General features: G+C 44.8%; 2 protein-coding genes across 2 annotated transcripts in view; one reads left to right on the top strand and one right to left on the bottom strand.

The window, feature by feature from the left end:
* The window catches only part of GCSH (glycine cleavage system protein H), a 62805-nt gene extending 45724 nt beyond the window's left edge, over nucleotides 1–17081 (top strand). Inside the window, exons 4-5 of the mRNA XM_069216924.1 lie at nucleotides 10869–11000; nucleotides 16311–17081. Coding sequence (XP_069073025.1) covers nucleotides 10869–11000; nucleotides 16311–16408 — 230 coding nt within the window. The 3' untranslated portion in view covers nucleotides 16409–17081. The remainder of the gene's footprint in view (nucleotides 1–10868; nucleotides 11001–16310) is intronic.
* A 28332-nt stretch (nucleotides 17082–45413) lies between these two features.
* LOC138267742 (deoxyribodipyrimidine photo-lyase-like) lies at nucleotides 45414–194704 on the bottom strand. Its single transcript, XM_069216923.1, has 8 exons — nucleotides 194373–194704; nucleotides 159185–160121; nucleotides 118796–118968; nucleotides 105228–105312; nucleotides 98518–98750; nucleotides 84383–84577; nucleotides 74720–74945; nucleotides 45414–46669 (listed from the first exon to the last, which is right to left on the bottom strand). Exons 1-8 carry the CDS (start codon nucleotides 194592–194594, stop codon nucleotides 46131–46133), a joined length of 2610 nt encoding a protein of 869 aa, XP_069073024.1. The 5' UTR covers nucleotides 194595–194704; the 3' UTR covers nucleotides 45414–46130.
* Nucleotides 194705–288358: the final 93654 nt, after the last annotated feature.

Below are 288358 nucleotides of genomic sequence, written 5' to 3'. Positions count from 1 at the left end.
AAAATTTAATACTTGTAATTCTTACAGCTATCTCTGGTTAGGAAACATGTTTGTCTAAAGCCATATCTCTTCAAATAGAAAGGTGCAACAGCACAATTGCAAGCAACTTAATTTTTTTTTTTTTTTTGTGTGCAATTCCTCCGTCTTTATTTACAGCAGCCTTATAGTTATCCTTAAACCTACCACGTTGTTTTCAGTCTTTATTTCAGACTTTATTCAATGAATACATTTTCAGTCAATTTTATTTCATTCAGAAATCTTTTTCAGCAGCTGTTTTCCCCCATATTGTTCTCAGTGTGACGTCAAGGGGGTTCAAACACTCACATCAAGTAAGTCCGATATTGGGACATTTGGGACTTAGTTCATTTAACAAGCCCATTCAGTTGCAGAATACCTTCAGCAGGGTACCCTCTATCTTCTTCATCCCCTTGGTGCCTATTGATCTTCTCCTGTGTCACTTAAATTGCTTGATTCTGTTTCCCCAGCAGTTGTTGGTGGTATGCATTCAGCTGACACTTGATTTCAACTTCTTGCTACCATAGCTCCTTGGCCTTACAACTTTATGAGGAACGCTTCTTGAGTAATACTTGTCCCTTCACCTGGATCTTCAGCTTCTTTAAATTGTCTCTAAACGGACAATTTAGATTACGCTCTACTACATCTTCTTCACAGGAATCTGAACTAGTGTACCTGTCTGCGGTTCTTAACCCCTCTCTCTTGCTCCTGCTGTTGGGCCTCCTGTGGGACTTCTCCTTGCTGTTGTACAACCTGCAGTGGTACTTCCATCAGTGTTCTTCGTTCAGGCTCAAGGAACACTTTTTTTCATATGGATTCCCTGTTCTCTGGATGTGCAGAACATACAATCTGGCACATTTAATAGCAGTGTTGGTGACTAAGATCACCTGGTAGGACCCCTTCCACCTTTGCTCCAGACAGGACTGTCCCACTTTTTCTTGACCAATACCCAGTTGCCGGGGGCAAAGTCATGACATTGAAGCTGTCACTGCAAATCAGAGTCAAGCGCAACCTGTCAAGAAACAGAACACACCACATCAGGCAATACTTTGCAGTAATCGTGTATCATGTCATCTTTGATGTTCACAAGTGCATTTGCAGGTAAAGCAGGTAATCTCTTTGCATGCCTCATGAGAATTTCACGTTGCAATTACCCAGTTCTTCTGTCGGCTACTTTGGATGCTCGACGCCAAAGGCAAAACAGCAGGACTTTCCATTGAAGTGGATGCTGTTATAGTATTGTTAAGCTGTTGAACGATTCCAGAGGCATCTTGACGGTAAGTACAGTGTAATCTCTGCTTACTTATAATGCTGCACACAACATCCTAAGGACCTCATTATTTAAAATGAGTCCCTCAATCTGACTTCAGAGAAACAGGAAATCGGAACCTCAGTATGAGTTCTCGCAACAGCAGTTTAGCTATAGTGAAACTGTCATTTCTAGTGCTGGGTAAGCTTCTACCCATCAAGAGAAAATGCACACTATAATCAGGGCGTTTCTCAGCTGTTAAACCTGGCATCCTTAGTGTGGTTTCCCTAACTTTTTGCCCTTGAACCCCCTGTTTTACTGACTACTTTTTATTTATTTTTTTGCTGACATTTAGGGTTCTGGGAACTTTTGCCACTGCTGACCAGCACTCACGTGCAGGTGCCCTGTCCTCTAAATATGGTAACATTGGCTTCTCCATAATTAGCATATTTAATTTACTTGTATGACACTAGTTAAATGCACTATATGTGCCCAGGGCCTGTAGCCTTTCAAACGTGTCTCTGGCCTGCCACTACAGAGCCTGTGTGTGCAGTTTCAAACTGCCATTTCAGCCTGGCAAGTGTACCCACTTGCCAGGCTCAAACCTTCTATTTTATTACATTTGTAACCCTTAAGGTAGGCCTTAGTTTGCCCCAAGGGCAGGGAAAAGTGTATTTGAAAAGTTGGACATGTACTTATAAGTTTATCATGTCCAGGTAGTGAAAAACTCTTAAGTTTGCTTTTCACTACTGCAAGGCCTCCTATCTCCCCCATAGGATAACATTGGGGTTACCTTAAAACATCTTTTAAGTGGAAGTTCCTATTGTGAAAAGATAGAAATATGGAGTTTGGTGTCTTTGGGCTCACAATTTAAAATCACAACTTATGGTGAAGCTGGATTTTAAATTGTAAGTCTGAAAATACCACTTTTAGAAAGTTGGCATTTTCTTACTTTAACCAAACTGTTCCTCTGCCTATCTCTAAATACACATCTTGGGTAGAAGGCAGCTACGCTTTGTGCATTCCCTCTAGAAAGTCTCACACAAAGGGAGCTTGAGTGTGTTGTTTGCATACTGATGGCCCATCACCAGGCTGATGGGTCTTTCTTGGCTAGATGGAAGGGAGGAGCGGACACACCTGAAAAAGGCTGTGACTCCCCTCACACAAAGGGCTGCATAACCCCCGGAGAAGAGTGTCTGGAGCCAGGGAAGAAGAGGCAGGGACATTATCTTCCAAGGCCTGTTTGAAGTCTCCCCCATTTCAAGGGCACATTTGGGTATAAGTACTGTCCCCCAAACGAATTGTACTGGAACCTAAGACATTCTGCCAGGAAGAACAGCTATGCTGGTAGGACTGACTTCCACTGTTCAACTGCATTGCTGTGTTGACCTACTGCTTGCTGTGTCGTATGAGGGACTGCCGCTTTGCTTTGCTGTGTTGGCCTGCTGCTTCTTGCCTGCAGTGAGGAGGACTGGGCTTGTTGTCTACATTGTTGAACCCAGGATTCTTCAAAGGATTGTTGGTTTGCTCCCTGGTCTCCTGCAGTCTCAGGAACATCAAGAGACTGTCTGCAACTCTCCTGGTGCTGCTGGACCTTGAAATCTATGAGTCCTACCGTTGCCTGAGAGGTAACACCCTTATCTCCCCCCCCCCCTCTTCAGTCCTGTGCCTCAGAAGTTGGTTCTGCAGCTGATTTCTGCAAAACGAGACATCATGCCCTTGCTGCTTTGCTCCATCAAAGGTACGGTTTCTGCAGGCCCTGCGTGGGTTCTGTAGCTGTCCTACCCTCTATTGCGGTCGGCTTCGATTTTGGATTTCACTGGTCCCAAGTGACCAAGTAACCTTTTGACCACCACTGACTTCTAAGCACTGTTTTCATATCTAACTTACGCTTGTTGGATTTATGGTATTTTGGTCATGTTTTACTCCAATAAGTATTCCCTATTTTGTGGTGTTGTCATTGTGTTACTGTGTGTCACACAAATAATTTACACTTTGCCTCTTACATTAAGCCTGTCCGCTCTGTGCTAAGCTACCAGAGGAGGAGCACAGGTTAATTTAGGTTGTGTATCTGACTTACCCGGACTAGGATTGTGGTCCCTACTTAGACAGGGTGCATACCTCTGCCAGCTTGTGGCCAATTTCTAATATCAGCCCATATCAAACAGGCATTGCGATAAAAATCTATCTGCATCCTGTTGAAGGGAACACACGATTTTCATACATGACTGTCAGTGGGGTTCTTTTCCCTTCATACATCTGTTGGCATGGTACACAGTGGTGGCATAATTCTTTTGCAAGTGTCCTAAATCTAGGGTTACACCAATTGTGTTTGAGCAGCCTCACCATTGCATCCCTCCCTAAATGTGTTGGCCCATGAAAATGTTGTCATGGGAAACAGCAATCTGTTTGGCAGCACTGACCGTCCATGAGCTTAAAACTAAATATTAGCTGTGTTTTTCCTACATTCTGTTCTGATCCATCCCTATAGTTGATATTATGAAACCTCTCCCTGCAACATACTTAATACTTCTGTGTGACAGAAATTGACAACGTTGAAAAAGCAGTGCCATCATCAGATTCATTGGTGTAGGTCCCATTAAATGTGCAGGCCACAAGTGCATAATACCGTGCTAGTTAGTCAGCGAATCAGTTTCCATTTGTGACCTACCCATTGTCACTTCAGTGAGCTGCACATTTAACAACTGCAACTTCTGTGGGTAACTGCAGTGCATCCAATAAAATTCTCACATGCTCTCTATTTCCATTAGGGGTGCCAGGCAAGGTCATGCAACACCTCTGTGACCATAACTGTCCAAAATCATGGGCCACACCAGAGCCATACTGATTATATAAAAGTATAGTCACTCTCAATTGGGCTGAAAGCCTGCAAGCTCTTGAAAAGGGCAACTAGTTCTGCACCTTCTGCGGAGGTAACACTTCAAAGTCATGAAGCTTCTAAATTTCTGGAGCTGTACAGACAGCGTAAGATGCTCTCAGGATACCTTCATTGGTCCTCAGACATGAGCCATCTACAAAAAATAGATTATCGGGCTTAAGCAAAGGTTTGTCTTTTATGTCTGTCCTTGGCTTGGTGCATAGATCCGTGACATCTAGACAATCGTGCTCCATTTCATTGTCTTCAAGATCAATTTTAGGCAACAGCAAAAGAGTGGAAGGGTTCAGTGTTTGGCACCTCTTCAGTAAGATATTATCCACAGGTAAGATCTGTTGTTCATTCTTAATTTACCTACTACTGCTCATGTATTGGGTTTTGGTTCTGGTAAGCAGGATTTCCACGGAATGGGGCATAATAACAGTTAAAGGATGTCCCATCACTGTTTCTGCATCTCTCAGTGCAGTCATCAACCGCCGATACTGCTTTAACGCAGCTAGGCAGTCCTGCCTGGGTCTAGGATAATTGAAAAATGAGCCACAGGTTTTCATGCATCTGAGTAAACACGGATAGAGCACAGCCCTCTCTTTCCCTGCAAAACAAAGTGAGCATCTTACTGTAATCTGGCATTCCTAGTGCTGGTGCACAACACTTTCTTTCAGTTCTACGAAAGCTTTCAAACATTCCTTGTCCCATTGAAGCGGATCAGACACATCTTTGTGTGTCAGCCTCATTAGAGGCTAAGCCATTAGTTAAAATTTCAGTATCCACGGTCTACAGAAGCCAGCCATTCCTAGAAACATTCTGACTTCCCTCTGAGATCTAGGCAGACTCATCTGCAGTATAGTTTCCACTCTCTCCTAGGACACCTTTCCTGCTCCTTTCTCAGTGATATGCCTCAAGTATTGGACTTCTCTCTGGGAGGCCTGCAGTTTGTTTAGGGACACTTTGTCTGTTCTCTGCAAGGTGATCCAAGGCCATGGTATCCTGTATACATGCTTCTCAAGTACTTGATGGCCACAAGTAGGTCATCAATAAAATGCACAAGAACTGAATCACATGGCACCTTGAATCACAAGGCATCTTTAAAGATTCAAGATTTTTATTTAGAATGTGGTTGAAAATGGGTCTCCCTCAGGATTCCCTTTCTCGGCATGTCCTCAGTTATTGGTGTTATTCCTTCTGCTGTCTCTAGGGTCAAATTTTATGGTAGTGTTCTTAGGAAAATCACATTTGCTTTTACTTCAATGCAGACTGGTTCTACACCTTTGATTAGTCCAATGTCCTTCCCTCTCAAGTCCCATACTTCTGGGTTTACAGTGTCTTTTAAATCAGTGGGGATCTCATTCAGGGATCTCACTGAGTAGATCTCCACAGCTTCTTGTTGGGCCATTTTAAACTTTACATCCTTATCATGTGTTCGAAATTTAACACTGTCTAGTGTACAGTAGGTTGTACAATTTAACTTGCACAACAAATCTCTTCCCAACAGGTTTACAGGACTAAAATCACCAGTGTTTTTCTTCAAATTAGCCTTTTTTTTACTGGGACATCTTCTGAAACTGGGTTTGTGATATGTTTATTTGGAACTCCTACAACTTGGATATTCATTCCAGAGAGGGGTAGATTCGGCACTTTCTCTCCTCTAACAGTGGAACGGGTAGCACCAGTATCAATCAGAAATTATATGGGGTGACCCTGACCTTTTACTTCACTTTCAATGAAATAACCCCTCTGGTCTATCTCTAATAATGCCCCAAGCATGCAGTCCACCTCCCTTCTCAGGCACCATCATTATGAATTTTCTGAGCTAAAGCTTTTGCTGTTTAACATAGGAAACTGTTGAAATGGGTTTGGGTTTGGGTTCTGGTTCTGATTCTGGAATGGCTTTGTGTTTGCTCTGGCTATTTGGTTTATGTTAAATCTGGGGTCACCCATAGTTTGTGAAACCATCGGGCTTCTGCAATATTGGGACCAGTCTCTGTACTGATGCTTGCATTTGCTGAACAAGTATATTCTGCATTTGATTATTTCCACCACGTATTCCATCTGGATTATGTCTACACTCCCTCTTACAATGCCTGATCTTGTTACACAAATGACAAGGATTAGTTTTCTTCAATGTTGCAACATCTACACCAGAATTAGGATCAATCCGAACTCCTTGACCTCTACCCTGTGAACCTCTCATTCCTCCCTGAATACCTTAGACTCCAGCTTGAAAACCAACACCTTACCATCCACCAGTTTTCCCTGCAAGCATCTGATTCGAAATATCTTTCTGCTCTACCATCGTCTGAGCCAAAATTAACTTCTCTTTAAGTCTCCTCTGCTTCATTTCTTGATCATAGCTACAATATTTTGCATACTCCAGATCTCATCCAGCGGCTTAGTCTGGCAGCAAATTACACTTTTGTATATGATTGATTTCTGGTCTCAACCCAATAAAAAAAACTGTTTCTAAGAATCACATACATCTCACTGTGATCAAGATGTGACTGTCCGTGATGCTGAAAAGCTTCCAATAATATCTTAGTATTCATGCACTGACTCTTTTGGCTCCTGCTGAGTTTCCTATCTTTATGTAATCCAGATCATTAGACAACCCTTGCCTTTCAGGTGAGTAATCTGTTCATACATTTCCATTACCACAGGAGATGGTGCATTGTGGATCTCTTACTGGTACGGTACTAAGTCACTCTACAGCAATTTTACATTCAGCCCACAAATCATGTGGCACCAAATGTCAAACAATGTGTTCAAGTCCTTCCGCAGCACTTCAGAAATGTTAACAACTCTCATGACTTGGGTATACCACTGCATAGGATTCACTCTCATTTTTGTAAAATTGTTCGTAAATGCTGCAAGATCTCCCCAAGTCCGTGGTACATGGACATAACCTCCACCTGGCATCTCTGTCATTGGGTAAGCCGAAGCCTCTCCATCTGGGGAACTTGCGTAGGCTTACCATTTACTTCAGCTGCTGTCTCCTGCTTCTTTTTTCTTTTCATGTTTCTTGGCCCATTTACTCTGTAACTTTTCAAAATCACTCAATTTGTGCATGCAATTCATTGGTCTGCAATTGCATTCTTGAAGAACACATTGTCTCAATGGCGTTATCATCCATCTGTATCCCAAAACCGCTCTGTAATGTAAAACTCTTTGAGAGATCATCATCATATTTGTGCGCCAAGTCATTGAATGTGTCATGTGTATTAGCAGCAAGCATTGTAATCTCTCTACGAAAATCAGTTCTTTTCCTGTATTGGTTCACGTGCTCAAGATCTAAATATCCATTAATTATTTTGTCCAATTCTACTTTTAATCTAGGGACATTTAATGGTTCCAGCCTTTTGTATTTTCTGCAGCTTCATCAAACCATTGGCAAACAATCCCATCATCAAACAAATTTGTTCCTCCCTGGGCTAAACTTGTCTTAAGGACAATCCTTCTCACTTCTCTCAAATGACTGACCAGATTGCAGTGGTGTCCGAGCAACAATCCGTGAATTTTGCAGAGACATAGTAAACCCTGTCATAGTTGCTCCTCCAGTAGCTCCTTGTACTACAGCATTTGCTGGATATTAATTGGAGCAGTTGCTGTGTGAATTTTTAATGGCTGTGCTGTTACTACTCTAGTAGCAGCTGCTGGTACAGTGACACCCAGAGGAATCACTGTGTTGGACATTTTCAAATCAAGAAGGCACGGCATTAGTGAATGCATGTTGTATACACAAGCTGTGTCATAATGGGCTGTCCTTTAGTAATGGTCTTTCAGTTTGTACCGCATTCGGGTCAACGGGAGTAGTAGCCACTGTAACATTATACCCTCAGTAACGGGGGCCACGTAAGGTGGTGGACACACAGCTAGTAATTCCTCCAAATTGTCATCTCCCAAATCACATTCAGAGTCTGATTTCTTTTCATCCTTGTCTCCTTGAACTCTTGACATTTCCTGTTTCTCAGTGGTAACAACTGGGTATAATGTAGCTCCCTCAACTACACCTTTACTCCATCTCTGTTGAGATTCATCCTGTTGAGCATTTGCAACCTTCTGCCAAGCATTTAATGCTTCATATTGTGTAGATGTAGGGTGGCTTCATTTCATAAAGCTTTTCTGGTAACATGCCAGTAGTTTGTAATTGAAATGTACCATATCTTTAAAAGCTCAAAGGCCCTCCTTTTCTGTGATCTTGCACCATTGACAAAGCCACAAACGTGTCATCCTACATTCCTTGCCATATAATGTGCTGGTGTACCCTCAGGGGTTGCCGCTTCACCTTTTCGTACCATAATTGTCACATCACCTTTCACTAAATCTTTAAGACTTTTAATACACTTTATGGTTTAAAATGAATCAACAATATTTCAAACAATTCATTTCTAATCACAAAAGTTTTGATTCTGTTCCATAAATGTCAGTTTCTTAGTAAGTCCTTCTAATCACACCTGCGGCTCTGTTTAGACCATGCAATGACTGCAGGACTTTTCCCACTAACTGACCAATCTCATTGTGGCACAAATGATGCAACAACTCTCTCCTTGTAGCAGTTCACCCTCCTTTGCAATTTCATCTTACACACAATTCTATAACTGTGAGCGAAAACAAAATAATAATCTTTTTATGTTCTTCTAAAGAAAACAAATAAGAAATTAAACAATCGGAATATTTAGGTTTTTATACCCTCTGACTTTTCTCAATCAAAAGAATTTTCACACACGTGAATGAAATCTCAACCAGCGGAAAATCACCTGAATCAGTGCAGCTTCACTTTTGTGCATTAGGTTCCCCTAACATCGATCAATATTAGTACAATCACAACAAATCGCCACAATCCCTGTCTCAATTGTACAGTCGACGGTAGCTCAAGACCTGCACCACAAAACTTTAGCAGACAAAAAATGCATAAAACTCATATTTATCCTCTGATCTTGAACTACTTGTTAGTCCGATAACCTTTAACTTCTTAGCAAATAAGCACATAAGCATCACCAGTTCATTCAACGCACATATACCAATATTTTATACAAAAGCTCAAACCCCAAAACAGTTGTGAACCATAACCCTAGTAATACTCAAGCTTACAACTCTGCAACTACTTCTTTCTCACAACGAAACATGTCCTCTGATTACCAGCCTTGCTAGTGCGCTGGGATATCTGTTCAAACTCATCACAGCAACATCCCAGCCACTAGGCCGAAATATCTTAGATGTTGGATAAGATTAACCAGGAGCTGCACATCAATTAAAATATCACTCTGCCACTAGGGAGAGTTGATGTGAGTTTAAAAGCTTTATTACTTTTTTAGTAGCTAATCTTTATTGCGTCACCATTAATTTCATCAACGTAAGTCATCTTGATCAATTATAAGCAACCAATAATCCATAATTATTGAATGAATCACTTTCCTCTAAGGAAGAAAAGAAATCCCTCTTCTAAGAATGAGGATGTTTTAAAGGGGGCAAAACAACAAGGTGTCAGTCAGAATCCAAATCAAGAGATCCAAGCATAAAGCTTCAATGTCAAATATAAGACTAAATCAAAGCAGAACTTCCCATAAAAAGAGGTTCAAGAAAGTCAGTGGATTCTCCGCCTGAGTTGCATAGACTGGGGCAGGGGAAGTGGCAAAGAGTGTCTGTCTTACTCTAGGAACACGCTCTGCTATAAACTGCATAATCTAAGCTTTCCCAATATGATGCTGCTTCAGTCAGCCAATCGGCTTTCAATGTCTTCATGGGAACAAGAACATTCCTTCGCTTCCTCACTTTGACAGAATACCACAGATGACAACATTGAGTGACCGCAGCAACTTCTTTATCACTAAATGTCCTTATTTTTCACTTTGTGTGATTCAACCTTTTTGTTCAAGAAAACACATTTTACCCATGGAAACACTCATGTCTAACCTAAATCAATTACTCTTATTCATTTATCAGCAGTGCCCATTGATTTAATAGAAAAACACATTGTTATCAATAGTGTTGACATTTACGGTTGATTCTCACCATTCATTTGCTTAAAAAGATTGCATTTTAAAATGTGAGCTTCTACGTTTCCTCACTGAAATATAATTATCTTTATTAATTCTACAGTGTTTCGTGTTTAAATAAAAACATTTGCAGGGTTAAACATCAGCAATTTATTTGGTTAATTCATTTTATGAAACAGGCCAATAAATAAGTCAGATAATAGAACATTTCACATTCCTGGACTAGGTCAGTTTGACCGAAAATGCTGCTTCAGGTGTTCAAGCCTAATACATGTAACTATGGCTGTCCAGTATATTTTTTCTTCTTCTTGCCAATGTAAAAGCATTTGTTTTTTGAGGACTACATGTTAAATCTTCATGTTACTAATGTTAAATGTATTATTTTCTAAATTTATGAAAACGTCCTCCAAAATATATACACTGGATGATGACTGGATTTTAGCCTTTATGATTAAGTACAGATGTGTTAGTGGTAATATTTATTGCATAGAACTCTGCAAAAGTTCAAGACTGCAGGACCACGCATTCAGCAAAAAATGAACAAGCGCTCCTGTGATACCTCATTTAATTACATTTAACGTAGTTTATTTCCAGACTCGATATGCTTACTGGATGTTGTGGTTTCCACCCTCTTCACCTCAAATCCCATACCATTTCTGTTTATTATTTTGTAGCAGGTGAATTTTACACACATCTTTGTGTTTTACTTCCCATTTAGATGAGTTTGGTGCATTGGAAAGTGTGAAGGCTGCTAGTGAGCTCTACTCGCCCCTTACAGGTGAAGTTACGGAAATAAACAAAGCCTTAGAAGAAACTCCAGGTCTAGTCAACTCATCCTGCTATGAAGATGGTAAAATACTTCTGTTTTCTTCAGTGTAACAAAAATGAATATTCAGATTGTGGCTGCACTGAAATAAATTGTTGCTAAATTTGGTGCATGAATTCACTTGAGAAATCCTTTGATAAACAAAAAGTTAACTTACCTTAATGGGCAATCATTTTTTTATAGTTATTTTTTTATTTATCTTTTTATTATCATAACTTGAGGTACTTAGCACATTTCAGCTGGACATAATTTGCTAAACAAAAAAAGTTGAGATCTAAAGGTGCAGAATATCAAGGCTCTCTATTCGTGGTTTCACCTAATGCATAATCCTTCTACTACTTTACAGTTTCTTTCTTCCCTGTCTCACCTCTGTCGGTTCCTTTTATGCCTTCTGGTTCTCTGTCACTGTTTTCCTATCATCTCTTCCACCTCCTTTCTTCATTATATGGTTTCTGTTTTCTGTTGCTTTGAATCATTCTGATGATGAATAATAGGTCATGGCGGACAAAAATGAGCACTTGTGCTGACCACTGGCACAAATTAAGAATTGCACCTAATCATTGTAAAAGTATGTAGCAGTTGTATTGCAGATCACTGCATTCCACTTGAACTCTTTTTGGTTCTTTTAGGGTGCACTTCATAGGTTTGCTAACTTATGCAAGAGAATTCCAGCTGCAACCCATGTATGAGAGTCCCAAGCATATTCTGAAATTAATAATTCAAAGGTTAGTTTAGAAGCAGAATTTGTGAAAAAATACAACCTAAAGATTTTATTAATTACAAAAGGCCTTCCCTTTTCTTCTTCCTTACTTTAACAAGCTGACATACTTTTGACATATGGTCCACATCAGTCAATCTCCGTATAAAACTGTTAAGGTCTATACTTCTTTAAGTATATCAGCGACATCAACCTCTGTGTTTATGTGAAATGACAGAACAGTATCCTATTACTTTCTTAGATTTTTGGGGCAGCAGTGTTTTATTTTGCTGCCATTCAGAATCTAGGCCCTGCCTAGCTTCAAGGTAATCTTGTCACCTGGGGCATCTTCGGCAACATGTCAACACATTTCCATTTCCTCTTTTAAAAGTCACATAATTTGGCATGTTAAACCATTTGCATAGACCAGAGGAAGTCGAGAATAGCTGAGTATTTACGGAGGTGTGGGAGTCAAGGATTCATCCTTTTTCCATGGCATCACCATTCGCCCTAGCTCCTAGGGTTTTATCTTAAAATGCTGTCTAACATTTTCCACTTATTTGAGCTAGCTTTTATCAGTCTCTTATCTCGGTTGTAACTGATATATCTGGTGTTGGGAAAGGAGCAGTTGTAGAATGAGTAATAAAATTCCAATAAATCCATCTAGGAACAGTCGAGGAGGAATGTTGGTACCTTAGTTATTGCTTTGTTTCCAAAAAATAGTAGGACTCATTTTTAGTCAGCCAACCATACCTGAGGATTCAGAAACTTCTAGGGACAAGATTTGCCCCAGTTGACTACCCAAATAGTTTGATAGCTGGTAGGTGCTAGATGTTCTAAACGTTCAAGTGCCCCAAAAATAATAAGCCTAAATATCTCACTGTAGTGAAGTCACTGATATATTTATGAAATCTGGGATCTCAAGTCAGAGGTTATGGGAGGTCGGGTCACTTGTGGCCAATTAGGACACAGATGAGTTAACAAAAAAAAAAATTCAGTTAAGGACCAAATTGTGTTTACTCTGCTCAGATGGAGTAGATGGACCAGTTCCCACATGGAGTTGTTAAAAGTAAAAAAAAAAAAAAAAAAAAAAAAGGGGTTGGGGTGGTCGGTAACACTCTAAACTTAAGGGCCTGTATTTTGGAAGCTGAGGTTGAATTTTTCTGGTGGGGCTGGTTCTCCCTGAATCTTGTGATTTCACCAGATCCTATTTAGAAGTATGGGCTTGAAAGGTGCGTCCAGTTGTTCTGAAATCAGGACATCCTCCTAAAGCCAATGGAAGACTGCCTGATGACCCTACTGGAATTGTGAAGGGAACAATAAGGTTACTCTAAAGGTATGCGATGGGTCATAGAATCTGCAGGATCTGCAGAAATGTTGTGTTCCATGGCCCAAATGTAACAAACAAGCAGGGGGATGGAAAGACTGCTTCAACAGGTCTCCACCACTGGTGATTGCTGAAGGCCACCTTCCAGTTTGTTTTTCACCCACTATACTGTTCTAGCCAGACAAGCTACATGCAAACCAATCTTGGTCCTGCTCCAGTAGGAATTGTCTAGCCTGCATTAGCAGGCCAGGCCTGCTTAAGACAGCAACCTAAGCAATCCCAGACCGGTCTCAGCCTACTTAGGCCTCTGCAGTGAGGTATAATTTGAGTCCTGTGACAGTGAGCATTGGACCACACCTGGGTACACCCACTACACATAGGACATCTACTGCAACAAACAAGGTAATGGAAGGAATGCTTACATTAATTTAAACAATTAGTGATTGCTTGGAGCCCCATTCCAGTCTATAGGGATCCTTAGTGGAATCTTTGGGCAGCCCTAAAATCACACAAAGTTTATTCCTTTATGGGCAAACTTTATGTATAGTAACAGTTCCCTTTAATTTCTATTTCTTCTTAGTAAGGTCAGAATGAAGGAGGTTTGGGTAACAATGTAACTGCTTGTTTTAAACACATTCCAGGTATATTATGTTATTCCATGGTTTAAGATGGAAAATTAAGAATATCTTCTTTTCAAATTAAGGTGTTGAAATTTCAGTACACTTCTGCAGACTTTAATAATCCATTTTACAGGAAGCGTTGTTACATTCCTATTTCCTTTTCCTGCCTACTGCCAACACAGACCTTGTTAAAGTATTTGGTGTTTTGATAAACCTAAATCTGTTGTACAGCTCTCGACAGTGTAAACTGTTCTTTCTTGTTTTTTGTTGTTGTTTTTTTTCTGATCTCAATTAATGGCACCCCCTTTCCTTCTCTCAAAATGGTCTGTCATTCTTTGTCCACTCACTTAATGACTAAATTTCCCCCTAATTTTTCTGTATGACCGACATTTTGTGGAGTCTCAATTTACAACACAGAATTTTTCAGATATGCATGTTTTTCAGTATTCTTAGTAACTGACTTTACTTTGTGCAGGTCGCTAACAATGAGAGGGTTCAAATATTTTCATACTTTAAGCATTAAATTTGGGACTGCTCCACACCAGTTACATATATGGGTTTGCAGAGTGGTCACAGAGCTGATGGACTGGCTTGTTAAATCAGCACTTCAAAATGATAAATAATTCAATCCTACTGATCGGGATTTTGCATTGTAGTCATCCCATTAACAAGTGACAGCAGTAGACTTTGTTTTGAACATTTATTTCTTGAAAGGCTTCAGGGTCTGCAGAAGTATTTGCAACCTCTTACTAGTCATTTAAAACTCTTTCTATACAAAATATCTTGTGTCCCCTGTGGCATCTACACAATATAGGCAAGCCCCTCACTACTTGGATTTCCTGCTGGAAAAAGTTTTTGCTTCAAAAATTGAAGACAGTAGGTAGAAAATTTGATAGGGTCTAACAACATAATTTTTGTTTTTTTGTTCATTTCACATACAAAGAAAGAGTACAGGTTTTCTTTTATAGAAAATCCCCTTGTGCTCAGTTTGACTACACCATGTCCTAGACCAGAGAGTGTTGGAGGGTCCATTATATACAGAGTTACAGCTTTTTAAACTGTGTATAGTAGTTTTGAAAATAGGACAGTTCATACTGTTCACCATTGGTTGGCCATAGCTCTTCTGATCCTGCTCAGTGCTCATTTTGTTTGGCTCCCATATGTATTAATGAATTAATTTATTACTAACTAGCAGCAAGATCTGTTAGTCATGTTTAGTGTAGAAAAAGGACAGGTAAACCTGGGATATAAACAAACCTTGTAAACCAGTAGTGGTCTGAGGATTTTCTTACGATATTTGATAGTTCTAACATTTGTGTACAGGGGTGTGAAATGTAATACAATAAAATATCTGCTTGTCCATGGTACAACTTGCTTCAGACTAGTCCTGTAAAAAATAAAAATCCACTTGCCCCTTTAGTGCTGCGCAGTGCGGAGCCAAATTATGGCAGCAATCTCACTATATGAGAGCTCTAATAATAGCCTCTCTTATAATGCCACGGCTCTTTACTATAGTAGGTTTTGAATACTAGCAACTCCCTTATTTACCACAGATCTACATAATGGGGCTGCGGTAGTGATCTAAAATGGTTTCAAGGTTAGAATGCCTTTGAGGTGTGCAAACCTACTAGCATGTTTTTGTTTTCACCAGCTGTTCTCTAATCTTTTTCCAAACTGAGAACGATTGAAAATTTACTCCTGACAAAGACAGAAGTAACACTTCCAGGGTTGGGAATAAAGTGGTTGGAGGGAAAGTGAACTTGTAAACGATCAACAGATTTTCACATGAGCAAATCTACACATGCAAAATAAAGTTTTACAAAACTCATGTCAAAACAAGGCACACTATGACTAAACCAAAAAGTTGACCACCAGTGTCAGACCAGTACGTTTGCCAGTGCTTGCTTGTTTTCATGTTTCCCATGATTTTGTTGAAATGGGTTACTGTAATTTTTCATTATGAATTTGTTTTGAAAATATTGCCATGCATTAATGCATTTTACTGAATGCTTTGAAGAAAAGGTATCTAAAATTTTACATTAATTTAGCTGAAAATGTTATTTGATAGCAGATAACCTTCAGTATTGCATTGCTTTCAAGCTTCTGCATAAATTTGCATCTAATCGAAAAGCATTCTAGGAGCATTGTACATAGCCACAAATCGTTAAACTTTGGAAACGTGTGTACACATTTTGTTTTTATAGTGAAACTCTCAGTAGTGCAGTCCGAGTTTTCAACATTTCCTTACAGCACTCATCCTAATAGAGGCTGTGCATTAATGAACCTAAACACATGTTAGAGCAGCATTAACATATGGACACAACTATTACCTTAACTGCCACAGTGCCCTTCCCCGATCCATTATGTGGTATTGTAAGCTGGCTGCAGGAGGTCGGGTCTACTTGTCCCCAGGATAAACTTGTCCTTGATCCCAAACAATATGTCCTGGGTGTCAGGCTATAGGAATCCCACACCCCTGTTTTAACATGCAACCACTATTTTTATGTATATTGTATAATGCTAAGTGAAAAGCATGCACTTTATCTACTTTTATCAGTCCATTCATTTGACATGTGGTGAAATGCCTTGTGGCAAAAAATGTCATATTTGCTATAAAGGAATTGCTACTTTTAGAACTTGTTTGCACCCATACTGCCATTTTTATTTAACAGTGCTACTCTTCATTGTAGGTTGGTTAATAAAGATGACTGTGGAGCACCCTTCTGAACTTGACGACCTGCTGAGCGAAGACTCGTATGAGAAATATATAAAGTCCATTGACGACTGATCAAAATCTTGGACATTTTAAACTGAAACCTTTAAAGCACTTAGCCTTGTGTAGTTTGTCACAAAATAATGTGCAGAAGGTCTGAAAGCTGCATATCCCCAAGTGTGATTTGAAGACAAATGAAAATACATCTGTAATTTTTTGGGTAAAAGGACCAAACCTCTTTGCGAAGAGCCTTGATTATGCTTGAGAGGCTGACACTGCACACCTTTTTGATAGTGTGGATTTTTAGACTACTGTGTCTAATTATGGCATGTTTTCAACTCTTAATGTGAAATAGCATGGTTATTAATATTTTGTTCTTAAAAGTAACACTAAAATACAATTTCCTTAATTTTTGTAGACCAGTGGTGACTGGTGACTGTTTTTCCTTTGAGGATACTGTAGAGTACTCCACAAAGGTACATGGAAAGGACTGTTTGTACGCTGGAATAATTCTACGGATGAAAAGGTTAGACCTCCCCATTACCATTTACCTTGTTCGTTGTGTTTAGTTTGCACAGCATCATTATTTTGGTTTGAACTGCGTCAGCTGCTGCTATTCATGAAAGTTGTTAAATGATAACAGAAAAGTAAACAGAATTGAATTTAAAAAAAGGCTGACGCTTTGTCTTGTAGTGCTTTTCAGTGTGTAATCATTAAAGCAATACAACCTACTCCTCCCAAAACAGAATTTGACTCTCTATTTTTTAGATGCCAAGGTAATTGAGCAGTGTGTGATGCCCAGAGGCAGAAATATTTAAAATAGTACTGTAGAGGTGAAGGTCACTGGCTTTGTATCTTGTTTTGTCCTAATCCTCAGTGTACCTTCTGGCACAACTGGAATGTTTCTTTATTTAGGAGACCTGTCTCAAGTGCTCTACACTCAGTTTATGCAGATAACCAGCATAGTACTAGTCTATTCTGGCTGATGGGGTGCACCTAGAGTGGGACTCCTTTTAAAATGGTTGACTTCCAGGCCATGACACAAATAACAGTGCCAGCTACTTGTACTGGTCGGATGCAGATATTTTTATTGTAAACCCATTGAGGAGACTGCCTACTGACGCTTTTTCATCCACATGGTTTGTCATGAACGGGCTCTTTGGTTGTATGTTGTGTGCATGAAAGTTTGATTTATGTTCTGTACATGAAAGAGCTTGCCTACCTGAAAGTTGCCCCAACATCTCGCTCCTCATGAGTTTTGGTTTCCCTTGGTGGTATAGAGATTCTAAGGCTGTCTGATTCTCTGGCATGTCCCCTTTCACTGCTCCTCACATCCACTCTTCCTGCAGATTCAGTGTTAAGACAAGCGCATCCGTCTGAGATCTGATGTATATCCAGTGAATGAAGCAGTAAGGATCTTTTCTTGCTAACTGGGCCTGAACTTGGCTACTTCTTTTAGGCCAGTTGGTGGCCTGACTAAAAGAGCATCTGAACAGTGAAGAGGCCAAACCAGGGCAGCATTACAAACTGAGATTGATAACTTCACTGTGGTTCATTGCTTTGCAGTTGTAGCACACAGTAAAAAAAAAATCACAGTAAAAAAAAAAAAGTAGATTCCTCATTTCTCCCTGTCCAAGATCTTTTACGTGAGCAAGACTAAGCCTGCATTGATTGGAAGTTTTTGTCTGATGCTCAGCCAGACCAAAGATCCCTTAAGGACAGTGTGAGCTCACTTTCTTCAGCCTGCTGCTACCTTTAAGAGCATGCCATCTGCAAGCCCTAGATCTCCACACTGCTGGGTATGGTTCTCTTAAATGACACAGATATATATGGGAGCCATGTGAGCAATCACCTTGTATTGTATGCCCTGCCTGCAAGTATTGCAGTGTCTGTGAATTATGTGTTGGCATGCCGATGTCTGAGGGCTATAAGCGCATCATTGTCATGACCTCCCCACCTCAGATGCTGACGCTCCTACACCCCCAACATTTCTGAAGTATCCAAGAAACTCTAGAAGAGTCCTCCTGAGACTGATTAATATGTGATATTATTTCCTGTTTGTATGAGGAAACAAATAAAAGACAAGGCATTAGGCGGGTAAGTGTTATTATGCTATTATTCTTATGCATAATACTGCTGGAAAAGGTGGTTTGGCACAGCAAAGAGAGCGGAGCCTGTGACCATATGAGCAGTGTAACGTTGTATTATCAGAAGATAAGCTAGACATGTGGTAGTGCTTGTAGATGTCATTCATATAATCAGTATGTGAGGACTTGCCAATGATTGGTACTGCCAAACACTAGTCTGTGGAGCCTCTACCCCAAGTATACCATAATCCAATGACACCCAGACAACCCATAGGTATAAAGATCAAACGCTGCAAACAGAAGACATAGCCCTCCAAACCCTGTTGAAAATGAGAGAGATGTATCCGTAGGAGCTGTGAATAGCTTATATTGAAATGAGTTGGGATTGAGGAGCAGCACTCAACATGGAGACAATGGAAACTAGACGGATGTCCGCCAGTAAATGAGGGCAGTACACGTGCTGTGGACACTGATAGAGCAGAAGATAGCTGAATAGCTGGGGACAGAGCAGTGACTCGTCCCTGCATTGTGTTCCCTGAGTACATACACTTGGCAATACATTAACAAGTAAAATACCACAAATTACATACCAGACAATCGATTAAACAATTAAAATAATCACACTTTAACGTAAAAAAGTACTGAATAAAATAACTTTAATATTGCTCTACCTGGTTTCCCTAAAACGTAACATGCAACTAAATTTTTAGATAAACTATGAAAGTAAAATATGAATTAAAAATGACAACACACAAATAATCAATTTGCATAAGTATCACCAAATGAACATTTAATAAAAAAAAAAATTAAAATAAAATACATTGTAATGTCAATAACTTCCCACCCCATTCCTCTACAAACGAACAGCCCACTAGTAAATTAGAAATTAAATACAATCAAAATAAGAAATTATACTTTAAAAATTAAGCTATTACATTAATATCGAAAATTAATGACTACTATATATAATAATAATTTGTTTTTTTCCTCCTTCGTTTTAAAGAAAAAACAAGTACATGTAGTGGGTGCCAACAGAATTGCTCAGTATACAATGTCAATTAGGGTTCGAAGGCAGGTACAATCACTTAATACATCAGGTAAAAGCAGTCACTTGGTAAAGAAAAACACCTAAATCTACAGTGATAGCGTCAGGCCAATGGTGTAAACCTGATCATTAAACAACTTACCGTTTTAAGGTGCTGCATTTCATACTTGATTACCAGAAAAATATAGTGGGCCTTCAGGTCAAGGGAACATAAACAGTAACTGACTCCACACGTGACACAACCCTGCCCCCAGGAAGCACATCCCTATGCCATGTGAAAGCAATTGGCTTCAGCATCCCTGCAACGTGGACAGGTGGCCCGTCTGGTAGGGTCTATTTTCTATTTTATTGAGACCTTGTGGGGGGGTAACATATGATGCAAATAGTGAAACTGCAAAAGTGTGGGGTACGAGCTTGGTGTCATGTCAGACCTAAGGGCTTTATAAAGAAAGAGTAATTCATGGTCGTCCTTTTCCCCAACCGAGGAGGCCCTCAACCACAGAAGCTAAGGATGTCACAGGGAAATCTACCCAGAGCTCCCTCGCCACACTTTCCAATTTTGCATAGTGTAAGAAATGGTGCAGGCCTATCCCAAAATCATCTTGCACCTCCAGGAATGTAATGAATGTATCCCCCCGTATAAAAAACACCTGCCTCCATACACCCCCGACCCCCTCCCACCACTGCGTCAGACATGATTGAGTCAATATTCAGAAAAAGCCTTAAATCCCATACATTCAATGCCCTACTGAAGGGGGCTCTCTTATGATTGTGGACCACTTTTTCCCCATATACTGGCCGTGTGGGTAACCAGGTATGGAACTGGGGACTCCAACCTGCCCCCCTGCATTAACAGTTGGGGCAACGCGTCTCCTCAGAACCCATTCCCCAGCAGCCTCTTTTCCCAGTTGTCCAATAGGGCAAGCCACTTGGCTGCATGTTGCAGGTGTGCCGCATAGTAATAGAATTGTATGTCCGGGGCAGCTAATCCCCTGTCTTCCATATCCTTCTTCAGGATTACAAGCGCCACACAGCTGCATCTGTCTGCCTATAGAAGAGAAACCAATAGGCTATCCAATTTGTTGAAGAACCAATCCTCTAAAGACAACTGGGAGTTTTGCCCAAGGTGGAGGAAGTGAGGGGAGAAGAACCATTTTTGCCACTGCCACCCTGCCCATCACTGAGAGCTGGAGCTCATTGCAGAATTTAACAGAGCCCTCTAACGCCCTATCTACATTCTGTTGCCTGTGCGGTGCCTCAGTATGTGTGACTGACATATTGGAAGCCTTCTAATTCCCAACAAAGACCCACATCTGGTAGCTGTGTTCCCAGTTTCCACTGGGAGTAGCAGTGACTTAAGCTTACTGATCTTGAGGCCAGAGATCGTGCCAAAATCCCCTAAAGACTGCATCAGGATGGGGACTGACACCCCGGGTGTATGTAGATAGATTAACGCATCATCGGCATATAGTGAGACATGGTTTGTATCGTCCACCTTAATATCCCCCAGGGTGCCAGCTCAATTTGCAGCAACAATGGAAGAGGCTCATTTGCTAAGGCAAACAAGATGGGTGAAAGAGCACACCCCTGTCTAGTATCTGGTCCCACAGACAAAGTGTCTGAAAGTTCCCCCTCCCACCCTGATGCGCACAGAGGGAACCATGTATAGAAGGTGTATCCATGTGCAGAAATTGGGTCCAAACCCCATGCCCCACAGCACTGCCATTAAAAAGGCCAATTCCACAGTGTTGAATGCCTTCACGATCTAGGGAGAACAAGGCCTTCTCAACTCCCCCCTCTAGTGGAACATGTAGCACATGTGTTAGTCTGCAGAGGTTCTGTGCAGTGCTATGTGACGGCATAAAACCACACCGGTCTTCAAGGACTAGTTCCCGAATCACCTCAGCCAACCTCGTTGCCAATATTTTACATAGTAGTTTAAGATCGGTGTTGAGCATAGTAAGAGGCCTGTATGCAGCTGGTCCTACCCCCCCCCCCCCCCCCCCCCCCCACATACACACACACACACACACTACCACGTCTCTCATGGTCTGTGGAAGTAGGGCCTTCCGCTTTGCCTCCCAGTAACCCTCCAGCAGTTTGTCACTTAGGACGGGAGCAAAGTCATGATAGAACGGCTCAGCACCTTGGATTTGTTAAGTGCCTTTATGGCTGCATTCACTTCCTCCAAGGAGATGTCCTCCTCTAGTTTCTGGGCATCCTCCTGTCGTAAGCCAGGAAGCCTCACCAGGCCCAGGAATTCCTCCAGCCTGCCCTTGGTGTCCCATGGTCCTGCTCCATAAACTGACTTAGTGATCCTGTAACACTAACAAGATTTTGCGCTGCTGGGACAGTAATTGACCTTGTGTATTACACATGGTCAAGATTTGGGGGGTGTTATCTCCCTCTCCCACTGAAGAAGCCTCGCTAGCAGATTGCCTGATTTATCCCCCTCCCTATGCAATATTTGGCAATACGATTTAAGGCCAGTCTTGTCTAGGGAAGTGACTCCCAACCTTTTGACTTCTGTGGACCCCCACTTTCATTACTGGAACCTGGTGACCCACCCCACTGAACCCTTCTCCCCCAACCCATCCCCCCCCCCCCGAGTCATTATTGAAAGCAGGGGACCTCATATGTTATTATTTGTAAGCAGTCGCGGACCCCAGGGGTCCCAAAGTGAATGGATTTCTCTGAGCTGCTATGATCGCCCCATTCACCTCTGCTGTAGGGGGCTCCTGCCTTTGGAGATCAGCCAATTGGTCCTAATTTCTTTCAGCTCTTCCATGAGTCGCTTGCATGTTCCACAGATATTACCTATGCACTCTCCCCTTACTACTGCTTTTAAAGCCTCACATTCCATTGCTTTAGTATTTAAAGTTCCCCAATTTGTTGTCATATAGTTCTCTATTGTAGTTCCTAAGTCTGCCTTACAGGCCACATCTGAAAGTCAGATGGCAAACGCCATGTCCGCATTTTGCTTATCCTCTCGTTCTAAGCCAATGTCAGCAAAACAGGAGCATGCTCTCAGAGGAACCTTGCCATGTGCAGCACTGCTTCTATCTGTACATGATCGAATCCCACCAGGAAGCGATCCAGTCGACTATAAGTATTATGGGTCCAAGAGCAACATGTGTTTATTTCTGGCAATCTGGATGTAACGGATACCACCCATCCAGTAGCCCCAGAGTCTCCATTGCCCTCTGTAATCTGCCTATCATCAAGGGCTTGATGCCATCCCTGGGTGGATGACTATCCCTCTCCCCATCCAACACACAGTTGAAGTCCCCAGCCCAGATTATGAGGGTACCCACACTGTATAACAACATGTCCTGTAACCCTTCAAAGTATCCATGGTCATTGTTGTTTGTGGCATACAAATTCAAGAGCCTAATCTTGTTCCCATTCAAGGCGCCCAGAAGCAGGACACACCTTCCCTCCACATCTGCCTCACTATAATGAATCTAAATGGAACCCCTGGCACCACCCAAATGGACACACCTCTAGCGTAACAGGAGTATGAGGTAGAAAAAAATGCGCAAATGCGTCTCTTGTAGGCAAGCAGTTTGGATCTTATGTTAGAGAAAGGAATGAACGCTTAACGTTTTGTTTACCCACGGAACCCTCCAACATTCAATGTAAATATATTGAATTTGTCAACCTTGGCTACAATAATGTCCTGCTCTAAATGCCACTCCCATTACTGCCTCCCCTGCGGACTCGGTCAAAGGTCGCCAGCCCGCAACAATTTTTCGCTGTTTTGGCCCACAAACTACAACAATAACTAACAAAGCTCCTTTAACTTCAAACCTATGAACAATCCCTCCCTCCCCTGAAATACAGCATAACATTATTTCACACAGCAAATCCAATAACTTCTCGCTGTCAGGACTCTCAGCCTACCCACCCCAGTTCGACCCATTCACAGCATATTTCTCCATCAGGGAATACAATCAAAGTAGGATAATGGTAACAGGGCCCTCCACTCCAATATCTCAAAGTATATATCCACAACATGACGCTCTAGTCACTACTGCCTGACATCCATGTGACTGCAGCATAACGAGTCAGACTACCTGTGGAAGAAAAGAAAACACTCAAGAGGGTTATATAACTAAGGACATCATGGCAAGCCATCACCAGCCCCGGATTCCTCCAGGATCACAGTCTCTTCATGCATCAGCGAAGTGGCATCCAAACTGCATTGCTGGCTAGGTGTGGCAAAGGCCATGGTTTCATCTGCCTTTATTGCCACTCTACCAGGATCAGTCCTCGCAGGGGACTGCCGGCTGTCTTTCCTTCAGCCAGTACCTACCAACTCAGCCAGTTTGCGTGATACACTTCTCCATGTAGGATTGTGCTCTTAAGTACTTTGTCCCAGACCTCCAGCCACGGCCACAAACTTGGGTGTATCAAAGAAACACAATGCGTCTCTCGAAAGTACCTTCAGGCCAGGTACAACAGCATAAAACAGGCCCATGGAGCGGAGCTTGGTTTTAACCTTTAAGAAAGTCTCCTGAGCACCTTGAACTTTGTTTGTATAATCAGAGTAAATGGAGATCTTCCGATTCCCAAACCTAACAGTGTCTGTGCCTCTGGCCGCTCTAAGCCTGCGAGCTTTATTGAATATCATTCTTTATTATGATATAAAGAAGGGTATTCATTTTCGTAAGCCAAGGGAGATTTTTTTATTTATTTAAAATGCATTTGTCTGCACTGAATAGTCATCACATCCTGGTGCTTAAAAAAACAACCCCAATGCATTTCATGAATTGCCTTTTTTGGGATGGGAGGAGGAGGGTCATTAATGCCAAATTATATACACCATTTCTGGTGATATTTTCAATTTTTCTTAAACAGGGGCTGGTTGGCAATTCGTTGCAGTGGGTAGGATAACTCGAACATTGTCCAAAATTACTTCTGAGTCTGGAAGTCCGTATTTGAGTGTGATTTTTAAATCCCTTTTTCTGCTAGGCCTTTCCTATGCCTGAAACCTGTGATACAATTCTCAGAAAGCAGCATTTATAGTAACCCAGGCTATAAAAGTAGCAACCCTTTCTCAATTATTCCAGTTTATCCCCACAGATATTTCACCATTATTCACAAAGCCACCTGTACTGGTGAATCTACACTGAAAGCGCAAATAGCTTAATTTCTATGTGTAAACTATTGACAGAAGGATACGTTCCAGTCGTGAAACCATTTACCCCTGCGTCACCTTGTGACAGCAATATGACACAGGAGTAAAATCCCTTCATAAGGTGAAGAGTGGAGGGTTGAATGTGTGGTACACATTAAAAGTTTGCCTACGCCCACAAACACACCAGTTTGTGGCCAGTCACATGGACCCCTCTGAACCATTCCAGCTCTGGAAAGGGTCATTCATTTGCTTCTACAAAAGAAAGTTATTTCCTGGATGATAAAGAGAATCAAACACTCCCACACTTTGTAACACTGTAAGGGAAGGTATTTGTCCACAGGGGGGAAAAAACTTTCACAGAAGAAAAAATAAAAAAATGCACTTGCTTCTCCCAATGTCAGAATTGTAGTACACCTACATTCTGCTTTGGAGGAACTACGAATTTGGGAAGAAAACACAACTTCCCTTTCATTACTGCTGGAAAGCTGTGACCCGTGCAGTCTTCCAGTTTTACTTTGGAAATGTGTAGTGACTGTGCAAAGGTAGGAAATCTACACCTGTTCGTATGAGTCCATCTAGATGTGAAGACTCAACTATTTATGTGAATTAAGCCGTTTAGGTAAATCTTAACTTAAGATCAGAGTTATTCATTTACTGAACATTAGGAAGCTGCCTACTTACACAACACATTGTGCAGTCTGTCTGCTCCCTAAAGCTAAAACTGTGCAGATAAACAGCATTGTTATCAATACTTTTACACTTCATAGAACGGGAATCATGTTTGCACGAGTGGATGAGTTCTTTAGCTATTTCACTTTCCTGCTCCTGATTACAGAGCTTTGCTCCCTACACTTGCTTTGGTGTGCCTCTGCAGCATTTAGAATTGACCCTTTTATTTTGATTAGTTGAGTGTATCCTTCCACTTCTGAGGCAAGAGGACTATTTTGTCCTTTTTCTAATCTGATTTAACACTCTGTGACAAGTAAATACATGTACTGACCTTTTCCATCTCGATCGCTGGCGCACACATGCTCCTTCCCTCACTACTTTCTCTTCTCATCTTCCAGCCATCTTTTTCCACTTCTTTCCTAAACTAAGAGTGCTGCACCACATTTTTTTGCACGCCCCCCCACCCCCCCCATTGCCTTTTGAAAAGTCATATGCTTTATAAATTATGCTGGCACTGGCAAAGCTAATAGCAGCATCCATCATGAAAGTGCACTTTTTATACCTCCACGATGTCGCCATCTTGCACGACAAAACTTGTGCTGATGCAACGTCACCTTGGAAGGGTTTAAAAAAAACAAAAACAAAAAAAAGTTCCTAAATACATGAATGTTCTTTTCTATATTTTAAACATAGCTGACATCAAGTATCTACACGCGACTTGACAGCCACCTTGGAAGTATAAAAAATGTTCTAACAACACTTTCAACCTTCCCAGAAGGCTGCCTCGTTTCATAAAAGTGCAACCTGATAGCCTTTGTGGAAGCATGGAATATGCAATTCCACGAGGGAATTGGCGGCACAATTCTAAAAACAGTGACAATGCTAGCAGCGGTGACCTGACTGCTTTGTCAATGCTTGTTTTAACATGCTGATATTTTCCTTCAATATTATCTTGTACAGCACAAAACACTGAATAATTTACCTGTCCAAACTATACATTGTATAAAAAATCATTTAAAACTTTTTGGCGGTGTAACTCTTTAGGACCTATACACAATGCCCTTTGTGGAACAATGAACAAATGTACTCTTGTAGATTTTGTTTACAGTTCAGATAGATTTCAAACACATTACAAAATCACCAGGTGTAATTCAGGAAATTTAAGACAGTGGTTCTTAACCTTTTCCCTTCTGTGGACTTCCACTTAATTATTACTGGGATCTAGGGACCCCTACTGAATGATTATTGGACTATGGGGATCTCCCCCCCCCCCCCGAGGCACTGCTGAAAGCCAGGTACCCCATTCTAAGCGATTTTTGACTAATTAAACTGCACCTAATAAATCTATATGGAAAATGTCACTTACCCAGTGTACATCTGTTCGTGGCATGTTCCGCTGCAGATTCACATGCTGTGCACTGTTCCTACCATCTAGTGTTGGGCTTGGAGTGTTACAAGTTGTTTTTCTTCGAAGAAGTCTTTTCGCGTCACGGGACCGAGTGCCTCCTCCCTTTCTGCTCCATTGCGCATGGGCATCGACTCCATCTTAGATTGTTTTCCCACATAGGGTGAGGTAGGAGTGGTAGAATGAGAATAGTAAATATGTCCATGCAATGGAATAGATATGTATGTACATAGTTTGTGCTAAAGGAATGTTTAATAACATATATACAATTTCCAATTGCAACTTAAACGGCTACAGGCTCCCGGGGAGGTGGGAGGGCGCATGTGAATCTACAGCGGAACATGCCACGAACAGATGTACACTGGGTAAGTGACATTTTCCGTTCAATGGCATGTGTAGCTGCAGAAACACTTGCTGGGCATAGACTACAAAGCAGTAATCCTCCCAAAAGCGGTGGTCAGCCTGTAGGAGTTGAAGTTGTTTGAAATAATGTTCTTAGTACAGCCTGTTCTACTGTGGCTTGTTGTGTTGCTAACACATCTACACAGTAGTGTTTGGTAAACGTATGAGGTGTAGACCAAGTGACTGCCTTAGAAATCTCTGTCATTGGTATGTTACCTAGAAAGGCCATTGTTGCTCCTCTGTTCTTAGTGAAGTATGCCTTTGGTGTAATGAGTAGCTCTCTTTTAGCTTTTAGGTAACCAGTTTGTATAGATTTGACTATCCATCTGGCTATGCCGTTTGGATATAGGGTTACTAGTACGGGGTTTTTGGAAAGCGACAAACAATTGCTTCGTTTTACGAAATGGTTTTGTTCTGTCTATATAATACATTAGTGCTCTTTTTATGTCTAATGTATGCAGTGCTTTTTCTACTACTGAGTCTGGCTGTGGGAAGAAGTCTGGAAGCTCCACAGTTTTGTTTAAATGAAATGGTGAAATTACTTTTGGCAGAAATTTTAGATTTGTGCGGAGAACCACTTTGTTTGTGTACTTGTATAAAGGGTTCTTCGATAGTGAACGCCTGTATTTCGCTAACTCTTCGTAGTGAAGTGATGGCTATTAGAAATGCTACCTTCCAACAAGTTAAGAATTGGATTTGGCAAGAATGCATGGGTTCAAAAGGTGGACCCAGGAGTCGTGTAAGTACAATATTAAGATTCCACGAGGGCACCGGTGGGGTTCTTGGAGGTATGATCCTTTTTAGTCCTTCCATAAAGGCTTTAATAACTGGTATTCTAAAAAGGGATTTTGTGTGTTTAATCTGCAAGTAAGCAGAGATTGCATTGAGATGAATTTTGATGGAAGAAAAAGCGAGATTTGCTTTTGTAGGTGTAGTAAATAACTCACAATGTCTTGTATGGAGGCATCTAACGGTGTGATTTGGTTTGCTTGACAGTAGAAGACAAACCTTTTCCATTTATTAGCATAACAATGCCTTGTGGTAGGTTTTCTTGCCTGTTTAATGACTTCCATACACTCATTTGGAAGATTTAGATAACCAAACTCTAAGACTTCAGGAGCCAGATTGCTAGGTTGAGCGTTGCTGGATTGGGGTGTCTGATCTGTTGTTTGTGTTGTGTTAACAGATCTGGTCTGTTTGGGAGTTTGATGTGAGGTACTAATGAAAGGTCCAACAGTGTGGTGTACCACGGCAGGCGTGCCCACGTTGGTGCAATGAGTATTAGTTTGAGTTTGTTTTGACTTAGTTTGTTGACTAGGAAAGGAATGAGTGGGAGAGGGGGAAAAGCGTAAGCAAATATCCCTGACCAATTGATCCATAGAGCATTGCCCTTGGACTGAGGGTGTGGGTACCTGGATGCGAAGTTTTGGCATTTTGCGTTTTGTTTTGTTGCAGATCTATGTCTGGTGTCCCCCAGTGGTAAAAGTATTCTTGTAGAGTCTGGGGATTCATTTCCCACTCATGAGTTTGCTGGTGATCTTGACTGAGATTGTCGGCTAATTGATTGTGAATGCCTGGAATATATTGCGCTATTAGGCAAATGTTATTGTGAATTGCCCAATGCCAAATCTTTTGTGCTAGGAGGCATAGTTGTGATGAGTGTGTTCCCCCCTGTTTGTTTAGGTAGTACATTGTTGTCATATTGTCTGTTTTGACAAGAATGTGTTTGTGAACTAGAAGAGGTTGAAAAGCTTTTAGTGCTAGGAAGACCGCTAACAGTTCTAAGTGATTTATGTGTGCTTGTCTTTGTTGACTGCCCAATTGCCCTTGTATATTGTGATTGTTGAGGTGTGCTCCCCACCCAATCATTGACGCATCTGTTGTGAGAATGGCATGAGGCACAGGGTCTTGAAAAGGCCGCCCTTTGTTTAAATTTACAGGGTTCCACCATTGAAGCGAATTGTGTGTTTGGCGGTCTATCAACACTAGATCTTGGAGTTGACCCTGTGCCTGCGTCCATTGTTTTGCAAGGCACTGCTGTAAGGGCCACATGTGTAGCCGCGCGTTTGGGACAACTGCGATGCATGCCATCATGCCTAGGAGTTTCATGACAAATCTGACTGTGTAGTGCTGATTTGGTGGTATGTTTGATACCATGGTTTGGAATGATTGAACTCTTTGTGGGCTTGGAGTGGCAATTGCTCTTTTTGTGTTGAGTGTTGCTCTAAAGTATTGTTGTAGTTGGGATGGTTGTGAGTGAGATTTTTGGTAATTTATGGAGAACCCTAGTTTGAGTAGCGTATCTATTACGTACTGTGTGTGATTTTGACACCGATGTTGAGTATTGGCTTTTATTAGCCAATCGTCGAGATATGGGAATACGTGCATGTGATGTCTCCTTATATGAGCTGCTACTACAGCAAGACATTCAGTAAATACTCTGGGTGCTTTTGTTATCCCGAAGGGCAGTGACTTAAATTGGTAATGTTTGCCCTGTATGACAAACCTGAGGTATTTTCTGTGAGATGGATGGATGGATGGGTATATGGAAATGCACATCTTTTAGATCAAGTGTTGACATGTATTCTCCATGTTTTAGTAAGGGGACTACATCTTGTAGTGTGACCATGTGGAAGTGTTCTGATTTGATGAACAGGTTTAGAGTTCTGAGATCTAAAATTGGTCTTAGTGTGTTGTCCTTTTTGGGAATAAGGAAATATAGGGAATAAACCCCTGTTCCTTTTTGTTGGTGAGGTACTAGTTCTATGGCTTGTTTTGTTAATAGTGCTTGCACCTCTATTTGTAACATGTCTAGATGTTGCGCCAACAGTTTGTGCGCTCTTGGGGGAATATCTGGAGGGAAATGTGTGAATTCTATACAGTAGCCATGTTGGATAATTGATAGGACCCATGTGTCCGTGGTTGTCTGACCAATGTTTGTGGTAAAATGTTAGTCTTCCTCCCACTGGTGATGTGTGTTGGGGAAGGGTGACAGTCAAGTCACTGTTTGTTATTAGTGACCTGCTTGGTGGGCTGAAACTTTCCCCTGGATCTTGGGAATTGTCCCCTGAAGGAGCCGCTAAACCCCCCCTCTCTGATATTGGGATTGGTAGGTGGGTATTGCTTGAGAGGTGAATGCCTCTGAAGGCTGTTGTCTGAACCCTCCCCTAAATTGTGGTTTCCTGAATGTCCCTCTATATTGGGAGGAGTAGAGTGCGCCCATGGCTTTGGCCGTGTCAGTGTCTTTCTTCATCTTTTCGATGGCTGTGTCAACTTGCGGCCCAAACAGTTGTTGCTGGTTAAATGGCATGTTCAGTACTGCCTGCTGTATCTCAGGTTTGAAACCTGAGGACCTTAGCCAAGCGTGCCGTCTAATTGTGACTGCCGTGTTCACAGTTCTTGCGGCAGTATCAGCGGAATCCAATGCTGATCCAATTTGATTGTTGGATATCGCTTGCCCTTCCTCTACCACCTGTTGAGCCCGTTTTTTATACTTCTTGGGGAGCTGCTGGATGATATCACTCATCTCATCCCAGTGAGCCTGGTCATAACGTGCGAGTAGGGCTTGTGAATTTGCGATACGCCATTGGTTGGCAGCCTGTGACGCCACTCTCTTTCCCGCAGCGTCAAATTTGCGACTCTCTTTATCCGGAGGTGGTGCATCTCCTGATGATTGTGAGTTGGCTCTTTTCCTTGCAGCACCAACCACTACAGGGTCCGGTGGGAGCTGTTGCGTGATGAACACTGGGTCCGACGGGGGTGGTTTGTACTTTTTCTCCACCCGCGGTGTGATGGCTCTTCCTCTTACCAGCTCTTGAAAAACTTGCTGAGCATGTTTAAGCATGCCTGGTAGCATAGGCAGGCTCTGGTATGAGGCATGCGTGGAGGCCAGGGTATTAAAGAGGAAGTCATCCTCCAATGGCTCTGAATACATACTAACATTATGGAAAGCAGCAGCCCTGGTCAAGACTTGGGTGTACGAGGTGCTATCCTACGGTGGAGACTGTTTTGAGGGGTAGCACTCAGGGCTATTGTCCGAGACAGGGGGATCGTAGAGGTTCCAGGGGTCTACATCATCTTGCGACTGCACAGTATGTGTAGGTGACTGTGCAGTGGGTGTGCCAATTGGTGACCCTGTCCTTTGTGGCGAATGCAGGGAAGAAAGTTCTGGCGAAAAATGGCGAGTTGGTGATTTTTCCCTAGCCACTTTAGCTCTTGGCTGATCAGACTCTGATTGTGGTTGGAAAGCCAGCTTTCTCTTGAATTTAAGAGGAGGGGCAGTTTGGATCTTTCCAGTATCCTTATGGATCTGTATCCGTGCCTGCGTTTGGTCAAACTCTTCAATTTGAAGCTCCTCTTCAAATCTGTCTCTCTCCTTTAGCTGTTTAGAAAGCCCATGTTCCTCTGTGTAAGAGGTCTTTTTCTGCACCGAAGCCGGTTTTCTCGGCACCGAAATTCCCATGGTGATGGATGGTCTCGGCTTCGAAAGGCTGTTTCGAGGCGTAGTCGATTCGACAAGGCGATGTTGAGATTTTTTGACGTGGTGTTCTCGGCTCGAGTCGGAAGACTTCGGCACGATTGTGGCCTTTTTCGGTGCCGGTGTTGCTTGGTCACCGCTTTGTTGCTTATGGGTAGAGCCATGGCCTTCAGGCAGTGGCGTCCCCAAGGCCTTATGTGTCTTCGGTTGACTGTGGGGTTGGGTCGGGGCAGGCGTAATCACTTTTTGGCCTGCTGTAGGCGGTCGGTCTCCGTCTGAGTCATCCGAGTCCAATCCCTGGATGGAGATAGCCATCTCCTACTCTTCGACGTCGAGGTGTTCCGAAGATTTCAACGCCATCTGCATCCGCCTCGCCCTCCGATCCCTCAAGGTCTTTTTTGATCGAAAGGACTTGCAGGCCTCGTAAGTATCTTCTCTGTGCTCCGGTGACACACCGATTACAGACCCGATGCTGGTCTGTATATGGATACTTAGCGTGGCACTTCAGACAGAAACGGAAAGGGGTCTGGTCCATTAGGCTTCGACGTCTGTGCTCGGGCCGACCAGGCCTCTGCTGGGCGCAGAAGCCCTGAAGGGCCACCGAAACGGTTGTCTCGTCGGTGTAAGATGTTTCCCGATCGCAAATAATACCGACGCTTTTAGAGGATTTTTATTCTTTTCCCGATTTGAATCACGGAGCGTAGAGGAACACGTCCGAACCCGATGGCGGAAAGAAAACAATTTAAGATGGAGTTGATGCCCATGCGTAATGGAGCCGAAAGGGAGGAGTCACTCGGTCCCGTGACTCGAAAAGACTTCTTCAAAGAAAAACAACTTGTAACACTCTGAGCCCAACACTAGATGGCAGGAACAGTGCACAGCATGTGTATCTGCAGCTACACATGCCATCGAACATACACATATGTACAAATGTTTTTAACTTAAACGACTACAGGCTCCCGGGGAGGTGGGAGGGTGCATGTGAATCTGCAGCGGAACATGCCATGAACAGATGTACACTGGGTAAGTGACATTTTCCAAACGGTGGCATGTGTAGCTGCAGATACACATGCTGTGCATAGACTACAAAGCAGTTTGTCCTCCCATAAAAATAGCGGTGGTCAGCCTGTAGGAATTGAAGTTGTTAGAAATAATGTTCTGAGTACAGCATGGCCTACTGTGGCTTGTTGTCTTGATAAAACATCTACACAGTAGTGTTTAGTGAATGTATGTGGTATTGACTAAGTAGCTGCTTTACATATTTCAGCCATTGGTATATTAACTAAAAAAAGCCATTGTAGCACCTTTTTTCCTTGTAGAATGTGCTTTAGGAGTAAGTAAGTTGTCTTTTGACTTTAATGTAGCATGTTTGGATGCATCTTACAATCCATCTTGCAAACCCTTGTTTTGATATGGGGTTATCTGTATGAGGTTTCTGGAAGGCCACAAACAGTTGTTTTCTGAATGGTTTTGTTCTGTCTATATAGTACATTAAAGCTCTTTTAATGTCTAATGTATGTAGAGCTCTTTCTGCCACAGAATCTGGCTGTGGGAAGAAGACTGGTAGTTCCACTGTTTGATTTATGTGAAAAGTCGATACGACCTTTGGAAGAAATTTGGGGTTTGTTCTTAGTACAACTTTATGCTTGTGTACCTGGAAGAACGGTTCTTCAATAGTGATGGCTTGAATTTCACTTAATCTTCTTAAAGACGTAATTGCTACTAGGAAGGCAACCTTCCATGTTAAAAATTGCATGACAGGAGTGCATGGGTTCAAATGGTGGGCCCATAAGTCGTGTAAGCACTATGGGACATATTTATACTCCGTTTGCGCCGAATTTGCGTCGTTTTTTTCGACGCAAATTCGACGCAAAACTAACTCCATATTTATACTTTGGCGTTAGACGCGTCTAGCTCCAAAGTTCATGGAGTTAGCGTCATTTTTTTCCGTGAACACCTTCCTTGCGTTAATGATATGCAAGGTAGGCGTTCCCGTCTTAAAAAATGACTCCGATGCTATTGCGTCGGATTTATACTCCCGGGCAAAAATGACGCCCGGGAGTGGGCAGGACTAAAAAACCCGCATTTGCGCCGGATTTTAGCGCCTGGGTCAGGGCAGGTGTTAAGGGACCTGTGGGCTCAGAATGAGCCCAGAGGTGCCCTCCCAAGCCCCCAGGGACACCCCCTGCCACCCTTGCCCACCCCAGGAGGACACCCAAGGCTGGAGGGACCCATCCCAGGGAAGAAAAGGTAAGTTGTGGTAAGTTTAAAAAAAAAAAAGTTTTGTGGCATAGGGGAGCCTGATTTGTGCCCCCCTACATGCCACTATGCCCAATGACCATGCCCAGGGGACAGAAGTCCCCTGGGCATGGCCATTGGGCAAGGGGGCATGACTCCTGTCTTTGCTAAGACAGGAGTCATGTTAATGGCGTCTGGGCGCCAAAAAAAAATGGCGCAAATCGGGTTAAGACGATTTTTTTGCCTCAGCCTGACTTGCCCCATTTTGGGACGCCCAAACGCCATTTTTCCCTAAGCCGGCGCTGCCTGGTGTACGTGGGTTTTTTTCACGCACACCAGGCAGCGCCGGTCGACTAACGCCGGCTAACGTCATTCAATAAATACGGCGCCCCCATGGCACTTCAGAATGGCGTTAGCCGGCGCTAATTTTTTTGGCGCAAAACTGCGTTAACGCAGTTTTGCGTCAAAAAGTATAAATATGGCCCTATGTTTAAATTCAAAGAGGGGACTGGAGGTGTTCTAGGTGGAATGATGCATTTTAAACCTTCCTTGAAAGCTTTAATAACAGGAACTCTAAATAAGGAGCTGTGCTGTATATTTTCTAATTATGCTGAAATGGCAGTAAGATGAATTTTAATGGAAGAGAATGCTAAATTTGATTTTTGTAAATGGCACATTATCTTGTATTGATGCTGTAAGAGGGTCAATATGTTTAGATTGACAGCAATATACAAATCTTTTCCATTTGTTTGCATAGCACTGTCTAGTAGTGGGTTTTCTTGCTTGCTTAATAACCTCCATACATTCTGATGGGAGTTGTAAATATCCAAACTCCATGACCTCTGGAGCCAAATTTCTAAATTGAGTGTTTTGGGATTCGGGTACCTGATTTGGCCTTTGTTTTGTGTCAACAGATCTGGTCGGTCTAGGAGTTAGACCTGTCAGTAGTACCACACTTCAAACAGTGTTGTGTACCACAGTTGACAGGCTCATGTTAGTGCTATGAGTATCATGTTGAGTGAGGTTTGATGCAACTTGTTGACTAGAAACGGAATGAGTGGGAGAGGGGGAAAAGCGTAAGCAAATATCCCTGACCAGTTGATCCATAGGGCATTGCCCTTGGATAGGGGATGTGGGTGTCTGGATGCGAAGTTTTGGCATTTTGCGTTTTCGCTTGTGGCGAACAGATCTATGTTTGGTGTTCCCCATTGTTGAAAGTATTTTTGAAGTACTTGATGGTGAATCTCCCATTCGTGTGTTTGTTGATAATTTCTGCTGAGGATATCGGCCAATTGGTTGTGTATCCCTGGAATGTATTGTGCTAACAGGTGAATTTTGTTGTGGATTGCCCATTTCAAAATGTTTTGGGCTATAAGGCAGGGTTGGGACGAATGTGTCCCTCCTTGTTTGTTTAGGTAATACATGGTTGTTATGTTGCCTGTTTTGAAAAGGACATTCTTCTGCGTGAGAAGAGGCTGAAAAGCTTTGAGTGCTAGGAAGACAGCTAACAACTCTAAGTGATTTATGTGTAGCTGTTTGTGTTTGGCATCCCATTGTCCTTGAATGTTGTGATTGGTTGGGGAGCTCACCTAAACAATCATTGATGCGTCTGTTGTAATTATGGTCTGAGGCACAGGGTCTTGAAAGGGCAGCCCTTTGCTTAGATTTGTGGAATTCCACCACTGAAGGGACATGCATGTTTGGCGGTCTATCAACAATAGATCTTGAAGTTGACTGTGTGCCTCTGACCATTGTTGTGCAAGGCACTGTTGTAAGGGCCGCATGTTTAGTTTTGCGTGTGGAACAATTGAAATACATGGTGCCATCATTCCTAAAATCTTCATGACAGTGTATCGTTGATTTGTCTGAATTTGTGAGACTATATTTTGGAATGCTTGTATTCTTTGCATATTTGGACATGCTAGTGTCTTTTGAGTATTTAGTATTGCACCCAAATACTGTTGTTTTTGTGCCTGTTGTAGATGTGACTTTTGGTAATTTATTGAGAACCCTAGTGTGTGCAATGTCTGTATTGCGTAATGCGTATGGTTTTGGCACAGCGTATGACTGTTTGATTTTATTAGCCAATCGTCTAGATATGAAAAGATATGTATATGTTGTCTTCTTAGGTAGGCTGCGACTACCGCTAGGCACTTTGTGAATACCCTTAGAGCTGTTGTTATTCCAAAGGGAAACACTTTAAACTGATAGTGCTTTCCTTGAATGACAAACCTGAGATATTTTCTGTGCGCAGGAGGGATGGGTATATGAAAATACGCATCTCTGAGGTCTAATGTTGCCATGAAATTGTGTTTTTGGAGTAGTGGGATAACATCTTGTAGAGTTACCATGTGAAAATGTTCCAACAGGATGTAAAGATTGAGGGTCCTGAGATTTAATATTGGTCTGAGAGTGCTATCTTTTTTGGGAATCAGGAAATATAGTGAGTAAACTCCTGTCCCTATTTGAGATTGTGGTACCAATTCTATTGCTTGTTTGAGTAGTAGAGATTGGACGTCTTCCTGTAACAGACTGATGTGTTCTGTGGATAGTTTGTGTGATCTTGGTGGAATGTTTGGAGGAGTGTGTATTAATTCTAGGCAATAGCCATTGCGGATAATTGATAGTACCCAATTGTCTGTGGTAATGTTTTGCCAATTTGTGTGGAACTGTTGTATTCTTTCCCCCCCATAGGAGAGGAGTGGAAGGGGATGAGACAAGTCACTGCTTAGGGTGCTGTGGAGGTTGCTTAGTGGTCTGAAATTTGGCCTATGCCATAAAAAAGCTGCAGATAGTCCAGAATGCAGCTGCCAGGCTTCTCATCAATCTTCCCAGACATTTATCCGCTAAGCCTGCTCTTGCAACACTTCACTGGCTCCCCATTAAACAGCGCACCCATTTCAAAGCCTTATGTATTGTTCACAGAGCCCTTCATAATAAGGGTCCGATGTTCTTTAGAAAGCGGCTATATCTTTATGCCCCCTCGCGAAGTCTGAGGTCCTCTTTCTCCCGACATGTGACCATCTTGCGGTCTAAGAGAGCCTGGGGAGCCAATTCCTTTTCCACCAAGGCCGCTCGTCTCTGGAACGATCTCCCCTCTGAACTTTGTTTTGAACCTTCAGAGCAGCTTTTTAGAAAGAAACTCAAAACCATTCTTTTTTGTAGATAACTCTCTGAATTCCTCCTGTTGCCAGCACTGGTCATGTCTGGTTAGCGCTGGGATGCCTTAGGGTAACTACGCGCTCTATAAACCCTCTAAACTAAACTGCTTAGGGTGCTGTGGAGGTTGCTTAGTGGTCTGAAATTTCCCTCTATTTCTGGGGTACTGCCCTCTATACGTGCCCCTAAAACCACCTCATTGGTATTGTGGTTGGTTGGTTGGTTTTGCTTGAGATGTGAATGCGTCTGTGGTCTAAATCCACCTCGAAGCTGAGGTTTCCGAAAGGATCCCCTGTATGGTGCCGAGTATAGTGCACCCATTGCCTTTGCCGTGTCTGAATCTTTGCGTAATTTTTCTATGGCTGTCTCAACCTCTGGGCCAAAAAGTTGTTTTTTATTGCATGACATATTTAACACAGCCTGCTGTATTTTGGGTTTAAAACCAGAAGACCTGAGCCATGCATGCCTACGTACTGTCACTGCAGTATTTACACTTCTAGCAGCAGCATCTGCTGCATCTAGGGCAGATCGAATTTGATTATTTGTAATGGCTTGCCCTTCTTCCACTACTTGTTGTGCCCTCTTCTGGTGTTCTTTGGGGGAGATGCTGGATTATGTCTTGCATCTCGTCCCAATGGGCCCTGTCATATCGAGCTAACAGTGCTTGTGAATTAGCTATCCTCCACTGATTCGCTGCCTGGGATGCAACTCTTTTCCCTGCAGCATAACATTTTCTGCTCTCTGTCAGGTGGGGGAGCATCTCCTGATGACTGGGAGTTTGCTCTTTTTCTGGCAGCACTAACTACTACTGAATCTGGAGGTACTTGGGCCCATATTTATACTTTTTTAGCGCCGCATTTACGTCGTTTGACGCAAAAGCGGCGCTAACTTACAAAATACAATTGTATTTTGTATGTTTGTGCTGATTTTGCATCAAAAACCGATGCAAATGCGGTGCTAAAAAAGTATAAGTATGGGCCTTGATGTGTTATGTAATCAGGATCAGAGGGTGGAGGTTTATACTTTTTCTCTATCCTTATTATACATGCCTTAACCGGTTCACTGAATATTTGATCGGCATGTTTTAACATGCCTGGGAAGGCATTGGTATTTTGAGTGTGTTGAGGATAGGGTATTAAACAAAAAATCCTCTTCGGTTCGGTATGCATGGTGACCCCCGTGATATGCTGCAGCCCTAGCTAGAAGCTGATTGTACACAGTGCTATCCTCAGGTGGTGAAGGTTTAGAGGGATAGCTGTCTGGGTCATTGCTAGGAATGGGATCTGGATCTACAATGTGCTGTTGGGAGTTGAAAGAGTGAGTGGGTGACTGCACTGGTGTAGGATTAGTAGGAGAGGTAGGCAGGTGAGGAGGAGGAGGAGGAGGAGAAGAAGATTGAGGAGGTGGTGGTTTCTCCTGCTTTGGCACTTTTGCTGAAGGCTGCATAGTGTCCAGTTCTTCCTGAAAGGCCAGCTTTCTCTTTGGTTTTAGAGGATGTGCTGTTAGGATCCTGCCAGTTTCTTTATGGATGTGAATCCTGGCTTGCCTTTCGTCCATAACTTCAAGTATTGGTTGTACTTGATACTACTCCTCAGAGGTTTTGTGGGTTTCTTTCAGTCTCTTTGAAAGTCCATGCTCCTGTATATGCTGGCCTTTTTGGCTCGGAAGCAGGCTTTTTCTGGATCGAAAAAGATGAGGCGGTTGATGCTCTCGGCTCCGAAAGTGATTTTCAAATTTTTGACTCTGAAAAATGGTGTTTGCTGGATTCGGACACGGAGCCTTTTGTTGCCTCTGATGTTTTGGGAGGAGTGGCCTTTTTTTGGTGCTGAACTGGTAGTTTGGTCACCAGTACTTTTTTCTGGCTGAGCCATGGCCTTCTGGCAGGTGCGTACCAAGGCCTTATGTTTTTGCTTTTGTGAGGGTACAGGGGCAGGCGTACTCACGTGTTGTCCTGCAGTGACCGGTCTGTTCGGAGTCAGAACCTCGAACGGAGACCACTGTTTGCGTGATTTCTTCTTCCTCCTCCTCCATGGCAAGATGTTCGGTGCTTCTTGATGCCAGTCTTTGTGCCCTCCTGTGTCGAAGAGTCTTTTTAGAACAGAAGGATCGACAGGCTTCACAATTTTCTTCCCTATGATCTGGGGTAAGGCAAAGATTACAGACGAGATGTTGGTCTGTATAAGGATATTTCGCGTGGCACTGAGGACAGAACCGGAATGGAGTCCGATCCATGAGGCTTCCACGCGGTCGGCCTTACCAGGCCCAAGTTGGGGCGCACGTGTGCGCCCCGAAGGGCGAGTAGAGTTGACTGCTCTGACGGTACTGATGTGTCGATGGAAGATGTAAACCCGATCGATACAATACTGACGAAAAGAAAATGTTTTCAAAGTTTTTCGAATCAATATCTCGGAGCGAGAGGAAACATGTCCAAACCCGACGGCGGAAAGAAAACAATCTAACAATCGAGTCGATGCCCATGCGCAATGGAACCGAAGAGGAGGAGTCACTCAAACAGTTCTTCGAAGAAAAACAACTTGTAATACTCCAAGCCCAATACTAGATGGCAGAAGTAATGCACAGCATGTGTATCTGCAGCTACACATGCCACCGAACACACACACACACACACGTGTAGATACACATGCTTTGCATAAGACCACCATCTAGTGTTGGGCTCGGAGTGTTACAAGTTGTTTTTCTTTGAAGAAGGTTTTCGAGTCACGAGATTGAGAGACCCCTCTCATCGATAGTGTGCATGGGCATCGAGTCCTTTCTTAGAATGTTTTCTTTCCGCTGTTGGGTTCGGATGTCTTTCCTCTTGCTCCGGTGGCTCTCAGTTCAGTATTTCTGAACTTTTTTCTACCTGTCTGTATTGTTTTGATCGCATTCTCGCCCTTTTGGGGCCTACTTCAATGTTGGGCTGATGGAACAAACCCAATTTTGATTCTATCCTCTGTGTCATGCTAAATTCCCATACACTGATCAACATTCTGTGTGAAATCCCTTTTTATCTCCAGATCATCTGGAAGAAACCTGTGACGCCTGCAGATCATTTCGATCTAAAAAATATTCTCTGGGACCATAGAGCTAGTCATCTCGAAATGACATTGAAGTTTACAGAAGACACACCTGATATCTTCGGTGAAGAACGCGCACAGGAAGAGGTTTGACAAGGGGCAACATTTTCCATCCAAGACTCCGACTCAAATCAGCCCTCGGATAATGATAGCCACTACATACCTCCAGCGCAGTACATGAGTACAACTGCCCCATCGCACTTCACAATAAAAAAAATGAGTCCAGCACGGTCCTCCACTGCCTATGGGCAAGTTCGGGTGACCAATCTTTGGGTTTGGCACTGAGATGGAAGACTAAAGTGCATTCGGCATCGATCAAACAGACTCCGACAACAGTCTCGGAATCGAGCCGAAAATCAGAAAGGACATCATCAGAGCCAAACAAATCCACACCACCTTCAGAGCTGATTTTTTTCAGTTCGAGCAAAAAAACAAAACAACACAAACACCTCCCCCTCCCCCTCCCCACCCTACCCTCTTTTGGAGTCAAAAGACACTGGTAGCAAGCAAACTACTTCTACCCATGAATCCTTGGACATAACATATTTACAGCTAAACAGCAAAAAAAAAAAAAACACATTCAAAAGGACACAAGAAGAATAACTGCTTCCCCTCCAATGTCCTGTAAGAGGAAATTGGCTTTTAAAGACACTTTAAAGGATGTACCGCCATCAAAAAAGGTCTCCAACGATAACCAGCATGAAGAGGCTACAAAACACAAACAGCCTTCACCACCACATTCTCCTGTTCTTCCTTCTACGCCACCTCCACCACCAACATATTTAGCACAGTTATCACCACACAGGGATGACTTTAGTGATGACCAACAGGACAAAGATCCATGGGGATACATATGACCCTGATCCCATTCTGCCAAATGATCCAGACTTGTATCCTGCTAGACCTTTATCACCAGTAGACACTACTGCATAAAATCAAGTAGTGGTCAGAGCTGCTGCCTATCATAATGTGCAGATGCATACAGATTAGATAGAACAAGATTTCCTTTTTGACACACTAGCTTCTACACATAAACAACAACAATGTCTTCCAGTAATGTTCAGACATGCTTCTGATATTTTCCAGGAACCTGTAAAGGCCAGAATTATCACTCCCGGAGTAGATAAAAAAAAAAATATATAAACCTGCACCCTCAGACCCAGTGTTTATGAAAAATCTCAATTAGCACCTGACTCAATAGTAATTGGTGCAGCAAGAAAAAGGGCAAACAGTCAGTCCACAGGAGTTGCCCCTCCTCCAGACAGGGAGAGCAATAGACGCAGCAAGTTAAAGAGTAGCTTCACAATAGCCAAATCACAAGCTCTTATGGCTAGGTATAATAGGGCCCACTGGGATGAAATGGAAGAACTACTGCAATACCTCCCTCCATAACACCAAAAGAGGGGACAACAGGTAGTAACTGAAGGGCAAAACATACCTAATAACACCATAAGATCAGCTATGGATGCAGCTGATACAGCAGTTATATCAATAAACACCAGTGTGCTTATTAGAAGACATACCTGGTTAGGATGTCCAGGTTTCAAACCTGAACTACACCAGGTGGTGTTAAATATGCCCTTTGACAAACAACATCTATTTGGCCCCGAATATTTGGAATAGAACTTAAAAAAGATTCTGAAACAGCCAAAGCTGTGGGTGTGTTATATACCACACCCAGGAGAGGTACTTTTTGTAGACCACAGTTTAGAGCGGGTTTCAAGCCATCAGCTTCAGAAACCGCAACTTCCCAACAAAAGCAATCCTCACAATTCTACACTAATGGATCGTTTAGAGGATCCAACAATAGATGATGAGGTAAACCATCCACTTCCAGAGGTTCCTTTCAATCAAATAAATGGTGACTTTCTTACCTTTCCCCACAGAGCACACATTTCCTGTGGGAGGAAGACTGGGAAATTCTATCCACAGTGGCACAACATAACTACAGATCATGGGTTCTCTCAATTATCCAACATGGTTACTGTCTAGAACTCATTTCCACACCACCAAACATTCCTCTTCGTTCACACAAACTTACTCAGGAGCATCTCACTCTATTAAAACAAGAGGTACAATCACTAATGCTCAAAGAAACCATGGAAACAGTAGCTATTTTACAAGGATCAGGAGTATACTCACTATACTTCCTCATATCAAAGAAAGATGGTACTCTTAGATCAATTTTAGATCTCAGACCCCTAAATCTATATATACTTACAGAACACTTCCATATGGTCACTTTACAGGACATCACTCCCCTATTATAAAAACAGGATTACATTACAGCATTAGACCTCAAGGATGCTTATTTACACATTCCCATACACCCAGCATGGGTCACAGCTCAGATTAATTGTAGCAGGAAAGCACTACCAGTTCAAGGTGCTACCATCTGGGGTAACCACTGCACCAAGGGGTTCACCAAATGCTTGGCGTTGGTTGCAGAATTCCTCAGGATACAACACACACGTCTTCCCATATCTCGATGACTGGCTTATAAAAGCCAGTATACTTCAAATTTGTCAACAACATACTCAATACACGATAAACATCCTACACAATCTAAGATTTACCGTCAATTACCAAAAATCTCACCTGCAACCATCACAGATACAACTGTATTTAGGGGCCATTCTAAACACTCAATCAGCATTGGCATACCCACACCCAGTCAGGATTCAAACATTTCACAATCGGATATTACAACTACAATACAACCACACTTACACAGTAAAGTTGGTGATGAAACTATTGGGGATGATGGCTTCATGCATAGCAGTAGTATCCAATGTCAGACACCACATGAGACCATTACAGCAATGTCTCTCTCAACAATGGTCTCAGGCACACTGTCAAATTCAGGATCTAGTGTTGTTGGACTGCCAAACTTACCACTCTCTGCAATGGAAGAATTCCACCAACCTGTCTAAAGGGCAGCCCTTTCATGACCTGGTGCCTCAGACCATAATCACAACAGATGCATCAATGATTGGTTGGGGAGCTCATCTCAACAACCTCACAATACAGTGGGAATAGGACTCACTCCAACAGACTTATTACATAAACCACTTAGAATTACTAGCAGTATTTCTAGCACTCAAAGTTTTTCAGACACAAATCACACACAAAATAGTATTACTAACGTGACCACAAAGTATTATCTTCAAAAACGGGGCGGAGGGGAATTCATCATAATTGTCCCTTCTAGGACATTCACAATCACATTCAGTTACTGGCAGAATATACTCCCAGGGATACACAATCAACTAGCGGACCTCTTTAGCAGGACGCAACAATAAGTACATAAATGGGAGATTCACCCACAGATGATTCAACAATACTTTCAAATGTGGGGGAACACCAGACAGTCCTTTTCACCACAAAAGAAAACACAAAACACCAAAGCTTTGCATCCCGGTACCCACACCCTTCAATCCAAGGGCAATGTCCTATGGATGCATTGGTCAGGGATATTTGCTTACACTTTTCCACCTCTCCTGCTAATTCCATTTCTGATCAAAAACCTCACTCACCATGATACTCATAGCTCCCAAGTGGGCACTTCAACATTGGTACCCAACACTATTGGACCTGTCTGTAGGACCACATCACAAACAAACAAACAAACAGACCAGTCCTTATGACTCAAAGGAGAGGTCAAACCAGACATCCAAATCCCAGCAAACTCAACCTGGAAATTTAGCTCCTGAACTCATAGAATTTGGATACTTACAACTTCCATCAGAATGTATGGATATTCTAAAGGAAGAAAGTAAACCCACAACTAGACAAGGTTATGCAGCTAAATAGAAGCAGTTTGTCTACTATTGTCAACCTAAAAACATTGACCCACTTAAAGCATCCGTACAGGATATTGTTTACGATTTGCTACATTTACAAAAAGCAAACCTTGCATATTCCTCTATTAGAATCCATTTAACAGCAATAGCTGCTTACCTCCAAAACAGACAACACACTTCCCTGTTTAGGATTCGTATTATAAAGGCTTTTATGGAGGGTCTTAAAATAATGATTCCACCTAGATCACCAGCAGTTCCTGTATGGTATCTTAACACTGTACTCATAACACTCATGGGACCTCCATTTGAACCCATGCTTTCTTGTCCTCCTCAGTTTTTATCATGGGGGGTTGCATTTGTTAGTAGCAATAACTTCTTTAAGAAGAGTTCGTGAAATCCAAGCATTCACTCTAGAAGAACCTTTCTTTCAAATTCACAAAAACAAAATAGTTCCTAGGACAAATCCAAAATTTTTACCAAAAGTGGTTTGACCTTTTCATATTAATCAGTCAGTGGAATTGCCAGTCTTTTTTCCACAACTTGATTGAGTTGCTGAAAAAGCTCTTCACACCCTTGATGTTAAAAGAGCTCTCATGTACTATATAGACAGAACAAAAGATTTGAGAAAATCCAGTCAACTCTTTGTGGCTTTTCAACAGCTTCACAAAGGTAATCCTATTTCAAAAACTGGAATAGAATGATGGATAGTCAAATGTACACAAACTTGCTATCTTAAAGCCAAAATACAGCTACCAGTAACTCCAAAAGCTCATTCCACTAGGAAAAAGGGGCTTCAATGGCATTCTTAGGCAATATACCAATGGCAGACATATATAAAGCAGCCACATGGTCTGCACCACACACATTTACTAAACACTACTCTGTGGATGTATTATCTTGCCAAAAAGCAAATGTTGGACAAGCAGTGCTTAGAACACTATTTCAAACTACTCCAACTCCTACAGGCTAGCCACAGCTTATTAAAGGGAGGGGACTGCTGTACAGTGTATGCAAAGCATGTGTATCTACAGCTACACATGCCATTGAACGGAAAACGTTAGTTACCCAGTAGACATCTGCTCGTGGCATGTAGTGCTGTAGATTCACATTCGCCTTCCCTCCTCCCCTGAAGCATGTGGCCTTTGTAGTATTATATATTGTATATACATAGCATTGAAATCTCATTTAATATATATGTACATATACACTTGTACACTCTACTTCATCCCCTTGTGGGAAAACAATCTAACAAAGGACTCTATGCCCATGTGCACTATAACTGGGAGGAGGAGTTACTCGATCTCTTGACTCAAACTTTCTTCAAAGAAAAACAACTTGTAACACTCGAAGCCCAACTCTAGATGGCGGACTCAAACAAAGCATGTGAATCTACAGCACTAAAAGTTTTATTTTAACGCTAAGGTTGGACCTTCTCTAAACTCAACTGATGGTCACCCATTGTTCATACTACATTCACTTTGATGCACTTGCAATGCTCCCACAAATCAAGCTAAGGTTGCCAACTTAATTTTTAGTCTTCAGTTTCAAATTACTTCACAGTTACAGAATTATTTTTTTAAATGTACATCTGCTTCTTTATTTATATACACTTTATTAATCTGTTAATACTATTTAATTTTTCTAAGCATGTGCAGACCCCCTAAATAGGCTGTGCAGGCCACCAGGGGTTCCTGGACCAGAGGTTAAGATATAGGACATTCTTAGATTTCCTTGTCTTTTCACATGTGCAAAATGTATGCATGTAAAAGTTCTGCCAGGTGGAAAATTGCACATGTAAATTAAAAGTAAATATGAGCATTTTTCATTCACATGGAAAATGTTTCCTGGTGTGATACGCCTTTCCCGTACAACTAGGAAGGGACTTGCTCCAATCTCTCACAGGAGTACAGTAGTGTGCATTTTTACAGTGTAAAACTATGTGCAACCTGTGAGTACACACCCACAGATTAACTGTAATTTACAAGACAACCCTCAATATAACTTCTATATTATCTCCTCCAACTCTGCACATCCTAGTTCATTTATGACCTTAAAATTCTATCAATCCATGTTCTCTCAATCAAGATTAATTTTACTTTCATAAAATCAATTTTTCCAAACTTTAAAATCTATTTAGATGCACAAAAATAGTTTGTGAGGTAGACCTTAGGTTTGTATTAATATGGCTGTATGCTTACTTGGTTTTACAAAAGTAACAGTTTACAATTCACATGCTGCGCAGGTTACGTTTTCTGCAACATTTTACATAAAGTCAGGTGGCTCACTAGATGTAGTTCAATTGGCAAGGTGAAAGAAAGCAGGGGGCACTACTGTGAATGGATCCTGTCTTGGAGTTCTCCTGCTCTTGTTTTGAGGCTCCTTGGGTTGTGGAAGGTCCTCCATGAGTCTGCTAGTTCTTTGTTGCCGCTCATGTCTTAAAGCGCCCTCATTGATTGTGCTGGCAGTGAAGTGCCTTTCATTCATGTATGCTATAGTTTCATCTCGTTTGCGGCTGACATATCCTTTTAAAACTGTATTGTAAGGATTGTCTTTAGAATCTGAGTCTAGAGTTTTATACTTAAATTCCTTTCGTGTGATTACTGGTAACAAGAAGTTTCCTTTACGGTTCCTGGTGACATCACTTTCTTCATCACTGTTCCCCAAAGTGATGGCAAGGAGCTGGTCTGGAACTTGAACCATGTCACAGCCTGATGAAGCGTCCACAAATTCAGGGTACTTCTTCCGAACCTCAACCACATCTCTCAAGGACTGATCCCGCCTTTCTTCCAAATCAGTGATTATCCTTTCAGGATAGTTCTGCCCTAAATTCACACCTTGAAATAAAAAGAGAAATATTTTAATTAGCAAGAAAATGCTTACAGATGTACAAGGGAGAAGTTTGCAGATAGCTGACCAAATGTACGCTTCATGGGAATTGCTTGTCCTGTACCACCTTCTCAAAATAGGTTGTATGCAATCTTCAACATTTATGATATTAGTGAGAACAGTGAAATAAAACTGATAAAACACATATGCACAGCTGGATTAATGTAAACCATGGCATTTGCTAAGTAAACTATTCAGATTTACAGGAACTAAGGTTAAGAAGTGCTGTTTAACCCCTTAGCTGCTGCCCCCCGTGCTGCGACCTTTTTGGCTATTTGGGGAAGTTCACATTTAGGCCCCCATAAGCTTTTGTCCACATAGGCTATCCACTCTACATTTGCATCCTTCCCCTCCAAGATCATGGGGTTTTTAAAGGTACCCAGAGTTTGTGGGTTCCCCTGGAGGAGACCGAGAAATTAGCCAAAATTTAATTGGGGGGCGGATGGGAGATGGGAAAAAGTGCTGCAGAAGAAAGCAACTGTTTTTTTTTTCACTGCAAATGGGATCTACGAAGGGTTTGCGGTGATAAAATCATCATCTTCCAGGAGCAAACAGACCTGAATCAGAAAACCAAATTTTTCAACACAATTTTGGCATTTTACTGGGACAAACCCAATTTTTACTATTTTTTTGTGCTTTCACCTTCCTTCCAATTAGTGACAAACGGGTATGAAACCAGTGGTGGATCCCAGACAGCTAAACATTTCTGAAAAGTAGACAAAGTTTTGAATTCAGCAAGGAGTCATTTGTGCAGATCCTTCAAGATTTTCCTACAGAAAGTGTCAGTTGAAAAATAAAAAATAAATATTGACATTGAGTTGAAAAAAACCAACCCTGTCTGACTAAGTTTTCTTCTGTAAAAATAGATTTTTGAAAGCAATATACTGTTATGTTTTCCTCCTTGGCTGCAGAGATATATAGGTCTTGTAGGTTTATCAAGAACCCAAGCTACTTAGAGCCAATAAATGAGCTGCACCTTGCAATGGGTTTTCATTGTATACCGGGTATACAGCAGTTCATTTGGTAAAATATAAAGAGTGAAGAATAGGTATCAAGAAAACCTATGTATTTCCGAAATGGGCACAAAATAAGGAGATTAGAAACAGTGGTTATTGGCATTTCTCAAAATTACTTCCTTCTAACACACTGGCTTACATTTGGAAGACAAAATGTAGAGAAAGACAATTGGCAATAACACTTGTTCTTCTATTCTGTGTTCCACCAGGTCTCCCGATTAAAACTGGTACCTCACTTGTGTGGGTAGGCCTAGTGCCCGCGACAGGAATTGCCCAAAAGCGCAACGTGGACACCACATATTATTCCATTGAAAATTGATGTGTTTTTTGCAAAGTGCCTAGCTGTGGATTTTGGGCTGTAGCTCAGCTAGCACCTAGGGAAACCTACTAAACCTATGTATTTATGGGAAGTTGACACCTAGTGGAATCTATAATGGGATGACTTGTGGGGTTCTCACCAGGTTCTGTCACCCAAATTCCTTTGCAAACCTCAAAATGTGGTTAAAAAGACACATTTGATGCACATCTGGGTGATGGAAAGTTCTGGAATCTGGGGAGAGCCACAAACTTCATTCCACCCAGCAATCACCTAAGTCTCCCGATAAAAATGGTACCTCACTTGTGTGAGTAGGCCTAGTGCCCATGACAGGAATGGATCACACAACAAACACTGTTAGCCATTACATGAGGGCAACTGTTGACACTGGGGTGATCCATTCCTGACACAAGTACTAGGTACAGGCACTCAAGTGGGGTAGCATTTTGATCAGGACAGGTGGGGAAACACTGGGTGGTAGGAATTCTGTGGATACCGGCATTTTCCTGTAGTTTGTGTGACAGAAATGCAAGAAAAATAGTTTTTATTCAATATTTCACCTTTGCAGGGTATTCTGGGTAAGAAAACTATGGGGAATCCACACAAGCCCACACCTCCGTGGACTCCCCCGGGTGTCTAGTTTCCAGAAATGTCTGTGTTTGGTAGGATTCCCTACATGTGGCCCAGGGCCAAAACGGTAGACGCCTGCCTTACAAAACCAGGCTGTTTTGTGATCGATAATTTTGATTTCTCCACAATACGATTTAGGTGGTGGAATTTGGGGCTGAACTAAAGTGGGGATCTCCCAAGAAACCACCTGCTCTCTGGGTTGGGCTAACCCACAATTGTCCTGCTGTACAGACTGTGCTTACAAAGGGACAGCACAATGGTCCTCATCACCTCCCAAAGAGTCTCTGGAAGAGGAGTTGTCGGATGGGATTCCTCTGACTGAAAAATCACTCAGAGACTGCTCCATTGTCCTGTCCCTCAGATGCTAGTCCAGTATCTGCTCTCTCAGTCTCTGATCCTACGTCAGAATTATCCTCCATAACCCGAGTTAGGGCTTGAGCAGCAGTCATTCAATGAGACTCCATCTCTGCTACTGGCTAAACTGTCCCTCTGGAAACCCTAGCAATGTAGACAGTAAACTGTCCCTCTAAAACACTAGGCTACGTAGACAGTCACATAATTGCTGGTGTGTGTGTGATGTGTGCAACAGTAAAGGTCAGTGACCTTACTGTCGCTTTTTACCCTCAATCAGAACGTTCTCTCAAGACACTCCAAAAAACAAAAAAGACACACTATTACTTCACCTTATAACATACCCATCGTTACAGTCTTTAGAGCCTTTGACGCTCAGTCTGACTTTCATTATTGGTGCTCCCATGACAACCTCCTCAGATTCCCTCACTACCACCCAGCAAAAGTGCCCTTCAACTCTCCATAGCCCCTTTCGCACATACATTTCATTTGTATTATAGCGCAGGTAATGGCTGGCTTTACTAATCCACTCAGCTATTCACATAAAATACAGATTTGATCTTTGCAGCAGGCATATAAATCTTTTGCACTACTTTATGAGGGCTACCAGTGGTTGAAATGCTTTTAATGCTAGAAAAACCGCTAGCAGTTGCACATGATTTATGTGAAGTTGTTTTTGTTGATTGTCCCATTGACCCTGTATGCTGTGCTTGTTGAGGTGTGTTCCCCACCCCATCATGGAAGCATCTGTTGTGATAACAGCTTGATGCATTGGGTCTTGGAATGGCCGTCCTTTGTTTAAATTTATTGGGTTCCACCATTGAAACGAGGAGTGTGTTTGGCGGTCTATCAACACTAGATCTTGAAGTTGACACTGTGCTTGTGTCCATTGTTTTGCTAGGCACTATTGTAAGGGCCGCATGTGTAATCTTGCATTTGGGACAATGGCTGTGCATGAAGACATCATGCCTAGAAGTTTCATTACAAACCTTACTGGGTAGTGTTGGTTTGGCTGTATGCTTGATGTTACATTTTGGAACGCTTGGTCCCTTTGTGGACTTGGAGTGGCAATTGCCCTTTGTGTGTTGAGTGTTGCTCCCAAATATTGTTGTATTTGGGATGGTTGCAGATGTGATATCTGGTAATTGATAGAGAACCCCAGCTTGTGTAGAGTTTCTATGACGTATTGCGTGTGAAGAAGACACTGTTGTTGAGTGTTGGTTTTTATTAGCCAGTCGTCTAAATATGGAAATACGTGCATGTGCTGTCTCCTTATGTGAGCGGCTACTACTGCTAGGCATTTTGTGAATACCCTTAGTGCTGTTGTTATTCCGAAAGGTAACACTTTGAATTGATAGTGTACGCCGTGCATTACAAACCTTAAGTATTTTCTGTGAGAAGGATGGATGGGTATGTGGAAATACGCATCCTTGAGATCTAATTTTGTCATGTATTCTTCCTTTTTTAGTAAGGGAACCACGTCTTGAAGTATTACCATGTGGAAGTGGTCTGATTTGATGAAGAGATTCAGTGTTCTGAGATCTAAGATAGGTCTTAACGTTTTGTCCTTTTTTGGAATTAGGAAATATAGTGAGAATACACCTGTTCCTTTCTGATGTTTGGGTACGAGCTCTATTGCTTGTTTTTGTAGTAGTGCTTGGACCTCTATTTGTAATAGGTCTAAGTGTTGTTGGGACAGATTGTGCGTTCTTGGTGGCACATCTGGCGGGAATGTTGTGAATTCTATGCAATAACCATGTTGGATAATTGATAGGACCCATGCGTCTGTGGTAATACGTGTCCAGTCCTGATAATATGTGGTTAACCTCCCCCCCACCGGTGACAAGTGTTGGGGTTTTGTGACATTGAAGTCACTGTTTGGTCTGGCTTGGTTTGGTTGCTTGGAACTTTCCCCTTCCTCTTGGGAATTGTCCTCTATAGGAACCACAAAACCCTCCCCTTTGGTATTGTGCCTGATAGGTGGGTCTGGTTTGAGAGGTGGAAGGCTCTGATGTTTGTTGCCGAAAACCCCCCCTAAATTGTGGTTTCCTAAAGGTGCCTCTGACTTGTGGGGAATAGAGTGCGCCCATGGCTTTGGCCGTGCCCGTGTCTTTTTTAACTTCTCAATTGCAGTGTCAACTTCTCGCCCAAACAACTGTTTGATTAAATGGCATGTTCAACACCGCTTGTTGAATCTCTGGCTTGAATCCAGAACTTCTTAACCATGCATGCCTGCGAATGGTTACTTCTGTGTTGACTGTTCGTGCTGCTGTGTCTCCCAAGTCTAGTGCGGACCTTATCTGGTTGTTAGATATGGCCTGACCTTCTTCCACAACCTGTTGGGCACGTTTCTGGTGTTACTTGGGCAAGTGCTGTATGATGTGTTGCATCTCGTCCCAGTGTGCCCTATCGTAGCGAGTAAGTAGGGCTTGCGAATTTGCAATCCGCCATTGATTGGCTGCTTGTGCTGCCACTCGTTTGCCCGCTGCGTCAAACTTTCTGCTTTCTTTGTCAGGCGGTGGAGCGTCTCCTGACGATTGAGAGTTTGATCTCTCTCTTGCCGCTCCTACCACCACTGAGTCCGGTGTAAGTTGTTGTGTTATGAACACCGGATCTGTTGGGGGAGGTTTGTATTTCTTCTCAACTCTCGGCATGATAGCCCTTCCCTTTACAGGCTCCTGGAAGACCTGTTTCGCGTGCTTGAGCATGCCCGGGAGCATTGGCAGATTCTGATAGGAAGTGTGGGTGGATGCCAAGGTGTTAAACAGGAAATCATCCTCCACTGGCTCTGTGTGCATTGCTACGTTGTGGAACGTAGCTGCTCAGGATAGTACCTGCATATATGCAGTACTGTCTTCTGGAGGTGATGGCTTTGTTGGATAACAATCCGGACTGTTATCCGATACTGGTGCATCATTTAAGTCCCATGCATCAGCATCATCCTGTGTCATCCCAGTATGTGTGAGTGACTGCATTGTAGGTGTTCCCACTGGTGACAGTTGTGGTGAGTGCGGTGGGGACGGTTGTGGTGATACCCTTGGTGGTGGGGATTTGTCTCTAACCACCTTTGCCTTAGGTTGCATTTCTGTCTCCTGAAATGCAGGTTTCCTTTTAGATTTGATTGAAGGTAAAGTTTTTATTTTTCAAGTCTCTTTCTGGATATGTAACCTCCTTTGTGTATGGTCCGGTTCTTCCATACTTAATTCCTGCTCAGATCTATGACTTTCCTTCATTTGGCTGGAAAGTCCTTGCTCTTCTGTATAAGAGCTTCTTTTCGGCTCTGAAGCTGCTTTTTTCGATACAGATATAGTCTTTTTCGGTTCCGAAGATATTTTCCTCACTTTGGGTGAATCGAACTCTCGGTGTCGAGATCGTTCGGTGCCGGAATCTCGACCGGAGTCGGAAGTCTTCAGCAATTCTCTGCCCTTTTTCGGTGCCGATGTTTGGTCACCTTCTTTTCGGTGGGTTAAGCCATGGCCTGCTGGCGGTGGTGTCCCCATGGCCTTAAATGTCTTTTTGTGAGTTTTAGACGGGGCAGGTTTACTCACTGTTCGCTGCACTGTCGAGGGTCGTTCACTTTCAGATTCATCCGAGTCCATACCCTGGATGGAGATGCTTTCCTCCTCTCCGACGTCGAGTTGCTCTTTCGGTGTCGACGCCATTTGCAGTCTTCCTGCGCGTCGATCTCGCAAGGTCTTTTTTTGATCGAAACGCTTGACAAGCCTCGCAAGTATCCTCCCTGTGTTTAGGTGATAAACACAGATTACAGACCCGGTGCTGGTCTGAATAAGGCTACTTCGAATGACACTTAGGACAGAAGCGGAATGGGGTCCGGGCCATAAGCCTGGGACGGCGGGTGTGGTCGGGCCGACCAGGCCTCGGTGAAGAACGGGAGCCCCGAAGGGCCGCCGGAGCGCTCTTGATGTCGGTGCCGATACACTAAACTAACCCGGTACCGAACGAAAACAATACCGTCAAATTTTTGATAATTTAGCTAACTTTCCCGATTCGAAATACGGAGCAAAGAGGAACGCGTCCGAACCCGATAGCGGAAAGAAAACATTCTAAGATGGAGTCGACGCCCATGCGCAATGGAGCCGAAAGGGAGGAGTCACTCGGTCTCGTGACTCGAAAAGACTTCTTCGAAGAAAAACAACTTGTAACACTCCGAGCCCAACACTAGATGGCAGGATAATGCACAGCATGTGTATCTGCAGCTACACATGCCACTGAACATATCTATATATATATATATATATATATATATATATATATATATGGAAAATGTCTCTTACCCAGTGTGCATCTGTTCGTGGCATGCAGTGCTGCAGATTCACATGCTACACATAGCTCTTCCGAAATCTAGGCCCTCATTACAACATTGGCGGTGCGGCTGCCAATGCAGCTGCACTCCCGCCGTGCCCATTCCGACATCCCCGCTGGACTCTGTTTTCGCCCGCCGGCCCAGCGGGGATGCCGGCGGTGTTGCGGCTGTGCGACGGGTGCAGCTGCACCCGTCGCGCTTTTCACTGTCTGCACAGCAGTGTGGGCCTGTGCCAGGGGGCCCATGCCAGAGGCATGGGCAGTGCAGGGGCCACCAGGGGTCCTGCGACTCCCCTTCCCGCCAGCCTTTGCCATGGAAAGGCTAGCAGGAAGGGGACTCTTAATCCGCCGGTCCCGGCGTTGGTCGTAATCCCCGAGTTTGTACCACCAGCCTGTTGGCGGTACAACCTCCAAAACAGCACTGGCGGTCTTTGACCGCCAGGGTTGTAATGAGGCCCCTAGTGTTGGGCTCGAAGTGTTACAAGTTGTTTTTCTTCAAAGAAGTCTTTTCTGAGTCACGGGATAAAGTGGTGACTCCTCTCGGTTCCATTGCGCATGGGAATTGACTCCATTGTTAGATTGTTTTCCCGCAGAGGGTGAAGGAAGGAGTGGTAAAGTATAGAAATACAAAGAGATGTAAATGTATATACATATGTACAAGTATTAAAAACTTAAACGACTACAGGCTTCCGGGGAGGAGGGAGGGTGCATGTGAATCTGCAGCACTACGTGCCACGAACAGATGTACACTGGATAAGTGACATTTTCCGTTTGATGGCATGTGTAGCTGCAGATACACATGCCATGCATAGACTACAAAGCAGTTAGTCCTCCCAAAAAGTGGTGGCTAGCCTGTAGGAGTTGAAGTTATTTGAAATAATGTCTTTAAGACACCCTAGCCTACAGTGGCTTGTTGCTATGAGAAAACATCAACACAGTAGTGTTTTGTAAATGTATGGGGAGTTGACCATGTAGCTGCTTTACATATATCAACCATTGGTATGTTTCCTAAAAATGCCATTGACGCACCTTTCTTTCTTGTAGAATGTGCTTTAGGAGTGATCAAAAGTTGTCTTTTTGCTTTGATATAACATGTTTGTATGCATCTAACAATCCATCTTGCTAAACCATGTTTTGATATAGGATTGCCTGTATGTGGTTCTTGGAAAGCAACAAAAAGTTGCTTTGCTCTCCTAAAATGTTTAATTCTGTCTATATAGTACATATGAGCTCTTTTGAGATCTAGGGTATGAAGAGCTCTTTCTGCCACAGAGTCTGGCTGTGGAAAGAAGACTGGCAATTCCACTGTTTGGTTGATGTGAAATGGAGATACTGCTTTTGGTAGAAATTTTGGATTTGTTCGAAGTACAACTTTATGTTTGTGCACTTGGAAAAAAGGTTCTTCAAGAGTGAATTATTGTATTTCACTAACTCTTCTTAAAGAAGTAATAGCTACAATGAAGGCGACCTTCCATGTTAAAAATTGAATTTGACAAGAGTGCAAGGGTTCAAAAGGTGGTCCCATGAGTCTGGTAAGTGCAATATTTAAATTCCACAATGGAACAGGTGGTGTTCTAGGTGGAATAATGCATTTTAATCCCTCCATGAAGGCTTTAATAACAGAACTCTAAATGGAGAAGTATGTTGAATAGTTTGTAAGTATGCAGATATTGCAATAAGGTGTATTTTGATGGATGAGAAAGCCAAATTTGATTTCTGCAAATGAAGTAAATAGCATTCAATATCTTGTATAAATGCTGTAAGTGGGTCTGAGTTTTAGACTGACAGTAATAGACACATCTTTTCCACTTGTTTGCGTAGCATCGTCTAGTAGTAGGTTTACGTGCTTGTTTAATTACTTCCATACATTCTGGTGGAAGGTTTAGGTAACAAAATTCTATGACTTCAGGAGCCAAATCGCTAGATTGAGAGGATTGGGGTTTGGGTGCCTGATTTGACCTTTGTTTTGTGTTAATAAATCTGTTCTGTTTAGGAGTTTGGAATGAGGGGCTACAGACAGATCTAGTAGTGTTGTGTGCCAATGCTGAAGTGCCCAAGTTGGTGCTATGAGTATCATCGTGAGTGATGTTTGACATAGTTTGCTGACTAGGAAGGGAAGGAGTGGGAGAGGGGGAAAAGCGTAAGCAAATATCCCAGACCAATTGATCCATAGAGCATTGCCCTTGGATAGGGGATGTGGGTGTCTGGATGCGAAGGTTTGGCATTTTGCGTTTTCGCTTGTTGTGCATAGATCTATGTCTGGTGTTTCCCACTTTTGAAAGTACTTTTGAAGTACTTGGGAGTGAATCTCCCATTTGTGTGTTTGTTGGTGATTTTGGATGAGGAGATATGCCAACTGATTGTCTATCCCTGGAATATGTTGTGCTAGTAAATACATTTGATTGTGAATTGCCCATTTCCAAATTGTTTGGGCTTGAAGGGACAGCTGACATGAATGTGTCCCTCCCTGTTTGTTGAGATAATACAGTCATGTTGTCTGTTTTTATGAGAACATTCTTCTGTTTGAGAAGAGGTTGAAACGCTTTTAGGGCAAGAAACACATGGTTTATGTGTAGCTGTTTATGTTTGACATCCCATTGCCCTTGAATGGTCTGATTGTTTAGGTGAGCTCCCCAACCGATCATTGATGCCTCTGTTGTAATTATGGTCTGAGGCACATGTTCTTGAAACGACCGCCCCTTTATTAGATTGATGCAATTCCACCATTAAAGGAACATATATGTTTGGCGGACCATCAACACTAGATCTTGAAGTTGACCGTGTGCTTGTGACCATTGTTGTGCGAGGCTTGCATATGGGACTATTGCTATGCAAGATGCTATCATTCCTCGACTCTTCATGATGAATCTCACAGTGTATTGTTGATTTGGTTGTATGAGTGGTGTTAGATTTTGAAAAGCTTGAATCCTTTGTTGATTTGGATAAGCTAGGGCAAGTTGAGTATTTAGTATAGGTTCGGTTGTACTTGTGCTGGTTGAAGGTGTGACTTTTGGTAATTTAGAGAGAAACCCAGGATGTGCAGTGTTTCTATCACATAACGAGTGTGTTTTTGGCATTGTGTAAGACTGCTTGATTTTATTAGCCGATCGTCTAGATATGGAAAGACATGTATGTGTTGACTTAAGTAAGCCGCTACTACTGCTAGACATTTTGTGAACACTCTTGGAGGTGTTGTTATGCCAAATGGCAACACCTTGAACTGGTAGTGTTTTCCTGCTCTGACAAGCCTGAGGTATTTTCTGTGAGCTGGATGGATGGGTATGTGGAAATACGCATCTTTGAGATCTAGAGCAGTCATGTAATCTTGTTTTTGCAGTAGTGGAATAACATCTTGCAGAGTTACCATGTGCAAATGCTCTGACAGGATGTATAGATTGAGAGGCCTGAGGTCTAATATGGGCCTGAGGGTTCCGTTTGTTTTGGGAATCAGGAAGTATAGTGAGGATACTCCTGTTCCTTGTTGAGATTGTGGAACTAGTTCTATTGCTTGTTTTAATAGTAGAGATTGTACCTCTTGTTGTAACAGAACTGTATGTTCGGGGGACAATTTGTGAGATCGTGGTGGGATGTTTGGAGGGGTGGAGATTAATTATAGGCAATAGCCATTGCAGATAATTGATAATACCCAATTGTCTGTGGTGATATTTTGCCAGTGCGCATGAATTTGCTGTAGTCTTCCCCCCACAGGAGATGTGTGGAGTGGAAAGAAGTCACTGTTTAGGTTGTGTTGTTTGTTTAGAGGTTTGGAATTTATCTCTATTTCTGAAGTACTGATCTCTATAAGATCCTCTAAACCCACCTCGTTGATACTGGGTTTGTTGTCCTGGCTTTGTTTGGGAGGTGGAAGCCTCTGAGGATTGTGGCTTAAAATCTCCTCGAAACTGTGGTCTGCAAAAGGAACCTCTATATGGGGTGGTGTACAAAGCGCCCATCGCTTTCGCAGTATCTGAGTCCTTCCTCAGCTTTTCAATAGTAGTGTCTACCTATGGGCCAAAGAGTTTTTTTTTTTTTTTTTTTTAATCAAAAGGCATATTAAGTACTGCCTGTTGAATTTCCGGTTTAAACCCAGAGGAGCGCAGCCATGCATGTCTTCTGATTGTGATGGCAGTCTTTACACTTTTTTGCAGCTGTATCAGCAGCATCAAGGGCAGATCTTATCCGATTATTACTGATCGCTTGTCCCTCTTCTACTACCTGCTGTGCCCTTTTCTGGTGCTCCTTTGGGAGATGATGTATAATATCTTGCATTTCATCCCAATGGGCCCTATCATACCTGGCTAGAAGTGCCTGAGAATTTGAATTCTCCACTGATTTGCTGCTTGTGTAGCAAACTCTTTTCCCTGCTTCGTCAAATTTTCTACTTTCTTTATCAGGAGGCGGTGCGTCTCCTGAAGACTGGCTATTTGCCCTCTTTCTTGCTGCACTGAATACCACTGAGTCTGGAGGGATCAGGTGAGTGATGTAATCTGGGTCAGAAGGTGCAGGCTTATACTTCTTATCAAATCTAGGGGTGATAATCCTAGCTTTTACAGGCTCGTTAAAAATTTGGTCTGCATGTTTAACCATTACTGGTAACATTGGGAGACACTGGTACCTGGAATGTGAAGAAGACAGTGTATTAAATAAAAAAATCTTCTTCTAATGGCTCAGAGTGCATGGTTACTCCATGATAAGCTGCTACCCTGGATATTACTTGTGTGTATGCAGTGCTGTCTTCTGGAGGAGAAGGTTTTGATGGGTAAATGTCTTGATCATTGTCCGGGATGGGATCAGGGTCATAGAGATCCCATGGGTCTGCCGTACCTCCCTGTGAATATAAAGAATGTGTTGGAGAAGGCAGTGGTGGTGGGCTATTCTGAGGTGAGAAAGAGAGCTGTGGAGATTGAGGAGAAGTATGGAGAGGTAGTGGCTTCTCCTTTTATTTTTGCACCTTCACTGGTGGCTGTACAGAGTCTAGTTCCTCTTGGAAAGCCAATTTTCTATTGGTTTTTAAAGGAGGTGCAGTGATGATTCTTCCTGTCTCCTTATGAATATGGATTCTGGACTGTCGCTCATCCATAACCTGTAAAATTTGTTCAGTCTCAGGCTCTTCCTTAGAAGTCTTATGAGATTCCATGATTGGTCTTGTAATCTGTCTTAATTTTGTCGAAAGTCCTTTTTCCTCTGTATATGAAGTATGTAGTTTTTTCAGTCCCGAAAATGTAGTCAAAAGTCTCGGCTCCGGAGCCGATTGTTGAATTTTCGATTCCGAGGAATGTACTCTTTTACTGGAGTCTGAAACGGTGCCTTTAACAGATTTGCTCTACTCCAAAGTGGACGGAGGAGTGGCCTTTTTTGGCGCCGACCCCGAAGGACGGTCGCCAACAATCTTGTTTCGGGCCGAACCATGGCCTTCCGGCATTGGTGAACCCTGGGCCTTCAAATGTTTTTTGTGCAGGGGTGTAGGGGCAGACGTACTCACATGCTGGCCAGCTGTGATGGGTCTGTTGTCTTCCGATTCTTGCTTGGAGTCTGTCTCCGATGAAGACTGCTGTCTGCGCCTGCTCTTCTTCCATGACGTTGAGATGTTCGGTGCTTTTCAATGCCATTTCGAGTCTTCGGGCTCTGCGATCTCGGAGGGTCATCTTTGATCGAAAAGCTCGATAGGCCTCACACAATCTTCCTCCCGATGGTCTGGAGAAAGGCACAAGGTACAAACCAAGTGTTGGTCTGTGTAGGGGTACTTCGCGTGGCACCAAGGGCAGAATCTGAATGGGGTCCGATCCATGAGGCTTCCCACGCGGTAGGCCCGGACAGGCCTGAGTCATGCGCACGTGCCCCGAAGGGCAAAAAATGAAGATTCTGACAGTACTACCAGTTTGATGCTAGATGGGAACGCGATCAAAACAATACCGACCAATTAGAAGGCCTAAAACAAATCATACCTCCAAGAACTCCACCAGTACCCTTGTGGAATCTTAATATTGTACTTACAAGACTCATGGGTCCACCATTTGAACCCATGCACTCTTGTCAGATCCAATTCTTAACTTGGAAAGTAGCATTTCTAGTGGCAATCACTTCATTACAAAGAGTTAGTGAAATACAGGCTTTCACTATTGAGGAACCCTTTATACAAGTACACAAACGTAAAGTTGTACAACGCACAAATCCAAAATTTCTACCAAAAGTCACCTCACTGTTTCCTTTAAACCAAACAGTGGAACTACCAGTCTTCTTCCCACAGCCAGATTCAGTGGCAGAAAGAGCACTCCATACATTAGATATAAAAAGAGCTCTACTGTATTACATCGACAGAACAAAAGCATTTCGTAAAACTAAACAGTTGTTCGTCGCATTCCAAAAACCCCATACTGGTAACCCTATATCCAAACAAGGCATAGCAGATGGATAGTGAAATGTATACAAACTTGTTACCTGAAAGCTAAAAGACAACTACTCATTACACCAAAGGCACACTCCACTAGAAAGAAAGGAGCAACAATGGCCTTTCTGGGAAACATACCAATGACAGAGATTTGTAAGGCAGCCACTTGGTCCACACCTCATACTTTTACCAAACATTACTGTGTAGATGTGTGAGCAACACAACAAGCCACAGTAGGACAGGCTGTACTAAGAACATTATTTCAGACAACTTCAACTCCTACAGTTTTATGCACAGCCAGGAAACCATTTCGTTTGAAAGGGGAGAATCTCCCTTTTCAAACAAGGCCTTCCTGAACGCTGGGGAGGGCCCCTCTGGCCCATTTTCCCCACCGGTGCAGAAAGCGGCCTTAGCTGCTGCTTCCTGCTCCAGTGAAGAAAACAATTTGTGATGTCAGCGTGCATCGCAGCATGCTTCTGTCACGGGGGGGGGGGCAGGAGGGAGGAGACACAGAAGCTCTTCCAGTCTCCCAAGGGAGTTTTGAATAAAAAAATAAAAAAACCCTCCCTGGGGTCAGCCACTGGTTGTGACCCACACCGACGCACGCACCTATGGGGTTAATACAGTTTGTAGATCCAAACAAAACTATTACATGCATTATGGATAAACTTAGATGAAAAGTTATGGAAATGACAGGCACACTAGCAAATTATAAACACACTGCAGCATGAGGGCTCTGTTCATAACCATACTCTCACTTAGCAGGGCCATTTTACAACTAGAAAATTGAACCTCAGAAGTAAAAAGAGAACAGTTCACCTTCCAGCAAGTGAGGAGAGGTATGCAACACAACAGCCACGCCAACTTCTCCATACCCAGACACCCCTTTTTTTAATCTGGCCCTGATGGGCCCATGTGTTCTCTAGTGACATCACTGATGTCGTTGGTAAAACTAAAAGATACAATGGGTGGATGTTCAGGACTGCCAGAATCTTAAAATTCAACTGCGCATCAGGGAGAGTGCAAGTTTTCATCCTCGTCTAGGGGTGCCAGGTCCAGCCACACCCAGAAATAGGCCTGGCTGCTGGATCTTACTTTGGGTTCATCTACATCCACTGACATCATAAGGGTCCTTAGTCATTAAAATTGGTGCACAAGACAGGCCTAAGGATTGTCATCGCCTCCTCATTTAGTCTACTGCTAGAAGAGAGAGGAAGGGTATTGACCATCTAACATGCGCCCACAAATCCAAACATGTACATGATGCTGACCGCCTACATAGGTCCTGTTCCCCAACATCTATCATCACTATATCCTGTTGTAAGGAACTGGGTGATTATTGAAGGGGGTTAGGTAACCACCTCCTGTAATAATCACATTCCTTGTTAGAGGAACTAAAGTCACTAAATTAACCTAAGCTTAATCTCATGGTAGCTATGTCAGAGATCAGACAGGCTTAACTTCGAGACAACATATAAAGTATTTTTCTGCAGTGCTAAAACAATAATAAAGATGAAATGCAAAACAATAAAAAAACTGAAAGTTAATTAGAAAAATAGAAGGGTATTTAATCAACAAAATTATATCAAATGATAAAAATCCAACATGAGGAACAGGAGATATGATTTTTTTAAAAAGTTTTAAGTAAGAATGGCGACAAAAAATACAAAGTGCCAATGATAGTCAATAGTCATGATAGAAGAGGTTTGTCCTAGACAAAGATTTTACCTTTTGACTTTAGTCCTTCAAGTCCCAATCCACCACAAGAGTTTACTTCTGAAGCACCCTAGATACTCGTGGAGACACTTGGAGACTCAGAGGGTGGTAGGAGAGGCCAAAAGAATAGCCCAGTCCAGGGCTAGTTGAGGAGCTTTGCAGAAATATGCCTCCTGTAGCTTGTTGATCCTGTAACCTGAACAGGTCAGCTGTTTGACCCTTGGACTCCACCTTTTTTTGTCCTGGGTACAAGAGAGAGAGCAGTTCTGCTCTTATAGGGATATTTTCAGGTTGCAGATAGCAGGTTCAGCCCTCTTCTGATCTTCCACTGGGGGTGCCTGGAGATTCCACTTTTATGCCTGGCAAGAGTTAATGGCTGAGAATGACCCCTGTGGACATCCTGACCAGTGGGGTAAAGGTTCCCCAGGCTAACCCTATCCACTTTAGGCACACTAAAAGTGGACTCTCATTGTGGGTTGGGTGTGGATGTTTTGAGACTGTACTATGGTAATGCTATTGTTGCCCGCAAATCTAACACTAAAATCCAGTTTGATAGCACCTGGGAGTTTACCAGGAGGCTTGTTATCAGATTTGTGTTTTGCCCAAGCATCTTTTTTGCTTTCAAAGGGAGAGCAATATTAGTGCTCAGCTCTACTGTAATTAGAGTAAAGAAATACTCATAAATGTCAGATGGTAGCATGCACTTAAAGACAGCTCAACAAGAATTATTTTGCTTTGCAAACCTAGGTTATTTGTAATGTCTTGTCAAGAAAAAGGATCTAAATGCTGCCAGCACATAATGTATACAGCTAGGTTATGACTTTGCACAAATTTTTTTATTTAAAAATGGCATAGCCTTACTTTTCTGTATTTAAAAGTTTTTTCATTCTTTGTTTCTTGTTGACACAACACTGAGTCTATGCTTTTATGGCCTCTACATAGGAGTGCAATGTACTTTATATCACAAAAATATGATTTAATGTAAATTAGTTTGTTGCTGACATTGTTGTATACCACCAAGTCACAAATATGACTGTGACTTGGTGAAGCTGCTCATTTGTTTGAAAATGTCAGTGGAGCATGCAAAAATGAAATAAATATTGGTTACGCAGTAGCCAAAATACATGGGAAGCAGGAATTGGCCAATTGTACAAGGCTGCAGTCAGTGCCCAGCACGGTTTGCCTGCCCCTTGGCTGCTGGGCCATAGGGTCTGACCACAGGTCAGGCCCATGGCCAAAACTCACCAATCACAGCCAAAAGCTCAGTGCAGCAGTGTGTGGCAGCCTGCAGTGTGTTTGGTGTAACACCTGGCCCACCGGCCAACCCCTGTGATGAGATGGGTGCAGGATCAAATTAAAAAGCAAGTGCATACCTCGGAAGTTAAGCGTTACGCTATGTGTTGATAATCAATACTGGAAGGGGATGAAAAGTGTGCTGCTTCACAACTCCTACAGCTGATTAGAAAAGAAACAAAGCATTGCTCACATAGTGAGACTCCAGTGTACCAGTGAGCAACGGCAATCTAACATAAAAAATGTAAGAATCCACAAAATGTAAAAGGGCTGATCCAAAAAGTAATGCACAACCCACAGACCAATTGTTTTCAAGGGATCTCACCTACGCAAGTCATTGGCTAAGGAGAGCTGACCATAAGGTCCGTCCTGTATGCTTTTGTTTGTTGTATGTTATGTGTGCTGAGTTCTTTGCAGACAAGTGAAGCTGTCTAGCCAGATCCAAAACGATGTGTGGAGAAGGACATTTTCTACTGATCAATAGCTGGAACTGATGGTCAGATCTTTGTGGATCGTTGGTGGTGTGCTCCTTGGAGTGGTGAGTCTCTAGCTACTTTGTGAATTGAAAGAATGGAGATGTGTACCCGATTTGTAAAGGGAATTATTTTGGATCCTCAGGTGTTTAGAAAGGAAAGGCTTTATTGCATGTTTTGTTTTGACTACAGCAATACCTTGGCTCCTTTTGATGCAGTAACGTATACCGGTGCATGGATTCTTGCTCCTCTGCATCACCTATAAAGCAGTTTTGAATAAGAAACAGGCTTGCAGGGCAGCCAGTGGTGGTTCGCCATGGAGGGAGTAATACGTTTTTATTTTTCAGCCTTTTGATAAGTAGGGCAGCGTCATGTTGAGCAGCCTTCAGTGTGGAGGCAAGGATGCTGGTGAGAGGGTTATTTCCCCCCATAGAGGTGGGAGAAGAACCTGGATGGTCATTTTGAATTCTGTAATTGAGAAGAAGGATTTTACTTTCCACAACAGTGAATGATGCTACCAGTCTTCAGAATATTTTAGTATTGTGTGTTGTGAAGTAGTGCCTATCGTAAATGAGGCACACAAGTAATTGGCGAGCCAAGATGTGAATCCATTCAACTTCATGTCCAATATCCATTCATGAATCTGAGCTTGTTGCTTGCTGTTTGCAAAAAAAAAAAAGATCTAGGTTTTGGTTGAATTAGTTTTAGGTGGCACTGGGCATCTGGTTCTGTGGGAGGGAAAGTCATGTCTTTAGACATTTGATACACCTGACAAAACGGAATTTTAGATTACTGTAGTGAAGGATCTCAATTCATTTACAAGCGAGTTAGATTCCAAGAAGCACCATACAGGGGCTGGAAATTAATGCTGAAAAGGATACTTGGAGCAACAGCATGTAACTAGACATCTTAGACACCTTCAAGTACCATCTAGAAGATCTTATGTTCACTGGAGAAGTGTGAAGTAAACCAAAGAAGGCGTGTCATAATTCTTAGATGTTTATTATAGATTCATCTTCAATGGTGTTAAAGTTGCACTAGAGGTTTAGCACTATAGACAGTCAAATCACCAATCTCTGAGATGAGAGGCTAGGCTGGTACTCATTCAGAAGCTGATTTCTGTTGACATGATCAGACATGCTAGATAGACACAGAACTTTTGCAATTATCTTTCTAAGAAACAAGTGCCTAAGGGGTCTGTAATTTATAATGTTGTCAGAATCAACTTTTTTTTCCAACTCTATGTAATAAGCTGGGGCCTCAGCAGGGCTTGATTTTGTTTCCAGTCTAACTGTAAGTTAGACATTATCTTGCTTACTTGTCCTATTGTGGCAACCACCTCCAGGATTAATGTTTTGGCTTCACTTTCCATTTTGTGTCCTTAGGCACATACCTAAAAGATCCAATTGTTTGGGCAAGCCTGGTTAAGAAGACCTAGCCTAATAAAAGAAGGAGAACTCTGAAGAACCAGACTTGTGAGGAAGTGATGAGTTTTGAATACTAAGGTACAGAGCCCAAGGATAGGAAGCAAGGTTATAGTGTGACTACAACTGCACATGTGCTGACCACTGACTCAGAGCTGGTCTATCAGTGCACTAAATGTGAAAATAAAATCTAATGATTTAGCATATTGAGATGAAAATAGCCATATTGACCTTTTAGTGAATACTACATTAAAGTCAGCCTGCTGCTGCCGAACATAAATTTCCTCAATGGTGCATTTTGCATATGTTTTTAACCCACCCCCCGTCAGGCACTTAGACATTACAGAAGGGGCACAAATGTTTGTGCTGGTGCTTCTGTAATAGGGAATGTGTAGGTGCATGTTTTGTTCCTGTGAATTCTCAAGCGGGTGTTTTATCACCTGTATGAGCCTGTGACCATATGAAAGGAATGATGTTGCACCTATGCTGTATTACAGATGCGGGAACAGATGCAAACATGCTGTCAGGAGGTACACTGCTTTTCTGCTGTATATGACGTTGTGCATAGTCTATACAACACCATGCCCCCGTGCTTGGGAGTGGACAAATGGGTCACAGAGACTCTCCAGAGGCACCCCCCAGCAGGTGGGAGCAGTCACACACTGCATCAGCTGGTCTGAAGGCCTCCAGAGTTCAATCCACTTTTATTTTTAGTTACTGGAAGACCTGTGGTTTCAAAGTCCTTAAGCTCTCATGGATCCACCTGCAATGTTTCCAGCGATAAGATCACTTTCTTCAAGGAATTTTTCGGCTTTTGACTCGGAGTATTTCTCCTGTAAAACAACTAAATTAAAGGAGGCAGTTTTAACATGGTTGTTGATGTAAGGGCCTAGTTGTGATTGGGTCTTTTTTTTTTACTATTTCCAGTTTTAAGAGTCAGATTGCATCAGGGCTTGGACATGTTCAGACCACTGTACAGGCATTAGCATATATTGTCTCTTGCGTAGGTTTTATATGAAATGTTTGATGCCCTCTTTCAGAGTGTCTGCCCTGTTTGCTCCCTTTTACCATGCTCTTCTGATGCAATTTGTTATTCAGGATCTGCTAGTTCTAGGATGCATAATTTCTTCTAAAGGCATGACTAGTGTGTTTCATTTAAAAATTACGTTTATTACAGAGCTCCTGCCTGTTTCCATGCAGACACACCTTGCACCTAGGTTTCTCCTTGCACATTAGTTTAACAAATCATAGGTCTTTAAGCATAACTGTCCATGGTCCAAGTTTTCTTGATAGCAAGCAAACACTTGCTTCTCAGAGAACCCAATGATTCTAGGTCTGTTGTTGCTGCTCCATGTATGATATAGAGGTTTCTGCTACTATATAACGTCTTAACGTTTTGTTGCTCAGATAAATAGAGCCCTGGGTTTATATCATTTATCAGTGATGGAAATCTGATCTGAGAGTCTTTAACACCCTGCACACAGTCAGCCTCACCCGTCGAGTCTAAGATTAGAAGTTCATTGCCTTACTTCATTGTCAAACTGAATGGTGTCAGGTCTTTAGAGGCTAGGCCTAACAAGATTTGCTGTATTTTGCTCGAATTGGGCTGGTTAATGCTTGAAGCTTACTCAACATTTTAGGGATTTGAGGACTCCCATATCCATTTCTAGATTAAGAGATTTCTTTCTGACATCGGAATTTAGACGTATTAAGAGGGCGAGCGCATTATTGGTGATAGTTGGTTAATGTGATTTTTCCGGTACATCTGACTTCTTTGATATCCATCCACTACAACTAGGGATTTACTTTTCTTTTTTTCATAACTATGAGGTTTTCAACCGTTTTTCTTTTTTTAGCTGCAGAACATGGTGACCTAGAGAATTCGCAATTTTCTTCAATTTACACACAAGACACTCTTGTGGAGGTAGGTGCATTCTTTTGATTTCAAACTTCATCAGCTTTTCTTTCCTTGGACAATGTGAGGATTAATGCTCACAATCAGATTATTCCTTCCCCCTTTTTAATGTGATTTCCCGTTTGGCTTTTTTTTGGCAGCAATAGGAATTTTGGTGTCACATTCAATAGCAACATTTGTGCCAGTTTGGGTCATGATGGCTTGTGAATGGTTTGATAGTACTGTGGCCACTGTTTTCTCACAATAATTGCCTTCACTGACTACAAGCGGGCCAGGGAGTCCTCCACCAGATTAACAGCATTGGCATTCTCCTTCTCCAGCAACACACTGGGATCAAATTCAATGCTTTCCTTATGCTTCCCCTATATATTTGCAGATGAGGTAAAAACCTGATCTTTGGGCAATTCCACGACTGGCAGACAGGACTTATGCTTGTCCAGCTTCTCTTTCAGCATTTTGTATTGCCCTTATTGTTAATTGTGAAGCCTGGAGCTGGAGTTGGCCTTGCAGCTTAGATCAGCGAAGTGCCCTCTCTTTGGTGCCGACACCACTCGACCCAACAACTCGTGGGGTTGTGTTGAATATCTCCTTCACTGGCAGCTGGGCATAGACTGCCAGAGGAACTCAGCACTGTGAGTGCCAGGACCTTCAACCGACATCCAACACACCGTAGTCTCCTGACAGGGGTCCTAATCCTGCAACGCTGAGCCATGACAAGCCTTCTGCTCCATTGTGGCAGCGCTAGCCCAGCTGTCCCATCAGAGGTGAACCAGTTATTTAGCCGGGCTATCTGTACAGAGAGGGACCCCAGGCCTGCCAGACTGCAGCAACGGGTGGACCTCGCATTTAAAGAGCGCAGCACAGGTGAGGATTGCACCTCTTTGTATCTGGCACCCTCAGGAGTCTTGGAAGTGAAGACACTGCAAGGGAGCATTCCCCCCATCCTGAGTGTGATCTACTCGATCTCCTGACCAGCCCCTCCAGGGCCTGTACTGTCTCACTGTCAGTTGGCCTACTGCCCATAAGGGGAATGGACTGCTCCAGACCCACTTGCCATTACCACAGCCTTTGACTGGCAAACAAATTTGCAGCTTCTCATTATTTCCCTGAATTGGAGTAGTTGAAGACACTCACCTGGGGTCATAAACATTTATAGAGTTATCTTATTTGCCTAACACGCCTCCAGTGCTATGCTGCCATGCCACTCTGCAGTACCATCTCACCGTGCGACCCATCACGTTGACCCTGCACGCTCACTGGGACCCCTGGTACGCAGCGGGGAGGACAGTAAAACCGCGAACCACCCCCTGTTGCTCAGTCTTCCTGGTTGTGAACTATGGGGTGCACCTGTCTTGCACACCATCTTCCAGGCCCTGCAGCACTCCACACTGACTTTCTCTACCATGATCTCTCCTATAACAGCAACCTCACCGCTTTGACAACTAGTTGCTACTAATTCTCTCTCTGTGAGATCTTGACCACTGGCAATATCACCCTGCTACTCTCTGTTGGTGACGTGTGTTCCACACCACCTAACGGTTAAATTACTTCTCTGCTACATCCACTGCAGTGGCATCAGTGTTGGCTTTGACACTAGCCCCCTCGACCCCAGATTTTCTACCACCCTCTAAACGTACCTGGCACTATTGTCCCATCAAAGAAGTACACAATTATTTGCTTTTGGCCCTGACCTTTTCGGACAGTACTCAGTGCAAGGGACAGGTCTGCTTACTGCACTGGTTCTCCCCCACTCTTTTATTGAGGACTTTGGTCTTAGCATAATGATGGGGAAATTTAAGGCTGTTAAACTACCATCTACTAACACTGGGGAGACAATGACCGTGCCAACGCCCGCCGATAAGCCTTGACAGCCTGCGTCATCTTGAAAGCACATTACAGGCTCACTTGCGAAAGACGTGGAAGAGCATTCTCAACAGAACATCATCTGCTTGTTGGGCTATCCTGAGTGCTCTGAGGGCCCCAGCATGGAATTGTTTCTTGAAGAATGGCTCACAAAAACGATAAGATACAGAAGTGGTTTTTTTTTTCTCCTATGGAGCGTGCACAACGGACCCCGGGTAGACCTCCTTCACCTGCTGCCCCATCGTGGTCCATCTCCTTAACTACCGGGATCAGGACCTATTACTACAGCGGTATCACACTAAGGGCCCATGGCACTATGGAAATTCAGTGATAACAGCATACCTGATTTCAACGTGGAGGTGCAGCGCCGCCAGGCTTCCTACCACAAGGTCAGGCTAAAACTACACAAACTCAATATTAAGTACTCATTCCTGTTTCCGGCGAAACTCAAGAGTGGTTAATGGTGAAAAAGCACCAATATTCTTATCCCCGGAGGAAGTACAGACATGGCTACACACCAAGGGTCTTGCACAAGATTCTTTTAGAACCCTGGTGGTTGGTGACTGGTTGGAGACCGGATCTAGGCTATGCAAATGTAGATACCTCAGGGCGAAACCAACCAGAGATCAGGTGGCGGAGGAACAGGCTTGGGCAGTGTCTGAGGCATCGCTCCACAACACAAACTCCTTTGCTGCACTTTGAGCTAAGCACCCATCGAAGTCGGACACAGGTGGCTTGGCATCATCATCCACTGGAATACCCCTCGATCAGCAGATAATCTATAGGACTCCTCCTGCAACACCTGAGAGACATGTACTGGTGAGACTCAATCATTATATCCAATGTCTGCATAGGGTAAGCTGTAGTGTATGTAAGAAATGGATGGGGCACTTTGACATGAGCCTACCTTACAGATATTGCTAACAGTGACTTTTCCATGCACCTAACAGTGACTCTTATAATAAATACGTTATTTTTTGGGGTTTTGGTTTAAGTTACTGGACATTTGGCTGGAGGCTTATGAGCCATCTGACCTGGGGGGCTTATGTCTGTTGCTTATTGTTTATTCCATGAAGCCAGTGCTTATATCCAATGATCTGCAGTGGAGAAGAGGGCCATCGGGGGGAGAGCTTGCTGTTATACTGGAATGTATGCAGGATGGGTATGCCTTGTATCCCATGCCCCATCATGGGGATTTGTAATGGTGCTAACTGGATTTGGCCTTGCATGCGGTTATGATACCTCCACAATATCTGGTGGTGACATGGAATGTCTGAGGTATGGTGACTCCCAAACAAACGTTACCAGATCCACGTATGTCTTAAGTGCAGGTGTGTTCAATGGCATGTGTAGCTGTAGATACACATGCTGTGCATAAGTCCGCCATCTAGTGTTGGGCTCAGAGTATTACAAGTTGTTTTTCTTCGAAGAAGCTTTTCGAGTCACGAGATAGAGTGACTCCTCCTCCTCGGTGATAGTGCGCATGGGCATCGAGTCCTTTGTTAGATTGTTTTCTTTCCCCCGCCGGGTTCGGGCGCTTTTCCTCTCGATCCATTGAATCTCGGTTCGGTAATTCAGAACTTATTCTACCTTTTCTATAATAAAGTCAGTATTGTTTACGATCGTGTTTCCATTTATACTAGATCTGATTTAGACCGTTGGTGGCAAATTTCTCGCTCTTACAAGGGCAACACCCTTCAAGGGCCTACTTCAATGTAAGACTGATGGAACAAACTCAGTTTAAATTCTGTCCTCGGTGTCGCGATAAATTTCCATACACCGATCAACATTCCGTGTGTAATCTCGGTCTATCTCCAGACCATCAAGAAGAGAATTGTGACACCTGTAGATCTTTTCAATCTAAAAAGACTCTTCGGGACTGTAGAGCTCGTCGTCCCGAAATGTCGTCAAAATCCACAGAAGACACACCGGATATCTTCGATGAAGAACATAGTCAAGAAGGAGTTCGACAAAGGGAAGTCTTTTCCATCCAAGACTCAGTCTCTGATGACGACAGCCACTACATGCCTCAGTCGCAGTACGCAAGTACAACTGCCCCATCACACCACACACAAATGACTAAAAAAACACCAGCACTAGTCGTTGATCCTCCACTGCCTTCAGGCCATGGTCAGACTCGAAAAGAAAGTCCGGATGACCAACCTTCAGGTTCAGCACCAAGATTTAAGACTAAAGTGCATTTGGCATCAACCAAACAGACTCCTACACCAGTCTCAGTTGAGCCAAAAGTCCGAAAGCACATCTTTTGAACCGAAAAAATCAACATCTTCGGAGCTGATACTTTCGGTTTGATCAAACTTTCAGAGTTGAAAGCCATGGATAGTAAAGAAACTACTTCTACCCAGGAGTCCATGGACATATAACCTATTTTAGAGGTGATAGATGCTAAATGGATAAAGATACACATTCAAAAGGACACAGGAAGAATAATTGCCTCCCCTCCAATGTCCTTTAAAAGGAAATTGACTTTTAAAGACACTTCAAAAGATGTACCTCCATCAAGGAAGGTCTTCAAAGATAAACAGAAAGAGGCTACAAAGCATTAACAGCCTTCATCACCACATTCTCCTGTTATTCCTTCCACACCACCACCATCAACCACATTTAACACACAATTATCACCACATAGGGATGATCTTAGTGATGACCAACATGATACAGATCCATCAGATACATATGACTCTGATCCCATTTTACCAAATGGCCCACATCTATATCCCGCCAGACCCTCACCACCATAAGACACTACTGCATGCAGTCAAGTAGTGGCTAGAGTTGCAGCCTATCATAATGTACAAATGCATACAGATCAGGTAGAGCAAGATTTCCTTTTTGACACACTAGTGTCAACACAAACAATATGTAGGAAGCTGGCTCTGTATATACTATATCAAAATGAGATATAGGCCCTCATTACAACCATGGCGGGGTTCTGTCGGAAGCACCGCCAACAGGCTGGCGGTGCTTTCCATGGAATTAACGGTGGAAGCGCTGCGGTCACAACTTTGGTCCAGGTGGTTGTAATCCCCAAGGGCAGCGCTGCCCAGGGGATTACGAGTCCCCCTCCCACCAGCCTTTTCATGGCGGTAGGAACCGCCATGAAAAGGCTGGCGGAAAGGGGTGTCGCGGGGCCCCCTGCCACGGCCCCAGGGAGCTTTTCACTGTCTGCTATGGTTTCCGCCCGCCGGCCCAGCGGGGATCTCCAAATGGCCTCCGCGGGAGTGTGGCTGCATTGGCGCCCGCCCGGCGGATTCAACTTGGCGGGTGGCGGTTGCCGCCCGGCAGTGTTGAAATGAGGGCCGTAGTGTGCACAGAGTACAGGGGTACCCCAGAGGCAATAACAGATAATACTAATGCTCTATTTGTGGTAGTGTGGTCGAGCAGTTTGGCTTATCAGAGGGTAGTGTTAAGCATTTGTTGTACACACAGAAGCAATAGAAGGAACACACACTCAATGACTTAACTCCAGACCAATAGGATTTTTGATAGAAAAATATGGTTTGCAGGTAAGTACATCAGTTGAGAGGTACTTTACATAGGTATATTCAGGACTCTGAGTCAAATCGACAGTACATACAGTTTTCTTTAAAATGCAAACAGCTATTTTAAAAGTAGAGAGTTAAATTTTCAACAGTTCCTGGGGGAGGAAAATAAAGTACAGTTTCTGAGCTAAGTATCAAACTTACAGTCTTGGTCTCCAGGGCATAGGTAGCCCACCGTTGGGGCTTCAAGCTAACCGCAAACACCCAGCACCAGCAACACGGGGCTGGTTAAGTGCAGAGGTCAAACAGGAGCCAAAATAACATGGACGCCTATGGAGATGGGGGTACTCCGGTTCCGGTCTGCTTGCAAGTAAGTACCAGTGTTGTCGGTGGGCAGACCAGGGGTGTTTAGAGGAGCACTGGATGGGCCCCAAGTAGGCACCAATACTACACCCTCAGCAGCACGGGGCGGCAGGGTGCAAACAGGGTGTCGGGTGTCCAATGAAACGCTATGAGGGGACCCCGGGGGGGTCCCATAGGCACTGCAGGAAGGGCACATGGGGGCTTCTCGGGCAAGCCACCAACTGGATAGGGAGGAGGGCCACCTGCTGGTCGTTGCTGCACCGGTGGTCAATTTCTCTCGAGTCAAGGGGCTACAGGTGCGGTACTTCTCTAGGCGTCGGATATCTTTGTTGCGGTCAGGGGGGTCCTCGGGACTCCCTCTACAGGCGTCACTGTGGGGGTCTGGAGGGGTCAACCCAGGGTGGGCTCTTGTTCCCAATCGCCTGGGGACCCTTTCTTGCTGGGTGGACCACCTGGACGGGTGTCGGGTGCACAGGGGTCAGGACTCACGAATCCGGAGTGAGGTGGGAGTCCTTGGTTGAAAGTTTCTTTTGAACAGAGCCGCTGTCCTCAGGAGTTCTTGGTCTTTTGGGGTGCAGGGCAGTCCTCTGGAGTAGTCTGAGGTCGCTAGGCCCGCTGGATGCATCACTGTTCTTCTTGCAGGTTCTTTGGAGCAGGAGACAGGCCGGTAGGGCTGTGGCCAAAACAGTTGTCTTCTTCCTTCTCTGCTGGGGTTTCAGCTTAGCAGTCCTTCTTCTTGTAGGTCGACTGGAATCTGATGACTAGGGTTCAGGGAAGCCCTTAAATAGTAAATTTAGGGGAGAGGGGCACAAACCTAACCCTACTGGTCCCTGTCCTCCAAACCAAGATGGGGGGCGGGCAACTCCACTGTAAGCGGAGGCTTGAGCCTTTGAGGCTCACCCCCAAGTGTTACAGTTCTTACATGGGGAGGTGTGAAGCACCTCCACCCAGGACAGGCTTTGTTTCTATCCACAGAGGGCACAAAGGCACTCACACCATGTGGTCAGAAACTCATTTGAAAGTGGCAGGCTGGCACAGACTGGTCAGTCCTACACTAGCAGTTGGGCTAACATACCCGGGGCATCACTAAGATGCCCTCTGTGTGCATTTTTCAATAAACCCCACAGTGGCATCAGTGTAGGTTTATTGTGCTGAGAAGTTTGATACCAAACGTTCCAATATTCAGTATAGCCATACTGGTACTGTGGAGTTCGTAATGACAAACGCCCAGTCCATATACTGAGTATGGTTACCCTGCACTTACAATGTCTAAGAATTGACTTAGACACTGTAGGAGCATATTGCTCATGCAGCTATGCCCTCACCTGTGGTATAATGCACCCTGCCTTAGGGCTGTAAGGCCTGCTAGAGGGGTGACTTACCTATGCCATAGGCAGTGGTTTAGGGACAGGGCACCCTGAGAGGGGTGCCATGTCGACTTTGTCTTTTTCTCCCCACCAGCACACACAAGCTGCCAGGCGGTGTGCATGGGCTGAGTGAGGGGTCCCTTAGGGTGGCATAATACATGTTGCTGCCCTTAGAGCCCTCCCCTAACCACAGGGCCCTGGTACACTGGGTACCTTTACAAGGGACTTAACTGTGTGCCAGGGCTGTGCTAATTGTGGAAACAAAGGTACAGTTTTGGGGGAAAGAACACTGATGCTGGGGCCTGGTTAGCAGGGTCCCAGTATACTTCCTATCAAAGCTGGCATCAATACTAGGCAAAAAGTGTGTGTTGGGGGGGGGGGGGGGGGTAACCATGCTAACAATGGCTTTTTCCTACACAATATGAATGTCTTCCCATGCTTCCAGGAATGCTCAGAAATACTTCTGATATCTTTCAAGAGTCTGTTAAAGCTACTTGCGAGGCAGGTAGGTTATATCTGAATCTGTAATACAGTTTTCAATTAATCTGGCAGGTCAACTGCTAGACGTTTAATGAAGCTCTTGGTCTTCCAATGTGTAGCTGATTTGCAGAAATCTCAGTCATGGAAATCTAATCCTACTCTACAGAAAAATATCCTGACTACCTTAATGGGAGAGAGGGACATCAAACGTGTGGTGTTAGTTTGCAGAGAAGTATGGAAGTCGTACATAATGCTAAACTTCAAAAGTAGTTATGAACTGGATACTAGATTTGGTTTTGTGATGATCTGTTTGTCAGTCTGAAAAGTTCAAATCTCCCTGGCTATGTGTGCAACCAATCAGTTTTATGAATCACGTATTCTACCCTTCTCATTTATTAAAATGAGGTAGTAATCAGAGGAAACACTATGCTCTCTTGACAGCTTTTGGAATATTATTATCTGTAATGGATAAAATATACAACTCTGATTATTCATTTTGAATGTTCTAAAAAAAAATGGTTATTGACATATGCCAATTCTAAATGTTTATAACACCTCTACATTTAGACATTCCCACCTGCTCTACGAAGCAGTGATGGAGGGCATTTCCATGGCTGGTGAACATATTCATCTGGCAGTCCATTCAGCTCTGGACACCACTTCCGTACATAGGTGCCATAGGGGTCACAGGTCAATGCAGCATCAACAGGATGCATTACAAAATTCCAGTGATCAAGTCCAGACATTCCACCGTTTTGCCACATCATAGCATTGATAGCCACATCAGCATCCACTAGAGTATCCTGAAATAAATAAACAAAGATAGAATTACATTTCAGTCCGCAAAATTGTATAGCAGTGCCAATTACTATTGCACTGGTCCACAAAAAATCATGTTTTTTAACGCCCTTGCCTTTCACTGTAAAACTGTCACATGATTAGTATTCATGCAGTATTTTGCGATCACATTTTATACCAGGTTTAATGTGCGGCATGCTCTTAAACAAGAAATCCATTTAAAAGTGTTTATCCAAAAAGACAACATATTGCTATTGCAGTATCTGATTAGAAAGCACAATCTGTGTGGATTAGGATCCAATACATACAAATGACTTTAACACCTATGGTGCCTTGGACGAGGTGATCTCGTCCATGTACTGTTTTCCCGGGTGCCTTGGACGAGATCACCTCGTCCTGCAACCGGGAACTGGGGGGAGCACTAGCACTCCCCCCCCATGAGCCCCCCACCCACACCCCCCGGTTGTGGATGGAAGGGGAAGTTCTTCCACCCCGATCCCCCCCCTCGGCAATCCGATGACATCAGCGCGCACTGCGTGCGACGTCATCAAATATTGCCGAGGGACGCGCTGGAAGCCATTTGCTTCCAGTGCGTCCAGGAGAAAGGATCGAAAAGGTGAGCCCTTTCTTCTTTGGGGGTGGGGGGAAAACAGACACGGGGGAAAGGAAAGGGTTTTTTCTTTCCCCTGGTGCCTGTTTACTGTGGAATCCTGCTCCAGGATCGCGGACGGGGCCCGCGATCCTGGAGCAGGAATCCCCACTAGGCACCAGGGATTACCTTTTGTTGGTAGTTTTGGGGTCGCTCCTATTGGGGGGCATTTTTCGCACCCCCCCCCCCCCCCCGGGGGGCAGATCGGTTGATTTTTCGGCCGATCTGCCCCCATCGGAGGGTCGGAAAACCACTAGACACCAGGGATGTTTTTTTTTTTCCTGCATATTGTTTTGGAGCGACCCCTTGGGCAAGGGTCGCTCCCATCGGGGGCTAATTTTTCTTCTTATTTCTCACCCCCCGGGGGCAGATGGTCCAATTTTTTGGCCGATCTGTCCCGGGGGTGGTGGGGGGCGAAAACCACTAGACACCTGGGATTGTGAGGTGTGTTGTGTGTGTTTGGGGGCACCCCTTGGGCAAGGGTCGCCCCCCCCCCCCCCCAAAGGGGGGAAATTTCGTATTGGCTATCTCTGCCCCCCTATTTTTGTAGGCCCATCTGCCCCCAAGGAGGGCAGAAACCACCAATACAGCAGGGATTTTTTTTTTTTTGGTTCCCCTTTTTTTGTTTAGTGCTGCTTTAGTTTAGTTTGTTTGCCCCCTTTGGAAAGGGTCACCCCCTAAAGTGGTCAAAGAGCTGTTGGCCATTTCTGCCTTCCTTGGGGCAGATCAGCCAATTTTTTTATGCCCATCTGCCCCCAAGGGGGGCAGAATCCACTTAGGCACCAGGGATCCTGTGTGTGTGTGTGTTTTGTTTGGGGGGGGGGGGCGGCAGCACCTTTGGCAAGGATTTCCCCCCAAAGGGGGCACGTTAGTGATGGCCATTTCTGCCCACCGTGAAGGCAGATCAACCTATTTTTTTTTTAGGCCCATCTGCCTCCTAGTGGGGCAGAAGCCACTTAGGCACCAGGGACAATTTCTAAGTTCTTGGTGGTGGGGTGTTTGTCAAATGGCGAAGTATTTGTATTTGTGATTATAACAGTTTATTTCTTCTTTTTGTTCTAGTTCAAAGCTTTTGCTTCCTTTGCTGTGGATCCTTGCGGTTTTGGCAGTATTTGTCCTGCGGTTTGCATAGTTGCATGTTTTAGGTAAGTGAAAGCAATTTACTCCAAAGGAGTATTGTTGACATGCATGAATTACATGTTTGTAGGTGGTGTACTAAATGCAGTATTGTGTGTGAAATTGTCCTTAGATTTTAGCACAATTTTATTTGTGTTGTCATATGTCTAATTTGCTTTTTTCTTTTTAGTCGGATATCATTGGTGATTGCTGTGTCTGGGCAGAGTAGTTGCTGGTGAGTAGCTTTTTCAGGCAAGTGAGTGGTATAGTTTTTTAGTACATAACTCTTTGTGATAAAGCTACACTTTGTTTATTACTTATTTTAGTGCTAGTTGTTGTTGGCAATCCATTTGTTGTTAGTGAGGATCATGGCTAGCCGCAGAGTGACCGGCTCAGCAGGTTGTTGGCATGCTCTTTGAGTTGTCTTCAGACCATGATTACGAGACTGACTCTGCATCTGAGGCAGAGGAGGAAGTGAGAGATTCTGGCAGTGAGTTTTCTGTCCGAGAGTATTCTTCTGATGAGTAAGCTACTCTCAGTGCAGATGAAGGGCCTGTTGTAGAGAAGGACATTGATGTGCCAAGAGTGCAGCAGCCTGGGGCTGAAGGGTTTCCCATTAGAAGACCGGACACCTGGATTGGCCCAGACATGGAGCAGCCACAGTTACCTGCATTTACTGGTCTCCCAGGGTGTAGTCTCAATACGGAAAACATTTTGCCTGTCCATTTCTTTCACTTGTTTATGGACGATATATTTTTGGAAGCGATTGTGGAGCAGACTAATTTGTATGCAGAGCAATATTTGCGGGACAACGCTACCAGACTTAAGCCTCAGTCTAGAGCTACTCAGTGGGTTCCCACATATCTGGAAATGTGAGGAAAAGGTGTTTTTTTAGCCAAATTTTGAGGTTTGCAAAGGATTCTGGGAAACAGAACCTGGTGATAGCCCCACAAGTCACCCCAGGCTTACAGAGTAACACAGCTCTTGATTGTTGTGCTCAAAGATGCATGAAGTCTTGGAATACAAACGGACAGTGTCTGAGAAACAGTAAGATTTTCCACTTTGCTGCTTCTTGAACTTCAGTGCCTTTAGATGTTTTCACAAGCCAAAGTTAATTGAATCTCATTGACCTTTTCAGGTCTTGCCTACCAAACAATACAAGGTCTGTTGTGTTCTTACCAAGAACTTACAAGGTTTTCATCCCACCCATTGCTTAGCATTGATTGGCTTTATTGCTTTACTGTCACTCATTTGCCTGTTTCTTTTTCATAGTTTTTTTTCTAATCTAAGCGCTGCCATCTCAGGTTCGATCCTACCCTGGATTATAGCCTCTTTAACATCCCTTTGGTTTGCATACTTATTTTTCCACTGCTCATTTTTAGAGAACAAAATTTTCCTTTTAATGAAGAATTCTATGAGTGCACGTTTTCCAGCAGTACCCCTCCTGTGTCCCCCCCAACAAAATCACCACCCCCATGCTGTGCATTTTTTTTTTTACACGTGTGCTGTTCTAGCACGTGTACTTCTCCCCCAATGCTCCATGTTGCTAGCTCCTTTGTATAAATCTTCCCCCACAATGATCACACCTTAATTAGCTTTTCCCTCCACCCCCTGTAGAGCATCGCCAAAAAGCAGTGGAAAGCCAATAGGTAGAATCTTGAGCATGGGCTTTGCCAATGCTCATTTCTTTAGGGACTTATAATGGTACAAGCCCATGCATGCTGCAGGAAGATTGCTCAATCGCATACGCCTGGCATTCATCTGCAATTTCTTCTTTTGGAATATGATCTTGTGCCACTGGCTAATTTGTCAGTTTTCAGATGAAGGAAAAGGCAACTTTTTCCCTTCACATCTTATGGGGCTTTTCAAAGCAAATTTTGCCTAGGTGAGTGGGTTGCTGCATGTGTTTATTCATTTGGTGTTGATGCTGGTCAATAAGTTAATATGTTCTCAAATTCATCAGAGGATTTATGGAGAGACAAAATGCCCCAGGCACGCATTGGAAATGCATGCTGTTTGTTATCGGCCATATCTGCAAATCTAGCTGGCACTTCCTCTCCAAGTGCATAGAACAGCCCATTTCATCATTAGAGGGTAGGGCACTGTAAGTGTACTTTACATTTTCACATTGTTTAAGTGACGCTGTAGAAGCATCAGTGAGTGGCCTGGCTCTTTATTCCCCATTCCTTTAAGATAGGCACAGACACATCAAAGACATTAGCGGGTTTGAGACTAGCCAACTGAAATATATGTGTTCCACCTTTTATAAATCTGTGTTCCAAGGCTGGACCTTGCCTCCCACTGTTAATGTGTCACTTACCCCCTATTTGTTTTCTTACTTTAGTGTATTCAGTGGTTCTCATGCACGCATGGATTGTTTCCCAAATTGGGAAGCAAGCTGTAGAAAGGAGAGTGACTCTATATAAAGTGTTTTCCTAAACATGTGTTGGCAGTATACCTTTGTTCAAGCACTGCCCTACATCCACAGGCAGTAAATGTGCTGCCCTTGGATGGATTGTCATTCAGGACAAGCTTACTCTGCATCGAAACGCAAATGATTTTGTAATTGCAGGCCACCTCTTGAAAGTGAAGTGATGTTCTTTGTGGCGACGATAAATAACTATAATACTTAGATATAATAAGTTTCATAGAGACAGAAAACACCATTCGACAGAGAGCACTGGCATTTTCCTTGAAACACTGAAGTTTTGCCACATTTTTCCTTGGTGGAATTACCAGATGGACCTTGTTGGCCTGGAGTGGGGCAGAAATGCTATTTTGGATTCATGAAAACCACAAATCACTGCCATTTTTGGAAAATGTAGATAAGCATTTCAGTAGCTCTCCCCCACAACCTCCGTACTGGCCGGGAAAGGGAAGTTATGGGTTAGTTTCACACCACCTTGTACATCAATCATTACAGTCGATGGGACGGTGGTGACTCAATTGATTCATGGTTAAGGTCCCAAATTAGTGATAGAAAGGGGTCTGTTGCTTGCATGTTGTTGCAATTTGTCTTCATTCCTGGGCACTTTGATTACAGACCTTTTCATAAGATGTATTTTATGAGGTCAAAGTTAACTTAAACTGAAAATGTTACTTACTCAGGAGACATCTGTTTGTGGCATATAGTGCTGTAGATTCACATGCTTTGCATAAGTCCGCCATCTAGTGTTGGGCTTGGAGTGTTACAAGTTTTTTTTTTTTTCTAAGAATCTTTTCGAGTCACAAGATCAAGTGACTCCTCCTCTGGATGATAGTGTGCATGGGCATCCAGCCATCTGTTAGATTGTTTTCCCGCAGGCGGGTGAGGTAAAGCGTGTATATATAAATAGATGGTAAATAAAAATGGATGTCCATTAAGTGCACATACATATGTACAATATTTTTTACACTTTCCGTTCAATGGCATGTGTGGCTACAGATACACATGCTTTGCATAGACTGTAAAGCAGTCCTCTACAATTAAGCGGCGGCTAGCCTGTAGGAATTGAAGTAGCTTGAAAAAGTGTCCTGAGGACTTCTTGGTCAACATTTGTCTGTTGGCGAATTACAACATCTACACACTATTGAAGAGCTCATTTAACATCTAGTGTGTGCAGAGCTCTCACAGCGACTTAGTCTGGCTATGGGAAATGTACAGATAGTTCAACTGATTGCTTATTGTGAAATTGTGAAACCACTTTAGATAAACATTTAGGGTTTGTCCTAGGGACTACTCTATCTTTATGTATTTAGAAAAAACATTGCTCTTGTTTGTGATGGGGAACCACAGACAGATTCAGTAGTGTTGTGTACCAAGGATGACGTGCCCATGTGGGAGCTACAAGGATCATGGTGAGTGATGTTTGTCTCCGTTTACGAACCAGAAATGGAATGAGAGGGAGAGGCAGAAAAGCTTAAGCGAATATCCCTGACCTATTCACCATAGAGCATTGCCCTTGGACTGAGGGTGTGGGTATCTGGATGCCACGTTTTGCCATTCTAAGTTTTCTGCAGTGGCGAAGAGATCTATTTCTGGTGTTCCCCATAGGCGAAAGTATTGGTGAAGTATTTGTGGGTGAATTTCCTATTCGTGGACTTGTTGCTGCATCCTGCATAATAGGTCTGCAAACTGATTGTCCATTCCTGGAAGATATTCTGCCAGTAATTTAATGTGATTGTGAATCACCCACTTCCAAATTGTCTGAGCTAGAAGGGACAATTGAGATGAGTGTGTCCCCTCTGTTTCTCCCGTTGATACATAGTTGTCATGTTGTCTGTACGGACTAGAACCACTTTGTGACAGATTTGTGTCAGAAATGCTTTGCATGCTAGGAAGACTGCTAGCAACTCCAAGAAGTTGATGTGATATGTTCGTATAATGGGATCCCATTTTCCTTGTGTTGTAAAGTTGTCGAGGTGAGCTCCCCAGCCCATCTGTGATGCATCTGTCGTGAGAGTGATCTGAGGCACATGGTCTTGAAAGGTCCACCCTTTTGAAAGGTTAGGGGGAATCAACCATTGCAGAGAGCAGCGAGTCTGGCAGTCCTACAACACTAGATCCTGAAGATGACCCAGTGACTGAGACCACTGACACTGCTGTAGTGGCTGCATGTGTAGTCTTGCATGAGGAATGATGGCAATGCATGAGGCCATCATCCCTAATAGTTGCATCACTAGTTTCACTGTGTAAGTATGATTCTCATGTAATTGAGCCAGGAGATTTTGAAAAGCCTCAACTCTTGCTGGGTGTGGATATTCCAATCCTGAGTGAGTATTGAGCATTGCTCCCCGATATGGCTATATCTGTGAGGGTAGAAGATGGGATTTGGGGGAGTTTATTGTACATTCTTTAAGTGTGTACAAGATTTACTGTGTACGGAGTATGCTCCAGACATTTTTGGATGGTATTGGCTTTTATGGGAAAAGTATGGGAAAACGTGAATGTGTTACTCTCTGAGAAGTGCAGCTACTACAGCTAAGCATTTTGTGTCTAGTCAAATCAGTTGTTACCCCGAATGACAGAATTTTGAATTGATAATAATTTCCCACAATGACAATTCAAGAGATATTTGCAATGTGCTGGATGTATAGGAATGCGGAAATAAGCATCTTTGAGATCTAATGCGGTCATGTAATCTCCTTGCTGTAATAGGGGAATAACATCTTGCAGATTGACCACATGAAAATGCTCTGAAAGTATGTATAGGTTGTGAGGCCTGAGATCGAGAATTGGTCTTAAGGAACCGTCTTTCTTTGGTATAAGAAAGTATAGTGAATATACCCCTTGTTGAAATAGGGGAACTGGTTCTATAGCCCCTTTGAGAAGAAGGGCATGTACCTCTTCTTTTAAGAGAATGAGATGGTTGTGTGAGAGCTTGTGAACAGGAGAAGGAATATTTGGTACAGTGGAAATGAGTTCTAGACAATAACCATGTTGAATGATTGATGTAACCCATTGATCTGTGGTGATATTGAACCATTGGGGATAACAATTTGCAAATCTTCCCCCCTATGGAGATGTTTGTGCTGTGGGAATTTGTAAGAAGTCATTGTTCTGTATTGAAGAGAGAGCCTCTAGAGGTGGACACTTTACCTCTCCCTCTGTTATTTGAGTCTGTATAAGATCCTCTGAAATAACCCCTGTTGTAAAAGTGTGTTCCTCGTTTATTTTGTGAGGTAGAAGGCTCAGTGGATGATGTTTTGAAATCACCCCTAAATTGTGGCCTACGAATATTACCCCTAATTGGTGTAGTTAGTAAGGCCCCCATAGCTTTAGCTGTTTCAGAGTCTTTCTTCAGCTTATTAATTGTGATACCAAACTCTGGCCCAAATAAACGCTCCTTATCAAAAGGCATGTTGAGGGATGCTTGTTGTATTTCTGGCTTGAAGCCTGAGCACCGCAACTAAGCATGTCTTCTTATAAGAACACTAGTGTTCGCGCCACATGCTGCTGTATCTGCTGCATCAATGGCACATCTGATTGAGTTATTTCAAATGGCATGCCCTTCTGCGACTATCTCATGCCCCCTTTTTTGGTGTTCTTGTGGAAGATACTGGAGTAGTTCTTCCACCTCGTCCCAGTGGGATCTGTCATACCTTGCCAGGAGTGCCTGGGAATTTGCATTTCTCCAGTGATTTGCAGCTTGAGCAGCTACACTTATGCCTGCTCTATCCAGTTTTTTTACTCTCTTTATTTGGAGGAGGAACATCCCCTGTAGACTGGCTACTAGCACACTTTCATGACGCACTTACCACTATAGAATCTGGTGGTAGTTGTGTTCTTATAAACGTTGGATTTGAGGGTGCAGCTTTATATTTTTGATCTACCCTAATGATCTTTGCCCTAACAGGTTATCTGAATATGTCTGTGGCATGTCTAAGCATACCTGGGAGCAGGGGTAGAAACTGACTCTCTTTATGAGTGTTGGTTAAAGTATCAAAGAGGAAATCGATTGGATCAGTATGCATGAAAATGTTCAGAGCTCAACTAGTAAGGACATGTGGAAAAGAGCTCCTCAAAATATGACAAGACACATAGTATAGGCAGAACCAAAGTCCTGGACTACAGTGTTCACTAACACATTTTTTTTTTTGATTCCCCTGTGGAGGGAAATTGGGCTAAATAAACCACAGATATTCTGCTTTGTGGGCCAACCTAAGATGGATGGATTTCACAGTTTGTGCATTCAGGTTCATTCTCTAAGGCAAAATGAGGACCTAGTAAATACACGCGAACAGTCTCAACTGAGCATGAAATTGGCACATTGTGTGTTTTGCAATGGACCTCATTTCGCAAAGAACCCCACAAATGGTAAAACTGGTTAGTTATCAGAGTGTGTGCCTTTTTTCATCTGCAATTGGGAGAAGCAATATCACCCTTGTAATTTGTTCCAGCAGGCTGTAAAATTAAACAAGTACATAATTTGTTTGGCTGTAATCTGAAGCCCTAAGCTAGACGCCAGAGCTCTTCGACAGTGAATATAGTCATTATGCTAAGCAATTACTTCACTGACCAGAAACAACAAAGGATAAGTAAACACAATTGTCAAGCATGTTACTTCTAAACTAAATGATTGCTTCTCCTGAGACAAGCAGTTTGCTCTTCTCAGCCATCAAACAAGCACAGTGAGTGGGACTTGTGAGAACATACAACATGATAGTCTACGTTATGTACTAGTTGGTCATTGCGAAGTTTGAAAAAATCATGAGTGGCACAACTAAACTAGATGACGAACACAATATGAATAAGTGTACAAAGCAAAAGTTATGCTATCCACTAGATCTCAATAAAGCCATGTTTCTGTGATGGTGGGTGGGTAACATTTTCAGGTTCCCCTTAGAGCAGAGGTCTTCAAACTAGGGGGCCTTAAGTGATCGGGGGGGGGCGCCATACTGTGGCCAAAAGCAGCATTATACAGCTAACAGGCCTTTGTTTTAAGCAGAAGCATGTTATTGCATTTTTAAAAAGGTAACATTACTTAACAGCAATGTTTATAAAATTCTAGACATATTTAAACATTGCCATCTCTGTAAAGTAATTGTGAAAAATTCTGAGGGGGGGGGCAATTAATTTTATTTTCAACTGGGGGGCGGCGGCATTAAAAGGTTTGGAGACCACTGCCTTAGAGCAATATTACTCTTCATAAAGATATAACTGGATGTACTGAAGGGTAAAATCTAACACATCCATACCTGGAACCAATGATAGCCTTCTACCCAATGTATATGTAGATAGGCTACAAGAAATGATGCAACAACATGCCTCATGTAGTTGTTCATCCAGCCCGTAAGCCATAATTCTCTCATGGCAGAATCCACAAGAGGATATCCGGTGCATCCCTTTTGCCAGGCCAGGAGGTGCTCACTATCCCAGCTCCAGCGTTGATTCTAAAGACAAAAAAATACAATTCAAAATGTTTCTTCAGCACAGTTTGATTTGTTGCTTTTTTCTTTTTTTTATAAATGCAGAAATGTTTATAAAGCATTGTAGTTCACTTAGTGGAATGACAATGAAAGTTATTTTTGAAGGTTTTACAAGATCTTAATAGTACAATTTGTTAGTGTAACATGTGCAAAGCCTTATAGCTCATGACCAACAGCTTTACAAGAATTATCTAACTGAAATTTTTGACCACCTTGGCGGAAAAACATACACCTTAAAACTACTTTTCTTAAGACAGGGCACCACTACTTTGAGCCTCTTCCTAAGAGGGACACTGAAAAACCTTATTTATTTTAAAACCTTTCTTTTAATGTAATGCAAGTAAAGAAAACAAATGAACACAAACCTTAGAGATGCAATCAGACATTTTGAGCTGTTGTTATCAAACTTAACATGCACCCAAGTAATATCACTAGCACTCGTATGTTATTATTTGTAGAGTGTGCATCTCATTGGGGAGGGTATCCAGATACTAGAATAGAACAAAGGGAATGTGCCAGCCAAGAATGAGGTCTAGGTATAGAGCTATATCTTCAGTTTCTTGCAGAGCTCAATCCTGAGGCGGAGGCTCCGGTGTGCAGGGGGAGGTTGGCCCAGGCTTTCGGGTGAGCCATGAGGAAGCATAACCACAGGCTCTGGCTCTGCAGATGCGGTCGATGTGTTAGCATTCCGGTTCGCCTGCAGAGTGAACGTTTCTGGTTGGGGTGTGAAAATGTATGCAGCTATTGAGGTAGGAGGAACCTAGTTTGTGAAGATCTTTCTGTGTCTGTGTGAAACAGGCTTGAAGAGTATGCATTTATGGATGGGATGCTAGTGGAGGTCTCTGAGGTGCAAGGTGATGTGTGTGCAGGGTGGGACTCAGAGTGAGTCTCGCTGCTGTCCTTTGTATGGTCTGAAATCTTATGTTTAGTTGGACGGTGATGCCATTATAGAGAACATTACTGTAGTCCAGTTTGCTGGTGATGAGAGCCTGGGCGACAGTTCTGCATGTGTAGATCAGGAGCCACATGAAGACTATTTTTTTAAAAGGTCCTGAGGCTGTAGACACAGGAGTAGGCGACTGTGTTGACATGGATGGTCATCAAGATCTGGTGGTCAACTACTATTCTAGGTTTGTGACTTGGATGGCCAATGTGGGTGTTGGCCTGAGCTCTTCTGGCCACCAAGTGGAGTTCCATAGTGAGGTGTCCTTGTCAAAGAGTGGTATTGTCAGTGATGAGTTTTACACATCTGATCTTCGTCTAACTGGAGACTTCATACATGCAAAAAGTGAAGTGGATGTGATTCCATGGGTTCAGATGACGTTGGCGTCAGGAGTCATGTAGGCATTGAACAGCATGGGGCTGAGACATGATGTGATTGTTGTAGGAAGCTGGCTCTGTATATACTATATCAAAATGAGATATAGCGTGCAGAGTCCAGGGGTTCCCCAGAGGCTTGACAGAGGCAATAAGAGATTATGCTAATGCTCTATTTGTGGTAGTGGGGTCAGGCAGTTAGGCTTATCAGAGGGTAGAGTTAAGCATTTGTTGTACACACACAAGCAATAAGTGAAACACACTCAATGACTTAAGTCCAGGCCAATAGGTTTTTATATAGAAAAATATATCTTGTTAATTTATTTCTAGAAGCACACAATTCAATTTGCAGGTAAGTACATAAAATGTAAGATACTTTGCATAGTAATACTTAGAACTTTGAATGGTATCAATAATGTATACAGTTTTCCTGAAAATGGGAAAAGGCTATTTTAAAAGTAGACAGTGCAATTTTCAACAGTTCCTGGGGGAGGTAAGTAAAGTACAGTTTTTGAGGTAAGAAACAAACTTACAGGCTTAGTCTCCGAGGCATAGGTAGCCCACCGTTGGGGGTTCAAGATAACCCCAAGCACCCAGCACCAGCAACACGGGGCCGGTTAGATGCAGAGGTCAAACAGGAGCTGAAATATTGTGGGAGCCTATGGAGAAAGGGGTACTCCGGTTCCGGTCTGCTTGCAGGTAAGTACCCGTGTTGTTGGAGGGCAGACCAGGAGGGAGCTTTTCTTTTGCAGGGTCTTGGAAGCTGGAGATGGACGGGTAGGGCTGGGGCCGAGTCAGTTGTTGTCTCCTTTTCTTCTCTGCAGGTTTTCAGCTCAGCAGTCCTTTTTTTGAGGTCATCAGGAATCTGACTAGCGTCGTTCAGAGGCCCTTAAATACAAGATTTAGGGGTGCTTTAGGGGTCCCCTTTGGGGAGAGGACACAATCCTATCCATACTGGTCCTAATCCTCCAAAGCAAGATGGAGGATATCTCAAGGAGGGGGCCTCTTCGGCTGTGGACACCTTAGGGTTGGTCCTGGTTGAGGTTTTTCCTAATTATCTCTCTGGGTTTGCCGCTAAAAGTGGGGGCTTGTCTGGGGAGCAGGCATCTCCACTAGTTAGTGTGCCCTGGGGCACTGTAACACGAGGCCTAAGCCTTTGAGGCTCACCGCCAGGTGTTGCAGTTCCTGCAGGGGGGAGGTGTGAGGCACCTCGCCCAGGACAGGCTTTGTTTCGGACCACAGAGTGCACAAAGGTACTCACCACATGTGGTCAGAAACTCGTCTGGAAGTGGCAGGCTGGCACAGACTGGTCAGTCTTACACTAGCAGTTGGGCTAACATACAGGGGGCAGCTCTAAGATGCCCTCTGTGTGCATTTTTCAATAAATCCCACACTGGCATCAGTGTGGGTTTATTGTGCTGAGAAGTTTGATACCAAACTTCCCAGTATTCAGTGAAGCCATTGTGGTGCTGTGGAGTTCATAATGACAACTCCCAGACCATATACTCAATATGGCTACCCTGCACTTACAATGTATAAGAATTGACTAGACACTGTAGGTGCACATTGCTCATGCAGCTATACCATCACCTGTAGTATAGTGCACGCTGCCTTACGGCTGTAAGGCCTGCTAGAGGGGTGGCTTACCTATGCCACAGGCAGTGATTTGTAGGCGTGGCACCCTGAGGGCAGTGCCATGTCGACTGTCTTTTCTCCACACCAGCACACACAATTGCAAGGCAGTGTGCTTGTACTGAGTGAGTGGTCGCTTAGGGTGGCATAATACATGCTGCAGCCCAAAGGAATCTTATCTGGCCACAGGGCCCTTGGTACCATGGGTACTTTTTTACAAGGGACTTAACTGTGTGCCAGGGCTGTGCCAATTGTGGGAACAAAGGTACCAATTTAGGGAAAGAACATTGGTGCTGGGGCCTGGATAGCAGGGTCCCATCACACTTTTAATCAAAGTTGGCATTAAACTAGGCAAAAAGTGAGGGGGTAACCATGCCAACAGTGGCACCTTCCTACAATTGTTGTTTAGCTAATCAGCTAGTTTGTTGAAAGATTTTCTCCAGGGCCTTTGCAAAGTGGGGCAGTAGGGAGACCCGTTTGCAGTTTGCCAGAGTCTTTGGATCTACTGAGGGTTTCTTCAGAAGGGGGAAGTATTGTGGTATGCTTCCAGAAGTCCAGGAAATTGGCAGTGTTGATGGAGTTTTGGGGTTAGAGTTCTTCAGATGGGATCCAGTCCTTTGGTGAAGATTTAGTGTAGACAGGAGTCCGATGGTGCTACTGACTAGATGGAGCATTTGTCTTTGGTCTTTGCAGTTTCCACTATGATGAAGGTTGGCCAGGTCTTCATGGCAGGGTTCTGGGGGCTCATTCCATGGGCAGGAGGGTGGCGAGGGTGGATGGATGTGGCTAAGGGTCGAAGTTTGTATAGATGTTAATGATCGTTTTGCTAAAATAGTGGGAGGGCTGGGTGCAGATGCCCTACAAATGGAGCTGGCGGCTGGTGAGGTGAAATCTTTCACGATGGAGAAGATTTATTTGGCATAATTTGTGCTGTCTTTGATGTGTTTGGTCAATGCTGATAGCTTGGTGGATCTTATTTCCAGATGGTTGAACCTGAGAGCTGATCTGTCGGTAGTTTAGCTGGTTGCATTCTGGGTCGGTCTCCGTCTGTGTCTGAGTTGCTTGCAGTGGCGTTGGGTGAGCCTTAGTTCTTCTGTGTACCAAATTGCTTGTAACCTGGGCCTCATGGTGGTGATCGTGAGCCGGGGTGGGGCATAAGTGCAGAAGGTGATTGAAGCTGGTGATCAATCATGTAGAGGTCCTTGTGGTGTTCTGTTTGGTGGGCTTGAAGCTCTGTGGTCCACATTTCTTTCAGGATCAATCATCTACAAACACTACAGCATTAAAGAGTTACCTAGCAGATCCACCAGCAGACTATAGTTATCTCCATCATACCCGGGGTGAAGTGGTCTAGAAAGCAGAATCAATTGGGTATTACCAGAGGCCACGGTCATGTTCACAGCTTATAACATGCAGTCTCTAAACAGACCCCAAATGTGTCTAGGCGGAGCCTTTAGTGGCTGAAGAGATGCATAAACCTCAGCCTTTTTACAAAATAAAATATCTTTGAGCCAGTCGCAAAGTTTGGTAGGAGAGCCCTTTAACCATGCTCTCATCAATCTGTATCTAGCTAGCACAAGAAGTAACACCACCAATGTCCTGGAGGAACGATTGACATCAGTGCCATAGTCCAACAGTAATGGAAGCAGTGTATAAGTCAACTTGATGGCACCTATGTCACTGATCACTTGTGTAACCTCAAACCACAATTCATGTATTAGTGGGCAGTGCAGCTCTAAACACATAAAATCAACTGGGCCTGTGTAACATGTAGCCCAGACAGAGGTTTGTGTACGGTCTATCTGGTGCAGAAGATTGGGTATATTGTACAATCTATTCAGAAAGTGAAGTGTTAAAGCCTGCGTCTTTTATTAATGGATACTTGTCCTGTTTGTTGACAGCAACATCTCTACACATTAGCAGAAAGCATCATCCCCAAGTCAACCTTTCATAATTTTTTAGTTGTGCGTTCAGCTGGGGGGGAATGCATCTCCAAATATTTTGTACAGTCCTGAGACCCAGCCCCTCAATAGTCCAGGATAGCTACATTTGTGTCAGTGGGGAAAAATCCACAGTTTTTTAGGGGTAACTTTCCAAACATGACATCACCGCTTGGCACAACCCGTAGTAAGCAACTAGGTATAAGGCGTTAATTTCACCATGTTCACAAAACTACTCTGTAGGAAGGTGGCATTCTTCTAGCATGGCTACCCCCATTTGGGGCCTGTTTGTCAGTGTGTTTTTACTGTCTCACTGGCATTCTGCTAGTCAGGTCCCCAGTGCTCATAGTTTGTGGCCTATATGTCAGTATATGTTGCTGTGCTGTCATTATGCTTTACTGTGTCACTGGAGTTCTGCTTATCAGAACTCCAGTGCTCATGCTGTCTCTGGGTACCAAATTTGTCACTATAGTCTAGTGACTCCACATTCCAATCCAGATTGGCACACTGGACCCCCCTTATAAGTCCCTAGTATATGGTACCAATTTCCCAGACTTCGTGAGTGCGGGGACACCATTATAAGTGTGCACTACATATATGTCAATACATATATGTAGCTTCACAATAGTAACCCCATTGGCCATGTGAGGTGTTAAAAATTGTGAAATTGAACCCCCAATCCAAATCTGGTATTGGGGGGCCAATTCCATGCACCCTGGGGGCTCCACCATGGACCCGCAGTACTGCCGAACCAGCTCTGTTAGGTTTCCACTGGAGCCCCAGCTGCTGCCACTCACAGACCGGTTTCTGCCTTCGTTGGGATTGAGCAGCTCAATCCCAGGAAGGCAGAATAATGCATTTCCTTTAGGAGAGGGATGTTACACCCTCTCCTATTGGAAATAGGTGTTACCGGCATGAGGGGGGTAGCCTCCCAGAGCCTCTGGAAATGCTCTGAAGGACACAAACAGTATCCTCCTTGCATAATCCACTCTACACCAGTTCAGGGACCCCCAGTCCCTGTTCAGGAGCGAAACTGGACAAAGGAAAGGGGAGTGACCACTCCCCTGTCCATCACCACCCTAGGGGTGGTGCCCAGAGCTCCTCCAGATTGTCCCTGGCGTTAGCCATCTTGGATTCCAAGGTGTAGGGACCCTCTGGGAGCATTTGAGTGGCCAGTGCCAGCAGGTGACGTCAGAGACCCCTCCTGATGGTTGCATACCTGGGTAGGTAGCCAATCTCCCTCTCAGGGCCATTTAGGGTCTCTCCTCTGGGTGCTTCCTCAGATTCGGTTTGCAAGACTCCACCAGGACTCCTCTGCATGATCTGCTTCAGCTTCTGACCGTCCGGTCAACCACAGACTGCTCCAGGAACCGCTGTAACTGCTAATGTGACCTACAACTTCAGCTCCAGCCATCAACTGCAACAGTTTCCACAGGTTGTGCACGTTCTGAGGACTGCCTGTCTTCATTTTCCACCAGAAGAACGGAATGAATCTCCCGTGGAGTGACAGAGCTACTTCCCTGCGTCAGCAGGCACCTCTCTGCAATGACGACCGGTACTCTGGGACTCCTCTCCTGTCAACGAGCATGATCCCTGGAACACAGGTGGTAGACCGAAGTGATCCTGACTGTCCAAAGGTCCAGCTGTCCAAATTTGGTGGAGGTAAGGGCTTGCCTCCCCGTGCCACACAGTACCCCTGTGCATCGCGTCCTCTGCAGCTTCTTGGGCTTCTGTGCATTTCTTCCAAGAATTCTTCGTCCACAGTGTAGCCCAGGTCCCCAGCACTCTATCCTGCGACCCTCAGCTCCCTGAGTTGTTCTCCAGCGGTGTATGATCCCTTTGTGTAGTGCTGGGACAACCACACTTTGCAACTCCTTTATCCCCGTGATCTGGGACTCCCGTGGGTGCTGCCTGGTCTTCTGAGAGCTCTCTAAAGTGCTGAGATCCCCCACTGTCTCCTTAGTCCAAGTTGAGACCCCCAGGTCCCTCCTGGGACCGGGCAGCACCTTTTAAAAGCAAAACGCATTCTTACGTGAACCAAGGCCTGTTGGCGGAATTCAGCGACGAAAACAACCTGCATCCAACAACTCAACGTGGAACATCTCTTGCACCAAGCAGGAACCCGCAGCTATCTTTTTTGGTGCATTTCTGTACTTTTCTTCTAACCAGAGAACCCACTTTTGCACCTTCATCCAGGTTGGCAGGGGCTCCTGTTCTTCCTGGACTCTTAATCGACTTCTGGACTTGATCTCCTCTCTCCACAGGTCTTTAGGTCCAGGAATCCATTGTAGGTTTCTTGCAGTCTTGCTTGGTCTTTGCAAAATCCTTTATTACGACTTCTAGTGTGTCCTGAGTGTCGAAGTCGTAATGAGGGCCGTAGTCTTCTCTGGGCAGGGTGCATCTTGGAAGAGTACAACTCTGCATAGTATGGTATAAAACTCTATGGAAAGCCCTCATTGACTATTATAAGTTCCCCCAAGTTTGACTTTAGCAGCTAAATCACTGTTCTTAATTGGATTCTTCTCAGCAACCAGGAAGGAGTTCTACTAGGTCTCTCATGCTTCCTATAAGTACACGTATGCATGTTTGCCAAGCTAAGCAACCTTGCAAGTATGCTATTTCCTTAAATTGACCAAGCAGGTTATTCAACTCAACTATTGCAGCCACTTCATAAGTTGCCTCAAATCGGAGTTTTACCAAAGCAAGGCCTTTTTCTATTGTGTCTAACTGGGCTCAGTTAGACTTAAGGACCCCAGCCTGCTTTGAGATCGATATGCCCCTTACATAACTTAAAGGTTTCTGATATGGTAAAAAATGAGGAATTAAGCCAATATTTGTGTCCGAAAATTTGTCAATAGCTACTGCAATTTCGCTTTAAATACAGAGTGTCAAAGTTGTTGATGGGACACACTAGGGTCTATGACATTGCAAGAAGTCAGGTGAGGTTATTGTCGGTCAGGAGTACTGGGGAGTGAGCAGAAAATGTTCAGGGAAAGTACTGAAATGACTGCACCCACGGAAGAGCCTCAGTATGCAGTAGCCAGAAATCTACCGGGGTGCGCGTGTCACATATCAAGGAGTAAAAAGAATACACTCTGCTTTTGTCTCTAGTTTCCTGTCAAACACCGGTCAGGCGGTCAGTTAAGGAGCTGATGAAGAATCTGCACTTCATCACGGTTACTGACCCTACATGGGTTGGTGCAATCAAGGAAGGGATTAAGCTCCAAATTAAAATCACCAGCCTATATTACATTACAATTGTTACGAGAACGTTAATGGTATGCAATATTTTTAAAATACTCTGGGAGTCCGTGTAAGAGGCACATGAGGCAAAGAGCATAAGAGGGCGGACCTGTAGTTTCCCCGATACATAGACTAATCTTCCCCTGGGGCCCAAATTGACAAACTTTTTACGCACGCTTTTGGGAACTAGTATTGACAATCTACATATGCAAGAGCTGTAGGAGGAAAAGTATTAAGCAAACCCTTAGTGGTATGCGAATGTATCTACCCGGAATCATCAAGGTCTCCTATGACAATCTGCATCAATATCATAAGCTCATATGTCAATACAGAACTGGATGCATGTTTGTACCAATGTGTCTCTCATTGCAGTGGGGCAGAAAATGTCCAGCCTCAGGAAGAAAAGATAACAGATACAGAACACACTAAGTAACAGATAAGCTATTCAGTTTTTTATTTTGCACTTTTGCATACTGTCACTATTTTGAAGAGAAAGCTTAGGAAACGAGCAAGGATATCAATATAACAACGGTGAAGGCATAGTAAATAAAACTGAAAAAGAACATTTAAGAATATCATTTTTAAGGGACAAGTGAAGCAGGGACCAGTTTGATCTCATAGGTCCCGGAGCGTATGAATCACTCCACATCACTGACTTAGATACTACCACTTCAAAGGCAGTATATGAGTCATTAGGTTGTCGTACTGAGTTACATTATTTTATATTATGTATCTTGAACTGAGATTTTGGGGAATTTGATAGCATCTTTAGAGCAGGTGAAAAAGAAAGTGCGGCTATCAAATTGAAAACACAACTTGGAGGGATGTAGCAAATCATAAGGAATGCCACTGAACTGGACCAATTTCTTGACCTTGGTAAAAGTCTATCTGGCCTCCTGCACCGCCAGGGTAAAATCTGGATTAAAGGAGGACTCTAACCCATCATACGCCAGATGTCCCTTTTCTCTCAAGAGGCACAAGCTCAAAAGCTGTGCTTTAACAGAGCAGAATTTTGTCTCTGGATCGAGCTTGGGGCCCAATGATCTGTGACCTCTCCCAATTACAAAAGACTGAGAGAAACTTTGTTTGACCAGCATATCCCCCAGCAGTTGTGGTGACCATCTTAGATGTTGATCGGCCACGCCCCATAATTTTTGCTAAAAAATATAGACATGTTAGTACTTCTAAATAATCATCACCAACCCTCACTTCAATCTTGAGGTTTTTAGATGTAGGTTTAAAATGTATTTATGAGAAATAAGCAGAGTATGACTGTAGACAATATAACTGCATAACAGCTAGGAGAGGGTTGGGAAACACTAATAATTACTGCTTTGTACTACCTTTTGTAGTACAGCTACCTAAAAAAATGCATTAAAGCAGTCAGGCGAGAGTCCCTTTTGAAAAAATATTTTTGTGGAATGACTTTCCTATACATGCACTAGTCCTGGAGCTAGGATTCACACAACAGACTGTGAATGTTGTATTCATCACACAAAGCTAGGATACAGGCAGATCCTAACAGACTGTTAAAGCTGGAAAATATTTGCATGCTTGCTTCTGCTGTCAACAGAGCTCTGCCTATAACACAATGAAGTCTCATCGCAGGACTTTGCACTACAGAACATAGCTGCATACTAGCTCTTACTACCCAAATTTTGAAGTGGGTGCATCAGAAGGGAGGTGGTGATATTTTAACAGAATTTTAAAGGTCTACTTTACATGACCTCCCAGCAAACTAACTAGTCATTCTCAAATGACCTGTACCAAAATTAATGACATTGTTTTTTACTGAGTTTGTTGCACTGCAATTGCTTCTATGATATTTTGTCCGGTCTCAGCCATTCTTTTAGTGTGCAGTTTCCAGAAATACAACTTTGAAACACCTCTAAGTCTGATGACAGAATTAAAGACATCTAAGAATGACTCTGTGGCCTGGTTTATCGTGGTTTTCGCTAACATGATTGTGAAACACTTGACGCAAGCTTGAATCCAAAAGAAAGCGGTGGGAAAAAAAACAAAGTGAAGCCCGACAGTCAAAGGTTAGAAAAGACATCCATTATGCTCTTAATAAAAAACTACCCCAAGTTCAACACAAATAAACGAACATCAAATGGGAAAATATTAAGACCAGACTGAAGCATTACATCTTCAAAATAAAGCCCTATCTAGTAGAACCAGCACACTTGTTGGGACTTTGTAGATTAAACCTTTACATCTAACTCTTTTGATTCTCATCACTCAATATGCACAGAATATCCATTTTTAGCTAACCCTTTTTTATCTCTATGCTTTATCTTTTCATATTAGCATCTTACATCTAACATGTTTGTATGTTTTTGCAAACATTCTCTTGCCCAGTCCATTTTCTAAAGATATTCCACGGGCATCAATCCTTCTAATTTACGACATCTAATCTAAAATGTATTATTTTCATCTACAACTTCTTGGTTTTAGATTCCCTCCGAAAAAATATCATGTCCTTGACCACCTTTTAAATTCCAGTTATGCACTTCTTGCCTCTTGTTTTTCAGACACTAGATTCTGAATGCGTGATGACCAGAGCTGTTAGGCCAACAAAGGACACTGTGAGAATGGTAAACGCTCGTCAGGTTTTAATATGCAATTTTTAAATATTTTGTTCTAGTACAGTAAACCAATACTCCAATGTTAAAGTCTAAACTCTAGTACCCCATATACCTAAGGGCCTGTACTCTGGGCACCTTATTCCGTCTGCCTCTGTGCCCTGGATTTATGTATTGCTTGCTGAATTTCCTTGTGTACCAGAACTAGGAGTGCATTTAACATTGGTATGCCACATTTTTTGTGAGTAACAGAAGTATTTGTTTCTCCCTGTTGCTCCCAGGCCCAAATGAGACATTTTACACTCATCATTTGTGGGTTCCATACCCATCTTCTTTGTCTCCGATTTTGCTTAGTTGCACTAGTAAATACATTACTTCAGTCCATGCTGCTGGTGCCCAAATCCTGTGGATTCCATCTATTGATAACATTACAACAGTTTCAATGTTTTGCAACAAATGCTGCATCTTTACAATGTTTCACATCCCATGACTGGGCCACAGATGACCCAGGTGACAGTCTTGATTACATTTCATACATATTCCGTCCATCACAATACACTTCCTATAGCAGTTTCATCCTTGCTTTGTGTCTGTATCACATGTTTCCTTTCTCTTCCTTTGCTTCTTTTTGCCTTATTTTGTTCTCAGTAGAAGCGTAATGAAGAAAATAAGTGTTGGTAACCACTACCTACAACCACCAGCACAAATTAAGCAATGGTGATTGTTGGGATGGGAATGTCCCCGAGTGGTACCCGATTGTGTACCCCTGCCCTAAGTGCATGACTGAAAGTGTATCTGCTATCCTGACTTAGGGGGTCATTATGACCCTGGCGGTCAGCGGTAATATGGAGGAAAGTACTGCCAACAGTCTGGCGATACTGTCCTCCATATAATGCCAATGTACCACACCGACTGCCACAGCGCTAACAGCCATCGGGCTGGAGACAACAATCTCCAGCCTGGCGGCCGTCACTTACCCGCCTGCGGGATTATGACCCCGCCTACTTCCATGGTTTTCGTGGCGGCCATGGCGGTAGGCACTATCAGTGACAGGGAAGCCTGTCACTGACAGGGGTCCCCGCACCCCCTTCCCCCTCAATAGGTTCCCCTCCCAGACCCCCTTCCTCTCCAGACCCCCCCTTCATACACGCCCCTCCCGTCACACAAGCACACACACACCCATTCCCACATTCATCCACGCATGCATGCATCCATTCACACACACATCCACACACACTTACATACATACATACATTCATTCACACTACTCAACATATACGCACTCACACCCCCAAACATGCACCCACATACAGCACACAACACACACCCACATACACGCACAGACGTACACACACACCCCCACAACACCCCCCCACCGCCCCTCCCGTGTCAGAGCACTCACTTACCTGTGTCCAGGGGATCCTCCGGCAGGAGACAGGATGGGGTGCTGCTGACAGCAGCAGCGTCCACCAGCAGAACACCGCCAGGCCATATTAATTCTCATAATACGGTTGGCAGCAGTCTACTGGTGTGGTGCTGCTGCTGGCAGCAGCGCCGCCTTTCCGCCATCCGCCAGCATGGCCACAGCGGGATTTCCACCATCCTTCTGGTGGATATCCAGCTGAGGTCATAATTTGGCGGGCAGATGGTAGACCGGCAAAAGACAGTCGCCGCGGCGGAAGACGTTTTTTACTACCAGGGTCATAATGACCCCCTTAGTTTGGCCCGGACTTCACACTAATTTAGCAAGCGTGCAATTGCCTAGACAAGTCCATGATAGTGCAAGGTCAAAGATATAATAGTTGACCAGACTTTTTTTTTATCCTTATAAATGGGAGTGTGGCCTGCTGATTACTCTTCTGTAAAGTTCCACTGTTATGTCAAGCCCAAAATATTGTGCTCCCATCCTCGTGTTTATTGAGCACATGAGTATACAATATGTGTCTAGTAGATTGGTTTTAGTAGGATTCTAAATGTGTAAGGGTCAGAATAGTGAAAGCACTAGGATTCATTTTGGATGTCTGTAGTTTGGCATGGCTAAAGACTAAAAGGTGAGGACCACTTCCCCAGACAGTAGAAGCCTATTGCTTGCATTCCTGTGGGTAGAGGATGGAGATTCAAGCAGTGAAGTGAGGAGGATGGAGACAGAGCTAGCTTTAGACATTACTTGATGGCTCTGTTAGCAACGGTCTACTGATTTCTTCCAAAGTCTGTGTTTGGAAAGTGGCCTGAGAAGGATTCTTCCAAGAAGTACCTCAAACCAGTTCTGAAGTTTGAGATAGTGAATCTAGCCTAATTCATGCCTCTGCCAAAGATTACTGGGCAGCTAGAATAAACATGGACACCCAAGTGGGAGAGATCACAGTGAGAAGAGAGGTGTAAAACCCAAAGAGGAATCACAACAAGGGGTATTAACCAGTATTTGTAAATTAGGGTGTGTAGTATTTAAAACTGCTGTGCTATTAATGTACTTTCTTTTTCAAAATGACAAGCACTAGGCTGGCCACCAGATTGTTTCGTCTGTTGGCTGACTGGAGAGTTGTGAGTTCTGAGCCTTGCACACCACCTCCCTCAGACGTCTGTGGTTGCTCATCCTTACTACTCTGACAGTCAAGTGTAGAAAGGTTTGAACTTAGCCCTCAATTCTTCATTGCCCTCACTGCAAAGCAATATTAGGGCACAGCCCAGGATAACAATGGCAAACAACCTAAACCCATACAGTTGGGTCCAGTAGTCTGAGTCTGCCGTGTGGTCACCTGAACCAGTTCTGACAATGATGCTCAAGTCACTTCCTTCTATTGGACCTAGCTAAAAAACTGTTTAGTACTAGAATTAGAATTACTTTTCACACAAGAGAAATGAGGACTACACCAAGACATTTAAGTATGGAATGAAGGCTGGTCAGATTTAACAGTTTTCTTGGAACACTAATAATCCATAACTCTGCAATCTTGCAGGATTGAGAGAAAATTATATATTAAAATAAGAGGTGTATAAAAATAGTAGTAGTCCCCATTAACAATGTATACAATACCTGTTTTACAAAAGGTATTTTCTGGACCTCGTCTCTAATATATTGCAACATTCTTTCCAACTGTACATGCTTTTACAAGTTCAACTCTGCCACTTATATGTCGGGAGCTACAAATATTTCAATCATGTGAAAAGCAAAATCACTGTGATTTACCCGATATGCAGGTCTGACAGGTTCCACATTCATGTCTGGAAACAGAACAAGTAGCCAATAGGCCAGGTCTCGCCATGCAAGTTTTCTTAGAAATTTCGGTACACTTTTCTTAGTAAAGTGTGCTTCATGTAACACAGTCCTGGGACTGATTTGACCAAAGTGAAGGTAAGGAGAGATATGACTGGTGCTAGGCTTGTCTGCACGACCAGATTCCTTCTCGTATGACTTAATTCCTTGAGAAAAAAAAAATATATTAAATGTATTGGTTAGAAATTTAAGACTGAGGTTTTACCTTATAAAGAATACATGATTTATGCTAAACACAATTAGCTGAACATCATTCTGATAAAATATATCGGAGGTACACAAAATGAAGCCACAAAATTCAGAAATAATATTAGAGGATTGATAGAGCTACTTTGCACCAGTATGTGCATATCTAGCATCATTCTTATCTATACACCCATATTGACGTGAACTAAAACTGCAGAATTTGTCAAGGAGGACAGTTTTAAAGCCTTGCGTGCCACTTTTCACCAGTTGGCTAACTAAACTATTCTCATTGTACACTTGACACTCCTGGGCCAGTGAGGGTGAGTAGTCATTTCTAACAAGAGATGTTGGAACTAAGACATTATCTGACACTAGTAATTCCACTCAATAACCAGTCTGGGCAGTGATTTTGAAAAAGGACCGGAAGATCAATATTTTAATTCTGAAAACATCCTGGGGTTGATTGTGCACACATTCAGATCTGACCTGGTAATTTGGGCTGGACTGTTCCTATTGGAGCAGAAGAAAGACTATAAAGACTAACGTACATATGGTTGCTCCTTGCTGAAGAGGTACAGTGTGCAAAGAATGATAAAACAGGAACACAGGTTGAGCTATTACTATTGCTAAGACATTTGCAAGCATTCCACTCATCAGTTTTTGTCGTTGTGCCAAACTCTGTTGGCACCATTTCTCCAAGCCCATATAAAATACCAGTTAGTATGCCAGCTGATATCCAAGTCCAGATCCATGGCTAAGGTCCAAAGTAAGTACCCTATAGGGATCACACTTAAAAGGACCAGATATCAACATTAGTCCGTCATTGTCAAGATGTTACAAGGGAAGTAGTGAGGAATGCGCAGTCTAGAATGCTCAGCTGTCCCTTACAACTTTCAAGATAAAACTGCATAGATATCAAGTGAAGTGGTATACTTTAGTTTGCTTCAATTGTAATCCCCGTTTTACTTTTAATTTTTAAAAAGATGTTATAGCGTAAGGGAGGAGATGATTCACATTTCATAGGGCAAGTCAGCCCAACTTTGAACATCTGTAGTGAGAGGAAAGCTGAGCTGGAATACACCAAAAAACCTAAGGAAGATGAAGCCATAAAGTAAGACCGAGTCCTTTCCCTGTTGGAATGAAGATGGGCAGAGAATGTCAAACAATTTTAGAAACTAAGATTTTCCGATAATAAAGAGGTGATTATGAGGTGACATCTAACTCTACCCAAAAAAATATTTCAGTCTGTTTCTGTAACTGGAATCCGAAAATGCTTTCAAACTTTAATGTTAGGAAGAGTAATCTCAAAGCATCTCTCTTATGGATGGGTTGGTGAAACTCAAAGAACAGAGGTGCTCCATAGTTAATCCATGTTCACCTTTGTCTCAGTTTGACTTCATGTTGATGACATTGCACTAACATCAGGCAGCACTCAAGATCTGTCTGACAGTGACACAACATCTGTATACATGGTAGATGGTATCCTTGCTAATCCCTGAAAGTAAAAATCAAACAGACCAGCAGCAAGGAATTCTCATGATCCAAGAGGGCAACACCACTGATGAGTTTAAAATTATACGAGACAACCCATGCCAGCTTTGGCTTTTTTCTTGCTGAATGGCGTATTTCATGTTGTGTATGAACATACTGTCAGCACAAAGTTTCATCCCCATTCATCATCATGGTTGTTTTCCCCTAAGTAAAGAGTAGCTGCTTACCAGGAGCCTCTAGGGCAGCAGGTTCACGAGAAATTCCAATTTTAAGGGCTTCATACCAGGCACCTAACACTAAATCAGGGGATAGGCTTTTTTATCCAGCTCCAGTAGCTCATTTTTATTTTCCTTATGTTAGATACAATCTGTCTTCACCTTGCACGTTACCGGTGCACTGTACTATGGATTACAGCTGTATTTCCTAGTTTCAGCTCGATATTAGTATTCATAATCAGTAGATCTTCAAACCAGTTACTAGCTATCTCAGTTTTAGCTGAAGGATTGTGATCCAACAAGTTACAATGTTGTGACAGCAATATTTTAAAAATTGGGGGCAACGCATGTTTGTGAGCACTGCCTGTGTTCCACCAATATTGTTGTAACTGCATTGTGTTGAGCTTTATTTTTCGGGATTGCTCTGGTGTTTGCGATCTTTTAGTGATTGCAAAAGTATAGAAGGTGTTTCTAGCCACAGTATAGGTTTATCACTGTTCTAATGTGCATTGTGTGGTTTTCATTTAATATGTGCTTCTTATTTGTACTGTAAAATATTAGCATGCGGATAGATTGAATCATAAATGCAAGGGGGAGGCACAATGATCACGGTTAGCTATATCACATTCCAATTCTATTCTAACTTCTCCAAAACCATGAAAGATACAGCCAATAAAAGTAATGTAGAAATGAATTAGATACTCTGATCCAATGTGCAGATGAGCTCTACTACAGACTATGATTTGTCCGTAAAAGAACTATCCCCTACATATTCTTTGTGGCATGCTTCATCAGAGAGTCCTTCACCTGCTCTGTATGGGCTCAACCTATAAGAGGGTTCTTGAGGGTATACGGCTAAGGGATCTTGTGAAGAAACTGTGGTTAAAATTACCAAGACTATGTCTCAAAATGTGCAACTCTCTTCACGTCAAGCTGCATTTAGTGCCATGCGTTATGCTTTTTAGGAAAGCTGTTTATTTGGATCTCAATCACAGCAAGGTAGCCAAAGATACCACCTAAACAGTGCACACTGACAAATGTAGTGTGGTCTTTAGGTGCACTAGAAGTATTCATAGTCACTGTCAAGGATGCAAAATGTGTGGAAGCGTGGCATGTTGATGGGAAGGTGCAATGTGCTACACCATGTCTGGCTGTACAGTTGAACACATTTATGGTCGGTAAATCAAGGGGAGGGCAGTCTTCTGCACGGATGGAAAGGTACATGCATTTACTCAGACAATTTCAGCAAATGCCCCTTCATGAGACACTGGGGAGAGGGGAGGATGGGTGATGTAAGAGCAAATTGCAGTGGAGTAAAGTAAGACTCTGGAAGGGAGATAGGTATTCTGAAGGACATGAGATTGGAGCCAAACATAAAATATTTCAATGTACTGGACAGAAAATGGTAAAATACTTAAATTAAACTGCCACTGAACAATTATAATCTCACATGGAAATCTCACCAAACAGCCAATCAGCAAACACATAAAACAGTCTTCCTAGCAGAGTGGGTAACCTGATCTGAGTTAAAAAAAAAAAAAAAAAAACTGTTCAATAAGCTTAAAGTTGATAGAAGAAGCCACTGTGGGTTACCTGGAAGCCACCAGCCTCGCAGGTTGAATAGGATGGGAATAGATAGGTCAGTGAAACACAGCAAGCATAAACTTAAAGCAACAAGCATCCTTCTCATCAAAAGCCTCTTTAGGCTGCATGTTGGTTAATTTATTAACCCAATATGGCTGCCCACCTTTACTGGGTGATATGCCAGTCACTCACATCTAGCAAGAGATGACAGCATTACTGCTCTTTCTGCACTCTGCTCACTTAGGATGCATCATGAGCAGCTGTTCTATTTGGTCAAATGTGGGTGCATTGTTCGGGTGATTTTGGCTCTAAACCCTCCTCTCCTAGAATAATCGAATAAGTCTATTTGAAAACACTCAGCAGGACAGCTTGTTACATTGCTATGGCCATCCTTGTGCTGATTGTGTTTTATATACAATATATGACTGAGACAAAAGCCGCCGGTGGATTCAGTTGGGATTGCTTTTGCTTTTGCCTATAAAGCTGTGGCTAAATTTGTGGAAGGAAAGTAGCTTGCGATGGTTAGGCCTTCCAGTTTTATGTTTCGTAAGTGTTCACATTATGGATAGCATGAGCCATTGTTTCATGCATGACTTCTGTTGAAGCTTGTTTTGAATGTGGTGTGGTGTAGTTAAAATATCGCTCCTTCCCCAATGTGAGTAACTTACACTACTCTTTAGGATTCTTGTGACATACGAGATATTAGTTGTGGTCACTATGGTACTAGTCGTGAATGAGCAATTATTTCTGTCAGACATGAAAAATGTTACACCCTTCCCCAGCACCCATAGGAGGGATTGTAGGTCCAGTAAACATTTCACATTTCTTTTGGTCTGAAGTTGGTAGACGCCACAGGATTTATGTTACAGAAGAGTGGTATGATGAGGTGCAACTGATTACAACAACCCACAATAAGTTAAGACATAACTGGGACTACTGGATTACTTTTCAGTTTCGGCCTGGGTAGCTTCCACTCGTGGTCCCCATACACAACAATCTTGAAAGCCATTTGTGTTAATTACAAGCAAGCGGTGTGTGCATTCGCTGTTTCTGTCACTTGACTATGATAGTTTACTTTGTGATACTGAATGGCCTTTCTGCCTCTTACTTTCAAGTTGGCATGACAGATGAGGCTTTTTAATCTTGATGAGACCTATATAATTATCTGAAAGGGTAAAAAAATCAACATAAACCTAGGGTTGTCTAAAGTGAAATTCATATGACCAAGGGCCAATGCAAATATTGTATTGGAGATTGTATTGAAAATAAGGGACACTCCATGCTGTACATATGTGTATCATTTTGTAAATACTGCCTTAACGTTTGACAACTGCACTGTTATCACCACTGTATATTGCTTCATTAACCAAGGAACATAACATTGATTCACATTTTGAAAGGCCTTGATTTTTTTTTCTAGATGTTATAAATTAGAGTTCAGATAGGTTTGTACCTGTGTTTAAATGAGACCCACAAAACTATAGTTCCGTTTCTCTCAAGCTAACTTTCAACCATTTAGTTGGTCAAACCAACAAGGAGCCTGCAAGAAAGGGTGGGGATATCCCCAAGCACTGGGATAATCAGCTCACTGTGCTTTCCTTTTTCCATTCCCTCTGTGTTCTATACTGGAAGGGACTGTATAAATGTATGTGTCATGTTTTCAAACATGCCTGGCCTGTAGAAGAAAAATCCCACATACACTGGGACTTCCTAGCCTGCTCCTGGTGGCATGGAAGAACACAATGACTATGGACACAGCCCCCCATAACCTGGTAAGTTTGGGGAGTCAATTGCCATCCCTCATGGACTGGGTCTAAGGGGTGCTGCTTTGGGCTCCTCAACTAACCTTAGAGCCAAAGGCTGACAAGCTCTTCATCTACATATGAAATGTAGAACCACAAAGGGCTATTTGCTGAAGATATCACTATATAGTTTGCTACATAACAGTCTAATGTCAGCACCACACAAAACACCGGAAGTAGACATATCTTCTGTATGAAATTGACCATCTCCTGAAGGTTACTGCGAAATGCTAATCTTGCATTTAGACAACCTCTGCCTTTTTTGACACTTTTGTAGCTGGAAGAGGTGTCCTACTCATGCTGCAGGTTATTAAAGACTGGTTTGTTTCACATCTTTTTGGGATCATGAAAGTTTGCGCAATCAGACAGTCAACCTGGGTGAGATATTTTCTAAGGAGTGGGTGGCACTCTTTCCCTTTACCCACACTGTGGGCACTAGCAGACAGATTTGTTACTACTCCCATATAGGTCTATAATGCTCTAAAATTAGAATTAGGTCTGAAAAATTAGCATTTTATCCAGCTTAAATCCAGTGACCGGTGGAGGAATTGTTAACTGATTGGGGGAAATTATAGAAACTGCAATCATTAACGCTGAATACAGACCAGTGGTTAAAAAAAGTTAATTCTGCAACATGAAAATATTAACTAATGTATATAACACAAAAAAGCAGTATCTTATACACTGGGAGGTGAAGTTGCCATCTATCCTTTTTGTACAAAAATAGGTAACTACAAGCACCCCTTCTTGCCACACTTTATCACTGCAGAAAATGGTGGGCATTGAGCCTGGATTCTGGACAGGAGAAAGGCACGCAGTAACTGTTTCATAAATTATGCAGCAGTGCAGTAAAGACTATAGCAGACTAAGGTGCGAGTAGGACAGACAAGACCAAAGGGCAACTCCGGGACAAAAACACTTGTAGGCAAAGGAACAGGGTGGTTTTCAAACCTGGTTAGCATACATACATAGGTGATTTGCTGCTACATAAAAATGATTCTCCAGGTAACTGTGCTATTTCCTTAACGACTGGAGCACTGAGTTTCCCTTTAGAACTGCCAGCAAAACCTATAGTTTTTAGACAATATATGTTTCTATATTAAACATTTGCACATGAATTATGCTTTAACACATCCGATCGATACATTTATCAAATAATCAAGAACTGCGCACATTTGATTCTTTGAAACACAAACAGCAAAGAAACAGCTCAAGAATCGAATCAAGTGGTACGTATTCAACATCTAAAACTTCACTAAATCAAAAAAGTGGCAAAGGCGCAGGCGAGGCTTGTTTAAAGCAAGTTAAAATATGAGCATCTTCATTTTAGTGAATATTTTCTTACCATCATTAAGAAAGGTTTCCAGGCACCTATAAGCACCATCCTCACTGAAGTCCCATGTTTTTCGAATTACAATTGCCCAGTCAACCTGAAGCAAAGGTATAAAAATAGGAAATGTCTATTGTTACAGCTGCTTTTCTCATTAAGACTAATAGTATTATGTCTCATGCACATCTGAATATTTAAAGGCTACATTGACATTCCTGTACCATTAGTAATTTGCACAGGCCATTCTAAAATGCTCAGACTGCAAACTACTGCCACCATGTTGGTTTAAATTCACGTTTTAATAAATAAAAGGAATAGATTTGCTCAATGTACTGAAAAAAAGTAGGCAAGAAGTGAATGATAATTGGGCAAAGCAGTTTTGTCTCTGCAACAAATTATCCAGCACTGGACTTATGCATAATTACAGGGTAATAGAATAATTTCCTTTTAAGAGTGATAATGATCCACTGGTAGATGTCACAGGGAAAAACATACAGACATGTGTACAGTTGAATAAATTAGTAGGAGCTAGGCCTTATCTTTAGTAGGGGAGGGGTATATGTGAATGCATTGGTTGGCACTAATAATAGATGAGCTACAGGACATTAGCTATTGTTAGGATGCAGAGGTATGAGTTTCAAAGGAGAGGTTGTCAATTTGGAAATGGGGTGTGGGTAATTTGCAGAAATACAATAATAGTGATTAAGGCATACATGCTTATGAGTTAAATTATGTCGTGCTCAGAGAGAGGGAGCATGCACAGAATGGAAAGGAAGAAGTAATTTGAAAGAAAAGGAGAATTGATGGTCTAAAGTTTGAAGTCAAAGTCAATTTTCATTCAGGTACTGTGGAGGCTTTTGAGACCCTATGCAATATCACTGTAGGCCATGAGAACCCAAGGGGTCACACACATCACCATAACCAATGAGTAAATAGACATATTATGGTTTCACTGTCCCAAAAAACAAAACAAATGGAACTAAACTGCAAAATAGGAATGTTGTATTTTAAATGATTTTACTAAAGATAGTCCTCCCCTTTGCCTCTGATGATCAGGTTGGGGATGAAGGAGTACCTCTAGCTAGTGCTTTGAAGGGGGACGTGCACCCACTTAGAGGCTAGACAAATGGCTCAAAGACGCTCCTAAGAGCATGAAAGACTAAAGGATGAAAATGGAGCTTTAACAGCAATTTTTCTATGTCCCCTAATACTGAACAATCTCAGTGCAATAAGCAGTTCCATCTGTCAGGAAGGTGTCTCACTACTCTAAGGCAATAAAACTCCTTATATTTGTTGTGTTAAACTGGTTAAAAAAAAAAAGTACAAAACTACATTATTTCTCCAAATAACTTGTGCAAAAGGTGTGTTATCTTCTGTAAAAAACAAAAGGAGGATTTAGTGTTTTCATAGTAATGGTCCGTGTGTGCAAGCTTATGCTAAATAACTAGCATAAAAAACACTGAAAATGTAGCAACAGACAAAAATCTCATTTTAGGAAATGTATCTTTGTCAATTTATTCTTCACACTGTCCTTACCCATACTAACCTCAAAACTGAAAATACCAGGTAAAGTAAAGTAAGAAATATTTCTGTTTTAGCGCTATCCCGTTATCATGTTTTTACAGAAAGTTTAATATATCTGTATTCCCAGAATGATTTAATTATGAGGCCTATAGGAAATGACCATCTTTTGTGTGCTTTCCCCAAATTGTTTTACCCTGTTTTTCCGGATTTAGAACACTGTGAACTTTACCCCTGTTAACCAGGAGAAAAAGTGTCCGTACTCCCTTTAAACATGTGGAAATTTGCTTAACCCCTCTTGAAATAGTTGGGTTTCCTATAAGGCCATCACCACTTGTGGTGCAGAATTACACCCATGGCCTAGGAATTTTGCAGATCTGTTGTGTGCAGCCAGAGAAGTGGCCATGAAAATGAGCAGTCCTCTACCCTGTGTTCACTACAAACCAGTTCTGGAGATAGCTGCTCTCCCATTGCGTTTGGTACCAAGCCTGGAGGGGGAGACAAAGTGTTGCCTTCTCCAGGTCTCACCTTAGTTTTATTTTTGAAAGGGCAGGCTCCTTGACAACTTAATAAAGTTCCTAGGTCTACCATAACTAGTCGTCCTCCAAAGAGAAGAAAACACCTAACACGACCCAGGCAATTGTTGCTCATCTGAGAACCATTTTCCCACTCACTGCCAGGCCAGCTGTCAGCAGGATAGTGCTAATTAGCCTACTAGAGGTCCACACAGGTAAAAGGTAACTTTCTAAAAGTGACTTTTCCTACATATTTATTACAAACCAGACTTTTCTAATAAGATGGATTTTAACTAAACATTAAAAATTGTATGTTAATCACCTTTTACGGCATTTCATGTCAAAAGTGACAGATTATTTTTTATAATAAAAATTGATTTGATTTAGTATAAAACAAAGCAGTTCAGTGCTGTCACCTAAAGACATGCCATTCCACAATCATAAACCAAGGACCATGACTGCGTTGCCACAAAGGCATTAGCCCATCAATCCATAATACTCCCTAAAATACCCCTAAGTTATGTAGTGGTTTGTAGACAGCCTCCTACTGGGTCGATGGGCTCTTCCTGTTTCACGCACCAGTCCATAGCCAAACACCATTTAACAAAGGGAGTAGGTTTTTGTAGAATTCCAGTATCTAACACTGTCTAGCTTTGCAATCAGGATTCCTATCCAAAATAGGAAAAAAGTTTCCCACAGCACACCCTCTGCCTCCCCCAAAAAGTCTTCTAAAATGCCAAAAGGAAAAACATGGGGTGAGAATTCCACCATAAAAACATTTTCTACCAACATGTCACAATTAGCAGACACCCTCATACCACGCAAAAGAAGTTTCTCACAGTGTAGGAGAAGCAAAAGAATGGTGAGTCAGGGGATCTTCTTCACCTGCCACAGCTTCTTAAAGGTGATGTATGTAACGTTCAGATATTTCAGTTGAAGGAGTCTTAATAAGGAGGCTATGGGTGGCTCACATGGGGCCATTCTAGCATCTCGAAAGTCACTATCGCTTAGGTTACCCATCCATGGCTCTTACCTCTCCTTCAGAGGTGCAAATAAGACTGGGGAATTACTGATAAGAGAATTATAAATGTGGGATATCACAACTTTTCCAAGAGGAGCCATAAGGATTTTGGCCACAGGTGTGATGGATTCAGGTACCTCCATCTAACAGGCAGAGTGGTATGACAAGGCATGTTAGAGTTGTATTTATACAAGTATAGTATCTAATGATGCTCAAACACTGACTGGAGATACTGAAAGAATTTCATGTGATTAGACTACCACACATCCACAGCTTAGAGGTCCTATTTACCAAACCCTTCAAGTTGTGTGCAATGGTCTAGCCAGTCTCCACACCACACAGGGGTCTCTAGTTATTCAGTGGTCTCAACCTCTTCCTCTGGGCACTAACTTCCAATACACCAGCAACAACTAGTAATGTCTGCGAAAGAATAGAGAATCTGGGATCCGTACATCAAACCTAATATATTACACGGGCCCACTAGGGCCATTTTGGCTCAAAATGTGGGACCCTGATACCTCTACTGTGCCAACCATTCAATAACAGGATCTGTGAAGCCTGTTAATACAGGTGCAGGTAAGTAATTCCCATTCCGCTATCGTAAGTAGAATATGTACATTTACTAAAGGCAATGCGGGGCTTGATTTGCCAAAATAAAGGCTCGTACCTTGGAAAAGTGTTCTCTAAACCAACACTGAGAAAGCAACAATTAAATGTTTTGTAAACCATACAAACCTTGATAGAAATACCATCTTAAAACAGTGCTATTTTACTGAGGATACTGCGTGGTAGTTAGAACCTTATGTCCAGATCGGCATTCATTCTATCTGTCAAAGACTCCAGGCTGTGATTCTATGTAAGGTCAGGTTTTAGAGCAATATGGATTCTCATGTGACAAAAACTAAGTCTTCGAATTGGGAGGCGGGGTGACAGCCTGTGATCTCTCTGCCCCCAAACTGGAACCATGAGGAGCTAAGCCCACAGGTCCAAAATTTGGATGAGCTGGGACTACAATGTGAGGGCAGAACAGGCAACTGAAGATACCATCCGCATATTGGGTAATCTGGTTCTCTATACCCCTCCTCCTCAATCAAAGTTTCATACCTGGGCATCTCACATAAGCCATGGCACAAATGGCTCCAAGGACACCACAAATAGCACAAGTGACTGTGGTCAACCATTCCTGGCGCCCTACAAATGTGTTCATTTGCTTTTTCCTGCAGCTGGGTATGTAAGGCACGTACACAAGCCACATAAAAAAACACATTTGCTGCAACACCCCTGAAGAAAATCCTAATTCAAGGAATTTAAAGCTTTTGCAAAATCAAAGTGCTTGAGGGCTTAATGGCTATTTAGGTGGCTGGTTAAACAAGAGCGGTGTGCGCGCTACGAATGCAGTGTTAAGTACTGTATGGTATAAATCCTCATTGGTCCAGATGGATCAGAGAAGCTATCTTCTGAGCCGTCTATTTGCATTGAGGCTTTAGCAAAGAGTTTGATCTGCACATTTATGAGGGAGATCAAGTGGTATAATGCACATTGATCCAGAGTGCACCTTGGTTTCAAGAACAACAATTGTGGCCAGGTCTGAGTCTGGGATAAAGGAACAAATCGATATCTGCAGTTATATTCAACAGGTTAGCCATTAAGCCCGTGTCTTTGCGAGGTTCATCTCTTTGGAGGCTTCCTATAGTTCAGTAATCGTAATGGGCTGGTCCAAGCCATCTCTATCAGGAGTCCCCGAGTCCGGTAATGGTAGCAGCAATATTTTTCTCATTGTTGCGTACAGCCAGTCAGATGTCCTGGTACTGCAGGACAATTGACAACGCAGTACAGAAAAGGGGGAGGGGAGAAAAGGCTCCATCTACCAATCAGAGGGCCCTATTTATTTTTTTAACTGCTGCACTGCAGGACTCTGGCAGGACCAATTGTCCACATATAGATAACTTTTTAACCTCTTCATGAACACTCCAGACACCTCTTTAAACAAACATTTCTCTTAAATGGCTAAATAGATATACACCAAATAACAGAAAAAACACATTTTGAATAAACTTCTAACTTTTTGTCAAATATGGTATAACTCCATTCAGTTATTATTTTCTACAGCTGATTAAAACTTTCCGATGGAAATTAACATGGGAAATCAATGCTTTGGGGTACCTCCTTTTTCTATCCCATGCTTGACAGATCACTCCAAAACTTTCCAGGAAGGACCAGAGATGGATGAAATGTATTTGGAAAGTATCATGAAGATTCAACAAACACCACCAAAGCTTTAAGCAAAGCAAAATATGGTCTTCTTAGGGAAACTTGGACCCAACTATAACTATACAGTGGTGACCGCCACTGTGTAATGTGTGTGTGTAATGTGTGTGTGTAGTGTGTGTGTTTTCTTTCTGTTTATATATAGTATCCAACGCCTCGTGGCTTGGATATACCTTATTGTGTACATACTAGAATGAGGAACATCGAGGTACTAGCCAGAATACCCGCTGGTAATCTTTGTTACTCTTAGTCCAACTTGTTCTTGTCCCAGCCATTTCAGCCCAACCACTAACCCTGTTCCAGATGTTTGACATAGCCTGGTATTACTGAAAACGCAAGATTATCTAAAGCACCCTGCTAAGGACGTGTGAAGTTAATTATTCCTTCATTTCCCATCTTTGAGGAAGGATGCAGAGCCTCATGATGTAATGAATGGGACAAGGATGACTTGGGCGAAGAGTAATGTGACTACTGGTATTTAATTAGTCTACTAGAAACACAGACTCCTTCAAAAAAACTAAGAATTGCAGACTGGTGTATCCATCTCAAAAACACAGGGTTAAAAATGTATGTCAATGCCCTTTAAATGGCATTGACATGTAACAATTGTGATTTTTGCTGCAAACAGTAATGTCTTTATAAATGAAGTCTTCGTTTATTGGTTAATAAATTAACCAAACAATTGTTTCTCTGATTTACAAAAATACCTATGCAGCAGTCCAAATTCAATGTTGCACAAAAGAAACAGTTGTGTTTTATTTTTTAAGCTGAAATACGTTGGTAATAAAATAAACTTTAACAAAAAAAATGGAAGGAAAAAGCCACTTAGCATAAGAGTTCCAGGAGACTGTCATTTGTGATACTCGGTCTCAGTTTTCCTTCGAATAACCAAAAACTTCAAGCCTGTCTAATAAAACTGATTTTCATTACTATAGGAAGCGAAGGCCCCACCTCATAAAGTGCTGGTTGTTACTCAGATAGACGAGCTACTTACATTTGATAACGCTCTTTTTGGTGCATACTCTAGCTGCAGATTCCTCACCTTTGGAATACTCCTCAGGTGCCAGACTTCATCCAAGAACTTTTCATACCAGTGCTCTCACACAGTGCTAGGTGGTGCCGTGATGCTCCGCATTGGCTCCATTTTGCACCAGAAGCGACAGAGCGGAGCCACTTGTAAGACCCACCAGTTCATGCTGGCTTCAGTTTCTTGCTTCACTATCTGGGCCATTGGGCGCTAAGCACAAAACAATTGCCAATACCAGCGTGCAGCTCTCCAATTTGGTATCTTTTTTAGATGGTAAAAAGAGATCACTTCACAGAACAATGAACTGGAAAGGCAGTGAGGATCCTGTGGTTAGATTAAAAATCCAGGTGAAAAGGTGCTATTGAAGGTTAGCAACTTGTTCTTCTGATTGATACTTCTAACAGCAGATTCCACATCTTTAGAATATATACAAAAGCAGACCTTCCAGAAAGTGGAAGGTCTATAGAGTGGGGTCAGACCAGAACATCTTTTAGGACTGAACAGAAGAAATGCTCTTTTATTCAGACCATTTTGTCAAGGTACCAATACTTTGTGACATGCACACAGATAACCACGATGTGGCCAGATGTCTGGCGAGGACAGTGGCCCTTCCATGCCAACCAAGTGGTGGTAGCCCTAGCCCTGGTAGAATGGGCTCTCAGACTTTCCGGAGGTTACTTTTCGGTCAATGTGTAGCAGAACTTAATGCTGAAGACTATCTACCTTTTTGGCACAGTCTTTCCTTCTTTTGCCCCAGACAACCACAGTAAAACCTGACCATATACTCAATGGACCTTGGTATGGTACGATCAATATAAAAACTTACATCCCTTTAGGAGACCAACTGATGGAGCCTTTCCTCCTCTTTGAAGAGGTGAGCCAGGTCAAAAAAACTTTGAGAGGGTGATGGATTGCCCGGCATGGAAAGGAATCCCAACTTTCAGCAACAAGGATGCCTAAGTCCTCAACACCAATTTGTCTGGAAAAAAAGGTAGTGTAGGGCGGCTGTAGCATTAGACCTTGGGTGTTTACTCATGTAACATGCTGAAGTGTTTGAGATGAGGAAGACCATCTTTAATGTCAGAAGATGCAATGAGCAGCTGTGCATCAGCTTGATGGGAGTACATGTGAGAAACGTCAAGCTTAAGTTAAGGTCCCATTGTGGCATCACAACTGGTTTGAGAGGGAACATGCCAAACCTTAAATGAACTGCATCACAACAGGTGATCTAAACAAGGACGGTTGGTCCAACAAATGCAGGAAGGACAAAAGCCAACAAACATTAAAGCATATGATAGTTTGGGATATAAAGGGTCTGTCTTGTGGATTCTACACCAGGTCACACATTTTTCCCACAGCCCAGCATAAATGGACTCTGCATACGGACACCTGGCACTAAAGATGACATCCACATCCTCCGGTTGTAGACTGTCAGCTTCCAGCGCTCAATCTCCATGCATGGGAGAAGACACTCCCAAAGTGGTAACCAAATGGGGGTACAGAGCTCATACCCTGAAGTCCCGGGTACCACACACTCTTGGCACAATCTGGAGGCAGTAAGATGACTTAGGCCTGGTCATTTCTGATCTTCTTCAGAACTCAGGGCAGGATGGCATACAGGAGTCATGTGCTCCACTCCGGCAAAACACATCTACAGGGGAGATGAGATCTAGCCACTGTTTCCCTCACTGACAGAAGACACCCTGTGCCACATCAGGATGCAGATGCCATTTGTGATCCACCATGAGCCGCTGGCTGAGTTCTGCCACCCTGGCATTTAAGGACCATGCCAGTTGGGTCACTGTCAGGCAGATGCCCGGATGCCCCAGCCAACTTCAGAGGCACAGAGCTTCCTGGCCTGAAGTTCAAGGCAAATGATATGGAGCTAGGTTACCTCTTCCAGATGACCTCCTCAACCCAGCAGTGATGCATTGGTCACCACCGTCAGCTCCAGGTGGGGAAAGGAGAGGGTTCTGCTGTTGGTCTAATCACGGTCAAGCAGCTGCCACTGTAGTACACGTGCCCTCACCTCCAAAACCTGGATGACATCTGAGCAGCTGCTTTGGTACTGGGCCCACAAGGACTTCGGATTCCACTGCAGACCCTGCATATGCCACCGGGTGCAGTCGACAAGCAGGATGCGGAAGGCTAGCAGGCCAAGAATCCTCAGAGCTGCTTTCTCTAAGATCCAGGACACACTGAAACATAAATGGTGCTAACGCGTCCCTTTATGATAATTTATTACACATCAGGATTTGTTTTTAGGCCAATGAATCTTTTGACCCAGTTGAGCGACACCTTAGGACGAGATAGCTAATCAATATGTCAATCAATACGTCAATAATTAATCCTCAATATTTATTATCACAATGCATTTCACTTTAGTCAAAGTCATTCATCAACTCGAGACAATACCATAACCTTGCAGTCATGAATATCCACAGCAGTATAGTAGAATTTTATGATGTTTATTCCCTATTTGATTACAATGCTAAAAGCAGATGTGAATCTCAAAACCAAGAAACAAAACAGCATAGTCCCGATATGGCAACTCTGATAAGATTTCATTAACCCCTATGGTGCCCTGGACAGGGTGATCTCGTCCAAGGCACCGGTTCCCGGGTGCCTTGGACGAGACCACCTCGTCCTGCACCTGGGAACTGGAGGGAGCGCTAGCGCTCCCCCTATGTGCTCCCCACCCACCCCCCCAAGGCAGGGATGGAAGGGGAAGCCCTTCCCCTTCCCCCCCCGATCCCCCCCTGTGACGTCAGAGCTCATCGCGCGCTGACAATCACAGAGGGCCTCCTCCCATCGCGCTGGAAGCTCAGCTTCCAGCGTGATCGGAAGAGAAATGCAAAGCATTTCTCTACGATCACGTGGGGGAGACCCAGAGAGGCTTCAAAGGGAAGGAAAGGAATTTCCTTCCCTTGGAAGTCTCTCTGAGCGTTTCAGAAGCCGGATTGCTTGCAATCCGGGTTTTGAAACGCCCACTAGACACCAGGGATTTTTTTTTTTTTTGTGGGAAATTGCCATAAGGGAGCGACCCCTTGGGCAAGGGTCGCACCCGGGGGGGGGGGATTTTTTTGGAAGGCCTTTTCTGCCCACCTTGGGGGCAGATCGGCCTATTATTAGGCCAATCTGCCCCCGGGGGGGCAGAAACCTCTAGGCACCAGGGATAAAAACATTTTGGAGGTGGAGAGCGACCCCTTAGGCAAAGGTCACTCCCCTAGGGGGCAAATTATATTTAGGCCATTTCTGACCCCCTTGGGGGCCGGCTGAGCTAGAGGCCAAAATCCACAGGTAGGCACTTTGCAAAAAAACACCTCTGTTTTCTGTGAAAAAATTTGATGTGTCCACATTGTGTTTTGGGCCATTTCCTTTCATGGGCGCTAGGCCTACCCACACAAGTGAGGTACCATTTTTATCGGGAGACTTGGGGGAACGCTGGGCGGAAGGAAATTTGTGGCTCCTCTCAGATCCAGAACTTTCGGTCACCAAAATGAGAGGAAAAAGTGTTTTTTTGGCCAGATTTTGATGTTTGCAAAGGATTCTGGGTAGCAGAACCTGGTCAGAGCCCCACAAGTCACCCCATCTTGGATTCCCCTAGGTTTCTAGTTTTCAAAAATGTGATGGTTTGCTAGGTTTCCCCATGTGCCGGCTGAGCTAGAGGCCAAAATCCCCAGGTAGGCACTGTTTTCTATGAAAAAATGTGATGTGTCCACGTTGTGTTTTGTGGCATTTCCTGTCACGTGCGCTAGGCCTACCCACACAAGTGAGGTATCATTTTTATCGGGAGACTTGGGGGAACGCTGGGTGGAAGGAAATTTGTGGCTCCTCTCAGATTCCAGAACTTTCTGTCACTGAAATGTGAGGAAAATGTGTTTTTTTAGCCAAATTTTGAGGTTTGCAAAGGATTCTGGGTAACAGAACCTGGCAGAGCCCCACAAGTCACCCCATCTTGGATTCCCCTAGGTCTCTAGTTTTCAAAAATGCACAGGTTTGGTAGGTTTACCTAGGTGCCGGCTGAGCTAGAGGCCAAAATCTACAGGTAGGCACTTTGCAAAAACACCTCTGTTTTCTTTTAAAAAATGTGATGTGTCCACGTTGTGTTTTGGGGCATTTCCTGTCGCGGGCACTAGGCCTACCCACACAAGTGAGGTATAATTTTTATCGGGAGACTTAGGGGAATATAGAATAGCAAAACAAGTGTTATTGCCCCTTCTCTTTCTCTACATTTTTTCCTTCCAAATATAAGAGAGTGTGTAAAAAAGACGTCTATTTGAGAAATGCCCTGTAATTCACATGCTAGTATGGTCACCCCGGAATTCAGAGATGTGAAAATAACCACTGCTCCTCAACACCTTATCTTGTGCCCATTTTGGAAATACAAAGGTTTTCTTGATAGCTATTTTTCACTCTTTATATTTCAGCAAATGAATTGCTGAATACGCGGTATAGAATGAAAACGCACTGCAGGGTGCAGCTCATTTATTGGCTCTGGGTACCTAGGGTTCTTGATGAACCTACAAGCCCGAAATATCCCCGCAACCAGAAGAGTCCAGCAGACGTAACGGTACATTGCTTTAAAAAAATCTGACATTGCAGGAAAAAGTTACAGAGTAAAACGTAGAGAATTTTTTTTTTTTTCACCTCAATTTCAATATTTTTCTTTTTCAGTTGTTATTTTCTGTAGGAAACCCTTGTAGGATCTACACAAATGACCCCTTGCTGAATTCAGAATGTTGTCTACTTTTTAGAAATGTTTAGGTTTCTGGGATCCAGCATTAGTTTCACGTCCATTTCTGTCACTGACTGGAAGGAGTCTGAAAGCACACAAAACAATCGTAAAAATGAGGTATGTCCCAGTAAAATGCCAAATTTGTGTTGAAAAATTGGGTTTTCAGATTCAAGTCTGCCTGTTCCTGAAAGCTGTGAAGCTGGTGATTGCAGCACTGCAAACCTTTTGTTGATGCCATTGTCAGGGAAAAAACCACAAGCCTTCTTCTGCAGCCACTTTTTCAAATTTTTTTCAGAAAAAAAAAACGGAATTTTCACTGTATTTTGGCGGATTTCTTGGCCTCCTTCAGGGGAACCCACAAAGTCTGGGTACCTCTAGAATCCCTAGGATGTTGGAAAATAAGGACGCAAATTTGGCTTGGCTAGCTTATGTGGACAAAAAGTTATGAGGGCCTAAGCGCGAACTGCCCCAAATAGCCAAAAAAAGGCCTGGCACAGGAGGGGGAAAAGGCCGGGCAGCGAAGGGGTTAAGGCAAGAATCACGAACATCAGAACATAACACGGCGTGAACATAGATCAAATGTAGCAGAGTGTTATCAGCGCGTCAGTTCAACAAAACATAGATTCAGTCGTTTGTCTATTTGCGTAATTTTTAGTGAACATCTGTCCTAACCACTAATAAGCATTAGCATGTTGGGCTTCATGCAAAACAATTTAGAACACCACTTTGGAAAACATCTAGCTTTGGTCTCTGTCAAAAGTAAGCAGTTGGTACCTAGAAAGGAAAAGCAAACAGACAAATCACAATTTCATTGTCATAGTTACCCTCCAAGGTTTAGGTCAGCACTCAGGTTCAGTCTTCGTCTACAGGACATCAGTTGATTTGCCATCTGTCAAAACTCAGCTCTAGGGCAAAAAGGGGGCAAAGTGTAAATGGGCAAACTAAGGATGAAGATGGTTTTAAACAAACCAATAAGTCACCAGACAGAGTGACAAAGTTTCTGGATAGAATCAATAGCATTCCCTACCTAATTCCTAAATAGCTCCCCGTGTCATGGGTTTTTATCCCTTTTTTCCTACTACATTCCCCTAAAGTTTCATTGGTTCATGGCTATACCCCACTATCTTTACCCTATTAGAAAACAGATTATGTCATTAATCTTTCACCCCATATTAATTTACAGACATTTTATTGGTCAATGTGATTGACGTCTTCGGAGGTAGCACGTCCGGTATGATTTCATCCTTCTGTAATTCTTTGCACATCTTTTGGTCAGTAGCTCCATTGTCTTCACCGGTTTAAACGACCTTGTACATTATATTAATCTACACTGTTGCATTTTGACTAACATTTTCTACAAGCAATGTGAATTTCATGAGAACGGATCTACTATGGTTACATTCAGCTTCTAGTTTGAAGAAAAAGAAGAGGTCATGTCCTTTTGCGAGTCAGCACACTGCCTGTTTAGAAGAACACATTTAATATGAGAGCCAGGCAGCTAACCTTCGGCTCATGCTAACTTAAGGCCTACAAGATTCATTTAACATAATTGTAATAACATAATCATTAATTAATTAGTACAAATCATACTTTAATATAATATTTTATCAATATTAGTCATCTTCATTAATCCACGTATACATTAGCGGCCACTCCCCGTGGTCACATTTCAAGTGCACGTTTAAGCAGGAATTCATTACTACAGTTTCTATGCGGTATTATCACACATTAATGCATAAACATTTCATGTTAATATAGATTATATAAGCTATGCTCTCTCAATGGCCTAGGCTAAATTTCTTGTACACACTGCAACAGATGGAAGGCCCTGAACTGCACAGCGGCCAAGACAGCTCCTACATTAGGGATGTTGTCATGTGGTCCCCAACTAACTGGCGGAGCCCGCCTTCAAGAGCCAGTCATCATGATAGGAAAAAAAAAATGGCATCCCCTACCTCCGAAGTGGCTTGCGACCCCGTCATCACTTTTGTGACCACCCAAGGAGCACTGGTAAAGCCAAAGCAGAGCACAGCAAAGTGAAGTGAAAATGCTCATGTCTTAACCTGCAGCACAGGTTTTGTCTGTGGGAAAGATGGACCAGGAATATCCAAATACACAAATGGCAGGTACAAGGCTACCATCCAGTCACCCGTATTCCAGGGCAGACAGAAGCTATGCCAGAATGTCCTTTCATTGAAAATATACCAAACTTCAAATCACTCATAAAAAGCTGTTAAACGACTGAAATGTGAAAACGATGTAGAAAAAATACACAAATTAAACATTTAAATTGATCGGCTAGTGTAATAGGGTCAGCTATTGTCAAGCATCCAAAGGTTATGAATTCATCAAGTGGAAGTGGTAGGGCACTGTACCTATGAACCGAGAAGTGTAAAACTGCAGTACAAGTAGCGAAAGACAAACAAATATTCTTTCATATTGATGTAGTTTAAATAAGTGAGCACGTGCTGTTAGCAATTTTGTATAACTCACCACTGTGCCATCTTTCCTGCGGGGTAACCTTGATAACTTCAGCTGGTCAAGATTCACGGAATCCGGCCACGAAGAAGGAATGGGCAGTGCAGTAGGGGCTTCCAGTGTAGCGCCAATGGGCATGGGAAAGCTCCTTTTGCAGCAGCTCATGAAGTGGGTCACAGATCCAATACCTGTAATTGGAAGAATGAATATTACCATAGAAGAACATTGAATAGGTTACAAAACGGTACACACGATGTTGGGTCTCAATTAGTGTGTCAGAGTTCAATATCAAAACATCTTTCTTTAATGTATGGCCATGCATACAGCACCTCATGCATGCAAAACTGGATACAGATTTTAATTTTTATCTTCATCAGTTATTTTTTTTTCTTTTGACCACAATTCAGCCAAAATGCAGCTTTCCACAGGACTTAACCACTGTGAAGGGGATACTGTATGTGTTTGCTAGCCATCACAGGCTCACATTTCATACCATATGCTTTTCAGCTATGAATCAAACGAAAATAAACGTGCTACACACCATATCCCACTTGGCCAAACTGTTTGCTTATTTTCCATTTTTAAAGTCTACTATCGTCTTCTTATTTTAAACTACCTCATTAAAGGATAAAATGCAAATGATCGGAAGCATATATTACACCACATGTTCACAAGAGTATGCCCTTCAAGTAACATTCTGAAGTTGTTCCCCTGGATAGTGTGTCTTCTTTCTATTTATGGAACAGAACAAACAGGTACACTGTGCGTCTATGAAATGCTTTGTAGCTGTTTGATTCAAACTTAAAAATAGCTCCTAAGCCAGTGACAAATTGGTTCCGTTTCAAGGTCCACGTAGTACTCCCAGCATTCGGTTTTATTTATCGCTACAAGCAATTAGGGACGGCTGCGAAAGGTCCTGTAATGCGGGCACACGGAGTGGCACTGCAAACAGCTGTTCGTATTTGTGTTTTTCCAGCTTTCCTCATTCATCAATGTGCGCGTAGCTGCTTACTCATCACTGCGCGCAGTGCACGTTATTACAGACAGCACGCAGGGAAAATGAAAACGTAGCCATTAATTTATGACAGACTCACTCAGTTGCTTCTCTATCGAGTTCGATATGCTCTCACTACAAGGACAGCAAAGAAAATAATCCCTGAAGAAAAGCATACTTATATAACAGCGGCACAACTTCAAATCCCTTTGTTGAGGTTCATAAATGATCTCATTCTAATCCGAGGCTCGGACTCAACGGCTGATCTCTAGGCTTGACTCAGGAAACCCCTTTCTATACTGTGCACTCACCCCTTCGGCTGCGTGACACGAGTCCCTAGCTTGCTGCCCTCTTGCTTTATATTTAAAGTAGCCTTCCCGTCTTACAATGGCCTCAACCCATTTTCAAGACAGTGCGGAGTTCATGCAGCAAACATCTTGCAAAGGGAGGCCTCTAAATACAAGAGGCAAGAAACCCCAAGCTAATCATTTTCTGGCTTCACACTATGGATCTGGAACGCTCTCCCACTGGAGCTGTCCCGCATCCTTTCCCTCATCACGTTCAGTAGAACGTAAGGCCAACACGAAATACCAGTCATACTCCATTGGAGAGGACACGTGACAGGGTCGTAGTACTGGGTTACAGACATGGAAGCTAGGGGCGTTTCCCTCTGCTGCCCTTGTGTCTGTCCTGTGAACTGGGCCGAATATAACCATTCAGCACTTGACTAAGTGGTAGCGATGAGGAGCGGTCCCAGGCTTCTTATGGAGGTTTGTGAGGGGTTTCTCAGGCCCAGAACTCAACATTACTCCCAGCAGCACAATACAATAATTATCCAGAGTAGTATTTCTCTTTATTAAAAGTCAAGCAGTCTTTTTAATAAAAAGTGAAATGCTTTATTACACAGAAAGTAAATTACTACACACTACATGAATGCTGGGGTACCCTTACTTGCAGTTGTGAGTCTCTCATTTTTCAAGTGGGACTACCCCCCCTCCAGGTATTCTACCCACCCCTAACTCCTATATCTGTCTCATTGTTTGCAGGGTTAATGTAAAGTAGTTTCTAGGATAGGTGGTGGGTTCTCCCCAAATTCCTCTCAGAATACAGCCTCAAACGGTAAAGGCTCCATTCAGCCTCTCACCTATCTGCGGTGGTGGAGCCAGGGAGGTCACATTGACCCTTCCCGCTGTGGAAGGTTCATCCACAAAGGGCAGGGCTTTTCTACACAGGGGAGGGCAGCTGCTGGCAGCAGGGAGTGTCTCAGACAGGCTATGGCAGGAGCAGGTGCTTCTGCATGTGCCCTCTTCTGAGCTCTAGTGATCGGTTGGTGCTGGTGGACTTCAAGACTTCAGCAGGTCTAGTCCTGTTACTTCAGTGAGCCTTTGGTCAGCCCTAGGCTAGCAGTCTTGTTCTCCAGGTGCTGGACACCGGCAATGCACTTGGAGGCAACATCCTGGGTCACTGTGACAGTACCCTGATTAGGCACTCAGGTCTTTGAATTCATGGCTGCATCTTCGGTACGGAGTTCCATGAGGTGATAGCCTTCAATCTCCAGAGTAAGACTTGCTCACAGGCACATTAGCGGCAGACCTAGATCCTTTACTAGCTATGGGGTACCTGGGGGCAGGGGAGGAAGGTAGCGAGGACCTCTGGATTGTAGTCTTCATTACCTTGAGGCAGACTGCACAGCATGAAAGTTCAGTGTCACAGCCGCACCATCAACGTTTACCCACACGCTCAGAGTGCCACAGGGAAATCCCTATGCCTGCTTCAGTGTGTTAAGTCAATATGGCACATATGCTCACGTGCTTTGGCAGTGACGACGGGAACAGAACACGGAGACCACCCAGCACACTTCGGCAGTCCCAGAGTTGCTCTAACAAACCTGCTTACATCTCTCAGTTGGATGGACCCCTACATCAGTGTAATTTGCTACACCCACATCCAACAGTCTGTGCCTGCAACAGAGTTGGTGCTTTCCTTCTCTTGCTCAGGTAAGGCATTCTTGGATCCCCAGAACAAGTTAGCAGTGCTTCCTTCAGATCGGACTTCAAGTGATGTTCCTTGACCTCCGGGAAACTGGCTGCACAGTGATTCTCTAAGTACTCCGTGGTGTACCCTTTCTGTGCTTGACAAGAATTTGAAACAGGAAAAGGAGTGGATCAGCTGCAGCCACTTTTACACAGAGTTGGAAGATTGGGTATAAGAGTTGGAAGATTGGGTATATGGATTCCCAGTATAACGTTTTAGAACCGGTTTCGTTCAGTCCCCTTTTCATGTGCGTCATAGGCTGTCTTCCAGACTCAACAGTTGTTTTGAGTGATGCTCCTCACAGCACATTTGTCTCCAGGCTGGAACATTCAAAACAGAGGCGCAAAGAAGTGTGAGCAATCTGCAGTGGTCAGGAAGAGAGACAAGTGGCTGCTGCCCTTCTAAGGACACTTCCCTTCCTGCCAACACACACTGCAGTCCCATTCTATGCAGATGGCGACTCCTTCAAGGCTCGCCTTTTGGGCCAACACCCTGTGTTGCTGTAAGCAAAGGGGGGGGGGAGGGGGGCTCACCTCCCTCTGCTACAGGCTTCTATTGTTCCTATGCTATATTGTTCCCACTGCCCCAATCCAATCTAGTGGCTTCTGCACACCTTGGTGTCTAAATATTCATAATAATATAGCATATTTTAAACATTTGTGTCAGATTTATTTTCTGTTGTGTAACTTTCTAATTTGACTGTTAGGAGCTAGTTTAAAGCATTTATATGCACCACTGGTTAAGCCTTGCTGCATGAAGCCTCAGCTACCCAGGGTTGAGGTAGAGGTATTACAAATGTGCCTGAATAGACCCAAAATGGTTTTGTGAGTATATTACGGTGAGGTTGCACAATAACACCATACACCACAATTCTCACAGTGCTTTAAAGAGGTAGGTCTTAAGTTCTTTCCTAAATTGAAGCAGGTCCAGGGTGGCACTGACAGATAATGGGATATTCTTCCAGATCCTGCATGAATAGGTGGAAAAGGTTTTTAGTCTGCAGTCCGACGGTGTCCTGACTCTTATTGTACCAAGAGCCACAAGAGTTAGGAAGCTTGTCTGCAAGATACAGGGGAGATACTGGTCATGATGGCTTTGTATACAAATGATCTGGGTTTGTAACTAGTACAGACTGGCAAGGGGAGCCAATGGAGTTCAATCAGGATGGGGTTATTGCTGGGGGAAATACTGTCTGAAAGCAAAAATATTTTTATGCTCCCAAAAAGCACACATTGCCTAGTGGTGCCCAGCCCTAAAAGGAACTATGGCAGGTGAAAGAAAAATGTGAATGACAACAACTGGCCAAAGGATAAAGAGGACTGGCTGAAAAGACCACCACTTCCCGGGTCGGCACAAAACAGAACATATGCCTCAGATCTTTAAATGTCAAATCGCACAAGAAACAAATATGCCTCCTCAAGGGCATGTTATCCATTTCCAGGTACAAAGTTAAATTAAACTAGCACTAGAAGAAACAACAGGTCTGGCTTGCAACTAAAACTGTAAGCCAGACCGATTTGTTTTGGTAATGTTTGTGCACTGCCACTTGGTGCGGCTGGGCTGGACTTTTAATGCACACATTATTTCTTGTATGAAAATGCAGAAGGCACGTACAATTATTTTAAAGTAGTATTTAAAGGTTACATTTCTAACTCTTTCTCGTGTGGTTAAATTGTAACATCTTATGTCCACAATGAAGGCCGTATAATAGTGAGAGTTCTTGTGGGCTGAGGGGAAATGTGCATGGTCAGTCGAGTGAGGGGTTATGGTTGAGACGTGCAACCCTTTAGGGGAGCATGAAGTAGAGGCCCCTGTGATTTGCGCACATGTTCCTCTGCTCTTGATCCTAGAGGGCTATTCTGGCTCAGAAGGGCCTACAGGGCCTCCAGATAATGTAGATAAATAACAGTGCTTGTCTTTTCCCCAGTGCACAACATCAGAGCCACTTTTCATGTAGCAGACCCACAAGGTTGGAGGCTTCTTCACACCTCTGGGTTCCTCCTAGTCCTAATGGATGACCTCCCCCCCCCCCCCTTTAACAATGCTTCCCCTTGTGTGGTTTGATACGTGCCTGACTGGGGCCTGACGTTCAGCTGTCCGTTTGAAGGTGGGCCAGCCGCTACAGGGAGCCACATTGAAGGAACACTCTAGAAACCCATAGGGCAGTTCTAGGTGTTCCCAGCCCAACTGCAGGACTCCATCTCCTGAATGTGCGCCATGTCCCGCAGGCTGTCATGTAAAATATCAAAAAGCTTCCACAGGCCATGCAAGACTTAGGGAACCTATTGTTGTCCTCCATGAGCAAGGGGTGACAGGATCTGTAGTTAAGGGTCACGCTGCTTTCTAGCCACCCAGCCCTGAAGACAGCTGGCATTACGGGGGTGGGATAGTGCTGCCTTCCTGGAGGCAGGTCAGGATGCTCCAAGAATGATAGGAAACATTCCAAATCTCACACTGAATGGTTAGAACATGAGCCTCTTATAGCTTGATCAGCTTAAAGTTCTGCTTTTGCACATTTGATTTTCGATGCCAAAACAAGAATTTACTTGCAAATAAAAAGTTTTATCGCAGCATACCCAAAAATAGTGTGTCAGAGGTACACTATTTACTTGCATTTAACATACAAAGCCAAGGAAATTAATCAGATGTGGTCAGAAATTGGAGTCCATTTACAGTGCAAAGAAGACTCTAATAGTGGGCCGACTTGAACTTTTCATTTAATACATTAGTGTTGAGGAGTGGCAGATGGCTAAGTGTGCTGCACACGTTGTGATGCACCGTAGTGACCTTAAAATAAGGGAGCACTATTCATGTTGCCATAACACGTTCAAGTGGCTTCCGCGTCACCAGCGTCACAGAAGGCAAGAAGGATATGTCGCAGCATCTGTTGATTTTCATAACAACATAATATTTTGTTGTTTACTATTTTGGTGGCGGAGGACTTTCCCGGTTTTCTCAACACTCACATTCCAGGGTGCTAATTCCATGTCTCTGACCTCACGTGCTGTCTTTCACTATCAAAGTCAAAGGCGCTGCTGAGACCAGGTCTCCTCATGCCTCCAGTAGAGTGTACACAGTGACTGAGGACACTCGTACAAGACACACGTCTTGCCAAACACTTGGAGGCTCCGCCATATTACGAATGGCAATACACACTCGTGTCCTTCCAACCACAAATGTACAGTCTCTTAATAAAGTGCTCTTGTTTAGCTCAATTTTGCAGAGCAGCTTTGTGCCGCTACAGCCCAAAATAAGTACTATCAGCACTATAACTAACATCACACTGTGTGAGTTTCGTAAAGAAATGGGAAGAGTCTACGTCTTAAAGGGCATCACCTAGGGCAATGTAAACTTCCATGAAGTGCAATGGGTGTGATTGGCAGCCTGGCCAATCAATGGTAAACATTGGAATCTAAATGAGAGTCAATGACTTGGAAGGGGTTGACCCAGAGGACACTTTTTTCTGTATAAAGCACACATATATGCTTTTATATGTACTATATTAGCAACCCAAGCTCTCCCAGGCAGCTAATGCTGCCATTAGGTGGGTCCTAAAATAACCTACTTATGTTTTGTTGTTGAGTTTAGCACAGTCAGGAGCCAACTTTCAGATTTACGTGTGGATCAGGGGCAGACAAAGGCTGGGTAAAGCAGTAAAGCATTACCTTTGACCCCTCTGACATTGCTAGAAGTGTCATCACTGGACCTGTGGAACCCTTTGGAGATTCCGGTAAGAAGTGAAATGAGTGTTTCATACTTGGTCTAGAGGCTGGGACTGACCGGTGTACCTAGTGCTCATCTCCCTGCAGTTCTCTTGGCAAGAGATTGTTCTATTTAAAAATGTTATGAACTGAACTAATTATGCCACCCCTTCCTATCCTTTAACTATCATCGCAGGTCTCATACCAGTTTTCATTTCTAGATCTTCTCACAGTGAAAGCATTACACATGAGTCATAGAAACGCATGCTTCGGACACACAAGGAAATGTCACACATGGGAAATAAAAAAACTTAGCATTTCTACCCTGGTGCGGCACACACCACTGTATCCCCTGGGTCCACAATAAAATGGTACTGGCCGAGGACCAGTCCAGGGCACACGTGTTCTTGATGGTTGACTTAAAAAAAGCCTTTGATTCAGTCCCTGCTCTACCTTCTAACTAGACTGAACTTTGTCCCCAAATTCAATGGTAAAGTGAAACTGCTATGCACCAACCTGTCGGCCAGAATACGGATGGGTGGCAATCTATCCAACACTTTTCAGATATACAGGGGAACACACCATGGATGCCCCCTGTCACCACTACTATTCACAATTGCAATTGAGCATTTGGCTTCGTGGCTGAGAGTGGATGCTTTGGTCAAGGGAACGGGAATGGGCCCCAGGTGTTTCCAACTGGATAGTACTATATCCAACTGATGTCTTGATATTCTTGGCAGAGCAACAGGAGTCTGTGTCATTGACCCTCCAGGTAGTCACAGCTTTTGGCACTCTCAGGGCTCACCATAAGTAAGACCACATCCACAATATTCCCCATCAACTGACCTGCATCTGAGTTGGAGAGGGTAGAGTAACTGCAGTGGCAGACAGTGGGTTTCAAATACCTTGGTGGCTACCTGACGAACAATCAGCAGTGGGCATGGGAGAAGACCATCCAACCCCAGCTGGAGCAGCTATTCATGGACACAGAGTTTTGGTCCAGGCTTCCGTTATCGGTCATGGGCCGTTCTTCTAACTATAAGATGGTAGCATTATTGTGCCTGTTACACCAGCTACAGAGCTATCAATTCCCCCTCCCTCACTCCCTTTTCAAAAAATTAGAGGCACTTCTGCAAGGCTTCAGATGCAACCACCAGGCTCCGGGAATTGCCCTCTCCAAGTGCTATGATGGTGGCATGCCTACCCCGGATATGACCTCCTGTCATAGAGCGTCCCACTGTATAATCATAGAATGGTGGTTCGGGGTCAGGGATGACCCGGCCTTCGCATCGGAATATTGGGCGATGGGGAACATCCTCCTCTTGTAACTACTCTATGACGACCCTTCAACATACTGACTCCCACCAACCCCTAGAGTGGCGCTCCAAGTTTGTCAAGATACTCACAAGGGACAGGGATGGTTGCAACACATAACCAAAAAGACACCCTTGTGGCATGCGTCCTCACTAAGCTGGTGTCTGCTTTAAAGAACTTCAAAGTTTGGGACACCTTTGGCATTTCTAAGCTTGGAGATATTGTGGTGGTACTATGCTCAAATCTTTCAACGAAATCCAAAACAAGTATGACATGCACAAGAGCCAAGTTAGGTACCCACAGCTCGGCAAGGCACTTACCCCATACACAACATTCTTTACTGAGCACCGGATCATAGTTCCCTCAAAGCAAAACTCCTGCTGGGGGAACTAACCACCCACAAGATCTTGCAGGTCTACTGTAGCCTTATGATTATTTCCAAAGACTCATTTAATTCATTAAGGTTGACCAGGGACAAAATCTGTGGCCACATATGTCGACTGGAGAGTGACACCATAGTCTCCAATATCCAGAGCCACCAGGACCTGAGCTAGGGTCAACATCTTGAACTTCTCCTTCCTGAGAAAAACATTCCCACAACCCTGAGGTCTAGGATTGAACTTGCATCCTTCTTGGAAACAAGGAATTACGAACCCTGCTCTACTTCGTGCTGTGGCACCAACTCCACCATTCCCTTCAAGAGTAGTGCGGGTACCTCCTTCTGTAAGATGAGGAGTTGATCTTTGGGTAAGGAAGAAGGTTGTGGGGATGGGGAAAGAAGCCAAAAGGAGAATTTGAAGGATCCACTGATGCAAAGTAATAGCCTTCCAAGCCTCTAGGAAGGAGGACACCTGGTCTCCGACATGCTCTCGGTGACCTGGAAAGAGCAAACTAGACCTGAATGCTGCAGAACCTCTATCAAGAGAAACATGTTACCTACCTTTGTTAATGATCTTTCTCCATCTAACCACAGAAACCTCAATTTGTGAATGTTCCCTAGGTGTCAGAATGGATCAGAACGTTTTTAGAGAGGTAATCCTTGCACCGTATAGCTTTACGCTGCAGTTGCTCCACTCTGAAAGTGGCGAGCAGAGCTGCATATAAGCGACATCCATGTGTGCTGATGTCAGTTGCCTTCTAGGCAGTTTGTGCCCTCAAATATCGAGCCCATTAGCAGACTGAAATGGCCAGTATGCAAATCTCTAAAGCTGGGACCTATCTAGATATCAAAAGAGTTGAGTTCACAGAACAGCAAGGTGGGAGAGTCAGTGAGGGGGGTCGCCGGTTAGGTAGATGTAGGAGGCTGGACTGGCTTGTAGTGAGTACCAAGGGGGTACGTACCGTACACCTTGCACCAGGCCCAGGTATCCCTTATTAGTGTGTCTAGCAGCTTAGGCTGATAGAAAGGGTAGCTCAGCAGAGCAGCTTAGGCTGAACTAGGAGACAAGTGAAGCTCCTACAGTACCACTAGTGTCATATGCACAATATCATAAGAAAACACAATACACAGATATACTAAAAATAAAGTAACTTTATTTTTATAATATGCCAAAGTATCTCAGTGAGTACCCTCAGTATGAGGATAGCAAATATACACAAGATATATGTACACAATACCAAAATATGCAGTAATAGCAATAGAAAACAGTGCAAACAATGTATGGTCACAATAGAATGCGATGGGGGCACATAGGGATAGGGGCAACACAAACCATATACTCTAGAAGTGGAATGCGAACCACGAATGGACCCCAAACCTATGTGACCTTGTAGAGGGTCGCTGGGACTGTAAGAAAACAGTGAGGGTTAGAAAAATAGCCCACCCCAAGACCCTGAAAAGTGGGTGCAAAGTGCACCTAAGTTCCCCAAAGAGCACAGAAGTCGTGATAGGGGAATTCTGCAGGAAAGACCAACACTAGCAATGCAACAACGATGGATTTCCAGACGAGAGTACCTGTGGAACAAGGGGACCAAGTCCAAAAGTCACGATCAAGTCGGGAGTGGGCAGATGCCCAGGAAATGCCAGCTGTGGATGCAAAGAAGCTGCCACCGGATGGTAGAAGCTGAGGATTCTGCACGAATGACAAGGGCTAGAAACTTCCCTTTTGGAGGATGGATGTCCTACGTCGTGAAGAGTCGTGCAGAAGTGTTTTCCCGCAGAAAGACCGCAAACAAGCCTTGCTAGCTGCAAGGGTCGCGGTTAGGGTTTTTGGATGCTGCTGTGGCCCAGGAGGCACCAGGATGTCACCGATTGCGTGAGGGGACAGAGGGGGCATCCAGCAAGACAAAGAGCCCACTCAGAAGCAAGCAGCACCCGCAGAAGTGCCGGAACAGGCACTACGAAGTGGAGTGATTCGGTGCACACCCGAAGTTGCACAAGAGAGTCCCACGCCGCCGGAGGACAACTCAGGAAGTCGCGCAATGCAGCTTAGAGTGCCGGGGACCCAGGCTTGGCTGTGCACGAAGGAAATCTTCGGTGAGTGCACAGGAGACGGAGTAGCTGCAAAACACGCAGTTCCCAGCAATGCAGTCTAGCATGGGGAGGCAAGGACTTACCTCCACCAAACTTGGACTGAAGAGTCACTGGACTGTGGGAGTCACTTGGACAGAGTTGCGGAGTTCAAGGGACCTCACTCGTCGTGCTGAGAGGAGAACCAGAGGACCGGTGATGCAGTTCTTTGGTGCCTGCGGTTGCAGGGGGAAGATTCCGTCGACCCACTGGAGATTTCTTCGGAGCTTCTAGTGCAGAGAGGAGGCAGACTACCCCCACAGCATGCACCACCAGGAAAACAGTCGAGAAGGCGGCAGGATCAGCGTTACAGTGTCACAGTAGTCGTCTTTGCTACTTTGTTACGGTTTTGCAGGCTTCCAGCGCGGTCAGCAGTCGATTCCTTGGCAGAAGGTGAAGAGAGAGATGCAGAGGAACTCTGATGAGCTCTTGCATTCGTTATCTAAAGAATTCCCCAAAGCAGAGACCCTAAATAGCCAGGAAAGGAGGTTTGGCTACTTAGGAGAGAGGATAGGCTAGCAACACCTGAAGGAGCCTATCAGAAGGAGTCTCTGACGTCACCTGCTGGCCCTGGCCACTCAGAGCAGTCCAGTGTGCCAGCAGCACCTCTGTTTCCAAGATGGCAGAGGTCTGGAGCACACTGGAGGAGCTCTGGGCACCTCCCAGGGGAGGTGCAGGTCAGGGGAGTGGTCACTCCCCTTTCCTTTGTCCAGTTTCGCGCCAGAGCAGGGCTGAGGGATCCCTGAACCGGTGTAGACTGGCTTATGCAGAGATGGGCACCATCTGTGCCCATCAAAGCATTTCCAGAGGCTGGGGGAGGCTAATCCTCCCCAGCCCTGACACCTTATTCCAAAGGGAGAGGGTGTAACACCCTCTCTCTGAGGAAGTCCTTTGTTCTGCCTTCCTGGGCCAAGCCTGGCTGGACCCCAGGAGGACAGAAACCTGTCTGAGGGGTTGGCAGCAACAGCAGCTGCAGTGAAACCCCGGGAAAGGCAGTTTGGCAGTACCCGGGTCTGTTCTAGAGACCCGGGAATCATGGGATTGTCTCCCCAATACCAGGATGGCATTGGTGGGGCAATTCCATGATCTTAGACATGTTACATGGCCATATTCGGAGTTACCATTGTGAAGCTATACATAGGTAGTGACCTATGTATAGTGCACACGTGTAATGGTGTCCCCGCACTCACAAAGTCCGGGGAATTGGCCCTGAACAATGTGGGGGCACCTTGGCTAGTGCCAGGGTGCCCACACACTAAGTAACTTAGCACCCAACCTTTACCAGGTAAAGGTTAGACATATAGGTGACTTATAAGTTACTTAAGTGCAGTGTAAAATGGCTGTGAAATAACGTGGACGTTATTTCACTCAGGCTGCAGTGGCAGGCCTGTGTAGGAATTGTCAGAGCTCCCTATGGGTGGCAAAAGAAATGCTGCAGCCCATAGGGATCTCATGGAACCCCAATACCCTGGGTACCTCAGTACCATATACTAAGGAATTATAAGGGTGTTCCAGTATGCCAATGTAAATTGGTTAAATTGGTCACTAGCCTGTTAGTGACAATTTGGAAAGAAATGCGAGAGCATAACCACTGAGGTTCTGATTAGCAGAGCCTCAGTGAGACAGTTAGTCATAACACAGGTAACACATACAGGGCACACTTATGAGCACTGGGGCCCTGGCTGGCAGGGTCCCAGTGACACATACAACTAAAACAACATATATACAGTGAAATATGGGGGTAACATGCCAGGCAAGATGGTATTTTCCTACAGTAGAGTAGCGACCAAAAACATTCTTGTCGAAGGTAAGTAACTTGTTCCTCCGATGGATACTTTAAAGTGCAGATTCCTCATCTTGTGAATAGATACATAGCATTACCACCCTAAGGTGGTGAGGCTGTGAACTGGCACATACCAAAATGTCCTACAGGACCAAGTGCACAAAATACCCCGCGCACCAGATCTTGCCATTGAAGCAGTAGTGCTTTGCAAATGTGCAAACCGATGCCTATGCAGCCACTTGAGAAATGTCCATGACAGGCACTACACATGCTAACATAGTGGTAGCTGCTTTGGCTCTGGTGGAGTGAGCCGGCAAGCCTTCTGGGGCTGTTTCTTCGCCAGTGCACAACAGATCTTTTTGAAGAGGTCAATCCATCGATACTTACTTGCCCTTTCTTGCTGCCAAAAACACTACAACAAGCTGATAATCTACTCAATTGGCCTTGGTACGATAAATATAAAATATTAGTGCTCTCTTAGGGTAAAAGCAATGCAGCCTCTCTTCCTGTTTAGAAGAAAGAATTGGAGCAAAGAACGATGGGATGATGATAGACTGCCCAACATGAATTAGAGGGACCACTTTCAAAAGGAAGGAATCTTGGGCCCCCTATACTAACCTATCTGAGAAGAAAGGGGTGTAAGGTTGATTGAAACAAAGAGCCTGCAGTCCGCTCACTGGTCTAGCTGATGCTGTGATGATGAGGAAGGTGTTCTTCAAAGTCAGAAGTCTTAAAGGACAACTCTGCAGCAGCTCAAACAGGGTACATATCAGAAAAGTAAACCCTAGGTACAAGCCCCAAAAGGTTTTGGTAGAAAAAACTGTTGCAAAAGTTTAAAAAATGTCATCATAACATTTGATTTAAATTACGAAGGCTGATCTGGCAAATGCAATAAAAAAAACACATTAAGTAATTCTTAACAGAGTCCAAAGCAAGTCCCTGCGGTAGCTTATTCGAAGGACAGATGCTCATGCCAAGGAGAAATAGGTTTGGGTGCAGTCACTTTGAGGTGCAGAGCTTCTTGACACAGGGTCCAAAACCCCACTCCTCCCTGCTTGCTGCAGTACCACATGGGGGTGGTATTATCTGGGAGCACCTGCACCAATCTTCCTTTGGTGGTGGCCAGGAAGGCCTTCAGTACCAAGCAAATTGCTCTCCAAACCAACAAACTGATGTGGAGTTGAGTCTCTGCCAAAGACCAGAGGCCTCTGACCTCCACCTCTCACAGATGAATTCCCCAACCCAACAGTGATGCATTCGTGACCACTGTCAGCTCTGGGTGAGGGTAAGGAGAGGTGCCCGTCACTGACCCGCTTGTGGCGCAGTAGCCACCACTGCAAGTCTTTTGCAGTTTCCTCCAAATTCTGGACACAATCTGGCAGATTTCCCTGATGACCTGGTCTGAAGACTCATTGCAGAGACCACATGTGTCAAACTGGTGTGTTTCACCAGTGGGTTGCACGGAGATCTAAGACAAGGCTTAAATATCAGGATTAACACACAAATGTCCTTGACTCTCCACTTCAAGGAGGAGATACCAAACTGCACCGAATCCAGGATAGCTCCAATGAACCTGAGCGTCTGCAAAGTAGTCAGGAGTGACTATGGCATGTTGAGAGTGAACACCACCAATGTTAGGTGGTTCAATGTCATCTGATGGTGGTTTGCGACTGCCTTGTGGGAGCCCGCTTTCAGCAGCTAGTCATCAATGTAAAGTAAGACTGGTATCCCAGACCTTTAGAGGTGGGTCACGGCCACAGTCATCCCTTTTGTGAACCCAGGTGGAACTGGTAAAGCCAAAATGGAGCACTGTGAACTGAAAATGTTCTTGGCCCACTGTGAACCACAGGGAGGGCCTGTGAACCTACAGGACAGGAATACAGAAAGAAGTGCCCAGCTAGTTCAACAACAACATCCAGTCTTTGGGGGTTTAGGTGAAATAGGACCTCAGCTAGCGAGAGCTCCACGGGGAGCAAGGTTAAGACTGATTTGCATATGGCTGGGTCCAAACTGGACTGGCATGGTGAGCAAACCAACTGATCGATTAAACCCAGATCTATGACCTGGTGTGAATGTTTGATTTGTTCCATTTCCGTCCATCCTCTTTTCTTTTTTGCATAGTATCCCAAAACGCATGAGAATAGCAGCCCAGAAGCCAGCTGGCACTCACAGATCTAAGGCTCACGCCGATGAATGAAAACATTTGTTTGGATCCATGATCAGGCAGAGTAGTAGAGAAAACATTGCTATTAATTTTGCAGGTAGATACCTTTACCACCCGACTCTCTGACGTTGGGTGGTGAGAAAAAGAAAAGCTGGGTCACTTGGTGAAGGGTGATGGCAATAAGAAACCTGCCTGTTGATATGTAAACCTATGCAAACCTAAGTACGTTTTTGAGCAAGTGCCCAAAACAGTACCCGTATAGGCTTTATTAAATTGTAACTGTGTTTCTGTAGAACCCTGAAGTGGTTGCAGTACTTCTGTCAATACATTAGTCTTTGCTTCCATAATTTTTTTGTTGTTAATCTAGAACTGCTGCCAACCTTCGCATGACAGCAGAAGAGGCGCTTTCCTCTGTGACAGGACCAGGAGGGAACATAAAACACAAAGCCAGTATCTAGGGAAGTATTCACCACACTGTCATCCTGAAGTTCTTCATACCAGTTTTCTTCATCATATTGGGAAGCATTGTTGCCCGCTTCACCATAGTTATCATTGTCTGAGTCTATACCAAAAGGATTGTCTAAAGTCTGGGCCCTACAATGTGGTAAGGGCAAGATATAGGAATCTGAAGGTTTCCGCAATGGTTGCATGTTGGTTGGAATGGGGTACGATCTTGGTCGGGCTTGTGGTGTATTCTGCTCAGAATCGGACAGCACTATGGGCTGTACATCCTCCTTTGGCATCAATGAAATTGAAACTAAATGCAGGGAATGGTGCCAGAGGGGTAGTAAGCACGGCGGCCAGTGCTGAACCTGATGCAGGTCCAAGGGGCACAAATGGCACAGAAGGAGAACCCACCAACAAGGATCTCAAGGAAGGCCCCTGGGGATCCTTGAGGCTTGAAGGTACACCAGAGGGAGCCAGTAAAGTGCCAAATATATATAGCATAGCCTCTCTAAAGGGCTCCATTTGCTGCAACATTGCTGTAGAACCTACGAAATTCACTGTGCACAGAGTAAAAAAAACGACTCAGATGGAGATCAGAAACGAGCCTGGGATACACGTTGATGCCTTTGTGTCCTCTCTATAGGACAAGAGCAGCAGGAAGGTGCTGATATCAGTGTCGACTTCATGTACTTTTTCTTGGGTTTAATCGATGATGATCAATATCGTCTGACAAAGATCTGCTGCGGGGACAACTTCAGGAGTGGAACAGGACCTTCCTTCCTACTCTGACCAGTAACGGAGTGGAGTCTTCTTGTGTTTGTCAACCTAAAGTTTGACATCATGGTTCCATATAAGCTTCGGATTCTTATGGGTGCAGTCATTGCGGGCCCTGGAGTTGTGCTCCAACCGGAGGCTCTAGAAACCGATTCCAAGAGGGTCCGTCACAGAAATATGTTTGTGACAGTCCCTACAGGGTTTAACCCGGTTGTTTTAGAGAGTTGAATTTTTGCATACCGGATAATTTTGCAAAAATGAATCAAACAAAAGAGCAAGGGGAACCTTTGGATTCACATCTAGAGGCTCGAAAAGAAATTAACTGATGTCAGCACACATTGGAGGTGAATATTTGTGGCTTCGGTCATCACTCCTGGAATGGAACAACATGAGCACAAAGCCACACAATGCTACCTACCAGCATGCATAAGTACTGCTTTTAAAGTTTTCAGATCTAGTGTGAAGTATGGGGAATATTCACAGGTTGAAGAATCTGTGGTTAGAACTATCCATCAAACATTTGTCTTTGCCTCATTCGATGGGAGAAATGATAACACCTCTGCAGCCTTTCATAACACAGAACATTATGTTACATAATGAAACCTTGTAGAGTGTGTGTATCACCCTGGAGGGTATCCAGACACTAGATAAGGAGGTGACTGTGCTGGCTAAGTCTGTGGTCTAGGTAAAGAGCCACATTTTTTGTTTCATGAAGAACTCATAGACTGAAGAGGAAGCTCTGATGTGCAGGGGGAGGCAGTTTCAAGCTTCGTAAGCCAGGTATGAGAAAGCGCAACTGCTGGCTCTTCAGATGTTTGGGGGGGGGGGGGGGGGAGTGTCGGAGCAGGAGGCTGGCCTAGCGGAGGTTTGTGGTAGGGGTTTAATAACTGATGTGGCTGTTAAGAGGGGCCTAGATTGTTCAGGGCTTTGTACATGGATCTGAGGACATAGAACAGTGCGTGTATGTGGACTGGGAGCCAGTGGAGGTCTTCAAGGCATGAGGTGATGTGCATGCCATGTAAAAGCCTGAGTGCAAGTTTGGTTGATGAATTTTGTATTATCTGAAGTCTTTTAGTCAGTTAGACAGAGATGCTGACAAAGTGTGCTGTTGCTCTGCAGTTTGCTGGTGATAAGGGCCTGGGTAACGGTTCTTTTGGTGTTGATTGGCAGCCATTTGAAGATATTATTCATGATCAGAAAGAGGCAACCACATTAACTTGGCTCATGATCAACAGTTTGTTGTCCATTACTATACTTAGGTTCTTGGCTTGTCTGGCCAGGCAGGGTATTGGTCCAATATCTGTGACCACCAGATAGAGTTACATAGAGTGGTCTTCTTGAAGAAGAGTAACACTTCTGTTTTGCCTGTGCTAGGTTTCAGACAGCTGGTCTTCATTCAGCTGGTGACTTCAGACATGCAGGAGGTGAAGCTGGACTGGGTGCTGATGTTTCATCAGAAAGGGAAAGGATGATCTGTATTTCATCAGCATGGGAGATGATGTTGATTGCGTGGGATTGGAGGTTGTTGGCGAGTGATGCCATGCAGGCATTGAACTGTGTGTAACTGAGAGATGATCCTTGGCATACTTCACACATGAGGTTTACAGTGCCTGAGGTGCTGGTAGCCAGGCTAAGGGGTGTGAAAGAAGAGTTCCGGCGGAGAGTGGGCCCTCAAATGGAAGGATGTGACCTCCGGGCAAGAAGGAAAAGAATGAAACTTCATCTGTAGCTCAAGATAGATGTCTAAACACTGGCGGCAGCAAGGCCAGTGAACTCCAACGCCAGGTGAATAGGTACCCTGGTCCAGTCCAACCTCATAAATACCAAGGGGGGGGGTCTATGCCTGTCACAAATAACTCTTACAAAGGGCTGGCCTTATGGAACTATTGCTTATTAGCAGCATCTCTTCCTCAAGAAGTCTCTATGCCTCCCTTCTGGACCTATGCTCTTCCGAAGGGCACTCTGGCTCTGAATCTGAAGGGGCTAGCAGTGCAGAAATCTGTACTAGATGAGTCATGGAGCGCAGGGGAGGGAGCATCATTGGCAAAGCCATGATCAGAGCCAGTGTCATGCACTGCACTAGAGAGTAGTGGAGTGATATGCTGCTAGAGGCTTACGGAAGTGGATAGATCAGCATCCAATAACACCAGTGGCAACATAAAAGAGCATAAATGTGGTTCTATGGGGCACAAAGGAGCACCAAATGGGGTCTGCCATCTGGGAGAAAAACCTGAACATAGCGTTGAGAAACATCACTGTATATGACCCCAGGATCGGGGTGGGAATAGAGTTTCTCAGGCTGGACCGTTTCAGCCATCAGCTCAGAGTGGCACCAGGGTAGAAAATGCTGGCAGCTCTTGGTCAGAGGGCTCAAAGTGCACCAACTTCAGTTCCGAGGATGGTGATCCTGGGAAGTCATAGGGTACAGAGATAACTTACTTTATGAAGGCTACTTCTTATGTTTCTAACACATGCTCAAGAAGTGTGACATGGTGACCTCAAGGTGGCTGAGAACGATGACCGTCCACCTTGTCCTCACAGGCCCATGGCATAATAAGCTCCGCCTTCCTCTCTTTAATTGCCTTAGGGTACTGAGAGAGCGTAGCTTATATAATTTATGTTAACATGAAATGTTTATGAATCAGTGTGTGATGATGACGCATAGAAACTATAATAATAGTAATTTTGCTTAGACGTGCGTTTGAATAGTGACCACGATGAGTGGCCACCAATGTATACATAGACTAATAATAATGACCAAAGTGTTTATATTATGTTTAAATAAGTTTATACTAACATTTGCGTTATTAAATCTGTATTAAAATCCTCATAGGCCTTAAGTTAACATGAGCCGAAGCTCAGCTGCCCTGGCTCTCATATTAAATGCATTTTTCTATTTTCCAGTGTGCTGACTCACAAGGGGCCATGACCCTGCTTATTCTTTTTCTCCAACTTGGAAGATGAATGTAACCATGTTAGATCCGTTTCCCACCGCTTCTTCTCGTTTGCAAAATAAATGTTAAAAGTGAATTGAAACAATGTAGATTAATGTAATGTACAAGGTCATTCAAACCGGTGATAACAATGGAACTGCTGACCAAAAGATGTGCAAAGAATTACAGAAGGATAAAATCATACCGGACGTACCACCTCTGAAGACGTCAATTAAGAAGACCAATCAAAACGTGTAAAATAATATGGGGTGAAGAGTTAGATTACCTAATGTGTTTTATGATAGGTTAAAGATAGTGGGGTATAGCAATCGTCCAATAGAATTTTGGGGGAATGTACAACGAAAAAGGGATAAAAACCCATGTCATGGGGAGTCATTTAGAATTAGGTAGGGAATGCTATTGATTTTATCCAAAAACTCTGTCACTCTGTTTGGTGACTTGATACTTTACTAAAACCATCCTCGCCCTTAGAATTGTCCATTTTACACTTTACTTCCTTATGAGGAAAGTGCCCTTTTGCCCCGAAGCGGAGTTCTGACTGATGGCGATTTGACTGAAGTCCTGAGGACGAAGACCGAACCTGTGCGCTGACCTAAACTTTGGAGGGTAATTATGACAATGCAATTGTAATTTGTCTGTTTGCTTTTCCTTTCTAGGTACCAACTGCTGGTTTTGACAGAGGCCTTAGCTAGATGTTTTCCAAATTGGTGTTCTAAATTGTTTTGCATGAAGCCCAACATGCGAATGCTAATCAGTGGTTAGGACAGGTGTTCATCACACTGACGCAAATAGACAAACGACCGAGATTATGCTTTCTTGAACTGACGCGTTATTAATACTCTGCTAAATTGATCTATATTCACGCCGTGTTATGTACTGATGTTTGTGATTCTCGCTTTAATGAAAGCTTACCAAAGTTGCCATATCGTGACTATGCTATTATATTTCTTGGTGTTGAGATTAGCGCATTTGCTATTAGGCTGTAATTAATAGGGAATAAAACTCATAAAATTCTATTAAACAAGGTGTGGTTATTCATGGCTGAAAGGTCATGGTAGCGTCTTTGAATTGATTAATGACTTTGACTAAAGTGAAATGCATTGTCGTGATAAATATTGATGATATTATTGATGTATTGATTGATATATTGATCTCGTCCTAATGTGTCTCTCAACTGGGTCAAAAGATTAATTGGCCTAAAACGAGTCCTGATGTGTAATAAAATATCATAAAGGGACGCGTTAACAGTTCTGGTAGCAGAGCGACGGTTTGGCGCTTTGGGGCCCTAGGACGGAGAATTATTGTTGAAATTGTTTTTCTGAGATAATGCAGATTGGAGGTATGATGTGTTTCTAAATTCACCAAGACTTTCCCGGGATCTCGGAGTCTGCCTAAGTGAGTTGGGAATGTTCTCGGCGTCATAGTATGTGTGTTGTAGGATTTGCGCTTGCTCAGCGTATACATTTTGCAGGTAAATTGTGAAGTTTGTGCGTATTTAGGCCAGGTAATGTTGTTTAAGTAGGAGTGGGCGTACTCCGCAGTATGAGAGTAGGGAAGTCGGCGTACTTTATATGAGTGTGGCGCTTTGTGCTCAAAATTATCCACATGGTTGGTTGTTCATGTACGGACCCGTCGTGGTCTAAGACTCCGGAGTATATTGACAAGTGTGGGAGACACTTGGGTTTATGTTGTAATTTGTGTGGTTTAATAGGTCAATCGGGCGTGGTTGACAAGTCAAGTTTGAGTCAAATTGTATGTATGAAACCTTTGATGGAGATTTGGCAAGTTCTAAAGTGCACTAGGACGAACCATTGACAAGTCGAGAGTAGGATTTGCGGGTCAAATTCTGCTTGCGGGTGCGGGAACTGAGAAGGAGAGAGTAGCAGCCGAGGCTTCAAGTGAAATCTCTGTAAAGTTCTGAAGCAAATGTGTTACCCTTCCTGTAGTAAACCGGCAAATTTGTGTTGTTGTTGAAGGTGCTCACAGTAATTTTTGCATTAGTTCGGTGTAAATCCAGTGAGGGGCGGACAAGCCGCAAGACTTTGTCAGCTGCAGCGTGTGAGTGTGACGTCAGTGGTGCAGCGCTGAGATAGGTCAGTTGCCGAGAGGGGTCGCGCACGGATTGGCTGCCGTCCATGAGAGGCAATAGGTTGAGAAAAGTGGGTGAAGAGTGTCCTGGGAACTAAAAGTCACTTTCTGATTAAATACAAATAAGAGAAAACATAAAAATTTATTTTGTCAAGGCTTTTAAGAGTGCTCTGAAAGGAGATGCATACATTATGGCGAGTGAAGGGGAGACTACACCGCCTGAGGGAACTCCGGCTTATATAGTTATGGAGGAAAAGGGTGTCGCGCCTTGTTTATGGATGAAACAGTGGCGCAAACTGACAGAAAAAGAGGGATGTTTGGCGTTCCCAGAACATGGGACGTTCAATACGAGAGTTCTAAAAAATCTAAGGTGGATGTTAAGTGTAAAAAAAACACCTCCAAGGCCAGGTCAGTATGAGGCTTTAACGATTTGGGATTTAATGGCCCTTAAACAGAAATTCCAAAGAAGAATAAAAAGGGCAGAAAAGACTTATGCGGAAGCTAGGTGGGATAATGAAAGCAAAATATGGAGACGGGGAATAGTTGATGGATTAAAATGATTCCCGGCAATAACACATGAAGATGAGACGCAGGGAAAGAAAGCCACCTGTAAAACAGACAAAGACTCTAGTAAGCTTAAAGAAACTAAGAGACCCTCGGAAGAAGAAGATGATTCAGACGATGAAGAATTTATGGATCGGATATTACATGATTGCCCGCCACCTTATGCGGTAAGCGATAATGTCCCGAGCACTAGTACGGGTCCAGGGAACCAGATGCAGGAGAAGGGAGTTACTGATACAGCACAGAGTAATGAAACGGCTTTGATACAGAATGGTGTCAGTGTACCCACTGTACCAGACACGCAGATACAGTTGCAACCTCCACCGCAGATACAGAGAATCTATCCTAACGTCCCAGTACTAGAGACTACTACAAATCTGATTTATACAAAATCGAGGTTAGTGCAGATTGAGTCAACTCCGCAATTGCTGCTCCAGCCGCAGCCACAATTGATACCGGGATATAACCTAGCAGCTGGACCTCCATTAATGCCTGCCCCGGCTTCACTGGATCAGACCTTTGGAGTCGCTGCTCCACGAGGTTTGGGACCAGGTCAGACACCAGCTGCAATATCATTGCCAATTACTGTTGGCCCACCAGTGCCATTCTATGCACAATATAAGCCTGGTGTATGTGATCAGGGAGTAATGGCCCAAGATGTGATAAGAGGAGGGTCCGTAGGAACCCCTCAGTTAATGGCCCCAGGAGAACAAGCGGTTGAAAAACCAAGGTATTTGATAGATCTTAGCCCAGTTGAAGCACTGTTGGAAGCAATGAGACAGACAGGGTTAGGGGTGTTAACCCCACAAACAATAAGTACGAATGCTTCACAGTCACCGATGATGCATGCGGGGAACATTTCACTGCAAGGTTTTACGGTACAACAGTTGAATGAGTGGTTAGAGAAGACCTATGCTTCGCAAAAGACTACAGTAACTACATTGGAACCGGAAAGGTCAGAGATAGATGATTACTTGAACTTTGTGAGACTGGGCGTGGAAGCTGCTGAATTAGTGGAAGGGACAATGGGGTAAACAGATTAGAGTCATATACAGAAGCAGAGTTGAGATATCTGTGCCCTAAGATTACTAAAGAAGTAGGCAAGGTACATCAGAAATTAACGAACCTGGCAGACATGTACAACATTGATATTGAGAATACTAAACATTTGAAAATAAGTTACAGGTTAGACTTTGATTCAAAAGACTTCGAGCATATGAGGTCTGCCAAAATGAAAGCTCATCTAAAGGAAATATTGCAAGGTGCGCAAATCTGGGGAGCATTAGAAAAATGGGAAGGCAGATGGGCTAAGAAAAGAGACAAGGAGAAAGGTGACAGCCCGGGTTCGAGTAAAACTAAAACCACACCAGATTCAGAATCAGTAAAGATACTACCGATGAGAGAAACAGCTGGTGGAGTTTTAATTCATGTACCATGGTCCAGAGGAGACATCCTATCTTTTACTAATGATTATCACAGGTTGAGGGAGAAACCGATCGAGTGGTACCAACAAACAGACAGGTTTGTGAAGCTTGCAAAGTGTCTCTGGGAAGACTTGAATACCTTGTTTGAGATTATTGTTCCGCCTGACTTGTGGCTCGAGTGCAAGAGAGGGGTAGACTGGCCGACGAAGGAGCTGGCAAGGGATAAGGTGGCTGGAGCACCCTCTGAGGAAGTGATGAAGTACTATCATAAGGTGATTGAGTTTTTGAAGCAGAAAGTGTCGCCGAAAGTGACTGATTGGCAAAAAAATCGACCCGACCTCACAGGAGGTTAAGGAATCAATACATGCTTACTATGAGAGATTGTTAAAGGCATTCAAACATTACAGTGGTACTGAGACCATTGAGCCGAAAGACATGAACCATCTCGTGTTCAGATTTGTTGAAGGGTTGAGACCAGAAGTTAGCCCGATGATCAAGAATCATCTGATCTGTTGGCAAGCAAAGCCGATTGATGGGGTATTGCAGTATGCAAAATACTGTAGTGATGAGATTGAACTGAAGCAGAAAAAGTTGAAGGAGAAAGTGATGGTGATGCAGATAAGGGCAGCGCAGGCAGGAATGCAGGGAAATGGAGTTCAACAGATGAGACAGCAGCAACCGCAAGGGAATGGTGTGTTTCAGGCACAACCGCGAGGTCGAGGTTTTGTGAATCGCAGTCCCGACTTGAATACTTTGGTGGTTCAAAATGACACGCAAGGTATGAAAAGGATGTCACCATGTCACGCGTGCGGGGGCGTGGGGCATTGGAAGTGGGAATGCACAAATGTGGTGCAGGATGGTGTCGTTCAACAAAGCACTAATGTCGGTACATTACAAAATATGAGAGGTACAAAGTTGAGAAATCAAAACCCGAACTTTCAAAATAACATGGTTCAGATGCAAGGGTTACAGCCCATGCAGCAAATGCAAATGCCGCATGTTCAGCCAGCGCAAATGCAGCAAGTAAAACAGCAGGTTCCCATGGTACCTAGACAGCAAATGTAATTACCAATGGCTCCGATAGGACAGCAACAGGTGATGCTTCCACAGCAGGTCACAGGTCAGGTGATGAGTCAAAATAATACAGTACAGCAATTCCCATTGCGTGGTGAAAATGGAATGAATGAGGAATGGGCAGATTACAGTTCAGACAGTGAAGAGTGCAGACTTGCAGCGTCCCTAGAGGTAGATCAGAGGGGATCCTATGTAGAGGGAAAGGTAATGGGTCACAAGGTTTCATTTTTGGTTGATACCGGAGCTCCACGCTCAGGAGTGCAGAAGTTCCGAAATTACCACTTTCAGGGCGTACCATAAGGGTGGTCGGAGTAGCAAACCAGTACTTGACAAACCCAATTACAGATCCAGTGCAGGTTGAGATTGGCAACTTCCAGGGACTGCATAAGTTTGTAGTCTGTGATTTAAGTCCAGTATCCCTACTCGGAAGAGACTTATTGTGCAAGACAAAATGTTCGATTACATGTTCCAATGATGGAATTGAGATGCAGACAAACAGTGATGATGAAGGAGATGATGGTTAGTTTGCAGAATTAGAGACAGAAACTGCAAATGAAGATTACCCTTTGATTACATTGTTCCCGATGCTTACAGTGATTGACTTACCTGCCGAGTTACAGGGAACAGTGACAGAGAAAGTGTGGGATTTGACAGGAAAAGAAGTGGGACTGATAAAAGGTGTGGAACCAGTTAAAGTACAAGTGAAGCCAAATGCAGTGTTTCCCCAGGTGCCACAATATCACATGGCACAAGATGTTCTTATCCAAGTGGCACAAATAATTGCGGACTTTGTAAAGCAAGGAGTCCTGAAGGAAGTGTTGGGCAGCCCATGTAATTCACCGATAATGGGTCTGAAAAAGCCTTGTGGAAAGGTTTGAATTGTACAGGACTTAAGAAAAATAAACGAGATTGTGGTAAAGTGTTGCCCCATAGTGCCCAATCCAGCAGTGATTATGTTTCAGGTCCCGTGTGATGCCGAATGGTTCACCATTGTAGACCTGTCACAAGCTTTCTTTTCGATACCTCTTCATGAACACAGCCAGTTTTTATTCAGTTTCATATTCCTGGACAAAGTGTACAGTTGGTGCAGAATTTCTCAAGGGTTTTCTGAATCACCGTCCATCTTCAATCAGATATTGAAAAAGGACTCAGAGTCCCTAGTACTGCCTTTCAATTCAACTCTAGTACAGTACACTAACGATTGGCTGATTGCGTCCAGGACAAAAGATGACTGTAAATATGATACAATTGCCTTACTGAATCATTTGGGAAAGAAGGGACATAAAGTATCGCCAAAGAAGCTGCAGTACTGTCAGAAAGAGGTGAAATACGTAGGACACTTGATTGAGAAAGGGTCCAGGAGAATATCAAAGGAAAGGGTGACTGCTATTTTGCAAATGAACCCTCCGACAACCAAGAGAGATGTCAGGATGTTTTTCGGAATGGTGGGCTACTGTCGCCAGTGGATACCCAATTCTCGATTATCTCAAAACCATTGATAAAGCTGACAGGCAAAGAGATTAAGGATGAGCCGTATACCATAGCTTTATCCTAAGAAGAGCTTGAGTCATTCATGGAATTGAGAGAGTGCATGTGCAGAGCACCAGCTTTGGGTATGCCTGATTATACAAAGCCGTTTCTGCTGTTTTGTCATGAACGTGATGCTTGTTTTTTGTCTGTCCTAACACAGGTCCATGGAGGTGCAAACCGCCCTGTAGCATATTTTTCAGCTACCTTGGATCCCGTCGCAGCAGCCTTACCGGATTGTTTGCGAGCAGTTGCAGCAGTTGGTCAAAGCCTCACGCAGTGTGAAGGCATAGTGATGGGATATCCCTTGACAGTAATGGTTCCTCATTCAGTTGAGATTTTGTTGACTCGAACCAAAACCCAGCACAAGACAAATGCCGTCTTACCAGATATAAACCAATTATATTGGGGTCACCTTATGTTTCATTGAAGCGATGGACTGTATTTAACCCGGCAACTCTACTTCCTGTTGAGAATACCAAGACTAATAACGAGGAGGAGGTGGAACATGATTGTCTTGAGGTAACAGAACTATGTACCAAGCCCCGACCTGATATTCAAGATACGCAGTTAAAAGAAAATGACTGCATTGTGTTTGTTGATGGATCCTGTTTGAGAGACTCAGTCGGAATGCTGAGAGCCAGGTACGCTGTATGTACCATAGCTGGTATCATCGAAGCTTCCTGGCTCGAGAGAGTGTATTCCACACAAGTGGCAGAGCTAATTGCCCTTACTAAGGCATGCCACGCAGCTGAAAATCTGAAAGTCACTATCTATACTGACAGCAGATACGGATTTGGAATTGTACATGATTTTGGCCAATTGTGGTCGCAGAGAGGTTTCATGACCTCCTCTGGTTCCCCTGTGAAAAATCGTGAACAAATTAAGGATTTGTTACATGCAATTCAGTTACCTCTTGAAATTGCCGTGGTGAAATGCAATGCTCACGTTAAGTCACAAGACTTTGTGTCCATGGGAAACGGTTATGCAGATCAAGTCGTGAGGTTTTGCGCATTGAACTGTATATCGTTCAAGGATCAGTGGGAATTGTTACCGCAAACTGAAAATGACACATGCCTGAACCTTGCATTAAGGGTGGTCGATACACTAGATGAGATAAAGACACTACAGGGGCGTGCTAGCAAAGAGGAAAAATGCTCCTGGCAGAGAATGCAATGGGTACAAAGGGCTGATGACTTGTGGGTCTCAGAAGAGGGGAAATTAGTTTTGCCAAACAGTCTTCTGTCACAATTTGCGAGGCTCTATCATGGACAGGCTCATCTTGGGAGAGATGCAATGATCAGGTCATTCAAAATCGATTGGTTTAACCCAAAGTTCAGACATGCCGCAGAGGTTACCTGTCACAGGTGCATCATATGTCAACAGATGAATGCCGGAAAAGGGACTGTGGTAACTTTGAGCCACACAGGGAGAGTTGGTGGTCCATTTAGCAAGATGCAAATGGATTTCATTGAAATGCCTGTTTGTGGAGGATTGAAGTACGTGTTGGTGATTGTGTGTGTTTTCTGCCACTGGATTGAAGCTTACCCCACACGTAGAAATGACAGTCTCACGGTTGCAAAGCTGCTGCTTAGGGAACTAATACCTAGGTTCGGGTTTCCGGTCTCTATAGAATCAGATAGGGGCAGACACTTCGACAATGAGGTGATTAAGCTCTTGTGTGCTGCATTAGACATCGAACAGAAGCTGCATTGTAGCTACCGTCCTGAAGCATCAGGATTAGTAGAGCAAATGAATGGTACTTTAAAATCGAGAATGGCGAAGATGTGCGCAGCTACCAATATGAAATGGCCAGATGCATTGCCCTTAATGCTGATGTCAATGAGGAACACCCCTGATAAGAAGACAGGACTATCACCACACAAGATCCTTATGGGTAGAGCTATGAGGCTGCCTGCAGTACCTGCAAATGCTCTAGTGAATATCACGGATGATATGGTGTTGGACTACTGCAAGGGTTTGGCTGATGTGATTTGCTCTTTTTCTCACCAGGTGGAAGCTAACACATTACCACCGATCAGTGATCCAGGTCACACCCTGCAGACCGGTGACTGGGTGGTTGTCAAGAAGCATGTGAGGAAGTCATGTTTGGAGCCGCGCTGGAAGGGGCCTTATCAAGTAATCTTGACAACAACCACTGCTGTGAAATGTGCAGCCGTTCCAAACTGGATACATGCCAGCCACACAAAGAAGGTAACGTGTCCAACTGATGAGGAATTTGAAGTTTCCGACTCAACAGTTCCAGAGAGGGAAGTTTTAGGGCCTGAAAATAGCCAAGAGAGAACTTCAACTGCAGGAGAGCCCCCTGAGAACAGCCTTGTCCCTCAAACAGTAAATGAGTTCGGGAGAGGTAACAGTGTGCCTATCTCAGTAGAGGCAGTAGGAGAACTAAGTAAAGGAGAAGTTCTCCCAGAAGCAGACGCATACGGGTTAGAACTTGAACCTGTTACAGATCCAGAGGAAGAGGAAGAAGAAGGCGAAATAGTAGAAAGAGATCAAAGTACACCGGCATCCCCTGAGCCAGTTGCAGGTCCATCAAGAGAAAACACCATATTACAAGAGGGTGCTGTTCAGCGTCCTGAAAAGACAAGCAGGAAGAAGACGCCAAAAAGGGATATAACTGGCCAGAGAAACAGGCTGCAAAAGCAAGAAGCGTACCAGGTGAAACAATAACAGAAGAAACGGATACATCCCGAATAGAGGACCTGAGTGATGGAGAATTTCAAGGTGAACGCAGACTGAATAGAAAAAGAATCGCAAATAGAAGGTACGCAGGTCATGAGTGGGCATTTGCAACAACATCTGAATTGCAACAAGAATTCTTAGAGTTCTGTTTTGATCGAGAAGTACCAGGCCAATACTACGGTACCTGAAGTAACTCAAAGAAAAGACTTTGTTAAAAATCAAAAACTGAAAAACTGAAGAAAAGAGACTTATCAATTACCGGATGCGACACTGATAACCTGATTTGACTTTGAGAACTTGATTATGGCAAGCTGCTAACCTGATTTGACAAAGGGGTCCTGGAGTGAGTGAAACGCTGTAAATACACGCAGAGAGAAAGAGACTTTTGCATCAAGAAAAAAAAGAAAAGAGTTTTATATCGTCCTCAAGTTGAGTATTGTTCTGCTGTCTGATTCTTTACAGACACGGCTTATAATAGAGGTAGTAACAAGAAGGGTAAGGTGTGTGGTTGGTTGAGTCTTATATTAGGTATTGTGAGTGCAATAATAATTGTGGGAGTGATTGTGGGAATGCCGTGGTTGGATAAGAAACCATGCTTCAAAACCTGAAATACAACATTAACACCGTGGGAAAGGTTTGAGCAGGATGCAGAACACTTGCATGAGGGAACTAACTAAAAGGGGGAACTTTCTACTAATGTCTTCTATCACTTGCTGAATGAGTATGTTGAGACCATGGATGCGAAAAACTGTTATGTGTGCACAAAGATTCCTTCATCAGTGCAAGAAGGGGTCACTTACCATAGCCTTCGACTAACTTATCCCATAAGTTGTAGCTTGCTATTAACAAGATTCTATAATCAAGAGCATGTGCAATACTTTTATTCAAATATCGATGTTGTGTTTTCTTTTGTGCCTATGATTGTTTTTCTGAACAAACTAGCTAAGGACCATAGTATAAAATTTGTGAGAGGTTTCTTTGAACCAACGCTTACATTTGGGACAGCTTATGCACACCGCAACAATCTGACCTGCTTATTAACACCTGTAAAGAAAAGCTTCTTAGATCACACCGATGATAGACGCAAAGCATTGAAAGAAAGATTAGAAAAGGGGCTAGAAAAACGCACATATGCAAATGATTATGCTTACACTGCAATAAAGACGCAAGGCAAACTAGTTATAGATGCATTACATGTAGGAAGGCTTTGTATATATAGGCCAAAATCTGAGCATGACACTTTATTTGTGGGAACGAGTGAATGCAGACATGTGTTTTTGTTTCAGAGTAAATGGAAATTCATGTTAAATGGAGAGGATCCAGCGATCCCTGGGATTTATTATATCTGTGGACTTAATGCTTATTACCGTCTCCCTAAGGGATGGTATGGGACATGTTATTTGGGAATAGTTTTCCCAAAGATTTACCAGATTGATGACTTAAAGCAAATACCTAAAACGTCTGAATTACAACGTGCTAGACAAAAACGAGAGACAGCGGCTGCTGTCGTTGGAGACATATTTGGAGCCATAATTCCTTCAGTAGGGGTTATTTTAAACTCCACAAAGATTCAAAAGTTGTCTACTATTGTGGATAACATGCTGACAAATTTTACAAGGCCTATACTCCTGATGGATACTGAACTTTCTGCGGAAAGAGCTATGACTTTTCAAAATCGGCTTGCTTTCGGCATTCTTTTAGCAAAGAGTGGGGGAGTCTGCAAGATGCTCAACGAGCGTCATTGTTGCTCATTTATACTAGATAATAGTAAAAAGATTAGAGGTATGCTTACTAACTTAACTAAGGATAGTGCAGATCTGAAGGATTTGAAGGAACCTGGAGTGTGGGAGAAATTTGGAAAGGGAATTGCCAGAGTAGGGAGCTGGTTTAGCAATATTTGGAATGGGGTACTTGCAAAAATATTAGGGGGTCTATTAATTGTTCTGGCCTGTCTATTAGGATTATGGGGAGCATGCTAAATAAATGATAAAATCAAAAGAAATTGGACAAAGAGAAGCAAAAGGAATGAGAAAAGTGAAAGGGAGAAAATGTTTAATGAAATCTGGGAGAGCTCACACAAGGGACAAGATGTTGAAATGCGCATTATGCGTAAAGTGAAAAATTAAAGTGAAAGGTTAAAGGAAAGGTGTGATGACAAACGTCATCAGAGGAGGGACTGAGAGAGCCTAGCTTATATAATTTATATTAACATGAAATGTTTATGAATCAGTGTGTGATGATGCGGTATAGAAATTATAATAATAGTAATATTGCTCAGACATGAGTTTGAATAGTGACCACGATGAGTGGCCACCAATGTATACATAGACTAATAATAATGTCCAAAGTGCTTATATAATGTTTAAATAAGTTTATACTAACATTTGCGTTATTAAATCTGTATTAAAATCCTCATAGGCCTTAAGTTAACATGAGCCGAAGCTCAGCTGCCCTGGCTCTCATATTAAATGCATTTTTCTATTTTCCAGTGTGCTGACTCACAAGGGGCCATGGCCCTGCTTATTCCTTTTCTCCAACTTGGAAGATGAATGTAACCATGTTAGATCCGTTTCCCACCGCTTCTTCTCGTTTGCAAAATAAATGTTAAAAGTGAATTGAAACAATGTAGATTAATGCAATGTACAAGGTCATTCAAACCGGTGAAGACAATGGAACTGCTGACCAAAAGATGTGCAAAGAATTACAGAAGGATGAAATCATACCGGACGTACCACCTCTGAAGACGTCAATTACGAAGACCAATCAAAACTTGTAAAATAATATGGGGTGAAGAGTTAGATTACCTAATGTGTTTTATGATAGGTTAAAGATAGTGGGGTATAGCAATCGTACAATAGAATTTTGGGGGAATGTACAACGAAAAAGGGATAAAAACCCATGTCACCGGGAGTCATTTAGAATTAGGTAGGGAATGCTATTGATTTTATCCAAAAACTCTGTCACTCTGTTTGGTGACTTGATACTTTACTAAAACCATCCTCGCCCTTAGAATTGTCCATTTTACACTTTACTTCCTTATGAGGAAAGTGCCCTTTTGCCCCAAAGCTGAGTTCTGACTGATGGCGATTTGACTGAAGTCCTGAGGACGAAGACTGAACCTGTGTGCTGACCTAAACTTTGGAGGGTAATTATGACAATGCAATTGTAATTTGTCTGTTTGCTTTTCCTTTCTAAGACAAAGACAAACTAAGGCTTTGTCTTAACCAACTGCTGGTTTTGACAGAGGCCTTAGCTAGATGTTTTCCAAATTGGTGTTCTAAATTGTTTTGCATGAAGCCCAACATGCGAATGCTAATCAGTGGTTAGGACAGGTGTTTATCAAACTGACGCAAATAGACAAACGACAGAGATTATGCTTTGTTGAACTGACGCGTTATTGATACTCTGCTAAATTGATCTATGTTCACGCCGTGTTATATACTGATGTTTGTGATTCTCGCTTTAATGAAAGCTTACCAAAGTTGCCATATCGTGACTATGCTATTATGTTTCTTGGTGTTGAGATTAACGCATTTGCTATTAGACTGTAATTAATAGGGAATAAAACTCATAAAATTCTACTAAACAAGGTGTGGTTATTCATGGCTGAAAGGTCATGGTAGAGTCTTTGAATTAATTAATGACTTTGACTAAAGTGAAATGAATTGTCGTGATAAATATTGATGATATTATTGATGTATTGATTGATCTACTGATCAGCTATCTCGTCCTAAGGTGTCTCTCAACTGGGTCAAAAGATTCATTGGCCTAAAACGAGTCCTGATGTGTAATAAAATATCATAAAGTGACGCGTTAACAGTTCATATTGCAGGAGGTGTTACATGACAGTGTCATACTCTGACTGCAGGTAAATACAGTGATGGTCAGTAAAGGACATATGTCTTTCAAAGTCCCTACAGGGCTTAAAGCCTGAACACTTTGGGGGAGATATCTTTTAGCACTTCACAAAGTCAGAAACATTTTGAAACGCTCAGGTGAAAAAAAATATATCAGAGAAGCGAAAATCCAAGTCCACATCAAAGAATCAGAAAAAATAAAACCGATGATGCTATGCCAGAAAGAATGCTATATGGACTTGATGACGTCATCAGATGCACTTCCGATACATACACAGATTTACTGCCCCCTAGCAGCTTTAAAGTTTCCGGATTAAGACTGCTGAATAATTCTAGGCATCATGTCAAAACTTGTGATCCAGATGGAAGACTCCTAGTTTTTTTATGCTAAAAACTGGTATTATGGATTTCTTCATCTTATGTTGTCCACTGCAGCGTAAACTAACAAGCAAACTCATCTCCCTTGATTTTATTTTCCAAATCTCTTGTGTATTCCCACATTGTAGTGGGGGTGGGCTGGAGGGGTTTAATGCAATTTTAAACCTTGGCAGTCCTGACCGCCCTGCCGACCACCTCACCCCTTCCGTTTCTCACAAATTTCTGCAGGTACCAGAGTTAGCGGTTTTAGAGTGCTGCAACAGCACGTATCAGCAGCCGTGTGCCTGCGGCTTAGCTCAGGAAGGACAACTGGTGACGGCTTATGGCTGAGGCCACGACTTCTAATTTCTCCGCGAAAGTACCGCTGCAGGCATGCAGCTGCTTTGCATGCTGTGCCTACTAAACAGTTCCAGGGGGGTGCTTGAAATGCTGCTAAAAAAACCTATGAGCAGCATTTCAACCCTGCCTTCCCAGCTGAAAGCCTAAATGATCAAATAATACTTGTGCAAACATGTCCAGCAGTGGCTGCGCTAAAAATGTCAAACACTTTCTACATGTGAGTTCTTAAACAACTATGAACTGCAAAAACCAAAATGCAACTGGGAGAACTGGTGTAGACTTGCCAGCTGTGTGCTCTTTCTTCCCTGTAATTCAGCTACCAGGTGCCTCATACTACCACCAATCTTTCAATAAACCTCATCCAATTATACTTGAAACGCACTCAGATAATAATCCTTCACTACGTTCACGTTTGTTTTCAAAAGTGCATCTATAAAAGTTAACAACATAACTACCCACGCAGTCCAGAGTCTGTTGAAGACCAATAGTGATAGTCACAGACAAACAATGCGGACATGAGAATATCTTACCACATTTCCATTCATTTGAGGGCTGTAAATATTCTCTAAGCAATGCTGTGCACTTTTCAAAACAAATATGGAAGCAAACCCTCACCGGCCAACCTAAATGGCAATCTTCGTCACTGGACTGCTCCACATCTGCACCACATTTATTTGGTGGAGTGGATGGGCTTCAAGATATTAGGCGCTTTTGGGTGGATGTCTTGTTTAATATGTCACCGTTAGTAGTACAGGGAAACAACAACAAAACATAAAGTTGCCCATAGATGACCCGTAGTAATTGTATTTGGGGGAGTGGGAGAGATGTATAGAAAAATTAAAAATATAATAGGTAGAGATGTTGAAAATAAGTGATTTTCCATCCCATTGGTTGACATGTTACAACCGCACCTCACTGGTCTAATGCGAGGTCCATAGCTTTCCTCAAGACCTGGATCCCTGCCTTCCTTAAAGCTGGTGTAAGCTCTATTTGTAAAAACGAAATCCAATAGGGTTAGGTGGGTAATGGTGCTGGATTCTCCTTCACATTCATATTCAAGCATACCCACCCACATGCATAACAGCATTATACTTGCATCTTTAGAGAAGTCCTCATCAGTGTCCCCTCTATTTTTTTCTCCTTTATGTGCTGCAAAATAAGGTGCTTTGTGCACTACAGTAAAGGCGCCGTGCGCTGAAGACAAGCAAAAACTTACTATGCTTATATACTTAAGTATGTGCTACTAAATTCAGTGGCACTGCAAGGGTATCATCGTCCTTAATTTAAACCAGAAAACAACTGATCTACCCTCACCTTTGGCTTGGTATTAAAAGAGATCCTTTACAGGTTCACAGTGAGTTCCTTGCACCTCTGAGCACTGGTGACACTGAATCTTGCAACCCTAATCATTCTACGTACCATTCCTGTCACTTTGCTATCGTCATGACTCTCTTATCTCCTCCTCGCACCTTTTCTTATCTCTATCCACTTCCAGTCTATCTCCCTCACTTGACTTACCTCGTTCCTCTTTTTCCAACGTTTTTGTCTTGTCTCCTTGCGCCGCCTTATCTTCTCCACTTTTCTTTCTCCCATTCCACTCTCTTCTACTTCTCTCTCATCCTGCCTCCTCTCTCTTCAATCTACATCCTACCATTCTCTCTTCCCTAAACTCTCTAATCTCATTGTCCTCTCTCTCCTTCTACCCGTTATCTATCAAATCAATATCTTGACTATGTTTCTCTTCTACGCAGCTTGTTGCTTATCTCCGACCTCCTTGGTAGTCATCTTTGTCTACCCATCTCCTTTTCTTTGAAAATCAGTTTTATTCAAGTTTTTAATTTGTTACATTTGAAGAACACAACTACAAAATAATACCCCCCGCGGATGACAGTTCTTAGGCAGCAATCATGTGCAAAACCACTGAACTACTGTAATAATAAATTTCGTTACAGATTAGATTAGCCAATTGAACTAGTGCGCTGATGTTGCCAGGATGGTCTTCTAATTGTCTCTTTCAATCCTTTCCCCTCCCCTCTGGTTACCTCGCGCCTTTTGTTCTTACTGTCCTTCCTTCTTTTTTTTTTTTTCTCTCGTATGTTTCACATCCCTTTCTTTATTTTCCTCAGCATTTCCTGCTTATTTTATTCTTCCTTTTTACTTTATCACTGCATAGGTCATCCACTCTATACATGCCCCCTTTTTTTTTTTACATTCAAATCCCTCTTTCCCTTGTCCTCTCCTCCAAATTTTCTCCATCTTTCTATTAATCCTGTCCTTCCTATTATTCTGTTTTCCTATCCTGTACCTTCTATCTCTTTCCAGGCCCCATTCTTATCTTTTCTCCTTTTCTATACTTGCCCATCTGTATCATCATTCTGTCTTTCCTACATTCTTTGTCCATTTTCAAACACCGGGACTCTCCTGTCTTTATTCTCTTCACTTCATTTCCAATTCTCACTGTACCCTTCTGTGCCCCTCCTTATTTCCTTCCTCAACATCACTCCTCCATACTTGCCCACTCCTCCTCCCAACGTCTTTCTATCCAGCTCTACTGCGTTCCAACCCTGTTTTTCTTTATTTCCATTGCCTTTTCACCTTATCTATCAACTTCCACCCTGTCCCCTTGTCCCATTTCTTTTCTACCTCATGACAAGCTCCTCCACAAACCCGGTGAATGAATGTTTGGCCTGTGCACTCAAGCTGAGAACTCTCATCGCTGATGACCTCCCCATTCTGAGTAGCCTCTGGCTCTTATGCAACATGGCTCAGACTCTTGTACCGCCTGACCTCAGGTTTCAGGCTTCCAACCATTGTAGGTATATGGGGCCTAGGTCGCCATCCTGCTCCCGTTGGCCACAATGCATCTGAGGGTACTCTCAGCATGTGCCAGGCTTGAGAAGGTCCCGCTATCCAAGTATATGCATGCCCTGCATTTTGCCAGATGGAACAGGTGAAGAGCAGTGTGTAGGAGTGCAAATCTGCCTTAGGGACCCATATGCTGAGTCCCCCTCTCTTCAAAGAGCTCTAATTCTATCCATTTGTGTTAAGGTTGTTTCACTGGGCCCTCCAGAGCCCAGAGCTGATGTCTCCATTCTCTCGGAGTTCTCCAGAGTACTGACATGCTTCTCTACTATCCTTGCAAGTCAATCTATAAGTCCTTCATTCTGCGGCCCCTGTGCTGACTCCTGCCCTCTAGTGAGAGAAGACTGATTCTAGGAACTGTATTTCACATGGGGTAGGTTTATTGTATGCCTGGCTACTCAATCGCACTAACAGAAGCGTACAGCCAAAAGTTATACCTTGAGGAACTGTTACCCAAATCACTGCTGCTCAGTCTATCGACCTCAGATGAAAGGCTTACCTTGCATCTCAAGCCTAAAATTATCCTTAATCTGGCTAACTATTCCAAGAATAGAGCTCTCCCAAACCCGCCCTCTGCGGGTCTGGTCCTGCCACAGGATACTGAAACTCTTCCCAAGACCACACACATACGTCTGTAGTAGTGGAGAGAAGATAGTGCATTATCGAGATGCTGCTGGCAGTGGGAGAAAAGAGGTAACGGGTGAGGTGGGGTGGCTGAGTCAAGGGCACCCTCAGGAGAGAGGCTGGGACCGAAGTGGATTAGACATAACACATGCTCTAAGCTGGGCCTGCCTTACCAGACCTACTCAACTACTGCTTTCTGCCCTTAAATACTGCACAGCTGTCTTTATTTGAACTTCACTGATATCAGCGCTAAAAGTAGGACTAGGGCAGGAATCTGGAGTTTTAAACTGACTTAGACTAGGCTCCTGTTATTCTGGACAACTTGTTTGGGAAACATGATTCAATTTCCAGATAATACTCTAATTTTTCAGCATTGACTGATCACACTTCACGGCCCCTTCCCAAGAGGCACACAGCACAAACAGACATTGAAGCTGTGCTCTTCCAGGTCTAGCTTTGGCTGTTGGCAGATGTGCAGGGCCCTGCCCGGATCAATACCAAATACAATGATAATTCTACATTAAGATTACAACCGTTATTCAGTTTTAAATAAAATAAACTTTAAATATTTTGTTTTGTGCATTTATTCAAACTATGAATTCACACATCAATTGAGAGGGCACTATTAAACCATTTGCAAATTGTTTACATTGTGTTTACAAAAAAAAAAAGAAAAGAAAAAGCGCCAACTAACTTAATGAGATTGAGATAAGTAAAAAATTTCTAAAAAGCAGCACTTTCAAACATTGAGCTCATGGTATATATGGTATGTCTCCATGATGATCAACACACAATTTCCAATGCGCCTGTGGAGGTGCATGTGCAAAAATCTTTTTGGCGACCCCCTCAATTACCTTCTTCATGGAGTTGCTCACTACCACCCTCCAACAGTGTCTTTCATCACTCAAATGCCCCTTTCTCACACACTTTTACTTACTGTACAGCACTGCTCAGACCAGTGTAGAGGGTTAGAGCACTTTATGTCTCATACACACACATTATACAGAGACAATGAATCATACATGTGTAAATCAGTCTATAGGAAATGCTACATAAAACAATGAGGATTAAAAGGCCTGGGAATCACATGCCATCCAAACTAGTAGGCAGGATATTTTGAGTGGGTTTGGTCTGGAGAAGCACAAGCAGGGTTTAAAACGTACCAGAGTGGTGGGGATTGCCCCCAGTAGTTGTGGTTAGCTTTATTAATAAGACTACTTCCACCCAAAACCCTTTTTAGCAACATTAGGATAGTGAAAAACTGGGGGGTGGGCGGGGGGGGGAGTTCTAACGTATACCATGCAGTTTTCAAGCAGCTTTGATCATTCATAGGTCACTGTGCTATATTAGTATTGTAACTTATGAATTGCAAGTAACAAAAGAATCTCTGTGACAAAAGCAGTAACTCACTGAGCTATCCATATAGATACAGTTCTGTTTGCCTAGTGCACATTCTTTGCAGCAGGCATATTAATCCTAGGCGCTACCTTGGATGAGTCAATACTATCAATAGACAAAACGCCCATCTCTCTCCTGCAGGAACCTTAATCATCAGAGTTATCTTTAAATTTTTACTGTTGCCTGAAAACTGCTTAACACACAGCTAACCCTAAAACTAGCCCTGCTTCATAGGCAGCTTGACCTCTCATATTTGAAGTATCTCTGATATGATAATAAATGAAAAAGAAGCTCGGTAAAAAAAAAAGTATTTGCCAAGTCTTTAAACTAAATAAAGTTCAAGGTGTTTATTTCAGACTGACCCAGATCGGCCTCCTAAAATGCTCCATGCTTGAATTAAAGGATGGAGCACCCCCTTTGTCTTTGGGGCATGTCCTGGGCCTCCTGCAGCGCAGCCTGCCACACACAAAAGAGGATTTTCACACCAACCGCACGTCGGCGAAATGGCTTTTTATTAATATCCCTTTTTATCCAGAAGTGGCCAGGGCGTTCCCAGTGACAGTCTGGGTGAGGAGAAACCAAAGGCTGCGCGCCCGTGCACGCGAGCATCCTAAAAGGGAACATAGGTCCTCATAGGAGAGGAACTCCTAATGAGTATGCAGTAGGGCCCCACTAGAGGAATACAGTGGGAGCCCTCTATAGTAACACCTTCTACACGAGTTTCCCATCTGTGCAGCTATTGGTGCAGCACATTTCTGTTTGGAAGGATACAATCCTTGGACAGCCCACCACGTTTGTTCCCTATATGATTGAAAATGAAGACCATTAGTGTCCTGATCATTGACTAGAGAATCCCCTGCATAAGAAAGGGATCTGTCCCAGGACGTTAGGTAACCTGGGGGGGAAACAACTTTAGTTAAGCTCTTATACAGAGGGTCTATAAAAGTTGGGCTAACATGTAGCCCTGATTTAGGCCCTACAGGTACCAATGCAAGTTGTAAGTTCCCTCTTTTATCTGATCTGCACACTAACATAAAGGTGCTTAAGGAGTTACATCAGAATTCGTAGGCAAAATGATCTTTATCATTTGGTTACACGACAACAGTACTGTACATTTGTGAGTTTTATCCAAAGTAATGGGGAAATAACCGCACAGGACTGGATTTATTGGTTGTAAAAATTGAGTGGAATGTAACTTAATCATTTACTACCTGCTTTGAGCAGGTGCTAAATGTATGTGGGGCCTCTGTGTGGTGTGCTGTGGACAGAGGGTGTGTGGGGACTAAGGGAGGTAATGAGACAATAAGTTCTGGCAGGAGGCACATTGTTTGTTTCCACCACCACAAAAAAGGGGAAGAGGATTGGCCAATGAAGTCAAAAACGTAATGCACTTTTACAGACTGAATTACTGCCTAGTAATATCTTTCCCACTGAAATTCAGGCAGAGGGAAATTCCATACAGTAATTCTGCTCTGGCTGGCTCATAGTCAGGGCCAATGTGGCTTTTACAAGAGGCCCGATTCATCCACATTCTTAGCGTGACTACCATATCAAAAGCCATGGAAAAGTCTATGAGTGTAGAACAGAGAAGTTGCATCCTAAAAATGCAGAAAACTTGGCAGTCAGCCTCTGAAATGTTCACACATTCTCATCCGTCATGTCGAGACCAGATGGCATTTTTTTAAAAACTCTGGCAATCACCAGCTCAAGCTTGTAATGCCTTTAAGATATGGCTTGCAACTTTGCTTCCTGTACAGTACAATAGGTTAATAGTACAATTACTAGTCAGAGACGACAGTTTCTTCCTCTCAAGGATGAGGACCACGTTCGCACCACTCCACAGCTCAGGGAGTGACAATTGATCTGTGTAGCACGTATTGACAGATGAAGAATGGAAGTCCAGGTACCATAATCTGTGTGAAAGTCATAATTAGCTGCAACTCAGGCTCTGTACTCAAGGGGGACTCGATATATCAATCTAACACTTCGCATCTTTTGGAGTGGTATAGGCTACAAGTCTTCGAGAGCCCACATTCCATCTCTATAAAAACATAAAAAATTAAAAGGTTTCACTCTACTCATAAATTACAATTTTCTTCACATAATGAGGACACATATTGATATCAATTTTCTTCATAAATTAGGGCTACAATAAACATTATTTCTCTGCCACATTTACGGTCACAACACTTATTGGCCCTTATCTTAAGAGTTACATGATATCTATCAGCTGGGCTTTCTGAGACTTGCACTACTTCAGATCTTCAACTCAGGGTACAAAACTGCAAATATGTTGGTGAAACTAGAGAGGCTTTATGTTGTAGCTTTTTGTATCACAGAATTAGCAGCCTCCTAGAATACCTTCATGTGCGTTGGTTGTCTCTAAAGGGTATATTAGACCAAGGTCACATCAAAAACTCCAGGTCTTTCATTAGCCCTTAGAGCCATGAAGTGAATAAGGTTTGGTACATGCTGAACAAATGTGTTAAGAGGGGCAATCTCTTGTATTGTGTGATGGTTGCAGTGAAGCTACTTACCCTTCTTGTTGCCTGGAGGTGGTTTGCTACACAAAAACATAGTTTGCCCAGCGTAGGTGTGGGACATTTCTAGGTAAGAGTTACTGCCATCAGGGAGGCTTGAAGTGTTCTTGCCCAGTAAAGAGCAGAAAAGGAGCCTACCTCACTAGTGTGTGTGAATCACTACAGCGTACAGATAAAAGAATATAGTAACTAAATGTGCCCAGATTACTTGTGTGTACCTGGTAATTCAGAATGCTAAAGTTCTATTTACTAAAGGGTTACCACTTATTTCAATTGCATACATGAAGGAAGGCATCTGACTGCATTTCTGTCAATATCCTCCAAATAATTATCTCTGACTCCCACTTACCTCTAAGACCAACGCCGTCAGATCTTACAGAGTACGGTTCATACAAGCAGTAGGAATGACACATTTTATAAGTCACCTTTCTCTTCTGCAGTGTCTTAAATATATGGTCATCTCTTTCCTTCAGCCATGGCTCATAAACTGCATTCACAATCACCGTATCTGCTCCTGTCTCTTCTACAATGGATGTCAACTCTTGGAGACAGGAGAGAGACGACCGAAAGACCATCCGACTGCCAAATCGTTCTTGCAGTGACAGGTTCAGCTGGAGCAGAGCATGATGGAGCCAATATCGTGTTGCACCACCAGCAGCCAACGTAAAATTCTGCCCGTTTTCTTCACTGAAGCACCAAAGAAACACAGGAATAATGGGAGCACCAAGTTCCAGAGCGCTTATTAATGCAGGGTTGTCATAAAGGCGGAGGTCTCTTCTGAACCAGACCACCACAGGCTTCATGGCAGTTGGGCTCGTCAAAAGAGAGCAGGTCTTCCTTTTCCTTCGTTTTTTAACCTTTTTAGTGATCTTTGAATTTGTCAGCTCTGTAACTGGATCCTCTAGAAAAATGGGCGCATTACTGTAAGATTGTAAAACGCAGTCCTCTGGCTCTGGTTGACCGTGGTAAGCAGTCATATCATCAGTCTTGTTTTGTTGTACACATTCAGTAACTCCAACCTTCTGAGAACAGCTTCTAGCCTGAACCTTACAATCCAACGTCCGTGCATCACAGCTCGTTAAAGAACTCTTACTTTTATTTTCCGCTACAGAATTTCGTACTACAGCAGCAAAGGAAAGTTCACCCAAAATGTTGTGGTCATCCTTGACTTGTACAGCGGTATCATTGGTCACACTCTGCATGTGTAGGTCAGCTTCCTGCAGAGACAGGGCGAGGGCCAGGTCGAGCTCTTGATCATAGTCAGAAGCATGAGAGGATGAATAATCCTGAAACACAATGAACACATTAGCCGAGGCTGGTATTTCAAAAACAGACAGTACAATTCTTTACCACACATCACAACAAGTTTGGTCATTGTAAGTTAACCGTTTACTTACTGGGGAGCAGCTAAGAAGGCTCCGTGCATTAGTATCTCAGAGCTGCCCTCTGTGATTGTCCTGGAGGTGACAAGGTTGAATGCAGACAGAGCCATCTCATTCATCATACTACTGAGGCTGATACCCAGAGTATCACTAAATGGAAAAGCAGCAACCCCTGTTAATTCTGAAACATGTTAAATTTTTTGTCACTCCTCACAAATCACAGTTTGTGGAAGTCTAATGAACCGAGATGCTGTATGTTTCCCAGGATTCCCGACTACACAAATTAAACTAGTTCACTGCAGGGCCCATCATTATATGAACGCAGTGTCAGACTCCGAGGCGGAAAGACGGACTGAATCCCCACCCCAGGTGAGGAAGTGGCACTGAGGTCATTTGTAGAAGCAGCAGGACTGGTAGACATCTGGAGGGCTCTGCACCCACATGAGATGGCATATACATATTACTCTACCCCAAGTGTCAGTTTTTCCCCAGACAGACCACATATACAAACACAGTTTACATCTTGGCCACTTTGGAGAGGCCCAGCATGGGGCGCAAGGGATCTCAGATCACTCGCCAGTGATGACAACACTAAAGGGACCGCAACAAGAATATGCAATCATACCCAGACTAGACACATGGAATCTGAAAGATCCAGTCATTGGGGAAAGGCTGAGGGAGGGGACAGACCTCTATTTCAAAGAAAACACAGGATCTTTGCCCTCATGCTGTGTATTATGGGAGGCCTTTAAAGCAGTCGTACTCAGTCGCTGACTGAGGGTAAGAAAAAGGAGAAAATATTACAAACTGAGGCGCTGGAGAAGGAAGTAAGAGTGCTAGAGGCCAGCTGCCTGGGAATAGCTCTGAGGAGCTCCGCCAGCAATTGCAGGCAAAGCAAGCGGAGTTGTGCGATCTGGCTGAGGACAAGGCCAGGAAATATGCCCAAGTGACACAGAGAAGGCTATATGATATCGGAGGCAAAACTAGCAAACTGTTAGTGTGGTTAGACAAAAGACCTAAAACAAAGGGGAGTATGTGAGATAATGGATGACTTGGGAATGTCAAGACAATTGATCCCAGAAATAGCGGAGGCCTTCGCTTCCTACTATGAGAAGCTATATACCACTACGACCCTCATGACAGGCAAAGTCTGTGACAATTTGCTTAAAGATGTGGCCCTTGTGTCCCTCACAGAAGAAGAAAGGGAATCATTGGAAGAGTATCAGACGGCAGAAGAGGTAGGACAGGTGATCAGATCCTTACAATACGGAAAGGCGTCTGGCCCAAATGGGCTCCAAGTGGAGTTCTATAAAGGGCTGAAAAGTAGGGTGGCCCCACATCTTAGTGAAATGTACCATGAGGCACTGAAAGCCCAGCAGCTGCGGGGGTAGATCAGGGAACAGTAACTATAGTGGTCATACATGAGGAAGGGAAGCCAGCAACGGAGTGTGCATCATACAGGCCTATATTCTTAATGATTATGGAGGTAAAGGTACTAGCCAAGATGTTGGCAACCCGGCTGCAAGTGGTGATTACTTCCAAAGTCCATCCCGATCAATCAGGCTTTGTGCTTATAGAAGTACCCGGCTTAACATCCGTCGATTATACGGGGTGCTCCACATGACACAGTCACAGGGGGACACCCAGGAGCTCTGTTAGCCCTAATTGCCAAAATGGCATTTGATAGTCTGGAGTGGGGATACATGTTTGCCACACTTCACAAGCTGGGATTTGGCCCGCAGTTTTGGGCATGGGTCAAACTACTCTACCAGAAACCACTGGCAAAGGTGAAAGTAAATGGGACAACTTCCTGCACCTTAGAACTACAGAGGGGAACAAGACACAGATGCCCACTTTCCCCTATGCTTTTTTGCGCTGGTTCAGAGCAGCTTGCAGCCTGGATCCGGCAGGACCCACTTGTTTGGGGAATCCCGGGTGGGGGAGGGTGGGATAAGCGCATTTCCCTATGATGATGTATTACTATATGTCACGGATCCAGTTCTTTCTATAGACAGGCTATTACAAATCTTCTGCATCTTTGGAGAACACTCCGGGTATAATATTAACTGGGATAAGACCCTTCTATACCCCTTAGTGGGAGGGACCCCTAGTCTTCCCCGTGCAACTATTCCAGTGGCACCCAACAGTTTTAAATACCTTGGGATATACATAACCCCAGACCTGAAAGAATTCCTCCGGAAAAATTTGACTCCGCAGTTGGAAAGCTTAGAGAGGGATGTAGAGCACTGGCAACAATTACCATTGACATTAATGGGTAGAGAGGCTCTATACAAGATGATGACCTTGCCCAAGCTACTCTATGTGTTTCAGAACACCCCAGTGGTGATTCCAAAGGGGGTCTTTCGGAAAATTGACCAGACCCTTAGATCTCCGTAATGGGCGGGGGGGACTTCCCCGAATAGTGCTGAGGAAGCTCCAGAGGGGGACTTATGAGGGAGGGCTAGCCATTCCAGATGCCCGGATGTACTACTGGGCGACCCAGCTGATGGTGATTAACAAGTGGGCCTTTGCGAAGCCCACAGGACCAGCCTATAGGGTAGATAGAGAAGCAGTGGGTAGCTCGGGCTGTGAGAGTCCTATAGAGCCGGCGGGGGGCCCTGGATCTACCGACTCATACCATGACAGTAGTGCGAGTGTGGAAAGAAGCAAATTGTTACCTTGGGGGGGGGGGGGGAAGGTGTGGTCTGCACATACCAAACTCTGGACCGGAGATTACTTGAAGGAAGTGAGTGCAATGAAGGGGTTCTCCAGATGGACCTTGATTAGGATGGAACACCTGGGAGATTTATGGAGGAATAACGCTACAATACCCCTTGAGGATATGCAGACTGAGTTTGCCTTGCAAGATCCAGAAAGATACAGATATCTGAGACTGAGTCACGTGCTCTGTAGCCACCTACATACAGGGGAGCAAATTAGGGACATGACTTTACTGGAGGACTGGGTCCTCACAGAACGGCTGCTAGAGCAGGCAATCTCGACAATTTGTAGGAAACTGACCAAAAGCTCCCTTATTCTGAATGAGCAGTTGAGGGTGGCATGGAAAGAGGATGTAGGTCCCAAGGATCAGGATGAATGGGCTAACGTCTTCAAAAGCGCCAGAGAAATCGCAATTTGGACCCGCTTCAGACTGGTGCAGCTTAGGATAGTGCACAGGTCATATCTTTCCCGGGTGCAACTACAGCAGATGGGACGAACCCCGTGGATCTGTGTGTGAGAGGATGCAAGATACCGGGGACATTTTATCACATACTATGGTCCTGCTCGCAGATCAGTTGTCTTGGAGGGAAGTGGTGGATGAGATGTCACATGTGATAGGAGGCACGGTCCAGATGGGCCCCAGGTGGCTGATCCTATCGATTCCTGGGGAATAATGTATGGAAAGAACCCCAGCTTATATGACTGATGTTAGCAGCAGGGGTCGCTAAGAGGAATGTGGCCAGGGCATGGGAGCATCCCTTGGACCGAGAGAGGTGGATTGGGTGGCGGATATGGACTAGTGCTGTAGGTCAGAAAGAGAGGTGTACCAAAGCACGCAGGGGATCCGTCAGTCGATGTAGCAGTTCCGGAGATGCTGCTCGGGCCCGAAGTGTGGTGCGCCACTTTCACTCCTGCAACAGGGTTGATGAGTCAGTTGCCACTTCCAGCAGGCAGGAGATGCGTTGATTTCACTGGTGCAAGTATCTGGGTCCACTTCCAGTGTATCAGGCACAGGAGTAGTGGTAGAGACTTTGATATCCTTTATTCTTTAGCAACAGGAGGCAAGCCAGCAAGCCCTCGGAGACCACTTAGGGTTGCAAAACAGACTCCAGCCCTCCCTCAGCAAGGTCAGATAGCAGCAGACAAAAGGGCAGCACAGCAGAAAAGTAATCCTTCCAGGTCAGCAGTACAGCAGAGTTACAGTCCTTTAAGCAGCACAGCAGTTATTCTGACAGAGTCCAGTTGTAGGTCCAGAAGTATCTGATTTGGTGCAATCAGAGACCACGTAATTACATCCAAACGTGCCTTTGAAGTGGAGGTGACTTCAAAGAAAGATCTTTGAAGTGCGCAAGTATCTTTTGTTTCCCAGGCCAGACTCCAGACTATCATTATGGGGTAATCAGCCCTTTGTGTGAGGACAGACACTGCCTATTCAGATGTGGCAGTATTTCCCACCCTTCCTGCCATCAGGACGCAGATGAGCACTCAGACACACCTAATCTTCCTGCATTTGTGGCTGTCTAGAGGGAATGCACAAAGTGTTCTGTCACCCACCCAGATGTGTATTGGAGACAGGCTGGAGGCACACAAAGCTGTAAGAGCAGAGAGGCTTAACAAAGGGGTATAAATGCAAAGTCAAAGTGGCAGTAAAACTGCACACACCAACTCTGTAGTGGCAAGCCTGAGCCATATTTAAAAAGCTACTTTAGTGGGTGGCACAATCAGTGCAGTGCTTCAGGCTCACTAGTAGCATTTAATTTACATGCCCCGTGTGTATCATATATCACTTTACAAGGGACTTGCAAGTAAATTAAATATGCCAATTGTGTGTACCCTAATGTTACCACGTTTAGGAGAGAAGCACATGCACTTTAGAATTGGTCAACAGTGGTACAGTGCTCAAAATCCTAAGGACATTAAAAAAGAATCAGCAAAAGGAGGAGGTAATCATTACAGGTCTAACACCTTTCATGCAGGTGGTGAACGTGCAGAGGAGGGAAGCTAGCAAGGTTCTTCTGGGTTCCTAGTGGGAGAGCCTTTGCTGCATACCGTTGATGATGCAGACTCAGTATACGGTCATTTCTGAGTTCACTTCCAGTTTGTGGATTGCGGCAGCAGTATTTAGGACATGTGCAATAGTTCCTGTATACGAGGCAAGCTGTGCTGTTTCACTTTTACACATATGTATAGTTTAAATCCAGCAGTCTCACCTGACTTCACTGTGTTTTTTCCATCTGGTTTCACCCAGGTACTTAATCTTCTGTATCAGATGACTGAGGATCAACTAGCTCCTCTTCTTTTCTGCTTCTGCCACTGCCTGGCTCCCAGGTTCAGAAATCTGTTCCTTGTATTTTTCTGGTTGCGCTGCTGTGTGCTATTTTCAAAACCCAGTACAGGTTCTGTTTGCTAGTTTTGTAATGAGTACTGTGTGTTTACTTTTTCCTTTGATCAACACTGCTTCCCTCTTGTAGGTAGGCATATCTAAGGGAAAGGGAAATTGTTCATTTTCATCAGAAGTCAGTGGTGTCCTGCTGGTTATTCAACCTTTTGTTCCTCCTGTTTCTCTTCTCCCCTTCCTCTCCCCGTGGTCTTACTACCATTACTGAGCTCTCCAGTGGCAGTGAAAGTACAGAGGGAAGATGGGAATTTAATACACAAGGCTACTTCCATTGTAACCCCTTATAAGTTGCAAAAAGGCTTCTGCACATTGCCAGAGGTCCCTGTAATCTATTCTGGGAAGGAAGCTTTCTCAGACACCTCTCCAAGGATCAGACTCAGAATCAGCTTAACAGGCTGCACCTGTTCAACTAAGATGACACACTGATCCTTTTTGGCAGGGAGTCAGGACCACATGCCTGAACTTGGGACACATAAGCTAGGTGTTCCAGCTACTTCACTGAACATCACTTGGTCGCAGACCAGGCTGGAGCCTGCTGCCGTCAGCAGTTCAAGAACATGGAGATGAATGCTGCCTTTTTATCATGGATAGGACCTATAGACAGGTGACTGGTCAGCCCTTCAACTGAATCTGCATGTGTAGAAGCCTTCAGCTGTCCAAGAATAGAGACAAGGACACAACACTCTTAAGTCCTACATAGCCCTCGTCAAAAACTGTAAGAGAGCTGCTCCAAGTAACACCTGCAGAAAATGCAAGTCAGCTGTGCGACGACTGTCTGCCAAGTATACTCTTTCTCTCCACCAACCTTTCTTTTTACCTTCATTTAACTATGTATCTGTTGGCTTGCTAGCTAGATACTGATACTTTGTGAACTACAGCAAGGCCTATGTGCCTCTAGGTAAAAAACAACTGCTGTATGTCAGGGTCTGGACAGCCCCGCTTCAACACCACCGTCCTCCCACCCTCAACTGATTAGCCACCAAGGCTGTAGGCTACACTACCTAGCCTACAGAACAGCCTTTATTCCTGACTATCACACATTTTTCAGACTCATTCATACAATTATGTTTGTTTCAAACTGTTTAAGTGTTCGTGGACTTGGTTTGTGAATAGTACAGGTCTAAGTCTTAGCTACAAAGTATCTCAGTTCTGGTAAGATGACTGCAGTCCTCAATTTTACAGTGTGATGAATGCAGTCACTTAGCAACTATGATTAGTATGTTTGTAAACAACGATTAATCTTCCCAATGCTCTTGTAACATTGCTGTGATGAAGCAGAAATGTTATTGCTACCCCTGACATCACAGTGATCATCTATACGTAACAATCTTTTCATCTCGTAATTGAAGTACTAATAGATTAGTTGTGGTTTGTGGTGCACTGAAAACCCATACATTAATGTGCATTTACTGTAGTTACTAAACTAAAGTTTGGTGGTATACCCTTTAAATCAACAAATTCAATACTATGTGAATCTTCATGATGTTATTAATAGTGTGCACTAAAATGATTAAAGACTTCAGGAGAGTAGTGTTTAAAATATTGCATGCAAAAATTGAAGATTGAAGTTCTGCATTGTACTTAATGCAATGTGTTAACAGTCATTATGTTTTAAATCTACGGTAACATGAACACTGACAAAGCTTAATAATGTTGAATTCATAATCCAGAATGTTATATGTGCATTACTTGCATCAAATGAATGTGCCATGTTAATTCACTTTGATTAGCCTAAGTGAGGCCTGCAAGCCCCGTTTCCTGATTGTGCAGAAAATGTTTAGTCATTCTTGCAAACATGTCATTCTTTTCAGAATTCGTTCCCATGAAGTGCTAGCTTGGTAATCAATGTCCTACTGTATTACACATAGTGAGCCGCAGAAACCAAACTTGAGCCCAATACATTCAGGAACTGTGGAACTGGACTATGTATACATTTGTTTCAACCCGTACGGATTAGCTAAAATGGATGCCTGCTACATGTTGGTAATGGGATTCTTCAAGGATGTTGCAGTTCCATGTCACATGATTGACTATGATTGGACAATTACACCTTCTCCGTCATTTGGAATGATGGATGTGCGAATCAACTTGCACTATGAACTTTAAAATACAGTTTCCCAGATGGTCTAGCAGCAGTCTACTCCTCACCCTTATTCAGCACACTCTTCGCTCTAGACCCCTTGGACTCAGAGGTACAGTCCTCTCTACTCGTTTCCTTTTCGTTGAAATGTTTTCTGAGACTTAAAAATGTTTCCCCTGACCCCCATGAAGAAGACTCTTGATCGAGCTTCCGATATGCTGACTTTTTTTTACTTACCTTTTTTCAACTTTGATTAGTCACCCTTTGGCCCAGATGTCATTTATCCAAATTCTTTTGTCCTTTTTCTTTTTACCCACATGTGTTTAGCCTAGCATAAGTTAACTTTTGATTTACTAAACTGTAGAGATTTTCCGTCACCTAGTTAGCTAAGCTTGGATGACTTTCGAATTACCTAAATGCTTAAAAGAACTGAATAGCACTTGTTTTCTGTACATCAGATTATTATTCTGATATTTTGTATTGCCTTTGTTGAATGTTTCATCCTTTTGATGTTAGTTTGTTTGAATCTTTTCCATCACCTTGTTCAACCAATGGCGCTTCTGTATCTTTATAACTTTGTTTTGAAAATTGTCTACATGACTTTTAGTCTGAGCTTGTAATAAAACCCTTATCCTTATTCCAGACTGGAGTTTTCCTTGTATGACCCATTTGATCATACTTTAAATTGACCTCATTGCAAAGCATAACCCTAAGGAATATATGCTTTAACAGCTGTCATATGGTGGTGTTGTTTTCACTAGCAGACCTGTGCTGCGTTTTATGTTCATTTACTGATTACAAAGGCTGTCTGGTGAGCCAAGTCAAGGGTCATGGTGTTACCACCGTACTGAGCTGCATTACTATGTAGCCTGTGTTACATAACTTTTATTTGAACTCCTATTTGTAATAAATATTCTTAAAATATTTCTATAGTGTGTGCTGACAGCTCTGACCGATTGTTCACATCTTTATTGCATCTTTAAGAATTGTGCTGAACTCCACCTAGTCTTAGCTACCACCACCTACTCAGACAATACACTTCGTGTTACGCGATGTCCACCTGGAAGACCAAAAAGACCGTGTTTCTGCTGCAGACCAAGTACCTAGTGTTCTAGCTAGTGGGGAACACAAGGATTTTATTACAAGATCGGAGGCTAGCATTCTGCATTAACCTTTTTAATGCAACTTCTACAGAAGCTCCTTTAAAGAACACAAATAACCATAGAAACCATTCTAGAATTAGAATTAAACAGACTATGTAAGTCCCCAGCTTAAAATCTTCAGCCACTTTTAAATGCTGCTCCTGAAGAGATAAGACATTATTATAAGTAACTTTAAGTACTTGCTGTTGGTGGGCTTTTGGATGTTGTAGTGGTTAAGATTGAGCTGAAGTTTCTATTATCTAGAAGTACTGTATGATTATAGAGGGTTAATTTTTTAAAGGAAGTAAATTGTTACAACTAAGGGAAAAAAAGACAGACACCAGAGCTATAACCTTGAGGTAGAATTTTTGAATTTCTGTTGTTGGTTGCTGGGTGCTGTGGGCGAGTTTTATTCATGATTGTATTAAGAATAGGAGTGACATTGCATGGAGCGAATTAATGTAACTAGATCTATCAGATGTAGGGAGAAGGAATTAGCCTGCCCAAGTTTACTCATGCGAGAGTTGGTGTCAATCTTGGTTTGGCCGAAAAGGCACTGGATAACATAGGAATGCGGTAGCTTCATTAGAATTGTGACGCACCAGCATCAAAGGACCGTGAGAGAATGGTTGGTACGCATTTGAAAAACAAATGGCAAGGAGTGCAGTTTGAAGGTATCTAAAGTGTGCTGTTGGCAAAGGTACAAAATATTGATAAATATGGTGAATTAAGCAGAAAAGAAGACCATGGATTTGCCAGAGGGCATAGTTAGTCGAGAGATATTAAACAGCATGAAATGAAGTCTGCCGTGAAGGAGACTATTAATAGCATTATGATAGAAAGAGGACAAGATGACTCATCAGATGAGGAGGAAAGTTTGGAGGTTTAGGTGGATATGGGGAAAAGGAAACATCTAGGGTGAAGAGATGTTTCAGCATATGTTTTAAGCAAAATGTTCAAGGACTGTAATTGGAAAAGACAAAGTCCGCAATACTCCAAATTTGGATGCTGATTTTTTTTGTTCCTTATAAACATGGGAGGAATCCACATAAGGGTCTTGAAAGATCTCTGAAACAGTGTCAAGGATACTAGATATGGCAGAGGAAGCAAATCTGAGAAATACACCAGTTGATACCGACTTGCTGAGGTTTTGGAGCAAAAGGGCAATCTATTTTGTAGGAAATATAAATGCAAGCCTGACAGCAGAAAGAAGAATTGCAATAATAATGAAAATAAATCCCAAGTTAGGATACATGGCAGGTAAAAAAGCAAATGGGGATGCAAAAGGCTTGCATTTCAGAGAAGGCTTAATTAAGAGTGTGGGAAAATATGTATCTACCTGTGCTGCTTTTGACAAGGCACAGAGTAATATAACAAAGGTTTTTTGGAGGTAATGTTTTTTTCTAGGGCCGGAGACTGCAACAAGTTCCCAATATAATTACCAACCAAGAAGAACCATCAGAGGATTCCAGGAATCATCAGGGTTTTTACTCAGAGAGCAAGAAAAGGAAGAAGTAGTATTAAAGCAAGGAGAGTACAGTACAGTGATTACTACTGTTTTTCTCCATTACGGTAGGAGGAAGATTAAAGTCTTTTGTAAATAATTTGATGATGAGAACAAGATACCCATGGATTTTAAATACAATTCTGGGTTACAGTTTACAATTTGTGGAGAACTCATGCCAAGAGTTGAAGCAGAAGGAATTGGTTTTCAAAATGTATCAATTTCGGTCTGTCTTTGGCACTGTGGTGTTTTACAAGGCGCTAAGCCTTGAAGTCTCATATTTAAGAGAAAAAGGAATTTGCGTAATAATTTACTTAGTCAATGTTCTTCAAGGAAATTTGAGGACCGTAACGGTAATTTTGGAGAGTTTGGGTTTCATCATTAAAAACTAGGAGAAGTCTGTTTGATTTCAATAAGGAAATGGAGCTCCTAGGGTTTCAAATAGATATGGTTCAGGAGAGGTTATCATTACCAAGAAAAAGGATACACATTTGGTAAGGAAAGAGAGAAGACATATGTTGGTAAACAAAAGAGTAAGACATTAAGTGAGTTGGCCAGAATAATTGGACTTTTGATGTCTTCTATACAGGCCATTTTTCCAGGCCTATTAAATTATCGGGCACTACAGAGAGTGAAGGGAGACGCCTTTTGGAAAGGGTTATGGTATATAGAGAGTGTAGTTTTGCCCATGGAAGCAAGGCAGGAATTGAAATGGAGGTTGGAAAATTTGGAAACGTGGAACAGGAGAGCTATTTTTGGTTGTGCATCAGAGTTTGCCCTAGAGATGGGTGCAAGTTTACACAGTTGGGGTATACATCTAGACAATTAGGAGGCTGGTGATGGTTGGTCGGGTTTGAATAGGAACTTGCATATAAATTGTTTGGAATGGACTATGGATTGATATGCTTTGAAGAGTTTCAACAATGTTTTGAAAGGTGGGTACTTAAGCACATGGATAATATTTTAGCTGTTTCCTACTAAATTGATTAATGGGAAACAAAATCGAAGCGGTTGGCAGATCTAACACAGGAATTATGTTTTTAGCTTTGACCAGATTTCATTGAGAGCAGAATTTCTGCAGGGGGAAGAATGTTGTAGCGGACTGGAATTCGAGGTACTTGGGAGACTACAGAGATTGGAAGTTAGAATGGATGTATTTCAATGAGATAGACAGAATTTAGGGTCTGGTGAAGTTGAATCTGTTTGCAAGAAGACTGACTGCACAGATGAGAAGGGGGTAACTGCAGTGGGTGCTTTTCAATAGAAGAGGCTTGGGAGAAAGGTGTGTGTGTTTCCTCCTTTTGCAATGATAGAGGGTACTGTCAAAAGTGAGGCAGTGCAAATGGCAGTTAATTCTAATGCCTCCTTTTTGAACATCACAGGCTTGGTTTCCAGCAGTGGTGGAGTCGGCTTAAGAAAATCCTTTTTAATTGTGGCTTCTTTCAAACGCAGAGGGATAGGACCATCCTTTGGTAACGGGCAAGGTGTTGAACGTCCTTGTTTGGAAGATATCATGAGATCTACAGGTTTCAGAGGGCTTTCAAAAGGGATTGCTGAGTTACTCAAATATTCATGGGCTCCAGGTACAAGTCATATGTACAGAGAAACATGAACAGTTTGGGTACGTTGCTGCAAGGAAATAGGTTTGGATCCAGTGGAGGCGTGTGTGGTAGAACATTTTAAACAGACCAATGTGAGAGAGTTTTGAGTTACAGAACAGTGAATTGTTATACATTGGCTGTAGCTGCGTGACATGCACTAATAGATATTAAGTTTGTGAGAAACAATATTTTAATTTGCAGGATAATGAAAAGCATGAGGTAGAGAAGACCACCTAGATTTAAGTAAATGTAGTATTCAGTTTGTTTGAACTGTGGCCAGCTAATAGGTTTTTGGAAAATAAAAGGTTACCGTGGAAATTGGCTACTTTATTAGGTTTCATGTACAACAGTGCTTAATTTGTAAATAAAAACACGCTGGTGGCCAAAGCCCTCTTCTTAAACATGCGACTGTTGCAATTAAATGTGGGAACACGGAATACTGAGGCAGAGTAATCCTGAAGCTATCTCAGGCCTCTTCAATACATATAAAGCCACTCTTGCAGCTTTCTGCTTTCTCCCATTGTGATATTTTTTCGTTTTTCTCGTCCTCCGTCATTCCTAAATGTGTCTTTTGCTTGCAGCAAATGCTTGAGGCAGAAGAATAAGCGCCGGCCCTCAAAAATAAGTGCTGATCCTTAGCACCGGAAACAACAAGCACAAATTAAGCACTGATGTACAAGGGTTTTAGATGTTAAAGCTTTGGAGATAAGCAAACCAAGTTTATGTTCCAGGAGAAGTGTTTTAAAAAGTAAGGAGAAGGATGAAAACTATGACAGATTCAATATTTTATCCGAGAGATCATAAAAATGGGAATTTATGTATAGTGCAATGTATGTGCGAGTATGAAAATAGGGTCTTGGAGTGCAGACATGAGGTGGATTAGAAGCTGCTGACATCTTATATGAAGCCTCACAGAGAAGTGTCAACTGCAGCTACTTAAAGGTGGTTAAAAAAGTATTATGGAAGAAGCAGGTGTGAATGTGCAAGTTTTGGGGCACATTCAGTAAAGGAGCTATGGCAAGTTAGGCTGTTTGGTCAAGAGCAAGGATTGTCTGAAAGAAATCGATAGGTCAAGTGCTGTTATGTTTGCGAGCTTTTTTTTCAGGCCAGTGGAGCATGTTTTGGATGTTGTCTTTAAAAGTTTTAAACATGCATAATGCTAGCCTTCGATCTTGTAATAAAATGGCAATTCTCAAAGTGTTGTGCATAGAGAATAAGGATTTCATTACAGACAGAGTGGCTAACAGTATCCCTCCCGCCCTTCCTTTGCAAGTTAAACAAAAAACAAGAGAAGGGGAGGGTTAAAGGGTGTATTAATGAAGATTCTGGGTTATAATGTTTCTACAAGAGTCTTTTATAATAATGTTTTCATTCTATTATTAAACGGTATACAAGGATATGTTGGCCTTAATTAAACACTGCATTTAAATGTGGGTTTTACACATGAAACTTGCACAATGACATGTTCTTGGCTGGACTGTTGAGAAGGATAAATTATTATTTCTCCACTTCCTTCGTTCTTTCCTCTTTGTTAATTTTGACCTGACTCATGGTCAAAAGTATAACATTTCATGACACAAATGTTCCATGGTAACAAATAAATGAACAGAGAGAGTGTCAGATCTTTGTTTCATGATCATTTAACCTATAAAAAGAATTACTGCAATGTTAGATTTATCTTAAAAACTGTTTCTTTATGAATAGGCTATGTTTGAAAGATGCACAAGAATGGAAGTGAAGTCATTGGAAATGTGTATGATGCTTACCTAACTGCTCTTTGTATTATAGACACCGAATGGTGGGAAGAAACTCACTTGTTTCATTACTACTTGGATAATAGTTCAACGTAGCATGTATTTAAAATGTTCTTTACTAAAACTTGCTAGTTTGACTGAAGCTGCCCTGTTCACGAGAAGATTTCAAGCGTTGATTGGCCAGAGCCGAAGATTATCTACTCAAGCTTTATAATTTGTTGCAGTGTATATTATAAAAGTGTGTTCCCAGACTAAGAAAGAAGGATAGACACACTAGACTTGCAGGACTCGCTAGACTCTCTACTTGCTCAGCTTAGATAGCACTAGGACACACATTGTGTCCTATTCTTTTTGCTGATGAGTCTTGGATTCATTCTGAGACCAACTTTATCTTGCCTGAACCTACTGCTGGGAGATTCTAATGAAAATTCTCAACAAGACGCCCTTCGAAATTATATGCTTTCGCCTCTCAGACGAGAACTTTTTACGGACTCTACTGAACTTTAATTTTCCTGAAATTAGATTAGATTAGGGACTAGATCTTTATGGGACACGCTATATGCTCTGGTCTGTAATATTAGCATTGAGATTAAGGGCCATATGTACCAACGCATTTTCCCATAGGGACCGAATGGGTAAAACCATTTGATACATCTGGCCCTTAATGATTTGCTAACTAAGAGTCTGATGAACTACTGATTTAATAAAATCTTGAAAATAGAACAAAAAAGACTCACAATTGAATTTAATCATACTCAATTGAATGTATTTTATTTAGGAATGTGCAGTTCTTAATACCATATATTATCTGCCTCAAAGATCTCCTATCTAAGGCTCAGTAGAAGTGCGAGACCTTCATATCCTGAAGGCTTCCAATAGTCCTCAAGGAGCAGCGTTAAAAACAAAGCTTCAGCAAAGTTGGTAGCAAAGTTATAGCTAGGCAATAGAAAATAAGAACTGCAAAAATTAAAAAGTGCCCTGAAATAAGATAAATGCCCATTGCCCACAGCCCAAGTTCAAAGACTGACATTCTTGAAGCAGTTACTGTTCAGATTGCTGATTTTCCTGCTTTGGGTTTAAGTATCAATAGGGTTATGCATTGCATATATGATGATTTTTGTTTTTTGTGAATGCACATTTAATTGTGATTTGTTGTTGATGTGTTGACATTGTATTATTGACGTTTAAGTGCTTTTGTCAAATAAGATAAAGAGTTATCAGACTAAGAAGTAATCCAAGATCCCAAGACAGATAAATAAGAGTTGATTTATAGTATTCTTGCCTGCTAATGATTTGAAGTGTAGGTCGTGAAGCATTGTTGACTGCACAATTGAGCTAGGGACATTGATAAATTTTTTTGGTTGTACTAATATTGATCAGGTGTTGGTGTAGCCTAATGCACAAAGGTGATACTACATTGATAAGGTGATTTCCCACTGGTCGAGATTACGTCATTGTGGGTTTAAACTTTTTGAATGGAAAGTCGGGAGGTGTGAAAACCTTAAAAATCTGGTTGTTGACCTGTTCTTTGATTTCTTTAGAAGAAGCAAAGATTTGCTCTTCTACGTTGCAAGAGTTATAGAATTGAAGCTTTATGTGTGCACGAAAAAATTATAAAGAAGGGTGAGCTGGTACAAGGAGTGAGTTTAGTCATTGTGCCGCGGTGATATTGATCGGTTGGTGTAAATGCCGTGCTGAGACTAGCAGATCTGCGTGAAGAACCACACAATAATTGACTGGTTTACTGAGCTGCACTGTGATTGGAAAAAAAGGGCTTTCTGAAATTTGACATATATGGAACAGAATCAAAACACTGAAACTTTGCATTTGGTTTGCCATTTGTTGAAACTGAATTTGAAATCATGAATTTTTTCAATGCTATTTGACAAGAGGCGATGTAACTATTGCAGTACAGGAGAGTGAAGAGGCACCTCCTGACGGTACACCAACATATGATGTGATGATTGAGGAAGGGTTACATACATGTGTATGGCTTTGTCAATGGTGCAAGATCACAAAAAATAAAGGTCAGTTGAGTTTTCCAAGATGTGGTACACTTAATTTGAGAATTATTGTTGGTTACGAAAAATACTTTGTGAAATGAAACCACCTCTTAGACCTACACAGTTTGAAGCACTAAGTGCTTCAGAGAAAATAGCTCACACTAGAGACAGAGAGAAATACCATAGTTGAACAAAATGAGCTATGAGAATTTATACAGATACAGTATGGCATTAGCAAAAGCAAAGGTGGAGAAAAAAGGAAGTATAAGGGACAAGACTATACCCTGCAGTAACAAATGAGAAAGTTGAGAACAATCTGAAAAATATGAAAAGCCCAAAAGGAAATAGGTTAAAATTGAAAAAGAGACAAAAGATCTAAGAAAATCAGACACGGATACTGAGTTGGGAGATGATATGTTAGATAAATGATTGGCCATCCGTCCACCACCTAATGTGGATCTTGTGACAAATTCTAATGTAACAGTAACTTATAATGTGACAGTGGCTACAGCTCCTATATCGGATTGAAAGACTGTTACAAGTGACCCAACCAGTTGTTGCTCAACCTGCAGTGAATCAGCCAACTGTAGCTTGCTATGGCACAGCCTGTTGTTCAGCAAGTGATTCCAAATATTCCAGCTCAAGTAGGGACTGCCATTGTTGTAATGCCTACAGGTGTAACTGCTTCCTGCTCCCATTGCTAAGGTAACTGCAGCCCAGCCAGTTAAGACATGTGTAACAAATGCACCAGAAGCTCAGATCAATTGTGCACTGAATACAGTAGCACAAGGAGCTGTTGGAAGGTATATCAGTGACAGGATATATTTCCACTTCACAAAATTCAAAGATTGTTGTGTGGACACCATAAAAAATAAGCAGGCATTAAGAGAGAGAAGGTGAATTGTATGCACAACACAAAGAGCACAGGGTGATATGGACTTGTTTGAAGATGGGATTTTTCCTTCTCCATGGTTTGATGTAGCTGCTGTGAAGGGTACAAAGACAGACAACACAGACACCCAGTATTAGTTAGGGTTTAGACACTGAAAGACCATTAAATGTCTTGAGATTAAAAAATGAATTGGAGGAAATCATTACAGGATGTTTAGACCTGGATCATGTAAATAATTACCAGGAAAAATATTTGATTTATTTGTGCAAAGAGATTACAAGAAGAGCTGCAGCTGTACGTGAAAAACGAACTGAATTATCAAATAAATATGAATTCAATCTTTTTAAAAGTATCCAATTCCAGAGAAGCTTCAGGCTACAGCTAGATGACAAGTCAATTGAGAGAATGCGTTCTTCAGGAATGTGATTACACATCACTGAACTGGTAAAATGTGTCCGCGGATGGAGTGAATTCGAGAAATTAGAAAACAAATGGGCAAACAAACATGAAAAGAAAAAGAAACCAACAGAGGTGGCTGAAGTACAAAGATAGCCACCTTTAGATCCCCCAGATGATGAACGAACTACAGCTTTTCCATCGAGAGAGGTACTGGGTGGAGGATATGTTCAGGTACTTTGGAGCATGGGGAATCTTGCACTATTTACAATCAATTTTCCAAAATTGAGAGAGAGAATCCTATGCAGTGGTATACACAAGTTGAGAGGTTTGAAAAGATTTCAAAGGTGTTGTGGATTGATTTGAATACGTTCTTTGACATTGTTGTTCCATATGATTTGTGGAGTGAATGAGAAATTACTGTTCAGTGGCCAGATGCGGAGGCAACAAGAGATCCCCGCACTAATACAACTTTGCCTCTTGTGGTAAGTACAATGAGGTGATTACTTTTCTGAAAGGCAGAGTCCCTCAAAAGAATTTGGACTATGCGAGGTTGAATCAATTTCAGCAGGAAGTAAAGGAGTCAGTGCATGAGTATTATGAGAGATTGTTGAATGCATTTCAGCATCATATGGGTCAAACGCATCTTGAAATCCCGGACATGGGGTTCTTTATTTCACAGTTCATGCTTGGTTTGAGGCCAGATGTTAGTCAGCATCTACATCAGAATATGATTTTTTGGCAGAGTAAGGGCTTCATTATAAGTCTGGCGGACCAGCAGCCGGCCCACCAGACCAGTTGGGGGGAGACCGCCACAGAGCTGGTGGTCTCCTTCCCCCCGTCCCAATTACAATGTTTCCACTGGGCTGACCAGCGGAAACCTCCAAATAAGGGGGTTTCTGCCAGTCATCCCAGTGGAAATAGTGCAGCAGCATTGGCCTGGGCTCCTCATGCTCCCATGCCGTCGCACAGAGGGGGGCCCCCAGCTTGTGCAGACCGTGCGCATTCACCTCTGCACTGCCCACAACATAGTAATGGACAGTGCAGGGGCCCCCTGTCGCCTTCAGCTCTATCTTTACACCTACCTTTTCACGGTGGGACCCCCTGGCGGAAAGGGGACTCGTGATAAGCACGGTGATGCTGAACTCAGCACTGCTGTGGCCGACTTAGACTGCTGCCTTCCCGCCGGGATCCATGATTGTGGCGGTGGTCCCCTGGCAGTCCAACTGCCAGGGTTGTAATCTGAAGGTCAGACCACCAGCGCAGGTTTGGCGATCCTTGAACCACCAAACTCGTAATAGGGCCCTAAGTCTTTAGATGTGGTCCTGAAGTATGTGAAATATTGAAGTGATAAGCCAGAGATGTACCAGAGGACGTTTAAGGAAAAGTTCATGCTAGAACAAACAAAGCCAGCACAGAGAGGTTTTCCGAATCAGTCATATCCAAGAAATGGTGGCATAGTGCAAGGTGTTTGTGTTTAAAGTGGTATGCAAGCAGCTGGATTTCAAGTAGGAATGCAAGGTGTTCAAAGAGGTATGGTTGTCACGCAGAGGAGAGGTCAAGGAATTCTGATTGATTCAATACAGGCGTTGATGTTGCTACATTGAAGAAAAGTACTCCTTCTCATCTTTGTAACAGAGTGGGGCATGGAGGCGTGAATGTAGGCTCAATCCAGACAGAATAAACAATAATCAGACACAAGAAGTAAACCAAATGCAGATGCAAAATGTGCCTACACAACAGGAGCAAGTACCAATGCACACGGAAGTTCAAATGATGCCAATCCCACAAACCCCTGTGGGTCAACAGAATGTAGGTAACACACGACTGAATCACAATCAATTGTCCAAGTAAACTGAAATGCAATGCATGTACAAAACCAAAATGCGATTCAAATGTTTCCTTTGTTTAATGAAGAGAGCTTGGACTCAAATGTCGCAATGACGGTGCCTGAGAGGGGAGGCAGATTGCATGCTTGGCACAGTCTTAGAGGAAGACTAGAGTGGACTATTTGTTGAAGATTAAGTAAATGGCCACCAAGTGTAATTCCTGATTGACAATGGAGCTACCCGTTCTATTGTTAGAACAGCAGACGTCCCAGACCTATACCTCTCGGGAAGGAAGATCTAAGTTGTAGATGTTATAAATAAGCAAATTACAAATCTGATTCCAGTAAAATTAGGCTCATTTGAGGAAAATAATCTGTTGCTTGTTTGTGATTCAAGTCATGTAAATCTATTGGGAAGGGATTTGTCATGTAAATTCAATGGTACAATTTATTCTACTCCCTATGGGGTTGAGTTTCAAACAGATGATGAGTATGTTGAGTTTAAATTGGCTCAACAAGATACAGTAGGAATTTACCCAATGATGTCAGCAAAAGATTTACCATTAGATTTAAAAGAGACAGTGAATCCAGGAGCATGGCAATTTACATGAAAAGATATTGCACTAATTAAATGTGTAGAACCAGTCTGGATAAATGTTAAACCAAGTGTAACTTTTTCAAGAAAACCACTTTATCAAATTACTCCAGAAATGACAGCAGGGATACCACCAATGATTGAGGGTGATACAGAAAGGGATCACAAAATAAATAATTGGGAGTCCATTGAACTCGCCGATTATGGGATTACAAAAGCCCAATGGTAAGATTAGGATTGTTTAAAACCTGAGAATGGTTACCTATATTGTAACCCATGTTGTCCAGCCACCAGACTTTACCAGATTCCATGTACAGCAAAATGGTTCACTGTTCTAGATCTCTGCCAAGCATTCTTCTCAATTCTGTTACACAAGGATAGTCAGCATATATTCTTTGTGTTTCAAGAGAAGGTTTTAGCAAGGTGTCGAGTACCACACGGCTGTAGTACTGTGGATGGCTCATGTTTAAGGAGAAATTAAGGTTTCTTGAGAGCAGCCTACTTTGTATTTAGGATTCAAAATATACTAGAAGCTTCGTGGCTTCAAGGAGTTTCCTCAGCACAAGTTGCAGAATTGATTGCTCATACTAGAGCTTCTAGCTTGACAGCACAAATGAGAGTGATTATATTTAAAGATAGTCGGTGTGGCTTTGGTTTGGCCATGATTTAGGACAGTTATGGCCACAGAGAGGTTTCATGGCCTCGTCAGGATCCCCAATTAGGAATGGGGAGCAAGTGAGGCGACTGCTAGAAGCCTTGAAGCTTCCAACTGAAATTGCAGTTGTTAAATGTGCAGCACACAGAAGCGACAATGGATATGTCACTGTCAGCAATAGATATGCAGACGAAGTGGCATGCTATTATGGCACATAATGGAACATTATCAGATGAATCTCAGGAGGACACTGTCTATTCCATGCTGATGGCAATGGTGGACACATGGGAGGAATTTTGAAAGCCAAACAGGAAAGTGTGTCTGAAGCAGAGCAACAGAGTTCGATTACAGCAGGATGTGGAAAGGATGAAAATGACATTTGGGTTTCAGTGGATGGCAGGCCAGTGTTACCAGACAGTTTACTGCCTCCAATGACACAACATTTCCATGGACCTACGCATTTAGACAGAGATGCTATGGTCAGATCATTTAGGCAGAATTGGTTTAATCACAGATTTAAAGCCCATGCAGAAGAATTATGTCACTGATGTGTAGCACATCAACAAATGAAGGTAGGAAAATGAACACCAGTTACAATGAGTCACGTAGGGAGATCAGGCAGTCCCTTCAACTGAATGCAGATGGATTTTATCGAAATGCCTCCTTATAATGGGTTGGCATATGTCCTAAATTGCTGTTGAGGGAGTTGGTCCCAAGATAAGGCATACCGGTCTCTGAAGTCAGATCAAGGAACTCGCTTCAACAGTGAGATCATTTAAATGTTGTGTGCGGCATCACAAGTTGATCAGAAGCTACACTGCAGTTATTGACCTGAAGCTTTTGGGATCGTTGAGCAGATCAATGGAACCATTAAATCCCAATTGACAAAAGACTGTGCTTCTACTTCATTGAAATTTCCTGTTGCTTTCCCTTTGGTGTTAATGAGTCTACAAAGTACACCTGATAGAAAGACTGGTTTATCTTCACATGAGATTCTTATGGGGAGAGCAATGAGATTGCCTGCTGTACCTGTGAATGCACTTCTGAACATAATAGATGACATGGCACTCGATTACTGCAAAAGACTAGCTAATGTGGTATGTTCTGTCTCTCTCTGTCAAGTGTGCTGGAATACCAAATTGGGTGCATGCTTCTCATTTCCAGAGAAGCAGAGATCCTTATGAAGAACTTTTCTAAACATGCAGGAGTGTTGCGAGACCCACGTGTCAACTTGGCCCAAGTAGATGCCACATTGGCCAATATAGACAGCACAGAGGCGCAGAATCATGGAGAACCTCAACTCCACCAACAGGCTGCACTGTTGGAGGAATTCTGAGAACAGGCAGAGCGCGAGGTCTCTGGTCTAGGGGATGTACACCAGGGCCAGGCACTATGGGGAGGGAGAGCGCCTAAGACGCAAATTAGGACGCTTTCTCTATCCTTCCAGAGGCAGTACTTAGATACCTCCGTTGCTGGCCCCAGACGGGTCAAGAGTTACGGAAAACAGCAGTATCCTGGCGGAACTCCTCTGCTATTATATAACTGTGCACAACTCCTACACATCCTGCAACTATACCGAACTGGCTGAATACTTCTCAGAGATTGCAATGGTGTGGATCACGAACATTCAGAAGCAATTTCTTAGTGAGCCCTTTTCTAGCAATGAGATAGTACTGGCAATTGACTTCCTTGATGGGTCCAAGGCACCTTGACTGAGTCTCTGGTGCCTTTTATAAGGTATATAAGCACCTACTTGCACCACACCTTCTGGCAATGTATGCTGTTTCACTCAACACAAGCGATCTCCCCCTGACACACAGAGGCAGTAATCACCCTACTGTAAAGCCTAATAAGGACCCCTTAAGTTGCCCTTCGTATCAGCCTTTGTAACTTTTAAATTCTGAATGAAAATACTCACCAAGATCATAGCCAATCACCCGTTGTTGCTGTTAAAACACATATCCTCCCCAATACAGTTGAGCTTTGTGCCCCAGCACTCCAAGCCGCTTAACTTAAGGGCTGTGTTCTCTGAGCTGAATAGAATCTCCCCAGACGTCCCTACTGTGGTGACCTTGCTGGATGCAGAAAATGCATTCAAATCCTTGGAGTGGCCCTTCCTGTAAGCCACGCTCTACAAACTGCGACTCCCACAAGGGTTCTTCGCGCTGATCAAGTTACTGTACTCAGAGCCGATGGCGCAGATCCACGCCAGCGGCTCCATCACCCCCGCAGGACCCGACAGGGGTGCCCATATACAATATTGCAATGGATTCCGTGGTCCAACAGCTCCACGAGCAGGACCCGACAGGGGTGCCCATATACAATATCGCAATGGATTCCCTGGTCCAACAGCAACACCCCCACAGGGGCATACACTTCAAACTAGGCCCTCTGATATTATCTTTATATGCAGATGACATATTGTTATTCGTTCCCCACCGCCCAGATGCCCTTCCCCACTCATTTGCGAAATTATTAGATTTGGAAGATTCTCTGGCCTCACTATTAACTGGAGTAAGTCAGAGCTATTCCCGCTCACGGGTGCAACTGCTCCCGTCTCCTGTGGTTAACTCCTAGAATGGTGTGATGGCCTGGTCCAGTACTTGGGTATCACACTTCACCAGGAAAAAGAATAAGTCATATGCTTAAACTATGGCCCTGCTGCCATCGATAAACAACAACTCAAATTGAGAGATGGATCAGTTTCCCCCTCTCTATGGCTGGCCGCATAGTCATAATTAAGTTGTGGTGCTTCCCCGATTCCTACACCTCTTCCTCAACTTCCCCATCTTCCTTACCATTGTATTCTTCACCACCCTGTAGAGTGTCTTACTGCAACTAATTTGGGTGGGTCACAGACCCCAGGCTGGCTGGTGGACTCTAGTACTCCCCTATGAATAAGGCGGGTTCGCATTCCCGACCTCCAGTTATACTACCTTGTTGCACAGTGTCAGTATGCACACCACTCGTACCATGCAGATGCACGTCTTCCGTATGCTAAACCGGAGAGGGATCAGGTGGATTTGGTGCCCCTGCACGCCCTCCTTTCACAGGGCCTGTCTCTCAATCACACCAATATCTGAACCCATTCGATTACCAGGTGGGCATGGCATAAACTTTTCTGGTGGCGGGGTGTAATGGGTGTCACCTGCCTTAAAATTGTCAGACAATCAATTGCTCCCAGTGCACAATGACACAGTATACCTTATTCACTTTCGGAGATCTGTTCCTAGATGGACACACACTGCCTCACATAAAAAAAAGATGCCCGGTTCACCAGTGCCACCTACATGGACCTCTATGAACTGCATCGCATACATAGTGCATTACGGGCCCAGATGCCCCCCGTTCCTTGGCTCCAGAAGAGTTCGCCCCTCCGACATTAGTGATAAATGACACAGAAGGGGCTAATTTTGTTTCCAAACTATCATACCAGCACTGCTCTACTACACCCAAGAGATAGGAAGAGCCAAGAGGCTTGACAGCAGGAGCTGGGACGCCCATTGAGTGATATAATTATGTACTACTGATGCACCCAAACCCAGTTGGTCTCTGTGAACCACAGACACAAACGTATACGCTATAAGTACATTTGTACAGCATATGCCAGACCTAGTACAGTGGTGCAGATCGATCTGTCAAGACCTGCCAACTGCCCCAGGTGTCATGCTGCCGATGCTGACTTTGCCCATTTGACATGGACATGCAATCATGTAGGGGGATACTGGTGCAAGATCTTCTCCTAGCTGTCCACAATGATAGGGTTCACAATGGCTCCAGATCTGTGTGTTAAAGATATCCCTAAAGGGGTCTGCAGAATTACTGCAATTGCCTTACTGTTAGCTAAACAAGAGATCACCTTACACTGGCGCAGCAAATGCATCCAGACCATGGCCTCCTGGCTACATTACATGATCCACTATCGTACCACCAATGAGTTCTGTGCTATGCTACAACCCCCATCCTCCCACCAAAAAGATATCTGGCAGCCGCTTCTAGCATTTCTATTGACGCTGGAGACCACTGTCACAGATTAATGCAAGATAATTACAATGTATATGTGTAATCCGCTGAATGTATTAGTATTCCCATATTTGTGATATTGACATCACTGATGCATGCATTGGTCGCTGCCTCCATCCCTCCCTCCTTTCATTCAGTTTCTTCCTATACATTCTCCTCCCGTAGCCTGTTCTATTTCTGGGACTATGATGTGTACATTGACCACGTAGTCTCCTCAAATGGCAAATATGTAACACTGTTATAATTTCCATTGTGTCCTAACTGTGGGGTTTATATTTCTATTTCAATGGCTTATCAAAAAATGATAAGGTTTTAAGGGAAAAATATAATTAGCAGCAGTTTCTCAAACTAAGTTGCCTGAAATTCGACAATTTGTACTTAAAAACACAGTAAATGCTTCAGGGCTAATGAATAAAGGTTTCCTCATTGCTAATTCCCTAACGTATCTTCACCAAGAATAAATGGGGGTACTGTAGCACTCCTGGCACCCGACTTCCAGCATCAGTGTTACCAACCTATCCCCAACTTTCAATGACAAGAAAAAGTATTAGAAACATAATTGTTGCCATCCAACTGCATACTCCACCACAATGAGTGCCTGCTAGTGAACTACCATTCCAGCTTCAAAGCTGGCTGCTGCACTCAATATGTGCACCACATTCTCAAAAGAAGCAATGCTTGCTTAACTATGCTTGTGCTACTTGATCCGTTGATCCCCTGTGATATGATCAACCATGGCAAACTACACATGATACTGGTTCACAGCAAGGGCTCTCGTTGAAGGGTTTTTCAAATTGTTTCATATCTTTCCTGTTAAACACACACCAAATAGTAATGATTGGGGATCACACTTCAATTATGGTTGGGAAGGTGTAGTGTCCCACAGCACTTAAGCCCAACTCCCACCTTATTCAATTTCTACATTACAAAATTTCAGGTGTCACCATGCACCAATATGCAGCAGACAGCGAGATACACCTAAAATCACAACAACTGAAGACCTCAGCATTCAAGACATTGCCTTTCTTCATTGACAACCTGGACGAAGGAGAATTTACTCCTAAACAAACAGAAAACCAAACTCCTACTAGTCTGTACCTCTCTCAAGAGGAACATAGATCTCTTTATCCTTGACTCACTGAATGAATCTGAATAGTTTCTCTTTCACACCTGCATCCTTAGCAAGATCCCCAGCATTCACCCTTGACTCAGATCTCACATTTATCTCGTACCTCCATGCCTTGAAAGTGCAGCTAACTTCCACCTCCATGCCCTGAAGGAAATTCACCAGTACATTCACCCAATCACCTCAAAACTGCCATACATTCATATTTTATCTCCAGATTTGATTTGGGGATATTCATCTAGGAAAGTTATATTCCATCAATACACTCGAAGGCATCGTCTGTGCTTCAGCCAGACTGGTCCACTCTGCAAACATATATGATCACAATAACCGCATACTTTGCAAAACTACTAGCTCCCCATCACAGCCAAACTTGAATTAGGAAAAGCTGTCTAGTCAACAACACCTTGACAACAATGGCTCACCATAGACTGAAGATTTACTCAGTATTTCCAGGTGGTCGAGAGAACTGAGGCTGAAATAGCAGCTACTGGTGGTCTAAAAAACTTAGAACTTCCAATGCATAAAAACAATAATTCTCTGGAGCACTCACATCAGCTTTGAAGTATTTTCCCTTTGAACTAAGGACACTGATGCCAGTGACCACACTCAGGAAAAATTCTAAGGTACACCTATCTATTTTGACAATACAGATACTAGAGGTTGTCTTGACCCACTAAGGGATCTCCCCAGAGTTAAAAAACAGTTCTTACAACTACATTCTCTGCATGTCTGTCAAATGTTAATCTTTCACCGAAGTTTGTGTAACCTAGAGAGGGTTAGCCATATTCATTGTAGAGTACCCTAATACTAATCTGGTCCATGTGTGCTTTCAAGCGCTATGTACATTGTTCCCAGAAATTGCAAGTATGTGTCCGACAAGTACACTTATCACCTAACCAACCTTTACAGTGACATACCCTGCCACCTGCTACATAGACATGGCTCTTCGCAGGAGGTGCCTTAGCTTATTTAAAATGCCTTCAGTTTGTGGGCATGTTTATCAAGTCAGGAAAGCTGTTGCATCACATTATTACTTTGTCAATTTCCTTGCAAGTGGAGTTTGTGAAAATCCTGCATATGTACAGGCAGACGGTCGTTGACTGCTAATACCCTCCTTCGTGTGTCCAGCCCCTAATTTGCTATTGTCAAGATGATTCCAACGCTATTTTCTAAAGTGTCAAAAAGAGCTGGAATATGTAAGGTGAACAGGCACCCTGGATTTCCTGGACCATTCCTGGTTTTTCATCATTGGTCCAGCAACTTTCGGTAAATTTAGTGCATGCCCCTTATCAGAACCCCTTTCAGAGGGTCACTGGCATGCAGGGGCAACTTGGCCCTACGGTGATATCTGAGGCATTTTACTCCTGATGTCCCATGATCCGACCTACTATGGATCCTGAGCAACTGGGGACTTGACTTGATTGTAGCTATAATTCAGCGAACATGTCTCACACATCAAAGGTCACACAGTACAATCAATAAATCAATGTATAGTCAAATACTTGTTTTTATACAAAGAAAGAAGTATTGTATTTCTAACTCTACACATAAAAAGGTATACAACATTCAGAAACAACAACACAATCCCACTTAAGGTCACAGCTCTTAGTTGTCTGGCAAATCCCTCTCCCACTCTTGTGTTTCCTGTTCAGGGTTATTCCCCATTCACTGGTGGTTGCATCCAGATAATGCACACTAATAGGCTGTACTCAAAAGCTCCCCTTTGACTCTTCAGGATTTTAGTCAAAAGTGTCTGTGTAGACTTTACCCGGAGGGGCAGGGAGTCCTTTCTTTGCTGCTGGAAGCAGCCCCGCGAGGGTTTGACGTCATCCATCTTCGGCAGCCCTGAGGCATTCTGTCGCTTCAGTCTCTCCTTCTGGTAACAACCCGAACACTTTCCAAGGTTGGTACTAGCAGGCACTCCTGGCCTACAGGGTTGCTGTGTTACATTGACAACACGGGCACCAACTTTCTTGGTATAGATGTCCATGTCGAGACACTCGCAGGTCTCAGCAATTAAGCAGAGATAACTTTACCGGTGGCCACCACTGGTATATGGGGTCACTGCAGCACAGTGGTACAGGTTTTGCCCATTCTTGCACAGCACTTCACTGTCAGCTCAATCTCCAACGGTCCTCTTCTGGCATTGGGGGGGGGCAGTCGCAAAGCCAACATGAAACACAGGCAATGACTCGATCAGTGCACAGGCTCACACTTCATTCAGAGAATCCTCTTGCAGGCTCCTCATTGGACCTCACACCTTCCAACACTCTTCTCTTCCTCACAGGGCACAATGGTCTTGGCAAGCAGGCAAGCACTGGTGCTTCAGGCTCCAGGGTAGGTGATATTGTTGTTCTAGGCGATGTCGCCTCCCCCAGCTGGGAGACTAGCAGGCCTTGTCCCACAGTCCTGGTCACAGGCAGAAATATTGCAGAGCTTCCCCTTCTCAAACTGCTCATCTGGCTGCTTGGCAGATGACAGATTTTGGGTTCTCAACCTTCCCTTCTTGTAGTTCATTTCCAGGCAGCAAAGTGTAATTTTAGGGTCTGAGCCTTTTAAGTTTATGTTGGGATTCTGCTTCTTTTGAAGTGGACACTTCTCCTTTTCTTCTTTCCTCATGAAAGACTGTCACAGCAGGCAAGACTCCAAAGCTGATTTTCCCACAACTCAATTCATGGGAGCTCACACCTGGAAGTCACCCACAGTCATATGTGCATCAAAAGGTTAACCCCCAGCGATACTCTTTACGATCAGCCTCATCTCCCTTCCTGAGTAATGTTGAGGCCCTTACCTTCTGATCCATCACTGATTCAAAGAGGAGTCTTTTGAAATATAAAGGCAGTCTCTTCCTTTTTCCCTCCAGTATGTGTCCCACCTAGCTCACAGGAGTACAGCAATACACAAATCTGTCTGGGGGAGTATTCCTCTCCTTCTCATATCTTCACAAGCAGGCCTGGGCTTTCCAAAATAGACACTAGGACAAGCATTCAACACACGTGCTCAGTCTCTGTGAGTCCTGTTCAGCACTGAAGCTTTTCTATATTTAACCAAGGTGTGCTATTTACACACACTGCCAGCACATACACTTACCACGTGCATGCTGCACAACACTTCACCATTCATGTATTGTACTTCACGCGGGCAAAACACACCCAACAAATGCTCACTGTGCATGTACTGCATCTCTTGTGTCATCTGTTCCCTACAGGCATACATACACTCAGTACATACATTAACCACACACATTTTCTGCAGAGTACTGCCCTATGCATGTACTGTACCTTTCCCAGGCACATATACAACCAGTGCAGAGTCACTACTGCTGCGCTGTGCAGCAGACCACATCTACCTGATGTAGGTAAAGAACTGAGTTAAACACACAGCCACTGAACTTTTAAAAAGGTGAGTGAGCCTGTAGGCCTCGCTTCAGTGACACAGGGTAAAATGTTCCTGTTCACTACTACTGATCACTACACAGTATGCTGCCACCACCAGGCTTGTGCTGCTTAACTCCTGGTAAAGGCGGTAGCTGTTCACCACTACGAGGGTAGCACTTTGGGTGCCTGTCCAGGTCGAACAAGACCGCAATCTGTGATACAGGCCTACATCAAGGCGCACACAAATAATCTGTGTTCTCCTATCAGCATTAGGGATTGAGACAACAGTACAGTTGGGCACTCAGGCAGGGGTGTATGTCTTCAACCATGCAGAGCACATTTCTTTCCCAACATCCCAGTTTTCAGAGAAGATGAACTGAACGAGGAGGGAGGGAAGTTTTCATGAGTTTGAGTCTAGGATTAGTCAGCATCTTTCAGAAAATCCAAATTTAATAAAAATGATACTAAGGATTTTAGGTGGAATGGGCCCTGCCGGGTCTCAAGCCTGGCAGCAATTAAAAAACAACTTTGAAATGGACTTAATTTTCAGGTTCTTAACTTTACTGGGAAAAACAGCTATCAGTTTCTAAAATCTTTGAAGAAGTCTGTATTAGCGCAGTAATTCCTGTTCACATTTTACTTCAACTTGCATTCCAAAACACTATGGGCCTGATTACAACTTTGGAGGACGGTGTTAAACCGTCCCAAAAGTGGCGGATATACCACCTACCGTATTACGAGTCCATTATATCCTATGGAACTCGTAATACGGTAGGTGGTATATCCGTCACTTTTGGGACGGTTTAACACCGTCCTCCAAAGTTGTAATCAGGCCCTATTTGTTTTTTTCCAAGTTGTTGTAGTGCTATAGTTCTTTCATGCAACCCATGACTCGTGTATGGTGCATAGTTTAAAATTAGCCTCCTCCGGGTGTCCAGGTGAGTTCCGAATGTTATGTTATATAGATCTGTAGAGCACACTATCACCAGGGATTGTATACTGGCACTGATCAGGTGGGAGTCTAGCAACATCTAAGTCCTAGTGGGGATACTCGAATAGTCACATCTTCAGCGTCTTGTAGAATTAAAAAAGTGAGGAGGAGGAGGCTCTTATGTGTAGCTGCAGGTCATTCCAAACTTTAGGAACAATGTAGGAGAAGGCTTGACACCATATCTGTTTTTCCATATGCGTGGGATTTATGCAAGCAGGAGTTTGGATGAGCTGAGGTGTCTGGAGCCAGTGTTATGTAGTGCCTTGAAAGTATGGGTGAGCAGTTTGAATTGTGTTTTATTGTGAATAGGGAGCCAGTGGATCTCCTTCAGGTGTGGTGTGAGTGAGGTGTGAGAGGCTGAAAGTGATTCTGGCTGCCAAGTTCTAAATGGGCTGCAGCCTTCTGGTGAGTTTTTTTGTTGATCAGAGCACAGAGGCGGTTACTGTAGTCCAGCATGCTTGTGACCAGGTTGTGCATGACTGTTACTGTGTGCTGATTGGAAGCCACTTGAAAATCTTCCTCAGCATCTTCAGGGTATGAAAGAATGAGGAGGTGATGGCACTGACTTGTGTGGTCCTGTCGAGTTTGCTGTTGATGATTATCCTGAGGTTTTTGGCATAAGTGGTGGGGGTGAGTGTTGGTCCTAGCTTTGATGGCCACCAGGTGAAGTCCCACAGTGATGTTCTCATCCCAAAGATCACAAAGCAGGTAGATGTTTATAAAAGTTGCATGATTGAAAGAGCTGATGCTGAAGTCAATGTAAAGTTGCATGTGCGCCAGAAGTATCTGTGGGGAAAGTGTGAGATATGCAGATGGAGGATTTAGCAAAATGTGGGAGACAAAGGGCATGGCTGTTTAACAGAGAGAGTCTGCATCACAAAGGGTTGTGAAGGGGAGAACAGGAGTGTCTGAGACACTCCGAAGGTCACTACCCCTTCCACAAACACTAGTAATGTTTAGTTTACTGTCTCATACTGTTAGAATTTAAACATTTTCTTTTCGAATTATTTGTAACAAAACCACTGGTATATATTTAGCTGATAGAGAGAACTAGTGTTGACAAAGCCAATAGTTAGGTGTGATTTAGGTATATATGCTGGTTGTTGTGTGGCATGTCTGGATGCAGTAACAGAAAATGCAGAGGCACCGAAATAACGATCAGGGAGCATGCTTTGTGAAGCAGGGGACTTAAGTTTACATGTTTTAGGCCACGGTTCATGGACAGGATTGTTTGTTACATCTTTGGCCACGTCCACTGTACAGCCCCTCTGCCATCTCAATAAAAGCACTAATGATACTGTATAAAAGGTTGAATTTTATTATCCTTTTTTTCAAAAATCTGTTTATTATTATTTTCAGCATACTGTAACATTTTGACTTACATCAACATTAGGATAACAAATTTGTGCAATTACAAATTGATTGAATACGCACATCAGAAGAAGGTAGGCGTCAAACCAGACCTCCAGTTAGAGTATTTAACCATAGTTTGCCCGAGCTCACATAGCGCAGGATTAACGGAATACCAAGTCCAAAAAGAGGATTCATATATTAGAGTCTTGAAGCCTGCACTCAATTAGAAGGACAACAAATAACTCCACATCTCTGCAAACCATTCCTGAGGATCAGCTTGTTCATACAATTTGTTGCTGGCAGGTATATAGCTTAAGCAAATCACAGATAACAATAAAAACATGAACAACTGCTGGAGTACTATTTATACAGTCAATAGATTGCAATTAAAGCGCGCCGCCGTAGGTGCGGGATCCTCCCTACATTATCCATTCGCACCAGTAAAGGACAGGAGTACATGCAAGCCACAAACACCTGCTGCCCTGATAACATCCAGCCCCATCCCAAAAAAAGAGACCGGACCGGCCACCCAGACACCAACACCCCCCCTTCATGTTCCTGCGACGAGTGCATGTGCACATCCACCCCAGCAGTTAAACTGATTCCTCCGCATCAGGGCCTCGACCCATACTCCGCAGACATGACAACATCTCTTTCCAGCTGTCCGACAACGGATACTTGCGTAGCCCCAGCACGTCTTCTCTTTTCAACGCCACTCCCTCTGCATTTGCCCACACCTCGAATGAATATTTCCAGGCCTGCTCAGCTGGTGGGTCAGCTGACTTCCACCTGTGGGCTATCAGCCGCTTAGCCGTTATTTGGCCCAGATCCAGAAATCGCGCCGCAGCTCTATGCCGCTCGCCCCTGGGAAAAAGGCCCCGCACATAGGCCTCCCAGGTGAATGGAACTGGACGCGACGTGCACTCCAATAGGCGGCCTACCACTGCCCTCCAGAAGCAATGCAAGGATGGGCAGGACCACAGCATGTGTATCATGTCTGCATCTATATAAGAACAATGGGGGCAGGCTGCATCTTGACGAGCAAAATAGCGGTTCACTCGGGCTGGAGTGAGGTAGGCCCTGTGAATGATATAGAATTGGATCAAGTGAAATCTAGAGTTGCGGGGTACATTAATGTCGCCAGAGAGAGCTGATTTCCACTGCGCATCTGTGACTGAGGTGGTCGCATCCCTGTCCCAGGCCGCACGCAGCGCATCGCATTCTAGGGCTGTGTGTATGCGCTACGCGTCAGTAAACCATCTAATCAGGCGCCGCCCCTGCCCCATCACCTGTATGTACTGTATCAGCAAATGCGTGGGAGGGGCTACTGACACGTCACCCCACCTGGATGTTAAAGACCTCAACAATGAGTTATATAACAGAACCTGTCCTGTAGGCAGTCCCGACTCCAGAACCAGTATTAGCTTACTATCATCATAGAGGTCACCCAGTGTATATAACTCCGCCGCATGGCACGCACGCAGCTCGGGACCCGACGTAATCTTAGGGCCACGAGGAGTACCCAACAACGCCAAGGCTGTAGTAAATGGAACCACCCCCCCCGGTGAGGCGCAGGGACCTATGATAACAGCTGTAAGCCACCTTAAGGAATATTTCCCGGCAATGCCACGCGTGTGAGTGGGTGAAATAAGTGCGACACTTGCATGAGAGACCAAGGGCCTTCCGTGGTCGCCGTGTCTGTGAGATGAAGACCCACCAGCCACTTGGACACCCACTGGAGCTGATAGGCCAGATAGTAGTGCTCCAGATTAGGAACCGTCAGGCCACCTCTCTCCAGCGGCAAATACAGTTTTTTCAGCGCGACTCTGCAGCGACCCCCATTTCAAATGAATTCCCTCAACGTAGACTCCAGACTCCTGAATAAGCTGGGGGGGATATAGTGCGGGAGGTTAGAAAAGTAATATAACTGGCACAGTAAGACTATCATTTTTAGAAGCGCTATCCTACCTGCCACCGACAGCGGCAGCGGCTGCCAAAAAGCCATCTAGGATTTGATCGAAGACACCGCTATCTTAAGATTTCCATCAACTAGGTCTCCCTCCCGGTGATAAATCCGGATGCCTAGGTACCTGAATGCATGTGGCTGCCATGGTACAATACTCCCAGCAAGACAAAGCTCTGGGTTCGAAAGTGTAGAGTCAAAAGGGAAAAGGCATGATTTGGACCAATTGACCTTGAGGCCAGATAACAAAGCTAATCGTTGCAACAGGGTCCCAACCTCTGAGGGGATTCGCGTAATATCCCTAAAATACAACAAAAGGTCATCAGCGTACAGCGATGCCACGTGCAGGCCGTCCCCCAGGGTAATACCCCACCCAGTCCCCTTGTTGCACAAAACCGCCGCCAGTGGCTCCATGGCAAGGGAAAACATCAGCAGGGAAAGGGGGCAACCTTGCCTCGTACCTCTGCACACATTGACTCTGATACAATGCCCCCCAGCTTAATCCAGACCTGAGGATTAGTGTACAGCAACTTAACCATCTGAGTGAAGTGGGGCCCAATGCCAAACCGCCGCAAGACCCTAAAAAGATAGGGCCACTCTAGGGAATCAAAGACCTTCTCCAGGTCAAGGACAAGACCTCCCACCCGTGGCCAGTCCTGTCTCGCCTAGTGCATGACGCGAAACAGCTGCCTGATGTTGTGCGACGTGTCCCTCACCGGCACAAACCCATTTTGATCCGGGTGTACCAGCCCCGGCGGTATAGGCGCAAGACATATTGCTAGCGTTTTGACCAGTATTTTATAGTCCGTATTGAGCATTGCTAGCTGTCGGTACGAGCCCAACTCTACCAGGTCCTTACCAGGCTTGGGAAGGGACAAAAGCAGCGCCTGCCTCTGAGATGTCGTCAAGCATCCTCTCCGTACTACCTCCTCATAAACATGGAGTAGCTTGGGTGCAAGAATTGAAGTAAATGCCTTGTAAAAGTCAGCCGGCAGACCATCCGGGTCTGGCGTTTTGCCATACGCTAGTTTGTGAATACTGGCCTGTATCTCAACGAGATCAAGAGGCTCCTCCAGTGCCCTCCCCTGGTCCGCCATCAGACATGGGAGTTCCACACTAATGAGAAACTCATTACAAGACCGTTCAGGGGAAAGCGCCCTCGAGGCATACAGCGCCTAGTAATGCTGCGTAAACGCAGAATGTATTTGCCCAGGCGTATGCAACAGACCACCATCTTCAGAGCGGATCTCCATAATCGGGCCATGGTCGCGATCACCTCTAACCAGCCAGGCCAGAAGTCTGCCCAACTTGTCTGCCGAACCCCCGTGTGGCGTCGGATAAGTTGGGCGAGACGCGGAACTTCCTCAGCTCGCGTCCGCCATTAACGCCAGCTTGGCCAACCCCCCCTTTATAATCCTTAGTGCTTCGGTGTCTGCTTTCTACGTCAGCAATTCATTAATATATGCAGAACTGTATTCCAGTTTTTGTTTTCAAAACCTGGTCATTCTAGTAATACAGTGCTGACGGGAAATAATAACAAGGCCTTTTCTATATAGATATCCACGAAGCAGAATATGCCGTATTTATTTTTGTAAATAAAAAAAAAACAGGTCTTAAGAACAGTACTCGTTTTCTCGACCTTGAAACGATAAAAGCTTCGTGCGCACAGGGAGATACGACTTATCACAGGCATGTTACACACAATTCGCTAAAAGTGCATCGGAGCACAGAAGTGTTGACATCTACTTGCCTGCTTCTCGAAGTAGCCCGAATAGATCTCCTGCAGCTCGGAGTGCAGCTGGGGGCGGTTCCACTTATAACTCCGCACCAGGTGGGGGAACTCTGCTTCGGTCTGCTCATGGCCCAGCAGGGACAGGGTCAAACAGAAGAACTCATCCGGCGGAGTACTGCCCCGCTCCAAGGCTGCCCTCAGCTCCTGCACTTCTGCGCATACAGACGGGTTCAGTGCCATGGCGAATTAACCAGTCTGAGTCTATTCATTCTCCAAAAGCTGCAATGATCATTGTAAGACAGCTCTTACATAAGCAGACAAGAGACGGGTTGTATAACATGCAAAACCAGTCCAGCCATGCGTTAGTGCGCCTGCGCAAACAACAGCGTTGTACACAAACGGTACACCGGGATCACATGGATTCGTTGTGGGTCTCCTTTGGACTCCTCCCTCTGTTTCCCGATTGGATGTGTGCATCTTATCTCCACCTACCTCGGCACTGCCTCCTCCTACCACCACGCGGAGCTTAGTAGTTCGGCACGAGGAACTGAGTTAGGGAAGATGAGAGAACGCTTACTGTTTGTTTGTTTATTCATGTATTTATTTATGCATTTTTATATAGTGTGAACATCCCCAATAAAAAATATTTCATTACATTAGGGGCGCAACACCTGCCCCTGCAGGGCGCGGGGCGCCCTTTCATAAGGCCCCCAGGCCGTTGAGTTGTAGTGGAGGGGGGGGGGTGGGCGTCCGTGGCCCATATAGGGCAAAACCAATCGATATCTGTCAACCAAGAGAAACAAAGTTACAAACCGTTGCTAGTTACAATCATTACAAGAAGCACAAAGCATCTGGTCATCTGGTTATTTGCTCGTTTCAGTGGTTACAAAGGCACAGATTTACAGATTCTAAATTGAGTAGGTGGTGTAGTAGTAGTGCCGGTAGTGTCAGTCTTGGGGAGAGTAAATTATCTTTAGGGAGGTTGGCTAAGGGGGCAATCGGCCAAAGTGTCTGTGTACAAGGGCTTTCAGCTCTGTTTTCAAGATTGGCAATACGGTGGTGGTGCACAGTATAAGGGGCAAGGAGTTCCATAATCCAGTGGCACTACCTGAGAAAGATTGTGCCATGAGTCGCCCCTTTGTGAAGGTCGGAGGCTCTAAATCATAGCCTCAGCACTGTGATGGCCTGGAGTCTCCGAAAGCTTTAGTTTGTTCACTAGGTAGCAAGGAGTGGATGTATGCAAGGCCTTGTGGGTGATACAGGCAGTCTTAGACAACACCCTGCCTTCAATGGGGAGCCGGCGAAGAGTGACAAGCATTGGCGAGATATGGTTGTTTCCTTTTTGCCCAATAGACAAAGCATGCAGCTGAATGTAGAACTCATTTTAGAGGGGTGAGGTGGGTCTTGGGAAGACCTGTCAAATGAGAGTTACAATACCTACATACATACACCTATCAACCATGGAGCAAACTCAATTTGGATCACTTAGAAACACAACTAACAGCAAACACAGATCTAGATACAATTATTTCTTTACCAAAACTTTATGAGTGGCTACAGGAAGCTTTTGATGTCCTAATACCACTCAGAAAAACTAAACACGACAAAAGAAAACCAACACCTTGGACAAACACAGAACTTAAAAAGATAAAGCAACAAATCAGAAAGTTGCAGCGGACCTGGCTCAAAACAAACAACAGTCAAGACAAACTGCAGCTACATAAACTTAACAGGATATACAAATCATCAATCAAAAAAGCTAAAAAAAGATAATACTCAGACAGAATTCAAAATGCTCAATCTACAACCAAGGAATTTTATAAAATTCTCAAAGAATTTCGAAAACCTACATGCATGGAAGGAAGTCATCCCACCACTCAAGATTTCACAAACAAATTGGCAACTCACTACACAACCAAGGCAGACACATTGGACTCCTATTTAAAACAGAAGAAAACCATCAGCACCAACCCCTTTACTAAAATACCCTTTAAGAATAAACCAACCCAACCTCTACAGTCCTTCAAACAAATATCCCAGGATGAATTAATGGATTTGGTCAAATCAAGCAGACCTTCTGGTTGCCCTTCTGACCCTTGCCCACCACAAATCTTCAAGAACATCCTGCTATCTACTTCTGCTGCCACACCTGTAAGAAGAATCATCAACAACTCTTTAACTTCAGGAACTTTTGCTGCAGACCTGAAAAAGGCATACATACGACCATTATAAAAAAAAAAAAACCTAGACCCACAAGACCCCAACAACTACAGACCAATCACAAGTGGACCGTTCCTGGGCAAATTGATAGAAAGAGCAGCATTCGCCCAGATGTCACAATTCATTGAAGACAATTCTATACTTTCAGACTTCCAAACTGGATTCCACCCAGGAAGAAGCACTGAATCAGCACTCATGGCAATCTGGGACGATCTTAAAAACACAGTCGACCGAAATGGAGTTGCTGCACTACTTCTCTTGGACCTCTCAACTGCCTTTGATACGGTTGACCATGACACCCTAACTCAATGACTCCCCGAAGCCGGCATACAAGGGATTGCTCTCGACTGGATTACATCCTACCTCCAAAAAAGAGCGAATATCATCCACTCGCCCCCCTTCTCGTCTGAACCCTACCTCACAAAAGCAGGGGTCCCCCAAGGGTCAATCATCTCACCTTTGCTTTTCAACATCTACATGATATCTTTACCAGAACTGAACAATGATTTCCATCTCACATGCTACAACTATGCAGATGACACACAAATACTACTTAAATTAGAAGACCCCCAAAACATTGAAAACTCCCAAATCTTTAGTTGCCTCAGAGCCGTTGATAAGTGGATGACCTGGAGCCATCTCAAACTAAATACCTCCAAAACAGAAATACTCATATGTGATGACTGGAAAAATTATGACCCTCTGTGCGTCTGGCCTGACGATCTCGGACCACCTCCTCAATTATCCAAGGAAGTTAAAAACCTAGGAATCACCATGGACTCCAAGTTACCTATGAATGCCCAAGTAGACAAATTAGCACGCACAAGCTTCATCACCTTAAAGACTTTACGACGCATCTTCCCCCACCTCGGATTTCCACACAAGGTGCAAGCTACTATCTCGCTTGTACTATCCAAACTGGATTATGCCAATAGCCTCTACCATGGATCATCTCTATCTGTTATGAAAAAACTACAACGTATCCAGAATTCCGCAGCCTGGCTACTACTACATATAAAGCCGCAAGCCCACATCTCCCCTGCCTTGAGAGCACTACACTGGTTACCCGTTGCCAGAAGATGCACTTTCAAGCTGCTTTGTATCACCCACAAAGCTATACATGGAACAGGACCGCTTTCATCAGAAAGAAAATTACCAAATACATCCAACAAAGAACCCTCCGCTCAAGACTGGCACCCCGCCTTAGAACACCACCATACAAGAAAAAGACTATAGGTGGTACATCCTTCTCCGTCCAAGCAGCCAAAATATGGAATTCATTACCCCCAACTATAAGAGCCACAGATAACTTTCTTGTCTTCAGAAAACTACTCAAGAGTTGGCTCTTTCCTTCATAACCACCTTTTTCAAACAACTATGAACTGCATATGCCTATGTGGATAAATATGTTTTCAGATTATATGTATATTTCTATTTATTTATAGTTTCTTTGGAAAATATGTATTGCTACTGTCATAACAATAAAATACACACACATTCTTTAAACCTGTCTGACTAAGTATTTTTTACCCATCATTCTAATTATGTATTGTATGTGCATATGTGTGTGTATTCATGTGTGTGTGTGTGTGTATATATATATATATTTATATGTGTATGTATGTGTATATGTTGTTTCTGTGCTTGGCATGTTCGTGGACCATTGCATGGCTCCTGGTTTTTTTGGGTTGTTATACTAGATATCTATGAATTCCTGCTCTCATCTTATCACACTTGTCTACTCATCACACTTATGTCATATCTCTATCAAACTATCCTCCATTCTCACTCTGACTCATCCCAAATCCCTTCTACCACTTTCATCTCCTAAATATCTCTGCCTAAGCTCTTCCCTCCACCTCCACATCTAACTCACCAAACCTCACTCTACCTCTGTGACCTCCCACACAACCCTACTAAATTCTCCTGCATTCATCTCACCCTGCTACTATGCTCTCCCTAACCCTTCCACATACTCTTCCCCCTCCGCCCCCCTTTATTCATCCCAAGCCTTTGGGTTGAGTAAATGAAGGATATACTCCCAATTAACACTTCTGGATTTCTTTCCTCCTCCACCCCTCCATTACTCCAGTCAATCTAACTAACAAACTCTCATAGCCGCGGCTCAAATTAACTCATAATAATACTAAAACTGTACTCATTATTAAACTATACTAATCCATCACTAATTCTTGTTGGGTTCCGGAGTAGCGTGCTACTCATCGAAAAGCGCTTTGACGCCTCGTCAGGGGTAGTAAGCGCTATATAAATACGATTACAATACAATACAATACAATACAATACAATACAATAGTTGGTTCTGGAGATAACCAGTGATTGAGCAAGAGATTTCAGATCTTTCACTAAAGTGTAGCAACAGATTCTCCAAAGAAGACGTAGCTGCTATTGCTCATTCCTGGACATGATGCTGATTGGGTTTGAAGGTTAAGACTTCTTTAAAGAGTGACCTCCAGAGATTTGTCACTGTCCATGAATATGGGTTTGCTGTTTAGGATGTTGACTGAATCCATCCAGGATGTAGTGACGTTGGTGAATTCTAGGAGGAAATCAGGAGGAATACGGTTTAGGAAGGGTTCAGTTTTAGGTTGTGAGGTCATCCAGTATTGAATACAGTTTAAGGTGCTGGCAATATTAAAGATGTCATTTGTGGATCAGACCTTTGAGTAGAGCTAGGTGTCATCTGCATCCTGATGGTGGAGGATCCCTGCCTTTCTTAATAGAACTACAAGCAAGGATTCAATACTTTTTATGAACATGCAGTCAATGCCCATCCATTTTTTAGTGTGTCTAGAAGCCTACAGTCATTTACTGTATCAAAAACTGCAGACAAGACGAGAAGAATAAGGTGGGAGGAGCTGCCCGAGTCTGAACTCAAACATCGTTTGTGATGTTTGCTTAAAATGTTTGAACATTGTATTATAGGTTTCAGTTAGCCACTGTTGTCACATGTTTGCTTATATATTGGTGATTGGTAGTTCAAGGTGTTTTCTGCCTTTGTTTTGCTTTACGCTACTCAGACAGCATTCTGTTATATTCAGTTATTGTTAGCATTTGAATTGGTAGATGTTCAGTTTCTGCCACTCACCTGTTGTGAATACATGTTCTTGGCTACTGGGGACCTCTTTGCTAGAAATAAATACTTAAGCCAGCGTACAGTTGTCACTGATTGATCATCATTTTGGCGACGACTTACAGGGTCCCCAGCTGTGGTTTTATCCACTGCCAGAAGCGTCTTTATAATTCAAATTTGTCTGTGCCAACTCCGTCAACATTACAACGTTCCTGCCTGCTGTTACGCCATCCAACACTATTGTGGTTTTGTTTCTGCATCTGCTGTGGTTGAATCTAGAGGCACCAGTAAGCTGTACCCTGCTGATGTCGTCCAGCGTTGCAATTGTCTTTTGCCATATACTTTAGTCGCAGCTCACCTAACGCCTACGTTATAAACATGCCCCATCTTGATGCCATTGTGAGCCTCCGATTGAAGCATATGCCTGCCGTGAGCCACCCTGCTCCTGCATCAAAAACGTGCCATCATCTTGATTTTGGCAGTGTTCGTGCATACTTATAGTGCATTCTGATTTAATCGCCTCTCGCCACACTTCCTTTTTTGTTATTTCCATGACTGCTCTCCTCCCCCTTGCCTGTCAGTGTCTGGCCCTTCCAGATCTCACAGGAGATAGTAAGCATGCAAAATGTTCGCACTGCCATACAAGCCAAGCACTGAATGGCTGTCCTGTAGGCTCACACAGAATGTGGCTGACTTTGTTCGCAAGCCAATAGCTGAAGGGAGATGACCCAGTATCACCTTCTATGCATGCTACCCAGTCTGCTGAGCCAAAGTGTGAAGGACACTTCAATAGAGCAATGGCTGAACGAGGCTGACCCAAAGACCCTCTCTGCGCGTCATATTACTAAAAATATTATGCACTATATTTCAAGATTAAAATAGACTGAAGAGACGGCCAAATTTATCTCCAAATGTGACGTAATGAAATGTGCTTTTAGTGTATCTTGTTTTTATCAAAAGCAACATCGTAATCGACAGAGGGACTTAGATAGTTTTACATCGGAACCTTAACAATTGTATGACTCTCCCGTTTAATTACATGTTTTCCTATTGTTCGCTCTATTCTAATGAGTGAAATCATTATGGAAAGCTAGAAATGAGCTAGAAGCAGTTTGGAATGGCCTTGTTATTTGTTAGCTAAACAACTGCGGATGTTATGGGCCTCCCGTCAGAGGTGATTAAGCACACTGTATTTTCACTGCAACACATTTCTAAACCTTTTTCCTTGAGGGACTCTCGTGAGATGAAAAGTGGCAATGAATGGCTTATTTATTCAGGAGCTTCCAGAAGCAGCCCTGAATATTGACAGAATGTGCTACGCACATGAACTGATGCAGATCTATTTCACTGCATTGTAACTTTCAAGTGGAACTCAATTGAGTCTTGGCTCTCTTGTTTTATAAAATGTAATTACTTTATTTAGTCACATTATGTGCAATTAGCGTAAAAGTAACAATACAATCAACATTCAGTCCCCAGCAAGCAGACTCATGCATAGTGTTAAATATAGTAAATACCAGAAAGAAAATCTAAATCCTTTTAGACTGATAAAGATAGATTACAGTTGCATCTTCTTATCTGCGTGCCCCCCCCCCACCCCCCTTCAATATGCCCCTCTCGTTTTGTGTAGATGTGGGATTTGTGCATTCAATTGTGCACATTTTAAAATGATCATACACAAGAACAGATGGTGAATTTACCATGGTTGCAATGAACACATCCAAATATACACAACATGCTTGTGAATCAGTGATTTGAAAACATGTCCTTTCTGCCATTGTACATTTTTCTTGCAAATTGTCTGTGTTCCCTCAAGCAACCTACCAGCTACCTAGCTAGCCGGAGATTACCTACTTAGAACGTTGGTATTTATTACGAGGAAGAGGGAAAACTGATCCCTCTGCAAAAAGGAGTTTGAAAAGAAATTGGAATTACGAGTAATACAGCAATTACCATACCCCAAACTAATTGTCCCTGGCAAATTTCAACACCTCACACCTGCCCAAATTTACTTTTGGAAAATGTGTAAAGTCCCATACATAAACGCTCGATTGTGCACGAAATTCCCCATTTTGGGGAGGGAAAACTCAGATTATTAGGTATTTATGGCAGTTGGTAATAACACACTATGGGGTATCAGCATTTATCAGGTGTGATAAATCCCTCATCCTATACCAGCCTCCATGTAATGAGGGTCTAAGGATGGAAAGGGAGGGAGAAAATATCTACCGATATAGACTAGATCTTTGTGGAGTTTTTAAAGATATGTGAACATTTTAACTCCCCTGCATTCGTACTTCTCCATGCTCATTTGGTTTATGTTTATTTATCTTGTTTTCACAAAGACTGAAAACAATAAGAGTCTAGCTGAATAAAGAATATTTCAAAAACTAATTATGGAGTCCAATTAAGGATTAAATTAAGTTTAGGTCCTTTATTCGCACTTCTTTATTGAAAGACAACTATACATTTTTCATAAAATCTTTGGCTAGGAGATTAGCCAGGATTATGAGTTGGCTAGTTCCACCAGAGCAAATTGACTTATCTACCTGAAAGAAATCCAGCCTGAAATGCTCAGATGTTATTTGAAATATATGAGTATATCAGGTAAACACACTCCTGTGTTTTTAGTTGCAGAAAAGGCTTCCACTTTTCGCTCAAGACATTTCAGTGATATGCTTCAAAGATTGTGTGGATTCCTGTCCAGTTTATCAGATCTCTGCAGCAAACAAACACCACATATGTGGCTTGAACAGTTTTCAGTGGTTATAATGTAAATTTGCAACATGACACCTAGCAAGAAAGCCATTTCTCACCTTTGTGTGATCCTTGTAGAGTGAGCCACCACTCGTTATGATAGACGCAATCTGCAGATAAAGGGGTTTGTCCTGGGATTGACAAAATAATACACTTGCATTTAGGGAACTCCTATAAAATAAGAAAGTACACAACTCTGTCATGAGGCATAATATATACTGTAACAATGGCATGGCAAGACATAACATAAATGTTACCTGTGTCTCCTTGAAACAAGACAATTTAATATCATATCAGCCAAGCGATATAACGGTATTTATTTCTAGGCAGAAAACGGAATTTGAATCTTTGAACTTTATGCATTTATTTTTGACAGCAGAACAGCAATTCATGATTTGGAGTATTTTTCTTCTATTCTCACTTGGCAGGTTAATTTGAAAGCTTCTATTTTTTTTTAAACTAAAGTTAATTGCAAGTGACTGATACTTCTGCTTCCTATGGTCACTCCCCTGTCGCTGGTGCACCAGCGCCTACTTCCTGCTCACAAGGAGCACCACACTTCATTGATTACTCCCTGTATAGACTCAATAGTTACATCTGTGTTTCTTCCTGTGCCTGTGTAGCCCCTTTGCTTGCATAAAAGGCAGCCGCGTCACAATCACAAACTTTCTAGTGCTCAAATATTACCAGAATGTTTACCCTGGTTCACCTTTTTTGTTTACTTTTATAAACATTATTCAATATAGCATCACATTATTTTTCATTAATTGGCTAGAAGGCAGTTTAATTGTTGTCTAAAGTAGACAGCAACTTTATCTGTAACATGCTATAAAGCCTTGTGGATACTGTCTGTAATGTTCAAAATTAAACATCCTCTTCTGAAACATTGCAGGGTTAAATACGAAATTTAAAAATGGCACCCCTCTCCCAAGATGGGGCAAATGCAAGATAATTGCACTTCAAGACACCTGGCAAGTTGAACCTTTGCAATTGGTAGGCTACACCCTTCACCATGACGAGGCCAGAAAACCTCATCTTCTCAGGAGACCAATGGGTGGCATTGCGGTATATGTATCAACAGCTCGAGACATTGCCTCAAAGAAATTACCTTCACATCCCAATTTACAAATCATTAAGTTCACCAGGCATCACAAGCATTCTTTGAAATTAGTATTTCTGCTTAATAGATAAGCCCATCCAAATGTGCACAAAAAATTAGTGGCATTTAAAAACAAATTTCGATGACTTCTTGACTCTTGAAAACGACCTATGGGCAGTAGAGCCTTAGGCAGACCATCTTAAGAAACAAAGGGACCAAAGGGGATGAAGAATTAGTATTGCCTTGGAATACCTGGGTCTGACAGTAATCAATGGTAGAACTGAGGACGACATCGCACCCAGATAAACTCACTTCAGTGCAAACTCAAGGTCAACAATAGATTACACTATTCTCTCACTTTCTCTTCTAAAGTGTGTAACAAAGTATACAGTTAAATATACTACTTGCAGTGACCACTCATACCAGCATCTACAGTTATGCTTACATCTTCCGAGGCATGTGTCTGCTCCGCCCGAAATGGGCCTCCTGGGCACAACCAATCTGAAGCAGCTACAATGGACCCACCATTCATTATTGAGAGTAGCTGGTATTGCTAAAGAAACATTGGAAGCAAAATTAACTTCTGACGCTAAGGACTTTGGTGCTGCTGCGGGGCGGGACTTTCAGGCCCCTTTAAATTTGATCGCGCGTGCGCTTCACTGGACGCGAAGGACTTTGATGCTGCTGTGGGTCGGGACGTTCAGGCCCCTTTACATTTTATCGCGCGCCCGCTTCACGGGACGCAAAGGACTTTGGTGCTGCTGCGGGGTGGGACCTTCAGGCCCCTTTAAATTTTATCGCACGCCCGCTTCACGGGACGCAAAGGACTTTGGTGCTGCTGCGGGCGGGACCTTCAGACCCCTTTAAATTGTATCGCGTGCCCGCTTTGAGGGACGCACCCGGGCAAAGCCCAGGCCAAGGGCAGGCCCGTCAGTGCTTGGAAGAGGCTGGGCGGGGCTATATCTCTTTATTTTTTGTTTTGGGGTCCAGTGTTCAGATCTTGAATTCATAACTGCGAGGCTTGTGGAGCTTAAGTTAATTTCACCTACCAGGATCCCTGCTGTACTTCTAGAAAGCAGACGTGGTCCAGAGTGCCACGAAGCCTGGGCCAAGAGCAGGCCCGTCCGTATCTGACTGAGACCATCTGGGGCCAGGCTGGGCACCCCCTCTGGGCCCCAAGGTACGATTTGGGGTTCTTTGACACAGTTGTGTGACTTTTTTCTTCTTAAATAACCTTTACATTGGAGCAGAGATCCTTGCACAGAATGGGGAAACGTAAGGTAAGAACTAGTCCCGAACTGGGCCCTGCCAAATCAAAAATTTCAACCTCACACCAATTGCGTGTCTAGAGAGATTGATAATCTAATAGAAGAAATGGAGTTGATTCTTAACAAAAAAGAGAGTAATCTACGGAAGACGCTGAAATCAGGCACTTTAATACCGTTTTTAACAACTGGGATCCACTCCTCTTCTGATGCCCAGCCCCTGTGTGATCCGCCCCAAGCACCCGCTGCCAAAAGCCCTTCCCGAAATGACAATCCTGCTTTATATCCTGCACCCAATTCCAATCTGGAAGCCTCAGACACCGATACAATCATTCATGGGATCTCTTGTTCAAATCGTTTTTCCATATTGGAACAATTAGACCTGGACAGTGTCCAACAGATTCCACTGGCTCCCTTGTCCTCCAATTGCGATTCTTCCAAAGATGAACTTTCAGCATTGGTTCTTAGTTTAAAAAGCGAGGTAGTAGAGTTGAAGCATTTACTGCTTGAAGTACTCAAGCTTCTTAAGAAGCCTGATTTATCCCCTCCCAGTGTATTGAAGCCATCGCCTTTGCCGAGCAACCACCTCTCAGCTCCAGTGTCCTTGCCAGCAGATCCGCTGTTGAACCTCGAGGCTGTTCAAGGTCCCAAACAAAGGTTTAGTCATAGTAAAGCTCCTGTGCCACCCCTGGCAAAATCCATACCTTCCCTTTTCAATTTTGATCGGAACCAGGATACTATACTAGCATCTGGCCAGTCCGCATACATGCCCAATGAAAACTGCATTTATATGTGCAATGTCCCTCCACTTTCAGCACATTTGCAGGAAGATACATTTTCCTTAACTAATAAGGTCTTACATTGGATTCGTCATGTCAGAGGCTGTGGCTCAATTATTCATCCTGACATTGCATCGGCCAAACAGCTAAGCGGCCAATCTGGCAGGTGGGATACTATAAAACTTAATCTTTCAAGTTCCCATTTGGTCACAGGCCTATTGCAGATGGAAGCAAGCAATCACACGAGGAAGGATTCTGGCATATTCTTCAGTGCCAGCTGCCCTGCATTTGGAAGCATGAGGTTGCCTTCTTCTTCAAACATGATTATGTCGGCATCAAATAATGCCACAGGCCATCATACTCTTACTGGCCCGACATCCTGCCCAGTTGTTGTGACTGATATGGTTCCCCTTCCTAAACGTACTATTGTATGTGTGTCTGATATGGGTCCGCCTCCAATCATATTACTGTATGTGATCCTGAACTACAGGGGGTTACCTCAGATGTTGATTGACTATGTCCTTCTAGTTCTTGTAATTCTAGCATTAGATCTGGCTCACAGACTCCACTATATTATAGATTCCTGTCAAGTTTAGGAGTTCATACTCAACGGGATCCTCAAATTGTTTCTCCTGAGAATTCCAATTTTGTACTGCATACTGAGCACATTAACACCTATTTCCCTGTTGCTGCAACTAGTGAACCCATCTGTCGCACTGTACACTCGACAGGGAAGCTCTTGTCTTGGAACGTGGCTGGTATTAAGAGTAAATTAGTCGACTCTGATTGGGGGGCTTATGTAGAAACTTTCTGTATCTGCATGTTCCAGGAAACGTGGGCGACGGAAAGCGTGCATAGGCAAGGGTTTTGTTCTTATATTAAAAATGCCTCGCAGTCTCCTATAGGCAGGGCATTAGGGGGATTGTGTACCTGGGTCAAGATGACTGAGGTGGAAGTAAAGGAGATTTTTGTAGATTCCCCTGACATCATGGCAATAGCAATATTGCCTAATTCAGGTAACCTAGTCTTATGTATTAATATCTACAACAGACCAGGCCCTTGCAACCATCGGTCTACTACCATTGATATCCTGCATAACCTAATTCTAGATTATCGCCCTAAATATCGTATTATTATTGCGGGCGATTTCAATGCCCCAATTCAATTCAACTCTACTTTTATTGAGGCCACGCAGCTTGAAGACGAAGTGTGGAATATCTCCCCTCTTTTAATTCAGCAAGTGTCATCCATTGCTTGTAGTAGAGTGCTGCAGATAATAGATCTTATCATAACTTATGGTCTTCGTCTTGGTAATGGTTGTTTTTTAGCTGACACCCCTGCTAGACCAACTTTTTTTAGGGGATCATATAGTAGTATTCTGGATTATGTCATTTTTGATTTAAGGGTTTGGCATTCCATAATAGATGTGAAGGTGGGTCCACGGCACACCAGTGATCATGCGCCTCTCCAAATTGTATATGACAGATCTCTTTTATCAGGGGCAGCATCTTTTTCTGTTTCTAAAGCTCATGGACCCCAGAAGCTATCTAGCAACAGGCGTGCTGTGAGATGGGACTCGTACCAGAAGTCTAATAAGCTATGGGACAAATTGTGCGCCTTAGTCTCCAAACACCAGCTTTTTGACGATCATCTTTTATTAACTCCACTGGAAGTTATGTCCTCTCATGCGGACCTTTTTGTGGCCCTCAAGGAGTTGTTCACTAAAACTGTGATGAATCGAAGTAACTCCTCCCCTCCATCCAGTAGCAAGTGGTTTGACAAGAGGTGCCGAGAGGCAAAGAGTTCCCTGACTAAAGTGTTAAGATCCAAGGATGGGGAAGCTATTGTGAGGGCAAGAAGAATTTATGTCTCCATATGCAAGATGTGCAAACTCGAGCATGAGGAGAGATTATGGGGTGAATTGACTGAGGCTGCTAGGGCCCATGATGCCAAACTTTTTTGGCTTTTGGTTACACGTAGAGATTCAAATCTTTCATCCATTCCAGAATGCCATATTGCCGCTGACATCTGGCTAACTCACTTTAGGGAGCTGTATGGCTCCACATCTGATTCCGCTGATACCAGCTCTGGAGAGGTATCGTCACTCTATCCATTGGCGATCCCTTTGCCTCCTTTCACTCTAAAAAAAACTGAGTTGGCAATTCTTGCCCAAAAATCAGGGAAAGTCTCTGGTCCAGATGGAATTCGCTCAGATTTATATAAGTCAGATTTGCTTAAATGGACAGGGTATATAAATAGGATTTCGAATACTGCCCTGTCCAATAGATCTTGGAAGGAGGCAATAATCGTGCTCATTCACAAGAAAGGCGAGAAAAACCTTCCAGGGAATTATAGACCCATCAGTCTTCTAGATAATTTGCAAAAAACATTTTGCTACCAGCTGTTAAGTAGACTGAAGCATTGGATAGTGGAGAATCAGGCATTAAGTCATCTTCAGGCAGGGTTCAGAGATAAGGTCAGCACTATCGACCAGGTTTTCCGCTTTATTACTATAAAGTGGAACACCGTAGATGTGGACTCAGGCCGCCTTTTTGTGGCATTTGTTGACTTGAAATCCGCTTTTGACCTTGTCCTGCGCCCTAAACTATGGGAAGTCATGAGCAAAGCTGGAGTCGCCGGCTCCATGCTTAATATAATCAAAGATCTTTATTCAGGCATTTGCGCCAGAGTACGATGGGGTTTGGCAGGCAAACTGACTCCAGCATTTCCCCCATGTCCGTGGTGTGAGACAGGGTTGTGTACTTGCGCCCACCCTATTTCTTTTGTTTATCAACGCATGTATTCCTTACCTCTTGGATTGCTCTAGTGATGCCCCTATTTTGGGAGGGCAAAAGCTTCCATGTCTTTTATTCGCTGATGACACCCTGTTACTTTCTCGAACAACCATGGGCCTTTCAAGTTTGCTTGCAAGATTTGTGGAGTTTTGTAAAGCCCATGGTCTGGAAATCAACTCACTAAAAACGAAATATGTGGTTTTTGGAGACAAAAAGCATACAATGAAAAGACCTGTTTATCTAGAAGGCACCTCACTGGAAAGGGTGGGCCCGTTTGACTACGTGGGTGTAAAACTAGAAGATTCTCACTACTGGCATGCCCACCTCCAGAAATCATTGATATGCTTGAAACAAAGGGCAGGCGGCATTGCGAGATTTGCAACCGGCTCCCCTAGCTTTGCCTTGACCCCTGCTCTCGAAATATATAAATCACAAGTTGGTTGGGGGGGCTTTCTATGGTGCTGAGTTATGGGGCTACTGCAATTTGGAGGATCTGGCTAGGGCGGAAAACCAGTTCTTAAAGACGCTGTTAAGAGTTCCTTCAAGCACTCCCTCTTTGCCTATCCAAATGGATTTAAATCTTTTTCCAATTAACCAGATCGCCGCTTTAAGGCCTCTACCGTTCTGGATCCGGTTATGGTCAACCGATGCTATTATTCCATTTAGATGTGGGTTGCCCAAACTGATGGGCACCAATTCTAATGCTAAAATCAAGTGGTGTGCTTATGTTGAACGGTCCTTATTCCATCTTGGCCTAGGATCCTATTGGAAGGATCCTTCTTCTATTCCCAAAAATGCCATTCAGACCTTGAAGGACGCTTTCTGGCTTAAAGTTCAAACTGCACAAATGACTGAAGTTGTGCCCTCTTCTGTGACTGACAGGTTTCTGCAATTTAAATGTCACTATGCGTTTGAGCCCTTTATGGATGCAGTACTCTCTCCACTTGCGCATGCTCTTTTCATCAGATTTAGAATAGGGTCTCTTCCTTTGTGTTCTTTAACCTACAAATGGCCCAATTCTACTAACAAGTCTAAGTTATGACCAATGGGCTGTAAGTACGAAGAGACTGATCTTCATGTTTTCTTTCAATGTCGTGCATATGGTAAACAGAGGTTCCTTTGGATTACTCCCTTATGTAAACAAATGGGTTTTAGGAACTGTCTATTTGCTGAGAGAGTATTCAAATCAGACCCATCTGTACAAATAGTTTGCTCTGTGGCAAAATTCCTTGAATCAATTTGGCATTTTTTGACTAGCGATTTTAAAGAATAAGACTTTGTAGCAGATTTAAAACCAGGCATATAGTGCACAGGCGTTGTATTTAAGTGTAAGTCCGTTTGTCCGATGTTTTAGTAGGGACTTGATGTTTTTTAAGTATTATATTTATAGAAACATTTTTATGTTATTGTTTTATCTCATTTTACTATCTCATTTTTAAGAGTTTGTAATTTCCTTCTATTATTTCTCCCTTGGATTGCAAGTCTTGTACTTTTATGGTATGTTTTTACCGAAATAAAGTAAATGATGATGAACTTCTGAGGGCGCCAGTATTGCTGCCTGGTCCTCCTTCTCAGCAAACTTGCTATCCCTAACATTTCTTACAGACTTTTATAAGAAGCAATTGCCCATTAGGATGGCATTACATGCAAGTTCCTTGCCCTAATGACAAATTTTGATTGGGACCTTAAAGTTCTGTCAGCCACCCATCGAGCAGGACACATCATGGACAGTATTTTCTCTCGCCATGATAGTTGCATCTTTCTGGAGAATGTGGTCCTTGACTGGTCAGATCATCATTTGCTTACCTTTAGTGTGGCGGGCAGGAAGGTCCCCACCCACATGCCCCCACCCCCCCCAAGTTAATTAGACAAGAAGAAGGAGCAGAAGTTCGCGCTGGCCTTGAAGATAGGCTGGGAGCAGGCCAGGGAATGATTTAGCTCTGCAGAAGAAAGATACAAATCAGGGGCTAGGGGCAGCCATAGATTTACTTGCCCCCCTTAAGAAAAGAAACTAGACCCCTGTCCTGTAAGAAAGAATCCTCTCCTTGGTATACCAAGGAGTTCAAGGATCTGCAAAGACTATTAGGTGGCAGGAATGTAGATGGAAACTGAATCAGAACTCATTGGAAAGAGACAAGCTTAGGCCTCTGCTTGGGGACTATAAACTGGCAATTAAAATAGCCAAAGCAGACTATTTTACTCTTAAAATTAAGGAAGCAGATAATGCACTTTGGGAACTCTTCAGAGTGGTCCGTTCCCTTACTTCCCCTATCTCCCCCCACCGGCATTGGAGAATTCCCAAACTTTTTCTAGTCAGGTCGCTGACTTCTTAAAAAAAAGTCTTTAAGATCCACGCTAATTTTGTTCAGCACCCCGTGGATCTGGACCCTAATGTTCCTAGGGGAGACTTGGTAACTAACAATGGTCCGGCACTCACCAAATTCCAACCATTGTTGGCTAATAGGAGTAAAGAATTGCTGCCGGGGGTTAAGTCTGGGTCCCCTAACGATCCTTGCTTCCCTAATATATTGAAGCTCGTTCCACACTTGGTGTCCGCAACATTTGAATTGCTCTACCAGGAGATATTGAATGCCGGGGTCTTTCCTACCTCCTGGAAAGAGGTAATTGTTATCCAACTCAAAAAGAATGCCGGGGGTGCCCAAATGATCTTAAGAATCTATGTCCCATCGCTTTATTACCTGCCCTGGCCAAAATTCTTGAAAAACACCTCAATTTTGAACTTGACGACTTCTTACAGGACAGTGGCTCTTAGACCCATCTCAGCACGGATTTTGTAAAGCACATAGCACAGAATCTGTGCTTATTGCCACCTCGGATTAGATCCGTAGACTGGTAGATCAAGGGGAGGGTGGCATTCTAGTACTGTTAGATCCCTCTGCTTCATTCAGCACCATCTCCCTGCAATTGATGGTGCAGCGCCTTTACCAAGCTGGGGTAAGAGATCGTGCCCTGGATATCCTGGAGTCCTTCCTGTGTGAAAGATCTACCATTGTGAGCTGTGGAGACGTCGGAGCCGCCCCTTTTCAACTCCCTTGCGGGGTTCCCCAGGGACCTCTATTAGCCCCACCTTGTTCAACATGTATATTGCCCCACTGGCCAAGCTGGTTCGCTCCTTTGGCTTTCAGGTTGCCTCCTATGCCGACGACACCCAGCTTATTGTCCCAGTCAAGAGGAACTGGGAGGAGGTAGCTGACAGGTTTTACAACTGCATGAACAAGATTAATAGATGGATGAGCCACAATTGGCTCAAAATGAATGGAGAAAAAACTGAAATTCAATTTTTTGGCTCCAGCAGCTCTGTTTGGAAGTCCCAATGGTGGCTGCAACCCTGCGGTGACCTGCCAGCACCTATTCCAATGGCAAGAAACCTAGGGATCATATTTGACAATGCCTTATCCTTTGATCAACCAATGAATCAGACCATTAAAACATGTTACTGGACGATCAAAACCCTCCAGAAAATTCTCCCCTACCTACAGAAGGATCTCAGAATTTTGGTGATCCTGGATCTAGTTATTTCTAAACTTGACTATTGCAATGCTTTGATGTTGAACATCAATAAAGGGTCTCTTCACAAACTGCAACTGATTCAGAACATTGTAGCCCGACTAGTACTGTATCTGCCGCGCTCGGCTTCCGCCAGCGGCAGCTGCACTGGTTACCAGTAGAGAAGCGTATCATTTTCAAAGCTCTCTGTGTAACACATAAGGTGCTCCATTCCGAAGGGTCCAAATACATCTATACCTCTCTGCAATGGCATGTGTCTAGCCACCAGCTTAGATCATCCGGTCGCCACCTGGTTTCAATCCCCCATAGCCGTAAGTCTAAATGGGGGAGAGAGCCTTTTCAGTGGCAGCAGCCACACTTTGGAACACTCTCCTGCTTCATATCAGGAAAGAGGACGCTTCTATGCCTTTCCGCAAGCTGTTGAAAACCTGGCTCTTTTCCATCAAATTATAAATGTCTTCTCAGCAAGTCTCTTTTTCTCCCATCTCTCTTCTCACTCATTTGCACTACTCTCTGCATAGTGCTTCGATGCCATGGCCAGAATGTGCTTTACAAATATAAATACAAAATAGACCGGTTGTCTTACAACTAGGTCCTGGCACTGAAAAAAGAGCTAAGAAAAGCTGTCCGCCACCCAAGCAAATCTCCATCCGCAACTGATGACTGTGAAAAAGTGAAATCGCCGATGCAGCAGTGTAAGAATCAAATATGGGAAGATCACAAAATAAAATACAGTGCCTTCTGGACAAAACTTCTGTTGGACGCCAAGCAAACGAACTCTAGACCATTTTGTATAACAGTAAATGGCATTAGCAAGGATATACCAGAAGAAGTCTGGGTTGCTTAACTGACTAAAACCATTTTTAATAATTCATGGTCGGCTGATAATAACACTGACTGGGGGTGCTTGTCTAACAACATTACCCCTATTAAAAAATTGAGCACTTCCATTTGCACCAGTCCCATCGGGGATCAGGCTTTATCGGTAATTACAACCTACTTGATGGAGGAGGTGGCCAGAGTGATAATGAATGGTCATATGGATGGTGCGCCAGGACCAAATGGCATCCCCCAGCCATATAGAAACTGGACCCAGCTTTTTGGGCTTTTCATTTGACTGCAGTATACAGTGAGGTGGCACTAAATAGCTCGCTCTCCAACAGCTGGCAAGGCTCAATAACAAATCTGATCTTCAAAGGAGGAGATTGAGCGAACCTGACCAATTACAGATTAATAGCTCTCATTGACGCAGAGGCAGAGTATTATGTTTCGATAATTTAGGTAGAGCTAGTCGAGTGGTTCACCAGCAACAATATAGTTCCTGTTGCCCAGACAGGCTTCCAGAGTAGATTTGGGACCACCATAAATATCATAGCACTAGCACTGATTGCCGACAGTTGTAAGAGGTCCAAGAACAATTTTCTGTTATGCTTTATTAACTTCAAAGCGGCCTTTCACCAAGTGGATTGACATTTATTCTGGCAAAAGCTAAGACACCTGGGCCTTCCATCACGAATATTATGTGCTATTGAGCTACTTTACTCGCACACTTGGACAAGAGTAAGACTGGCCGAAGGCACCAAACTATCGAGGAGAATCCCTACTGCAGTTGGCCTAAAACAGGGGTGTTTGCTAGCCCCTCATCTGTTCAACAAACTTGTTTATAGCCGACCTGACCCCTAAGCTCGATCTGATACACTTGCATCCACCACGGTTGGGTCCCCTAACTCTGACACACCTTGTTATGGTGATGATATGGTTCTACTTAGGCATACAAGAGTGGGCCTGCAGCGGCTATGTTCCGAACTTGCAAAATATGTCAAACAAAACAAGCTAGAGATTAATACGATTAAATCTAAAACCATGTCTATCCAGAACAGATTAGGTCAATCCTTCAGGATCAAACTTGGAGGCACTAGTCTGGAAGAAGTCAATAGTTTTAAGTATCTTTGGCTGATTATTGATAAGAAACTAACCTTCAATGAGCACAAACAGTATGTCACAAAGAAAGGAAATGTATTGATATTTGTGTTACATGCCCTGGCCATGAGGCTGTTTGGCCCCTCGTTTAACCATTAACAGCTGTTATCTCAGCCAAACTTCTTCCAGCGACTGCTTATGTGAGCGTGGTAATGCAAGGAAAGGATGCCCAGCTGTTGGACAAGTTGCAAATCAAGGCTAACAAGTGGGCGTTTGGGCTCCCAAGGAACGCTTCACTTGCAAAAGTTTGATTAGAATTTAGCCTCACAAATCATCCTTTGGCAAGAAGATACTTCATCTTCAAAGCATGGCATAAGATGAGGTCAAATCGCAAACACAGATTAATCAATGCCCTGAGGCAGTCCTTAGAGTAGGATCCCAAATCAACATATAGGGGATACTTGTTGGCATTATTGGACAGAACAAATACTTCAGACTTATGGATCTTGAAATTAAACCATTAGACATTTTGTCAAGCACTAAATAAAGTTGCAAAAATGCATTCATTTTTGATTGAGAAGCAAGCTCTAACTGGTCACCCGCATGCATGGATGGTACTGCAATCTTATATTAGTCAGAACCAGGCATCATATCTCAATATGGCTTTCTCAGCACATTTAAAAAGGAAGTTGCTGGCCAGTCGTCTAGGTGTAGTACCTTCTCTAGCCAACCTTCCAACTTCAAATTTATGCCTGCTTTGCGGCACTTTCAAAGAAGATATTGTTCATCTTGTTTCTATATGCCCCATCTTAAAGAATTCTCGAGTTGCGTTGCTAAAAAGGCCTTAAATTATCATGGGCTCAGAAGCTGTAGAATGGCAATAACGAAAGTGCTTGACCCAACTGACCCCCAGATCAGTTGCAAACTGATTAAATTTCTCACCTTGTGTGATCATCTCCTGAACAAAGTTACTGCCGGCAGGAAATAACTCTCAGGGCTTGCAGCCTTAAGGCTAGCAAGATCCATTTACCTATACAGATAAAATAGAGTCTGCTACCACCCAGAGAGGTCGTTTGCAGTAGGAATTTTATTGCTTTCGATGCTAATTAAGTAATAATGTCAATATTTTAGTTCCATCCGGGAATGGGCAAAGTTTGTAGCAGAAAAAGTTTTCAACAACCTACCTCAGTAATTTATGATATCTCTTAACCTGATTTTAAGAGATGTATTATTGTTTACACTTGATGATATTGTTATGGGTTTTTAATTAAATTAAAAATCGTATAAAAAAAGTTTATTTGGTACCTCTTCTCTAACGTTTTCCAGAGAATGAACAGCTTAATCTGCAATTTTGTTTGGAATGGCAAATATTATGGTATGAGCTTAAGATTTACTGTGCTTAACTCCACACAAATGTTACTTGATGATATTTATATCTTTTCAGGTAAGTAGATGTGGAGTTAAGAAAAATAAACCTGTAGTTACCTATATATACTTACCTTCATAATAATTTCTTAGTCAATATTCTGGCTGCAATATTTTTGTAGCACGATATTGTGATGCTCAATATTCTGACAAATAACCAAACTGTGCAGAAGACTCTTAGTGGAAGACAGGCCTTAGGAAATTTTCAACCTTTTAATGTGCTTCAACAATTAAGTAACTTGAACTAAAAATCAAGCTGTACTTGATTGTGATTGTACATTATTGTAACTATAACATTTCCTTTTTTAGCCCATGATTTTTTATTTACACCTCAGAGCCATCACTTAAAAAAGTTTCAAGTTGATAAAAGGTGAAATCTGAGCCACTGGTTTTAGCGACTTGAAGAGCGTGGTATCGAGGTGCTGGGAATATCTACAGTTTTTTTTGCAACTAAGGACTTTTGAATGCCTACAACAAGAGTTTGGGATTTTGAATTATTTTACCTGCAACTCTAAAGCTTCATAGAAGGAAATAGTGGAGAATGATGTTCTCAGGAAAGCTAAGAACTTCTCCTCCCTAAGACCATAAATACCATTTTACGAATTAATAGAAAATAATCAGTCAAGGAGCTAAAATGTTCTGTTCGCACAGGACGATTATCTCAAATTCTGCTTACTAAAACCCACTGGAAAACTGTTTGTCCACAGGTGCATTTTTTTGTAAATCTTGTGAGGTATAATGTGCATGATGGACAGTCATAAGTAGTTGAATACAATATATAGCACTGGTAAAGTTGGTCTTAATAAACAATAATGCCTCTGGCAAGAGATTGTCATTGACTACTATGTCTTCTTTCTTCCATAGCATACACAATTTGTGCAGTTTGTGCTGTGAATTCCTACTAACTGTTTTTATTGGTCTTAGACATTTTGAACAAATCAAGTATGATTTAGTATCATTTGCAAAAAGTTAAAAGTTGTTCAATATAAGTGGGATAGTCAATGATAACAAACAACAGAATCCAATGACCAGTCTATGGTAATTCCATGTAAGCTATAACCAACCGAGTGGGGAGCCAAAATGGATGAAGAGGTAAAGGAGGGAGCAGGAGGCATAGTTGGAGACATGGAGAAGCAAATATCAGAGGGCCTTTTACTTCTTTTGAAAGACTATCAGTGACCCCTTTCAAAAATGTCAACCACAGGTTGTGGAGAATGGCCCTAAACTGTGCCATGGAAATCACACATTAAGTAAACAAAGTTGTTCCATCCAAACAGACACCAGGGCCCTCATTACGAGTTTGGCGGTTCTAGAACCGCCACGTGGAGGTCGCACCACCGCCTGCCCGGTGGAGAAGATAGCCATAATAGGACCATAGCGGTGTTCCCAACAGAACACAGCCAATACACCTCCAGCACTGCCAGTGCGGACAGCAGCAGACATCTCCAGTCCAGCGGGGACCATGTTACCCCCACACATATTACGAGGTTGCCCACCACTAGGATTTCGGGGGCAGTCGGACTGCCACCAAAATTCTGGCAAAACGAACAGTATAAAAAGAGAAACTCACCTTCAGGAACACAGACACGTCCTGAGCCACCATGGAACCTGAACTTGAAGTCTTTCCACTGCTTCTGATGGCACTACAACTCCAGCACCAGCGGCAAAGACAACAACCATAAGTACACCCACCTAGTACACACTAGAGGGAAAGGTGTTAGTACACACCAGCACACAACACACACATCCGGGATGGCTAGCGATGGCCACACACACGCAAACACCCATACCAACACACACACATGCACACACAAACTACACATACCACGGTCAACATATGAATGCCATCCACACACCACCCCACACAGACACATCACTGCCAATGTCTAACACAAGCATACACAGCACCACAGACTCACACAACAACATCACTACCATAAATACACAAAGGAATTGGCAAGGAAGAATACTGCACACCTCCACACGAAAACACATACTGACAGCAACACGTAACAACCACACACAACCAATCTATACCAAAACACTGCCACACAACGTGTCAGATGTCACACCACGTCCACACAACACATAACGCACATGATAAATCCATCACCACACACACGCACACACAACAACCACACAATGCCACACAACACCATGACAACACATCACACCAAGTATAATGCACAAGGAAACCAAAATACAACACATCCATCATGAAGGAAAGGCAGGACAAGTATGTCTTCATCGAGACCAACAAGCGGTTGACCAATATATATTAGGCATGAATAGATAGTAACAAATAATATGCACAAAATAGGCCAACTGGCCAGTCCAAACAGTCCAAGTGCCCCAGGCACATATGGCACTTGTAACTGCCCCAACTTAACTCCTGACTGCAAAGTGTCTTCCACATGGTAGGGGCATCTAGGAGGCAGGCAGACACCCCAGGAGTAATGGGGTGGTGGTCGGGGGGGTTTGGTTTGGAAGGGGGGTCCTTGGGTTTGCCCTTGGGTTTGGTGGGGCTTGCACTTGGGTTTGGGATTAGGTGGAGAGTCTTTAGGTTTGTACTTGGCAGGGGGGAGCTTGGTTTTGGGGGGTGTTGATTTTTTGGCAGGGGAGGGGCCTTGGCAACACTGGGGGGGGCAAGGGAGGGCTGGGAGGTGGAAGGGCTAGGCTCGGGGAGGGACACAGTGCGTTTTGGAGAATCACAGGGTGGGAGAGGGGAAGTGAAGAGGGAAAACTCATAAAATAATCTTTTTTTAGGAACACAAGGGCGGTCATGGGAAAAATGTTTGGGAGTGGGGGAGAGAGAGTGGTTGTGAGGTGTGTCTTTGTAGGTGTCTTGGGTGCAGGTGCGTGGGTGTAAGGCATGTGTGTGCTGGGTGTCTGTTGGATGTGTGAGTGCGGGTATGTAGTTGTTTTGGTGGGAGGGGGGAGGAGGTGGAGGGGAATGCCATGGTGGATGAGTGTCTGTCTGTTGGGATGATACCTGCATGTAAGGTGGATGTGCTGCATGTTGGGGTGTAGGTAGTTGTGGTGAGTGCACATGTGGTGAATGGGGTGGATGTATTCGGGTCTGGAAGTGTGGTGACTGTGGTTATGATGGGACTTGTGGCTGGATCATGGTGTGTTGGTGTCATGCCAGCAGGTGTGAGTGGTGTAGTGTCTGTGAAGGAGGGGGTGGTGTGGGGGTCAGTGTAGGGAGTGGATGCTGTGTGTGCAGGTGAGTGTTGTCTGTATGCATGCCGGTCGTGGGTTTTGTGGTGGCTGTGTTTGTACTGCGATCCGCGTCTGTTGAGGTGGATGAATGACGGTTTGACGGTGTGCTCTGGATGGGTTTGGGAAGAGGGGTATGGGATTGGGCAGAGGTAGCTGGAGGGGGGCGGAAGACAAAGGGACACTGGCTGCTATCAGCGAGAAGGCCAGAGCCTGAAAAGATCTCTACAGGCCAGCCATTGCACAGTGAATGCCTTCCAGGAACGCATTACTCTGCTGGACCTGAGCTGCCAGTCCCTGGATGGCATTCACAATGGTTGACTGACCCACAGAGATGGACATCAGGAGGTCAATAGCCTCCTCACTGAGGGCAGACTGGGGAAGGAGCAGAGGTCCCTGCAGTGAAGGAGACGCTAACCCTCCTGGGTGACCGGGCACGGGCAACTGGGTGGGGAGCACCAGGGAGGGCGGTGCTGGTAAGGGGGGTGGCGGACAAGGATTTTGCTGGGCTGGTCCCAGATGGGTCAGCCACCACCAGGGAGCATCCACCAGAGGAGGAATCCAAAGATGATGCAGATGATTCCGTCTCCCCCTGGTACTCCCCTCTCCCTCTGTCGCACGGGTCCCCTCGGCTCTGCTGGTGTCAGCCTCCTGAGACCCGTCGGTGGCTGCCTCCCCACTCGCCAGTGCCCCTTCTCCTTTGCCTGATGATGCTGATGCACAGAGAAGGAGAGGGAGGGAGGAGAGGGAGAGAGAAAGATAGGGTAGAAAACAATCAATACCTACCTACAATTAACACAGATTAACATGTACATCACTCCAATTACAATATGGCATACAATGACACTGCATTTCAGAAAATACACATTGTGAATAGGAAGATACAATGCTCAAAAATCTGCAATTGTGGGAACATTTTGACTCAGTGAATTGGTCAAGGCTAAAACACTGCATAGCAGCATTGTGATTGCCAGGGCGATGTCATTCAAACAACAGGGTTAGACTCCAGGGACCTACCAGGGGACTTACCACATCTGCAGTCATACCATAGTTGGAAAGGCTATACCACAGAATGATAGCTGCTACAATAGATTTTGCTGTGATATTTACCCACATAGAGTCACATGTAGTAGAAAGCCATGTTTGTTTCCCTACACACGTACTACACTCTTAGGTCAACATATGTCAGCATGGTAAGGTATAATGTCCAAAATACTGTCCCATTGAGGCCATCCATGTAGAGGACCCCTGATGCCACCCCCTCAATCAATCCATGGCAGCTACTTTGCAAGATAGAGATAGCCCCAGTCATATTGGGAGGCACATACTGATTTGATAGCGCTTACAAGCTGGTCTTACACAATGCTTAGGGTGTCTACACTCACCCCACAATCGAAATTGTCAATTGGATAAACACTGACAGCATTGTATTGCCACACATATTTGATTCAGAGCCTGCCAGGTTGACTGATACCCATGGTCGAAGTGCATCTATCATTGATCACATGCACATCTGCCCACAAGAAAGCCATTGTGCTTTCCTAACAGTAGTAAGTGTAGTTATTTACCCATTTCAGCTGTGATCTACTGCGTAATAGTCATGTGATTCCTGATCTTGTGGGTGTGACATTGTCTTCTGTTGTCTTCTGTGTTATTGCCAATCCACACGGTGCATGACAACAATGTACTGCATATGTACTGTGGTTCCCACCATGCCTACTATCCTGATGTGAGTCCCTGCCTTGGCCTATTTGCAGGTTGGATTTGTGGATCCACACCTGTGTGTGGCTGGGCTAGTGACTCCCTTGCAACTGAAATTTGGACCCTGTCTGGTGTAGGGTGTCACCTGCAGGGATTGCCTCCCTCTGCTGTCCATGTGACATACTTTTGGTGAAGGGGAATTACCACACATTACATCTCTCTAGGATTGACATTCGCACATGTGACAATACAGACACATAGACAGATCCTGTGTTCTATGGTGTTTATTGTGCACAAAGTGTGGAGGAGTTGATAAATGGGGTCATGGCTGGAGTAATCATCAGAGTAGGTGGCCTAGCTGTAGCGGGTACAGGTCCAGTATCCAAGGGTCATGTGAAAATGGGGTAATTACATTGAACATACAACAGGGTGTCTCAGTGGCACACAAGGGAACATTTTCAGAAGAGGAACACTTCCTGGCAGTGGGTTTGGGATTGGAATCTGCTCCTTCAGGATGTCTGGATGGATGACCACGTTTCCAGGAGGGCTCCTCAGCTGCAGAGGGTGGGGTGCCAGTGGCCTGCAGTTCCTTTGGCAGGGCCTCCATTCCACTAGCTGAGGCTGATGTTCATGGCTAAGTTGGTATCTGGCTAGTGAAAGGGGCCTGGTGGTGGGTGGAGGAAGCATGCAGGATGGCTGTGATCTCCTTGAGCACCCGTGCAATGGAGGCCATGGTGGCATTGTGGGCCTGCCACTGTTGCATGGCCTCCTGGTAGTATTGCCTCTGCAGCCTTTGGTTTTCCTCCAGAATGGTGAGTATTTGGTCCATCTTGTCCTGGGATTGCTGGTATGTTCCTAGGATTTGGGAGATGGTTTTCTGGCCAGTCAGGTCCCTTGGAGGCCCCATCCCCTGGCCCACAGGTGCCCTCCCATGGCCCCTAACCCCCTGTTCCTGTGTCCCTGGCAACGTGTGCCCACTCCAAGTCACCCCAGGTCCGTCATTGTGTTGGGTGTGAGGGGTCGACTCAGGTCCCTGTAGTGTGGGGCACACTGCTGATTGACCAGTTCTTTGGACACAGGTCTGGAGAGCAGGGTTCTTCTGAGATGTAGATGCCAGAGGTTGGGGGAGGGGGGTTCGACCTGGGCTGGGTGAGGGGGGGAGTGGTGGACTGACCAGGTGTCCCAGATGGGCCAGGTAAGTCGTCTATGTCCAGACATCCTTTGGCGTTGTCGTCACTGGGGTCTTCATCCTGGGGAGGGATGGCTGTCTCTGGCATCCTCTCCTTGGTGGTAGTGGCAGGGGTACCTATGAATCAAGTGGGAGAGTATCACATTGTGGAGATGTGAATGTTGGTCTCTGTGTCTGATGCATACAGTGGTTTATCTCGATTCCCAGTTATAGCAATGACAGATGCAGCACTACAGACATTGTCAGTAGGTAACGTACAGTGGAATGGGTAGCATGCTCCATTGAAGGTTGCTGTACAAAAATTATATTTCTGTCATTTCCATGTATAGGTCCTCAGTCGTAGCATCCTGTTGGTGTTGCAGGTGCGATAGTTGTACATGCAGGTGTTACACTGTGACGTGGACAGACCAACTTTCATGTGGATGCGCAGGTGCGTTGTGGGAGTTATAGTGATAGTTTTTGGCAGTGCTATCCGTGCAGTGACCAGGGACAGTCTGGCCATTGTGGCTGGGTGGTGGAGTGGCATGCAGGTGAGGGGCTTTAGGTGATTGTGTGGGAGTTATAGTGGAAGATAGGGTGATTTGGGAAGTGATGGGGTGGTGGGGTAGCATGCTAGAGGGCTGAATTAGTGCTAGGGGCGTGTGGGTTCATTACCAGTGTCCAGTCCTCCAGGTATTTCAGTCAGGCCCTCAGGATGCAGGATGTCCAAGACCTTCTCCTGCCATGATGCGATCTCTTCCGGATGTCCTCCCTTGTGCGTGGACGGTTGCCCACCGAGATGACCCTGTTGACAATTCTCTGCCATAACTCAATTTTCCTTGCTATGGATGTTTGATGGACCTGTGCTCCAATCAGTTGTAGCTCTACCTTGACGATTCATCTACCATGACCCTCAACTCATCGCCTGTGAAGGGTGGGTGTTTTTGACAGGACATGGTTGTTGTGTTGTGAGTGGGGGTGTGTGCAGCTTGGTGGGGTGGGGGGTGCTTGGTTGTGTGTGCTGGTTGTTTGTGGTGTTTGTGTGCTGTAACAATGTGTGTATAGTGTCAATGGTGCAGTTGTGTGGTGTGTGCTGCGTGTTGTGTGTGATAGTGCGTATGGTGTACCTGTGCAATGTCTTTGTTTTGTGTGGTCCTCGCTGTGGGTGTATTTCGTTTTGGTTGCAAAGGGTTGTGGGTTGTGTGGGGGTCTGTTTCATAGTGGTGTGTATTGGTGTGCCTAATGTGTGTATGTGTGCCACGTGTGGGGCATTCGATTTGTCCAATGTAGTCCTGTGTTCTGATTGAGGTGTGTTTTTGACCACAGTGGTTCACACCGCTAGTCGTATTCCACCGTGCAATGACCGCTGTGCTGATTTGTGAGTCGTAATATGGAGGGTGATATTTGTTCGGCGTGACGGTGCTGGTGGTGGGACCGCCGCTATCCTGCTCTCGGTTGTCCTGGCAGTGTTGGATTTGTGGCTGTTTTTAGGCAGATTTATTTGTGGACTCTTAATACGGCGGGCGGGATACTGCCAACACTGTTTGTCTTTTGACACCCGCAACCGCGGTGGTCTTGCTGAAAGACCACCAAATTCGTAATGAGGGCCCAGGTGTCTACACCTTGAAAATCTTATGAACTGGGAGAACTAGGACAGGCTGCAGTAAGGGGAATAGCAACCTACAGATGCAGCAGAACAACCAGTGCACTACATCGAGAGGTAACAGCCTGCAATAATGAGTGAGTTATAGGGAGTGAAATGGACTATATATCAAAGACATTAAAGTAACTTTACCAAGTGTCATTATGGAGTTCAAAGGAAATGATTCCATGTTTGTTCTGGTTTCTGAATTTGATTATTCAGTTTATAAATTAGCCTCTCATGAGCTGCCGTTATCACTATAGCATCCTGCCACTGCAACAGGATGGGGCTAGAAGCCAGTTTCCAGTTCCTAAGGATACATATCTTGGGTGTCGTGAAGGAGGTATTAAACCTTCAGTTGAAGTGAGCATTGAGACACACAGGTGGTCATTACAACCCTGGCGGTCGGTGTTAAAGTGGCGGTAAGACCGCAAACAGGCCGGCGGTAAAAAATTTGCAATTACGACCGTGGCGGAAACCGCCAACAAAGACAGCCACTTCAACACTCCGACCGCCACGGCGGTACAAACAAACAGCACGGCGGTCACCGCCAACAGACAGGCGGGAGACAATATACCGCCCACTCTATTATGACAGGCCAATCCGCACCCTTTTCCGGGGCGGATTCACCGCGGATAAAGACAAGGCGGAAACAGGAATCTCGAAGGAAAAACGCTCACCTCTACACACCCCACAAGGAACGAGGACGCCATGGATCCGGAACTCCAAATTCTACCTGCAGTAGTCTTCCTGCTCCTCTACCAGGAGCACGAACGGCGGCGGTGAAGACCACGGTGAGTACTGCACCTACGACACAGGGGAGGGGGGAGGGAAAAAACAGGGACACGCAACACGCAAAACGCAACACCCCCACCCTCACCCACCACAACACACACACTAATGCATATCAATACATTACAGTTACACCCCCCAAGCCCCCCAGAAGAATGCAAAGACAACAGAAAATGAGTGTAACCATTGTAATATATTAAAAGCAAGTAGGCAAAATATATATATACACCATGTACAAAATATATACCAAGCATAGTAGTCCAGGTAGTGCTCTAATAAAGTCAGTGGAACACTGGGACCACACGGTATGGGAGAGGCCCACACAAGATCCCTCACCATGATGGAGAGAACACTGCAGGGGCATCAGAGAGCAACTAAACAGGCACCTCAGGGGGAGGGAAAGGGGGGGCACCTCAGCCGCTTGAGTGCACGATGCCAAATCCACGAGGGGGCCACATGCCCACTGTTCAATCCTGGGGAGTGCAAAGCCACAGTCTCACAAGTCTCTCCAGTGGGTGGTTTGCCCACTGTTCAATCTTGGGGAGTGCAAAGCCACAGTCTCAAAAGTCTCTAAAGTGGGTGGTTTGCCCACTGTTCAATCCTGGGGAGTGCAAAGCCACAGTCTCACAAGCCTCTACAGTGGGTGGTTTGCCCACTGTTCAATCCTGGGGAGTGCAAAGCCACAGTCTCACAAGTCTCTACAGTGGGTGGGTTGCCCACTGTTCAATCCTGGGGAGTGCAAAGCCACAATCTCACAAGTCTCTACAGTGGGTGGTTTGCCCACTGTTCAATCCTGGGGAGTGCAAAGCCACAGTCTCTCAAGTCTCCACTGGTTCTGGAGGGGGCCTTGTGCCCAGAGTGCTTCATCCTCCCAAGGACAGAGGTAGTGGATGTGATACTCCACTGGTTCTGGAGGGGGCTTTGTGCCCAGAGTGCTTCATCCTGCTAAGAACAGAGGTAGTGGATGACAGTCTCCACTGGTTCTGGAGGGGGCTTTGTGCCCAGAGTGCTTCATCCTGCCGAGTACTGTGGTAGTGGATGTGATACTCCACTGGTTCTGGAGGGGGCCTTGTGCCCAGAGTGCTTCATCCTGGTAAGGACAGAGGTAGTGGATGACAGTCTTCACTGGTTCTGGAGGGGGCATGGTGGCCAGAGTGCATTCAGCCCGTGACGTGCAGCGGTGCTTGAGACGGCGGTGCCCTGTTCAGTGGTGCTTGAGACGGCGGTGCCCTGTTCAGCGGTGCTTGAGACAGTGGTGCCCTGATCAGCGGTGCTTGAGATGGCGGTGCCCTGTTCAGCGGTGCTTGAGATGGCGGTGCCCTGTGCAGCGGTGCTTGAGGCGGAGGTCTCCATTGCAGGGACTCAGCTGCTGGCGGTCCTTCATGGCCCAGCGGGGCTTTTGCTGGCGGTCCTGTCCTGGGCAGGTGGGCTTGTGCTGGCGGGCCTGTCCTGGGCAGCTGGGCTTGTGATGGCGGTCCTGTACTGGGCAGCGGGGCTTTTGCTGGCGGTGGCCTCCTGGGCAGGTGGGCTTGTGCTGGCGGTCCTGTACTGGGCAGGTGGGTTTGTGCTGGCGGTCCTGTCCTGGGCAGCTGGGCTTGTGCTGGCGGTCCTGTCCTGGGCAGTGGGGCTTTTGCTGGCGGTGGCCTCCTGGGCAAGTGTGCTTGTGCTGGCGGGCCTGTCCTGGGCTGCTGGGCTTGTGCTGGCGGTGGCCTCCTAGGCAGCGGGGATGATGGCGGTCTTCTCCGCCGTGCTGCTCTTCCCAGACTTTCCTGGTTTCTTGTGGCCTTCCCCACCTTGGAGAGTGTCACAGCTGAGTCCACACTCCCACTGGGACCCCTGGAAGCGGCTTTGGTGGCTGGAGTCTTCCCCTTCTCCCGCCGGGCACTGGCCAACCTCTGATGCTTCACAGGTGGGGGACTGTCTGTGCTGTGGCTCCGTGCCACGCTGGCTGCCCTGGTGGCCGGTGCACTCCAGATTCCGGTGACTACAGGCACCACTGGTCCCGGAGATGTTGTGGCTGAGGTGCTAGTTCGGGACCTAGGAGACGGACGGGGTGGGGGAGGTGTGGGAAAGAGGTCAAAGTTGGACAGGAAAAGTTTTTTGACACACTGGGATGGTTAGCTGGAGGGGGTTTGGGAGTGGAGAAAGAGGTGGTGGTTGTAGGAGGTGTTCGTTTGCTGACTTTGGGTGAAGGTGCATGCACTGGAGGCTGTCGTGAGGTGGATGGCTGTTGGGTGGGTGTGTGCCTGCGTTTGTGTATCTTGGGATGGGGCATCACAGACACACTGGGAGAGGACACAGGGGACGTGTGAATGGTAGTGGGGGTGGTGACTGCACGTGAGCGGGGTGTGGTGGTGGGTGTGCTGGAGAGGGACGTAGTGGCTGTAGAGGTAGTGCATTCAGGTGTGAGTGTAGACAAGACTGGGAGGGAGGAGGGAGATGAGGAGGAGGGGGACACAGTGGAGGCAGTGGATGTTGGTGTGTCTGCATGTGTGTGATGCTTGCATGAGTGCCTGTGGGATGTGTGGTGCTTATGTTTGCCTGAGCTTCCCTTGTGTGTTGAGGTGTGTGCATGCTGGTCTGTAGGTGTGCTTGGGACAGGCTGAGGTATAGGGGATTGGGTCAGGTGGAGGAAGTTGGAGGGGGGAGGCTAGACACAGGGACAATGGCTGCAATCAGTGCTGAGGCCAGAGTCTGAAAAGCTTGCTGAAGGGCCGCCTGACCAGAATGAATGCCCCCCAGGAATGCATTGGTTTGTTGCAACTGCCTTTCTACACCCTGGATGGCATTCAAAATGGTAGACTGCCCAACAGTGAGGGACCTGACGAGGTCAATGGCGTCCTCGCTGCTGAGGGCAGCAGGGGTGACTGGGGCAGGGCCTGAGGTGCCTGGGGTGAAGGTGATGCCCACCCTCCCGGGTGAGCGGGCACGGGGCGAAGGCTGAGGGGCTGCTGGGAGGGCGGTGCTGGAAGGGGGGGGTGGCGGCTGTACCTGTAGATGGGGGGGCACAGATGTTGCTCCCATCAGAGGACGAGTCCGTGTCACTGGTCTCAGCTCCTGTCCCCGCCATGGAGCTCCCCTCGCCCTCCGTCTCACTGGTGAAGTCTGAGTCTGTAGTGTGGCCCTCCATGGCCATGTGGGATGCAGCCCCCTTGTGCTCCGGTGCCACTGCTCCTCCGCCTGATGATGCTAATGTACACAAGAACAGGGAGACCACAAAAAGGGGGGGACGACAGAAGAAAGACATGCTGAGTGCATGCATTACCGCTACCGTTGGCAGACACGACAGACACAGAAGCCCCCTGCACTACGCCACGCTTTTGGGCTCCACTGTTCAATTCCTGGGAAATGCCCTACAAGGCTATGGACGACATCTGCACACATAGATGACAAAGGGGCATGACTAGGTGTACTTGGCACTCTACAGAGGTGGGGTGGGGTGCCACATGGCCTGCCTTACGGAGGGACCTTGCCTACGGAACTCGCCTTGGCCTAGGGAAACCCACAGCCCACCTCCCCCACCCAGACCCCTCCACTGCGTTCAAAGTCAGCAGAATGAGAGTGTACTCACCCCCTTGTGTCTGCTGTGATGCCATCAAGTGCCCATCCAACTCCAGGTAGGCCACCGCCATGATCCTGAACATCAGGGGGGTCATGGTGCGACGGGCACCCCTCCCACATTGGGAGGCCATCCCCAGCTGAGCCTCCGCCGCCTTCTTGCTCCAGCGGCGAATGTCCTCCCATCTTTTCCAGCAGTGGGTGCTCCTGATGTGGTAGACCCCCAGGGTCCGGATGTCCTTGGGGATGGCACGCCAAATATGTTTTTTCTGGTGGGCGCTGACCTACATGAAATGTACGGGGGAAGAGTAAGTTATTACCAACTGCACCGTCAAAGTGATTGGCCCCCATCCCTACCCTTGCCATGTGGCACATGCATTCACCGTCGTTTCATGCACGCCGCACTCTCCCCCCTTCCTTCTTACATCCAGCATGCTCCCAGTGTACTTACCTGTTTGTCTGGAGGACCGTAGAGTAGCGTGTACTGAGGGAGGACCCCATTCACAAGTTTCTCCAACTCCTCCGATGTGAAGGCAGGGGCCCTTTCCCCAGACACTCGAGCCATTGTCTCTTCCAGACCGAGGTCACAACAGCACTTGCAGTGTAGGTCCTCTCCTGTCGAAGATCAGGTATTGAGTGATTGAACAGATAGAAAATGTCGGTCACATCCGCGGCGGTGCGTACCGTCACCGCCGGCGTACATCGTCATTGGCTCCTGGGACCCATAGGGTCCAATGCTAACCAATGCAGCATTGTGCCGCGGTCTTCGACCACCTACCGTGACGGTGTACAACGCCAGCACAGTTACCTCACATCCCATTGTCCCACTTTAGAGGTCAGGCAGCTGCCATTTCAGGGGCCCACATTGATTAATTTTCAACTACGTCACACATACCTAGGCCTAGACTCAACACACATACAGGACACCATTTGTGTATGAATGGTGTTCTGTGTAAACTGTGGGTATGTACCTCTGAGTTGTTTGACTCTGTGCTCGCTGTTGTCCTTCATAGGCACCGTCCGCTGGGACATGTGAGGAGATGGCAGCATCCTCCGGTGTACCGACCGTTGGTGGACCTGTTGACAATGGAGGAGAGACATGTGATTATCACATACAGGCTTGACCGTGCCACAGTCCGGGAACTGTGTACCCAGTTGGAGCCAGACCTGATGTCAGCAATCCGCCATCCCACAGGAATCCCCCCTCAAGTGCAGGTGCTGTCAGTGCTCCATTTCCTTGCAAGTGGGTCATTTCAAACAACAGTGGCCATAGCATCAGGGATGTCCCAGCCTATGTTTTCCAACGTGTTGTCCAGAGTGTTGTCTGCCCTTCTGAAACACATGCAGAGCTACATCGTTTTCCCTGAGGTGGAGGATTTGCCTACAGTGAAAGGTGATTTCTATGCCCTGGAACATATCCCCAACATCATAGGTGCCATTGATGGGACCCATGTGGCTTTGGTCCCCCTCCACAGGAGTGAACAGGTGTAGAGAAACAGGAAGAGTTATCATTCAATGAATGTACAGATGGTATGTTTGGCCGACCAGTACATCTCCCATGTGAATGCCATGTTCCCTGGCTCAGTGCTTGACGCCTACATCCTGCGGACTAGCAGCATCCCTTATGTGATGGGGCAACTCCAGAGGCACTGTGTGTGGCTATTAGGTGAGCACCTCGGAGCAAGACAGTGGGAATGGTTGTCTGGGTCTGGGGATATCCCTATAGGTTAGTGCGTGTCTAACAGTTGTCCCTCGCCATTTGCAGGTGACTCTGGTTACCCCAACCTGTCATGGCTGCTGACCCCAGTGAGGAATCCCAGGACAAGGGCAGAGGAACGCTACAATGAGGCCCATGGGTGAACTAGGAGGGTGATCGAGCGGACCTTCGGCCTCCTGAAGGCCAGGTTCCGGTGCCTCCACATGACAGGTGGATCCCTATTCTACTCACCAAAGAAGGTGTGCCAGATCATCGTGGCCTGCTGTATGCTTCACAACTTGGCTTTGCGACGACAGGTGTCTTTTCTGCAGGAGGTTGGTCCAGATGGCGGTGTTGTGGCAGCTGTGGAGCCTGTGGACAGTGAAGACGAGGAAGCAGAGGAAGAAGACATGAACAACAGGGACTCAGTGATCCAGCAATATTCCAGTGAGACACAGGTAAGAGTACAAACCTGCCTACTACATGTACTTTAACACTACTACCTCTCTACTGTCTGTCCTTTTCACCCAGTGTGTTGGCACTGAATTGTCACTTTCCCTTACGATTTCACAGATGTGGGTCCCACTGTGTGACATCTGCTTAGATTCCTCATGGACTAGAGCTGTGTGACATAGGTATGTTGACATTACAATTGTAAGAGCATTTTGTCACTGTAATTGCTAATACACTATTTCGAAATCACAGACAGACTCCAGATTGTTTTGTGCTTTAAGTGTGTTTATTTAAGTGCTCAATATTGGCGGGGTAGTAAAATGGTGAGGGGTGATGGCGGAGGAATGTCCATGGCAGAGTCCAGTCTATTTGTCTCACAGGTGCATTGCCCATATGGGCATAAGAAGTGGAGCTGGGGCAGTTTAATATGGACAGGGTAACAAAGTGGGACAGTAGGATGACAATCAGGGTGGTCTCATTTCTTGGCGGGGGTCTTGGCATCGTTCTCTGCCTTTGTCCTGGATCTCAGGGACCGTTTGCGGGGTGGTTCTCCCTCTGCAGGGGGTGGGGTGCTGGTGTGGTGGTCCTGTGGCGGGGCGTCCTGTCCACTAGCGCCGGCGGAGGTGGTGGGCAGTTCATCGTCCATGCTAGTGTCAGGGGCTCCTTGTAGTGCCACAGTGTCCCTCCTGGTGTTCACGAGTTCCTTCAGCACCCCTACGATGGTGCCCAGGGTGGAGCTGATGGTTCTGAGTTCCTCCCTGAAGCCCATATACTGTTCCTCCTGCAGGCACTGGGTCTCCTGAAATTTGGCCAGTACTGTTGCCATCGCCTCCTGGGAGTGGTGGTAGGCTCCCATGATGGAGGATAGGGCCTCGTGGAGAGTGGGTTCCCTTGGCCTGTCCGCCCTCTGTCGCACAGCAGCCCTCCCAGTTCCCCTGTGTTCCTGGGCCTCCGTCCCCTGGACCGTGTGCCCACTGCCACTGCCCCCAGGTCCCTGTTGTTGTTGGGGTGGTGGGTTAGCCTGGGTTCCCTGTAGTGGTGGACACACTGCTGATTGACGTGTCCTGGGGACGGAGGTATGGGCCCACTGGGTGGGTGATGTGCTGGTGTTTCCAGAGGGGGGGAAGGTCTGTAGTGGCCTGTGACTGTGTCAGGGGAACCGACTGTCCAGAGGTCCCCGATGGGCCGGGCTGGTCATCTAGATCCAGTTGGACAGAGCTGCTGTCATCACTGTTGGCCTCTTCTGTTGGTGGTGTGGACATGTGTGGACCCTCCTGTCTGGTGACGTTGGGTAGGGGTCCTGCAGGGGAATAAAAGGATGGTTATTACATCTGTGTGTGCCATGGTGTGCAATGGGTGGGTGACCGTGTACCCCAGTGCTTGCATTCCTGTGTGGGACCTTGTGTGATGATGGTTTAGGGGGTTGTATGGGTATGTGCAGTGGGCATGCTTTGGTGATGGGTGTCCATGCTTTGTTGTTGCATGCAGGGCTTGGTGTTAGGATGTGTGGTTTGTGATGTAGGGACATTTGTGAGGAGTTAGAGTGATGGCGGTGAGGGTGAGGGTGGGCGTATGTGCTAGCATGCAGGTAGGGTGGGGGATGTAATAGTTAAGATTTGACTTACCAGAGTCCATTCCTCCACCTACTCCTTCGAGGCCCTCAGGATGCAGAATCGCAAAGACCTGCTCCTCTCATGTTGTTAGTTATGGGGGAGGAGGTGGGGGTCCGCTGAACCGCCAGGTGGTGTCTTGAGACCACGGAACGCACCTTCCCCCTTAGGTCGTTCCACCTCTTCCTGACATCCTCCCGATTTCTTGGGTGCTGTCCCACTGCGTTTACCCTGTCCACGATTCTTTGCCATAGCTCCATCTTCCTTGCAATTGAGGTGTGCTGCACCTGTGATCCGAATAGCTGTGGCTCTACTCGGACGATTTCCTCCACCATGACCCTGAGCTCCTCCTCCGAGAACCTGGGGTGTCTTTGCCGTGCCATGGGGTGGTGTAGGTGATGTGTGGGGTGGAGTGTGTGGTGATAAGTGTGCTGATATGTAGTGGTGTGTTGTGTGAGGTGCGTGGAAGTTCTGTGGGTGATGGTGTTGTGTGCCTGTGGATGCTGTTGTTCTTGCTGGTGCTGTCTCTCTCTGGCCTTCTTTCGGAATTTTTGGTAGTAGGGGTTTTTGGGTGTGTGTTTTATATTGTATTGGGTGTGTGAAAGTGGTGTGTGTATGTGTATCAGGTGTGTGTATTTCGAATTGTCCAATGTGGCTGTGTTTTGTAAATGTGTGTGTATTTTGAGCGCAGCGGTGTGTACCGCCAATGGAATACCACGGTTGAAAGACCGCCGCGTGGATTCGTGGGTCGTGATAGTGTGGGTGTATTTCTGTTGGCGTGACGGTGGAGGTTTTGTTTTCGCCAGTTTATCACTGACCTTTGGTGTGGCGGACTTGTGTGGGTGTCTGAATTTTGGCGGATTCCGAACTGTAGGTCATAATAGCTGTGGCGGAATTCCGCGGCGGTGTGGTGGCGGTCTTCTGCACGGCGGTAAGCTGCTTTTACCGCCAATGTTGTAATGAGCGCCACAGTGTCCTAGGAATCATGTATCAAGGTCGGTGCCATGGAGCGTATGATGGGTATTGGGTTGGTTTGTGCATGTGTGTTCCGGATTGAAGATAAAACGGGTTGAATGACTGAGCAGAACCAAAAGATATGGAGAATGGCCACGTGGGGTTGACCACAATGCCAGCAGTTAAAGGAAGGAAAAAGGTTGGCTCTATAGAGCTTGACTGATGACCAGTGCCAGCCATATAAGATTTTGAAAAAGTTACATTTTAAATAACCATTCTTAATACTTCTGTCATGTGACTGTAAAAACTCTGACCAATCTACCACTGTGCATTCCCCTTGCAGGGCCTCTTTCCATTTGACTGTTAAAGTAATGCTTATGAGTTCGAGGTAGAGATCCCTATCATGGCTTTATATAGTCCTGTTATTAGTTTTTTCTAACTGCTCCATTCAGATGAAGAACGTGTGATACAACTGAAACTACAGATAGATACTAATGAGCTAGTTCTGGAGCCTTCTCATGCGTGGGACATGAGAAGACGTTGATGGTGATACAGTAAGCTGGAGTAAAAAGCGTTAGCTTCACTAAGACTGCAGTTCTCGCTTTTTGGGCCAACTTCAGAACAACAGCAAACTTAATAGAACAGTAAGGCTAAATGTGCATTCTACAACATGGGAAACTTTGAAACTTTAAATTTGATGTAATGCTAACAGTTTAGTAGTGTGCTTTTAGCAGCTATAAAAATGAATTTGTAATTGGTAATAGAAACAGGAAGTTATTTTAAAAAGTGACCCCCTTCTTTTCACAGAGGGATGAAAACTTACAATTTTATAACACATACCCTGATTACTTCAGCTTTAAATTCTTTTTCATCACCATCCTCAACAATATTAAGCAGAAAAGCATGAACAACGCCTTTATTACTGGAAGCGCTTTTAATGATGCACAAACTTAGTTCAATAAAACCATAAAGGATTAATATGACAAAAATCAATGCTATCCCTATTTCAAAAAAGTTATTCAAGACCAGGTGCCACTCGCGCTTAAATCTAAGCCACTTTGAATGTCATGTAATGGCACGCAATGTCACTTTTCTTAATATGATCTATTTGTTTGTGGATTCTGAGGGAGTTGTTGGAGAGACAAATGCAAAAGTTTGACCCTACTATGGCTCATAACCCCACTTGTAACGTGAACACATGGTCCAGGGCAATAATATTCTATAGGAGCATGGTTCTCTGGGTATCCAGCTGATCGGTTATCAGGCTTAAAGAAATGGTGGCAGCAATTACTCCTTTTTACAATATGTCTTGTTTCTCTAATGGCTTGTCCTACACCATTGTTGGTAAACAACATTTTGAGGATATGGATATATATTATATGGTATGGATGTGGGGTCTTACAGTGGAATACAATTGCAAAAACTGTCTTGGATCAAGTCAGGCTTGTTTGAACAACCTTAAGCTCAACCCTGGGTAGCTATGGCTTTTGAGAAGCAAGGCTTGCACAAAGGAACGTAGAGTAAAGGCTTTACCAGCACCAAACAACGAAATAAGAAAGTCACAACAAGGTAGAACCAAGACACCAATTTACAAAAATAGATTATATTCTTATGAATTTATAGAGAGCTTGATGAGCAAAATCCAGGTAGGGTTCCTGATAAACAGGTTTAAAAAAGATATTGGTTTTTTTTATGACCACGGCAGTGAGTGTTAATGTGGCGGGAGTACCGCCAGCAGGCTGGCGGTATATACCGCCACATTATGAGAATGGCGGGTTGGCTGCAGCCAACCCGCCACTTCTCCACTCATACCGCCATGGTGGTTTCAGCTGCCGGGCCAGAGATATCAATCTCCAGGCCAGCACAGTACCACCGGCGGCATTATGAGCCTGCCTACCACCATGGTTTTCGTGGCATTTGGCAGTAGGCCCTACCGGTGACAGGGAATTCCTTTCCTGTCACTGGTAGGTGGCTCCCCTAACACACACCTGACACCCCCACCACCCTCCACCCAAAGTCCCCCCACCCCCCATACACACACTAACCCCCCACCCCTGGCATTCAAGGCCTCCCACCCCCATACACACACACACCCCTACCCCCTCCGTTCATCACCCCACACGCCCACCCCCTCTGCACTCACCCCCCACACACGCACACACACCCGCAGACACGCATACACCCAATCACTCACACTGGCACACACGCATTCATACACACACTGACATACATGCATTCATACACGCATACTTCCAGACATGCTCGCGCACATTCTTACACACACTGACATGCAAACACGCACTCACTTCACCATTCTTACACGCATTCACTCACACGCCTACAACCACACAAACAACACAACACACACAGACGCATTCACACACTCACTCACACATTCATGCACACACTCAAACACACACACAACACCCCCCACCCTCCCACCCCCCTCCCCTGTTGGAAGCCCGACTTACCTTGAGCGAGGAGGGATCAGGAAGGGGTACTGATACTGCCAGCAGCGCCCCTCCAGCAGAACACCACCAAGCTGTATTACTTGTCATAATACGGCTGGGGGAGTTCTACTGGCATGGCGGTGCTGGTGGTAGCAGCGCCAGCTTACCACCATCCGCCACCATGAACACTGCCTGATTTCCACCCTTCTTGTGGCGGAAGTGCGGCAGTGCTCATAATATGGTGGACGGATGGTAACTGTGGTGGTGGTATTTTGGCAGCCGTCACTGCGGCGGTAGGCGGTTTTTAGTGCCAATGTCAAAATGACCACCATTATCACTTTAATCCAACCGCAAACAAGCATTGGTCAATAAAAAGTTTGGAAACATTTCAAAAGTTTGTAAAAGTTAGTTTGGCTACTCCAGCGCAATGTGGGTGACCAGATTCCCCAGGTTAAACGTCTGGGAAGCCATTGGGGTAGATTGGACAGTTACCTGGTCACCAGAGCACTTTCCAGTCTACTTTGCAAAGTTTACAACACAACCACCATAGACTATTATGGAGTAGTCCTGATGCTTGGGAAGTAGGATGAAAGCATGCTCAAGGATGTTCCAGTTGCAGTCAACGGGGGTGCCTTTATAGTGATTACTCTGGCCACAGTTGATGTGGGGTGACTTTGGCACAAAGGTTGGAGTCACACAAAGTCCTCTTCGAGCCAGTAGCTGGGCAGCTGCTGCTGGGCTACTGGTCTCCAGACACATAGCTTGGAACTAAAACCTTTGGTGGAAGCTGATGTCCCTCTTGGGTGACAAACCTGGACTCTGATGGCACTCTGAGTCTGGCTGACATGGGTGCAACTTTTGGTTGTCGAGGATCGGCCTCTTTGGGTGCCCAACAGCTGGTGGTTGTGGGTCTTGTGCACTGGCTACCAACTTGTCGGTTTGGGCTTCTTCAGCTCTTTTTCCCCTGGAGCTGGTTCCAGACGATCAGCCAAATGATCCTTGGTGTCACTGCCTTGGTCTGGGGCCCAACTTTTCCCCACACCAGGAATCACAGGCACAGTCCCAACTTTGGTAGCCTGAAGTATGGCAGGTGCACTCCAGCAGATGGAGTAGCATCTCTTTGTGCAGGTCCAAGGGCACCAGGGCAGTCCTTCTTCAATCCTGGTTCCTGTTCTGGTGTGATCAGAGGTTTAGGGTGCCCAGTGTGGGTGCCATATTTATCCCAGGAAAGTGCCCTGAGGGGACCACATGGTCACTAGAAAATGGGCTACCAGATCTCCTCTCTTTGGGTGCTGAATTCCCGGCAAACTGTGGCATTTGGCAAACCCAGGGTGCACTATTCTAGTAACTCTCAAAATGTCTGAACCTTCCCTCGAATGAGGGAATGGTAGCTCACCCTAAAAGTGTGGCTACTTGGATGCTACATCCCCACAGAAAAAACGGTTTGGCACCGGTCTTCCCTCTCTGGCCCTGTCTCCAGCCTGTCAACCTGAACAAAGGGCAGCATCTCTGGAGTCTTATCACCATTTGCCCACCAAAGGCAGCTTCCTCTTAGAAGATCGTCTTTTGGGCTAACACTCTGAGTTGCTCCCGGCTAATGAGGGGTGAGGGGATAACACCTCGCCTTTCTGCGGGCTTCTATTGTTCCTAATCCTTGTAGTCATTCACACAACTCCCCAGGTGGGCAGGAAGCTGTCTTTTGGCCAGTGCCATGTGAGGCTACTGGACTAGCTGGGTCACAGTGGCAACTTTCTAAAAGTTGCATTACTTTAATAGTGACATAACATTTGACCTGGGCATCAGGTTGGGTTTAATGCCACAATTATTTGATACCTTACAGTAACCAGTTAGATAGTACCATTTAGCAGTTAGCCAGGCTGGGGTGCCAGTTGGTAACCCTGTACTAACCAATGGGGCTACTAAATCTCCCAAAGCAAAACAACAATTTGGAAGGATTGCTGCTGAGACATATGAAAAACATGTCTCAATAATATACAGCTCCCTACCAGAGGAGTCTATAGGACTTCCTTAAAGGAGACTTATATAGATTGTTAAGAGAAAGGGTGGCTTTGTCATTGGTTTGAATGGCAAAGTCAAACTGGCAGTGTAACCACTGACCTTTCAGTCTGCAGTGGCAAGCTGGGAACCATTTTGTACTTTGTCATACGCAAGGTGGCACAATCAGTGATGGATCCCGGGATAGACACTCTGCTTTACATGCCCTTGATACCCTGAGTACCATATACTAGGGACTTATAAGTAAGCTACTACTTGCCATTGGGTTTAGCCAATTCAACATACACATTGAAAGGGGTTAGAACATTGGCCCTGAAGTCTGGTTAGCAGGCCTCAGTGCACTCTCCCAGTCACAAAACCAGCAGCATCAGTCCAAAAACGTGGAGGTGAACATGCAAAAGAGGCATTTTCTTATGTGGTCTTTCTCCAGATGAAAGGTGTTGAGTAACTAGCCCTTGTTCTGGTGAATGTCATCATCTAAGTGGAAGAACCTCAAAAAGCCATCTGTGTTGGCATAATCAATCCCAGGTCTATGTTCCACTAAGAAGTCCATACCCGGTAGGGAGATGGACCATCTCATCAGTTTGGTGTTCTCTCCTAGAATGTGCATCAACCATCTGAGAAGCCTGTGGTCAGTCTGAACTTTGAAGTGAGTTCGAAACAGATAGCGTCTCAGCTTCTTCAGGGACCAAACCATAGCAAAGGCTTCCCTCTCAATGGCACTCAAATGCTGCATTCTGGGGAGGAGTCAGCCCATATGACCTTTCTTGGCTGTTTCTTGGAGGTTAGCTCTGTTAAGGGTACCAAACTGGTAGCATACCCCAGGCAAAGAAAGACTCTGACTTGAGTCTGTGTCTTAGGAACTTCCCAGGCCAGAATTGTTTGGATTTTGGGTTGGAGAGGTTCTACTTGGCCTCCACCTACTTGGTGGGCCAAGCACACTACATACCCTTGCCCTATCTGACATGTACTTGCCTTAATAGTCAGGCCTTCCTGTTGAAGGGCTTGAAGCACTTCCTTGAGGTGGACCAATTGATCCTCCCAGGTGGAACTAAAGACAGCAATATCATCTAGATATGCTGCACTAAAGCTGTCCAAGCCTAAAAGTACTCTGTTCAACAACCCCTGGAAGGTGGCTAGTGCATTTCTTAATCTGAAGGGCATCACTTTAAACTGGAAGTGGCCTTAAGAAGTTGAAAAGGCAGACCATTCCTTAGCTCCTTGGGTGAGGGCTATCTGCCAATAACCTAGTCAGGTCAAAGGAACTCAGATATTTTGCAGCCCTCAACTTGTCTATGAGCTCATCTGCTCTTGGTATGGGGTGAGCATCAATCTCGGTGACTGCATTTAAGCCTCTGTAGTCCACACAGAATCTCATCTCTGGTTTTCCACCCTTAGGATTTGGCTTGGGGACTAGTACCACTGGGCGAGCCCATGGACTACTGGACGGCTCGTTCACCCCCAACACTAGCATCTTTCCAACTTCAGCTTTGATGCTAGCTTTGATCTCGTCTGACATTCTGTATATTTTGCTTTTGACAGGTAGACTGTCACCTGTGTCCACATCATGGGTCTACCATGTTGTCAATACTGGGATCAAGGAAAATAGATCAGCAGGTTGTAGCAGTCATTTTGCTGTTGCTGGGACAAAGTAGGAGAGTGTATTACTCCATCCACTGATCCAGCTTTGACATTGGTAGAGAGTAGCTCTGGGAAAGGTTCACCCTCCTCTTCTTCACCATCTGTCACCATGAGCATTGTGATATCTGCTCTGCCATGAAGGAGCTTGAGCCTATTCACATGGATCACCCCATGAGGGTTCCTAGGGGTTCCCAAATCCACAAGGTATGTGACTTCACCCTTCCTTTCCAAGATAGGGTAAGGCCCAATGCATTTGTCGTGGAGGGCTCTGGGTACTACAGGCCATAACATCCACAGCAGTTGTCCAGCCTGGTATTCCACCATGGAAGACCTCTGGTAATATCTGTGCTTAACAAGCTTCTGGCTCGCCTCCAAATTCCTGTTTGCCTTTTCCATGTACTCAGCCATTCTGGAACGACGGCCTAGTACTTAGTCTAGGTTGTCCTGTTTGGACTCTTTGAGAGGTTTCTCCCAACCTTCTCTTACTAAACTTAAATGACCCAACAGGGTGTCCAAAGAGTAGTTAAAATAGGCTGAAACACACTTCTTTCTGAGGGACCTCCCTGCAAACAAACAGTAGGCATGAGAGGAGAATATCCCATCTCCTTCTGAATTTACAAGTAAACCCATGATCATGCCTTTTGTTGGCTTGTTAAACCTTTTAACAAGACAATTCCCTTGGGGTTTGCAGGGAGAAGCAAACTTATACGTCACTCCACACTCATCCCACGTTGCTTTCAGATAGGCAGGCATGAAGTGTGTGCCTCTGACTGAGATGATCTCCTTATGGAACCAAACTCTGGTAAAGATACCAAGTAGGGTTCTAGCCACCGCAGGGGCAGTGACTGTTCTAAGGGAAATTGCTAATAGGTACCTGGTAGCATAGTCCACTACTACCAGGATAAACCTATTGCCAGCGGCAGTGTGCTGCTCTAAGGGACCGTCAGTGCCAATCCCCACCCTCACAAAGGGAGTCTTCAACACTGGCAGTGGTATCTGGGGAGCCTTTGGTTTGCTACCTGCTTTGTTAGTGACAAGGAACCTAGAAGCACCAGAACTCGTTGACTTTTTCTGACACCTGAGACCAGTAAAAGTGGTAGACCAATCTGTCCCAAATTTTGGTCTGCCACAGAGGTTTAGCTAAAAGGATGTCATGGGCCAGGTTAAGGAGGAATTATGTGTGCCATGTGGTTGCCCCTGATTTAGGTTCCCTTGCCTAACTGTACAGGATTACCTCTGTGCACGTTATGGGTACCACAGAGACCACCTTCCTCATGTTTGAAAACCAGCTGTCTCAGGCTCTGAAGTGTGGGTCAAGTCTTTTGTCCTAGGCTCAAGTCCTCTCTGGAGGGACCACCTGCTCCCTGAAGTTCTGCCAGGTCAGGCAATTCTCTCAAGGAAGCACCCTCCTGCCCAGAGACCAGGCCTTTCCCTGAGGGTTAGTCTCCTTATGGCTCTGTCAACTCTTGGAATGGCCTTGCCAGACTTCCTGCCTTTCTCTTGGTACAAGGGTGTTGGGCCACTGTTTCAGGCTCCAAAAATCCATTGACTTTCCCTTAAGGCCTTTTGCACTGTAGTGGAGACACCCCCCCCACTCAGGGAGACCCAGCATTGCTGCATGAGTCCTTCTCTCCACCTCTGCCTAGGCAGAGGTTTCAAAGTCACTGCCCAGCAGATACTCCACTGGTTTGGCAGAGGAAACAGCTACTTTCATAAGACAATTAACCTCTCCCCACTCAATGTCTACCACAGCTACGGGATGTGACTGTGCTACATTGTTAGAGCTGACTATCTAATGCTCCTCTTTAGGGATGATCTGCCCTGGGGAAACTAGCTTAGCCATGATCATGGTAATGCTGGCATCAGTATCCCTCAAGGCCTGAACTTCAGTCCCATTGTTTCTTGGCCACTGTCTGTTCTTCACCATACTGGCAGGCCAGTGAGCCAAGGGTTCAATTTCTTCCCCACCCACGGAGGCTAATGTGGCTCCAGTGTAGCTCCGTCATTACCTAAGGACAACTTCCACCCCGATCTGTACCCTGGCACTACCCTTGGGATTGTCACCAGTGGGTGACTTTTTGGTGCATGCAGAATCACTCCTCTTGTGCCCTGGCTATTTACAGTCATACCTCATCCCAGCCTTTGTTGGGCCATAATTCTTTCCAGGTACCCCTTCCCCCCTTTGATTTGGATGTGGCTCTGGGCTCCTCTTCTTGGATACATTTTGGTATCTCTGCGTTTCTCTGTCTTTTTAAATTTGGCCCTGTATTTCCTCTAAGGGGGGACCTGCCCCTCCTTTCTTGTGTTCACCACCTTGGGACTTCTTTTGTACCCTAGAGCACATCCATTCATCAGCTATCATCTCCAGCTCTCTAGGGCTAGATAACTTAGAATCTACCAGAAGCTGGTGAACTTCTCTGAGGGGCAGTTTGCAAGTATGTGCACCTTCACCACCAAATCGTAAATCCTCTCATAGGTATATACCCCGTTACCTTTAATACAGCCTTCCAGTAACCTTAAAGCGCTATCTACAAAGTCCACCATGTCTGTGTTGGCCTCGCCTTGCGTGTGTTCCTTAGCTTAATTCTGTAGTCCTCTGGAATAAGACCAAGTAGTGCCTCCCTCATGTGAGTGTATGATTCTGCTACCTCATCTTCTAGTGTCGGCAATCTATTGCTCCCTACTGTTGGTATGAGTCTCACAATAAGGATGCCCAATATTGGGTAGCCACCCTTCTCATCCTAAGAGCTCTTTCATAGGTTGCCAGCCATCTATCTATGTCATTTTCCCTCTATACACTTAGGAGCAATCCCTTTTGGTAAACTGGGATCATAGGCACCCTCTGCTGTCACCTCTGTTTCTTTGATTCTGCCACTATGTCCCTGAGGGTTCATATCTAGCTTGACTCTCTTTTTTTCAAGAGCCAATCTTCTTTTCTCAAGAGCCACCTTCCTCTCCTGGATCTTGTTAGACCTGTCAGCTCTTGGTGTGGTTTCCCCTGTCTTTTTGCTTCTGACCTCCCATTTTTGATCCTGTGCTGAATTTTGTTTTTGCTGGCTATAGGACTCTATAGGCACTTTACAACTGCTTACCAGTACTAATGTGCAAGTGCTCCCTGTCTAAATTGTTTTGTGTTATCCATGACTGACATTTTTGATTTACTAGTACGTCCCTAGTAAAGTGCACTATGTGTGTCCAGGGCCTGTAACTCAAATGCTACTAGTGGGCTTGCAGCACTGATTGTGCCATCCACATGAGTTGCCCTGTAAACATATCTCAGACCTGCCACTGCAGTGTATGTGTGTGCATTTTTAAACTGTCCTGTTGACCTGGCAAGTGTATCCACGTGCCAGACCCAAACCTTCCCTTTTATTACCTGTAAGTCACTCTTCAGGTAGGCCCAAGGGCAGGGTGCAGTCTATTTAAAAGATAGGACATGTACTGATGTGTTTTATATGTCCTGATAGTGAAATTCTACTAATTTAGTTTTTCACTATTGCAATACCTATCTCTCCTATAGGGTAACATATCATTTAAGTGTAATTTCCCATTGTGAGCAGAGAGAGATATGGAGTTTGCTGTCTCTGAACTCATAATTTTAAAATATATATTTTTGTGAAATAGGTTTTTGAACTGTGAATTTGAAAATGCCACTTTTAGAACCTGGGTATTTTCTTGCATAGCCATTCTGTGCCTCTGCCTGTCTGCTGAATACACGTCTGGGTCAGAATGACAGTTGGGCTTTTTGTGCATTCACTCTAAGCAGTCACACAAAGAGAGCTGAGGTGTGCCCTGCATATCCTGATGGCCCACCACCAGGTTAATGGATCTTCCTCAGCGAGTGGTAGCAGGATCTGACACTTGCACCTGAATAGGGCTGTGCATGTCCTCACGCAAAGCAGTGACCAACCCCCTGGAGTGTGTCTGGGGGCCAGGGCAGGAAAAAGCAGAGTCTTGTGAACCACAAAGACTTCTCTTTGAAGTTTGCCTACTTCAAAGACAAGAATTGGTATAAGTACTGGACCTCTGATACCACTTAGTTGTACCCCTTCTGGCCAGGAGCAAGAGCTGGATGCTCTAGGAGGCGCTGCCACTCTGACTGTTGCTCTGTTGTGCTGGCCTGCTGCTTGTTGTTTCTGTACTGGGAGTGAAAGGACTGGACTCAGCTTTCTAGATCCTGCTTCAAAAGGTTATCCAACGGATTAGACTGAGCTTGCCTCTTGTTAGGAAGTCTCTGGGACATCAAAGAATTCACCCTCCAGCACCTGGGCCTTTTTGCTGAAAGTTCTGACTTGCCAGGTGGTGCCAAATCCAGTTCCTGGGCCCTTGGGAGTGAGTTATGGTGCAACAAGGAAGACACTAGTACATTGACTTCCAGAACGACTTCAGGGCCGGTGCAGCAGTCTGGCCTGCCACTGCCTACACCGGACCCTTGGTCCCAGCTGAGTGCAATGACGGCAGTCCTCACTGCAAACCCACCACAGCGCCTCCGAAGTCCTGCCACAGCCTGATTCCAGAGCTGCATGTCACTGACGTCTTTGGGATCCGACTCTGCCGCAGCACCTATGGCCCTGTGGTGTGATCGCAACATCACAAAGTCGACGACTCACGTCTTGATCTGCTGGATGCATTGACCTGCCTTGACGCAAGGAACCGCTGCCTTGCTGCCAATGCTACATCACCTATCCTTCAGCTGTAAGTGTCGCGTGGGCTCTCATTATTCTAAATGAGACTACTGGATTTCTAGGCAGCAGGATCGATAACGGTGTGGGGGACTGAGTCTGACCCATGTGTAAAGAACTCTGTCACCCTAAATCCGGTTTTTGCTCCGGCTAACTAGCAGTGCCTCATTTCTCCCATGAGGAAGGAATGATTTGGCAGCCGAGCGCATGACATCTTTGGAACTTTCTCAGGGAAGTCGTGGTCACTCAGATCCAAACCAACTCTCTTATTTCCAATATGATCTCATATACAAATGACAAAGACAGTATAAGTTTTATATAATGTTTTAATAAAACGACTGTATTTTAGATATTAAGGCTTGAGCCGCAATAACCAGAACGATACAACACAGTAAGATTGAAATAGTCACCAGGAGAGTAAAACATAAGAACAAAGCTATCATATTGTCTAACAGTTTCTACTCTCCCTCTGCTTGTTCTATTTTAGAGCACAGCATGTTAAGCTTCTAGCTTGCCTGTCAGAATCACTGTGGAGACATCAGCCCTCATACCTGAGCAAAGACCTGTGATCTTGGTTCAGCATCTGCAACGAGGCAGTCAGCGTCTAGTTGTGGTTCCCTGGTCGGAATCTCCCTCTTTCGTGTATTGGGACAAGGAAGTGATTTTATAACTAACATGTAATCGTGATCACAAAATGTCACTACGCAGGAATGCCAAGTCTAAACTCCTACCATGTCTATCGGCAATGTACCAGACTGTATCCTTGACTGAAGCACAGAGTAAATATGTTATGGAGAACTCCAGTGCTGAAGTAGGCAAAACAGTGTGATATGAATAAAAAAACAACACCGTAGAACTGGCTATTTGAAAAATAACAGTACGAAGCCTAATAAAAAGCATGTAGAGCAAAGTGCACAGAGGCTCTAAGCTGTCAGCAAATGAATAAAATATATTCAGGGCAAAGTGCACAAAGGCCTAAAGCCTGAAGCTAAAGCGCAATGAATACGTAAAACTGACCACACAACACCCTCCCCTTGTCGGTAGCAAGTGGTTCCAATAATATAAAAGGATGCCCCAAACATAAACAATATATAAAATCATATATTTCGACAAGGTGAGAAGACAACAAAGTCATAAATTTAGGAAACATGTGACCATAAAACCAAATTCAATATTGTGTCAATTTCGTAAAAGGAAAAAAAAAAAATCCAATCGTCAAACAGAAGCAACAGAACGCAGGAGTTCCTCCACTTCGATATATGTCAATACCGGAAGATCCACGCCACAAAGTACCATGGAGCAGGTGTGGTCCAAAGCCCCAAAACCATTCAGGGCGGCATCCCGTGCAGAGCCCATGAAAGAGACAATACCATCTTCCTCCAGGAAGGGAATCTCATAAACCGCCTCACGAAGCAAGCGCATCCGTAGTGCACAAGTCTGGGAATGAGCCCCAATCGGGAACATCAACAGATCAGTATCGACCATTGGAGGGCGCTGCAGTGAGAGACAGAGAGCCAGTGCATGTTCAAACGAGCACCAAAGGCATCGAAACACGGGTTGCACACAATCCAAAACCGGTCTGAATGACAGAGACCAGTCACAATCCAAATGTCCCAGGAGTGTTGCTCCAAAATGCTGCATCATGCGTTCACAACACAGCTGCGCTGACGGGAGCAGCAATACAGGATCTCATCGTGACGGGACAGCCATTGCGAAAAAATAGCAACAACAGTAAGACTCCAGCCAATTAAGCCAAAGTAATCGGGAAACCCCCAAAAATGCTTCCGAAAATAGAATGTATAGCCGAAGGTATCAAACCGTATATGGAAGAGAAGGTGTGAGTAAAACCAACACCAACAGCTTTGAAAAAATGTGCAATACCAGCAGTGCTGGATGCATTAAATATACGTCCCACAAGTTCACCGAAGTGACTTGGAAAGTTAGTATTCAAAAGGGACTGTATCTCCGCCGATGACCTTGCTATAAAGAAGACATGTCCGATTTAATAATGTCAATGGCAGACCGCCAGGGCCAACGACCGCGGAAGCACCGCCAACAGGCTGGCGGTGCTTCCTGGGCCACCGCCGCGGTCAGAAAAGGGGAACCGGCGGTTTCCCGCCGGTTTACCCCTGGCCCAGGGAATCCTTGGGGATTCCGACCCCCTTCCCGCCATCCTGGTCCTGGCGGTTTTTACCGCCAGGAACAGGATGGCAGGAACGGGTGTCCTGGGGCCCCTGGGGGCCCCTGCACTGCCCATGCCACTGGCATGGGAAGTGCAGGGGCCCCCTAACAGGGCCCCACAAAGATTTTCAGTGTCTGCTTTGCACACACTGAAAATCGCGACGGGTGCCACTGCACCCCAGCAACTCTGCCGGCTCAATTCGGAGCCGGCTTCATCGTTGCTGGGTATTTCCCGCTGGGCCGGCGGGCGGCCTTTTGGCGGTCGCCCAGCGGGAAAGCCAGAATGACCGCTGCGGTCTTTTGACCGCGGTGCGGTCATTCGGCGGTTCCCGCCAGGCGGGCGGCTACCGCCGCCCGCCGCGGTTGGAATGACCGCCAAAGTCTGCATCAGGTTTTCCTGATCAATCTGCCTCAACTGGGCTGCAGCCTCTTGTTGTGAAAGCTTCCAAATCTCATTACAAACTTCGTATAAGAACCGTTTCTTCCGTGGTACTTTGGGACCTGACAAAAATCTTGTAAATCAGTATCATTAGACAGTAACTTGAGATGTGACTTAACTGCATCCAGCGTGGATGACTTCAACCATTGCTGACAAAGCTTCCCCACGCTGTATGTAGTTATAATATCAGCATGTTCTAGTGAAATATAATGAGGGTCTGCCCTACTAGTCCTGAACCCCCCTGAAGAGGTGACAAAACGTTGATGACACTTATTAGTATCTACAGGCCATAATAACCACCCGCCTGGATGCAACGATGAAATGTTAAGCGTACCATTCTGGACCCAATGTGTAAATTCACCAAAAGTAGCATTCACATAGTGCTGCCAATTTTTTAATTTAGAAGGGACAGGTATACTAGGCAAATTCAACTCCCTAATTGTCGCTAAGCCCAAACAGCTAGTCTGTTGTACTGTGTCATTGAGGAAAATCATCTGCACAGGGATAATACATGCTCTAAATAACGTGTCCCTGCCATGCATCTGCCAATTTTTCGAACCCCAAACACTTTTCAAGTCAACAGTTTTAAACCAGTATTCATACCCCTCGACCGAAAGTTTCGATACAAACAAATTTGAATACAGTAATTTAGTATCGGTCAATAACATTTGCTTATTAGAATACGGTGCAACTTTAAAATAGTAAGACTTAGCATTCCGTTGATCATGCCCAGAAAAATATGCAAATTTATCACAATACGTTTTCGAACTCCCTTGTGGAGGAGTCGAGCAATGTTCCCATTGCACATAATTAAATATGGACTTAGGGCTACTAGCTTTATGAATAAAGTGGTGTCCATAATAGTTGTAGCAAAACATGTCACCATGGTTATCTCTAAATTGGTAAGCATCTTCATCGTCATAGACAGTATAATATTGTAAATCTGTATAGAATCTACTGTCTTCACATCCCAATCATCAGAAACAATGCCAGGTATAACAATATCATTCATTGATAACTTGAGGACATACGGTATTTGAATCAATTCAGTGGGACCATATATATCAAACATTACTTTATCCCACACAATCCCATCCGGAATTGGTATTGCAGAAATGTTTACTGTGGACAAGTCTCTTCGAACCATATGAGATGAAAAATGCGGTTTTAACACAGTCTCCACGTGCTCAATGTCAGATCGATCAGGAAGAAAATGACCATGTATTATCAGAAAAAAAGTAACCACAAATCCCAACCATAATAAAAGAGTCAGCACAGCCAAAAACAGCCACAAATAGTTCCAAGGAAAAACAAAATATGTGCGTTTAAGCCAATCCAGCATCCGACGTGGACCGTGGACAGAAGACATCGAGGACGAGGAGCCGGACACATCATTATCAGCGTTGTTGAAGCAGCCAGAGGCAGTTCTAGCAAAAGGTGCAACTGTGAACAAAGAAGCAGATGGAGGCTCTCGCCTTGGCATGCTATAAACCACATGTTCAGAAACATCAGTAGAACGTACAGCAAGTTGATCAAAAGATCCCATATTAATCGTCGTCGGTGGAACAATCGCAAGATCATCATCCACCCTCCCCAAGCTCGGAGAGGAAACAGTGTCGGTGAAAATCACCTGCAGCGGGACTTCTTCCCCAGTAGTGAGAGGGATTCCGGAACTACTGGGTGTCCCTCTTGGTCTGCTGTGCAGAATCGGCCACATGTTGTAACTTGACATTATCAATGGAAACAAAGCGATTTCCTTTGGCCCCTCGCAGCGGCGGTAAAATCACAGTTCTCGTGCCGCCTACCCCCAACACAGGGACAGGTGCTCGATAAGAAGGACCAAATTCTTTTTTAACTGCGACCTTTTCACGCACTAGATCCCCAATCCTGGGTATCCAACCAGTAGGTGTTACTGGCTCATCCTTAATTCCTGAGGAGGCAGCACTGGCAGAAGAGTTATCTTCACGGAATTGTTGTAAATCCTGCAAAACAGTGACACGATCATTTATGTCAAAGGGCGTATCTGCCGCCTCCACACCAGGACCATCTAGATCAGGAACATACATTTGTGTTCCAAACAGGCACTCATATGAAGTACGACCCCCAAGTGACCTTCTAGGCAAGTTATTAAGTGCTCTCTGTACTCCATATAGGTGGGCTAGCCAACCACGACCCGCACCTATAACCCTGGCCGTTAAGGATTGCTTTAAATCACGATTTAAACGCTCCACTACAGAATTTCCCTCGGGATGAATTGGAGACGAGAATTGGAGTTGGACCCCCAACGAAGCCATGGTGTCCCTGAATGCCTTAGAGGCAAAAGCAGGGCCCTGGTCCGAATGAAAAGCAGCAACTGCAAATGTATCAACAAAGATGCGCAAATCTTTAATAACAGTTCGAGCGTCAGCCGAGCGTTGTGGCCATACCCACACAAATCTGGAGCACGAATCTACAGCAACCAATATATATTTGTATGCACTATCTGGTGTCAGAAGACCACAATGATCCAAGTACACACACTGTAATGGTTTATTTGAAATCAGAAGGGGCGTCTGCTGCAGGCGTCTAGCCGACGACGCTTTAATTTGTTGACAAACGTCACAACAAAGGACATATTGCTTTGTCTCTTTATAGAGACCAGGCCACCAGTAACGAGCCTGTAAAAGTGAAATCGTGGCAGCCACCCCCTCATGTGCTGCAGAAATTAATCGAGGTCTCTCAATTTTATTGGGAATTTCACGTACACCTATGCCTGGAATTGTAACAGTAGCATTCAGCGCACCATTCAAGCAGTAACTATATTTAGAAGGAAATCCTTTAGGAAAGGGCGTGCCATCAGCCGTAGCCTTTATGGCAGCCGAAATTTCTGTGTCTGGTTTGGAACTCGAACGAGTCACTGCGGCCACAGTGGCGACAGCAACTGCCGATTTCGCGGCTTCATCAGCCAAAGTATTCCCAGCAACGTGTATTCCAACGCGCTGGTGTCCAAGTGTATGCACAACATGGACGTTAGGAAGCGTCTCCTTCAGATCCGCAACCTTACCCCACAACATTTTATGTTTAATGGTGTTGCCTTTAGAATCTCTGAACCCATTCATCTTCCAATAGTGTAGATATTCATTGAAAGACTGTACACAGTAGTAGGAGTCACAGACCAGCAAGGTCAAAATCGCCAGATCCGCGTGCTCCAACGCTAACAATAGAGCTTTGAGCTCAGCCAGCTGTGCCGTGCAATCTCCCAAGGTTTTAGTATAAGTATGTCGGGGGCAGAACACTTCCCCCTCCATAGTGCCGCTCACCACCGCACATGCAGCAGAATACTGTTGTTTAGTCCCAACCGCTGGTTGCGCAGAGCCATCGGTATACATGACCACTTGATATTGGTCAATAGGCAACGTACCGCAAGGAACAGGGTATTCCATCTCATATTGAAGAAATTCTTGAGTCTGCAGTTTAGGGTCAAATATGTAATCTACATCAGTGGCCGTCAAAGACGTAGCCCATTGTATCCATCGCGGGTGTAAAGCTTTCGAATTTGGAGAACTCGCTTTTGTAACTGCCTCTAAGGCCGGAATCGGGGAAACGACAATGATGCGTTGACCCTGGACAAGCGCTCTTTCTTTAATAACAGCCATCTGTACTGCAGTGAGTATTTTCTCAGTCTGTGCAAATCGTTGTTCTGCAGCAGAATACAAGTGAGACTTGTATGCAATCGGGACTGTCTCCCCCTCATTAAAGGTGACATACGTAAACCCAACAGCCCCAGGTATCACCCTGATGACTAAATGTGTCTTATTGTCCCGTGTGTGTAAGTGTTTAACTGCTAAGAGATCAGTCTGTAACTCTCGTAGTATGTGTGTATGCTCAATCGTCCAAAATCTACTCGAAAAATTCGGGCGAATCAATTCGTATAAGGGTTTTATATGCGTAGCATAATCAGGAATGTAAGTTCTGCCAAAATTCAGAAACCCCAACAATGACTGGAGCTTCCGAACCGTATTAGGAGGCTGCAATAAAGCACATTTCTCCAAAAAATGTGGCGCCAAGCTCTTGCCCTCACTCGACAACTCATATCCCAGGAAAATGACGCTGAGGAAGGCAATCTTTGATTTCTTAAAATTAAACTTATAGCCAATATCAGCAAACCCCACAACAATGCGCGATACACGCCTTAGATGTTGCAGAATCTCATCGTCTGTCAGATATATGTCATCAACATATGATAACGCTTCAGGGTCGAACTCATGCAGCATTTCAGTTACACGAGCCGAAAACAGTCCTGGGCTATTCTTATACCCCTGAGGCAAACGACAAAAATGTTTCTGAGAGCCAAACGCACTGAAACTGGTATAGTCCCGACTTTCGGGCGCTATATTCTGGCAGAAAAATCCATTCGAGATATCTAACGTTGTTTTGTATTTTTTACGCACTATATTATTCATAAGCGCTGCGCTATGTGAATTCTGTATTGCATATGTGCGTGTATGACTATTCAAATGTCTGTAATCCACCACTATCCTATATGAATGGTCCGGTTTAGCAACCGGAAATAAGGGATTATTCATCGGCGAGACACAGGGCTCAATTACACCCTGGTACTCCAATTGTGTAAGAATTTTCCTAACTGATGCCCTTGCCTCAAACTTGATAGGATACTGCGGTTGTGGCTGAGGTTCGCCCTTTATCGGAATTACATGATAAGGTGATTGTCTATCCCACCCCACGTTATTTCTATACAGGGCGGGAGCCTGTGCTAGAGCCCATGATGTACTAAAGGACTCCGCTAGTTCTCTCGGAACAAGAGGTGAGAAGGAAGGTGTAATAACTTCCTCCCCAACCGGACAGTCGCGAACAAAGTCAGGTGGCCAATCCTGTTCGGCCAGCAGAACATCATATGATTTTACCACATGGTCCCAAAAAATGGCGTTTACAATACGGTCAATGTCCCCTTCCAATCGCAGAGTCACTTGATATACTCTATCAGGATCAGAGACTCACATATCCGCCGTCTCGACTTGTATGAAGTCATCAGTTGCTTTCACCTCCAGATGCTCTAGAAGACTCCGGCGAACTATTGTGACCTGTGCCGCGCTGTCTAACAGTGCTAACGCCCATGTCTTGTTCGTCAAGAGAACTCTCTTCTTGAGCGGCATGTCTAACTGAGACTGCTGCCACTTTCTTCTTTTTAAATTGCTGTTTTTGTTGCAGCGGTTTCTCTTCTTGTTTAATAGAAACCTCCGCCGAGCGTTGTGAATCCTGTCTCGGTTTCACGTACTCCGTCCTCCGCTCTGACCGCCCACCTCTCTCACTTCTCTTTTCCGAGGAGTCCTGAAAGGAACGAGATTGGCGTGTATCAGTATATTGATATCTATCAGGCGTCTTTAAAGTATCCCTATTCCTGAGATTATACTTATTCTGTGGGGTCTCCGGTTGTGGAGACTGCCCACCATCTTTTTTAGGTGTTTGCTGTTTCTTTTCCCAGCGCTTTTTTGAACCCTCAGGTTGTTGCTGTTTAGCATTATCTTTATTATTTTTACCCTGTAACTGGGGTCTCTGTGGTCTAGCACCTAGGCTATCTCGACCAATACTAGAATATGTTTCCGCTATTATCCTCGGAAGTTCCCGCTCCTGATTAAGCAGCGGAACATCCCGAAGAAGCATTCGCACTGCTAGTGCTACTGCCTCTCCTTTGAGATTACTCAAAATAATAGAAGAAACTGTGGCAAAATTGCCCAGCAACTGCATGCCCAAATCTAAGGCAGGGGCAGCCCCATATTCATCTTGAATTTGTTTAAGCACCTCCGGTAAATTAGCTAATGTCGTTGTACCGTGTGCCGTAGTGTAGAGCACGGCAAATACCGTGCCCCAGGTATTACAAAGGTCCACCGGAGGAACCATCCCATACGGCAAACACATCGTCAAAATTCTATGTTTATCCTGAGGTCCCGTATGGGGAAATACTGCTTCCAGCGTATTAATTTTCTGCGCCAGCCAAAATGGAGTCTCCTCTCGTTTAGCCGGTACCTTACCCATAACTGAGTGTACAGTGGCCGGATTAATACCCGGAACCACTGCCTGTGGGTGCGCCGGAGCAGCACGCGCTGCGTTTGTATTTAGTGTCTGCATGACAAACTGAACTAATCGTCTATATGTAGCCGTTAAGTCTGTATATAAACGACGAACTTCAACAACTGCCAATTGAGCAACCGCAGGATGAGGTGTATACGTAGCCAATAAAGGCCAGGTAGGACCATCATTACTCAGTGGATCTAACCTAACTTGTGCAACTGTGTGTGGGAGGGCGCCATCAAGCCAATTATGGTGTTCTTGATAAGATAGAGGTATTTCTAAGTAAGCGTAAGCCCTGTATTGTCCAGGGACATTCGCAACAGTGTATTCCTGAAAAGAATTTGTACCCCCATCCACTGCTGGAAATCCGACCCAAGAATAAAAAAGTTCCGTTCTATAGGCTGCATGGGCGTCCACCACAAAAATGACTGGACCCCCCTAGACCGTCAGTCCATGTGCCAACAGATGTCCTGTGAGCGGTTGACGCATATTAATTGCTATATTCACTACATTAGGATTCGCCATTTACAAAAAATAGCTCCAGGTCAGAGAAGGCACACCAATATCAGGGTTTTCCTTTCAAAGTTCAAGCTTGAACAACCAACCACTAAGCAATAGGAAGCACCTATCCCGTGGCGGCGGAAACCCTCAGCCCCACGGACGTCTCCGTATACGGAACCGAGGAGTCAAAATATATATGAGACCAAGAGAGTCAGTCGGACCTAAACATTAGAGCCAGACCAAACGTTGGCGGCGCCATGTCGCATGGGGTCTCATTATTCTAAATGAGACTACTGGATTTCTAGGCAGCAGGATCGATAACGGTGTGGGGGACTGAGTCTGACCCACGTGTAAAGAACTCTGTCACCCTAAATCCGGTTTTTGCTCCGGCTAACTAGCAGTGCCTCATTTCTCCCATGAGGAAGGAATGATTTGGCAGCCGAGCGCATGACATCTTTGGAACTTTCTCAGGGAAGTCGTGGTCACTCAGATCCAAACCAACTCTCTTATTTCCAATATGATCTCATATACAAATGACAAAGACAGTATAAGTTTTATATAATGTTTTAATAAAACGACTGTATTTTAGATATTAAGGCTTGAGCCGCAATAACCAGAACGATACAACACAGTAGGATTGAAATAGTCACCAGGAGAGTAAAACATAAGAACAAAGCTATCATATTGTCTAACAGTTTCTACTCTCCCTCTGCTTGTTCTATTTTAGAGCACAGCATGTTAAGCTTCTAGCTTGCCTGTCAGAATCACTGTGGAGACATCAGCCCTCATACCTGAGCAAAGACCTGTGATCTTGGTTCAGCATCTGCAACGAGGCAGTCAGTGTCTAGTTGTGGTTCCCTGGTCGGAATCTCCCTCTTTCGTGTATTGGGACAAGGAAGTGATTTTATTACTAACATGTCATCGTGATCACAAAATGTCCCTACGCAGGAATGCCAAGTCTAAACTCCTACCACGTCTATCAGCAATGTACCAGACTGTATCCTTGACTGAAGCACAGAGTAAATATGTTATGGAGAACTCCAGTGCTGAAGTAGGCAAAACAGTGTGATATGAATAAAAAAACAACACCGTAGAACTGGCTATTTGAAAAATAACAGTACGAAGCCTAATAAAAAGCATGTGGAGCAAAGTGCACAGAGGCTCTAAGCTGTCAGCAAATGAATAAAATATATTCAGGGCAAAGTGCACAAAGGCCTAAAGCCTGAAGCTAAAGCGCAATGAATACGTAAAACTGACCACACAACATAAGGAACCAACTCCTCCCCTCCCATGTTCAGCAGTAAGGAACCAATGCCTCACCTCCCCAGTGGCAGTAAGGAACCGATGTCACAATAGATCCAGTGATGTCTCACCTCCCCGACTCCATGCAACATTTGTGTTTCTCATTGTTTTCCTAGGTACTATAACTGGGGTTGACACAACTACGTAGTTAGCTGCACTCCCTCGTGGGTGGTGCCGGACTGTTGGAGACTACTCCATCAGGCCATCATGATAGCCCGAGATGGAGCTATTGTATTTCTAACCACTATACTACATTTAGGCCCTCATTATGACATTGGCGGTAAATCACACTTACCGCCATGCTGACTGCAGCCAACATTCTGCCGCCGCAGCGGATATCCGTTCATCATATTATGACACACACACATCAATCTGGCACTATACAGACACAACTCCGCCACACCAAAGGTAGGTGATAAACTGGCGGTATCAAAACCCACACAGTTATGCCAACAGAACTACACCCATCAGATTATGACCCACGAATCACCACGGCGTACCTTTAATGGCGGTAAACCATTGGTGGTACATCCCGCTGTGCTCACAATGGACGCTCACAGACAAAACAACACCACACTGGACAATTCAAACAACACACACCTGACACCCATATACACACCATACTCACAAACCCACACCACTACAAAACACACACCCACATTACCCACAAACCTTTACCATTACAAACCATTGGCACGAGACAGACACCACGACCACAGACAAAACCAGAGCCACACACTACCTACACCCATACACCACCCACGCACCTTACATCACACACCCAAACCCATCACCCTACACACCCTCACCCACACTACTCACACAACACCCATGGCACCACAACAACACCCCGATTCTCTGAGGAGGAGCTAAGGGTCATGGTGGAGGAAATCATCCGGGTAGAGCCACAGCTATTTGGAGCACAGGTGTAGCAAATATCAATTGCTAGGAAGATGGAGGATCGTGGACAGGGTCAATGCCGTGGGACAGCACCCCAGAACAAGGAACGACATCAGGAAGAGGTGGAACGACCTACGGGGGAAGATGCGTTCCATTGCAGCAAGACACCAACTCGCTGTACAGAGGACTGGCAGTGGGCCCCCACCTCCTCCCCTACAACTAACAACATGGGAGGAGCAAGTCTTGACAATCATGCATCCTGAGGGCCTGGCAGGAGTAGCACGAGGACTGGACTCTGGTAAGTCAACTCTATACTACTATCACCCCCCTACCTGCATGCCATCACAAACCCCAACCCTCACTCCCATCACTCCACTCCATCCCACACACTCCACCATCAAATCTCACTCATCCCTATGCCAAGCCTTGCATGCCATACCAATGCATGGACACCACTCACAGCCCTGCAGGACACCTATCACTAAAGCATGCACACTAGAGAGAACTAATCATCCCGCTATACACTAACATACACAAGTGAAAGCTGCCAGGGCAAAAACAACCATAGAGGGCAACCCATCCATGCACAATATGTCACACACAGAAACTATAACACTGCATTTACATCCTCACAGGCATCCCAGCCAATGTCACAGGAGAAGAGGTACCAACAGCATCCAGTCCGCCCCACAGAAGAGGCCCACAGTGATGACAAGGACTCTACTCTCCTGGATATGGATGTCCAACCTGGCCCATCAGGGACCTCTGGACAGTCGGTTACCCAGCCACAGTCACACACCACCACAGAGCCTCCCCCCTCAGGAAACACCACCACAGCACCCACCCAGCTTGCCCATACCTCTGTCCCCAGGACACGTCAATCAGCAGTGGCACACCACAAACCCAAGACAATCAGGGACATGGGGTCAGTGGCAGTGGGCACACCGTTCAGGGGACAGAGGCCCAGGACAACAGGGAAGCTGGGAGGACTGCTGTGCGCCAGCGGGAGGACAGGATCAGGGAACTGTCTCTCCAGGAGACACTCACCGAGATCCTGGGAGCATACCAACATTCCCAGGATACGCTGAGCCAGATCCTGGACAACGTGCAGGCGAACAGGTGGCTGCAGGAGGGATAGTACCTGGGGATCAGGGAGGACTTGAAGGCCATTAACACCGCCATGGTCTCCATTGCAGGGGTGCTGGCAGACATGGCCAACATTATGAGGGAGGCAGTGTCACACCATTGGGCCCCTGCCACTAGCCAGACTACTGAACAGCCCTCCACCTCTGCTGCCGCTAGTGGACAGGAGACCCCGCCACAGGACCAACAAGCCACCAGCACCCCTCCCCCTGCAGAAGGAGAACCACCCCACAAACGTTCCCTGCAATCCAGGCAGAAGCCAAAGCTTATTGCCAAGACCCCGCCAGGAAATAAGACTCTCCTGATTGTCACCCTTGTGTCCCACTCTGTCACCCTTTTCACCTTGAACCTCCATTGCTCCCCTTCCTATGTCCCTTTGGACAATGCACCTGTGCTGCAAATAGACTGGAACTATACCCTGGACTTTCCTCCATCATCACCCCAGCTCTCACTTTTCTTCATAGCACTGCAATAAACACACTTTGAAAAAATACGTATGTAAGTATGGAGTATGTCAATTGATTTAAGTATGTATTCATTTAACAAGGTTTACAAATTGCAATTCAACTGTACAGTAATGTTAACATAGGATAGCCCTGTAGTTGGTTGTAGTGACAACACCAGGGGCGATAGTGGGGCACCAACATCTGCAAAAAGAATTGCCAAAGGGTACAGTGAGTGGGCATAGAAGTGGGAAATCACAGCATGCAAGTGACAATGTAAAACAAAAAAATGACCATGAAATGTGAAGTAACACAGTCTTACCTGTGGGTCGTTTAAAGTATTGTCTTATCACTGCAGATCTGTTGTCCTCATCCTCATCCTCTGCTTCCTCATCTTCACTGTCCACATAGTCCACTGCTGGCACATGGCCATCTCCAGCATCCTCCTCCTGCAGAAAAGGCACATGTCGTCTCAAAGCACGGTTATGCAACATGCAGCATGCCACGATTATCTGGCAGACCTTCTTGGGTGAGTAGCACAGGGATCCACTAGTCAGATTAAGGCACCGGAACCTGGCCTTCGGGAGGCCGAAGGTCCTCTCAATTATCCTTCTTGTTCGCCCATGTGCCTCATTGTAACATTCCTCTACCCTTGTCCTCGGATTCCTCACAGAGCTCAGTAGCCATGATAGGTTGGGGAAACCTGAGTCACCTGCAAATATTGAGGGACAATTGTTAGCCACACTCTATCTTTTATGGCCCACACCATACCCATATACGAACATCCACTGGGTGGGAGCCAGGGCTCACCTATTAGCAACACCCTGTGCCTCTGTAGTTGGCCCATCACATTTGGGATGCTGCTATTCCTCAGGATAAAGGCATCATGCACTGACCCAGGATACTTAGCATTGATGTGGGAGATGTACTGGTTTGCCAAACACACCATCTGCACGTTCATCGAGTGATAACTTTTTTGATTTCTAAAGACCTGTTAATTTTGCCGGTGGGGAGACAAATGCAATATGTGTTCCATCAATCGCCCCAATTATGTTGGGGATATGTCCCATTAAATAGAAGTCAGTCTTCACCGTGGGGAAATCCTCCACCTGGGGGAAAACAATGTAGCTGCACAGGGCACGCAACACTTTTGTCAGCACTATTGAGAACATTGCCTGTGACATTCCTGCTGCCAAGGCCACTGTCACTTAGATAGAACCAGTTGCCAAGAAATGGAGCACAGATAGCACTTGCACAAGAGGGGGGATCCCAGTGGGGTGACAGATAGCAGATATCAGGTCAGGCTCCAATTGGGCACATAGCTCCGTGATAGTAGCCCTGTCAAGTCTGTAGGTGAGGATAATGTGCCTGTCCTCCATTGTTGCCAAGTCCACCAGGGGTGTGTACATGGGGGGATGTCTCCATCTCCTATTCATCCACAGCGGTTGCGATCTATGGGGCAGAAGAGTGAAGAGCAAGTCATAAAATATACATTGTAGCCAATACAGTTCAATGCATGATTTGAAATGTATTAGTGGCATATGTACTGTATGTACAATTGTGATCTGTGACACAGTTATGTTCCATGCACTGCCCCCCCCCTGAAATGGTGTCCTCCTGTCCTGTATGGAGGGACAGGTGGAGGTGAGGTAATTCCGCTGACGTTGTGCGCTGTTGCAGGAGGCAGTCGGGATCCGCCGTGCAACTCTTCATTGGTTTTCACCTGGCCCTATGGGGTACATTGGCCAATGGTGATGTACGCAGACGGTGATGGTATGCACCGCTGCGGTCATCACCACCATTTTCTACCTGTTTACTCACTTGCTACCTGACCTTCAACAGGAGAGGACCTACACTGCATGTGCTGCTGTGACCTGTGTCTGGAACCTACCATGGCTCGTGTGACTGGGGAAAGGGCCCCTGCCTTCACCTCAGCAGAGTTGGAGAGACTAGTGGATGGGGTCCTACCCCAGTATGGACTGCTGTATGGGCCTCCAGACCAACAGGTGAGTACACTGTGAGCACGATGCATGGGGCATGAATGCATGGAGTGCTGTGTGTGAAGGCCTCGTATGGGGGTGGTTGTTAGACGGGCCCTGGGCAGCGTGCAGCATGTATGTTGGGCCATGTCTGTGCGAAAGGGGATGGTAAGGGCTATGGTGGGCCATGAGTGTAACAGCCAGGACGGTCTAACTAATACCTTTCACTGTGTATATTTCCTCTGCAGGTCAGCGCCCATCAAAAGAAGGGTATATGGCGTGCCATCACCAAGGACGTGCGGACCCTGGGGGTCTATGGCAGGTGGAGCACCCACTGTCGGAAACGGTGGGAGGACCTGAGACGCTGGGCATGGAAGACGGCGGAGGTCCAGCTGGGGATGGCCTCCCAATGACAAAAGGGGTGCCTGTTGAACCCTGACCCCCCTGATGGCTTGCATACTGGCGGTGGACTATCCGGACCTGGATGGGCGCTTGAGGGCATCACAGCAGTCACAAGGGAGTACAGTGCCATCAATACAACTTACTTCTGGTAGGGTGGTATCCAGGTGGGGGAAGTGTGTCTGTGGGTGCTCCTAGACCAGGCCTGACATTGCAGACTAGGTACCATGTTGGGCAGGGTTCTGATGGGGATTCCTCCAACCTAGCTAGTAGGCATCCACTACTGGGCAGGGCTGTGTGTGTCCCAGGTATGCTGCAGTTGGTGGTATGTGTCCCTCCCCGTGCCGTGGTGACTAGCATTGTTACTGGTACTGCATTGCATAGTGTGTAGGGCTGTTCCCTGTGTGTGAGGGTGGTATGTACGCCAACTGAGGTGTTGGTGTAGCCAATAACAAAGTGTATCCTTTGTCTGTTCCCCCCCTTTTGTTTTGTCATCCTGTCTTTATGTGCATTAGCATCATCTGGCGGAGGAGCTGAGGCACCAGTGACGGAGGGAGCTGCATCCCACAGGACCCATGAGGCAGAGTCCACTGACGGTGAGGGCACCAGTGGAATGGAGGGTGAGGGGAGCACCACTGCGGAGACTGGAGGGGACAGTTCGGACACAGATACCTCCTCCAATGGAAGCTCCCTGGTGGTGGCGGACACCTCTGTGTCCACCCCAGCTACTGGTACATCTGCCACCCCCGTACCAGCACCACCCTCCCAGCAGCCCCTCTTTTAGTTGCCCGTGCCCGCTCACCCAAGAGGGTGGACATCTCCTTCGCCCCAGGCACCTCAGGCCCTGACCCAGTGAGCCCTGCTGCCCTGAGTGAGGAGGCTATTGACCTCTCCATCTCTGTAGGGCAGAAAACCATTGTGAATGTCATCCAGGGGCTGGCATCCCAAATGCAACAGACAAATGCATTTCTGGAGGGCATTCACATTGGCTTGGCGGCCCAACAGAGATCAATCCAGATTTTGGCCTCCTCTCTGATGGCAGCCATTGTCCCTGTTTCCACCCTCCAACTTCTTCTGCCCAATCCCATTCCCCTCAATCCCAACCCATCCCAAGCACACAGACAGACGAGCATGCACACAGGACAACACCCAATAGTGAACATGGCAAACACAAGCACCAAGCACCACACATCATCCCACAGGCACTCACACAAACACCATCCAGATGCAGACATACCAACATCCACTGCCTGCACTGTGGCCCCCTCCTCCTCGTCCTCCACCTCACTCCCAGTTGTGCCTACACTCACACCTGCATGCACTACATCCTTTTCCACTACCACCATCACCAGCACACCTATCAGAACACACACCTCACTGGCAGCCACCAGCCCAACATCCATGCACACGTCCTGTGTGTCCTCTTCCACTGTGTCTGTGGCCCCTCCTCCCAAAGAACACAAACCACCCACAAGAACGCAAGCACTCAGCCACCCAACAGCCATCCACCTCATAAAAGCATCCAACCCATGCACCTGCACCCAAACACAGCAGACAGACACCTCCTACAATAACTCCCTCTTCCTCCACTCACAAACCTTCTCCCTCTTCCCGCCCCAATGTCCATAGAAAGCTTTTCCTTGCCCAACTTGACCTCTTCCCTACCCCTCCCCCCATCCTTCACGTCTGGCCAGGGTGTGTAAAACCCAGGCAGGCACCTCTGCCACCCAGTCCACGGGCCCAGTAGGTGCCACAGCAACTCGTGGTAGTAAAGGATTCAGGCCACCAGCCAGCCACACGTAAAGGGTGCATGCCCCAAGTGCTGCCAGGAAGGGCAAGGAGCGATCCCCAGCTGCTGCCAGGAAGGGCAAGGAGCAATCCCCAGCTGCTGCCAGGTAAGGGAAGGAGGAATCCCCAGCTGCTGCTAGGAAGGAGAAGGAGGAATCCACAGCTGCTGCCAGGAAGGGCAAAGGGCCTGCACCAGCAGGCAGGAAGGATGAGGGGCCTGGTGCATAGACTCAGTCGGAGCCCCCACCACCAACCATGGTGGTGCAGCCGTCCAAGGCTGCAGGGGATGGGTAGGAGCCTCTCCCCACCACCAGCAGCAGCAGCACCACCACCACCACCACCACCAGTGGGCAGGTGTCCGAGGCTGCAGAGGATGGGCAGGAGCCTCCCCCCACCACCACCAGTAGCAGCATCAGCACCACCACCAGCAGCAGCATCAGCACCAGCAGCAGCACCACCAGTGGGCAGCCATCCGAGGCTGCAGGGGATGGGCAGGAGCCTCCCCCCACCCCCACCAGCAGAAGCAGCACTGCCACTGAGCAGTGGTCACCGCCCCCGGACAGTCTGCAGTCCTGCCTCCATGGGCTGTTGTGCAGCCTGCCTCATGCCAATCCTGTTGGTATGACACCCAGCTGAGAGACCGTGACCTTGCACTCCCCAGGATCAGAAGCACAGGTCACGATGCCCCATCCAGAACCAGTGCGTATGGCACCCACTCAGCCCATCCTCTCCAGGATGAAGATCACAGGGCACGATGCCCCCCCCAGAACCAGTGGGTATGGCACCCCACTCAGCCCATCCTCCCCAGGATAAAGATCACAGGGCATGATGCCCCCTCCAGAACCTGTGGGTATGGCACCCACTCAGCCCATCCTCCCCAAGAAGAAGATCACAGGGCATGATGCCCCCTCCAGAACCAGTGGGTATGGCACCCACCAACCCCATCCTCCCCAGGATAAAGAGAACAGGGCATGTTGCCCCCTCCAGAGCATGTTTGCAAGTCACCCACTTGAGAGACTGTGGCCTATCACTCCCCAGGTTCAAGCACAGGGCATGTTGCCCCCTCCAAAGCATGTGGGCAAGTCACCCACTTGAGAGACTGTGGCCTTGCACTCCCCTGGACCAAGCACAGGGCATGTTGCCTCCTCCAGAGCATGTGGGCAAGTCACCCAATTGAGAGACTTTGGCCTTGCACTCCCCAGGACCAAGCACAGGGCATGTTGCTCCCTCCAGAGCATGTGGGCAAGTCACCCACTTGAAAGACTGTGGCCTTGCACTCCCCAGGATCAAGCACAGGGCATGTTGCCCCAACCAGGACCAGTGGTGTTGTTCCATCTGCTGGCTGAGGTGCCCCCTCCGTTCCCCATCCCCCTGAGGTGCCTGCCTATTTTCGAACTGATGCCCCTGCAGTGTTCTCTCCGTGTTGTTGCAGGAGTCAAGTGGGGCCTTGGACTTTGTAATGTGGCCCTGTGGCCCATGCAGATTGAGGACTGTGCAGTGTCTCTTGTTTGTACATATGTATATATTTTTAAATTGAATTTTCGTATTTCTACTATTTATATTATTACACTCACTTTCATCTATTCCTGCAGTCCTTGCATTATTCCTGAGGGGTAGGGGGTAAATATGTTATGTTACTGCATCTGCTTGTATGTACGGTGCTGGGGGTGGGGGTGTTGCGTGTAGCGTGTGTGTGTGTCACTCTCGTTCCCCCCCCTACCCTGTGTGCTAGGCAGCTGTACTCACCGTGGTGGTCTTCGCCATCGTTGGTGTTCGTGGTGGAGCTGGACGTAGAAAAGCATTGGGAAGATCTGCAGTTCGGGCTCCATGGCGCCGTGGTTCTTCCCTGTCTCTCCAATGGTAAGTCATTTCCCTTCTGTGCAGTGTTTCCGCAAAGCTTTTGCTGTTGTTCATACCGCCCCGGAAAAGGTGGCGGTTTCCTGTCTCATAATACAGTGGGCGGAACATTGACTTCCTCCTGGCTGTTGGCGGCTACCGCCGTGGTGCCTGTCGATTCCGCCTGGCGGTCAGTGTGGTAAAGTGGCTGTCTGTCTGAGCTCTTTCCACCATGGTCATAATTTGGCGGTATTTACCGCCGGCCTGTTGGCAGTATTACTGCTGCTTTATCACCAACCGCCAGGGTTGTAATGAGGGCCTTAATCTTTAAACATTTGTATCTTTACTTGTGAATGTTGGATTTTTGTTGTTTTTATCTTGTTTTACTCAGATAAATATTGGCTATCTTTCTAAACTGGTGTGGATTACTTTAGTGGTGTTTTCACTGTGTTACTGTGTATGTGTGTACAAATATTTTACACATTGCCTCTGAGATAAACCTGACTGCTTGAGCCAAGCTACTAAAGGGGTAAGCACGGGTTATCTTAACTGTGTGATTCACTTACCTTGGCTAAAGTGGGGGTCCCTACTTGGATAGGGTGCAAACCACTGCCAACCAGAGGCCCCATTTCTAATGGAGATCTAGGAGGCTGATCTGGGAATCCAAGTTGTTAGGCCTACTCACTACTGTGGAGCTCCTCTTACTCCCAGGCAGGGAGTTATTCCTTGAATGAACTGTGGGGACCACACTCTCAGAGTATGTCTATGTTTCAGAAGGATCACACTATCCTCCTCATCCCCCCTTTTTGGGTTGATCACTTCCTCCAGTTGAGCCTGAGCTCTCCTATCTTCTTCCGAGGCTCTGGGGGTTTTCTAAAGCTCCTCTTTCTTGGCAGTGTTTCCTGTAAAAAAATCATATCCGTGCACAGTATCCTTAGGTCATTGATCCTCAATGTGGGCAAGGTGGCCAAGTCGTTTCCCTTGTTCTTCCTCCTTGAAGGCTTTTGGAGACTTTGTAAACTTCTTAACTTCTGGAAAACGGTGCCTTTGGAATTTCAGAACTTGGCAACTCATAAATGTTTTGCTCAATATCGACTTGGTAGTTTCTCTCTGTGGTTATTAACTTAATAATTGTCTGGTACACCTAAACACAAGTTCTGGATCCCACCACTAGGCACCAATGTGAGGATTTGACTGTATTATATGTTACGGCTGTGGGGCCTTACCATGGAATATACTCAAGATGAAGATCTGGAAGGCTAGTGGGGTAGATTTGGACAGTTATCTGTGCATGAGAGCATTTTCCAGTCCAGTTACAAACTTTACATAACAACCGCCATAGACTATAATGTAGTGGTCCTGATGCTGGGGATGCAGGATGAAAAGGTCCCCAAGGATGCTCCAGTTGCTGTGCAGTTGACAGGGGTGCCTTTGTGGCGATTCCTCGGTCCACGGGTGATTTGGAGTGACTTTAGCTAGAGAAGTCGGGGTCCCATATAGTCCTTTTCACGACAGTAGAAGGACAGCTGCTGAAGGGTTACTGGGATTCGGACACAATGCTTGGAGCGAAAACAATCAGTGAAGTTTGATGTCCCTCTTGGGTGACCAATCTGGGCTCTGATGGCATTCCTTGGTCTCTCTGACTCTGGTGCAACTTTTGGCCTTCGAGGATTGGTCTCTTTGGGCACCCAACGGCTGGTAGATGCGGATCTTCTGAAGTGGCTACCAACTTGCCGGTTTGGGCTTTTTCAGCTTTTTTGTTCATGAGCTGGTTTCAGTGGATCAGCCATCTGATCCTTGGAGTCACTGCTTAGGTCTGGAGCAGAGGCATGCCTTTTCTCCACAACAGGAGGCACAGACACAGTCCCAACTTTGCAGGCCCAAAGTGCAGCAGGTGCTCTCCAGCAGAGGGTGTATCCCGTCTTCTTGTGGGTCCAAGTACAGCAGAGCAGTCCTTTTTCAGTCCTCGTTCCATTTCTGGGGTGATCTGAGGTTCAGGGTGCCAGGGGTCTTAAATTTATTCTAGGAAAGTGTCCTGAGTGGACCATGCAGTCATTAACCAATGGGCTACCATGTCCCCTCCCTCTGGGTGACGAATCTCCGGCAAAGTATACATTCTGGCAATCGTGAGGTGCACTATTCTAGCCACCCTCAAGATGTCTGAACCTTCCTTAGACTATAAGGAGCTTAGTAGCCCACCCTAGTGGTGTGGCTACCTGGGGGCTACACGCCTACAGACAAAATGGTTAGGGCACTGGTTTTCCCTCTTTGGCCCTGTCTCCAACCTGTCTAAATGAACAAAGGGCAGCCTCTCTGGAGTGTTAATGCCATTTGCCCACCAAAGGCAGCTTCCTCTTACAAGCTCGCCTTTTGGGCTAAGGCCTCAAGTGGCTTCCTGCAAAGAGGTGTGAAGGGTAACACCTTGCCCTTTCGCGGGCTGCTATTGTTCCTAAGTCTGGGAGTCACTCACTCAACTCCCAAGATGGGCAGAAAGCTGTCTGTTGGCCAGTGCCCAGGTGAGTCTACCGGACCAGCTGGGTCACAAAATGGTACTTTCTAAAAGTTGCATTACTTTAATAGTGACATTAAATTCAGTTTGGGCATCTGGTCAGGTTTAATGCCATGATTAATTTGATACCTTAAAGTACCCAGTTCCAGTTAGGTAGTCCCATTCAGCAATCGGCCAGGCTGGGGTGCCAGCTGGTAATTCTGTACTAGGCATTGGGCCTACTAGCTTTCCCACTGCAAAATGTCAATTTGTAAGTGTTGCTGCTAAGACATGTGAAAAACATATGCCTCAATAGTATGAAGCCCTCTGTCATAGGGCTATATGGGCCTTCCTTAGGGAAGACTTACTTAGGTTGTTAAGAGAAAGGGTAACTTTGCCATTGGTTTGAATGGCAGTCCAACTAGCAGTGTAATCACTGCACTTCCATTCTGCAGTGGCAGGCTGGGAGCCATTTTGTACTTTGTCACACACAGAGGGGTACAATCAGTGCTGCAGCCCTAAGTAGAGACTCTGCCTTATGTGCCTTTGGTCTCCTGGGTGCAATTTACTAGGGACTTAAAAGTAAGCCAGTACTTGCAAATTGGGTATAGCTATTTTGATATGCACTTTGAAAGGGTTTAGAATACTAGCACTGAGGTCTGGTTAGCAGGTTTCATTGCACCTCAGAGTAAAAAAAAAAAACAGCAGCATCAGTCCAAAAATGTGGAGTGAGCATACACAAAAGGGCATTTTCTTACAAAAATGGAGAAGAATCTATTCATTTCAGAGACCTCACTACACAACCACCCCATTGAAGGGGATGAATGTCAGTCTGCCGGATGACAGGGACCGAGCACTGAGCATAAAGTACCCCAAACAGTCTTGGGGTAGCCAGAGACAGGCTTTCTTGCAACTGAAGAAATGTGTGCATTTCTTTCAATAATGACATTTGTTAACCAGCATTCCAGTGGCACAACAGTGTTCATATGGTGTCACTTCATGATGTATGGGTTCTAGAACAGTGTCACTTTCACTTTGACCCACAAAGCCCTCTAGTGGGTGGTTTGTAGATGTTCACACACTACTCATGTTCAGAATAAGCATGATGAGTAATATAGTTACTGGTTTGATTGTTATTTTCTCAATGTCCTTGCCAAAGCTCAGAAGAAGTGCTAGCACATTCCAGCAGTCCACAGAATAACAGATCAATGCAAAGTAAATTTTTGCTGAGAGGTACTCCAATCAAAGGCACATCACCAAGATGGGCATGGGCCTATGAGTGCAGACCCAGCATGAGGAAAGATTAATAGTGTTGGAAAACGGCCTCTCTGAAGGATCATCCAAAACCTTTTGCCTTGATCCTCGTCTTTTTCTGACTTTGTTTTTGTTGGGCACTTTACCACTGATAACTAGTGCTAAAGTGTATGTCTTCTCGCCCTAAAACATGGTAACATTGTCTCATACCCAAGTGGCATTTTTAATGTACCTATAAGCCCCTTGTAAAGTGCACTAGGTGTGCCCAGGGCCTGTAAATTCAATGCTACTAGTGGGCCTGCATCACTGATTCTGCTACCCCACTAAGTAGCCCCTTAACCATGTTTAAGGTCTGCCATTGTTAGGCCTGCATGTGCAGTTTCACTGCCACTTTGACTTGGCATTTAAAAGTACTTGCCAAGCCTTAAATTCCCCTTGTCTTACATATAAGTCACCTCTAGGGTAGGCCCTAGGTAACCCATAAACAGGATGCTATGTAAGTAAAAAGCAGGACATGTACTTATAAGTTTTACATGTCCTGTTACTGAAAAACTCCCAAAGTTGTTTTTTACTACTGTGAAGCCTGCTCCTCTCATAGGCTAGCAGTAGAAATTCCCTTCTACGCTTTTAAGTGGTAATTAAGAGGAGTAGCCTTGTTATATTTGGTATGGTTGGAATGGTAGTGAGAAATCCTACTTACTGGTGAAGTTGGATTTTACGTTACTATTTTAGAAATGCCACTTTTAGAAAGTAGACATTTCTTTGCCCTCACTACCATATGTGCAATACAGCCTGTCTCCTATCCATGTCTGGTCTGTGCTGGTTGACAACTCTCCTTGTGCATTCCACCCACACAGCCATAAACACAGGGCACTCAGTTGCATCTGTAGTCATCTGCATACAAATGGGTTTCCCCGGACAGGAAGGGTGTAGGGGCTCTCTCTTATACTTCAAAGGCCAGTGGCCGGCCCTCACACTAAGGACTGATAATCCTCCCCCGGCTTCTGGCAGGGGCAGGGCTGGGTTGAAAGGGGAACTTGTGCACTTCAAAACCACTCTTTGAAGTTTCCTCCACTTCAAAGGCACTTTTGGGTAGATATACTGGGTCTGTGACCCCCACCAAATCAGACACTTCCGGACCTACAACTAGACTTTGTCAGAGGGCTCCCTGGCTGCCCAAAGAATGCATCTGGACTGCATTGCTGGTAAGACTGCTGGCCTGCTTGTTGCCCTGCTGCCTGCTGAACACTGACTCTGCTAGACGGACTCTGCCTTCCTCCTCAGGAGCTCTCCAAGGGCTTGAATTAAGTTTGCCTCCTGTTCTGAGGTCTCAGGTCTATCAAAGACTTCACCAAAGAGAAGAAAATCCAGCGTGTCGGAAAATCGATGCAGCACCTGCAAAATCTGAATCAACGCAGCACCTGCCACGCAGCTGAAAAATCACTCCATCATCTGCTGGATCAACACAGCGTCTGTTGCCTCTTCTCAAGCCGTTCTGGGTTTTCCATACATCGTCCCCGGGTGTCAAAATATCCCCACTTTGCAGTGAGGAATCAAGACTGAGCTCCGGGAAACCAACACATTACCTTGCAGCGTAGAAAGAAACAATGCATCGCCTTTTCTGCACTGGAAAAATCGATGCATCGCTTTACTTTTCGACACAGCTCCTCTTCCTCTGCATCGTTATTTTTTACGCATGTAAGGTACTGTGAGTTAAAAGGATATAACCACTGATTCTTAACGATTGAGACTCATTTCAACCTTTTAAAGTGATATCTTGATTTGTGCATATTGAATTTTTGTTGTTTCGGTCTTATTTTATTCAGATAAATATTATCTATTTTCCTAAACTGGTGTGGAGCACTTTTTTGTGGTGTTTTCACTGTGTTACTGTTAGACATGGGGTCTTTGGTTGGCAGTCAGGTTACCCCCTGTCCAAGCAAGGACCCTCCCTCTAATCAGGGTAAGAGACGCTACCCAAAGTCCATGTTGTGCATACACTTCAGCGCGTTGGAATACACGTTGCTGGAAATACATTGGCTGATGAAGCCGCAAAGTCAGCAGTGGCAGTTGCCACTGTAGCTGCAGTGACTCGTTCGAGTTCCAAACCAGACACAGACATTATGGCTGTTATAAAAGCTATGGTTGATTGCACGCCTTATCCTAAAGGATTTCCTAATAAATATCAATACTTGATGGGAGGTATGCTGAACGCTGAAGTTAAAATTCCAGGCGTAGGCGTAAGCGACATCCCCAATAAAGATGTAAGACCTCAACTGATTAAAGCAGTGCATGAGGGGATGGCATCTGCACATGCTGGTGTGGCGGCTACAATTTCACTCTTACAGGCCCGTTATTGGTGGCCTGGTCTCTATAAAGAGACTAAGCAGTATGTCCTTTATTGTGACATCTGTCAACAAATTAAAGTTTCCACGACCAAGCGCCCGCCGCAGACACCTCTCTTAATTTCTAATAGACCATTACAATGTGTATACTTGGACTATTGCGGTCCATTAACACCCGATAGTGCATACAAATACATATTAGTCGCTGTTGATTCCTGCTCCAGATTTGTGTGGGTGTGGCCACAACGCTTGGCTGACGCTCGGACTGTTATTAAAGATTTGCGAGTCTTTGTCGGTACATATGCAGTTGCGGCTTTCCATTCGGACCAGGGCCCTGCTTTTGCCTCAAGGGCATTCAGGGACACCATGGCTTCATTGAGGGTCCAACTCCAGTACTCATCTCCATTTCATCCCGAGGGAAATAGTGTTGTGGAGCGAGTAAACCGCGATTTAAAGCAATCCCTAATGACCAGAGTCTTAGGTACGGGTCGTAGTTGGCTAACCCACCTATATGGAGTTCAGAGAGCACTAAATAACCTGCCTAGAAGGTCCCTGGGGGTCATACTCCATATGAGTGCCTGTTTGGAACACAAATGTTTGTTCCGGATCTTGATGGTCCTGGCGTGGAGGCAGCAGAAACACCTTTTGACATAAATGATTGTGTCACTGTTTTACAGGAATTACAGCAGTTCCGTGAAGATAACTCTTCTAAAAGGGCTGCCTCCACAGGAATTAAGGATGTGCAAGTAACATCTACCGGCTGGATTCCCAGGGTTGGGGATCTTGTACGTGAAAAGGTTGCAGTGAAAAAATAATTTGGCCCTTCTTATCGAGCACCAGTCCCTGTGTTGGGGAAACACGGTACCAGAACTGTTATTTTACCACCGTTGCCAGGTGCCAAAGAAAATCGTTTTATTTCCATTGATAATGTCAAACTACAACATGTCGCCGATTCTGCACAGCCAACCAAGAGGAACATCCAGTTCCCGTCATCCATTCTAGTTCCCGAATCCCTCTCACTACTGGAGAAGAAGTTCCGCTTCAAGTTCTTTATACCAACACTGATACCTCTCTGAGCTTGGCGAGGGTGGATGATGATCTTGCATTAGTTCCACTAACAACAAGCAATTTAGAAACATTTGATCAAGTCACTACGACTACTAGCCAGACGGATGGTGCTGTCTATAGTGTACCACCACAGGAAAGACCAACTCCACCGTTGGCCACGGCTACGCCATTTGCACAAACAGCCTCTGGTTACTTTGCCGACTACAACGACGGTCTATCTGACTCGTTTGCTTCTTCGACAGCTGATCTGTCAGGTGCACGTAAGCTATTACATTGGCTTAAAGAAACATATTTCATTTTTCCATGGAACTATGTATGGCTTTCTTTGACTGTCCTAGCCTTTCTGCTTTGGATTGGTTTTGTCATAACTTTTTTCTTGTTAATACATGGTCATTTTCTTCCCGAGACATCAGCGGTTGCACAGATGGAGGAGTTTTGAAACCACATTTTTCATCACATAAGATTCAAAGAGACTTATCCTTTGTGAACATTTCCGCAGTGCCAATTCCTGATGGGATTGTTTGGGACAAAGTGATGTTTGATATATATGGTCCCCCGGAAATCATGCAAGTACTGTATGTGTTAAAATTATCTATGAATGATATAGTCATACCAGGCATTGTATCTGATGATTGGGATGTGAAAACAGTTGATTCTATGATGACAGAATTGCAATATTATACTGTCTATGAAAACGAAGATGTTTACCAGTTTAAAGAAAATTATGGTGATATGTTTGGCTATAATTATTATGGGTACCATTTCATACATAGAGCGAGCAGTCCAAAAACAACATTTAATTACACGCAATGGGAACACTGTCCAACTCCCCCGCAAGGGAGTTCAAAAACTTATACTGAAAAGTTTGCGTATTTTTCTGGGCATCGTCAAAAAAATGCTGATTCATATTATTTTAAGGTAACTCCTACTAAGAATATACATATGTTTTTGACCAACACGCAATTTATATATTCGGACTCCTTTGTTTCCCGGCTATCAATTGAAGGTTATGAATATTGGCCAAAATATGTTGATTTGAAAAGCGTTTGGGGAACAAAAAATTGGCAGACCAAGGGTAGAGAAACATTGTTTAGAGCATGTCTCATCCTTGTTCAAATGATCTTTTTAAATGAAACGGTACAACAAACAAGTTGTTTAGGCTGAGCCACAATTAGACAATTAAACATGCCCAGTATACCTGCCCCTGCAAAATTTGATAACTGACAAAAGTACACAAATGCAACTATAAATGAGCTCAATGAGTGGGTCCAGAATGGTTCGTTTAATGCTTCACTGACACGTCCAGGAGGGTGGTTATTGTGGCCAATAGATACCAACAGGTGTCATCAACGTTTTGTCACCTCCTCGGGGGGTTTCCGAACGAGTAGGTCAGACCCTCGCTATATATCACCAGAACATGCTGACATAATTACAACATATACAGGAGGAAAATTGTGCCAACAGTGGATAAAATCATCCTCACTAGAGGCGGTTAAGACACACCTCAGTCTCCTGTCTAACAACACTGACTTACAAGATTTCTTGTCAGGCCCAAAGATACCACGTAGGAAGCGTTACTTGTATGAGGTATACAATGAAATACGGAAACTTTCCCAACAAGAGGCTGCAGCCCGGTTAAGGTAGATAGATCAGGAAAATTTGAAAAAGGCATTAGCTGTTGTGGATAATGGGATTCACACCTTGTCCGACCGGATATATACAATTAACAACATTGTTTCTTCTGCCTTTGACATTATACGATCTGATATGTCTTCTTTATATCATGGACAGAGTGAGAACAGGTCCATTATGCAGTTGGGTTGGGCACTTCAGACATTGAAGGCAGGTCGCCATCCGTGGCAGCACATTAGTGCCAGGTAAATATTTTTTTTCCTTTAATTTGACGCGACAACAACAACAAATGGCTAAAAAGGAAGCGACTTATGTCATGCTTAACATTGAAAAGATAGAAAGACTGCCTTTTACCGTGGCCGAGTGGTTGATACACGGGGTTATTAAACTGCCTATTTCTACATTACAATTCACTTCTTGTTTGAAACACGTTCCGGTAGGCAGATATGAAAAGTTGGGAGATAGTTACATCCATGAGGTGTGGGAGCTTCCCTTCTCGTACAAATGCCTCAATGGCATGAAAGAGGTCTTTCTTAGCGGTAGTGAATGCAAGACTTCAGTCAGCCATTCGATGATTTGTAAGCAGCTGTCCTTGCATGGGGCGTGTAATGCCTCGGTTGCAAACTTGGCTTGCTATCTGAAGGGAGTTTCAGTCCCCTTGATTAAACGCACATTCCAGGTGCTTTCAAACGGCAGCTACGTCCTTCTCAATAGTGAAGAATGTTGTGGCATGCAGGCCGGAATAGTTTACGTTGTTTCAGTCTCTAAGGTCGTTACATGCTGCGGGAACGTGTTGTTTCCCCCCACTAAATTTAGGGAGGTAGCTGATATCTGGGCTCACATTGCTACTTCCAAGGTGAATTTTGACAAGTTAAGTAGACTGAAGGCTTTATTGTTCCAGAAGCATGTGGCCCTTACATCTGCACGCGAGACCTATGCACTTTAAGTGACAAGGTCGTCAGCAGAAATACAGTCCCTGTTAAATACAAACTTTCTGAGACACTTTGGTGAACTCGTGGGACATATATTTAATGCGTCCAGCACAGCTGGAGTAGCACATTTTTTCCAAGCTGTTGGTATTGGTTTTGTTCACACCTTTCCTCTATATTCGGTTTGATACCTTCAGCCATTCACTCAATTTTCTGAAGTATTTGTGGGGGATTTCCAATAACTTTGGCTTTATTAGCCGGCATTTTGCTGTTGCTGTTGTTTTTCCGCAATGGCTGTCCCGCCGCAACAAGGACAAATGAGGGCACTCCCATCAGCGCAGCTGTGTCGTGAACGCATGATGCAGCAGTTCGGAGCAACACTCCTGGAACATTTGGGGTATGACTGGTCTTTGTCATTCAGACCGGCTTTGGATTGTGTGCAGCCCATATTCTGGTGCCGTTGGTGCTCTTTTGAACATGCACTAGAAGTTTGTCTTTCACAGCAACGCCCCTCAGTGATTGATGCTGATCTGTTGAGGGTTCATTTCCTGACATGCGCACTGCGGCTGCGTTTGCTAAGAGAAGCTGATTACGAGCTACCCTTCCTGGAGGAAGTTACCATCAACTCGTTAATGGGCACTGCACGGGTTGCCACCTAGGTTGATACTGGGGCAGTGGAACACACGTGCTTCTTGGTCGTTTTTGGCGTGGACTTACCGGTTATGTCATCTGCCGAAGTGGATGATCTCCTCCGTTCCATCTCTAGTGTTTAATTCAGAACTGTTTAAAATAGACATTTTTTTTTTTTATTTGGCACTAAGCCGCATGCTCACTTATAAATTGTCAAGTGGTATGCTTTTGTGAACTCTTAACTTGTCAAATTTAAGTAGGGTTTTAAATATATTTTAGGTTAGGGCATTTTAGCTTTGGCTTGAACCACTTTCTACCGACAAGGGGAGGGTGTTGTGTAGCCATTTTAAGTATAGCTCCATGCATGTTAGTTTAGCATACTAGGCCGCTGTGCACTTTGCCCTAGATATATTTTATTCAGCTTCAAACTGTTATTTTACAATAACCAGTTTTTACGGTCTTGTTTTAATTTCTTCTATCACACTGTTTAGCTTAGTTCAGCACTGTGTTCTCCCGACTGGCTTCATCATAACTATGTGCTATAATAGCTTTCTGAGTTGGTGACGCCAGAAGGTGGGCCTTTTGTTCAGCAACGTGCAGATCCCGAGGAAAGGACACTGTGACAGCTTCGTCCTATTATTGTTGCAATAACCATTTTTATGGTCTTGTTTTATTTTCTGTTTATCTAACTGTTTTTGCCTAGGCCAGCAATCTGTTCTCAAACAAGACATTCTTGATTGCCTTGTGCTTCAGTCAAGGCTACAGTCCCGTCCATTGCAGGTAAACATGGTAGAAGTTTAGTCTCCAGCATTCGAAGAAAACACACATCCTTACGTAGGGACATTTTCTTAGAACATCTGGGTGTTCGTTATAACAACACTTTCTAGTCCTAGTACATGTCAAGAGGGAGATTCAAGCCAGGGAACCACAACTGTATGCTGAATGCCCCGTTGCAGATGCTGATGCAGATTACAGGCCTTTGCTCAGGTATGAGCGTTGATCTCCTCCCGGGGGAACCTGAAAGGCAGGCTTAGAGCTTAACATGCTATGCTTGAAATATAACTTAGAGAGAGAGTAATCTAGCAGCACTATGATAGCCTTATTCTTGTGCTTCACTCTCATCGTTACTATTTTAATATTATTGTGTTGTGTAAGTCTGGTTATTGCAGCTCACGCTTTGTTATCCAAAATGCAGTTGTTTTATTAAACCAATCCTTAAAATTTATACTGCCTCTACTGTCATTTATATATGAGACCGCACTGTGTATGAGAGAACCGGTTGTGACCTGAGTGACCACGACTTCCCTGAGAAGTACTGAGATGTCATGAGCTCGGCTGCCCAATTGTCTCTACCATTTGGGAGAGATGAGACACTGCTAGTTAGCCGGAGCAAAACCCAGATTTGGAGTGACAAGAATCATCTACTGTGGGCTAGACTCAGTCCCCCACATCGTGGACGATCTTGTTGCTCAAAAGCCAGTAGTCTCATTAAGATAATGAGAGCCTACGGGACAGCCTCATTGTAATGTTGCTCTGCCCTTGTCCTGGGATTCCTCACTGGGGTCAGCAGTCATGAGAGGTTGGGGTAACCAGAGTTACCTGCAAATATCGGGGGACAACTGTTAGACACACACTAACCCTTAGGGACAACCCCATACCCAGACACCAACATATACTGGGTGGGGGCCTTGGGCTCACCTATAAGCCACACCCAGTGCCTCTGGAATTGAGCCATCACACATGGGATGCTGCTATTCCTCAAGATAAAGGCATCATGCACAGAGCCAGGATACTTGTCATTCACATGGGAGATGTACTGGTCAGCCAAACACACCATCTGGACATTCAGAGAGTGATAGCTTTTTCTATTCCAGAACACCTTTTCATTTCTCGGGGGTGTTAATGCTACATGTGTACTATCAATGGCACCAATGATGTTGGAGATATGTCCCAGGGCATAAAAGTCAGCTTTCACTGTGGCCACATCCTCCACCTGGGAGAATACGATGTAGCTGCACATGTGTTTCAGCAGGGCAGACAACACTCTGGTCAACATATTGGAGAACACTGGCTGAGACATCCCTGATGCCATGGCCACTGTTGTTTGGAAGGAACCACTTGCCAGGAAATGGAGCACTGACAGGACCTGCACTAGAGTGGGGATACCTGTGGGCTGGCGGATAGCTGATATCAGGTCTTGCTCCAATTGGGCACACAGTTCTTGGATTGTGGCCCAATCAAGTCTGCATGTTAAGATAATGTGTCTGTCCTCTATTGTCGCAAGGTCCACCGGGGTCTGTACACTGGAGGATGTCTCCATCTCATATTCATCCTCAGTGGTTGAAGCCTAGGGAGGAAAACGGTCAGCAGAGGGTCATATTCACATATCCATTGCTATAATAATGCATCTCTTCATTTACAGAACCAGTATATAAATCCGAGAGTCAGTTGATGTGCCAATGTCTGCTGTGACGCAGTTAAGTGCCATCGCCTGTGCCCCCCTGAAATGGCGGCTGCCTGACCTGGGAGGAGGGACAAGTGGAAATGAGGTAATTCCGCTGGCATTGTGCGCCGTTGCAGTAGGCGGTCGATGACCGCCGCGCAACTTTGCATTGGTTATCATTGGGCCCTATGGGTTCCAGGAGCTAATGGCGATGTACACTGGCGGTGACGGTACACACCGCCGTGGACGTGACCGCCATTTTCTATCTCTTCACTCACTTGCTACCTGACCTTCAACAGGAGAGGACCTACACTGCAAGTGCTGCTGTGACTTGTGTCTGGAAGCGACAATGGCTCATGTGTCTGGGGAAAGGGCCCCTGCCTTCACTGCGGAGGAGTTGGAGAGACTGATGGATGGGGTCCTACCCCAGTACACTTTACTCTATGGTCCTCCAGACAAACAGGTGAGTACACTGTGAGCATGATGCGTGGGCCATGAATGTATGGAGTGCTGTGCGTGTAAGCCACATGTAGGGGGGGCTGAGGTATCCTGTCAGAGTGCTGCATGTATGGTGGTCAATGTATGTGCATTAGTGGATGGGAGGGATATGGTGGGCCATGAGTGTGATGGTCCAGACGGTATTACTAATCCCTTTTCTGCTGTTTTTTTCTTGCAGGTCAGCGGCCATCAGAAAAAGGGTATTTGCCATGCCACTGCCAAGGAGGTGCAGACCCTGGGGATCTTTGACAGGCGGAGCATCCACTGCCGCAAACAGTGGGAGGACCTGCGCCGCTGGGCAAGGAAGACGGCAAAGGCCAGCTGGGGCTGGCCTCCCAATGAGGAAGGGGTGTCTGTTGTACCCTGACCCCCCTGATGTTCTGCATCCTGGCGGTGGCCTATCTGGAGTTGGATGGGCACTTGAGGGCATCACAGCAGCCACAAGGGGGTGAGTACAAATTCTGATTCATGAGTTAGCACGCGTTAAAGTTTTACCTCGGTGGGGGATGTGGACTGTGGGTGCCCCTGGGCTAGGGCGAACATGGCAGGGTAGGTCCCTTGTTGGGCAGGCTTTGAAGCACTTCAAACCCAATGGTGTTAGTGGGCATCTACTACTGGGCAGGGTCCTGTGGGTTTCAGGTGTGCAGCTGATGGCGTTATGCCATGTCCCCCATGGGCTGGTGACTAGCATTGTAACTGGTAGTGCATGGCTTAGTGCATAGGGCAGCTCCATGTGTGTTGTGTACGCCAACCGTAGTGTTGTTGCAGGCATTGACCAAGTGTATCCTCTGTCTCTCCCCCCCTTTTTGTTTTGTCACCCTGTCCTTGTGTGCATTAGTATCATCTGGCAGAGGAGCAGAGGCACCGGTGATGGAGGGAGCTGCATCCCACATGGGCCTGGAAGCCAAATCCACCAAGGGTGAGGGCACCAGTGGGACGGAGGGCGAGGGGAGCACCACCACGGAGACAGGAGGGTACACTACAGACAGCGACTTCTTCTCCGATGGAAGCTCCCTGGTGGTGGCGGACACCTCTGTGACCACGCCAACAACAGGTACAGCCGCCACCCCCTTTACCAGCACCGCCCTCCCAGCAGCCCCTCAGCATGTTTCCCGTGCCCACTCACCCACGAGGGTGGGGATCTCCTTCAACCCAGGCACCTCAGGCCCTGCTGCAGTCAGCCCTGCTGCCCTCAGTAAGGAGGCTATTGACCTCCTGAGATCCCTCACTGTTGGGCAGTCAACCATTTTGAATGCCATCCAGGGTGTCGAGAGGCATTTGCAACAAACAAATGCATATCTGGAGGGCATTGACTCAGGCGTGGCGGCCCAACGGAGAGCATTTCAGGCTCTGGCCTCCACACTGATGGCAGCCATTGTCCCTGTCTCTAGCCTCCCCCCCAACTTCTTCTACCCAATCCCAATACCCTCAACCCCAGCCTATCCCAAGCACACCTTCAGACCAGCATTGACCCAAATCAACACACAAAAATGGCTCAGGCAAACACAAGCACCACACTTCATCTCGCAGGCACTCACACAAGCACCATCCCCATGCAGACACACCAACATCCACTGCCTCCACTGTGTTTCCCTCCTCCTCGTCTTTCACCTCCCTCCCAGTAGCATCTCCACTCACACCTTCATGCACTACATTCTCATCCACTACCTCCCTCACCAGCTGGCAGTCACCACCCCCACATCCATGCACATGCCCCCTGTGTCCTCTCCCTCTGTGTCTGTGATCCCTCCTCCCAAAGTACACAGATGCAAGCACACACCCACCCAACAGCCATCCACCTCACAACAGCATCCAGCTCATGCACCTAAACCCAAACACAGCAGACTGACACCTCCTACAACCACTCCCTCTTCCTCCACTCCCAAACCTTCACCCTCTTCCCGCCCCAATGTCCCTAAGAATCTTTTCCTAGCCAACATTGACCTGTTCCCTACACCTGCTCCCGTCCTTACCCGCGGGCCAGGGTGGCCAATACCCAGCCCAGCACCTCAGCCACCAAGTCCACGACCGCTGTGGTTCCTGCAGCTGTCAGAGGCTCAAAGGGGGCACCCACCAGGCCAGCCAGTGTGCCACCAACCCCTGCCAAGGCAAAGAGCATTCCGCCACCTGGCAAGGTGAAGAAGGGGACAGCATCCAGTAAGGGGAAGGAGCCACAACCACCCAGCAAGGCCACCTCAAAGACTCCAGCTGCCAGACCCAAGGTGACACCACCATCTGCCAAGGGTAGGAAGGGGCAAAAAACACCAGCCAAGGCACTTCAGCAGCCCGAGTCTGCAGGTGAAGGCCTGGTAGCTACCAGCACAACCGCCAGCACCACCACCTGCACTGCCGCAAGCACCGCCGCAAGCACTGCCACCTGCACTGCCACCTGCACCGCCACCTGCACCACTACTGTCAGCAGCCCCAGTGGGCAGCTGTCCGCGGCTGCAGGAGAAGGGCTGGAGCCTCCTCCCACCACTGGCAGGACCAGCACCTCCACCGCAGCGAGCACTGCCACCTGCACCGCCGCAAGCCCCGCCACAAGCCCCACCGCAAGCACCGCCGACAGTAGCACCACTGCCAGCAGCAGTAGCCCCAGTGGGCAGCCGTCCGAGGCTGCAGGAGAAGGGCTGGAGCCTCCCCCCACCACTGGCAGCACCGGCACCTCCACTGTGGCCAGCACTGCCGCAAGCCCCACCGCAAGCACCGCCACCTGCACCGCTGACAGTAGCACCACTGGCAGCAGCAGCAGCCCCAGTGGGCAGCCGTCCGATGCTTCAGGAGAAGGGCTGGAGCCTCCTCCCACCAGTGGCAGCACCCCCACCAGCACTAGCACTACCACCACTGTGCAGCCGTAGCCGCCGGCGGATGGAGTGTAGCCCTGCCTCCATGGACTATCATGTATCCTAACCACTGCAAATCTCGTGGCTCTGACACCCAGGTGAGGGACTGTGGCCTGGCACACCCCAAGTTCTGCATCACTGGGCACAAAGCCCCCTCCAGAACCAGTGGAGAAAGGCATCCACTCAACATATCCTTGGCAGGATGAAGCAGACTTGGCTCAAAGCCCCCTCCAGAACCAGTGGAGAAAGGCGTCCACTCACCCTATCCTTGGCAGGATGAAGCAGACTGGGCTCAAAGCCCCCTCCAGAACCAGTGGAGAAAGGCATCCACTCACCCTATCCTTGGCAGGATGACGCAGACTGGGCACAAAGCCCCCTCCAGAACCAGTGGAGAAAGGCATCTACTCACCCTATCCTTGGCAGGATGAAGCAGACTTGGCTCAAAGCCCCCTCCAGAACCAGTGGAGAAAGGCATCCACTCAAGCTATCCTTGGCAGGATGAAGCAGAATGGTCTCAAAGCCCCCTCCAGAACCAGTGGAAAAAGGCATCCGCTCACCTTATCCTTGGCAGGATGAAGCACACTGGGCACAATGCCCCCTCCAGAACCAGTGGAAGAAGCCATCCACTTGAGAGACTGTGGCCTTGCACTCCCCAGGACCAGGCAGTGGGCAAACCACCCACTTGAGAGACTGTGGCTATGCACTCCCAGGACCAGGCAGTGGGAAAACCACCCACTTGAGAGACTGTGGCTTTGCACTCCCCAGGAGAAAGCAGTAGGCAAACCACCCACTTGAGAGACTGTGGCTTTGCACTCCCCAGGACCAGGCAGTGGGCAAACCACCCACTTGAGAGACTGTGGCTTTGCACTCCCTAGGAGCAAGCAGTTGGCAAACCACCCACTTGAGAGACTTGAGAGACTGTGGCTTTGCACTCCCCAGGACCAAGCAGTGGGCAAACCACCCACTTGAGAGACTGTGGCTTTGCACTCCCCAGGAGCAGGCAGTGGGCAAATCACCCACTGGAGAGACTTGAGAGACTTGAGAGACTGTAGCCTTGCACTCCCCAGGACCAAGCAGTGGGCAAACCACCCACTTGAGAGACTGTGGCTTTGCACTCCCCAGGACCAGGCAGTGGGCAAATCACCCACTGGAGAGACTTGAGAGACTGTGGCCTTGCGCTTCCCAGGACATTGCTGTGGGCATGGAGCCCCCTCCAGGAGCAGTGGCGTTGTACTATCTTCCAGCTGAGGTGCCCCCTCTTCCCCCGTCCACCTGAGGTGCCTGTGTGTTCGACCTGATGCCCCTGCAGTGTTCTCTCTGTTTTGAGGCAGGAGTCAAGTGTTGGTTTGGCCTATGTGTTATGGCCCAGTGGGCCACGGACTCTTTTTGTGTGGAGATTGCCCCTCATTTTGTATACATTGTATATATTGTACATACTGTTTATTTATTTATGAACGTATTTCTCTGAGATTCTAATATTACACTAATTTGACTCAATTCCTTTTGCCCTTGCGTTCTTCCAGAGGGTTACGGGGTGTATATGTAATGTTGTTGCATGTGTTTGTGTGTATGGTGTTGGGGGTGAGGGTGGGGATGTTGCGTGTGTGTCACTCTCTTTTTCCTCCCTCTCTCCTGTCTACTAGGTACTGTAATCACCACGGTCGTCGTTGCCACCGTCGGTACTCCTGATATATGAGAATATACACCAGCATGGGCAGGACGTGCAGCTCAGGCTCCAGGGCGTCCTGGTTCTTCCTTGAGTGTCGGGAAATGAGTGGTTTCCCTTCCAAGTACTGTTTCCGCCATGCTTTTGATGGTGTTGGTACCGCCCCGGAAATGCTGGTGTATGGGCGTGTTGTAGTGACCTGGGTGGTACATTGTCTTCCGCCTGGCTCTTGGCAGTTACCGTGTGGTGTTTGTTGCTACTGTCGTGGCGGTCGGAGTGTTAAAGTGGCTGTATGTGTTGGTGGGTCCCACCGTGGTCGTGATTCCATTTTTTTTACCGCTGGCCTGTTGGCGGTATTAATGCCACTTTAACACCGACCGCCAGGGTTGTAATGAGGGCCTAAATGTCTAGTACAATGAACTGAATAAAATGAGACAAGGAACAGCTTGGCAGAAACTAAACCAACCATTAAAAGGGAAAGTGTTTGATTTAGCGTCCTTATATGATTACAGTAGAACAGTAGACAATAATTACGAGGCTCAAGTGAATAAAACTCAGGACACTTTAGATAAAGAAATACCCTTGAAAATTTTGAAACCTCAGCACTGACCATCAGCTTCATGGCATACTCCAGTTTTAAAAACATTCAAACAAGCTTGTAAGAAATTGAAAAGACAATGGCGTAGCGCCTACTTAGATGAGGACAAAAAACACTTTAAATGCGCTTATTGAAAACAAGAAGGAGATTAATAGTGCAAAATACAATTAGATTGCGAATGCTATCCTCAAAGCCCCTAATAGAGCTAAGAAGGTCTTTGTATTTTGCGCATGCTAACAGAGATTGCATGAAGCAATTAATAGAACCTTCACAGGTTCTATGTGACAATCTATCAGGTTTCTTTAAAAATTAAATAAAAAAAATCATTGAAGAGATAGGGGCCTCTCAATAAACAACAAGTATAGCCCTCGTTGATCTCCCTGCCACCAACATTAGAAAGCTAGATTCTGTTGAACCCATGAATGATGAATGTTTTAGAGCCTTAGCATGGTCTACAACACCAGGGTCAATTTTGGATCCATTACCACATACCACATACAGTATGGAAAGATCTGAGAGACTAACATTTTCCTTTAATGCTAAAAATCTGCAACCGATCCTTGGAAATTGGAACAGCTCCACAGGCTTGGAAAAAGGCTTAGTTACCCCCACCCCCTGTTGAAAAAATCTTCAGCGAATCCTTTGGTTCTTAGCATTTACTTGCTAATATCGAGCCTCCACTTCCCAATTAAAAGTCTAGAGCGGTTTGTGAGTAAATTGTTTTCTTACCACTTGAAAGATAAGAAACTCCTAGGGGAGGAGCAGTTCAGATTCAGACCAGGGCATAGAACTGAATCTGCTTTAATTTTGGCTATGGATGAACTCCAGGTGAGTATGGACAGCGATACTGCTCGATCTATTAGCAACTTTTGATACTGTGAACCATAAGACAGTATTCACAAGACTAGCTAGGATTGGGATCAGTTGGATGGTGCTAAATTGGGTAGAGTCCTACCTAACAAATCACTGCCAGGCAGTCTCGATGTCTCCATATTGCTGTGACTTTAAAAACATCAAGCATGGCGTACCACATTGTTCAGCACATAGTCCGATCCTTTTCAACATCTGTATGAGGCCCCTCATAACGCTCATCAAGCCCCACAACATCAGCTTGGTGAATTATGCAGACGATACACAATTGATCTTCTTGATTGAAAGTAATAATCAAATGCACTGGCCTCTTTTCACAATTGTATACTTGATATAATCAACTGTAAAGACAGCAATTCACTAAAATTCAATGGGGATAAAGCTGAGTTCATGTGCTGTCCATGTTACGACTCTGTCGTCCCATCTCTAGGAAGCAGTGTAAATGGACTACCTGCAGCCTGGGATTCACCTTTAATACTCATCCAGAGTCCCTTTTTGACTCCTGCTTGCTTCCCATGTCGATATCTTATGCTATTGTAGAACTACATTTGCTTCCATGGACTTCAGGTCCCATAATGCACTGCCTGGTAGTCAGTAAGACCTGGATTCTGCTATCCATTGTTTCCTATGGGACTAGTCCTGTTGTTCCTTTGTACTGGATTCTCTCCTCTAGGACTTGTGAGAGACTGTAACTGCACACACCCCTGATCACTTTTGTGCAGCCCAGCCACGTGACTCCGTCCTGGGCTTGCTGCTGCCTGGAACTGCCTATAAACTCTCATTTCCTGAAGCTCCTCATCGTGCATTGGAGTTTGTTTCCTTTGTGTACCAGACCTCTTGTTGGCTTGTATTCCAGTCCTGTTTCTGCTTGTTCCAGCTCCCTATGTTCTAGTTCTGTTCCTGCCTTGCTTCAGCCTGAACCTGCTCTCTGTTTCCCAGTCCTGTTCCTGCTTGTTCCAGATCCCTGTGTTTCAGTCCTGTTCCTGCCTTGCTTTAGCCTAAACCTTCTCTCTGACTCCCAGCCCTAATCCTGCTTGTTCCAGCTCCCTGTGTTCCAGTTCTGTTTTTGCTTGTTTCAGTCAGAGCCTGCTCTCCGTTTCCCAGCCCTGTTCCTGCTTGCTTCAGCCAAAGCCTGCTCCCTGTTTTCCAGTCCTGTTCCTGCTTTGCTTCAGCCTGAGCCTGTTCCCTGTTCCTGCTTTTGCCTCCTAATTTGTTCCTTTTGTTTCTGTTTCCTCTTGGGTTATTGTGTCAGTACTATCAGTCCTCACCTGTGTATATGTGTTTTCCTTTGTATTAGGTTTGGCCCCTGGTTTCCAGGAGGCAATTCCTGCCCCATCCTTTGTCTAGTGTTTATGTAGTCCTAAGTGCCTAACAGTGACAGTGTGCTATTGCTGTTTTCCAGTAATTGCCACTGTGCTTCCAGCTGGAACCAAAAGGACTTGTCTCGTATGTAAGTACTATCCTTGGTTGTGCCCTAAGGGCCCAGAGACAGAATCACTTCTGCTGCCTCCTTTCTATGGGGCTTGTGGGGTGACACTCTGCTGGAGTAATCTGCACAGAGGCATTGATATTCCCTGTTGCTGTGGAAAGTTCAGCCTTAGTGGTAACCCCAGTGTGGTTGTCCATTACTGATTCATTCTGTGTTTGTTCATACTAAGGTTGCTCTGCCTTCACTATCCTGTTTCTGTGCCTTACTATAGCTGTTCATTCCTGGTGTATGCCTTTAGCTGCTCTTCTGCTTCAGTACTCTGCCCCCATAGGGAGATGTTCTGTGAGCTCAAGGGGTGCTTCACCCAGAGTCTGGACAGACCCGCCCAGAAACGTGACAGACCAGCTACAAAATTCCCTATGAAACTCCCTTCAAATTTCTGGCCACTGGCTAAAGTAACCAAACTACCACAACAAGAAACAATGCGTAATTTAGGAGTCACCTTTGACAATAAATTATCTCTGGAAGGCCATGTAAATAAAATAGCAGGGACCTGCTTTGTACAACTCAGAGGCTTAAGAAAAGTCTTGCCAGTACTGCCACCACAGGCGAAAAACTTGATTCAGCGAAGTGTGATGCTTAGTAGGCTTTACTACTGTAATTCTTGGAATACCAGAATACTTGCTAAAGAGACTATACCAGAGTTCAGACTTGGGCTGCAAAATTGAAATTGGATAGGCCTAGGAGATCATCTGCCTCCAGTGAAATAAAGGAGCTTTGCTGCCTCCCTATAAAAGCAGAGAATACCATTTAAAGCTATATGTATTTCTTTTAAGACCGTTCAAGGAAAAGATCCCCTGCCTTTACAAAGAACTGTAAAGAGATATGCTCCAGGGAGAGGCCTTCGAACAACTACCACAAACCTAATTTGTGAGGCAATATTCAGTAAATTGAGATGGGTGTTGGACTTTTATGGTCAGAGCAGCTCTAAGCTCCTTAAGAGTTGAAACGGATCTATTACGTTTTAGAAAAGCCCTTAACACATGGGTCTTTCCCTTGTAATCCTAATGGCTAGGTTAGCAGCTGACATCTTGTAGACATTTTGACTGCATAGCTCCAGGACACGTTAGGTGAAAGTGCACTCTTTAAGTGTTTTAAATAAATGTATTTATTTTTACTTTATTTTTCAAAACGAACAACTCCATCTATGTAAATCAATGCTATGGTAGTCGAGCACCTGGCCTCAAATTAGCCAAAAGGGAATGTTTTAGGCAAAGGGTCCCTCCACTTCACATTACAGGTAGGTATACAGGTATACTGCTACGCGTATTATGACCCACACATAGAAATTTGCCACTATACAGACACCCACACAAGTCCGCCAGACCAAAGGTCAGTGATAAACTGGCGGTACCAAAACCACACCTTTACGCCAACAGGAATACGCCCACAATATCAGGACCCATGAATCACTGCAGCGGTCTTTCAACCACGGTACACCATTGGCAGTACACACCGCTGCACTCAAAATACACACACACTAACAAAACTTCACCACATTGGACAATTCAAACTACACACATCTGACACACATACACACACCACACATTCACACCACTATAAAGAACACACCCACATTACCCACAACCCTTTCAACTGAAAAAAAGATTGCCAACAGAGAGAGAGAGAGACAAGCCAGGAGCACCTACTCAACCTGAGCCTCAAAACACCATCACCCATACACCATCCACCCACCTCACAGCACAGACCACAACACATCACCCCACACATCACCCCACACATCCTCACACATTCCACTCACACCACATCCATGGCACCCCAAAGACACCCCAGGTTTTCAGAGGAGGAGCTAAGGGTCACGGTGGAGGAAAGCATCCGGGTAGAACCACAGCTATTCGGATCACAGGTGCAGCAGACGTCCATTGCAAGGAAGATGGAGCTATGGTGGAGAGTCGTGGACAGGGTCAACGCCGTGGGACAGCACCCCAGAACAAGGGATGACATCAGGAAGAGGTGGAACAACCTACAGGGGAAGGTGCGTTCCGTGCTTGCAAGACACCAGGTAGCCGTACAGAGGACTGGCAGTGGACCCCTACCTCCTCCCCCACAACTAACAACATGGGAGGAGTAAGTCTTGGCAATAATGCATCCTGAGGGCCTTGCAGGAGTAGCAGGAGGACTGGACTCTGGTAAGTCAAATCTTTACTACTATATCCCCCACCCTACCTGCATGCCATCACAAACTCCTACCCTCATCCCATCACACCACCACCTCACAAATACCCCACTATCACAAGCCACCCATCCCAATACCAAGCCCTGCATGCAACACCTATGCAAAGACACCCATCACAGACCTGCATGGACACCCATCACTGAAGCATGCCCATCAGAGAGAATCACCTAGCCCACACAATCACAAGGCAAAGCTGACAGGGCAATCACAAACATACAGGGAAACACACCCATGCACAAGATGGCACACACAGATACAATAACACTGCATTTTCATCCCCACAGGACCCCCACTCAACGTCACCGGAGAGGAGGTGCCACCAACATCCAGTCCCCCCACAGAAGAGGCCCACAGTGATGACAGCAGCTCTGCACGCCGCCTGGATCACGATGACCAACCTGGCCCATCCGGGGCCTCTGGACAGTCGGGTACCCTGCCACAGTCCCATACCACCACAGAGCCTTCCCCGTCAGGAAACTCCAGCACAGCACCCACCCAGCAGGCCCATGCCACTCTCCCCAGGACACGTCAATCAGCAGTGTGTCCACCACTACATGGACCCAAGGCAACCCCACAAATCCAAGAAAATCAGGGACCTGGGGTCAGTGGGCACACGGTTCAGGGGACAGAGGCACAGGACAACAGGGAAGCTGGGAGGACTGCTGTGCGACAGGGAGAGGACAGGCCCAGGGAACCCACTCTCCACGAGGCACTTACAGGGATCCTGGGAGCATACCAACATTCCCAGGAGACCTTGGGCCAGATACTGGCCAAGTTGCAGGAGACCCAGCAGCTGCAGGAGGGACAGTACCTGGGGATCAGAGAGGACCTCAAACACATCCACACCATCCTGGTCACCATTGCAGGGGTGCTGGCTGACATGGTCAACACCATGAGGGAGGCAGTGGCACAACAACGGGCCCCTGACACTAGCCACACCTATGAACAGCCCTCCATCTCCACCGGCGCTAGTGGACAGGAGGCTCCGGAACTGGAACAACAGGCCACCAGCACCCCACCCCCTGCAGAAGGAGAATCACCCCGCAAAGAGTCCCTGCGATCCCGGCAGAAGCCAGAGAACATTGCCAAGACCCCCGCCAGGAAATAAGACTCTCCTGATTGCCACCCTTCTGTCCCACTCTGTCACCCTGTCCACCTTGAACTGCCATTGCTCCCCTTACTATGCCCCATTGGACAATGCACCTATGATACCAAGAGACTGGACTGTAACTGGACATTCCTCCACCATCACCCCAGCCCATTGCACATCCCTCTCTACTTATTAGCACTTAAATAAACACCCTTGGAATAAATACAATTCTGGAGTCTGTCAATTGATTGAAATATGTATTAGTACAACATTCTGAAAACATTGCAATTCATATGTACAGTAATATATACATTGGTCTGATCTGTAGTGGGCAGCTTTAAACATACCAGTAGCCAGAGTGGGGCACAGGGATCTGAAAATAGAGATGCCAAAGGGTACAGTAAGTGGCCATAGGCATAGGGAAATCAGGCTGCCATGTACAATGTCCAATAGAAAAATGAAAATTAAAGTGAAGTTACAGTGTCTTACCTGTATGTCACTAGAAGTACTGCTGTATGAAATTACTTCTGTTGTCCACATCTTCTTCCTCTACCTCCTCTTCCTCACTGTCCACATGCTCCACCGCTGCCACAAGACCATCTCCAGGCTCATCCTCCTGCAGAAAAGGCACGTGGCGTCTGAAGGCCAGGTTGTGCAACATGCAACAATGATCTGGCACACCTTCTTGGGTGAGTAATACAGGGATCCACCTGTCAGGTGGAGGCACCGGAACCTGGCCTTCAGGAGGCCGGAGGTTCTCTCAATAATCCTCCTTTTTCGCCCATGGGCCTCATTGTAACGTTCCTCTGCCCTTGTCCTGGGATTCCTCATTAGGGTCAGTAGCCATGAGAGGTTGGGGTAACCAGAGTCACCTGCAAATATCAAGGGGCAACTGTTAGACACACAGTAACCCTTAGGGACAACCCCATATCCAGACACCATCATATACTGGGTGGGGGCCTTGGGCTCACCTATTAGCCACACCGGGTGCCTCTAGAGTTGAGCCATCACATATGGGATGCTGCTATTCCTCAAGATAAAGGCATCATGCACAGAGCCAGGATACTTGGCATTCACATGGGAGATGTACTGGTCAGCCAAACACACCATCTGCACATTCAGAGAGTGATAGCTTTTTCTATTCCGGAACACCTTTTCATTTCTCCGGGGGGGTGGGGGGGTACAAATGCTACATGTGTACTATCAATGGCACCAATGATGTTGGGGATAGGTCCCAGGGCATAAAAGTCAGCTTTCACTGTGGCCAAACCCTCCACCTGGGGGAATACGATGTAGCTGTGCATGTGTTTCAGCAGGGCAGACAACACTCTGGTCAACACATTGGAGAACATTGGCTGAGACATCCCTGATGCCATGGCCATTGTTGTTTGGAAGGAACCACTTGCCAGAAAATGGAGCACTGACAGGACCTGCCCTAGAGGGGGGATACCTGTGGGCTGGTGGATAGCTGACATTAGGTTGGCTCCAATTGGGCGCACAGTTCTTGGATTGTGGCTCAATCAAGTCTGCATGTTAAGATAATGTGTCTGTCCTCTATTGTCACAAGGTCCACCAGGGGTCTGTACACTGGAGGATGTCTCCATCTCATATTCATCCTCAGTGGTTGAAGCCTAGGGAGGAAAACGGTGAGCAGAGGGTCATATTCACACATCCATTGCTATAATAATGCATATGTTCATTTACAGAACCAGTATGTGAATCCGAGAGTCAGTTGATGTGCCAATGTCTGCTGTGACGCAGTTAGATGCCATAGCCTGTGCCCCCCTGAAATGGCGGCTGCCTGATCTGGGAGAAGGGACAAGTGGAAACGAGGTAATTCCGCTGGCATTGTGCGCCGTTGCGGTAGGCGGTCGATGACCGCCGTGAAACTTCGCATTGGTTATCATTGGGCCCTATAGGTTCCAGGAGCTAATGGCGATGTACGCCGGTGGTGATGGTACGCACCGCCGTGGACGTGACCGCCACTTTCTATCTCTTCACTCACTTGCTACCTGACCTCCAACAGGAGAGGACCTACACTGCAAGTGCTGCTGTGACCTGTGTCTGGAAGCGACAATGGCTCATGTGTCTGGGGAAAGGGCCCCTGCCTTCACTGCGGAGGAGTTGGAGAGACTGGTGGATGGGGTCCTAACCCAGTACACTTTACTCTATGGTCCTCCAGACAAACAGGTGAGTACACTGTGAGCATGATGCGTGGGCCTTGAATGTATGGAGTGCTGTGTGTGTAAGCCACATGTAGGGGGGGCTGAGGTGTCCTGTCAGAGTGCTGCATGTATGGTGGTCAATGTATGTGCATTAGTGGATGGGAGGGATATGGTGGGCCATGAGTGTGATGGTCCAGATGGTATTACTAATCCATTTTCTGCTGTTTTTTTCTTGCAGGTCAGCGGCCATCAGAAAAAGGATGTTTGCCGTGCCACCGCCAAGGAGGTGCGGACTTTGGTGATCTTTGACAGGCGGAGCACCCACTGCCGCAAACGGTGGGAGGACCTGCGCTGCTGG

Source organism: Pleurodeles waltl, chromosome 12, assembly GCF_031143425.1.
Source record: "Pleurodeles waltl isolate 20211129_DDA chromosome 12, aPleWal1.hap1.20221129, whole genome shotgun sequence".
Lineage (NCBI taxonomy): Eukaryota > Metazoa > Chordata > Amphibia > Caudata > Salamandridae > Pleurodeles > Pleurodeles waltl.
This window is presented reverse-complemented; position numbering and strand designations above follow the sequence as displayed.

Coding starts and splice junctions, on each gene's coding strand:
- LOC138267742 (XM_069216923.1), bottom strand. CDS start 194,594: ATGGCACTGAACCCGTCTGTATGCGCAGAAGTGCAGGAGCTGAGGGCA. Junction 118,969..159,184: donor TGACGGCGTTGGTCTTAGAG/GTAAGTGGGAGT, acceptor TTCCAATTACAG/GTATTGGATCTGTGACCCAC. Junction 46,670..74,719: donor ATCACTGCTTCGTAGAGCAG/GTGGGAATGTCT, acceptor TTTTATTTCAAG/GTGTGAATTTAGGGCAGAAC.